Source organism: Carcharodon carcharias, chromosome 26, assembly GCF_017639515.1.
Source record: "Carcharodon carcharias isolate sCarCar2 chromosome 26, sCarCar2.pri, whole genome shotgun sequence".
NCBI classification, from domain to species: domain Eukaryota; kingdom Metazoa; phylum Chordata; class Chondrichthyes; order Lamniformes; family Lamnidae; genus Carcharodon; species Carcharodon carcharias.
Genome location: NC_054492.1, coordinates 24700261 through 24969016, shown reverse-complemented (window position 1 = coordinate 24969016; position 268756 = coordinate 24700261). Strand labels below are relative to the sequence as shown.

Here is a 268756-nt window from a genome sequence, read left to right as displayed (position 1 = left end):
AAACTCTGGTGAAAGAATTGGCATGTGTCAGGCAACAAACAAACCAAGATAAAGAGTAGCAGTCTTGAATCCTTCTGAATCCTCAGGCAGTGATGATGGGAGAGAGTGCCATGGCAAGGGTGCACAGTGAAGGATCTTGACTACTATAAGATCAAAAATCCGCAGGTAGGAAATAAAACTGCCTCCCAACTTATAGTAAAATAACAACGTAGCATTAACAGCACAGAAACAGGCCATTCAGCCCAACTGGTCTATGCTGGTGTATATACTCCACACAAGCCTCATCCCATCATTATCCCACCTTATCAACATTCTCACCACTCTCTAGGTAAAAATGTTTCTCCTGAATTCCCTATTGGATTTATTAGTGACTACCATATACTTATGGCCCTTAGTTTCAGATTCACCCACAAGTGGAAACAGCTTCTCCGTGACTACCCTATCAAACCACTTCACAATTTTAACAATCTCTACCAGGTCATACAAGGTCAGTGAATTTAAAAGGGTGATTGGATATGACTTTCGCATGACGATTCCTAAAAGTTTCCACCCCCACCATATGTGGAGTGGTTCACTGCCTGAACATTGCACTTTTACATGAAGTGTTCCATCAATGCAGAGAATACACCAAAATACTGAGTGTGTTTAAAGCAGCAGCAAATTACAGGCTTACCTGTGAATAATATCAGGTGCTGTCAGCGAGTGAGGAATGATCCAAGTGGCATAAATCACCTGAGGTCCAATCTCCTGCTTTGAGAGGATTTGTAGTAAAGCTTGCCGAGCACCGCATTAGGTTGAATCACGACCCCCTGGAGTTTTGTTTGATTGTTTTATGGGGTTGCTGAGAAATTTTGCAGCGTTCTATTTCCTGAAATTGGCCCACAACTCCTTCACTCTGATCTCATGCCTCCTGCAATTGTCAGTTGGTGGGAAGGAATGTAGGAGGACAAGTGTTGGTGGGAAATTATTTTCATATGTCCCTCTGTTGCTGAGAGGATGGATTTGTGACCTGTTCACAGGGGGCTTCCAGTTCCTCCGGTATAGGAATATGGGAGGAGGTCTTGTGGAGCAGTGGGTAGCGTCCCTGCCTCTGAGACAGAAGCTCCGGTTCAAGTCCCACTCCAGGACTTGACGGCCAAAGAAGGTGCATTTATAACACAGCCAAACAGGTTGAGTCTCAACTTATAAATCCTTCCAACATATGCCACTGGCAGGTGGTGAGAGTAGGAGAGACTCTTAGACATGTGATGGAAGGAACATTGGAGCCACTACCATTACTAACCATAGCTGCACACTACAATAAGCATGTAAAAGGGTACATTGCCACAGCAACTTGAGCTCCTAGGGGAGGGGGCCAGTTGGCTGGATGATTGATGTGGATCAGATTGGTGCCAGCAGCATGGGGTTCAAACCCTGTTCTGGTTGGGTTGGGTTGGGTTGGATTTGGGAGCTGTGTCCTTACCCTACCCATGATGGGAGTCATGGCCCTGTGCATCAGGGGAAAAGTCAAGAGGAAGGAATAAGGGAGCAAGAGGAGGCCATTCAGCCCTTCTTCCTGTCCTGTCATTCAACTAAATCATGGCTGATTTGCAACTCCACCCCATTTACCACAATTTGCTCTGTATCCTTTACTCAACAAACATCTATCTCTGTCTCAGTTTTACGCTTATGATAATATTTCATACTTTGGTATCATCTAATCTTCTCTTTGACTCAGAGCAGGACTCAATGACACTCAGCCAAGTTTTAATTTTGCCAACAGTTTTATAACTTTTGACAGAAGTGAAATACTGCGGAAGCTGGAAATCAGAAATAAAAATAGAAAACGGTGGAATTACTCAACACGTCAGGCAGCAAGATTGTAAAAAAAAGATAATCGACCTGAAACGTTAACTCTGTTGCTCTTTCACAGATGCTGCCAGACCTGATGAGTGATTCCAGAGTCTTTGTTTTTATGATAACTTTTGACTCCTTTCAAAAAGACCTGACATTAATTTTCTTTTCTTTTGCCAACTTCTAATAATAGGAACCAGATCTTATTCTCTTTAGTGGTTGGAAGGGTCTGTAGTGGCACAAAATTCACCCAGACCTGGAAGACCCAGGTTTCGATTCTTTGTCTGTGTGGCGTTCACTGATCTCAGCCCCCAGATCATACTGGCACCAGCGACGTGATTAACAGTGTTCCCACTAAGCTGTTTGCTTGCGTGTGGCTGCATAAACAACTTGGAATAATGCCTGTGCAGTACCTTCAAGTTAAATACCATGCAAGCAGCACCTCACAAAAATATTTAAAGGGTTCACATCGCACAATAAAATTTTAAAGAGAACACTGAATCGGAACTCCTGAACGAAGGGAAAACTATTGCAATCAGGGGTGCTATACTATCCATTGAAAGTGCGAGGTGTGTCTGTGTGTGTGTGTGTGTGCATGAATATTGATTAAAGACCAGATAAGGCTCAATTATGATGCTTATTGTAGTAGAATAGCCCCCTGGTATTCTTCTGAAAAAAAGACAAGGCTGAGGGGTGACCTGAAAAATTATGAAAGGGTTCGACAGGGTAGACATAGAGGAGGGGGCAGAAATATAGGAGAGTCACTGATAAATCCAATCAGGAATTCCCGAAGATCTCCTTTACCCAGGTGCCGGTTAGAATGTGGAACTTGTTGTCACAGGGAGTGGTTGAGGGAAATGGTATAGATATATTCAAAAGGAAGCTAGATAAACAAGCATGGGAGAAAGGAATAGAAGGATATGTCCACGAAATGAGATGAGGAAGGGTGGGAGAAGGCCCGTGTGGGTCTCCCACTGTTTTCAGATGTTTCTGTGCTGAAAAATGTATTTAATAAAGTGAAATGTTTGCTGTCTAGGCTCAGATGTATAGACAGAAGTTTAAAATAAAGTTTGAAATATATAACATTCTGGGAGGGTTTGACAGGGTAGGTACTAATTTGTCCTGACTGGACCATCTAGAGGTAGGGATCACCGACTTAGAATAAGGGGCTGGCCATTTGGGGCTGAGATAAGGAGGAATTTCTTCACTCAAAGGGTTGGGAATTCTTTACCCCAGAGAGCTGTGGATGGTCAGTCGTCGAATATATTCAAGACTGAGATGGACAGGTTTTTGGACACTAAGGGGATCAAGGGACAAGACAGGAAAGTGGAGATGAGGTAAAAGATCAACTCCCATCTTATTGAAGGGCGGAGCAGGCTTGAGGGATTGAACAATCTACTCCTGCTCCTATTTCTTATACTGTTATACCAAAGGGTGATGAGTGCCTGACGAGTCACATCCACAAAGAACTCATTTGCTGTGAAGTTTAGAGGGGAGCAATTTGTTGCTATCAGTTTGTCCCAGTTCCAAAGATGAAAGGACAATGATGGAACCTTGTGTTGTGCTGTGGTGTGTGGAGATGTGGGATGTCCATTATAGAGAGGCTTTGCTGTAAAGACCTTCAATTTGACATCAGCGTACAGGAAATTCTCTTTTGCAGGAACCACTGGAGTAATGTTTGTACCAGAGATAGGAAGTTAGATTTTTTTAAAAGACTCTGTGTGATTGTCTTTTGATAGGGTAGATAGAGAGAATGTTTGCTTTTGTGAGGAAGACCAGAACTAGAGGCCAGTGATATAGGATAGACACCAAGAATGCAGAAGAAACCTCTTCACCCAAGGAATGGTGAGAATGTGGGAGTGGTGAGAATGTGGAACTCGCTGCTACAGGGAGTGATTGAGGTGAATAGCAGGGATATGTGTAAGGGGAAGCTAGATAAGCTCATAACGGAGAAGGGAATAGAGGATTACAATGATAGTTTAGATGAGAAAAGAAGGGAGGCAGCTCGAGTGGAGCATGAACACCAACATGGACTGGTTGGGCCGAAAGACCTGTTTCTGTATCTTATATCCTATGTAATCCTATGGAATCTAACCAGCAGAATTCCACACTATCTATGGAATCTGACCAGCAGAATTCCACACTATCTATGGAATCTAACCAGCAGAATTCCACACTATCTATCATCAGTGAGCTTCATCTCCTTCTCTGCTCTGACTGTTGTTCATGTTTGAGTCCACAGGAGTTGTTAACCCTCTGATCCCTTACCCACGTGCATGTGCCAGCCTCAGTTTAATGTCTCTTTCAAAAGATGTCATCTCCCCCTGACAGCGCAGCACTCTCTCAGTACTGCACTGGACTGTCAAACATACATAAAGAAAAAGATGAGAAAGATTGGCACATTTATGTAGCGCCTTTCACCACCTCAGGGTGTCCCAAACATTACAGCCAATGAAATACTTTCGAAGTGAAGTCACTGTTGTAATGTAGGAAATGCAGCAGCCAATTAGCAGACAAACATCAATAGAGTTTAGGGGCTGATTAAGGAATATATTGGCAGGACACCAGGGAGAACTCCTCTGCTCTTTTTGAATAGTGCTATGGATGGACTCATTCAGCATACTAGTATAAAAGAAATTACCAGCCTGAGGATTTTGTTCTTCAGTCTTTGGAGTGGACCTTGAACACACAATCTTATAACTCTGAAGTGCCAGCCTACTCAGCCAAAGCTAACATTGGTATCTGCCTTGACACTGATATGTTCCACTGTATTGACTGCATGCATGAATGAATGCTGTGCAATGTGGGTGGATGGTAGAACCATGCTATACCCTGCTGCCCAACTGGAATGGCTGCTGTTTTCGGAAAGACTGCACCAGCATCTGTTCAGGGAAATAAAGAGCAGAGATCTTTTACTTTGACCATTTGTCCAGACATGTATGAAATGAGAGCAGCAGGCTGCGGGTCAAGGGTCAGCCTGCTCCACGGACATTTCTGTGTTGTTGAACTTGGGCAATGAACCTCCCAAAACTGCTCCAGTCTCACCAGTGCATTATGGGGCTAATTCTAGAACTGTCCTGGAATCTCACAGTGAAAGCAGTGTTAAAAAAAATACATTAGACCCAGAGCTAAACTCTGCCAACTTGCACTGAGTCCCTTTCACTAATCTCCCCTGTGCTCAGTGACCTACACTGGCCCCCAGTGGAGCGACACCTTGATTTTAAAACACTGATCCACCTGTCCAAATTTCTGCTTGGCCTTGCCCCTCCCTATCTCCATTACATCCTCCAGCTCTTCAGTCCTCCAAGATCTCCGTGCTCCAGCTTCTTACTCATCCTTGATTTTAATGACCACCAATGGCAGCTGTGCCTTCAGGTGCTCAGGCCCTAAGTTCTGGAATTCCCTCCCGAAACCTCTCTGCCTCTCTACCTTACTTTCCTCCTTTAAGACGCTCCTTAAAACAAACCCATTTAACCACGTTTTTTTGTCATCTGCCCTACTATCTCCTTATGTAGCTCGGTGTCAAATTTTGCTTACAATGCTCCTGTGAAGCACCTTGGGACATTTTATTACATAAAGGTGCTATGTAAATACAAGTTGTCCTTGTGTTTTTTGGTTCTCAATGCTGGCAGTGACAGGGGCACTAGGCGGTGGCTTGGGGCTGTGAGTGAAGGTGCACTGCTCCTTCACCCTATAGGAGACCCCAGGTGGATATACAAGATCCCATGGCACAATTTGAAGAAGAGCAGGCGAATTCTCCCTGGACATCCTAACCAATATTTAACCCTCAGCGAACCTCACTAAAAAAAACAGATCACCTGATTGCTGTGTTTTAAATTCATTTATGGGATGTGAACATCGCTGGCTAGGCCAGCATTTATTGCCAATCCCTAACTGCTCCTTGAGAAAGTGGTGGTGAGCTGCCTTCTTGAACCTTCTGCAGCCCATGTGCTGTAGGTACACCCACAGTGCTGTTAGGGAGGGAGTTCCAGGATTTTGACCCAGCAACAGTGAAGGAACGGCGATATATTTCCAAGTCAGGATGGTGAGTGACTTGGAGGGGAACTTTCAGCTGGTGGTGTTCCCATGTTTCTTCTGCCCTTGTCCTTCTAGATGGTAGTGGTCATGGGTTTGGAAGGTGCTGTTTGTGGAAGCTTGCTGTGTGCCAATTGGCTGCACCATTTCCTACATTACAAACGGCCACTACATTTGAAAAAAATCTTCCCTACAGTCTGTGAAGCTCTTTGGGCTGTGAAAGGAGCAAAATAAATGCCTTTACATTCTTTCTATGTCCTTAAATCCTGCGATGCAGATGAGAGCTTGGAAATTATGATGTAAATCTGAAAACACAGTAGCGTTTCCAGGGATTGTAGGGAACATCACAGCTAGCTGGCTCTCACTCTCACTGGACTCAATTCCTTTAAACTAGTTATCCCAAACAGATGTGCTGACAGGGTATCTCCTTGTGCCAATTCGTTCCTTCTGCTGTGGCTCATGCTGCTGAAAAACTGACCAACACACAAGGCTCTATCCAGGACCACTCAGACCCAAATAATTTATGGTAAAACTTACTTTCTGAACTCCGAGAGGAGTGTTGTGGACTGGCGCTCAGCAATGGTAGCACTAGCCTAAAAAAAATTGATTCTATGAGTACATGGTTACTGAGTAAACTGAGTGTAAAAATATATTTGTTTCTTTGTGGCTCTCTACTGCCCCCACCTGTTAGGTCCTACTATCCGCCAGCAGTGGTTTATCAGAGAATCATACATCATGGAAGAAGGCCATTCAGCCCATTGTGACTTTGCCAATTCTTTGAAGGAGCTATGAAATTGGTCCTGCTTTTCCCCTATAGTCCTGCATTTTTTTTCTTTTTAAATGTATATCTAATGCCCTTTGGAAAGTTGAGGATTCTACAATCTGATTGGTTGAAGAGCCTACCATTTGCCCTGTTTGCACATGCCACAGATCCCCTACACAGGGCACTGTGCTGGATCAGACGCCCAATGACAGGAAGTTGCCATTCATAAGCCCACAGAAATTTGGCAGGTCGCTGTAACAGTAGTGAGCAATGTGCACCCAACCCCCCCTCCCCGCCCCCACCCTTCACCGCTGATCGCAAAATCCCAGACAAGCTTCCCACTTGTGTGCAGTAAAAGCCAGGGGCCATCATGTAGCATTTACCGCACAGAAACAGGCCATTTGGCCCAACTGGTCTATGTCTGTGTTTATGCTCCACAAGAGCCACCTCCAGAGTTACTTCATGTTTCTTCCTCGCACCCTATCGACATATCCTTTTACTCCTTTCACTCTCGTGTATATACCCAGCTGCCTTTTCAATGCTTCTGTGTTTTTTGCTTCAACCATTCCTTGTGGTTGCAAGTTCCACATTCTCACCACTCTCTAAATAAAGAGCAGGGTTTCCAGGGATTGCAAGGAAACGTCACAGTTGGCTGGCTCTCACTCCTGCCAGAGTCAGTGCCTTGGCACCAGTCATCCTGAACAGATGTGCTGACGGGGATCCCCTGTGCTCCTCACCGCTTCATGTTTTCTGCTGCAGTTTATGCTGCTCAAAAACTGACCAGTGGGAGAAGAGATAGAAAGCAATAACCATTGTGTAGCACAGTGCATTAATGTACCAACAGAATAAACAGGCAATCAATTTTACTGAGAATATCCGAACCCTAATGGTGTTTTGTGTGTAATCTGATCTGTTTGAATTGATCTGAAAGAGAACAATGAATAAGAGAAAACAAAAACAGAATTACCTGGAAAAACTCAGCAGGTCTGGCAGCATCGGCGGAGAAAAGAGTTGACGTTTCGTGTCCTCATGACCCTTCGACAGAACTTAATAAATAAGTGAATAAGAGAAGGTGACTAAACTGCTGGGGACTGTGGATTGTACATTTTGATAGGTAAACAAGCTGCATTCATCATCAGTGTGTTCATCTTTCATGGGCGGGTCAGACACACAAATCAAGCTCCAGAAAACCACAAAAAGAAGCTCAATTTCCCCAGCTGTAAACAATCATTTACAAAGTGAGAAAGTTAGTTGTGATTTAACTAAATCGAAGATTGACAGAGAGGAATTGACTAAAATGTTCCATAGTTCCATAATCAACTGGTAACAGAAACGTCAGCTGAAAGTTTCAGCCCTCACTTGGTGAGTAGTGTTTCTTGTTTTCTGAGTCAGAAGGTTGTGGGTTCAAATCCCAGACTTGAGGCTTCGGTACTAAATCCAAGCTAGCATTCCAGTGCGGTTTTGAAGGGAGTGCTGCACAGTCAAAGGTGCAGTCTTTCAGATGATATATTAAAATGAAGTCCAATATGCTATCACAGGTAAATGTAAAAGATCCCATTGCACTATCCCAAAGAAGAACATGGGAGTTATCCCATGTGTCTTTGTGTTCCTAACCATCGCCCCACTCCCACCCACTGCTCCGAAAGCAAAATCTGAGAGACCTCATTCATTGTGCTGTTATCAGATCTCCTTTGTTTCATCTGAGGGTTTAATTTTTAACAGTGTATGAGTTTCTCCAGTTCCCAGCTTTGAAACCTTCTGATAATTATCGATTTAGGTATGTGACCCATCTCTTGTGTGTGCAGGGTTGGGACAAATGTAATTTAGTACTGGATTCCCCCATTTATCATCATCCTAACAGTAGATCTTGTGGATAACCAATAATCACAACTCTGGCGAGATCTACTGGATCTCTACAATTTCGACGAGAATCAGGAAACCCATTGCAGTTAGAATCAATTATCATCCTGAGATCAATATAGTTTGTTTTCTTATTATTTCCTTTAATGTTTTTCTTTCAGTGATATTCTGCTATCAGTAAATATCTGGACTGAGATGGTAAGCAGATGCTGAAACCTGCCTTTTGTTCTTTGTGAATGGAGGACGGTGATGTTTAGGCCGACAGATAGTTTACTGAGCACACATGGGATTGTGTCATTCATAACGGCCATGAATTTCTTTAGCTGCCAGGAGCTTGTCCCATTCCTTCATGACTAACTGCAGTTTGTTCCATTTATTAATAATCGTTTTTCTAATCCATCTGTTTATTTTATCTTATATGAAACCCCCAACCCCCACATTGTGAAATTCAGCTGCATATAGTTTCTCAAGAGTTGAGACACTTTTCAGTGGGCCTGGAGGAGAGTGAGAATACCAAGTGGCTCCATTCTGATACACAATGGCCGTCTCCACAAATCAAGCCATGAAGCAACTTATGAAGAGAGTCAGAGAAGTACTTGAAAAGGAAAAGTTTACTGGTCCATGGGGAGAGAGTAGGTGGTGAGACTAATTGGATAGTTCTATGACCCCCCTCTGTGCTGCAAGATTCTCAAAAAATAATGTACAAAGACTGAAATGAAGTTGTAATTGGCTCAGAAAGCGCCCTCATTCTTTTCTTCTCTTTTGTGTTCACACTGTAACTCGTAACCTACTTCAACAAGTCTTTCTTTTTAAAGAAAGGATTACATCAACCTTTTATTCTCTCTCCGTGTGAACGTTTTGAATCATTTGATCAATCCTTGAGGAAACTGATACACCAGGTCTCATTAGTAAATGGGTGATAATTTAGATTTAAGTTAGCTGAACGTTCTTCTTAATGGTCTCAAAAAATCTGTTAGGAAAAGGGGGCTCTTCTTCCTGTGCAAATAACATAAGAAAACTACTTTAGAAAATTATGAAAATGTTGTGAAAAGTATCAAATAATGGGGATGAAATGCTAGGTTTATAATTGGACCTTCTTTTAAAAAAATAAAAGGCATTACATCATTAGAGTATAGAGCATAGTGACTTGGTTACTGGATTAGTAATCCCAAGGTCAAAATTAATTTAGTGACTTTGGTTCAAATCCCACTACAACAACTATGGAATTTAAGTTCAGTTAATTAACTAAATCTGGAATAAAAAGCTAGTAACATTGACCATAGAACTACCAGGTTTTTATAAAACCCTATCTGCTTCACTAAATTCCTCTAAGGGAGGAAATCTGCAGTCTTTACGTTGTCTGGCCTTAATGTAACTCAAACCACTGACTCTTAAGTGCCCTCTGAAATGGCCTAGCAAACCACTTGGTTTTATAAAACTGTTACAAAGAGGTCTAATAAGATTAAAATTGGACGGATCACCTGGCATCAAGCTAGGCACTGACAAAGATGCACCCAGTCCAGTTGACCCTGCAAAATCCTTCTCACCCTAACCTCTGCGAAAGCACAGGCAAATGAGGCTAATTAAAAAGCTCGGTACAAGGAACAAACTGCTACAATCAGGACATTATTTGGTGAAACTAAACCTGGTGTAATCATGCGAGGGGTGAGACAAGGCTGTCTACTTTCACCTTTGCTCTTCAACATCTATGCAGAAGTCATAAAATAAAAGATGAAGTACTGAAAGGTGTCAAAGTTGAAGGTTAAAAGGTGAAGATAGTGAGAATTGCAAAGGACCAGACCCTAGTGGCAAAGCACAACAGAAGATTGACAAATACTAATGCATAGAATAAATGAAGTGGCAAAGGCTTATGGAATGAAAATTAATGCAAAAAAATTACAAATTATGAAGATTAGAAGAAATAATGATGGGAAAGCAGAGATCAAGATAAGTAGTCAACAGCTGGGACAGGTATCACAGTTTAAGTACCTGGGAAACAGCTTGTCAGAAGACGGTTACTTCCATAAAGAAATCAGAGCTAGAATAGCAACGGCAAAGAATGTGTTCTCCAAACAAAAGAAAATGTTCAGCATAGGAACGAGTAGAGATTTTAAGAAAATAACTTGTCACAACAGTGATTGGAGTGCCTTGTTGTACGGAGCTGAAACATGGATCTTGAGAAAAGTGGACATCCAAAGGCTAGAAAGCTGTGAAATGTGGTTCTGGAGAAGGGTGGAGTGGGTCAGTTGCAGAGAACACAGGAGCAATGAAGAAGTTCTCAGGATGGTGGAGAAGGGACCGATCGTTAGTGAATATCATCGAGAAAAGATAACAAGGTTGGACTAGCCATGTTCTAAGGCATAAAAACTTGCTACAGGAGACGATTGAAGGAAGATTAGAGGGATGTAGACCAAGAGGGAGAAAGAGAATGATGATGTTAGATGCTTGAAATTGAAAATGGGAGGCTGCCATGAGCAAATGAAGAGGAACGCACAAGACCGTGAGGTGTGGAGAAATGGGCACAGGACCGACACTTAGGCAGATCACCACTACTTTTACAGAGCTGTCACATGTAACATTGGCCCAGATGGCCTCCTTCTGTGCTATGTTAATCTATGATTCTAAAGAAACTCTAACTCAAGTTCAAAATAAGAACAGTTTTGGTGCCTGTTTTACTCTCTGTCTCAATTCACAACCCTCCCCAGACTGGATAAGTGACCTGTTCATAAATATTCTTTGCTCATGTAGTTTCTGAGGGAGTCTTGCAAGTAGGTAAATAATATTGGAATACAAATTTTCTAAACGCCCTCCACTATGTCCCTTCCAAAACACATTCAGGACCAATAACTGGGGTGGGGGTCACAAAGACTTGCATTTAAATAGCGCTTTTCATAACCTCAGGACATCCCAAAGCACTTGACAGCCAATGAAGTATTTTTGCAGTATGATCACTGTTGTATGTAATGCAGGAAAAACAACAGCCAATTTGCACATAGCAAGATCCCAGGAACTCCAATAGGACCAAGTAATCTGTTTTGTGTCTGAGTGATAAATATTAGCCAGGTCTCCAGGGGAAAACCTCTCCTCTTCTTTGAATAATGCAATAGGAATTTTTACATTTACCTGAAAGAGCAGATGGGACCTCAGTTTAATCTCCAATTCTGACATCTTGAACATCGCCAATTTTAATTGTTTCAACATTGGCAGCCATGTCCTCAACTGCCTAGGCCCTAAGATCATAAGCTTTGGAATTTCCTCCCTAAACTTCTCTGCCTCTTCACCTCGCTCTTCTCCTTTAATAAGCTCCTTAAAGCATACCTCTTTCACTAAATGTTTGATCATAAGTCCTGATATCTCCTGCGAATCAGTGTCAATTTTTTATTGATAACGCTCTTGTCGTGTGCCTTGGAAGTTTTTATATGTTAAAGATGCTATATAAATGCAAGTTGTTGTTGTTTCATTTGAAATATGGCACCTCTGACAGTACAGTACTGAAAGTGCCAGCCTATATTTTATGCTGAATTGTCTGGAATACTTCACGAACCCACAATGTTCAGACAGAGTTGACAATGCTATCACTGAGTCAAAAACCCAAAATCTATAGCCTATTACTTTTTGATGCAGGCTGCTGTTGTAAGGTATTGAATACCATTCATTAGCTCTTAATGAAGTCTTCATAGTCTTAAGTAGGTTATCTGTCTGTATTTATTAACTACGATAATTATGTACATATATACAGTAAACGGTTCAAGCTAAGAGCTGTCTCCACACTTGCTTGTGCATAGGACTCTGTCCGACACTAGACTGACTCCTCAGTGTGGGTCATGTGTTCTCTTACTCCAGTGTATGGGAGGTACTGTTGTCAGTCCCATGTTAACCCTGTATGTGCCAGATCTTTATACTACAGCTGCCTTGTGCTGTAGTGCAACTGGCTGTCAGAAATACATTGTGCACAATGTTGCATCTTATATCACTAGCAGTTGCTGTGAGAAATCACCATCCTCCAATGAAGCAGCTTCTAGTGAATCTCTGCTCTTAACAGCAGATACTAATGTATTTTGTGTGTTTTCTTTATTAGAGTTAATTGCTTGTGTTTATCCTTGAGAAACGTTCAATTGGTCATTTGTCCGCTGCAGAGACTTTGACTATCTAACCACCTCTGTCACTGAAACTCATCGATCCTATTCTACCAAAGCCAATGAGTTAACCAACTCACTAAAATGTGTCACTAAACAGAGGAGATTATAGCCTAAGGGCACAGTTTCTCACAGAGGAGATATCTGATCACTCAGGATACTGGACAATTTCATTAGGCAAATGATTGACAGGAGGGACATGTGTAATATTGCTTGAGCAGATCAGTGTAAATGATAGAGTTGGTTGCACTCATGTATAATGTAGGTAGGTCCACATTATCAATCACCTTATAAACTTCACTGCTGTCAGCTTTCCCAATGAGCTTGTGATTGAAGACACTGCCAGTGCCTGGTGCAATACTCAGCCATGTGGACCGGAAAGGTCTTGGTTTCAACTCTGGTCAGTGCCATGTTAACTGATCCCATCCCAGGGACTGATCTCAATCTCCATGGGCTTGGGAAGACAAAAGCCAGTCAACTCTTGATCGCTGGCTTCATCTATTGTAAAGCGTGTGCAACAACAGCAACGTGTATTTATACAGCGCCTTTAATGTCTCAAAACATCCCACCGCACTTCACAGGAGAGTTATCAAACAAAATTTGAGACCAAGCCACAAAAGATGATATTAAGACAGGATTGAGTTGTGATGACCTCCTGGTTGGATAGCTGTAGAGACTCACTGTCCAGGCTCACAGGCAAAGATTGGACTGTTTAAGATGTCAATGGAAGGCGGTCAGGCCCTGTGAGGCTGTGCCCAAACATGACTGCAATCTCTGCGTTCCTCCAATTCTGGCATCTTGCACATCCCCAATTTCTATTGCTGTACCACTGACGGCCGTACCTTCACTTGCCTGGGCCCTAAGCTCTGAAATTCTTTTTCTAAACCTCTCCACCCTTGGGGGTATTTTACAATGTTAAAGACGCTTTAAAAATGCAAGCTGTTGCTAAGCAAAACAGGAGAAAAAAATACCCAAAAAATGGAGACTCTGACTTAACTGCGGCAAAGGGAGGAATATTTTAAGCAATGATCTCCAAACTGCACATCAAAGGATGATGGATCATTGCATGGGTACAGCTCAGGACACTAACTGTAGCATGTCATCCACAAACAGAATGCTCTGTGATCTGGGTGTACGTGCATGAAGCCTTTATAAATAAAAGCTCCAAACATTTCCAAACATGCTTTGCTTTAGTAATTTCCAAAACAGCTGTTTCGGCCACAATGACCACTGACAAATTTCCCAGCTGTGGCACAGTAAGTCTTCAAGGATATTTTTCCACCTCCGCCCCCCCCCCCCCCCCCCCCCCCCCCCCTCACTTTCCCTCCTAGAGTCTGTTGTGAACAATGATGGTCCAACGCACAACAGATGCGGAGATACCCACTCAGTGAACCAGCTGGAAAAATAGCTGGAGCATAAGTAATGAGAATGGATAGTTACATGAAAAACAATTGTTTATTGACAGGACCCAATTATATAAGAACATGGAGATTCTTGCTGTCTCAGAGTGTGAACAGTTACTTCTGCTTTGAGTTGACTTGACTACGTACAAATCGAATGAGTACTCAGAGTACAAGGCTGGAATCAGATAGAAGCTTTTTTTGTTTTTTATAGAAGAAGAATAGAACAAATGATTCTAATTAGTCTAGATTGCAAACCTGCCTTTGTACCTCTCTTCCCTCTCTCTGCCCAATGTCTATCTTATTCACACGCTACCTCTCTTAAAACATAACTCTCCATTCTCTCCATCTCTCTCTCATACACTCTTCATCTCTCTCACATATAAATGATCACTATCTCACTCACCTACACTCAGTCTGTCTCTCTCACATACACACTCTACAACACAAGTGTAACGGAGCTAAGACCTCACACTATATTTTTATGACAAATATATCTATCCTTCTGGCTAATTTATAACATTTGAAAAATAGGTAAAGACTTTAAAATGACTGAGGCAATGTCTGGCTGTGACTTTCAACCAAAAGGAACTTTCTGGCAATATCAGAGAAGCTGACACCTCATTATTGCTGAAGAGACGCGAACGATGCTGTGAGCAGCAGAAACCAAATTCAAATGGAATATACAAAGGCCATCTACATTTTCTAAGCCAGGTCTGGCCAATGGAGACTAATAGTCTGCTAGGACAAAGGACCCTGCAATCCCCTTTCAAATTCTTAATGGTTGAAATATTAACAATCTCAAGAATCCAGACAAAGGAGTATCCATAAATATAAAAGCAAAATACTGCGGACGTTGGAAATCTGAAACAAAAACTCAGCAGGTCTGGCAGCATCTGTGGAGAGAGAAACAGAGTTAATGTTAACCTGTCTTCAGGGAATATACATCAAAGAATTATGCAACCTTTGTCAAAGCCAAAGTGGAGGGGTGGGAGTCATATCATCCACCTGGCTGGGAGAACAGTTCTGCTCTTCTTAGACCCTGTCTTGCTGTACTGCCAATCAGTCTGCCACCTTCCATCAAGGAAGCAGCAGCTCAGAACAAGGGCTTGGTCCAAGTGAAAGCCTGGTCCCCATCTACACTATTTCTACTGGGACTTCTGAACTTCAATACCATCGCTTACAAGACTAATTAATCTCTATGTGCCTATCCCATTGTGGAAATCTTCTCTATTGAAAGAGTGTATTATCCAGCATCAGTCTTCAACCTGCCAACCTCTGCGAAAGAATACACCATTGGACTTTGATTCTGGGCTCTGGTCTCTTGTGAAACAATAATTCTTTATCCTGTGGTCTTTGCCCTGTAAATATTTCTGTCACTATCTCCCTTCTTTTATTGCCTGAGTGAAAAAGGCTATATTGCACTCCTCCCCTCATGTTTAAGTGTACTGAATAAATTATCCCTCTGAGTTTACCCTATCTCAAGTTTGCAGTGGGGCTATTAGTAAAAATTGGATTACAACAAAATTGAGGGGTTGGAGAAATATGCCGCCAGTTATAAAGAGGGAAATCAAAATCTAAACACCTTTCTGTTTACGGATGGTGATAGGAGAAATCGGGGTTGTTTAAATTAAACCCGCTCCTGTCCATAACACAAGAAATACTTTGATGTGGAAAGACTGTTGTTATTTAGGCAAGTGCAGGGTCCATCTTGCGCACAGCAAAATCCGACAAGCAACGATCAAATGATTGATCAGTTCATTTATTTTTACTAGCGTTGAGAAAGTAAACAATATTAGCAGGACATCAGGATAACTTGATAAAAAAAATAAGGTGAGATGAGGAGAATTTTTTTACTATATTACTCACTGTACGAAAGGCTGGGAAGCAGATTCGATAGTAACTTTCAAGAAGGAATTGGATAAATACTTGAAAAGAAGAAAGTTATAGGACCATGGTGAAAGAAATGGGGGAACGGGACTAATTGGATAGCTCTTTCAAAGAAATGAAACCAGCATGGTGGGCCTAACAGCTTCCTTTTGTGCTGTGTCATTATATGGTGAACTCCCAGCTCTTCTTCAAATAGAGCCATGGGATCTTTAGCCTCCACCCAGACAACCAGAACAAGTAGACAGGTTTTGATTTGACAGCCTGGCTGCATGACAACTCCTGAAAATGCTCCTGCACTCCTTCAGTGTTGTGCTGGGCTGAAGTGACAGTCATGATTGTGTACTCAAGTCCTGGAGTGGGTCTCAAGTCAATGACTTTCTAATTCATCTGAGCCAAACTGACTTGAAATTCTGAGATAAAAACGCTGTTTTTTCATCCTCAAGGCAGGTAGCAGGAGTTGGGGAAATTCCCAGCCTGCCTTGGGAGAAAATGCCAGGAAAGATGGGATTTTCTTTCTGGGGTGGGGGTAGGTAGGGGGTGGGGGTGGGGGACAGGTGTGGACTGCAGTCAGGCCAGCCCACCCAGGAAAAGTTCAGAGGCAGCTACAGGCTATCAGGTGTGGGGGTGGCCTGTTTAAAAGTGGTCACTTCAGTGCTGTGAGACTTTGTCCCAGATATAATGAAAAATGTAAGGCTCTCTAGCCCTCCCCCCTCACACCTCCTTGCACCCCCCCCGTACACTTACCATGCCCGATCCATGCCACCTCATGCCTCCCTACCCACACCCATGGCCCTTCATGCCCCCTATGCTAAGCAATGGCACTTCCATGCCCATTCACCCACTATACACTGTATGGAACCAATGAACCTCATAGTGACAATAGGATGTGAAAAAGAACTTTTTAAAAAATGTCATTCATTGATAATTTTTCAATTTCTTAAAAAAACTCCTTTTTACTATAGGTCAATAAAAATATCTATCATCCAGCCCATTTGAAGTATCAATAGTAGAAACGCAAGCACTTGAAATCTCTTTATATTGTGTTAGTAAACATTGTGCAATTGACAGAAGAGATCAGGGAGTCAGAGCTGTCAAACTAGCAATGTTTCTCCTGGGGCTCACCTGTTTTAACAGCCTAATGCATTTCTGGGCTCTCAGACAAGAATCCATAATGAGGCTTGGCTAAGAGCAAATGCAAGTCAACATTCCAGTTGTCTGCCTAATTACTTTCTGTACCTGCATGTTAACTTATTGTGATTCATGTACAAGGGCACCCAAATCCCTTTGTACCACAGCATTCTGCAGTCTTTCTCTATTTACAGAATATTCTGCTTCCTCAGACTTCCTCAGATTTAAATTCAACATCAGCAATGTGACAGGCCTTATGTAGGGGGAGGTACATTAATGATTAGGTTTGCAACATGCTTTCTTATATTGAGAAATTGTTCCGTATTTAGGGACATCTATTTGGCGTTGTTTCAGAGTAGCTTTTAACCAGTCTTTATGCCTCTTTAGCTGCTCACCATGAAAGCCATTAAAAGTGAACTGGATATTCATCTGTGTCTTGAAGTTCTTGCTATCAATAAATAACTCTTAGTAGTTTGCATCTTCAGCTCTAAACACAAGCATTAATTAGAAGAGCAGTTTAAAAGGACGCTGTCACCCTTTATGTTATTCCTTAGTTTTGAGAGGAAGGCACTATATTTGTGTGATTCGATGAAGCATTTTAATGCAACTTACGGTATTATGAAGAAAAGTTTGTCAAACACCTTTTCCTCCGCTTGCTTTGAAGGCGGTGGACCCAGATAGGATCTGACCTTCGTTACATAAAATCCCACCAGGTCTGCACTTCCTCGGACTGGCAATCTGTGTCAATTTCTTACCTGATTTTTTTGTCCCCCCCTGCACCCCCTTAACCTGTTACACCTGGCCTTCTGACTCAGGGAGGGCAAGATCCAGGCAGCGCCTAGTGTCGAAGTGCAGATGAGTTGAAAGGAAGGAGGTCACGCCCCCCTCGTTACAGCAGTGGCTGCTGTAAACTAGGTAAGTTTAAAGGTCCTTGGCAGGCCAGGGAGAAGATAAGGATTTGGGTGGTGGAGGGGATTGGAGTTTGGGTGGGGGAAGGGTGCAGGAATCAATGGTCAGGGTGATCGGAGATTGGGGGGGATGGGAGGTTGGGGCTAGTTGGGTCTTGGGTCGGATTGGGGTGGGCCTGGGGGCAGTTGGGGGGGGGGGAATGGTGCCGAGCCTCTGGGGGTGGGGGAGGGGTGTTTGGGCCTTGGATGGTGGAGGTCAGGATCAGGGGTTCAGGCCTCGGGTCAGGTCTTGGGGGGGGCGTTGGAGGGGAGGATGTCAGGCCTCATGGGGGACGGGGGCTAGGTTGGGTTGGGCCTGGGGGGTTTAGAGGAGAGGGTGTTGGGCCTCTGGGGAGAGGTGGTTTTGGGCCTCGAGTCAGGTCAGGTTGGGGGCCTTGGGGGGGCGGGTGTGAGATTTGGGCCTGACTGGGGTAGGGAGTGGGAAAGAGTCCCTGTGGGGGTGGGGTATTCCTCTTGGGGGGGGGGGGGGTAGTCAGGGAGTGGGGGAAACCCCTGGGGGGGGGGGGGGTATGAGTGAGTCCCATGGGTGGGTAGTTGGGGAATGGGGGAGACCACTGGGGGTTGAGGGAGCTCCATGAGGGAGGGGTGGTGAGGGGAGTCCCCTGAGGGGGTGGAGGGGAGGTGGGGGAGTCCCGTGGGGGGGTCGGTCTGCGTCCGTACAATAGTTACCCAGAAGTTAGAAGTGGTTTTAATCCTTTTAACTTTTTCTAGGTGACTGTTGGTGTAACTCAGTTGGAACCATCTGGAATTTACATTTAAATCACATTTTGGATGGTTCCCAGTGCAGGGTAATTGCCCCGGGGAAGGTTGCACTTCTGGGCAATTGCCATGCAAACCTTACCTGGGAACCTCCGAAGGGGATTCCCCAGCATTTCTTTGGGGTAGCCCCCGAAAGCTGTCCTGGGGGAGCTCTGAAGTTACGGCCATCTTAGATTAAAACAAGAATTGAAGCTTCCGGTTTCCTGAACTGTTAACACTTTGTGCTTCCACTCACCGTGTAGTAAACTAATTTGGTGGGCAGGAAATTATTGGAATACAACTGCAGCTCTAGCTGCAGTCAGTTGTCTTAGTTTCCAACGTCCATCATTACACTGGATAAACAGGCGTCCTCTCAAGCAAAACTTCAGTCTGGCTGATGCCATTTTGAAATGTCTATTGAAGTCCTTGTGCTTCTCATTGAATAACTGAGTGGAGCAGGAGGTAGAGAAATTGAAGTTAATAAGAAAACAGACAAAGGTTAGAGGAGAGGTTACCAAAAGCCGACTTATAACAAACGTTAAAGTCTCCCCCTGCTGTCACAGCAACCTCAGCAAGTCTCAGGATACTTAATTTGATTAACGAGCTGAGAATAAGCATGGCTGACTGAAAATAATCCACAGGTACAAGACAAACATCCTGAGTGTTTATGCTGTATAAGTATCAGGTTTAAAGTTGCACCATCAGATCCCAATAATTTCCTCGCTATTTCAAAATCAGGCAGTGTCAAAATAACTTCAGAATAGAGCCATCAGTAATTCATCAATATAGTGATCAACAACTCCAGTTCAGGGCGGGGGCGGGGGTGGGGGTGCATGTGTGTAGAAATCTGGTAAGACAAGCTCACATTTTAACTCACACCAAGTCCTGTTCACCCATCACCCCTTTGCTCACTGGCCTACACTGGTTCCCTGTTAAGCAACATCTCAATTTTAAAATTCTCATCCTTGTTTTCAAATCACTTCATGGCCTTGCCTCCTCCCTATCTCAGTAATCTCCTCCACTCCCACAACCCTCTGAGATCTTTGCTTTCCTCCAATCCTGCCTCTTGAGCATCCCCGATTCTAATTGTTCCACGATTGGTGGCTGTGCATTCAGCTGTCTGAGCGCTAAACTCTAGCATTTCCTCCCAACTCTCTCTGTCACTCTACCCCTCTCTCTCCTCCTTTAAGATGACCAAGCCTTTGGTCATCTGTATCTCCTTATGTGGCTCAGTGTCACATTTAATGCTCCTGTGAAGTCCCTTGGATGTTTTATTGTGGTAAGTCACTATACAAATACAAGTTGTGGTTGTTGTTAAAGAAAAACAGAATGTAGCAGTGTACAAAAAATTGTATCTTCCTACTTAATCTTTTATGACAATGCACACAGGAGGTCAAGACCTAATGTAGTCTTCGGATGAAGTTGGGTTAGAGAATGGGGAGTAATTAGACCAGGATCCTTAGACGTTAATTCAGTTCCTGTTTTAAAGTCATAAATGTTGTCTTTATTTTATATATTTCATTTTAAATTAATACTTATAGTTGGATATAATATTGTAATGCAAAGAATGTAAAACTTAACAGTGTAGCTGCCCTAAGCTTTTTTCTTTATTGGAGGCAACAAGATTAGCTTCAGATTGTTATAAGAGTTGACACAGATACGATAGGCCAAATGGCCTCACTCTTGTGTTGTAAGCTACTATGATTCTGTCATAACTTCCTGATTACAAATTGGAACTGGATGATTTCTGAGAAAGATTACCTGCCATTGGAACATAAGAAGCTGGGTAGGTTATTCAGCCCCGTGAACCTGTTCCACCATTCACCAGACCATAGCTCACCTATAGCCTAACTCCACTCACCTGCTTTGGCTCCATTTCCTTTTATACCTTTAGCAAACAAAAATCTACCAATACAAAAACAAAAATAAAAATACCTGGAAAAACTCAGCAGGTCTGACAGCATCTGTGGAGAGGAACACAGTTAACGTTTCGAGTCCGTATGACTCTTGAAGAGTCGTTGAAGAGTCATATGGACTCGAAACGTTAACTGTGTTCCTCTCTGCAGATGCTGTCAGACCTGCTGGGTTTTTCCAGGTATTTTTATTTTTGTTTTGGATTTCCAGCATCCACAGTTTTATGCTTTTATAAAAATCTACCAATCTCAGGTTTTGAAACTCGAACTAGCTGGTGCTGATTGTTTTTTTTTTGGGGGGTGGGGGAGTGAGTTCCTCATTCCTAACACCTTTTGTGTGAAGAATTTCCTAACTTGTCTCCTGATTTTAAGGTTATGACCCCTTTCCCTAGGCTCCCCACGAGTGGAAATGTTTCTCCCTCTCTGCTTTACTAATTCCTGTCAAAATCCTGTAATGCTTAATTAAATCACCCCTTTACCTTCTATATTCCTGGAACACAAGCTTAGTTTTTGTAATTTACCCCTTGTCTGGAAATAGTGCCACAGAGAGAAGGAAGGATTGATTCAAATAAATAAAACTGGTTGGGTTGATGTAATTAAGGAAGTTCAAATTGAGTCCATTGCACTTCTCTGGATCTCAATAAAGAATTACATAACTACAAGACAAAACTGCAAGTCTCCAGGAGACAATATTCATCATGAGTTGTGAAAGTTCAATGGCCTTGACATCCATTACAGTCAAAGAGAGGTCACCACACACATAAACAATTTATTAATCAAGTGGCAGTTCAGTAAATCACCCACCAGCACCTGAGTCAACAGATGTCTGTTTAACTAATTCACTGTCTACCTATCTTGTACTTAGTTACCACAAGAAAGATAGAGTGCCCTTAAATGGAAGTCAGCTTGTGACTGATAAACACATTCTTAGGTAAATCCTCAATCTCGCATGCAGTTTGATGGGCAGTGGTTTATTACTGAGGGGCAGAGTGTTTGCTTTTTATTTTTTGAAGAACACATTTTCAAAATTAATGAATCAGAGAACTAGATGGTACAGAATGTTCAGAAAAACAACTATCATTGAAGAAGATTGTGTGCACATTAAATGTCTTAACTTTCCATTCTTTCCATAGTGCCCCAAGCTTAACAGAAGCGACTGTGCTTCAGGATTGGCATTCAAGACAAGGGAGGGGGTTTCAAAGACAGGAACCACAAACCGTGGTAAAATTGATAGAGAAAGATCTTTTATTGGAGGATAATGAAACACAGATAAAAAGGGTAAAATAAATCAGATGAAAATCAAAAGAAAAATGGCCTAAAACGAGGACATCGTCATTGAAAGTCAGTAAACTTGAGCTGTATCATTGATAGGACCGAAAATTCATACCATGGTCTTCAGTATATGACACAAGTACCAGCCTGATTTTCTTCAATGATTACACGGGTTAGAAACAAAAATTCTAATTCTTGGGCTGAATCTTTTGAGAGTGAATCACCATTGGATTGTGATTCCACTCCTATTTTTTTGCACTAAGGTGGAGGTCCACATTTCTGGCCTGAACTTCCAAACCAGGCATCTTTAGAAATGCGAAGCGTACCTGTTCTCAGAGTCCTCTGCAGGATCACTGGGGAAGTCAAAATATGACACTCGCTGCCATATTTTGGCAAGTCTTCATTCATGAATGCAAAGGAGTTTTTGGGACATTTAAATAGCTTTTCAGTGTGTTAGTGAATAAGTGTGGTAAGAGGTAAGCAGGTAGGATGGATAGGGTGCCAGCTGGGTAGGGGGGCGGGGGGGGGGGTAGGGTGTCCGCTGGGTAGGGTAAGGGGGAATCAGAGGGTCGAGGGGAGATTCAGAGTGTTGGGGGAGGGGAACAGTGATTCAGGGGTGTTGGAGGGATGGAGTCAGGGGAGGGGTCAGTTGTACAGTTATCCAGGAGTTAGACATGGTTTTTTCCTGTCCAATATTTCTTAGGTAACTATCCAGGTAGCTGAGTGAGAACCCTGCAAAGTCTCTGACTCTTTGGAGGGTTCTACATGCAAGGAATTGCTATCGGAAGTTGAAACTTCCCAGGCAATTTCCACAGACTCAGTGTGTTGGGATTCTCAGCATATTCTCTGGGGTACACCTGGTCTCTGACCTTCCAGAGAGTGGGAGATCTGGGCCAATGTTTTCAAATCTCTCCCTGGCCTTTCCCCTCCCCATCTCTGTAACCTCCTCCAATCCCACAACCCTCCAAGATCTCTGCACTCCTCCAATTCTGGCCTTTTGTACATCCCCAATTTTCATTTACTTGCAATTGATGGCCAAGCCTTCAGCTGCCCAGGCCCTAAGCTCTAGAATTTTTCTATTAAACCACTCTGCCTCTCACTCCTCTTTTAAGTCACTTTATCATTAAAATCTACCTCTTTGACCAGATCTTTCATCACCTGTCCTAATATCTGTTTATGTTTGATCATGCTCCTGTGTAGCACCTAAGGATGTTGTACAATGTTGAGGGTGCTATTTAAGTGCTAGTTTTTGCCTCTATTACCCTATCTGGAATTGCACCCCATATGTTGATCATTCTTTGTATGAAGAAAAACACATCCCAGGCATTGATGCTTCAGTGAAAGAAATCAGTCTGATTGCTGCAATAGAAAGGAGCTACAATTGGCGTCAAAAAGAATCATATACAATAGGGAGCCAAGAATGGAAGAATTAGTGATGGAAAGATAAATAGACTGATCTTACTGATTGGCAGAGCAGGCTCAAGGAAAAATATGGCCTACTCCTGCTCCTATGTTCTTGAAGCCAGTGTTACTCCCTGCCCTGTGGGCACTGCAGTCATTCTCAAGTTGTATGAAGCTGCATCTATTGTAATCACATCCTCTTGGGATATTTGAGCAATTAAAATGGATTAATAAACTTACGATGTTGAACTGTGGGATTCTGTGACCAATCCTGCAAACATCTATGCTAATTGTTTCGCAGTTTTCCTCGCAAGTACTGAAATTTTGCAAAAGCTTTTCTAACACCAGTGGAAATATTGGCTTTTGAGTGGAGCTGAGTTCAACAGCTGTGTCTGCATTACTTCAGTGGACAGCACTTGCACTGGAGTCACAGGGTTGCAGATTCGCACCCAACTACACAGACTTGAGCACAAAATCTACAAAGACACTGCAGTGCATTACTGAGAGAATGCTGCATTGGTGGAGATCCGTCATTCAGGTGAGATGTTAAACTGATGCCCCCTTTTCCCTCTCAGGTGGAGGCAAAAGATTTCACAGCACTGTTTCGCAAAGAGGAGAGTTATCTTGGTGCCCTGGTCAATATTTATCCCTCAACCAGCTTCACAAAAAGTTACTGCGCCGGCACCTCTGGTGCAGTGGCAATTGAGTCGGATTCCATTCCATTCATAGTTACTTATCTGGAAGTCCAGCCGTCCCTATCTTGCCCAACCATCCGACTCAGACCGGACGAGATCTTTGTAGCGTAGCAGGTTTCTACAGTCTTCTGTCGAGGGCTGCAGTGTTGAGGGGAAGGAGGACATGCCCCCTTTTTTATGGCACTAGCTGCCGTAAATAAGGTAAGTTTAAAGGTCGTCACTTTGACAAGCGAGGGAGAAAGTAAGTGCAGAAGGTAAGTATAGGATTTGAGGGGGCGAGTATGGAATAAGGCCTGGGTTGGGGTGGGGTTGGGTTGGGCCCTGGGGGGGTCAGACCTGGGGCCGAGTTTGGAGTGGGGGTGTGTCGGGTTGGGTCTTTGTGGAGGGGGGGGTGGTGGTTGGGCCGGGCCAAGCCTAGGGGTGCTAATGGTAGTTAGTAGTGGGATTTGGGACTTTTTAAAAAAAAGTTACTAGTCTCCACCAAGAACATTCAAAAATATATGGTGCATTTATACATTTACTCAGAAATTGTGAGCAATCCCAGTGAAATATGTCTTTTACTACTTCACCAAAATGACTCTGTCCTTTTAATGAAATCTATATTCCATTTCAGGGGAAAAGAAAGTTACCTGGGAAATCCTATGAACAAGGAGTTACTATCAATAAGACTGATTCAATGAAGGATCACATCCAATCTCCAGTCTGAGTTTTTTGAAACTTGCTCCTGATGGTGCCCTTATTAAGATTCAGCTGTAATCTGATGATATTGAGTGCCTGGGTGCATTGAGCAGAATTAACTGATGCGTGTGTGCGCATGACTGTCACTCTACAGCAGCCCCCGTTCCCCACACCCCCTCACTTATGCAAATCTCCAGCTGGACAGCCACAGGCAGTGTGGGACACTAGTAATAAGCATCTCTCAGGGGAGAGTGACCTCATTAGTGGCCTAGGAAGACGGAGCTGGATAAATAACCCTGAAGGAAGGGTGAAAGTGGTGCCGAAACATTGTCCAGCTGTCTACAGGATAAATATAGTGTTATCCTACTTTGCATGCTGAACTTAGTAGACTAGGATATATTCCATACAAAATTGCAGTAAAATACGTCTTGGGACATGTGATATTAATAATAGCCACCTTACTTTATATTATTTAAAATAAAGCATTGCGCCGTTGGAAAGGTGAGGCTCAGTATCAGAGTCTAGGGACCAGAGATGTAATTTACAACTTACACTTGTATGGCATCTTTAACAAAGTATTCCATGGCACCTCACAGGAACATTGTCAAACAAAGATTAGTGCCAACCAAAAGGACAGATGACCTTAAAGCGAATGACTCAAAGCTTGGTTAAAGAGCTAGATTTTAAGGAGCATTTTAAGGAGGAAAGGTGGAGTGATTTAGGGAGGGAATTCCAGAGCGTAGGACCTGGACAGCTGAAGGCACGACCACCAATGGTGGGGCGAAGGAAATTGAAAATGCTCAAGAGGCCAGAACCAGAGGAGTGCTGAGATCTCAGAGGGCTGCAGTTTAGAGGAGGACAGAGCTACCAGTGTTCGGTTTATCTGTACAAATTACTGACCCACAATGTATATTCTCTAAGCAAAATCTAAGCAAATGCTTGGCAGTTAACCATTTCCTGGTGCATTCTCCATGGAAACACCTCTACCAATCAGAGTCCACTTGCCAACCAGTCAGCACCCTCTTCTCATGCAGTATAAATTGTTGTTCTCTTTGAGATTTGATATTCTTGTATCTGTCCTGACAAGTGCAAGATGAAAAGCTTCAACATGTTTTTCAGCAATACTATTCTATTGTATTATACTCAAGAGATTTAGAAACATTTTTAAAAATTACAATATGCTTTGAATCAAAATTTTTAATATATTTTTAAAAATCACATATACGACAGATGAAAAGTCACTGGTTAGAAATGCTATTTCTCTTTCCACAGACGTTGCCTAACCTGCTGAGTGTTATCAGCATCTGGTGTATTTTGCACTTATTTTAATGTATACAACAGTGTTCACAGTTCTGACACAACCCTGCACTCGCTCTGCAGAGGCTCAAGGGTTTCATTACATGTCTGAAGAATATTACAAAAGACAGAAGAATTAAGCAAGGGATTTTATCAGTCAGATCTGCTCAATAACATCTGTAGCTCCAGGGGGTATTTATGTAAAATCACAGCCCTTGCAATAAGGGTAGAAGTGTTCATGATTTGCTGAAAGATATCACACTGTGCCAGGTCAAAATACTCGCCCCCGAAGACAAATAGAAAGACTCTGACCCTGGGAAATTTGCACAATGACTCTAATATCATCGTAAAACTCTTTCTCAGTATAAAGCACCTTTAATATCAAACCAATGGTACCAATCTGGCAACAAACTACTGAATTGTGCACTAGATGCAAATAATCTGCTAACTAATAAAAGCCAGATCAAGGATTTTCAAGACCAAGTAGTGGGATGGGAAGAAGCTCTGTCATAATTATTAGAGTTCCTCAAGGTGCCATTAATGCAGCAGATTGGCCTAATGGGGGGAGCCTTTTGAGTGAGTCAAATCATCCAGGTGTAGTAGCACCTTGTGATTCACTTGGTAGATGTTTGTCTTAGAGACTGGGAGGTTCCATGTGCCCTGGTTTGTACTGTTTTGGATAGCCTCACAAAAGGTATCCACAGGACCCTATTGGAGCTGGCATCAGTGTCCCTGGATAGGGAGGGAGGGGATAGGACCTACTTCCGTTCTTGCTCGATCGCCACCCAGTGACTACTGCTGGAAAACCCCTTTGTGTGAACGTTGGCCGAAGTCAGAATCTGGCTCAGCCGTGACTCCATGTTGAGCAGCCTGCTAACACTCACTGCTTAGGCTTACCACGTGGATGACAAGTAGTGTACAGTAGCAAGTATCTGAGGAACCAATCCCTAGCAGGAGAACAGCTGGAGGGGAAATCATTGAACATTGGGGAAGGGAATCTGGACAATTGAAATTTTAATTTTATTTAGATGGATGCTGTGTTGCTGCACTCAGCAGCGCCAGGGTTCTATAACACTATCTAAGTTAGTCCGAGAAGGAGAAAGGAATAGAAGGATATGCTGATAGAGTGGGAGGAGGCTCTTGTGGAACATAAACAAATGCATAGACCTATTTGGCTAAATGGCCTTTTCTTTACTATAAATACAATGTAAGTGGGCTCCAGGACTCAAAATGATTCTGGCCTCCAATTAGCATCACTTGGCATTAATCTTTATACTTTGCTCACAGTTATTTTATATTAATGTTGCTGCTGATATAAATGAACCAGTTTGTAGACTGTGAAATTAAACATTCCTTTTAATTGTTTGAAATTTTCCCCAGCACTTCAGGGTACCCATCGAGTTCAGAAGCTGCTTTCTCCAGGAATGACTAGGTTTGGAATGAGGGAGACTGGATTATAAAGCAGTTAGAATTCACCCACTACTTCCGCTCCCACCCCACCCACCCACCCACCCACCCCTGGAAAAAACACCCTGGTCAGTTTCCAAATTAAGCAACCCAAAAATATGTTTGAAAATAAAGCCCTTTCTCCAATTCCCTTCCATAATTCACATGTAACAACGGAGAATATAAATCCTCAGAGTCTTTCGATAACCATGTCAGCACATGTAGCATGGCAGGCTCCTCTCGGGTTGCTGCTTATGGTTTGAGTGTTAGTGCAGACTGGCAGGTTTAAAAAGATTAACCAAAAGGTAATAGAGCTCTTGTCAAGGGACCTCTGTAACTAAGTGGAGTCAGTGACAGATCTCTTTATGTTATAATTATTTTGGGAAGCAACAGATGGAGAAATAATGAACATGGAAAGTTCGATTAAAGATCATGACAATGAAATAGCTTTTCACAGGCAAATCAAATCAACAAACACTGATTTTGCCCTTCATTTCTTCTCTGACTTTAGAAGTCTCCGTCAACACACAGATGGCCAGCTACTTGCCCTGGACTTAGGCTTTCCCTTCAAGCAGTGTATAAAGACAGAGGTAAAATTTGAATTGAATCCTTTCATATAACTCTGCATTGCCTTATCAGTAATGCCTGACACCTGGACAAATGCTTTCCCATTTTGGTTAGAGATAAAATGGGATGCATGGCAACCAAAGGTTTCTTTTCCAAATGTTGAGATCACACAATCAGGATCAACTGTTGCAATCCTTTAGTGTTGCCTCATAATATTTTGTTCTTTCAAATGTTATTTAATGATTGAATAGTAGTGAAATATTAAACGCTCCTTATCAATTTGCACTGTAATGCCCGCTTCCACTTATTTTACCTGCTTCATGTTTCAGGTATCTCTGAGAAGCCTCATGCTCCGAGTGATGTTCCCAACGTGAAACTGAACAATCAGAAATTACTCAATTCATATGGATGTAGAAAAGCAAGTTTTTTTTAAAATGATTGACAAAACATTAAAGTTTGTAGCATATGTAGAGAGAAAGAGGCCTATTGGAGGCCATCTTTATATTGCCAGACCTTGCAAACAGCAGGATGTGAGCAAGAGTCTTTTCCTGTGTGGCCAGCAAGTGTTCAGTCATCGGGCTCTATAACACACTGTTCCACAATCTCCCGTAAATTTGGATTCTCCATTGCTGCTGCTACTCGCTCCTTGTCATTGATCTGCTTGTTAACTAAAAAAGGGAAAAGGCAGCCTTATTAATGTATAATGCAACATTGCACAAGAATGGTTTGTAGCAAATTTATTTGCTAAAGGGTAGCAGGGGCTGGGGGTGGGGGGGTAGTGGGGAGTGGGGGTGGGGAAGATATCCCGGAGTTACACCTGATCTCCAGTAGGGCATTGGATTGGTTGGGGAATTCAACGTTAAACTGTGTTGACAGCTTCTGCTTGTAAAGCCATATGAAATAAAATTTATTTGATTGGGGAAATGTTTTGGCCCATCAGATGAAGAGATGCCAATGCTGGGGAATTGACTCCACACTCAGTCTCACTAAACCATCCCAGACATTGTTTGCACAGCATCAACAACATTTAAGCACTGCCAGATCAGCTAGAGCACAGAGTGCGCCTAAAGTTTCCCTTTAATCTGCAACAACATGCCTCGAAGGCCTAGAGCTGTCCTGCCTCCCTGCCACACTTGTGAGATTCTTGTTTCCCACACCAGCCATTGTTGTAGCCTAAAACGAAAAGTAAGTTTAGTTCTAGGCAAAAAATAAACTAAACACATGGGATTGGAATACAAAAGGGAAGAACTGATGCTGCACTTGTACACAACCTGGATCAGACCTCATCTGAAGTACTCTATTCAGTTTTGGGCACTGGAGGATATACTGGTCTTGGGGCAGCACTGTTTCACATAAATTATACAAGGTTTAAGAGGGTTAAATTGTGAGGGCGAATTGCATAAACATAGCTTGTGTTCCCTTGAGTATTGGAAACTGAGCGATGATCTGATCGAGGTGTTTAAAATGTTAGATGGATTTGATAGCATAGATAGAGAGAAACTATTTCCTCCTAGTGGGGAAATTAAGAGCAAGGGAACATAGGCCAGCATCTTCCAGTCGGCAAGACATGCCCGACGTCACCCTGCATCATTTAGATTGTCAGTTCAGCGGGTGCGCATCCGACTCAGATGTGCGCCCGCCAACCTGTCAACGGCCTATTAAGGCCATTAAAAAACCAATTGGACTCATTAATGGACCTGCCCGTCCAACCTTAAGGTTGGTGGGCAGGCCAGGAGCCCAGGCGGGCTTGTGAACAAACATGAAACCTCATCCACAGGCGGGATGAGGTTCTATGAGTGATTTAAAAAAATACAGAATATTTTACAATAAAAGTTATGGACATGTCCCAGCTCATGTGACAGCGTCACATGAGGCGATATGGCAGGGAAACGTTTATCTAATCTTTATTGAAAGTTTCAAATTGGTGCCGATCTCCCTGAGGCAGCACTTTGCCTCAGCGGGATCTGTGTGCTCTTTCGTGTTCATGCTCGAAAGAGTGCACTCCTGACTGAGGGAATACCACCCCCCCCACCGCCATCTGCACAGGGAGCACATAGTGCTTCCTAGCGCACGTCACGCTGGGCAGGCCTTAATCGGCCTGCCCATGTAAAATGGCGGCTCACCCCCAATTGGGGGTGCCGAATGGAAGCACGCCCACTCGCACCCACTCCCACACTCTCCCCGACGGCGGGAAAATGTTGCCCGTGATCTTAAAATTAGAGGCAAGTCATTTAGGAGGGCTATCACAAAGTACTTTCTCACTTTAAGGACAGTAGAAAGCTGAAACACTCCTCCCCCAAAATCAGTGAATGCTGGGGGCAATTAAAGATAAGAGTGAGAGCATCCAGGGCTACGGAGCCAAGGAAAATAAATGGAGTTGAGGTACAAATTATTCAATTGGGTCTAACTGAATGGCCGAGCAGGTTTGAGGAGCCACATGGCCATGTCCTGTTCCTAAAATGCAAAGCCTCATTATTGGCCCAATTCATTTAAAAATATTTGAGGATAGAGGAACTGTGCCATAATTGGCGGATACTCAACAAGACCGCACTTTCTGCAGATTTTTTCTAATGATTCGTTTTGCGGGATGTGGGCATCACTGGCTGGGCCAGCATTTATTGCCTATTTCTAATTGCCCTTGAGAAGGTGGTGGTGAGCTGCCTTCTTGAACCGCTGCAGTCCCTGCGGTGTAGGTATACCCACAGTGCTGTTAGGGAGAGTGTTCCGGGGTTTTAAACCAGCAACAGTGAAGGACGCAAGATTCGGAGCTGAATTTCTATATTGCAAACATTTCAGTCTACTTGGTTTCGTTTCTCAATTAATTTATCAAGCATTTAAATGTGTAAGTCTTTGGGAAATACACGGATAAAAAGGGGAATTGAAATATGAGTGAGGAAGGCATTGTGTAGCAAGAAAAATGTTGACTATTATATTGGCATTTATAGACAGAATTTAATTAAAACATACTTACTATCTTCTTCAGTAGAATGTGATCCTTCAGAGATGTAGATTTCCAACTGTAAAGTCACAAATGTTAAATTTAAATTATTAATCAATTTCTTGAGATGGTGACAATTTATTTTTCTAAAGAGACAATATCTATAGGGGTAAGTGTTTGAGAAACTAAAAACATGTGGCCTAACTCTGCCAATGATGGAAGCTATCACCAGAGACCATCACATTGCAGCCATTGGCTAGAATCTATGGTAACTTGGCCAGTATCAATTATGAAGGATCCAACTGCCAAAGATTTCCCTACAAAAAGATCTATCTGCAAAAAAAAAAATAAACCGGATAGCTTATTTGTCAGTTTCTTTGATGGCAATGAACTGATTTTGTGCCATATTAGAGTGTCGGGAAAAAAAATGCACACCATAAATTGGCTGCTGAGCAACAAGGGCTACACTTTGAGAGTGTTCCATTGCCTTTGGGATGTCCCAAAGTCATGAAGGGTGGCATATAAATGCAGACCATTTTATTTTTGACCAGAGAAGGCTAAGGTTAGATTTAATACATATTCTTAAAATGATGAATAGTTTTGATAGGGTGAATAGGTTGCCCTCTGAGTGGCAATTCAGTAATGAGGCATCATCAATCTAGTAATTGGCACTAAAAGAGAGTGAGATATTGTTGGCTGAACTAAAGCAGGAGAAAGACTGCATGAAGATTGAGCCACCGTCACAGGTTCTCAGCTGGAATGATTTGGTTATTTTGTCCAAATATTTAGGGACTTGCCTCAGATTATGGCTGTGTAACTTAAAACAAATTCAGGAGGGCCAAGCATCATCCACTCCAGTTCTTTACATCGAAGGTAAACCTTCCTACTTCCTTTTAAATTGAAAGAGCGAGCTTACAATTCTGAGAAGATTAGTGGCAGGTCAAAAGATTGGACAGAATTTAAAAACCAGCAAAGAATGACTGAAAAATGAATAGGGAGGGAACTAAAGTATGAAAGAAAGCTAGCAAGAAATATAAAAAAAGCTAGTAAGAGTTTCTACAAATATATAAAAAGGAAAAGAGTAATTAAAGTGAGCATTGGTCCTCTAGAAAGTGAGTCTGGGGTAATAATAATGGGAAATAAGGAAATGCTGAACAGATATTTTGTGTCCTTCTTCACTGTAGAGGACACAAATAACATCCCAGAAATACTTGTAAATCAAGAGATGAAAGGGAGGGAGGAACTTAAAATGATTACAATCACCAGGGGAATGTAATGAGAAAACTATTACAACTAAAGGTTGACAAGTCATTAGGAACTGATGGATTTCATCCTAAGGTCCTAAAATAAGTGGATAACAGATCCATTGGTTTTAATCTTCCATATTTCCTCGATTCTGGAAAGGTCCCATCATATTGGAAAATAGCAAATGTAACTCAGCTACTCAAGAAAGGAAGGAGATAGAAGGCAGGTAACTACAGGACAGTTAGCCTAACATCAGTCATACAGAAAATGCTAGAATCTATTATTAAAGGAGGTTATAGCATGGCACTTAAAAAATCTTAATGTAATTAGGCAGAGTCAACATGGTTTTGTGAAAGGGAAATCACGTTTGACTAATTTACTAGAGTTATTTGAGGGGAGGCAGTGGTGAAGTGATATTGTCATTGGACTAGTAATCCAGGGTTATGCCCTGGGGACCTGGGCTTGAATCCTACCACAGCAGGTGGTGAAATTTGAATTCAATAAAAATCATAAAAAGCCACCACTAATTCGCTAACTCCAGCATGATGCCACCACCAAACACATCTTCCCTTCACCCCCCCTATCAGCATTCCGTAGGGATCGTTCCCTCTGGGACACCCTGATCCACTCCTCCATCACCCCCTACTCCTCAACCCCCTCCTATGGCACCACCCCATGCCCATGCAAAAGATGCAACACCTGCCCCTTCACCTCCTCTCTCCTCACCGTCCAAGAGCCCAAACACTCCTTTCAAGTGAAGCAGCATTTCCCCCAACTTAAGTCTATTGCATTTGTTGCTCCCAATGTGGTCTCCTCTACATTGGAGAGACCAAACATAAACTGGGCGACCGCTTTGCAGAACACCTGCGGTCTGTCCGCAACAATGACCCAAACCTCCCTGTCGCTTGCCGTTTTAACACTCCACCCTGCTCTCTTGCCCACATGTCTGTCCTTGGCTTGCTGCATTGTTCCAGTGAAGCCCAACGCAAACTGGAGAAACAACACCTCATCTTCCGACCAGGCACTTTACAGCCTTCCGGACTGAATATTGAATTCAACAACTTTAGGTCTTGACCTCCCTCCTCCATCCCCACCCCCTTTCTGTTTCCTCCTTCCTTTTGTTTTTTCCAATAAATTATATAGATTTTTCTTTTCCAACCTATTTCCATTATTTTAAAATATGTTAAAATCTTTTATGCTCCCCCCACCCCCACTAGAGCTATACCTTGAGTGCCCTACCATCCATTCTTAATTAGCACATTCGTTTAGATAATATCACCAACTTTAACACCTTGTGTTCTTTTGTTCTGTTGTTTGTGACATCTTTTGATGATCTGCTTCTATTACTGCTTGTTTGTCCCTACAACCACACCAACCCCCTCCACTTCTGTCGCTCTCTCCCCCCACCCAAAACTCCCCCCCCCCCCCCCCCCCCCCCACCAACACACCTTAAACCAGCTTATATTTCACCCTTTCTTGGACTCACTCAAGTTCTGTTGAAGGGTCATGAGGACTCAAAACGTCAACTCTTTTCTTCTCTACCGATGCTGCCAGACCTGCTGAGTTTTTCCAGGTAATTTTGTTTTTGCTTTGGATTTCCAGCATCCGCAGTTTTTTTTTTTTTTTTGTTTTTACCACTAATTCCCTTTCCCTTTAGGGTAGGGGATCTACCATCCTTACCATGCCTGTCCTACAAGTGACTCCAGATGTGACTCAAATGCCCTCTAAAATGCCCTAGCATGCCACTCAGTCTAAAAGGAATGGGACCAGACCGTCTACCCAGCATCGACCTAGGCACCAGAAACGACAATGGCAAACTCAGCCCTGGCGACCCAGCAAAGTGGATCTAGTGCCAAAATTGGGACAGTTGTCTCACAGACTACCATTTACCATCTAGAAGGACAAGGGGAGCAGGAGCAGACATATGGGAACACCACTCGCCATCCTGACTGGGAAATATATTGCCATCCCTTCAGTATCACTGGGTCAAAATCCTGGAACTCCCTCCCTAACAACACTTTGGGTGTAGCTACACCACATGGATTGCTGCAGTTCAAGAAGGCAGCTCACCACTACCTTTTCAAGGGCAATTAGGGATGGGCCTAGCCAGTGATACCCATAACACATAAAAAAGTAACAAATAATTTGGATAAAGGGGAACCTGTAGATGTGGTGGACTTGGATTTCCAAAAGGCATTTGAGAAAATGCCACATCAAAGGATACAATGCAAAGTAAGAGATCATGGTGTAGGGTGTAACATATTAGACAGAGGATTGGTTGGCTAACAGGAAGTAGTGAGTAGGGATAAATGGATCGCTTTCGTGTGCGCAAGCTTGTAATCAGTGGAGTACCACAAGGGTCAGTGCTGGAGCCTCAACTATTTGCAATCTATATAAGTGACTTGGATGAAAGGACCAAATGTAAGGTTGTTAAATTTTTGGATAAAACAAAGATAGATAGGAAAGTAAATAGTGAGGATAAAGAGGTTACAAAGGGGTTTAGCTAGGTTAAGTGAGTGGGCAAAAAATTGGCAGTTGGAGTATACTGTGGGAAAATATGAACTCGTTTCCTTACTTGAGAAAGGAAAATTAAGCATTAGAAGCAGTTCAGAGAAGGTTCACTCGACTGATTCCTGGGATGAGGGGGTTGTCTTATGAGGAAAAGTTGGACTGACTGGGCCTGTATCCATTGGCGTTTAGAAGATTGAGAGGTGATCTTATTGAAACATATAAGATCCCGAGGGGAATTAACAAGGTGGAAATTGAGAGATGCTTCCCCTTGTGGGAGAAACTAGAACTCAAGCAGAACTAGGGGACACAGTTAAAAATAAGGGGTCTCCCGTTTAAGATGGAGACAAGGAGATTTTTTTTTCTTTTAGAGGGTTGTTGGTCCATGGAATTCTCTTCCCCAGTGAGCTGTGGAAGCAGGGTTATTGAATATTTTTAAGGCTGAGTTAGATAGATTCTTTATAGACAAGGGAGTCAAGGGTTATTGGCAGGGGAGGAGGCGGTGACAGTTTGTAGAGTTGAGGCCACAATGAGATCAGCTACGATCTTATCAAGTGGAAGAGCAGGTTTGAGGGGCTGAATGGCCTATTCCTGCTCCTAATTTACATGTATGTACGGTCAGGTAGATCAGGAAACTTGTACAGTGCACAATAGACAACCGAAAGTTTTATTTTAGCTTGAACACTGAAAAGACAATTGCAACAAGGAGGTCTTGTGGTGCAGTGGAAGCATCCCTACCTCTGGGCCAGAAGCTCTGGGTTCAGGTTGCACTTCAGGACTTGGTGGCCATTGAAGGTGTGTTCATTATGTGGCCAAACAGGTTGATTATCAGCCTGTAAATCCATCCAATACGCCTGATGGCAGGCTATAAGAGCAGGACAGTTTCCTGGTCAGCCATACTGCAGAAGGCAATGACAAACCACTGCAGTACTTCGTCAAGCATAATCATGGAACAATCCAATAGAAGTCCATTTTTGCCAATGCCCTCTCAGGCCTGGTACTTGAAGGAAGAGGATAAAGAATTGCAAAAAGCATTTACTGATAAATTTACAATCAAGCTAATGACTTGTCTCTTGAGAACTAGACTGCCATAAACAAAATGTTATAAGTCAAGTTAAGATGTTGATGCAAAGGCTCATATGGAATACTTAGTTATTGAAATACAAGAGCTTGCAATGATGAAGTGAAAGTTATTAGGGATCAGTTCAAAAACATGTTGACAAAATGGAAACTTAGCGGCAGTGAAAGAGCTTCATCCAGTTTCACTCACAAAGAGATGTAACTCCAGGTTAGAATGGGGTAAATTCAAGTTGGTGAGTTTGAAAATACAGCATTGCCAATTGGCTCAATCATTTACCTTCGAAAAGAGCCTTGGCGGGAGGATTGAGGCAAGATACAGATCAGCCATGAACTCACTGAATGGTGGAACTGAATGACCTCTTCTTGTCCCTATGTATATCTAATGGAGCATAGCCAAGCTCAGATGAGAATACACTCAAACGTTGCGTTAAACTCATCAAGATCTAGAACTCAATCTCTTCCAGAATTTCAACACTTAGCTCGGACCTTTTCTTTTTTTTACAAACTCAGGTTTTCAACATTTGGCATCACCTTCTCTTCTCAATTACTCTACTTGTGTTTGATATATGAACATTGGTCTATAACTTGGATTTTATTGTTGATCCCTAACTGCCCTTGAGATGGTGCTGAGCTGCCTTTTTGAGTCGCTGCAGTCGATCAGGTGTAGGTACACGCACAGCACTGTTAGGGAGGGAGTGCCAGGTTTTGACCTAGTGACAGTGAAGGAATGGTGATGCAGTTCCAAGTCAGGATGGTGCATATTGGAGGGGAACTTGCAGGTGGTGGTTCCCATGTTCTTTTGCCCATGTCCATCTAAGGGTGGAAGGTTCCTCAATGACAAGATGCTGTAGCAATGTTCTTCATCACATATGTACTGTTGAAGCCAGGCCCAGTGTTTTTTTTTGGAAAGCTATAGAGGAATACATTAAGCAACACCCTATCATCAAAATAAAATGTCAAGATCCAGCTCAATAGAAAGTGGAGGGATGAAGCAACACAACACTTTTTCTTACTTTATGTTTGAACGGTAAGCATCTTTGCAACTTGACTCGTAGACAGAGACCTACAAGCATGTAGAAAAAAAAATGGAAAACTTATGCATAAAATATGTTATCGCCAATACCTTTCATAGCCATTTACTTTCCTATTCCCTACCAATTCTCTCCCATTCTATTTTGAAGACTCCTTGCTGAGGTACAGCTTCAAGGGCACTAATTAATCTCTGCCCTTTGTTGGCAGGCTCTTTGGGGACATCAGACAAAGCCTGATCTTATCCTCACCTGAAGATCAGACATGCCCTTTCAGAGTGATAATGATCAACAGTGGAAACCCTGCTTGATTTTCCCTCTCCCTTGTCTGAAGCCTGCTGTGCTGCCCAACTCAACACAGACCAAGAATTGAACCATAACCACCATTTGGCTCAGCTAACCCTTGGTAGGTCCACTGAGCCACCAGGGAGATGCCAGTATTGCCTTTGGTAATTTTTCAACATACAATCCCTTTCATGAGAGTTCCCTCATCCAGAGGTTGAAGTACATGGTCCAGGCTGGCATTCCCCGTGCAGTACTGAAGGTGTGCTGAATAGTCAGAGGTGTTGTCTTTCAGATGTAACATTAAATTGAGGCCCCAGGTGTCCTCTCAGGTGGATGTAAAAGATCCCACAATATTTATCTGTAAACAAACATCACTTAAACAACTTATCTGGCCATTTATTCCATTGACAAATCATTAGCTTGATTGTAAATTTATCAATAAATGCTAATATTCCTGTATGCAAAACTGGCTGCCACGTTTCCTGAATTACGATAACAATTGTACTTGTAAACTACTCCATTATCTGTAAAGCCCCTTACAGCATCCTGTGGTTGTGAAAAGCGCTAAATAAATACAAGTTCTTTCCACATTACTATGAACAGGAAGTAGGGATCACTGCATTGAGCCCTGCCCTTGAAGCATAAACAGGACCTTTAAGGAAACAAATTCATTTTAGAATAATACCCATCAAGCTGAAGGGTATCAGTGCTGAGAAATGTGAATGTTTCTCTAATTTTCTGCACCAGTGTTACTATCAAGCACTTAAAGCTGCAGACAAAGGGAGTTAGGGCTTTAAAAAATACTGTAGCCCGAATTCTCCATCCTATGCTCCCAGCTGAGAGTATAGTTCCTCCTACTGTGTCCCATTAATACACCCTAATCCTTATCCACAGAAGAGCACCTGTGAATATAAGGCTATAACTAGTCATTTCCCAGTTTGGTGAGACTGATGTTTTAGGATCAGTTATGCCATTGGCTTGAGCCTAAAACAGAATAAGCAAAGACTCCCCAAACCCATTTTACGTTGGACACATACATCCTAGCAGTGCAGAGACTTTCAGCCTTTAAATCTGCATTGAACCCAAGCTAAGCCCCAGAGATCAAAGTGCAGCTTTTTAAACCACTGTCAAACAATCTTCTTTCACCCTCATTGCTTTTTAAAAAAGATTTCACTAAATAAGAGTAGACTAGGATAACACTCTCCCATGTCCAATTTTTTCCCATGCCTTGTGCAACAAGTAATTAGTTTTGTCAATAGATTATTTAGAGAAGAACAAAGCTCCAATGGTCAACTGTGAGAAAATGCTTTCAACTTCTGACAAGAAACTTGATTCAATGCCCTTTGACCTTTGACCCTTTAACCCTCAAATATAATTACTTTTAAATGTTTAGCATAGGTCACAACCTGCTGCAAGGACGAAACAGGAAGCACAATGCCCAGGAACTAGACTCCCATTTTGTTTATTGAAGACTGACAGCTCTGAGCACCAAGTCATTGGGAGGTTAATTCTATTTGAAGGTCAGAAACCTGTAAAAATAATACAACAGCTGTGGGAGACTCTCATCTCCCTCTTAAAACTCAGCAACAATGGCGTGGTGCTAATACTGCAAAGCACTTAAATAGCGTCCGTCTTGTTCTTATTTCAGGGCTGAGGAGAACACCGTTATCAAACCAAGCTTTGCAGGAATTTCAGTACAGGTCAGCACGTAACCTTGGTGACAGCAGGAAGTTTGCAAGGGAATGGGGGTGGAGAGGAAGATTAAATGGCAGCCCTGACATTATGACTCAAAACTTTGTTATTGTGAGCAGATATTCACATTGGTCTCTGATTACAGTAGTCATCAGACTGCCCACCTGCTCAGAAAGAACCAAGCAGCCATCACTGGGACACTTCACTTGTTGTGGGCTGGGCGTGGTGCATTAGAGGGGCTGTAGAGAGTTTGTTGTATCTGGAAGAGTGACAGACTGATAACATCGCACACCAAGACAGATAAATGACAAATGCAAACTTGTCATCAGGAAATGTATGAAGGCATATGTGCGAAAATGGTGTTGAGCTCTGATAAGCATGGAGTGGCAGAATAAAGGGAACTTTTACTATGTGACCCCTCCCGATCAGAGCCTTAAACTGCATTATTCAAGGAGTAGAGAGGCACAGCAGATAGATTTGTTTATAAAACTACAGTGTCTGATGAGTACGATGTCTTGTTCCAGATAAGTTTTTGAGTGGGAGATTCTGTATTCCTTCTCCCCTTTCCTCATCCCTTCAATATAATTCAGAAAAGATAAATGGTAGAGGCTGGACAAGGTTCAGGTTGCTCTAAGAATAGGCAATAGGAAAAACCCAAAAGCAACTGATTGCAACACCTCTCCCTCCCATAGTCACAGTAAGGGGTTGTAGTGGAAGAATTAATCCAGGCTGGTCTTTTGGTTCAAGCTGGTTTATTTTTCAAGACAACTTCTCAGTGCTACTAGCTTCCACACAAAGTGTTCCAGCTGTATCTTTTAATTCTATTTAGATGGAATAATCAATGCCCATCACCTGTTTAACTAGCAATTGTCTTTAACAAGGTGATTATTTATACATTGACAACCCTAGGTCAAGAATTAATTATAATGCCCATTGCCTTATTACACTTCTGGTACCCAAATGCATCTGCCATAATTAAGCGATAGCTCTGTAGCCTTTGAGACAGAAGGCCGTGGGTTCAAGTCTCACTCCAGAGGTTTGAACACAAAATCCAGGCAGACACTCCTAGTGCTGCACTGTTGGAGGTGCTGTGTTTTGGATGAGATGCTAAACAGAGGCCCCAGCTGCTGCCTCAGGTGAATGTGAGAGGCCGCATGGCACTATTTTGAAGAGAAGGGTTGTTCTCCAGCGTTCTGGACCCAATATTTATCCCGCAACCAACATCTTAATTATCTTACCATTATCACATTGTTATTTGTGGGAGTTTGCTGTGTGCTGTGTTTCCTGCATTACAATGGTGATTGGGCTTCAAAAGTACTTTATTTCCTGTAAGTACGTTTCGACATCCTAAGGGCATGCAAGGTGTTATATGAATGCAAGTTTGTTCTTTCTTCACTCACCAATCAGTGTGGCTAGAGAGCAGTGAGGTACTGTTGGAGTGAAATGAATAATGATGAGATACTCATCGTCATCTAGCGATTTCACCTCGATACATTCTTCAGCTACCACCTCCAACTCTTCCAGAGAGTTGGGTTTCTCTGGGTCACGAATTGTACGAATAATATCTGACATAGAACAAAGACATCAAAAAAGTTAATAGTTTCAAAGCATTATTATCTTGATTCCCCATTACAAAACACCCATTTAAATCTCAACAGAATCCTGATTCAGATCTTTCCAAACTCCACTACTCAGCTCCCCATCGCACACCAAATTCCTGTTTCACCCTATCTTGTGGTCTCGGAGTAAGATCACATAACATCTTTAACATAGCACTTTGCAAGGAAGAACCAAATAAATTGCAAGCTCGTAGTTAACAGGAGGGACAGTCAAGAGCACAGTCAAAAAGACTGGTTTTGAGGGGTTTTTGAAGACGAAGAGAAATAGCAAGAGGGAGAGATTTAGAGAGGGAATTCAAGATAGTATAGCAAAATTGGCTGAAGGTGCTTCCACCAGTGGTGAAGCAAAGGGAGGGAGGGAGGCACAAGAGGTGGCAGCCAGAGGGCAAAAGCATTCAGGGAAAAACATAAGAGCGTGAAGAAGTTGGGTGCAGTGAGGCAATTGAGGAATTCAAAATGAGGCCAAGGTCTTAAGAGTTTCACTGTGTTGTTGGTAGAAGTTGTTGATGCAGAGTGATGCACTTTGGTGATACAGGAGATAACATTTTAGATAGGTTGGAGGTAGGATGGCTAGGGAAGTAGAGTCTGCAGATAACTTAATACAACAGATTTTAGGCTGATACTTGGAAGCAGGCTGGCACAATCATTCTTTTTTACAAACACAGTTTAAGCTTGAAAAGAAATGCTTGGTAATGTGGTGATGGAAGCTCACCACCAATGATGCAATATACATGTCTTAGTTTTAAAAGGTAGTGAGTAGTTTTGCAAGCCTTGGCTTCCCTTTTTCTCTCCCAATTCTTTTTTAAAAATAACTTTCAAAACATCTCTTTTTTTTAATCTCCTTAGGCCAAACATCATGCCCAATCTGACAGGACAAAGAGATAAGCAACTAACGCTCTCAGCCATGTTGCTCTGTAAGAAAAACCACCGTGCACAAAAGCACCTATTGGAACATGGCAGTTATGGTTGTGAATTTACAATGCAAAGGTTAAGAGTTCAAATCCCATCATAGGAAATCATAAACTTCAATTCAATAGTTGTGGTGATTTATAAAATAAAAATGGCTAAGGTTCACTAATATTTCTCAGGGAAGGGAAAGCTTCATCTCCCCCGGGTATGTCCGACTGACAACACCTGCCCCACACTATGCAGTTGACTCTTGACTCCAGTCTGAAATGGTCCGGTAACTCACTTTGTTGTATAAACAATAGCAACTGGGTTAGGATAAGATCTGATCTTTGAAAATCAACATCTTGCTATAGCACAACAGTACCACGAAGGCAATGCTATTTAAATTTAATAGATATGTTCATCATCTACAAACCATAAGTCAGGAGTGTGATGGAATACTCTCCCCTTGCCTGGATGAGTGTAGCTCCCACAATATTCGAGAAGCTTGACACCATCCAGGACAAAGCAGCCCACTTGATTGGCACCATATCCACAAACATTCACTCCCTCCACCACCAATGCACAGTAACAGCAGCGTGCATTATCTACAAGATGCAGTGCAGAAACTCACCAAGGCTTCTTAGACAGCACCTACCAAACCCACGACCACTACCATCTAGAAGGACAAGGGTAGCAGATAGTTGGGAACACCTCCATCTGGAAGTTCCCCTCCAAGTCACTCACCATTCGGACTTGGAAATATATCGCCGTTCCTTCACTGTCGCTGGGTCAAAATGCTGGAACTCCCTTCCTAACAGCACTGTGGGTGTACCTACATCACATGGACTGCAGCGCTTCAAGAAGGCAGCTCACCACCACCTTCTCAAGCACAACTAGGGATGGGCAATAAATGCTGCTCTAGCCAGTGAAGTCCACATCCCGTGAATGAATTTTTAAAAAGTCAGACATGCTAACCATCTTTAATAGCTGTCATGTAGAGTGTGTACATAATGGATTCAAAACCAATGAATGACCAGCAGAATTCTTGTTTCCCAAACTGATTAGCTTAATTTAGAAGCTGAAACATTCATTTTGGGGCTGAAGTACACTTAATGTATGTACACTTAATTATGAGGGGAATAGATAGAGTGGACAGGATAAAATGGTTTCCCTTGATGGAGAATTCTCGAACCAGGGGACAAAGATTCAAGATAAGTGGCAGAAGATGTAGGGGGGACACGAGGAAAAACTTTTTAATGCAGAGGGTAGTGGGTGAATTTGCTGCCCACTTTGGTGGTAGAGGCAGAAACGTTAAACTCTTTTAAAAAATACCTGGATCTGCACCTAAAGTGCTGTAAGCTGCAGGGCTATGGGCCGGGTGCAGGAAGATGGGATTAGAATGGGCACCTGGGTGTCCTTGGGCTGGCATGGATAAGATGGGTCGAATGGCCTTCTGTGCTGTAAATTTTCTATACTTCTATGGTTCTAATGACTGTAAATTTTTACTCCATCTCCTGCTCTCCCCCTGCTTCCCCCTAAACCCCAACCAAATGCATGCTCCACTGATTCTAAAGCTTCACAAAGTTGGGCAGCATTTTTGGAAGCTTCAATGGCAGTTTACTCCCTCTCCCCACCTTCGCAAAGCTTCAGGGCCTTACAGAAAAAAGAAACACATCCTGTGAAATGTACAGCCCAACACAGTCAAGGAGACACAATGATTTATTTTCTGTATTAAGTGCCTAATGTGGACGATCTCTGCAGTGAGAGTATGAGATCATCTGTCTCCTGTACCACCATTGTTCATTAATCATCTACACAAGATTGAAAGGACAAATAAATCAATAAATCATACAGCACCAATTGACACTGCAGTACTGCAAACTGTTGTGTACTTCAGGTGTGAAGTAACTGGAGGTCCATTAAGGTAATTAGCATGAGACCATCTCCAGGAGACAGTCACACAGCCCTTCATACCTTCAACCTGTGTAAGCAACATTTAAAAGGTTGGGGAGACCTGGAAACGTTGAAACTCTATTTTTATATTTTTCAATGTTAGTAAAGTTGACAGGACACTCAGTTTTCTGATATTAAAATATAGCTAGCAATCAGTAGCAGGGAGTGGAACTACATACAGTCATCCTTACATGTCTGATTACATTCCCTACTTTCCCTACCTACAGGACAGTGCAGAGCCAACAGGGTGACTCAAGTCTGCCAAAGTCAAAATCAGTACAACAACAATTTTACAAGTGATACTGAGTTTAGGGCAACTTCTCAGACTGAATCCAAGACCAATGGGTTAATTTGTAACTTTTAGAGATGGCAGCAAGTTATCAGTAACCTGCCCGATTTGTAACTACCCTCTGAATGGCCTAACAAGCCAATCAGTTGCAGGGATGGGCAATAAATGTTGGTCTTAATGCCAGCCCCACATCTAATAAATGAGTAATTTTTAAGAAATCACATCATTATGGGGAACTATCACTACACAGATATTACCTGGTATGTGAATAAAGACAGTTTGAATGGAAAGTACATGTATATATGATGTTTAAAACCATCCTCTTGGGACAACGTTTGCATTAGGATGACAGATATAAACACTAAGTGTAGCTACTGTAGTGGTATGCAAAGGTTATAACAGTTTTATGAGGTGCGCTGAAGTTCCCTTCATTACTTTGACCTCCTTACTGAACTACCACAATCTCTAAGGCTCTATTGAGTTTATGCAACCTTACCATAGACTTCTAAAACTTTCTCATCCATTTTTTTGATTTTCTCCGCATCTTCTTTATTGGATAGCCGCGAGAGAAAGAGGAACTTTGCTAGGGCGTAAGACACAAGCCCGGAGACTATTTCCATCCTTCAGCCATTACGCTGCAACAGCTCCAAAACTAACACAAGCTAAACTTCCGGGTCTGCCGGGCCACCTATATCGAGCACAGAGAGAGAGAGTTACAATTAATTTACACTCTTAAGGGCTCCTTTTAATGTCTAAAAATAACGCAGAGTATATAGTTCATTACTAATTGTTAAAGCAAGAGTTCAAACAGTAACAAACAACTAATCACAGATAAACGTTAATAAATGTGTAAATGTAACCATTTTATTTTTGAATAATTATCAGTATGTCCAATGTATTAAATATTTAATCTCTGCACGTACTCCCTATCACCTTCTTTGCCATTGTAAACTTCTGGAACTACATTTATCATGAAAACTGCCTGGGTAAAATTGTCACCCTGTAACTTCACCTACACTCTGGAGCTGCAAAGCCACCATTGGCAGGAGGGGGTGGGTTCACATAGGTAGTTTCCACCACAAATGCGGAGAAGGGGATTTAAGATGATAGTATAAAAATAAGATCATCAAGCCTTGAGCAAGACTATACATTCGAAGAATACCCAACCAGAGTAGTGGTTTTGTGAAATAAACTCCCAACAAATGTAGATTGAAATGTAGGCTCTGAAGAAGGGTCATACAGACTGGAAACGTTAACCCTGTTTCTCTCTCCACAGAAGCTGCCAGTCCTGCTGAGTTTTTGTAACATTTTCTATTTTTGTTTCAGATTTCCAGCATCCACAGCATTTTGCTTTTATATTATATAAAATATTTAGCTTTTTTTTAAAGGGTATTAATTCTCTCAACAGAGAATTGAGAGAATTAATACCCTTTAAAAAAAAGCTAAATCAGTACATTTTTTTGGTTGGGGATTGGGTATAAACTAAAATTATTAAGTGCTTCACAGAATGAAACAATGCACTGCCCACGACAGGGCAGAGAGTTGTTGCCAAGAACATCTGTCTGTGTGTTGAATTGTAAAGAGAAGTGGATGGATATCCGACGTCAATATTTAGGAATCAAAACAAAATAGGTTTGCATTTATGGAGTGCATTTCACAGTCTCAGGACAACCTGCAGCACTTCACAGCCAATGGAATACTTTTTGAAGAGTAGTCACTGTTGTAATGAAGGAAACGCAGCAGTCAATTTGTGCACAGCAAGATCCCACAAACATTAACGCAATCTATGGCCAAATAATCTGTTTTGGTGACGTTGATCATTTTTTTCCCTGATTATGCTTCTGTGGAGCACCTTGGGAAATTTTACTACATTACAGGTCCTTTACAAATGCAGTTGGTAGATAAATATTGGTTATTGAGATTAACTAGATAGGCACTCTGGACGGAGAGAGCTGGGCTTCAGTAATGTGAGAAACGAGGGTTGTTCTTTTTTGAGCAAAGAAGGTTAAGTGGAAGTTAGAGATGCCCAAAAGCACGTTCTGATAAGTACAGAGGCACTATTTCTAGTGGCATCAGGGTTGATAACTAGAAGACACAGATATGGGAATCGGGTAAAGAACCAGAACTAGCAATGTGAGGAAAGAAATACACTGTAAGTTGCTTTTCTGGAATGCACTGACTGCAAGGATGGTGGAAGCAGATTTAATAGTAACTTTAAAAAGGAATTTGGATAAATACTTTTTTTTATTCATCCATGGGATGCGGGCTTCACTGGCTGGACCTGCATTTATTGCCCATCCCTAGTTGCCCTTGAGAAGGTGGTGGTGAGCTGCCTTTTTGAACCGCTGCAGTCCATGTGGTGTAGGGGAGTCAGGAGGTGAGTTACTCATCACAGGATTCCTAGCCTCTGACCCGCTCTTGTAGCCCAGTAATTATATGGCTAATCCTGTTCAGTTTCTGGTCAATGGTAACCCCCAGGATGTTGATAATGGGGATTCATTGCTGGTAATTGAATGTCAAGGGGCGATGGTTCGATTCTCTCTTATTGGAGATGGTCGTTGCCTGGCACTTGTGTGGCATGAATGTTTTGCCACTTTTCAGCCCAAGCCTGGATATTGTCCAGGTCTTGCTGCAATTGGCCATGGATTGTTTCAGCATCTGAGGAGTTGAGAATGGTACTGAACAATGTGCAATCATCAGCCAACATCCCCACTTCTGACCTTATGTTGGAAGGTCATTGATGAAGCAGCTGAAGATGGTTGGGCCGAGGACACTACCCTGAGGAACTCCTGCAGTGATGCCCTGGAGCTGAGATGAAGGGAAATTAAATTACAAAGCTATGAAAGAAAAAGAAGTCTTGCATTTATACAGCGCTTATAATTACTGGGCTACAAGAGCGGGTCAGAGGCTAGGAATCCTGTGATGAGTAACTCACCTCCTGACTCCCCTACACCACATGGACTGCAGCGGTTCAAAAAGGCAGCTCACCACCACCTTCTCAAGGGCAACTAGGGATGGGCAATAAATGCAGGTCCAGCCAGTGAAGCCCACATCCCATGGATGAATAAAAAAAAGTATTTATCCAAATTCCTTTTTAAAGTTACTATTAAATCTGCTTCCACCATCCTTGCAGTCAGTGCATTCCAGAAAAGCAACTTACAGTGTATTTCTTTCCTGGCGATTGTGAAAAGCAGTTTACAGCCAATGGAATACTTTTGAAATTGAGTCATTGTTGTAGTGCAGGAAATGTGACAGCCAATTTGCACAGAGCAAGCTCCCACAAACAGCAAGGAGATAGTGACCAAATAATCTGTTTTTATGATGTTAATTGAGGGACAAAAATTGGCCAGAACACCAGGGATAAATTGCCTTGCTTTTCCTCCATATGGTACCATGGGCTCTGTTACATCCATTCAAATGGGACCTCGGTTGAACGTCTTGTCCGAAAGTGCAGCACACACCAGTAGTCAAAATGTCTAAGTTTTGGTGCTCAAGCTCTGGAGTGGGTCTGGAACCTTGAGACTCGGGAAAGTGCAGCGAAGAGGGACTAATTGGATGACTTACTCGAAGAGCCAGCACAGGTAGGATGGGCCGAATAGTCTCCTTCAGTAAGATCCTGGATGACACCAGACCGGGATCGATTGCTTTTGTCTGACTCGGATTCATCCGCTTGTTTGCCACTCAAGGGAACATGTTGAAGGAAGCCCCGCCCCTTCACAATGATTGGCCGAGCGGTGAATAACCGCCACCTGATCAGTAAACTGATAGGCTGAGGCCGCTGGCAGTTGTGTTGGCCCCACCTCCAAATTTGGTTGCGGCCACTTTCCTTTCAGCTTCCGCCTGGTCCCGTGTAAACAACGAGGGGCCTGACAATGACTATGGAGACGGGGCCGAAGGTTCTGGAAGTCTTGCTGGACGCCGCGCCGGAATGGAGACAGGCGAAGAGCCTGCGGCGGGCCAAGGCTGTGCGCTGTTGCCAGGCGCTGTGCGGCCTGGGTTCGGCCGGGGAGGGCCTGAGCTTCACTGCCCGGTGTCAGGACTCAGGCCGCTGCTGCCGGAGGAGCGTGGCCGCCCGGGCCGGCAAGTTCACCGAGTGAGTTTGGGCTGAAGCGGTTGTCGGGCGGCCCTGAGGGCTGGAGCTCACCACGTGGTTAAATTCCAACCACATGCCCCTCTGTTCCTGCTTGGCATTCTGGGATATGTTGTCCGGAACTTGGGGGTGGGGAAGCATAGCGCCTTTCAGGAGTACAGGATGTCCCAAAGCACTTTGCAGCCAAGGAAGCACTTTTACAGTACTCTTATAAGACTATTAGACATAGGAGCAGAAATTAGGCCATTCGGCCCATTGAGTTTGCTCTGCCGTTCAATCATGGCTGACAAGTTTCTCAACGCCATTCTCCTGCCTTCTCCCCGTAACCTTTGATCCCCTTACCAATCAAGAACCGATCTATCTCGGTCTTAAATACACTCAATGACCTGGCCTCCACAGACTTCTGTGGCAATGAATTCCATAGATTCACCATTCTCTGGCTAAAGAAGTTTCTCCTCATCTGTGTTCTAAAAGGTCTTCCCTTTACTCTGAGGCTGTGCCCTCAGGTCCTAGTCTCTCCTACTAATGGAAACATCTTCCCCATGTCCACTCTATCCAGGCCTTTCAGTATTCTGTAAGTTTCAATCAGATCCCCCCCTCATCCTTCTAAATTCCCATCGAGTATAGACCCAGAGTCCTCAAACATTCCTCATATATTAAGCCTTTCATTCCTGGGATTATTCTCGTGAACCTCCTCTGGACCCTCTCCTACTGTTATAGGAAGCAGAGCACTCAATTTGTGCACAGCAAGCTCCCACAAACAGCAATCTAATAATGACTAGATAATCACTAAGTCTTCCTAGGCAGCACCTTCCAAACTCATGACCTCTACCATCTAGAAGAACAAGGGCAGCAGATGTATGGGAACACCACCACCTAGAAGTTCCCCTCCAAGTCACTCACCATCCTGACTTGGAAATATATCGCTGCTCCTTCACTGTCACTGGGCCAAAATCCTGGAACTCCCTCCCTAAAGGCACCCTACACCACGTGAACTGCAGCGGCTCAAGATGGCAGCTCACCACCACCTTCTCATGGGCAATAAATGCTGGCCCAGCCAGCGAACCCCACAATGTGTAAAAGAATAAAAAAAATCTGTTGAGGTCAAAAAAAAATGCTGGAAATACTAAGATCAGGCAGCATCTGTGAAAGGAAAGTTAATATTTAAGGATGAATGTTGCCTGAGTTAGAGTATTTCCAGCATGTTTTTGTTTTTCCAGCATCTGCAATATTTTGATTTTGTACTCTCTCGTGAGCTTGATTAAAGAGTCAGTATTGTCCACGATATCAGGGATAGCTCTCCAATTCTTTGTTATAGTGCAATGGAATCTTTCACATCCACTGAGAGGCCTTGGTTTAAGGTCTCCTGGAAAAAACAGCATCCCCAACAGTGCAGCACTCCCTCATTACTGCAGAGAGTCATAGTGTCAGCAGTGATTTTTGTGAGCTGTGAGCAGGCCATTCAGTGCCCCCAGTCCCCCCAATCTGTTTAATTACAGCATGAACTGATCTGTATCTACTTCATCAGCCCACCTTTGTTCTGTATCCTTATTTTTCTCCCCACACAGTGTTAAGATCTGGCACACACTGCCTGAAAGAGTGGTGAAAACAGATTCAATAAGAACCTGAGATATGTGTTTCAGGGCTACTTGCAAATTTGGTGGAGGAAAAACTGCAGCATGGGACTAGATTGATAGAGCTGGCACAGGTTGAATGGCTTTCTTTATGTTATGCATCTCTAGGATTCAAATTTCTATCCATGGAGTGTCCTTGTTGATCAAGGGTTGCTAATCATGGCTTATGCCATAATATTCCTATGGTACAAGGTAAGGATGCAGGCCCCAAGAACTACCTCAGCTGATATGGGAATTGAACACACCGTATTGGCATTATTCTGCACCACATTGTAACTATCTAGCCAACTGAACTAACTAGCAGCACCCATTTAGCTCCCTCCTCCAGTCGCAGCTGTTATGTCCAAGCTGTGTAAGAGTGTGGGACAACAACCTGACTGAGAACATCAAACTGTGAGTGTACAAAGCCTACGTTCTCAGTGCATTCCTCTAGAGAGTTGAAACCTGGGCAATATGAGCTAGGCAGGCAAAAAGGCTGAACAGTTTCCACCTTTGCTGTCTTGACATCTGTGCTGGTTCAGCCACGTTCATCCATGGATGATGTCCATATACCCAAAGACCTTCTCTATGTTTGGAAGGACATTGGAAGAGGCAAGTAGAAATGAAAAGCTCGGCTGGCTGAGAAGAGTGCCCAGAGAAAACAGACTAGCAAATCCTACACCTTTTCAGCCCACTCTCTCCCTCTGCAGCAAATGTGGCAGAGACTGCCATGCCTGAATGGGCTCCTGAGCCACACCAGCCAGCACTTAACACAGAGTTGTCTACCAAGGCGCAAACAATTATCTTAATGAGACAGAAGGCTGCCACCAATGCATGGTACAAACCTGTGCAGCTCACCTAGACAAAATGCTAACTGACCCACATAATGAACTTGGCGAGGGTGCAGAGGAAATTTATCCAGATGTTACAAGGGATGAGGGACTTCAGTTGTGTAGTGAGACTGGAGAAGCTAGGATTATTCTCCTTGGAGCAGAGAACGTTCAAGGGAGATTTGATAGAGGTGCTTAAAGTCACAAGGGCTTTTGATGCAGTAGATCTGGAAAAGTGGTATCCACTGGCAGGATGGTCAATAACCAGAGGACATGGATTTAAGATAATTGGCAAAAGAACCAGTGGGGTAATTGGAATTTTTTTAAATGCAGGGCTTTGATTTGTAAAGCCCTGTATGAAGTAATTTGGATATATATTTGAAAAAAACATTTGCAGGCCCAGAGAAAACAGCAGGATGAGCACCTTCTCTCAATAGCTTTTTCAAAGAGCTGGCACAGACATGATGGGCCAGATTACTATTACATGCTTGCTGGAGGTGGGTGGGAGAGGACAGAATATATATTCAACTTGTTACAGCAAAGCATGATGGAATGACAACTGTGCTGAGCTATGTCCCTACAATACATTTCAGAAATGTTTTTTTCCAAGCACTGTTCTAGGTGGTGAACATGCCAGCAGCGAATTGGCCTGGCTTTGATCTTTTGTGAAGAGAAGTCTATAATTATCAAGGGGTTATCCTGCAGACCTTCCTCAGGAAAGAAATGACGCAGATTGTCAAAGTGAACATAATGGTATTACAAACCAAGGAAATTTTCTTCTTAACTTATGAAGCACAAATAGTATTCTTTAGTTCTTGGGACGTGGGTGTCCTTGGCAAGGCTAGCATTTATTGTTCACCCACTGCTGTCCTTAAGATCTTTCTTGAACCCCTCAGCCCTTGTGATGAAGGTATCCTCATAGTGTTTTGGGCAGGGAATTCCAAGTCGGGGTGGTGAGAGACTCGGAGGGATATTTGTAGATGGTGGTGTTCTCATGTACTGCCCTTCTCTTTCAAGGTGATGGAGGTCGAGGGTTTGGTATGTGCTGCCAAAGAAGCCTTGGAGAGACTCTGCAATGAATCCTATAGATAGTAAAGCATGCAGCCATGATGCACTATATTGGAGGGAATCATGTTCATCCTGATATTAATACATCTCATTCTTGAAGATCTTGGTGCTAAAAAGAACAAATCAAATAAGATCTGGATTTATAGAATCCGATCATGCAGAGATTTAACTGTCCTTCCTATTACTTGCTCTTTCCACACTCGAGCACTTAAGAAGGGTCATACAAACTCGAAATGTTAACTCTGTTTCTCTCTCCACATATGCTGTCACACCTGCTGAGTTTTTCCAGCATTTTCTGTTTTTTATTATTATTGTGGCTATTCACCCAGCGGGTCTGTGCAAGTGTTTATGCTCCATGTGACTGTTGTCCTACCCTATTTCATGCCGCCTATATCAAGTGACAAGTATAAATGGCTGCCTGCAGGAGCCACAGCCAATGTAAGTGTTGGTAATTTGATAAGTTTCTTCATCCAGCAAACTAAATATATTTTCTGTCCTTGTCCTATTTTTGGCCAGGTTTGTTTGGGAAGCGACTGAGACTTTGCAGGCTTCACCCACTAGGGAGCGGCTTCTTGCTCTCAATAGCTGCAATGACCTGGGGATCTACGAGCTCCGTATCCAGGATGGCATCTGTGACGTCACCAATACTCACAGTTGTAGTAAAGAAGCACTGAAGAAGCTGGCTGAAAGCAAGAACCTGAGTGAGTATTGATACTATGATTGTTTCAGAAATCCATGCTTGTTGAAATGGTGAAAACTGGCATGTTTCGGCATAACATCATTATGTAACACCAAACAAGGCTGTTAAAGGAATAATGTTTTCACTGGTAAAAGGTTCAGTAACTGGAGGACATAGATTTAAAATAACCGAGAGGAGGGAGAAAAAAAAAACACAAGGAACAACAGTTTCACGTCATGAGTGGTTGTTGTTGTTTTCTGGAATACACCATTTGAAAGGGTGGTGGAAGCAGATTCAATAGTAATTTTTATAAGGGAATTGGATAAATACTTGAAGGTGAAAAATTTACAGGGCTATAAAGAAAGAGGAGGATGGTGGGACTAATTGAATAGCTCTTTCAAAGAGTTGGCACAAGCGTAATGAAGCAAATGGCAGCCTCCTGGGCTGTTTCATTCTATGGTTCTATTTTGCCAATTAATTTAATGTTTTTATGCTATTTGTCTCATGACAATATACAGATTACAGTGTTGCACAGGTAATCGTTTAAGCATTTTATTAATTTGACAGGGCCACATATCATTGGAAGAAGATAGAAAAGGGATTTGTTCATTAAGATGTTATTCTCTAATGTTTTATTTTCATCAGTTATTCATTTAACTGAGCTTGACTATATTGAAAAACAATCATGAGAGAATGTATGTCTTTCCTTACATAACTGTTCCCACAGATATGTAAATATGCCAGTAGCAAAAGCAATATTTAAAAAAAAATTCTGGGTGCTGGCTTAATTGTCCATTTATATTCAATTTTGTTTTAATTATTTGGTCACAATGACCATGCCATAATGCGCAAATGTAGAGTTAGCACTGAAATTTGTATGAAAATTCTTGTTAATTCTTCTGCATTTGGGTAGTTCGAAGTAAATTGTTTTTTGTTTCCAGATCTGCCGTCGCCTTTTACCATGAAGATCCTGTCATTTAAAAGCAGCAAATCCTGCGTACTGTTAGATAATTGCATGTTGCTCCATCTGACTTGGTTGGAGGGCACCTCAGAGGCAGCTGATTTAAGTGGCTTTAAGCTTTGCCTGCCACCTGGTGCTCCAGAGAGAATAACAGATGGCCAGATTCGCCAAGAAATACTTTTCTTATTGGACAGTACAGGCTGGATATGTATCTTTTTTTTAAAAGAAGTCTTGAATTATTGTAGAAGTTAACACAAGCCACTGTGTGGATAATAATTATTGTTAAAATACTACGCTTTGGTTTAGCCTTGATTATATGAGACATAAGGACTTTGTCATGGCAGAGCAGGAATAATCTTGCAGCAGTACAATAATCACTGGCCAGGAACGAATTGGTTGTCATGCCATATTGTGTAACACACTGATTGTAGCTCTTACAACAATGGTAAGCAAAGTTGGGTGATACTTGTGAGAACATACCTTTCTTCTTTAAAGGTTCCACTGTTATAAAGAACTATGATTAGCATTCTTTTTTATAAAAGTCCCAACCAACCCGCTGTAACATTTTTAATTTCTCATTAGCGCACACAATCTTTGTGTTACCGATCCTGACAGTACTCAGGAACATGAGTTAACATGCACGCAGCTAAAACAAGGTGATTAATGAACATTCTCATCTTTACATTGATAATTCAGATTCATTACACGATAAGTCTCAGCAATGCCTACTTTTCTCCCCTCAGCAGTGAATACGCTTTCAAAAAATCTATATTTTTAAATTAAAGCTGTAAAAGGTTTTAGGTCCTGATGGCAGTGTTATAAGATTGGTACAGGTTTTCTGACAACAGTCCCCCACCACTTGATATCTGTAATGCTCCATTTATTTTTACACAAACTAATCTTCAAAAACACATGCCTTGACTGCTCCAAAAAATCAATAACTATTTTCCAAAGTTAATTTCTGGCTCTCTTTTATTTTTCTTAACTGCCAAAGGGTAGCTCTAGAACATATTTTTGAAGTTATTCACCTTTGTCCAACGGAGCATTTCTTCATCCCCTTCCAACCCTGCCACTCAGCTTTTTTACTCATCAAAACACTTATTTGAAGTTTGTTAATTGGAGGAAATGGACTTGCAAATACATTTTAAAATGCACCTGTTATGATCTCTGTAGAGACGATAACTTGTAAAAAGATATTTGAATTTTCAATGACTGACTGGAACGATCATGCAAGATTTCAAGTTTTAAGACTTCTACTATAACAAACTTCTACTATAACTAAAAGCAACAATGTCTAAACACCATACAATAGGCAACTTATACTCTAAACTACAGAAAGGTTTTCCCCATTTAACTTTTAAAATAATCGAAAATCCCCTGCTCCCAGTTATACTCTGTCCTTTAACTGGACACTTTATTCTCCTAGAACCAGTCCAAAGCTATTCTCTGCTCCTGCCTGTCTGCCTTCTTTTACCTTTCCCAGCCAGGTAACTAACTGACTTCCATGGCGAGAGTTATCCTGGAGATTCCTTCCTCTAGCCAAAGCTAGATGAATCTTTCAGCCTCATTTAACTCCTCACAAACTGAGAGCAAGCTCCCACCTGCATTCTGAGTGATGAATAAAAGTCAGCATTTTTTCTGCTTCAGGTGCAGGACTGCTGCCTCTATCTCTTTGTGTTCCGTCTCAGATTCTGGCAGACTGACCTGTCCGGTAGGTTCAGGGATACCTTGAGAAACCTGCAACCACATACCACATGGCTTTCTATTGACTTCTTCCAAAAGCCCATTCCTATGGCAATGTGAATCACATGGGTCTGTACCTGGATAGAAATGTTAGTTAGCTATTCTCTGGACCCCAACCCCGCTCCCAAATTCAATTCCATTTTAGAATTAAATTGACAGTTTAAAGCATGATCATTTATAAAACCTGACATTGCTAACACCTCCCTATGAGACTAAGACCTGGATTTTTCCCCTCGCGTTGGGAAAGCAGAGTCAGGGGAAAGCCTAGACTCTGCAAACCTGACTTGGGAGTAAGTGCCATGGGTGTTCCAATTTTCATTCTAGGGGTGGTGGTAATGGCAGTTGGGCTCACCACCCCCAGAAACAATGCAGAGGCAGCCATGGGCTGCCAGGTGCAGAGGCGAGCTATCTGAAAGGCTGGCCTGGGTACTTTGGGATACATAAGGGAGAGAATAAAACAAAAATATAGCCCTCTAGCCTCCTCGTCCCCCTCATTCCTCCCCCCACATACTCCTCATACCCCATCTATACCAACTCATGCCTTTCTACATGTCCCCATGACCCTTTATAGCCTCTGTGAACTTAGTGCCAACTTGTGCCAACCCATAACCCCATCCACCAACCTTTGCCCTTACACCTTCAATGCCAGCTCATCCTCTATCCACCACAATCAGACCTCAGGAACCATGCTGAGATGAAATACAAAAAAGTTATTTTGATGACTTGACTATTTTAAAAAAAATACTCATTGATTAAAACCCAATCAATACATTTAAATTCCTTCTCGGCAGTGGCAAAGTGAAATTGTCACTGGACTAGTATTCCAGAGACCCAGGGTAATGCTTTGGGGACCGGGTTTGAATCCTACCATGGCAGATGGTGAAATTTGAATTCAATTGAAACCTGGATGATGACCATGGAAACCATTGCCGATTGTTGTAAAAACCCATCTGGTTCACTAATGTCCTTTAGGGAAGGAAATCTGCTGCCCTTATCTGGTCTGGTCTACATGTGACTCCAGACCCACCAGCAATGTGGTTGGCTCTTAAATGCCCCTGAACAAGGGCAATTAGGGATGGGCAATTAATGCTAGTCTTGCTAGCGATGCCCACATATCATGAATAAAAAATAAAAGCAGGTACCACAAGGATTTGTATTCATAACCCCACATCAAAGACTTTAAAAACACTTGGAGCTGTCAATCAAACTGAACTAGCAGGCACCCCACTGTGATAATGATAGGTTATGAAATCAGTCATGCAGAACAAATCCTATAATGATAGCCCTTAGGCTTACCTCAACAGACAGAGTAAAATAGCAAGCACTGATTTTTTTTTTAGTCTCTCCCAAAGTGGGTACCCTATCTTTCCTGAAAACTCTGGTAAGTTTAGACCTTCTCCTGTAAAGTCTCCTTTAAAGTCCACGAGTTGTATTTCAGAAACCTGGGTGATAAAAATTGCACCTGACTGAAGGCAGCTGCACTTTTACATGTGCCCAAGTTCAGGGGCAGGTTTTCCAGAATCAGGGCTCCGGTGCCATTTTGTCTAAGCTGGAGACTCTCTCCATCCCTGGGAAAATTCAGGCCTAACATTCTACCCACAGTCAGTTGTCTGCAGTTGTGAACATCTTGCACCTTCTAGGGCAACAACCTAGGTCCCCCTTTAACCTTTGCAACCAAGGCACCCAGGCCAGTTGTCAGGCAGAATTCAGAGCAGGTCACGTGACTCCCTTCATTCTTCCATTTTGTCTTAAATTAAAGAGACAGCCCCAAAGATAACAATCTTATAAGCTTTGTATTTGTAACACCTGTCTGATTCAGCAAGCCGTTGGTTCGGGTTGAAATGCAAAGCATCGCAAATAATAGATTTGTAGCAAAGTAGTGAGAGAAACTATAAAGGGGTAAATATAATGTTATTTGGTTTTACTTTTATTCTTTTTGCCAATCAGAAACCATAATAATTTGATCAGCCAAAAGAAAAAATGATCAGGCTTTTTATCATCATATTTGTGTGTGGGTGTGGGACAGGGAGGCACTTAAAGTATTGGGTTTTTTGCAGCTGGAAAAAGTAAACTTGTATTTTGCTCACATTATTCAAAACCTATCCAGAAAAATAACTATGAATATTACAAAATAGAGCATTGTACCAAAACCGTAATGTTGCTAATGCAGCAAATTGAGCAAAGTAGGACTTATGTTTTTAATTTGTTCTGTGGATGTGGGTCATGTGGGTGAAGGTTACTTTTATTGTTCTGACAGCCTTGTGGCTAATAGGCCAACAGAGGCAGTTGATGTGGTGTATATGGACTTCCAAAAGGCTTTCGATACAGTGCCACACAACAGACTTGAGAGGAAAGTTTTGGTCATGGAATAAAAAGGGCAGTAGCAATGTGGATACAAAATTGGCTGAGGGATAGGAAAGAGAGAGTCATGGTTAATAGGTATTTTTCAGGTTGGAAGAAGATTTGTAGTGGAGTTCCCCAGGGGTTAATATTGGGACCCTTTTCCTGATATATATAAATGATCTAGATCTTGATGTGCAAAGGACAATTTCAAAGTTCGTGAATAACACAAAACTTGGATGAATTGTAAACTGTAAGGAGGACAGATTAGAATTTCAAAAGGACATTGACACATTGGTGGAATGGGCGGATGAAGTTCATGTGGAGAAGTGAGAGGTGATACACTTTGGTACAAAGAACATGAAGAGAAAGCATAAAATGAAGGATACTATTCTGAAGGGTGTGCAGGAAAATAGAGACTTGGTGTATATGTACATAAGTCATTAAGTGGCAGGACAGGTAGTGAGCTGTTTCTAAAGAATACAGTATTCTAGGCTTCGTTAATAGGGGAATGGAGTAAAGGAGCAGGGAGGTTATGATGAACTTATGTAAGACACTGGTTAGACCTCCGCTGGAATATTGGGCACAGTTCTGGGTGCCACACTATAGGAAGGATGTGAACGCATTGGAGAGAACGCAGAAGAGGTTTACGGGAACGGTTCCAGGGATGAGACATTTCAGTTATGAGGAAAGATTGGAGAAGTTGGGACTGTTTTCCTTGGAGAGAAGAAGGCTGAGAGGAGACTTGATAGAAGTTTACAAAATCATGAGCAGTGTGAACAGAGTAGATGGGGAGAAAATGTTCCCACTCGTAAATGGATCGAGAACCAGAGGGCACGGTTTTAAAGTTTTTTGCAAAAGAAGCAAGTGCGAGGTGAGAAAAACTTTACCCACAGCGAGTAGTTAGGGTTTCAGATGCACTGCCTGGAAGTGTGGTGGAGGCAGGTTCAATTGAGGTATTCAAGAGGACATTGAATGGTTATTTAAATAGAAATAATGTGCAGGGTTACAGGGAAAAGGCAGAAGATTGGCACTAAAATAAAATACTCAGACTCATGATTGTCTGAATGGCCTCCTTCTACACTGTAACGATTCTGTGATGTCAAATCCCATGGTGTGGAAGTGGAGTCATGTTAGCTAAACTGCTTAAGGGTAGCAGTTTCTCTTAGTGAATAGTGACTTTCGTGGTAAACTTTCTAGTTCCAGCCTCAAACTACCAGCTTCATTGCATTCAGCTTCGCGACTTACAATGGTGAGATTTGAATTTGCCTGCGGATTACCCAGTGCCATAACCAATGTTTCCTCTTCTGTCCCTTTGCTGTGCAAGAACCATTTGTTGCACTGCACAATCTCCTTAAGGTTGCTGTGTATACGTGCATCTTAAAGGACCACTGCTTGTGTGTGCCCTGCTGGTCCTCAGGGCAGCACATTCGTGACTGCTGCATGACTGCGCACTCAAACAGCTTAGAGGGAGTGTTGACCACTGCCACTACTGGATCTTATGTCAAAAAATCTTTGTATTAGCATTCCTTAATGTAATGCTTTTTAAGATGTCTATGATACTATGGATGGTAAGCAGCTTGGTAGTGTTAATCTTGCCCTTTGCCATGCTGAAGAAACTGAAGAGGCAAATGATGTATGTAACCGGTCCTACCTGAACAAACTCTGGTTATCATATGACTTGGATGTTGCTGTGGCTGTGAATTGCTTTAACTGCGCTGTTTGTGTCAACTTGAATAATTTTTTCAGGTAAATCTGCTTTTAATGTTTTTACGTAAGAAAGACAGAAAGAAATTAGGTTTTCCATTACTATTGAGCAAATTGCTTAAATAAAATGCAGGACTTGGGGAAATATACACAAGAGAAGGTACTTAATGCCCCTTGCTCCCTGCCGTCCCCCCCCAAATAAATTCTTATTTTAGCAGAATTAACACAAATTTCTTTTGACTTTTGATGAATAGTGCCCCATAGCCATCACTATCTGCTGCTTTCTCCTCTCCTGAAATAACATTTTGGAAGTGTCGACTTTGCTGGAGTCCCTCAGATGACACTTTTGGCAACTGCAGCGGACTTGGAAAAGAATGGTGTCCTGCCCCAATGTTTTCTTTATCTTAATTCACGCCACCTTTCTCAAATCCAAGCTATAATGTTCCCTATTCAAAGTTTTCCACATTATAATGAAGTAAGATATGTCTTGCCCATGTATATATTTATTGAGTACACTAAATCTGCATGCAAACTGTTTCATCTGTTCATTGTGGCTATTTCTGAGAGTGGGACATAGCAGTGGACCATCCCAAATGTTTGGTTCCTTACTTTCCTGGGAGAATACGGCATCTACTTGGAACCTTCCACCCAACCTCTCTGAAATCCAAAACTGGACATGCGATCAGTAGCAGAATAATTTGTGATAATTATAAAACTAGATGTCATGTAACTTGTGGGCAACATCAACGAAGACCTGCTAGTCAGTGTTTAAAAGGACAGTTTTGGCATCTGTTACCTTATGGAGTTCCAGCAGAGTTAGGGGTGATATATACCATGAAGTTCAGCCTGTTTTGCTCTTGCAGAAAGCACCCTGAACACTTGCAGTGTACAAGTAAAGCTTCTGATGATGCACCTTTGAAAGCACCCGCTGGCATCGATGAGGATGACCTTGCCAGTTCCATGTATAGTGATAAAGTGCTCAACCTATCATTCCAAACAGATAGGTAAGGATAGAAGGGAAAATATTGTTCTCAAATATAATAATTTGAATGCATTTGATTTTAACATGTATAAAATAAATATTACATTTTCATCAATGCTTAAATTTAAATAATAATTGGTAAAAATGTGAGAGAAATGTAATGATCTCGAATGTGCTGCATGATGGATGATGGTAGCAGATTCAGTAGTAACGTCCAAAAGGGAATTGGAGAAATACTTGAATAGCAGAAATTTGCAGGGCTATGTGCAAAGAGCTGGAAAGTGGGACTTCAAAGATCTGGGACAGACACAGTGAGCTAAATGGCCTCTTCCTGTGCTTTAATTCTATATTGTATAATTGCTAATATCCTATCCCAATTGTTTAGTTGGTGCACTTTGTATGGTACTTTTTTTTAATAACCCTTGAGTTAGAAACTTTTCTACTCTTGACACCCATCAGGCATTGTTAGGTAAGGTATAGCCTGGGCAAGGTGTAAAATTCTCTCTACTCTGCCTCATCAGTATCCTTGAACAGCAACCTCTGAAATATGTCCTAATTAACACCAATGTAATGTTTTAGTTTCCCACATTTGTCTGGCCTGTGTGAGATTGCCAGGTATTGTTAACATTGTAGGGAGTGCAATACAACCAACTCACACTGACTGGTAATTAGATTGAAGCTGACCAGAAATTGGGTTGTGGCTGGCTTTACTTTTGGCACTGGAACCCGATGAAGGAGGGAGTCAGTTTAGAGAACCCTTCATTGACCAGAGCCCTAGTTCCATAGCATGTGACACAAAGCTTTACATATGTGTGCTTTTTTTCAATTCATGGGAAAAAAACACCTCTCCAAAAAGCCATCTGCATCTATATATTTGTCATAAATTGTGTTAAATAATTCAAACAAAGTCAAGAATTTGCTTGAAAATTCATTCCAAGCTACAGGATGTATGGCCACTTTGTTTGGTGGTTTTTAGCAGTTTCTAATTAATTTAAATTCTGTGAAAGGTAGCACCATAGCGACAGCCAAAAAAACAGGCTCTACTTGAATAGCATCTCTAATTTGAATCACTTTACATTGACACAGTATCACCAATCAGTTAATAACATTGAATGGTTGCTAAGGTTATGGGTATGGAAATACTCATTGCCTCCAAGTTTGGAGGAGTATAATATCCTCCAGATTGCATTTATTGTAATCTCCTCAATCTTACTTTTATCAGATTGCTTTTCAGGGCTAGAATTTCTGGGGATGGACCGAGGGAATGTGGAGGTATGAGATAAAGATTGATAGGGTGAAACTGATTAGAGGCAAATGGACCCGGTATAAAGGGAAACGTTTAAGTTTACAACAACAACTTGCATCTGTTTAGCTCTTTTAATGAAGAAATTGTCTCCAATTGCCTCAATGATGCAAGAAAAAGCAGATGCTGAGTTAAAGGACAAATTATTGGATTATCAAAGCATCTTCAAAGAGATGGGTCTTAAAGGAGGAGTGGGAAGATTTGCATTTAGATTGTGCCTTTCATGACCTTAGGATGGCCAAAAGAGAGAGAATCGTAGTATGAGGCAGTACTGTTTTACTAATTCACAGATTAGTAGTAGTGTTTATTACCTTAAAATGTGCTTTTATAGGATTACTTTATATGCTTGTTAAAGGTCTTGGAAAGCCCGCCTGGGAGTTTTCTACAACCAGACTAAAGTATCGTCGACAGAAGGATTCTTGAAAAGGTCTCCATGGTATCACCATCTGTCCTGTCGGAATTCTAATGATGCATCCTGCCATGTTAATTTTCATAAATCTCCTGTAGTGTGCCATGATGATGCTGCTAAAAGCTTTGGACAGAAAGATGATCTGAACAACAGAGCAAATAAATTGGGAGGGATGGTGCAGCTACAGGGGCTCAAGGAATCCATGAGCCTTGAGACAGTGTCTGTTTCTGAATTCAGTGTTTTATTCACTCTTGTTGCACCTGACTCTGGAGCATTGACTGTCGCTTTCTGGGACTTGGAAACACAAGAGGTGAAATATCATCACATCGATGGCCATTCCTTACCAGTGGAAGGGGATGGGAAGGATGAATTATGCCTGTTTCTCACAGGTACACTTTTGATGATTTTAAAAAAAAATTATTTTAGTAGTGACTTTATCCCTTCTGTCAGAAATGTCTGTAAGGACTTCATGCTATCAATGAATTTGTTGACAAACTAGATTTGCCAACAATGTCCCATTGGCAGCTGAGATTAATTGACATTAAGGCATTTATTTTTAGTCATGTTGGCTGAGGGGGGAGAAATATTGGTTAAAACGCCAAGACAACTCACTGCTCTGAATAGCTTTATGGATGTTCTGGAATGATGTGGACAGGCAACCGAGATCTCAGTTTAACATGTTATTTATTATTCAATTGCCTCGTTTGCTGAGGTTTAAGGTGATTATTCCACCACTTAGTCTGTAGAGACGACACACCTCTAATGTGCAGCATTGTTTGTGTCTTGTCACAACTCACTGGGATAGTGCGCTGTAATATCAGCCCCATTGTTTCCTGCACCGCGACAAATGTGAAAAGTTTGGCCAAACCACCAGATTACCCCAATTCTACCCAACCGTTTAATTTAGGTTAACAGAATAAGAGCACTGGGTTTATAAGCTTAAGAAGTAAATAAATGTTTATTGAACAAATGTCTTTAACTAGTGGCAAAAGAGAGAAATATGAGCTGCTAATTTCTAACTGTATAACTTAAACTCTGCCCCCTTCTTAAATCCCTATACATACATAAGACACACAAAACATGGATTTTTAGGGTGGGATAAAACAGTTCAATAGCACCAATCCACAGTACAGGATTCAATGGGTTGATTTTGATTGATGCCTTCTAAATTCTTTCAGTTCTTGTTGAAGACATGAGTTAGTCTTCCAGCATTTTCAGTATTTAGTTCACTGGTTGAGAACTTGCTTTTCAATGTCTCTAACACTGGTTTTCTGCTTTTTCTTTTTTTAGGGGTTTCCTCAGAGAGAGAGTAGGTTATAGAGAAATAAGGAAGAGATTTTAGATGTTTTCTCTTTGCAGGCCAGGAGCTTTCTTTTGTGGAATTACTGCAATCTTCTGCATACAGAAGAAAGAGGTTTTAGGTCTTGTTCCTTTCAGGCTAGAAGCTATTCAGCTGCACTGCCCTCACACAAAACCTGATCACCTGGTCATGAGCCAATTAAAATGCTGTTGCCAGGCAGCTCTCCTGATCCAGGACAAAAACAGAATTACCTGGAAAAACTCAGCAGGTCTGGCAGCATCGGCGGAGAAGAAAAGAGTTGACATTTCGAGTCCTCATGACCCTTCAACAGAACTAGGTGAATCCAAGGAAGGGGTGAAATATAGGCTGGTTTGTGGTGGGGGGTTGGGTTGGGGGGGCGGGTTTGGGTTGGGGGCGGTGGTTGGGGTGGGGGAGAGAAGTGGAGGGGGGTGGTGAGGTTGTAGGGACAAACAAGCAGTGATAGAAGCAGATCATCAAAAGATGTCACAGACAACAGAACAAAAGAACACATAGGTGTTAAAGTTGGTGATATTATCGAAACGATGTTCAGTGGTGGGGTCATGGTCCAGGGAGAGGTAGGAGGAAGTGTCTGCGAGTTGACGCTCAGCCTCTGCGAGGTAGAGGTCAGTGCACCAGACAACAACAGCACCACGCTTGTCAGCGGGTTTGATGATATTGTCAGGGTTGGACCTGAGAGAATGGAGTGCCGTAAGATCAGAGAGAGAGAGAGATTAGAATGGGTGAGAGGAGCAGAGAAATTGAGACGACTAATGTCATGCCGACAGTTCTCAATGAAAAGATCAAGAGAAGGTAAGAATCCAGAGGGAGAGGTCCAGGTGGAGGGAGAATATTGGAGGTGGGTGAAAGGATCCGTTGAACGGGGAGAGGTCTCCTGCCCAAAGAAGTGAGCCCGGAGACGAAGACAGCGGAAGAAGAGTTCAGCATCATGCCGAGCCCAAAATTCATTGAGGTGAGGGCGTAAGGGTATGAAGCTAAGTCCTTTGCTGAGCACTGAACGTTCAGCATCGGAGAGGGGAAGGTCAGGGGGTATAGTGAATACACAGCTGGGGCTGAGATTGGAAGATGGGGTGGGGACGGAGGGACAGTCAGAGGTGGAGGGTCCCAGATGGGTGTTGGTGTCGATGAGTTGTTGGAGCTTGCGTTCCTTAGCGCTTGAGAGAAAGAGAAAAAGTTTCTTGTTGAGTCGTCGGATGAGACGAAGAATAAAATGAAGCTGGGGGCACACGCAGCTTTGAAAAAGGGTGTGGCGGTGCTGCTGGAGGGAGAGGTCGAGTGTGTTCATATGGCATCAAGCCATTGTTTCCAGGAATGTCACTGACCTCATCTCCTCTGGGGATCTTCCTCCCACAGCTTCCAACCTGATAATCACCCAACCTCGGACGGCCCGCTTCTACCTCCTACCCAAAATCCACAAACAGAACTGTCCCGGTAGACCGATCGTGTCAGCTTGCTCCTGCCCCACAGAACTCATTTCTCGTTATCATGACTCCCTTCTCTCTCCCCTTGTCCAGTCCCTTCCCATCTACATCCATGATTCCTCTGACACCTTACGTAACATCAACAATTTCCAGTTCCCTGGCCCCAACCGCTTCCTCTACACCTCCATCCCCCACCAGGATGGTCTGAGGGCCCTTAGCTTCTTCCTCGAACAGATCCCGAACAATCCCCATCCACCACTACACTCCTCCGTCTGGCTGAACTTGTTCTCACACTGAACAATTTCTCCTTCAACTCCTCTCACTTCCTCCAAATAAAAGGTGTGGCTATGGGTACCCGCATGGGCCCCAGCTATGCTTGTCTCTTTATGGGGTATGTGGAACATTCCTTGTTCCAGTCCTACTCCTGTCCCCTTCCACAACTCTTTCTCCGGTAAATCGATGATTACTTCGGTGCTGCTTCATGCTCTCGTCGGGACTTGGAAAAATTTATTAATTTTGCTTCCAATCTCCACCCTTCCATCATTTTCACATGGTCCATCTCTGACACTTCCCTTCCCTTCCTTGACCTCTCTGTCTCAATCTCTGGTGATAGACTGTCCACCAATATCCATTACAAACCCACTGACTCCCACAGCTACCTCGACTACAGCTCCTCACACCCCGCTTCCTGTAAGGACTCCATCCCATTCTCTCAGTTCCTTCGCCTCCGTCGCATCTTTTCAGATGATGCTACCTTCAAAAACAGTTCCTCTGACATGTCCTCCTTCTTCCTTAACCGAGGTTTTCCACCACGGTCGTTGACAGGACCCTCAACCGTGTCTGGCCCATCTCCCGTGCATCCGCCCTCATGCCTTCTCCTCCCTCCCAGAAACATGATAGGGTCCCCCTTGTCCTCCTTATCACCCCACCAGCCTCCGCATTCAAAGGATCATCCTCTGCCATTTCCGTCAACTCCAGCATGATGCCACCACCAAACACATCTTCCCTTCGTTAGAATGCCGATAGAAGCATTCCGTAGGGATCGTTCCCTCCGGGACACCCTGGTCCACTCCTCCATCACCCCCTGCTCCTCAGCCCCCTCCTATGGCACCATCCCATGCCCACGCAAAAGATGTAACACCTGCCCCTTCACCTCCTCTCTCCTTACTGTCCAAGGGCCCAAACACTCCTTTCAAGTGAAGCAGCATTTCACTTGCATTTCCCCCAACTTAGTCTACTGCATTTGTTGCTCCCAATGCGTTCTCCTCTACATTGGAGAGACCAAACGTAAACTGAGCGACCGCTTTGCAGAACACCTGCGGTCTGTTTGCAAGAATGACCCAAACCTCCCTGTCGCCTGCCATTTTAACACTCCACCCTGCTCTCTTGCCCACATGTCTGTCCTTGGCTTGCTGCATTGTTCCAGTGAAGCCCAACGCAAACTGGAGGAACAACACCTCATCTTCCGACTAGGCACTTTACAGCCTTCCGGACTGAATATTGAATTCAACAACTTTGGGTCTTGAGCTCCCTCCTCCATCCCCACCCCCTTTCTGTTTCTTCCCCCTTCCTTTTGTTTTTTCCAATAAATTATATAGATTTTTCTTTTCCCACCTATTTCCATTATTTTAAAATATTTTTAAATCTTTTATGCTCCCCCCACCCCCACCCCCACTAGAGCTATACCTTGAGTGCCCTACCATCCATTCTTAATTAGCACATTCGTTTAGATAATATCACCAACTTTAACACCTATGCGTTCTTTTGTTCTGTTGTCTGTGACATCTTTTGATGATCTGCTTCTATCACTGCTTGTTTGTCCCTACAACCACACCACCGCCCTCCACTTCTCTCTCCCCACCCAAACCCCCCCCCCCCCCCCCCCCCCACACACACACACACACACACCACAAACCAGCTTATATTTCACCCCTTCCTTGGATTCACCTAGTTCTGTTGAAGGGTCATGAGGACTCGAAACGTCAACTCTTTTCTTCTCCGCCGATGCTGCCAGATCTGCTGAGTTTTTCCAGGTAATTCTGTTTTTGTTTTGGATTTCCAGCATCCTCAGTTTTTTTTGTTTTTATCTCCTGATCCAGGACTCTTTTCTGGCACCATCCTGTCTTTTGTGTCACTTTGTTTTAGGAATGCAACATTGTTTATATATCTCATCCTGTTCCAGTGGACATGCCTTTCAAACTGCAGCCATTATAATGTTAATCCACAGCCCAGTAGAAAATAAAAGTATATGTTCTTTACAGTCCCTCCAAGTGCATAAGGGGTTTGTACTGAAAGATCCTCGACCTCTGCATAAAGGATCACAGTTGACTCTGGAATGGAATAGTAGTAATTTTAACATTTGCTGCAATCCTAATCTTTGGGTGCTTATACAAGGACCAGAATAGTTCATAACAAGAACAGACTTATTGCATTCATTTACAAATAAGTTCATTGTGAAGTACTTAAGGCACTAGATAGAATCCAAATTATGCTGTGTGGATTGAGCTGAAAATGAAGGCTTGCAGGAATTAGTGCGTGTCTATTAATCATATAATGGTACAGCACAGAAAGAAGCTCTTGGGCCCATCATGCCTATGCTGGCTCTCTAAAAGAGCCAACCATTTGTCCTTTTTCCCCCTGGTCATGCAACTTTTTTCTCCTTCGTTTGGAATGTGCACCCAAAGTACCAACTGTACTTATCTTTGGGTGGTGGGGTGGGGGTTGGTGAGGAAGGGGAAGAGCACATCACAAATGTCACTTTGTCTTGGTTATTAAAAGTCAGCCTAGATTTTGTGCTCGAGTCTCTTAGAGTCAGATTTGAATGCACAACCTTCTGATTTAGAGGTGAGAGTGCTACCAGCTGAGCAGTGGCTGGCATCTATTTGAACAGCTGCTATTTTCTATGCCTTGTGAAAAGTTCCTGTTCCTAGAGTTATTCACTTGTACCAGAAACATTCTCTGAACAGAAGGATCTGCTTTCTCCATGTGCTTGGTGCCGACCATATCTTTTTCCTTATCACAGGGCACTGTGAGAAGTCTTTCAGCAGATGAAGAGTGCTGCATAAGTGTTAAATATTGTTGCTGTCGTTAGTCATGATGCTGCCGTTGGCATGCTGACATCATCCATTAGGCCAGTGCTATTTTCTTTCAGCTTTTTTAAGGGAAGAAAGTTCAATAACTAGAAAAGTCGACCAACACGTGGATCTTGATTTCCAGCAGCGTATTTTTATAATTGAATTGAAGATCATTCTTGAAGCTCACATCTTTGGTAGATCTGGTTTAAGTTAATTAAAATAAATAGTAGAATAACTGTGATGCAATGCTTATAGCTTGCATTTACCTAAACACCAAGTCCAGATTGTTTAAAAGACTAATGCAGTGACTCTATAATCCTCTAATAAACAGGAGCTGCATTCCAGGGCTAGTAAACTGTATCATTTCAAAATGATAAATTCTAGTTTTATTTAATGACTTTATTGTTTTGCCGAACATGTTTGTGGGACCATGCTGTAATCGGATGCATATCCCACTCCAACAAAGAAAGAACTAAATTTGAGAGTAATAGCAACTCCTAATAATCCTATCTGAATAACAAAGTGGGATTTGAATGTCAGGTTTATGAAATTCATTGTTTTGTTTTACTTTGTCGCTTGTGTTGGATGCTGACTTATGGGGTTATAATTTCAGGGAAGCTGCAAGCCCAAGTAGCCAATTTTCATGTCAGTGCCTTGACAGTCATGCAGACAGGATACTTGTGTTTTGGCAACAGGTCAGACTTTTGTCCCCGCTTAAGAATACCTATCTATACCTTCAGCAGAATAACGGGGGGAGTGGAGAAACAAACTGTCTGCTGTTTTGTTTCCCCCCCTGTCCCACCAATCCATGACCCTAAGGTCAAGTACACAATACCACAGCCTCACTAATTAAGGCCAGTCAATGCAGAGCAAAGTGAAAGTCAAACCTTGTTGAACTCTGGCTCCATATTGTGTGGTGCACTTGCCAACTGAATTATTTAGCGAGTTTAGTAAGTTTTCAATTTGACTAATGAATTTTAAGGATTAGAACGATGGCTAAAAAAAAAATTCTTTGGAGTCCTTCTCTAATAAATATCCTGCGTATATAAAAAAAATGGCACAGATGTTCACTTGCTTTTTATGTTTCTAAATCATTTTATTCAGATGCTGGCCTTTCCATGGTGGTGTTTACTTTCTCGCAAGAAGATCTATTGAATCGTTTAATGATTTATGGGAAAGCAGGTATTGTCGATTCAGTGTGCCATCTCAATCATTGGAATCGATGTTCAATTCCCATCCATGCATTAGAGGTAAGGGGCTGGGGAGACTGCGCAGATTATTTTTCATTTAAAAACTTGCATTTTTAATACATTTTTCGCTAAACTCTAATGTAGAGATATTTTTAGGCACTGTTTGGAATGCAAATCCAACCAGATCTTGCATTTATGTAGTGCCTTTAGTGTAATTAAAAAAAATCAAGCATTCATGCATTTCACGGGAGCATTATTAAACAAAATTTGACATTGAACCATGTGAGGAGACATTAGGACAGGTGGCACAAAACTTGGCCAAAAAGACAAGTTTAAAGGAGCGTCCTAAAGGAGGAGGGAAAGGTAACGAGGCAGAGATGTTTAGTGAGGAGGAGCTGAAGGCACAGCTACCAGTGATAGAGCGAAGGAAATTGAGGATGCGCAAGGCAAGCAGAGATCTTGTGTGGTTGTAGAGATGGAGGAGGGTCGCAGTAATTAGGAAAGGGCAAGGCGAAGGAGGGATTTGAAAATACAATTATAAAGTCGAAGCATTGCTGAATTGGGAGTCAGTGTACGTCAGCGAGCACAGGGCTGATGCGTGAACAGGACTTGGTACAAGTTAGGATGCAAGCAGCAGAGTTTTGAATGAGCTCAGATTTACACAGGATGTTGTTTGTAGGTCTGCAGCAGTTGGTGCAGGAAGGAAACTTGCATTTCCTCCATTTACTATAGTTGTTCTCACTAGAATTACCTCTCTCCCTCCTTTCGAAACCCTTTCTGATTATGGTTTGTCTCCACCGAGTAAATGAGTAAAGAATTATTGGGAACAGGCTGGGGGTGGGCGGGAAAGAGGTGTGCTAGGAGCCTGACATATTTTGCATGCCCCCCCACTGAAAATGCACCTGGGCGGGTGAGGCAGGGGTGTGTAAAATCCAGCACTAATTTTTCTTTTTGACCTTATGTTGTTGCTGCACAGTGCAATTCCTCTCCTGTGATGTTGCTTGAAGTCTTCTATTGAAAGGATTTATCAAATTCTCACCAGATTATGAAAGAAAGTTGAGCATTTTGTTAACCAGTCACATCTGCAAACACTACTTAATAACTTATTAATTTTGCTGGATTTTCATAAAACCTGTTGAGTGACACGATCTTTTTACACCGCACTGGATTTGCACAAGCTAATTACATACATTCCTCTTGTTCAGTTTTGTCTGTTGATCAAAAGTAGTCATCCTGGGAATTGTCAGCTGTGGCATCTTGATTATTAACTGTCTTTTTTTTGGGTAGAAGCTGACATATCGTCTGGAACAGTAGAATACGTTGTAACTGAGCCAAAAAAGTGAAATAGTGATGAACTTTAAGAAATATTCATCAGACATGTGGTGGCATTAATGTGTTTGATTTGGTAAAGTTCTCCCATATTTAGAGGAACCTATTTAATTTATAGCAGTGGCTTTAGACACTTTGGAAAGCTGTTTTTTTCTGACCTTTTGCTTGCCTTTGCTTTCTTTAGAAAGATTAAAACTGCTGGAATGTGACATGATACCTACCGCCTTATACATGATTTCCTGCAGCCGTGGTTTTTTGTTACTTTCAGCGCTATTGTATTTCTACAGTACTCAGAACATTTCAAACATTTTAACTGAGAAAAGAATCTTCTTTATACTGGTTTTAGCTAGATTCTTAAAGTAAGATAGTGATCTTCTCTAACCTTGCTGGGTTTGATATCACCAGTAGGTCCCCATCAGCCGCTACTAGACCGTAAAGATAGTGTGCCTGGGTGGGACGATCACTTGTATAGGCGGGGAAACAATGAGAAATATATTAAAATTCTCTATCTAAATAGGCCGGAGTGCAAACGTGTGCTATAAACTTGCAGCTCTGCTGAACTTGCAATTTCTTCATTTGGACATACATAGTGAAAATAACATCAATGCTGAACTTCCTGAAGCTCATAACTGTTTCTTGTATTTTTGCTTAATCCTCTGTCTATGAATTGTATGTTTTGAAAAGTCAAAGTTGAGTGTGGGGACATTGTTCTCGTGCCCTGCCAACAATGGCTGCCATAAATTTGTGACTGGGTTGAGGGAACACTGCCCTTTTATTGCCTTCCATTTTATATTCACTGGTGCTTAAAGGTGTCAGTTGACTACTGCCCTTGTCATTGTATTAGAGTGGCGGTGGTGGGGTGGGGTGGGGGGAGGTGCGGGGGAGAAAAAGGGATGAGAGTTTCCCACTCGCTAGGCAATGATTTCTGCTGGAAGATGTGCATGTGTGGCTGACTGGCCAGGTTGGGCTTGGCTGTGCCACACTTTTCTGATCGAATAGCTACCTGATGCTTGGCTGCTGGTTTGCAAGTGAAGAGTGACTTGTCAGCTTCTGGATACTAGAAAGCAGCCAAGATATTCATGGGATTTCTGTCAGAAGCCACTGCTTTCAGAAGCAGAAAGAGTGAGGGATGCACTGATCAACTTTGGAGTCAGGCTTACTGATTTCCCCCCACTCAGGTCCATGATGTAGTTCTGCTACTGCAGAAACATCTGCAGAGCATTGCTGCTGGACTGATGCCATTGTGTTAGTAAAACAGTGAAGGCTATCCTTTTTTTGTTGTATCAGGAAGAATTTGCACACTTCATTAAATCGCATACAACAGGGTTTTTCATTTTTCTATAAAGAAACAGACTCTTGGAATCTGATGATCTGACTATATGCGCAAAGCAGCCCATAATGTGTGAAGGCTATATTTCTTGGGAATGGAAAGAGTAATGAGGTCATATGGATCAAGGATACAACTGCTGTTACTTGGCATTAAATGAGCTATCTATGTATAAGCTCCATTACCTGAATGTATTCTGCTCCTTCCATGACCCCTGTTGAATACTGCAAAGGAAAGCAAATGCTTGCATTCAAGTTCTTAACTGATTAATTGAGTAATTACTAATTGAGTAATTTTAAAACATTTGAATTAATTGGGCCTTTTGTTTTCTTGCAAAATGAGAAAACGGAGGTAACTTTGTAATCATACCTTCATTAGTCTGTTCATTTTAGCCTAATTTATGGAGAATGCAAAGCCTGGCAGGGCTCTCAAAAGATATGACAATTTCTGAAAAAGCCCTAACCCATGTTCTATGATCACTTTAAATAATTGTTTTGTATTATTGTGTAAGTTTACTCCTGTTTGGTTGCTATTTTTAAAAAAACTGGTTTTACTGTATGCTTCTGAAATAGTAATACACAATAATTTGGAAATAAAAATAAAAAACATTCTTCACAGTTATTAAGAATGCATAAAGCCATCACATTTCAATCAATCTCTTCCTAAATTATGCAATTTTATGAAAAAGTCAGTAACAAAAATAAACTTCATTCTTCTATTTGGATACGTACTAATGAGTATGTTAAACATTAGGACAGAAATAGGCTATTCAGACCCTCAAACCTGTTTGTCATTCTTTTAGATCTGTATCTCATATCTATTTACCTGTCTTTGCTCCATATCCTTTGATATCATTATCCTTATTGACCTTAGTCTTGGAAATTTTATTTGGTCCGTAGTATTCACAGACTTTTGGGAGAGAGTATTTCGTATTCCTACTACCCTTTATGTGAAGAAGCACGTGGTGATTTTTATTCCTAAATTACCAGCTCTAAGTGTGTCCTTAGAGAATTAAAATTAAAAAGTGGACGCTGAACCATGGTGAAAGAAATCTTTGTTGAAAAGATGGGTTGTAAAATCTCTTTTCAAAGTGGAAAGACAGGTGGAGGTAGTTCTGAAGTGGGATTTGGGTGACTGAAGATTCTACCACAAATAGTGGGACTTAGAAGGCCCCAGTCTGAACATGTGAGGAGGGTACAAGTAGCCTACAAAGAGATATAGATTAATAAATGAGTGGGCAAAAATTTAGCAGATGGAATATAATGTGGGGAAAATATGAGGTTATCCACTTTGGTAGGAAGAATAACTTTGCACGGTTTTGGTCTCCTTATATAAGGAGGGATATATTTGCATTAGAGACAGTTCAGAGAAGGTTCACAGGTTGATTCCTGGGATGAAAGGGCTGTCTTATCAGGAAAGGTGAGCAGGTTGGGGCTATACTCGTTGGAGTTTAGAAGAGACGATCTCATTGAAACATATACGATTCTGTGGGGCCTTGACAGGGAAATGCCGAGAGCATGTTTTCCCCCTCATGGAACTGTTTCAGAATAAGGGGTCCGCCATTTAAGAATGAGATGAGGAAGAATTTCTTTTGAGGCTCAGTAGTGTTTGGAATTCTCTTCCCCAGAGAGCAGTGGTAGGTGGGTCATTGAATATATTCAATGCTGATTTAGACAGATTTTTGATCGACAAGGGTTATGGGAGGCAGACAGGAAGTTGGAGTTGAGGCCAGGATCAGATCAGCCATGATCTTATGAATGGCAGAGCAGGCTCGAGGGAACAATTTTTTTATTTTCTATGCTCACAAAGTGTGTAGGAGGGGATGTGAGGCTAAAAGAAGTTGGAAAGATGGACAGTCATTCCCAGGTTTCACATCAGCCACAGACCAAGTGTCAGCAATTTTAATATATTATAAAGTGTCTGAAGTATTTAGAAGTCTTGGAAAGCTGTCTGTAGAAACATGTCCTGAGGAAGGCCCTATAGTTGCATTTTCCACCATGACCAGGAAACTGGCTTTAAATTCACTTTTTAATTATCTTGGTAAAAATGTAAAGTGGGTACTTAGATCACAGCTGTGAACATAGTTATATCGTTTTTCATAAAGAAATAGAGTTGGGGAAACTGGTGCTTGAATGATCTCAGGAATCGGGGGAAGTGGTAGGAGGGACATATCCAAATTGTTGCCAAATGTTTATTGGAAGTGCTGTGGCAAACAGTGTAATAAAGAGAATTTTAAAAGTGATTGGTGTGATGGAAATGTATGGCAGGAATTGTCTGTTACACACACATCATTTAATATAGAGAGCAATTGACGGGAGACGAGTTCCTTTGCTTAAGTGCTCGCAAAAAAAAATTCTTTTAGGAAACAGTGCTATAAGTCTTGATTTCAATGTTTATTGGGAAAGAAACATGTAGGATGGCAAATCTGGAGGTTGGAAATTTAAGAGGAACAATAGCAATATCAGTAAAGTGGAACAACCTAATTACTGGGAAGGGAAAAGAGTTGCAAGGTTTGGTGAGGGAGTCATCAATCAGATAACGACAAGCCTCTCAACCCCTGTTTCATAAGGGCCCCATTAGTATGTGCTGGCCTTGATTTAAGGAGTGGCAGTTACTAGACCTGTTGTTAAAAAAATAATAATTTGTTGCACTTTATTATCCCAGGCTGGAATTGAGAACAGACAGCTGGACATGGTCGATTTTTTCCTGAAGAGCAAAGAAAAACTATTTTGTGCCCCAGCAGGATTTTTGGTGCAGGAACGTTCTGAAGCTCTGATAACATCTTCAATGCAGTTAACAAGTAAGCAATCTGGATATTTGGTGCAAAATCCAACCTGCTAAGTTACTGTGGTCAAAAATTATACAGCATGTCACAGTTCTTAATTTTCCATTTGTCACCTAACAAACCTTGCTGTTTTTTTTGTTGGCTGTTACAGAAAATACTTTGTTTTCCAGCAGTCAACTAGGCCGCCACTTTCGGTCCTGAAAAGTGCCCAGTCTACCTCAGATTACCCTGGAAGGGTATGGTGTCTGATGAGCAACAGGTGAAGTTAGCCACTTCATGCTGCCACTAGCACTATCAATACAAGTGGTATTCTCCATTTAGAGGATATTGTTGTCAATCCAAATTATGTTCTGCTTACCACACAAATGAGTAATGTGGTATATGTGTGATGCCAGTTACGAAGGCCATACATCCCAGCGACTGATGGATTGTATCAAACAGCATGTCCCTTTGGCTGTTCATACTCAACCAACCCATGCTTGCTAAACTCAGAATGTAGTGTCCAACATTACGTGTGATTCTGTGATTGGGCAGCAGAATCTTTCCAGGCATTGCGCATTTTTCAATTAAACAAAAGCAGGGGGACAACTGTTCCCTGGTGCATTCCCCATCGCAATGCCTTGACCAATAAGAGTTCACTTGCCAACCAATCAGCACCCTTTTCTCATGCAGTATAAATTGTGTTCCCTTTGAAATTTGGTATTTTTGTGCCTGTTCTGATAAATGCATTATGAAAAGCTTCAACGGCATGTCATTTTTTTTCTCAGCAATACTCTTTATAACACTGGTGGCCTAGTGGCACTGTCACTGGGCTAGTAATTCAGACACCTAGGGTAATGCTCTGGGGACCTGGGTTCAAGTCCCACCATGGCAGATGGTGAAATTTGAATTCTATAAAAAGCTGGAATTAAAAGTCTAATGATGACCATGAGACCATCGTCGATTATTGTAAAAACATATTTGGTTCACTGATGTCATTTAGGGAAGGAAATCTGCCGTCCTTACCTGCCTGGCTTTCATGTGACTCCAAACCTGCAGCAATGTGGTTGACTCTTATACGCCCTCCGAAATGGCCCAGCAAGCTACTCAGCTCTCCAAGGCAATTAGAGATGGGCAATAAATGTTGGCCTAGCCAACGAGGCCCCCAACTCACAAACAAAGAAAAAATAATTGTCAGGTTGATGCACATTCAAAACCTCAATTTATAAATAAAAATATCTGGGAATTGCAAAAAAAAAAGTTTCTTAAGTCGTAAATATCAAAGGTTATGGAATCAAGTTGGGTGATGAAAGTAGGGTGCAGGTCAGCCATGATCGAGTTAAATGGTGCCACAGGCTCAAGGGGCTGGATGGCCTCTTTCTGTTACTGTGCCCCTGATTTGTCCTCTGGAGCTCCCATTTATAAAAACTAATTTGGTTTGTCTGCATTCAGCTATATCACAGCACAATCTTCAGCACTGAGCCTCATAGACTGTACAAAGGTAATAAAATACTTGGTCATTAGGTACAGTGCTTGAAATTTTCTTTTCCTCTCTCTGGTACCTTCTTGTTTTATCACTCAGTTGCGGTATCCGTGGTTGTCAAATAGCCAAACATAAAACACCAAACCCTAGAGACCAGAAGGCCCCAGTTTTTATTCAGGAGGTGTGCTGAGCTAGCTGCTCCCAGGTGGGATACTGTGGTATAGATTCGACCTCTGCGTTCCTCAGTTACAGGGGAGGAAACATCAGCCAGAGTTTCTGCTTCTGATTGCTTTCTGGCAACCTCCGTTGCACTTATGTAAATGTCAAGTGTGAACAGGCTGGATCTCAGCTATGGTTCATCCCGTGGTCAGAAGGCCATGCCACTCTCTGTCTAGGCATGCATGGGAAGAATGCTGACTTAGATATGGCTTGAGGGAGTGGGTGAAATTGTACCCTAGCAAAACCGGATCCTCGACAGCATGAGAGAATAACATCTTGCAATCTTTCATTTCTCAATCCCATTTGTCTTGAAATTGAGTATATCATTTTTCCGATTCAGGGTTATATTCAAACTGTTAAAAGATCTTTGGGCTCAGATTTTGACAAAGTGCATCAGTGGATCTTGAGCTGTTATTGATTCTTCTAATTTCACCATTCCCATGCCCGGCCCAACCCTTCCCTTTCCCATTGCGTTGGAAAATGCTGCTAGTTATGTGTTTTGCAATGGTTCGCAAAACAGAAACACAGAAGATAATGTTTATTTTGTGAATCTCGGTAACAATTAAGATGCAAATTCAATCTTTTTTTTCTTTCTTTTATTTCTGTCTTCATGAAGATGTTGAAGAAATTAAGCCAGCTTTAGATTTGCTGTGTTCAGCCATCAGGGTGAATGATTCCGAAACTCAGAGCAAACAGTTCTCCGAACAGCTTCTCAACCTTACACTGACATTTCTCAACAAACAAATGCAAGAGCTCCTAGTGCAGTCAGGAGGTGAGATGCCTTGATGAAGCTATGAATCATATGAATAAATGTCTGTTTGCAGTCATTTCATGCCTATACTCATTCCGATGGAGAAATAAACAAAAAAGTGATGTGTGCGTTTTATGATGAGATATTTTCTTTTTCCACTAAATGTGTCTCAACATTATTTTTTAACCTCTTTTCTCCCACCTCATGGCATTGTGTTTCCTACTGTCTCACGTAAAAGTGTTGAAGCACTCTGGAGCTAGTGCCACTGCTGCTCCTGAGCTGTTAAAGAGCGTGACTATTGATGAAGGGAACACCTAGAAATTGGAAAAGTCACAAATTTATACCCTTTTTTATATTAACTGTTCTGCTAGATGATTACGTTTACAGAATTGAGCATGTAAAGCAAGCAGAATGATTGACAGCTAGCTCACTCTGAATAGATGTTAGAGCAGTTGAGTATTACCACAAAGCTTTAGGGCCCTTCTTGTCAGTGAAGTTTGAGACTTATTGGAGTTATCCAAGTGTTGTTTAATATTACTGAAGGAGATTTAGAGGTAGCTCATTTTTATATTTTTTCATTGCTTATTGAAATTGTAAATCACAGAAGGGAAGCTTTTGCAAGGTCCTGCTGTTGTTCTGCTTTTTCTTCATATTCTTTTATATTTTTAATATGCCCAATATTCCTTTTGAAATAACAATGGGTAGAATTTTTCACCCCTCAGGCAGGCACAAACCCGACCCGAATGGGAGTGATCTTTTGGTTGGTGGGTGCAAGCAAGAAGTAGCAGCGTGCCCGCCAACAATTAAGGGCAATTAATTAAGTTGCATTTTTCGCTGCCCGCTCAACTGTTTGACTGGCGGGCAGACGAATAGACCAGTGACCTTTGCTTTTTTCACGAAACCTCATCCACAGGCGAGTTACTGAAAAAAACAGCAAAGAAAATTTTTAACATCCTTTTTTACATGTCTTTCTTCATGTGACTGAGGCACATGAGGTCATGTTTATATAATTTGTAAAAAGTTTATTTTTGTATTTAAAGTCCTTCAGCTCCCTGAGGCAGCTCTGTGCCTTCAGGGAGCTTTCAGTGCGCACTGCCCTGCGCATACACACACTTCAGCGCTCGCGCTGCTCCCGCCCTCTCCACCCCGGCAGCATCAAGACTCTTAGCGCGCCTTTCACGCTGACTGGCTGTTATTTAACCAATCAGCGTGAAACCTCGGCCGGTGCCCAATCGTGGGCAACAGTCGGCCTCGTGGCTGTTCCCTGGCCGGCCTGTCTGCCGCACTCGCCCGACGAGGGGAAAATGCTGCCCAATATATTTCTGTTTCAATATTCACTTATGCTAAAGTACTTCAAGTTCTAACAACTTAGCTGTTGAGTGTTATCCCTATCTTTGTTCTTTGGGAGACAATCCTAAATCTATACTTTAACTGATTGCTAGACAATGGAAATAATCTTTATGTACACTCTTATAAAGCCTTTCATAATTTTAAAAATCTGTATTAGATTCCCTCCTTAGCCTTCTATTTTCCAGTGAATAAAGCTCATCTTTTTTGAGCAATTTTTTCAACATTAATCTTCCTTTCTTGAATTATTCTGGTGAATTTTCACTGTATGCTTTCCATGGCTATGACCCTTTCAATAAGGTGTCCGCCAGTACTGCAATCTGCAGCCCACCTAATATATTGGGCCAACTTTTATGATAAACTCAAAACTCCATTTGCCTTTCTTATCTTTGCCAGTCTGCCACAGGAACCCTTAGTCGTGTTTTTGTCACTGCACGCTGGCTATTCCGATGCATATCTGCTCATCCTGCAGGCACTGTAAAATTCTCATACTTATGTTTTAATCTTTCCACTGTCTCTATATGCTTTATCTTTGTAAACCCCTCCAGCTACGTACCTCCACCCATGTCCTCAGCCTCTTGTGCATTTTTCCTTTCTTTATCCTATCACTGGCAGCTATGTTTTTGGTCTCAGGACCACATGCCTTAAATTTCCACCCTAAATCTTCCATCTCCCTCTCTTCCCAAGCTTTTGGCCGCTCTCCCTAATGTCTCCTTGGTTTGATATCCAGTTTTCGTTACTATTCTGTGAAATGCCCTGGGATGCCTTTCTACATTAAAGTTGTTGTATAACTGCAGGTTTTGTCGTTCCTGCTGCTTTTCCACTATCACTTCCACCATTGTTAGAAATCAGGTTTTTTTTAAGGTACGCTTCATTTTGCCATTTAATTTTTTTCCAAACATTTCTCTGTGGTGAACTGCCACTGGTTGACATTTCTATGGCCTCCTGCAGTGTCCTGTATTTTCCTTAATAATTTGCCATGGACCCTCATTCAATATCTTTCCTTTTATGTTTACATCCAAGTCATTTAGCTAAACGGAAAGCAACAGGCTCTACTACTAATTTTTGGGAAACACCACAATCCAGATATTGTCAATTGAAAATCATCCATTTACCTGACTTTGTTTTCTGACCCTTAACTATTGCTTTCACTTAGCCATTGCTCTTTCTATGTGGCTGTGTTTCTTTGAATATCAAACCGTAATCTTCTCAGCAAGTCTCCAATAATCAAACTAATGATAAAAATCAATTTATAATCAACATCAACTGCATTCCCTTTCTCTGCACACTCCATCATTTCTTACAAAGTTCAATTACATGTGTTATCTTCTCTAATTTAATTTCATATAGTTGACTTAGCCTGGCTTGTGGTCTAACAGTGTATATATTTCCGGGCTTATCCCTTTCACCTCACTTGAACAGCACCAATGTTGGTCCTCAATTCCTTCACTACACCTGAGGTGTTAAACCCTTCCTTCACCATTGAGTGACGTCTTTGTTCCGCTCTGCAACAACTCAAGGTGAGCACACCTTGACCCCTCATTGCCCATCCCCTCACCTCGCTGACAGCATTTTCTGTTCCAAGTCCCAATCCCTTGCATTTCTGTCCCCATAGCCCACTGGGTCAAACCTTACAGGTGTTTTATTTAATTTATTTCCTCTATACCGTACTCCTCCAACTTCATGCCTCACCCATATCCTCCGTCCTTTGGTTGGTTGAATTTCCTCATTCCTGCTGACTGGCTGTATGTTTCCATTTCCCTATCCCAAAATACCCCTTTGTCAGCATACCTTCCCCAGTCTCCCATAGATCTTTCCACCCTCCACATGCCCCATATTGATTCCATTAACTCTCTCCCCCCCCCACCCCATTTTAGAAAAGAAATTCAGATTGGTCTCTACTACCTATATACAATGCTACAAGATTGACCAGTATCTTTTACATATAGTTTTCTTCTGTCATCCCCTATATTTATTAAGTGTCTTTTCAAACCTTTTTGTTCTAATGCCTCCATTTATCCCTTGAAGCTTTGAAACTCATATTAATCCTAGTCGGAATGCATTTAATTGCTGCCTTATCAATCTAGTAGTGTATGTAAGTAATTCCCACATCTAGTCTGATGTTAGCTTCCCCTGTCTTTCCCCTGCAAGTTAATCTTGAGCTAGATCCCCTTTCGTCCCACTGAGAGTGGCTAATGTAAACTTAAATTAGTTTTCATAACTATTTCCCAGGCAGAATCCTACCTTCAGCCTACATTTATTATCTGGCACTGAATATTAATTACCTATGTGGTTACTGAAGCATTTGAAGATATTTCACATAATATGTAACGCATGGATGGATCTTTTTAATTTAAAAATATATAGTACTTTTTTGACAAATCTTTCTTTCCTTCTACTGGAATGTGTCTTTTTTAAAATTAAAAGTTTGTTCTGGCTGTGGGTGATGTTGGCAAGGTCACATTTATTGCCCAATCTTAATCTCTAAATGCCTGCAAGAAGGTGTTGGTGGGTCTTCTTGAACCACTGCAGTTCTTGTGGGGAAGCTCCTCTCATCATGGTTTTAAGTAGATTTCAAGGACTTGGACCCAGCAATACCTGGCTCAAGTTAGGATGGAGTGTGATTTAGCTTACTTTTACCTAATAATTTATTAATAAATAATTTTTTTTTTTGCTGCCAAAACAATATTGCATGATTTCAGAGTTGGACAAGTATAAACAAAGATGTGTGGATTATCTCACCGGTTATATTATTAAGCTCCGTAAATTTATGAAGAAATATCCTCGGACTCCTCCAAATGAGACTGTGACCAGAGATTGTCTGGATGAAGAAAATGCTTTACCAGATGGTAATCAGGCTTATGGAAAGTGGAAGAATCTAAATACTAATGTAAGTACTTGGACTAGAAACTAGTTAACTTATGATGTATCATGAAACTAATTGCACCAAGTCTACAGCACAGAAACAGGCCTTTCCACCCATCATCTAACCTTATCAACATAGCCCCCTATTCCGTTCTCCCTCATGTTTATCTATTCTCCTCAAATGCATTATTCCATTTAGCCTCAGTTACTCCTTGTGGTAGTGAGTTCCATATTCTCACCAGCCTCAGGTTAAAGAAGTTTCTCCTAAACTCTCTATTAGGGTTATTATCATTTATCTTATTTTTGACCCTGAGTTTTGTATTTTCCTTCAAGTGAAACATTTTCTCTCTCTCTATCCGATTGAACTTTTCGATAATTTCAAAGGTCATTCTTCAGCCCTTTTTTCCTGGAGAAACAATGAACATTAAATGAAGTATTTTGTGAAAATAAATCCTTCATGAATGACTGCGGTGCAGATTGAATCTGGGCAGTGACTCCAAAGCTTATACTTTCCTCCTGGTGCTAACCTGTTTATTTTAAGTGGATTAACATGTGTATTAAAGAAATATTGATTGGAAAATCTAGCATTTAGTGTTTAATTTTTTTTTTACGGTCAGAATACATTTTTTTTAAAATTTGAAATTCTCTTGGTTTGATCTTTGCAGGAAGTCGTTCGTGATGCAATACTAAATAATCAGATTCCCCGGGCTCAGGGTTATTTCACAGCCCAGCAGAAACCAGCGAAGAATCTGAACAAACTCGTGCAAGCTGGTTTAAACCTAACGTATGACTGCCTTTTAAAAAAGGACTTGCAGGAGGCTAGGCAACTTCTAAAAAACATGGTAAGCAATGAAGTATTGCCCAAAAATGATGATGGGACTGCTTACCCGGTTCTGTTGTATGGTTAACAATTTGAAATAGTATCAGATTGGAGGGTGATATGTTTTCAGAACAATGCTAATGTTTCTTTTTGGTTTTAGGGATTTGATGTGAAGAAACAACTGCACCGTATCTGCTGCTACACAGCTAATCGAGATCTTCGAGATTTCCTGGTAAGAAATTTTAAGTGAGCAATGTCAAAACATCTCATTCCACCAAACAGCCTAAAGAAGTTCCTCTTAGTTTTGATAAGGTGTATTTTCAGGCATTTAAGCGGCAATGTGAATCAGGGCACCAGTGTGTAGCGTTAATCATAGAAAACAGGGTAATTTTTCTTTCCCTCCCTCCCTTTCCTGAAGGATGTTGATTCAATCAGGGATACAATTCTACAAGCTTGGTATCCCTCCAGTGCTTCAAACCATTGACCATTTATCCCCGTTTGAACCTAAACAGTGAGTCAGACAGACAGGCGCGCACATGTAGCACACACATGTGCACACACGCACACACACACACACACACACACACACACACACACTTCCATTTGACTCATTGTTTGGCAAGGAAACAGGACAGGGTCAGACTACTTTTGTCTCGCTCCCCCTGAATAATGTTTGGTGATAATTAGATACACTACAGCATTTTATAATGTATATTAAAATATCTGGAATTCTGTATAATAACTAGTATTTCTTTTCTTTCCTGTTTCGTTGCTTTCCCCCTCAAAACAAAATACATTAAGCATTTCAAGCTGAATATTTCTCATGTAAATCCCTGATCAAAGGGTTTGTTGAAAGTGAAAGCTGTTTCAGTTTGAGAAGGAAAGTTGTAGCAAACCTTACCTGGTTACAGCATTCGCATTTTTTTCATGTAAACTATTTAATGTTGAGACGATTGACCCCATATCCCATAATTAATAAAAGGACAAATAAAATATGTAGTTTGTATGCCCAGTAAAATCGGGCTATCTGGATTAGATTTTTTGGCAGTTCCTCTTGATGCCACACACCTCATTTGCTGACTGGAGCTACAGAGTTTTTAGGAGTTCCACGCAGAATGTTTCTCCTTGTTTTAGTGAAAATAGTAGAGAAATAAGATTAGATCAGCTCCAGTTTAATAACTTAAATGATGTGCTGCTTTTGTGCTACAATTTCCGTTCTCTATAAAAATTCTCTTGCTGCTCTGCATATACCCCAGTTATTTTTTTTAATCATTCATGGGATGTGGGCGCCGCTGGCTAGGCCAGCATTTATTGCCCATCCCTAATTGCCCTTGTTCAGAGGGCAGTTAAGTGTCAACCACATTGCTGCGGGTCTGGAGTCATGTATAGGCCAGACCAGGTAAGGACGGCAGATTTCCTTCCCTAAAGGGCAACCAGATGGGTTTTTACGACCATCGACAATGGTTTCATGGTCATCAGTAGACTTGTAATTCCAGTTTTTTTATTGAACTTTATTGATTTGGGGGGGGTACGGTCGGGTTTTTTTTATTCATCCATGAGGGTGTGGGCGCCGCTGGCAAGGCCAGCATTTATTGTCCATCCCTGATTCCCTCATTCAGAGGGCATTTAAGAGTCAACCACATTACTGTGGGTCTGGAGTCACATGTAGGCTGGGTAAGGACAGCAGATTTCCTTCCCTTAAGGACATTAGTGAACCAGATGGGTTTTTTATGACAATCGGCAGTGGTTTTGTGCTTATCGTCATTTTTATTGAATTCAAATTTCGCCATCTGCTGTGGTAGGATTCAAACTGGGTCCCTGGCCACTACCTCCCCCAGGCTGGTGGAGTGTCCTGTGGTTGGGTGGGGGTGAGTAGTCGGGATGGTGAGAGTCCCCTGGAGGCTCGGGGGTGTGCTGGCGGTGGTCGGTGTGCGTAACACAGTCGGAACCATCGGAGGTTTGTGATTTAAATTGCATTTTCGGATGGTTCCCAGTGCAGGGCAGTTGCCCAGGGGAAGTTTGCACTTCTGGGCAATTGCCGTGCAAACCTTACCTGGGAACTTGCCAGTGGGGAGGGGCTTCCCCAGTGCAACTTTGGGGTACCCCTCCAATACGCTGTCCTGCAGCTTGGAAGCTTTGGCCCATTGTGTTTTTATTAATGTTATACCAGCTTTTTTAAAAAAAAAGAAATAAATTGATTCCCCTTTTTCTTTGATTTTCCTGAACTGCTTGAGCTGTTGACTGTAATAAGAGACAGTCGAAACCTGATAGTTGGTAAGAACCTTGTATTGAAGAAATGTTGAAGATGTTTTATAAAAGTTTCCTCCTCCTCAGATTTAATGGTGCATTAACCTTTTTTCAATTAAAGAAGATTAAGACCTACATTAAATTAGTGGGGATTTTGATACAAGTGCACTAACCCTTTGTGCAGTAGCATGCTAATTTGAAGACTCATTTTTAAAGCTGTAATTCATTGATCTTGTTAACTCTGTTCCCTTGTGTTGTCATGAATGCTTTCTTTGAAAAGTTCATCTTCAAGAATGTGTTATTGAAAACTCAGAACAAAAATGTAATCATAAATCCTCGTAATTTTTCTATCATTTTTGTGAGAATGCGGTTGTTTTTCCCCTTTCCTTGGGCCACACGGTTCCTGGGCTTCCATTGATGTTGCCCAAAACCATCTCCTGTGATGCAAGCAACAATGACCTGTGTATGACTTTTGCTCTAATTACTCTTGCTCCCTTTCCCAGTATAGCACAACTTCTTGGAATGAGCTTGAACGAGGCAGTCTCTCATCAGTGCCTGCTTTATATATTTAAAAAAGCCAAACATTTGTGTGGGTGTTTAATGTAATGTCTTAATGAGGAGCCTGCCTCTTTTAAGTTCATTCCAAGAATTTTCCCAGTTGAATAATAGACCGTATGTTTATTGAAATCTGTTTTATAATGCTCACCAGTTTATAGAATTAATTTCCAGCTGCTTTAGGGAAGACAAGACTAAGTATTTTGGAAGCACTCCAAAGGGATAAGAGGATAAGCCACAGTCTAAACTAATCCATGTGGTTTAATTTAGAAATGTGTAGATAATCAAAAATGGCCACATTTATATAAAAAAATATTGTTTTCACTGTCTTGGTTGAAAATAGAATGATTTCCAGAAAAGACCTTTTCCTCCCTGCCTTCCCCGCTCCCCCATTGGTGTTTTAGATGAATTGGGTAGAGGATGAAAGTAATTGCTTCTTCAGCTTGTATTTTGTATTTCAGGTTTAGCTTCAGAAAGTGTTTCACACCGATGAGCTTGTAATACAAACCTGGGGATGATCCCTGAGCCGACTTCAGACAGGAGTGACATAAGGCTCTCCAGAACAGGATAACTTGAACCACTTCTGTTTGACACAGCAGAGAGTGTAATTGCACTATATCAAACCTGGTTTACAAAGTTCTCAAAGGCTCTGTTGAAAGCACCAGGCACTTTTTAAATGTGTTTGACATGAATTTAAATTATGAGAATGGTGAAGAGTCTTACACAGCCTCTAAACATTTAAGGATAGATTTTTCCAGTTGCTAAGGTGTCCAGACTGGTGAGATTTGTACATACGTGGGCCAGGAAATTGGTCATTCAGCAATCTTGCCTGGCTCTGAGGTTTGTTATTTGCTAAGTTGGATAGAATAGGCTAATCAGGAGTGATGTTTAACCAAGCCCAGGATTAATATCAGGAATAATTCCTTCGTGGGCAGAGTGATCACTAACATGAATATTTTTCTGGATAGAGTACGATATAGGATTGGATAATATAGAGTTGAAAAGACAAAACTTATGGAATTATTCAATAGGCCCTTAACTAATGGGAAGGATGGACCATAGGGTTCAATGGCTGGAATGAGCATAAATGGCCTCCCTCAGTTGTAAATGTTTTGTGTCTTTATTCCTGATGAATTCCTCTCCTTTTTAGGTGGAAAACCTCCAGGACTATTTATCTGTCGAAGAGAAAGAGATGGTGAAATTTGCTCATTTGGTAGAGAATCTGTATGCCGCCTCCCCGCACACCTTGGAATGTCCTTTGCATAGCAGGTAAAGTTCATTAATATAGTGGCTTCTGGTGAATTACGAAGCAATAACTTGCTGAAATGTTCTTGTGTTTTCTTAGGTGCAGCAGCCATTTGACAAATGGCAGAAACCAGAGGCTGATTTACTGTCTTAAGCTCCCTCTTAGATAATGTTATTTATAGTATATGTAAAATCCTATCAGTATTTGGGTGGGCGCAATGAAGCAAAGATGAAAGATTATTAAAGATGATTATGTTTGACACCTTGCCAAAGCTGCTCTGCTAGGATAGGAGGCACATACTGACTCTCTACATTGAATCGCAATGTGCTACTCCACAATACTTGATAACTGAGCAATTTTGTAGTGCAGGATGAAATCCAGGGATTTGCTTATGCCTCTTAAACCCTGTAGTTTGAAATAGGGGAGAACTTTTTTGAATCTATTGCTGTAAAACTTTATAATTGCTTTTTTTTAAAAAAACTCTTGAACTCCATCTCAGTCATGTTTAAGCAAGACCTCATATTTCCTGAAATTAAATGTGTTCTTTATGGTTATTTTTACTGCAAAATGCACACAGTCCTTTATGTTTTATAATGTACTTCTCCATAGTTTTTTCAGAATATGTTTATCTCTCCTCTTGTAAATTATGTCAATGCAGCTCAGTAGCTAACACTGAGGTGGTTATGTTCATGACCCATTTCAGCGATTTGAATCTAGATTGAGGCTCCAGTACAGTACAGAGAATTGCACTGTCAGAAGTGCCATTTTTTGAATGAGTCTTTAAAATTGAGGGCCTGTCTGCCCACTCGGGTGGATGTACAAGGATCACGTGGAATTATTTAGAAGTGCAAGGGAATTCTCCCCAATTCTGGCTGATATTTGTCCCTGAATGAGCACCGTTGAAACAGATTACCTGGCCATTACCGCATTACTGGTGAAGGAAGTTTGTTGTGCACAAATCGGTGGCCATGTTTCCTACATTTCAATGACTGGGCCTCAAAAAGTACTCCATTGGCTGTAAAGTGCTTTGGAAGATTTCAAGGTCACTAAAAGTGTTGTGTAAATGTCTTTTTTAATCTGTTAACAGCAAGAAAAAATCTATTGTATCTGTTAATTCTTAAGAGAACTTTTATTCTTGTTTAAAACTTATAAATCTACTAATTATTCTGATGAAGGGTCATACGGATTCGAAACGTTATCTGTGTTCCTCTCCGCAGTGCTGTCAGACCTGCTGAGGTTTTCTAGGTATTTTTGTTTTTGTTCTACTATTTGTTTGGTTACTCCAGGATTAGCCTTCTGGATAGGAGAAAAGGAATAGGATCAGATAGTATTGAATAGCAAGGTTAATTTGTTCTTTATGTCCTGTTTTTACAGTGTTAAGCACACATTCTTTGTTATATAATTCACTTTTTTTTTGTTGAGTAATTTTTCCAGGATAAATTTAAATGCCATTTCTTCCTCCCTCATTGATTCCTTGTTGAGGTCTCATTCGACAGATGTCAGCTGTCCTTGTGTCTGCCACAAATGGTCATTCACGTAGAAGCCGAATGCTGACTGCCTTGGGCTACTCACAGCACAGCCAACCCAATTGAGTGCTTACCTGACATTGATGCACACCTATTCCCAGTAGGGATTGATAGACAATGATTAGAAATTGAACGTTTGCCATTTATTTCAGCCCCCACCTAACCCAGTGATGCTGAGGTCATGTGTCACATACCTGCTACAGGGGGTTTGAAGTGGTTAATCTGCTAATATTTAAACTGTAGTGGGGATTGGATAAGGCTGGAGAGCTCACTTTGTTGAGCAAGAAGTGCGTGATAATCAGTCTTGCTATCTTTTGAGTGTGTTAATATGAAGACCTTGAAACATGTCCCTTATTACCTTTTATAAACCCTCCAATGGTTACATTTACTTGTGAATTCTCTGGAGTGTGTATTTACACCACAACCTCTTAAGTTTTCTCCACCTTTTTAAGTACGAACTGTCTTGAGGTTTAGAGTTTTAATCATTGCATCTACTGAAAGCCAAATGCTCTTCTCCATCAATCCTCAACCAAGTCACAACTGTGGACAGGGTATGGTGCTGCTGTTTTTTTTTGGAGTGGAGTGGAAATGCAAAGTAAACATTTGTTTGTGAGTTGTCTAAATGGCTTCCCCTGTTCATGTACTTTTCTGTTCAGACAAAAAGCATGTTGCTCTGGACTTCTGATGTGAAATAGAGAAGTGAAAGGGGACGCTTTTTTTCTTTGTTCTTTTATAATTGGAGATAAGTTTATTTCTATGAAAATCTAAGTTGTTCTGAGATACTTTTTCATTTTCTACTTGAAAATTTACTCCAGGAGGAGATTTATATCTTGTACATGGCATGTAGCTAATTAAAAGAATTAGAACAACCATAATGAGCTCATTATGCAGGAGTACTGATGTGAACAACATTTTCCATTATTAAGTATTCATTTAATTTCTGAAATAATAAGTGATAGCTATCATTGAAAGTTAGTTCTTTTATTATTTTTACAAAAAATCCTATTTATGGAACAAAAGTAAAGTTCTAATGCAATGACTGACTAATTTAAGTAGAAAAAGTTTTTCATGATGCTGTGAATCATACTATCCTTCACCAGTGCCACATCCAGGTGATTGTTCTATCAAATCACTTGAGGTTTTTCTGCATGTGGTACACAGGTTTGGCTCAGAGTAGTTTTATCTCAGTTTGCTTCCCCATATTTCTCCCCATTTTCCCCATCTCCCTCTTTCCCCCTTGTTCTTTTGTTTCCTCACCTTACATAACAGTTGTTAATACCTCCACATCAGAGACCAAAGTTCTCTGGCCATAATTTTTCAGCCTCCCTTAGACTCAGGTGGTGCCAAAGGATTGGAGAATTGCAAATGTTTACACCCTTGTTCAAAAAACAGTGTAAAGATAAGGCCAATCAGTTTAACTTTGGTGGTGGGGAAACTTCAAGAAACAATAACTCAAGATGAAATTAATAGTCACATGGACAAATGCAGGTTAATTAAGAAAAGCCAGCATGGAATCCTTAAGGGAGAATCAAAGAGGTAATGGAGAGGATTGATGAGGGCAGTGCTGTTGATGTGGTGTACAAGGACTTCCATTTGATACAATGCCACACAACAGACTTGTGAGAAATGTTACAACTTGGGGAATAAAAGGGGAAGTAGCAACATGGATACGAAATTGGTTGAGTGGCAGGAAACGGCGAGTATTGATGGGGTGTGTGCAGGTGGAAGAGGCGGTGGCATAGGGGTATTGTCACTGGACTGGTAATCCAGAGACCCATGGTAATGCCCTGGGGACGCGGCTTCAAATCCCACCACTGCACATGGTGCAATTTGAATTCAACAAAAGTCTAATTCAATTAAAAATTTAATGATGTCCATGAAACCATTGTCAATTGTTGTAAAAACACATCTGGTTTACGAATGTCCTTCAGGGAAGAAAATCTGCCGCCCTTACCTGGTCAGGTCTACATGTGATTTCAAACCCACAGCAATGTAGTTGACTCTTAAATGCACTCTGTCACTCAGTTATATCAGACCGCTAAAAACAAGTTAATAAGGCATGAAACAGGACAGACCACAAGGCAGTGATCTCAGCACTGGAAACGACAACGGTAAATTCAGCCCTGTTGATCCTGCAAAGTCCTCCTTACTAACATCTAGGGGCTTGTGCCAAAATGGGGAGAGCTGTTTCACTGACTAAGTCAAGCATAAGTCTGACATAGTCATACTCATGGAATCATACCTTACAGGTAATGTCCCAGACACCACCATCTCTGAGTATACTCTGTCCCATCGGCAGGACAGACCCAGCAGAGGTGGCGGCACAGTGTTATACAGTCGGGAGGGAGTTGCCCTGGGAGACATTAACATCGAATCCGGATCCCATGAAATCTCATGACATCAGATCAAACATGAGCTAGGAAACCTGGTCATGATCTACTGTCTCCCCTCAGCTGATAAATCAGCACTCCTCCATGTTGAGCACCACTTGGAGGAAGCACTGAGGGTGGCAAAGGTGCTAAAATGTACTCTGGGTGGGGGACTTCGATGTCCATCACTAAGAGTAGCTCAGTAGCACAACTGCTGACTGAACTGGCTGAATCCTAAAGGACATAGCTGCTAGAATGGATCTGTGGCAAGTGGTGAGAGAACCAACGAGACGGAAAAACATACTTGAACTCAACCTCACCAACCTGCAAATGCATCTGTCCATGACAGTATTAGTAGGAGTGACCACTGCACAGTCCTTGTGGGGATGAAGTCCCATCTCCACATTGAGGATACCTTCCATTGTGTTGTGTGGCACGTACTAAATGGGATAGATTTCAAATAGATCCAGTAACTCGAGACTGGGCAACCTTGAGGAACTGTGGGACATTAGCAGCAGCAGAATTGTACTCGACCACAATCTGTAACCTCATGGTCCGGCATATCCCTCACTCTACCATTACCATCAAGCCGGGGATCAATCCTGGTTCAGTGAAGAATGCAGGAGGGTATGTCAGGAGCAGCACCAGGCAAATCAAAAAATGAGGTGTCAACCTGGTGAAGCTATAACACAGGACTACTGTGCCAAACAACATAAGTGGCAAACAATAGAGCTAAATGTTTCCACTACCAATGGAAGAGATCTAAGCTCTGCCATCCAGTCGTGAATGGGTGGGACAATTAAACAACTCACTGGAGTAGGAGGCTGCACAAATATCCTCATTGATGGGGGAGCCCAGCACATCAGTGGAAAGATAAGGCTGAAGCATTTATAACAATCTTCAGCCAGAAGTGCTGAGTGGAAGATCCATCTCAGCCCACTCCGGAGGTCCCCAGCATTACAGATGTCAGCCTTCAGGCAATTCGATTCACTTCACGTGATATCAAGAAATGGCTGAAGGCACTGGATACTGCAAAGGCCATGGCCCCTGACAATATTCCGACAATAGTACCAAAGACTTGTGCTCCAGAACTTGCTGCTCCCCCCCAGCCAAACTGTTCCAGCACAACTACAACACTGGTATCTACCTGGCAATGTGGAAAATTGCCCAGGTATGTCCTGTCCACAAAAAGCAGGACAAATCCAACCTGGCCACTTATCGCCCCATCAGTCTACTCTTGATCATCAGTAAAGTGATGGAAGGGGTCATCACAGTGCTATCAAGCTGCACTTGCTTAGCGATAACCTGCTCACTGATGCTCAGTTTGAGTTCCACCACGGTCACTCAGCTTCTGACCTCATTACAGCCTCGGTTCAAACATGTTCAAAAGAACTGATCTCCAGGAGTGAGGTGAGAGTGACTGCCCTTGACATCAAGGTTGCATTTGACCGAGTGTGGCATCAAGGAGCCCTGGCAAAACTGGAGTCAATGAGAATCAGGAGGGAAACTCTCCGCTGGTTGGAATCATACCTAGCACAAAGAAAATATGGTTGTTGTTGGAGGTCAATCATCTCAGTTCCAAGTCATCACTGAAGGAATTCCTCAGTGTAGTGCCCTATGCCCAATCATCTTCAGCTGCCTCATCAATGACCTTCCTTCCATCACAAGGTCAGAAGTGGAGATGTTTGCTAATTGCACAATGTTCAGCATCATTTGTGACTCCTCAGATACTGACGCAGTCCACATCCAAATGCAGCAAGACCTGGACAATATCCAGGCTAGGGCTGACAAGTGGCAAGTCACAATCATGCCACATAAGTGCCAGGCAATGATCATTTCCAACAGGAAAGGATCAGACTGTTGTCCCTTGACATCCAATGGCATTGCCATCACTGAATCCCCGACTATCAACATCCTGGTGGTTACCATTGACCAGCAACGGAACTGGACTCGGCATATAAATGCTGTGGCTACAAGAGCAGGTCAGAGACCAGGAGCCCTGCGGCAAGTAACTCACCTCTTGACTTCCCAAAGCCTGTCCACCATCTACAAGGCACAAGTCAGGAGTGTAATGGAGTACACTTGACTTGCCTGGATGAGTGCAGCTCCCACAACACTCAAGAAGCTTCACACCATCCATGACAAAGCAGCCCACTTGATTGGCACCCCATCCACAAACATTCACTCCCTCCACCACCGACATACAGTGGCCAGCAGTGTGTACCATCTGAAGATCCATTGTGGCAATTCACCAAGACTCCTTCGACAGCACCTTTCAAACCCAAGACTGCTACCATCTGGAATGACCAGGGCAGCAGACACATCGGAATATCACCACCTGGAAGTCCCCCTCCAAGCCATTCATCATCCTGACTTGGAAATATATCGCCGTTCCTTCACTGTCGCTGGGTCAAAGTCCTGCAACTCCCTCCCTTTCAGCACTGTAGGTGTACCTACACCATGTGGACTGCAGCAGTTCAAAAAGGCAGCTCACCACCGCCTTCTCAAGGGCAATTAGGGATGGGCAATAAATGCTGGCCTAGCCAGCGAAGCCACATCCCATGAATGAATTATAAAAAAAACAATTGGTTAATGCTTGCTTTTTGAGCTTGTGGAAGCTTTGTAGTGGAGTTCCCTTGGGGTCAGTTTTTGGAGCCCTTGCTTTTCCTGCTATATATTAATGACCTAGACCTTGTTGTACAGGACACAACTTCAAAATTTGAAGATGAAATGAAACTTGAAAGTCTTGTGAACTGAGGAGGATAGTGTAGAATTTCAAAAAGACATAGACAAGTTGATGGAATGGGCGGGCAGATGGCAGATGGAAATTCATTGCGAAGAAATTTGAAGTGATTCCTTTTGGTAAGAAGAACATCGAGAAACAGCATAAAAATAAAGGGTACAACTCTAAAGGGAGTTCAGGAGCAGAGGGACCTGGGCGTAAGTGTGCATAAGTCATTGAAGGTGGCTGGAAAGGTTGAGAGAGCATAAAAAAGCTTACAGTATCCTAGGCTTTATTAATAGAGGCATTGAGTACAAGAGCAAGGAGGTAATGTTGAACTTGTATAAGACACTAGTTCTGCCACAGCTAGAGTATTGCATCCAGTTTTGGGCACCACACTTTAGGAAGGATGGGAAGGCATTGGAGAGAGTGCTGAATAGATTCACGAGAATGGTTCCAAGAATGAGGAACTTCAATTATGAAGATAGATTGGAGAAGTTGGAACTGTTTTTCCTGGAGAAAAGAAGGCTGAGAGGAGATTTGATCGAAGTATTCAAAATCATGAGGGGATCCGGACAGAGTAAATAAAGAGGAACTGTTCTCACTCATGAAAGGATTGAGAATGAGAGGGCACAGACTTAAACTAATAGCAAAAGAAGCAAAAGCGATATGAGAAAAAATTTTGCATGCAACAAGTGGTTAACATCGGGAATGCACTGCCTAAGAGTGTGGTGGAGGCAGGTTCAACAGAGGCAATCAAAAGGGAATTAGACTGTTATCTGAAAAGGAAGAATGTGCAGGGTTATCGGGAGAAAGCAAGAGAATGGCACTAAGTGAATTGCTCATTTGGAAAGCTGGTGCAGACACGATGGGCTGACTGACTTCCTTCTGCACTGCAAAAATTCTATGATTCGGTGATGTGGTGCTGACTTATTTTTATAATAAACTAAAGGCTGCTTTATAATTGCTTGCACTAGAATTTGTGGAACACTGTTCTTGGTGATCTTCCACTTCCCAAGTGGGTGTTTTTTTTTCCCCCTGGTCTCTGAGCTGGAAAATCTCTCAGATTCATATTGTTGCAATTTCTTTCTGAAATATTCTTTATGTGGTTTAGCAAATATTCCTTTGTAGTTGGCTGTGGCTTCTCCTGTGCGACTGGTTACATCCACATCTGTATCATTTGTGTATCCTTTTTATTCATTCACGGATTATGGGTGTCACTGGCTGGGCCACCATTTATCGCAATGCCTAATTATTTGAAAGTTTAATTCCTTTAGTAAATGTGTATGGAGTTCTTTTATTTTAACTAAACAAACTTCAGTTTGTTTTGCCAATAGCTCAGTGAGTATAATCAGTGAGTAGCTGAGCAGTGCAGCCTAGGAAAATGATAGATCTGATCCCCATTCTTTGGTGAATTAGCTAATTTCAACAAAGCCATTGGAGCATTACAGTTGGCCTTACTCCTAGAGAGGAGAATTTGACCGGGTTGCTGATTACTATCCAGCAACCTCTACTGTTATGTCTGCTTGGATGAAGACAAGATTGAGCTTGGCAGCGATGCCTGTTGTGTTCAAATAGCTAACTGGCACATGGTCAAAACTCATAGTAATAATAGCCACTTGAGTGGAGTACTGCACAGGACCAAAGCCTTATTCTAGTTTTTGGGAGAGGTGAGGAAATGAGAAAATTAGAACTCCTCCAGGAGTATTACAACTTTGCTTATTTAAAGAATTCTAGCATTATATAAATGATAATGTGACATTTTGAGCTCTTAGAACTTTGGGGCAGGAAACGAACTGATCAATAAATTGTCCAGGCTTTAAGATGGTTTAGCTTTATGCAAATTGTTTTGGCTTATTGAATTTTCCGCTTTCTTCCAAGATGCTGACCAGCCAAATACTTTAGAAATAATACAGCAATTATCTTTGCAGCAACATATCCATGATCAATAATGAACTGGTATGTCATGAAAAATATTAATTTTGTGGGCTTTTTCAGCTTATTCCAGGTTGAGAATATTGATCCCAGGTTTGCTGCTATCCTGGAGCAAGTCGTGAGCCATGAGGTTGGGATTGCTGAGTACCCAGAAAGAGATCCAAACTCCTGTGTGGTCATATTGGATTGGGCTCAATGGTGGGATAAGGTTGCAAAGGAGCGAGTTAAGTTATCTAGAGAATTGGATATAGGTAAGTTTAGTTTATGTTACATTTAGGGTGAACATAATTGCAATGGATTTGCAACAGCATTTTGGGTGTCTTTGTAGATCAGAAAAGTTCTCTTTGGGAGCAGTTTTATAATAAGAATTTGCTTTTTGTGCGGAGAACTTTGACAGGTTCTGAGTTTGCCCTTCACCATTTTGACCCCAAGTTCCCTTCTCCTGTTTTGTAATGTTTAAAATTTCTCCCTTCATAGAATCCCCCCGTTAAGGAAGAAGAACTTAAATTACTACAATCTTTCCAAAACTCTTTAATTCTCTAACACTGGGTATGAGCCTTCTGTCTCTTTTCTCTACCCTCTCTCCCAGTCTTCAGTGTCACTTTGTGCCTTGTTGGCTAAAACTGTAATTTTTATTAAGGTTGCTTAAGAGATTGTAATGAAATTGTTGTGTTCCAGGAACCATTCTCTCCTGTGTTGCTTTTAAAGTGATCTTCTGTCACTTCCTTAATTTTTGATGCTGTTACACAAATCTCTTCACAGCAATTCAGTCTTGTAGTCCCGAGGTATTATGGACCTACCTCACTTCCAGACATAACTGGGCCAAAATTTGTGACTGGATTGAAAGCTTCCAGAATAGCGGGAGTTCTGCAAATTGGCCACCCTTGACACCCGATACTGTGAATCAGAACACATGTTGCAGTAACTACATGAGAAATGAGATACTAGATAAATTGGCAAGGTAAATATCTTTGTTTTCACAAATACTTGTTTTACCTTTAGCAACAAAAGTCTAAAAGGATATCATTATTCAAACTGTCATGCCAATACTCAAACAAAAAAATCTGGTCACGGAGTGATTGAATGAACTGCAGATCCTTTGATATTAGGGATGCAGAGTGTGGGTCCTTCTTTGTACCATAACTGTGTTTATGCTCTTCCTATTACCCATGTAATGGGTTTCTGACCTCTCACAGGGAGGATAATTAGAAAACGAATCATCAATGATTGCTGTTTGCAATCTGTTCAAAATAGGTCATTTAATTGACCCCATAGTCTGTAGCCTTTTTTTTAAAAAAAAAGTTTTGTTTAATGTTTAACCTAAAAAGAAATACGACTCTGAAATTCAGAGCATTGAGCTGCTGAACAGTGCAGCCATGATTTCCTTTGTAGCTGCATACTAGAAATAGAATAGGATGAGTTGTGGATTAATTATGGCAAACTCTTGGCAATTTTTTTATTTATACATTTGCCTTAACAGAAAAGGAGTATTCATCCCTTCAGAGCTAGCAGACTTCAGACAGCTCCTGGTAAGACTAAGCTGTACAGGGGGAGTGATGCAAGAACCTCACCCAGTTCCAGTGTACCAGTCCATTGATGGGCTTGACTTCCACAGCTGTTTCATCCTGTACTGCCTTGAGCATGAGCTGCGCTATCTTTTGTATGCTTACCTGGATTATTATGGGTAAGTGCAGTTTTGTAAAGATAGGGCTTGGTATGCTAATCTTGAATTTTCATTTTTTTTTTAAGTAGGAACTAAAATCTGGAATGAATAGTACAAACAAAATGATGGACCGATTGTTGAGTTTTTCTATTCTGTGCCTCAAACATTCCAGATCTTGTCAAACATCATGAATTACAGTAGAGTGCAACCACTGCTGTTTAGGAAGACTTGGAGAATCCTAAAGAACTTTTTTAAGAATGAAATAAAATCAGAAAATGATGGAAACACACTTAGCATCTAGGCGGCATCTGCACAGAGAGGAACAGAATTAAAGTGTCGGACCCGTGATCTTTCATCGTCATTTCTGATGACAGATCATTGACCTGAAATGTTGACTCTGTTCTTTCTCCACAGATACATACATATAGGCCAATAGGTGACAATATCAGTTCCTGGGCTGTACTGAGCCTACTGACTGATGCCTTTGCCGTATTTTGGGGACTCTCTGGGTTATAGAAAGGTAAAATTGGCCTTCATTTCCTGATTGCTAGTCAGTAGTTATGAAGAGGTTTATAATGAGTTTTCCATTCAGGTTCACTGTGACTCAATGGGTAGCACACTTGCCTGTTGTCAGATTTTTTGAGAGTCCAAGCCTCACTCAGGACACTTGAGCTCAAAACCTAGGTTGACACTCCAGTGCAGTACTGAGCGAGGTTTACACTCTCAACTGTGTTGTATTTTGGATGAGACGTTAAGCTGAGGCCTTATGCTCTCTAAGGTGGACATAAAGGATCCCACTGCATTGTTGCGATGAAGAGCATAAAAGCCCTGGCTGATATTTATCCCTCAACCAACATCACTAAAGCAGATGATGTAGTAATAATCACGTTGCTGTTTGTGGGACCTTGAAGCATGTAAATTAGCTGCCTTGTTTGCTATATTACAATAGTGACTACGTGATATTGGCTGTAAAGCACTTTGGGAAGTCCTGAGCTCATGAAAGGTATTATATTATTGCAGTTTTTCTTTCTTTCTTACAATCCTTTGGAAAAGTATGCATACTTAGCAACAGGTAATTCAAAAGTAAATCGCTATGTGCAACACCTTGAAGTGAGTTGAAGTGATTTATGAATTATTATGGTGTAATATTAGAGGAAATTAAGAGAGAGCGAGAGAGGAAATATTAGCAGTTTTAGCGGCCTTAAGAGTGGATATATCCACAGGCCCGGATGAGATGTATCCCAGGCTGTTGAGAGAGGCAAGGGAAGGGATATCAGGGCCCTGGCTGCAATTTTCAAATCCTCTTTGGCCACAGGTGAGGTGCCAGAGACTGGAGGACTGCTAACATTGTCCCATTATTAAAAAAAGGGAGGAAGGGATAGACCAGGAAGCTACAAGCCAGTCAGTCCAACCTTGGTGGTGGGGGAGTTACTAGAAAGAATCCTGAGGGACAGAATATATATGCACTTGGATTAACCAGGGATAGTCAGCATGGATTTGTTAAGGGAAGTTCATGTTTGACACATCAAATCCTTTGAGGCAACCAGGAGTATTGATGTGGGTAATGCATTTGATGTTGTCTACACGGACTTTAGCAAGGCTTTTGATAAGGTCGCTCATGGCAGACTGGTCAAGAAAGTAATAGCCTATGGGATCCAAGGCAAAGTGGTACATTGGATCCAAAATTGGCTGAGAGGTAGGAAGCAGAGAGTGATGGTACAGGGATGTTTCTATGACTAGAAGTCTATTTCCATTAGGGTTCCATAGGGCTCGGTGCTGGGGCCCTTGCAGTTTGTAGTGTCCATAAATGATTTGGACTGAAATGTAAGGGGTATGATCAAGAAGTTTGCAGATGACACGAAAATTGGTAGGATGCTAAATAGTGAGGAGGATAGCCGTAAACTGCAGGAGGATATCAATGGACTGGTCAGGTGGGCAGAGTAGTGGCAAATGGAATTCAACAAATGGCGTAGTGGTATTGTCGCTGAACTATTAATTCAGAGGCCCAGGGTAATGCTCTGGAACACTGGATTGATGGCCCAGGGTTCCAATCCTACTACAGCAGATGATGGAATTTGAATTCAGTTAAAGTCTAATGGTGACCATAGAACCATTGTTGATTGTTGTAAAAACCCACCTTGTTCACTAATGTCCTTTAGGGAAGGAAAATAAATGTCCTTACCTGCGTCTGGCCCACATGTGACTCCAGAACCACAGCAATGTGGTTCATTCTTAAATGCCCTCTGAAATGGCCTACCAAGCCACTCAGTTGTACCAAACTGCTACAAAGTCACAAAAAAAATGAAACCAGATGGACCACCCGGCATCGACCGAGGCACCGGAAACGAAAGCGGCAATCTCAACCCTGTCGACCATGCAAAGTCCTCCTTACTAACATAGTCATCCTCAGGGAATCATACCTTACACATAATGTCCCAGACACCATCATCACCATGTCTGCCCCAACAGGTCAGGCCCAGCAGAGGTGGCGACAGTGGTATACAGTTGGGTGAGAGTCACCTTGGGAGTCCTCAACACAGACTCCAGATCCCATGAAATCTGATAGCATCAGGTCAAAGATGGACAAGGAAACCTCCTGCTGATTACCATGTACTGCCCTCAGCTGATGAATCTGTGCTCCTCCATGTTGAACACCACTTGTAGGAGGCACTGAGGGTGGCAAGGGCGCAGAACGTACTCTGGTGGGGGACTTCAATGGCCATCACCATGAGTGGCTCGATAGCACCACTACTGACTGAGATGGTCAAATCGGAAATTACATAGCTGCTAGGCTGGGTCTGCGGCAGGTGATGAGGGAACCAACAAAAGGGAAAAACATACTTGACCTCATCCTCACCATCCTGCCTGCTGCAGATGCATCTGTCCATGACAGTGTCAGTAGCAGTGACCACGGCACAGTCATTGTGGCGACGAAGTCCTGCCTTCACATTGAAGATTCCCTCCATCGTGTGGTGTGGCATTACCACCATGCTAAATGGGATAGATTTCGAACAGACCTAGCAGCTCAAGGCTGGGCATCCATGAGACCCTGTGGGCTATCAGCAGCAGCAGAATTGTACTCATGGCCTGGCATATCTCCCACTCTACCATTACCATTAAGCCAGGGGACCAATCTTGGTTCAATGAAGAGTGCAGGAGGGCATGCCAGGAGCAGCACCAGGCATACCTAAAAATGAGGTGTCAACGTGGTGAGCCTATAACACAGGACTACTTATGCACCAAACAGCATAAGCAGCAAGTGATAGACCAAGCTAAGCGGTCCCATAACTAACAGATCAAACCTAAGCTCTGAAGTCCTGCCACATCCAGTCGTGAATGGTGGTGTACAAATTAAACAACTCATTGGAGGAGGAGGCTCCACAAACATCCCCATTGTCAATGATGGAGGAGCCCAGTACATCAGTGTAAAACATAAGGCTGAAGCATTGGCAGCAATCTTTAGCCAGAAGTGCCGAGTGGATGATCGACCTCGGCCTCTTCCGGAGGTCCCCAGCATCACAGATACCAGTCTTCAGCCAATTCAATTCACTCCATGTGATATCAAGAAACGGCTGAAGGCACTGAATACTGCAAAGGCTATAGGCCCTGACAATATTCCAGCAATAGTACTGAAGACTTGTGCCCCAGAACTTGCCACACCCCTAGCCAAGCTGTTCCAGTACAGCTACAACACTGGCATCTACCTGGCTATGTGGAAAATTGCCCAGGTATGTCCTGTACACAAAAAGCAGGACAGATCCAACCTGGTCAATTACTGCCTCATCAGCCTACTCTCGATCATCATTAAAGTAATGGAAATGGTCATCACAGTGCTATCAAGTGGCACTTGCTTAGCAATAACCTGCTCACTGATGCGCGGTTTGGGTTCCACCAGGGCCATTCCGCTCCTGACCTCATTACGTCCTTGGTTCAAACATAGACAAAAGAGCTGTGAGGTGAGAGTGACTGTCCTTGACATCAAGGCAGCATTTGACTGAGTGTGGCATCGAGGAGTCCTAGCAAAATTGGAGTCAATGGGAATCAGGGGAAAATCTCTCCACTGGTTGGAGTCATACCTAGCGCAAAAGAAGATGGTTGTGGTTGTTGGAGTCAATCATCTCAGCTCCAGGACATCTCTGCAGGAGTTCCTCAGGCCTCGGCCCAACCATCTTCAGCTGCTTCATCAATGGCCTTCCTTCTGTCATAAGGTCAGAAGTGGGGATGTTCATTGATGATTGCACAATGTTCAGCTCCACTTGCGACTCTTCAGATACTAAAGCAGTCCATATCCAAATGCAGCAAGACCTGGACGATGTCCAGGCTTTTGCTCCACATGGCAGTGACCCTCTGTAATAAGAGAGAATCTAATCATCGCCCCTTGATGTTCAATGGGATTACCATCACTGAATCCCCCACTATCAACATCCTGGGAGTTACCATTGACCAGAAACTGAACTGGATTAGCCATCTAGATACTGTCTACAGCAGACTCGATGGGCCGAAGGGCCTCTTCTGCACTGTGTGATTCTGTGATTAATAGCATGTCAGAGACTCGGAATCATGTGACGAGTAACTCACCTTCTGACTCCCCAAAGCCTACCCACAATCTACACGGCACAAGTCAGGAGTGTGATGGAATGCTCCCCAATTGCCTGGATGAGTGCAGCTCCCACAACACTCAAGAAGCTTGACACCGTCCAGGACAAAGCAGCCCGCTTGATTGGCACCCCATCCACAAGCACAGTCGCAGTGTGCACCATCTACAAGATGCACTGCAGGAATTCCCCAAGACTTCTTGGACCAGCTTCCAAACCCATGACCACTACCACCTAGAAGGACAAGGGCAGCAGATAGATGAGAACACCACCTGGAAGTTCCCCTCCAAGCCACTCACCATCCTGACTTGAAAATATATCGCCGTTCCTTCACTGTCACAACTCCCTCCCTAACAGCACTATGGGTGTACGTACACCACATGGACTGCAGCGGTTCAAGAAGGCAGCTCACGCCACCACCTCAAGGGCAACTAGGGATGGACAATAAATGCTGGCCCAGCCAGCGAAGCCCACGTCCTGTGAATGTATATACAAAAAAAAACACCTGGAAAAGTGTGAGCTAATGTGCTTGGGAGGGCTAACAAGGCAAGGGATTACACTTTGAATGGTAGGACCCTGGAAATTACTGAAGATCAGAGAGGCCTTGGTGTGCATATTCACAGATCCCTGAAGGTAGCAGATCAGGTAGATAAGGTGGTTAAGAAGGCATATGGGATATTTCCCTTTTATTATCCAAGGTGTAGAATGCAAGAGCAGGGAGGTTATGCTGTAACTGTGTAAAACACTGCTTAGGCAACAGCTGGAGTATTTCGTGCAGTTCTGGTCACCACATTATAGGAAGGATGTGATTGCCCTGGAGAGGGTGCAGAGGAGACTTACCAGGATGCTGCCTGGGCTGGAGGATCTGAGCTATGAGCAATGATTGAATAGGCTAGGGTTGTTTTCCTTGGAGCAGCGAAGGTTGAGAGGGGACTTGATAGAGGTGTATAAGTTTCGAGGCACATGGATATTGTGAATAGCAAGGTACTTCCATTAGTAGAGGGGTCAATAACCAGGGGGCATAGATTTAAGGTAAGTGGTAGAAGGCTAAGAGGGGAGTTGAGAATTTTTTTCAGCCAGAGGATGGTGGGAGTCTGCAATTCACTGCCTGAAAGGGTGGTTGAGTCAGAAACCCTCAAGATTTAAGAAGCATTTAAATATTCACTTGCGTTGCTATAGCCTCCAGGGCTATGGGCCAAGTGCTGGAAAATGGGATTAGTGTAGTCAGATCTTTAAAAACAAAAAAACTGCAGATGCTGGAAATCCAAAACAAAAACAGAATTACCTGGAAAAACTCAGCAGGTCTGGCAGCATCGGCGGAGAAGAAAAGAGTTGACGTTTCGAGTCCTCATGACCCTTCGACAGAACTTGCGTTCGAGTCCAAGAAAGAGTTGAAATATAAGCTGGTTTAAGGTGTGTGTGTGGGGGGCGGAGAGATAGAGAGACAAAGAGGTGGAGGGGGGTGGTGTGGTTGTAGGGACAAACAAGCAGTGATAGAAGCAGATCATCAAAAGATGTCAACGACAATAGTACAATAGAACACATAGGTGTTAAAATTAAAGTTGGTGATATTATCTAAACGAATGTGCTAATTAAGAATGGATGGTAGGGCACTCAAGGTATAGCTCTAGTGGGGTTTTTTTTTTATATAATGGAAATAGGTGGGAAAAGGAAAATCTTTATAATTTATTGGAAAAAAAAGGGAAGGGGGAAACAGAAAGGGGGTGGGGATGGGGGAGGGAGCTTACGACCTAAAGTTGTTGAATTCAATATTCAGTCCGGAAGGCTGTAAGATGAGGTGTTGTTCCTCCAGTTTGCGTTGGGCTTCACTGGAACAATGCAGCAAGCCAAGGACAGACATGTGGGCAAGAGAGCAGGGTGGAGTGTTGAAATGGCAAGCGACAGGGAGGTTTGGGTCATTCTTGCGGACAGACCGCAGGTGTTCTGCAAAGCGGTCGCCCAGTTTACGTTTGGTCTCTCCAATGTAGAGGAGACCACATTGGGAGCAACGAATGCAGTAGACTAAGTTGGGGGAAATGCAAGTGAAATGCTGCTTCACTTGAAAGGAGTGTTTGGGTCCTTGGACGGTGAGGAGAGAGGAAGTGAAGGGGCAGGTGTTGCATCTTTTGCGTGGGCATGGGGTGGTGCCATAGGAGGGGGTTGAGGAGTAGGGGGTGATGGAGGAGTGGACCAGGGTGTCCCGGAGGGAGCGATCCCTACGGAATGCCGATAAGGGGGGTAAAGGGAAGATGTGTTTGGTGGTGGCATCATGCTGGAGTTGGCGGAAATGGCGGAGGATGATCCTTTGAATGCGGAGGCTGGTGGGGTGATAAGTGAGGACAAGGGGGACCCTATCATGTTTCTGGGAGGGAGGAGAAGGCGTGAGGGCAGATGCGCGGGAGATGGGCCGGACACGGTTGAGGGCCCTGTCAACGACCGTGGGTGGAAAACCTCGGTTAAGGAAGAAGGAGGACATGTCAGAGGAACTGTTTTTGAATGTAGCATCATCGGAACAGATGCGACGGAGGCGAAGGAACTGAGAGAATGGGATGGAGTCCTTACAGGAAGCGGGGTGTGAGGAGCTGTAGTCGAGATAGCTGTGGGAGTCGATGGGTTTGTAATGGATATTGGTGGACAGTCTATCACCAGAGATTGAGACAGAGAGGTCAAGGAAGGGAAGGGAAGTGTCAGAGATGGACCATGTGAAAATGATGGAGGGGTGGAGATTGGAAGCAAAATTAATAAATTTTTCCAAGTCCTGACGAGAGCATGAAGCGGCACCGAAGTAATCATCGATGTACCGGAGAAAGAGTTGTGGAAGGGGGCCGGAGCAGGACTGCAACAAGGAGTGTTCCACATACCCCATAAAGAGACAGGCATAGCTGGGGCCCATGCGGGTACCCATAGCCACACCTTTTATTTGGAGGAAGTGAGAGGAGTTGAAGGAGAAATTGTTCAGTGTGAGAACAAGTTCAGCCAGATGGAGGAGAGTAGTGGTGGATGGGGATTATTCGGGCCTCTGTTCGAGGAAGAAGCTAAGGGCCCTCAGACCATCCTGGTGGGGGATGGAGGTGTAGAGGGATTGGACGTCCATGGTGAAGAGGAAGCGGTTGGGGCTAGGGAACTGGAAATTGTTGATGTGACGTAAGGTGTCAGAGGAATCACGGATGTAGGTGGGAAGGGACTGGACAAGGGGAGAGAGAAGGGAGTCAAGATAACGAGAAATGAGTTCTGTGGGGCAGGAACAAGCTGAGACGATCGGTCTACCGGGGCAGTTCTGTTTGTGGATTTTGGGTAGGAGATAGAAGCGAGCTGTCCGAGGTTGGGAGACTATCAGGTTGGAAGCTGTGGGAGGGAGATCCCCAGAGGAGATGAGGTCAGTGACAGTCCTGGAAACAATGGCTTGATGTTCAGTGGTGGGGTCATGGTCCAGGGAGAGGTAGGAGGAAGTGTCTTCGAGTTGACGCTCAGCCTCCGCGAGGTAGAGGTCAGTGCGCCAGACAACAACAGCACCACCCTTGTCAGCGGGTTTGATGACAATGTCAGGGTTGGACCTGAGAGAATGGAGTGCAGTAAGTTCAGAGAGAGACAGGTTAGAATGGGTGAGAGGAGCAGAGAAATTGAGACGACTAATGTCGCGCCGACAGTTGTCAATGAAAAGATCAAGAGAAGGTAAGAATCCAGAGGGAGGGGTCCAGGTGGAGGGAGAATATTGGAGATGGGTAAATGGATCCGTTGAACTGGGGGAGGACTCCTGCCCAAAGAAGTGAGCCCGGAGACGAAGACGGCGGAAGAAGAGTTCAGCATCATGCCGAGCCCGAAATTCATTGAGATGAGGGCGTAAGGGTATGAAACTAAGTCCTTTGCTGAGCACTGAATGTTCAGCATCGGAGAGGGGAAGGTCAGGGGGTATAGTGAATACACGGCTGGGGTTGGGATTGGAAGAAAGGGTGGGGACGGAGGAACAGGCAGGGGTGGAGGGTCCTAGATGGGCCTCCCTGTCGCTTGCCATTTCAACACTCCACCCTGCTCTCTTGCCCACATGTCTGTCCTTGGCTTGCTGCATTGTTCCAGTGAAGCCCAACGCAAACTGGAGGAACAACACCTCATCTTCCGACTAGGGACTTTACAGCCTTCCGGACTGAATATTGAATTCAACAACTTTAGGTCATAAGCTCCCTCCCCCATCCCCACCCCCTTTCTGTTTCCCCCTTCCCTTTTTTTTCCAATAAATTATAAAGATTTTCCTTTTCCCACCTATTTCCATTGTATAAAAAAAACCCCACTAGAGCAATACCTTGAGTGCCCTACCATCCATTCTTAATTAGCACATTCGTTTAGATAATATCACCAACTTTAATTTTAACACCTATGTGTTCTATTGTACTATTGTCGTTGACATCTTTTGATGATCTGCTTCTATCACTGCTTGTTTGTCCCTACAACCACACCCCCCCCCCCCCCTCCACCTCTTTGTCTCTCTATCTCTCCGCCCCCCACACACACACCTTAAACCAGCTTATATTTCAACTCTTTCTTGGACTCGAACGCAAGTTCTGTCGAAGGGTCATGAGGACTCGAAACGTCAACTCTTTTCTTCTCCGCCGATGCTGCCAGACCTGCTGAGTTTTTCCAGGTAATTCTGTTTTTGTTTTATTCAGATCTTTGTTGACCGGCTCAGACACAATGGGCCAAATGGCCTCCTTCTGTGCTGTAAACACCTATGGGTCTATAATAATGAATGAACTTATAATGAACTTATAATTGTGTCTGGATGTTAGGTGAGGATAGGGTCAAGCTCTGTATGGTTGAAAAGCCAGCTGCTTGCTGGCTGTATCTGGGCTCACTGATGAAGAGTGAACACTTGAGTGAGATAAAAAAGGGCAGTTGAATCACACACCAAAGCTAAGTACCTTCGGAAAAGGAAAGGAATAAAGTTGTTAAGTCAGAAACTTGATATCGTTTAATTATGCAGTTCAGTTGATAATTGAACTAAATAATTGATCCAAGTGAACGGTTTCCAGGTAGATGAAGCATTTGCAGTGAATAATCTTTTATAATATGCTCTGAATAATGAATATTCCATTCTCTGCCAACTGGAAAACATCTTTTAAAAAAAGCTTTTTCTAATCTGATATGAATTATCTTGATGCTTATTTATGCATTTCTGGGCTTCAAAGCCACCTGGATTTATGTTCTACTTCGACTTCGCTTTCGTGTAAGCATTGGCTATCAATTATGTGAAGAATGTTTTATGCAGGCGGAAGTGTGATTTACAGAAGTGAAGAATAGTGACTATCGATGCAAACAATATATTTTTGCATTTTATAAGTTTGCCTTTACATGCAGCTCATGCTTGGGACATGCCCACCTTTTCTAGAATATAATCAAAATCATCCTCTTTCCATTTATCTCATTCTCCTATGTCTGTGATCGATTTTCTATCCTGGTGTATGCATGTAGTGCTTGCTCTTAACCCTATGGTAGCTCCAGTACAAATTCTTAGAACTCCTTAGGATTGCAGCAACCTCCAGGGTCAGTTCTGTAGGATATCCATCCTGGTGCAGCTCCTCCCAGTTACTGGATGAGGCCAAAGCCCCAGCACATCGCGCAAGCTATCAGTAAGGATGAAATTGTAGAAGAAAAGATGAGGTTCAATATCGAATTTGGGAAATGCCAAGATCAGGGTTTAAACTGCAGATTTTGGGGGAAGACGGCCTTGCACAGTCAGCTGCAATACGTAAATAAACCTCCCAGGATTCACTAAGATATTAGTGATTGTGAAGAACTGATGGACATCAGGCAGAACAGCTCTTTTATCCCCATGGTGGCAATCAGCATTTAACCCCAAATGTTTGAAAAGCTGCTGAAGTTGACTGCTTCCCCTCAAGCCAGGCAAGCCCAATTCTTTGTAAACCTGATAGAAGCCCTAATATTTGCTGAGTGATCCAGTCCACGAGCACCTGCGCGTTCAGAACAAGGGCTGGTTTGTTTTTTGTTCTTCAGTGCCGATTCGCAGCTGCCAGGCGATCCCTAACCCCTCTCGGTTTCTTTAGGAATCTAATAAATTGCTCCAATTTAGGCTTCTTTTTGCAAGTGCAGCATTACTGTAAACAAGTTAACTGTCCCATTTCCCTGTGTTACAACAGTGATGAAAAGTCAAAATATTTCACTGGCTGCACAGTTTTATTAAAGCTGGAGGATGTGAAAGCTGCATTATAAATTTACTTAGTTCTGTTGAAGAGCCATACGGACTCGAAACGTTAACTGTGTTCCTCTCCGCCGATGCTGCCAGACCTGCTGAGTTTTTCCAGGTATTTTCAGTTTTATTTTTGTTTTGGATTTCCAGCATCCGCAGTTTTTTTTTGCTTTTATTTTATAAATGCAATATTTTCTTTTAATTCAGATTCCAGGAGACCTGTATCCATGAGCTGGCTGCCAGCATTTACAATGCAAAATCCAGCTCCTTATCCCTAAATTAAGATCCACAGATAATTGGGAGCCAAATTTCCCATTTGTAAATGCTGACGGCTTGTAAAGTGCTAATCCACCTGGATCTAAATTAAAACAGCACCAGTTTAAAGGCAGCTCCTGAAGGCAACTTCCTCATAATGTAGACTTTTAGATAGAGCTCAAAGTGTAATAACGATTCTCTTGCTTTACCTATTCTCTTAAATTACTCATTTGAGTTGAACATTTCTTAAATCCCCAAGCCAGCTTAGAATTTGATTTAAAACAAATCCTTGTAAATAGAAGCTACAAGAGCTATATGTTACAACTGATGGGTGTTTCAGTGGGGATTTTCACTAGGTAGATTGGTGGGACTTAAAACAACATCATGAACAGGATTGGGGCAGGCTTTACTCATGAGTTCATAACAAAACTATTCTCCTGTGGTTATTGCATCTGCTTCTCTTTCTCCCCTCCCCCACCCCTTCTGAGAATGAGGGGCAGAGAACAATTTGAAATATGGTGCCACACAGATGTGGGCTCCCAGCCTGCATCATGGGCTTTCTTACGAGGAGTTAGACTGAAAGATAAGGATGAGTAATTAATGGAGAATGGTAACTGGGTCAAGCTTGCTTTTTTTAAAAAGCACATTTTATTTTCAACTTAAGTTGATTGACTCATGTGTTCATCAGTGGTTTTGGTGATATTTTCCTTCACATTACCATAATTCCCTTCTGTGTTACACAACTGACCTAAAATTCAGGATGCAATTGAAATTTACTGACTTTCACAAAGCATTTATTTTCTGACCAGCGTCATTATGTTTTTGGTAGCTTTGGATAATTGCCTCTTATCAGCACCACTTTGTATGCAGTTTGGAAAAGTGACCTATTATGGATTTCACTTATTTTAAACAAAAAAACGAGCAAATCAAGCTGTGATTTTAAAATAAGTCTGTGGTGGTTAATTAAAGCATATGTTTGCTGTATTGAGTTCCTCTGTGTAGGCAAAATGGTGTCCTTATAAAACATTATTGGGTGGCATCAGTGTAAAAGGAACTCCTCAGCACTTATTGCAAACCAGTTTGCTTTGGTGGAGCTCCTTGCAATGAAACATAATTAAATACCAAAAATAATTCTGTACAAATACAGAACCCAGACAATCTGAAAGAAGCAGCTTTATAGAGCTTTGGTAAATCTTAGTATTATCTAATTAATTCACCAGCTGAGGGTTTAGTCTGCCATTCCTGATTTCCTTTCCCCTAACCCAACTCTGCCCATGAGCCACCATAGCGGCTACAGTGGTGCTGAATCAGGAATCCTGAAGTCAGGAATTCAAATCCCACCTTAGCACATTGTGAAATTAATTTAATAAATCTGGTAAATGGATCAATCTGCTAGATTGTTGTAAAAACCCAGCTGGATCACTAACATCCTTCAAGGAAGGCTAAGTGCTGGCACATCCTCAGCAGGGATTTACAAAATTGTTGGACAGGAAAAGACCATCAAGGCTGCCCCCACCGCATGTCAATCCAGCCCCACCCTGTGTGGTTGACTTTTTAATGCCTTCTTAGTTGGCCTAGCAAGACTTTCAACTGTCAGGGCAGCTAAGAATGGGTTAAAATGTGGCATTGTCCACATCACAAGAATAAAGTGTGTGTCATTCCTGGTGAAGAGTAAAGGCAGATTGCCGACACCTTACTAATGATACTATTAGCCTGGTCGGTAGCTGAGCAAGAGTAGCCTCGGGCTCTCCACTTTGACCCTGTTAAATGTCTTGGTGGAATTAGAGTCTCCTCGTGAAGATTCATGCCCCTATGGTACAGCCTGTTAGTGCGTACCTCAAAGTGATAGTACTAATATTTTAGACTCCGGTTCTATTTCACTTCATAACCATTATATATAATAATAATGTTGAAAAGCTGGCTGGTTTAGAAGATTTCTCTTTTAATGATCTGAATCTGTAATATATTTTTGTGACAGCTTGGCAAACATCCAGCCATGAGCACAGAGGCTTATTTTTAGCATTTTAATTAATTCCTAAAGCCTTCAAACAGAATACCTTGGCTGCATTAGAGGTAGATGAGAGATACGTTTTCTCACTGGAAGCTTCTTTTTCACTAAATCAATAGTCAGTGAGAAAATGTTCCTTTCACATAACTCAAAGTAAGATTGCCCAGTCTTCTACACGTGATGTCAGAAATCGAGGCCGGATTTTCACAGCAGAATTGGGAACCTGCTGCCTGGATAATTTCTGGATGCTGACCCCATACTGCAACTGCGTTACTTACGTGATGCTATTTTGAAATGTAAACGCTCTAATTAGGCGTGAGGTGAGCAGCTAAGGCAGCCATAATGGGGCCTGCTGCTACCTTGCCGAAGAGCTCACGCAGCACCTCCGAGGTCTAGCAACATAAGTGCTCGTGAAAGTGGCTGCACAGTGAAACATGAGGTAATGTGCGTGATCTTGTGCAAGATCGCCCATGTCTCATTACTTCCCACGGTTTTGAAAAAACGATTCTACTTCTCCCTGCTTGGAACTGGACAGCTGTTCAGGTTTAAAATTAAAAAGTTAAATTCTTGCCCTTCCCTGCCCATTAACAAGCTCCTCAAGGAGCTTAATGAGCCGTCAATTGGAGTTGAACGGGTTCCGTTTTTCACACCCTCCCATTGAAAATCAGAGTACATCTCGAGGATGTTTGGGCTCCAGAGATACCCTCTGAGAATGCAGTTTATAAATCCTGCCCCTACCTGTTCCCAACCCTGCCTGATATTGTTTCTTTCTCTGCCAGATTTTCAGACATAAAGTTTCGAGTCCATATGACTCTTCAGAGCTGAAGAGAGGTAGAAATGTGATGGCTTTTATACTGCACCTGCTCCACCCCCTCTCTTCAACAGTATAAAGCCCATCACTTTTCTACCTCTCTCCAGCCCTGGAGAAGAGCCATACAGATTTGAAATGTTAACCCTGTTTCTCTCTCCACAGATGCTGCCAGACCTGCTGAGTTTTTCCAGCCTTTTCTGTTTTTATTTCTGAGTTCCAGCATCTGCAGTATTTTGCTTTTATTGAAAATCTGGCCTCTGGTTTTCAAAAACAGAATTTGTTAAATTTAATTGGCACCACGATGGAGATCTTTCAGTTTGGTGACCATAGCAGGGACGTGATGTTTTGGTGATCATTACCTGAAAAGTACTGAGAATTATTTTCATGGCTAGTACGTTTTTAATTTTATCATATTTGAAGGACACAGACATTGTATTTTCAATTATTAATTGAATTAAATAAGTGTTTGGATAAAAAATTTACAGGGATGTGGGGATGCTCCCTGTGATCTGAGACTGCAGTAATGACGATGGTGCTGTGTATGCCAATCATGTTGTCCCCTTCAAGATGCCATGTGGTGCAGCCAGGCAAAGTAGTTTAAAGGTACTGCACACAAGATTTAGAGGGGATCTTGGCTATGGATAAAGACTGGCGGGGGGGTGAGACTAATAATGATAGCTGACCAAAGAACCACAATGGGCTGCTTCTGTGCTGTCCCATTCTTTGATTCTAGTCTCCCTTGGCAAAACAAAATTTTAAAAAGTGAAATTCCCACTCCCACCCACTCCATTGGAAATAATTCTGGGATATTACGCTAGAAATACACAGTGGGCTTATCAGCATCTGGAAGGAGAAAATTTTAGATGTAAACTCTCTCTAAGAATGTGACACGGCATTAATTCCAACTAAGTGTCTCTAACGTGTGAACCTCCCTTTCCTCTTTCAGAAATTGATCTATCTGCTTTGTGTTTCAACTTCTTTTTGGCTTTTTTTAATTTAAAACATTTGCAGCTTTAACTTTTCACCTTTTAACTAAGTTTGCTTGAATCAGTAGTCAAACTTTTTAAAGAATATTTCTGGTGAGGCACCCCTCCAACCCCACAGTACTTGCCATGGTGCTGGTGAACGATATTAGAGATATTTATTGTAACATACCTCCCCCATGTGGCTGGCTTGTGTAATGCATATAAAATTGCACCATGTTGGTTAGATAAAAGATGCACCAACTTACACTTTCCTCCTCTTCTTTCCTGCCCCTTGCCCCCCCCCCGCCCCCATCCCAAAGCTGTTTTGAAATGTAAACTAGACTTGTGTGACTGAGAAGTTGTTCTTTATTCCTCTTTACATCTTTTGTTGCCTTACATATCCATGTGGAGACTTTGATCTAATTTATCATTGGCTGCTGACAGATGATTATTGCAGTGCCAGCTTTTAGACAGATTTAGAGACCACGAACCTAATAAAATGATCAATGTCTTCACTGTTGACTTCACTTCAATTAAACCAACAAATAACTAGAATATTGTACTCCATTCTGGGTACTGCACTTTAGGAAGGATGGGGAGACAGTGGTGTAGCGGTTATGTCAACGGACTAGTAATCCCGAGGCCCAGACAAATGCTGTTCGGACACTGGTTCAAATCCCACCATGGCAGCTGGTGGAATTTAAATTCAATTAATAAAATCTGCAATATAAAGCTAATCTCAGTAATGGTGGTCATGAAACTATCATTGATTGTTGTAAAAATTTACCTGGTTCACTAATGTCCTTTAGGAAAGGAAACCTGCCGTCCTTACCTGGCTTGGTCTACATGTGTCTCCAGTGGTTGACTCCTAACTCCCCTCTGAAATGGCCTAGCAAGCCACTCAGTTCAAGGGCAATTAGGGATGGGCAACAAATGCTGGCCTTGCCTGCAACATTACATTCCATGAAAGAATAAATTTAAAAAATATCAAGACCTTGGAGAGGGTGCAGGGGAGGGTTACCAGAGTGAAACCAGGGGCGAGGGATTTCAGTTGCGTAGAGAACTTGGGGTGGTTGTTCTTGGAGTCAAGAAGGAGAATGTTAACGGGAGATTTAATGGGGTGTTCAAAATTGTGAAGCAGTTTGATAGGGAGAAACTGTTCCCATGGACAGGAGGGAGAAGGGACAAATTTAAGATAATTTGACAAAATATTGGGGAGGAAATGGGGAGACTTTTTTTTCCATACAGAGTTATGATCTACAAGGCACCAAAAAGGTGGTGGAAACAGATTCAACAGTAACTTTTAAAAGAGAATTGAATATGAGAAAAGACTGGCAGCCTACATAAAGGGGAAGCCCAAAGTCTTCTATAGGCATATAAATAGTAAAAGGGTGGTAAGAGGAGTAGAGCCGATTAGGGACCTAAAGGGAATTTACAAATGGATGAAGGGACCATGGCTGAGGTAATAAATGAATACTTTGCATCCGTCTTTACCAAGGGGGTAGATGCTCCCCAGGCCATGGTGACAGATGAGGAAACTCTGTCGCTAGAAGGATTCAAATTGAAAAGGGGGAAGAGTTGAATGGGCTTTCGGTACTTAAAGTTGACAAGTCACCTGGGACTGGATGAGATACAACCAAGGCTATTGAAGGAAGTGAGAGTAAAATTGCAGGGGCACTGGCCATAATCTTTCAGTCTTCTCTAGACTCAGGGAACTGGAGGACTGGAGAATTGCAAACATTTACGCCCTTGTTCAAAAAAGGTTGTAAGGATCAGCCCAGCAATTACAGACCAGTCAGTTTAACTTCAGTGGTGGGCATAATCCTAGAAACAATTATTTGGAATAGAATTAGTAGTCACATGGAAAAATATGAGTTGATAAGGAAGAGCCAGCATGGATTTCTAAAGGGGAAATTGTGATTAATTTGCTGGAGTTTTTTGAAGAGGTGGCAGAAAAGGCCAATGAGGGTAATGCTGTTGATGTGGTGTACATGGACTTTGAAAAGGCATTTAACTCAGTGCCACACAACCAACTTGAGAAAAGTTATTGCTCATGGAATAAAAGGGACAGTAGCACCGTGGATACAAAATTGGCTGAAAAATAGGAAGCAGAGAGTAATGGTCAATGGATATTTTTCAGGCTGGAGGAAGGTTTGTATTGGAGTTCCCCAGGGGTCAGTATTGGGATCATTGCTTTTCCTGACCTAGAAATTAATGATCCAGATCTTGGTGTGCAGGGGATAGTTTCAAAGTTTGCAGATATTATCAAGCTTGGGAGTGTTGTGAACAGCAAGGAGGATGGTGTGGAACTTCAAGAGGATATATGCAAGTTGGTGGAGTGGGCAGATAGGTGGCAGATGAAGTTCAATGCGGAGAAGTGAGAGGTGATGCATTTTGGTAGGAAGATCATGGCTGGACAAAATAAAATAAGGGGTGAAATTTTGAAGTGGGTGCAGGAGCAAAAGGACTTGGGTGTATATGTGCATAGATCATTGAAGATATCAGGACAGGTGGAGAGAGCAGTAATAAAGCATATAGTATCCTGGGCTTTATTAATAGGGGTATAGAGTACACGAGCAGGGAGGTAATGCTGAATTTACATAAGACCCGCGTTAGACCTCAGCTGGAATATTGTGTACAGTTCTGGGCAACATATTATAGGAAGGATGTGAACACATTGGAGAGAGTGCAGAAGAGGTTTACAATAATGGTCTCAGGGATGAGAAACTTCAGCTATGAGGATAGATTGGAGGAGTTAGGACTGTTCTCCTTGGAGAGAAGAAGGCTAAGAGGAGATTTGATAGAGAAGCTCAAAATCATGAGGGGACTGGACAGAGTAGATGGGGAGAAGCTGTTCCCACTCATAAATGGATCAAGAACGAGAGGGTACAGATTTAAAGTGATTTGCCAAAGAAGCAAATGTGATGTGAGAAAAAAACAACTTTACACAACGAATGGTTCGGGGCTGGAATGCACGACCTGGAAGTGTGGTGGAGGCAAGTTCAATCGAGGCATTCAAGAGGGCATTAGATGATTATTTGAACAGAAACAATGTGCAGGGGTACAGGGAAAAGGCGGGGTAGTGGCACTAGGTCGTAATGCTCATTTGGAGAGCCAGTGCAGACATAATGGACCAAATGGTGGCCTCCTGTGCCATTAAGATTCTATGATTCTGTGATGTACTTAAAAATGAGAAATTTGCAGGGCGATGGGGGAAAGAATAGGGGAGTGGGACTAATTGATAGCTTTTTCAAAAAGTCGGTTCAGACATGATGGCTGCCTGGCCACCTCCTGTGCTGTACGATTTTATAAAAGTAAATCCATTGTCACTGGCCAAAGCCTGTAGTTTTTAAATACCTGAAAGTCAGGGTTGGTCTGTTGCTGTTTTTGCCTTTATCATTGCAAAGATTTCAAGTGCTAATTTTTGAGACCTTGCAACAGCAGCAGGTTCATTTCAGAAACGGTCCCCAGCACCTACAGTAAAATATTGTAGCTCTTATTGATGCCGCAAGCTTTGAAAACTTGGCTTATGATCCTGGATCATCGGATTCACAGAGAATCTCTCTTTTGTTGGCTTTCCTCGATGGAAGATTGAAAATTCAATCTTCTTTGTTTCAGACATGCAGTTTGCAGAACAGTACAATGATCAATGCTAAAATATGAAATAGATGATGGAGGACATGTGGAAACCCTTATACAGGCTTTTGAGGCAATTGTAAAATGACAATCGGAACTTGTGTCAATGCTTCTGTGTGTTGAAGGGCAGGGTAAATGTTTAGAACAAAATTCCTGTGAAATGGATGCGCTCATAGCTTAGGATCACCGAATCAGAGAATCCTGCAGGCACAGAAGGAGGCCATTCAACCCATCAGGCAGAATCTTCTGCTTTCGCTGGTGACGACCTTGGAGGGAGGAAGGGCACAAAATTAGGTGCCATGGTGGCTTGCTGGAACCCCACTGCATTACTGCCTCTGCCAGAATTAAGATCTGGACGGGAAGGCCCATTGCCTGATTGAGGGACTGAACATCTGGAAGGGGATGCTGCTAATTGCCACCCCCTGCACTTGTTAACCCTGCCCAACCCCACACCCCACACCCCTCTCCCTGCAAACACCTCACCCCCCCACCCTTCCCTCACATTACTGGTTCACTCCACAATCCTGGGACTCTGATAGGTGTTTTTCTAGCAGTAACCATGGCCTCCCCTGTGGGGCTGCTGAGCACAAGAGTTGCCAACCTCTGATTGGCCGGCAGCTCTCGGTAAGCAAGACTTCCGCCCCCAGGGTCTTGATTCCAGGGGAAGGACCACAAGTGGCCTTGCCACTGTCTGATTGCTTGTGGTTCAACAGGTCTTCCTGAAACAAGGAGCTACAACAAGATTCCACCTGTCGTGCCTATAATGGCTCTTTCAAAGAGCTTTCCAATGAATCCCACTCCTTAGCCTTTTCCACATAGCCCTGCAAATATAGTCCTCTTCACGTGTATGTCCTCTTCAAGTATATGTCCAACTGCCCTTTGGAAATTACTAATAACTATCCTTTCAGGTAGTGTTCTAGACCTTAGGAACCCTCAATGGAGATCTGCTTTCCCCTTGTGCTTTTTTTTTGTGAATAATTTTAAATCTGAGAGCTCTGTTTACATGTTTGGTTATTAGGTAGGGATTTTGTGATTTACTTTTAAAGCTAGTTACAACTGAATGCTTGTGTCTGTGATGCAATGCTAGTACCACATGGGCCAATAAATAGAGACAAATGAATGCAGAAACTTCCTCTCTGAACAGTGGGAAAACCGAGAGATAACCTTATCCTAGTGAAGTTACTTTGGTGAGTGAATCACAACATTCCCACATGTTGACCAGAAAAATAGATTTGAATGCATTATGCAAATATATAGCAAATAGCCATTAAAATAAAGCGCTATTAAGAAAAGTAATTAAATAGTATTTATTCAGACTCCAAGAAAGAAATCCTTATTACATACTATAAATCTGGGGAAGAAATCAAATGGATATTTTAGGAATATATTGCATCTTATCCAGTTTTTTTAATGAAAAATGATCATTAAAAATTGTGACTTAATGTTGAGTTGTGTGATATTGGTAATATATAGTTTATTACAGAAAAGCATGGAAGTCCTCAACAGGCAGAAGCTGACTTTGAATTGATGACTGAGTGCATATCAGGGAGCTAATTAAGCATTTGTGCAGATAATCTGTTCCTAGCCAAAATCCTCATTGACCATATTGTTTTAAGTATGGGTATTTGTGTTCAGCTCTCTCGCATTCTCAGCATAACAACCCCGCTCCTCCCCCCACCCCCCCGCCCCCGTCCCATCCCATCCCATCCCATCTCCCCTGCCAATTAAAAATTACAACAACAGGAAAAGGTTAACTGTACTGCCAGAAAGGAAAATGCAAGCTGTACTGAGGTAAAATTTCAATCGATATGAAAGTTGCGCCCCTACATTCAAAGAGGCTTAAAATTAGGATTCGCCCCACTTCGTTTTGTACTAGGTGAGTGTATAATATGCTGGATGTTTCAAATAGTAAATTGATTTGTTTATCCAATTGTAAAGAAAATTGTCATACTTGTGAAATGTTAGCAATTGTTGGACTTTCAGATATATCCCTTGTATTTCATGTTCCTGAAGATTTTGTTTTTCGCTTGTTTAAAAGGTTAAAACCCTCCAATTGCCCTTTTCTGGATGATGGAAGTCTCCACGTGGCCCACCCCTGGTTTGAATTTTTAATGAGAATAAGAGAGGTTGCTGACAATCTAGGAGGTATTCTTTATACTCTTAACAGTTTAACCAATTTAATGCTTGTTAATTATATAATGTCTATTTAATTTGGCAGTAATGTAGCTGCTTTTGAAGGCACCAATATCCCACTTAGAGAAGTAATTCCACTTGGCAGTGCTCCAGCATTTGGTATTTCCCATTGATTAAGCCTGAATACTGATGTTAATTGTTGAGCATCTGTTCATTGTTACAGATGGAATGGAATTCTGGTGAACTATATCATCATCAGCCTTGCAGTGCTTGTTTTATAACTAACCTTTTGTATTGTGTTCAATCTCATTTCCTAACCCAGCTGGCTTGATATTACATGTCGTATGATATTTTGTACTTCAGCTATCCTTGAGGGCATGGTTCATATTTCAGTCTCAACTACATTGATATTCATTCTGTCCTTCTAGATACATCTGTGACATTCCAAGCAAGCCTGGCCAATGCTCAAATGCTGATTCCCAGTAATCAAGCTAGTGTCAGTAGCATGTTGCTGGAGGGGCACACTCTGATGGCATTAGCTACCATTATGTTTGCTCCTGGAGGAATTGATCAGGTGAGTTGAAATGAGCCATAGCTTTTTAAATCCAGGGTCCTGTGTGTATTAGTTTCTAGTAATTGAGGTTGGAATGGAAGTTCCTGAATTTTGCGCAGCTTTAGGTCTTTTCAGATCTTTTATTATTGAAATTACAATTTAATTAGGAACATCTGCTTTCCTGGGTCCCATGTTGTAGAAACCATGGTAATGTGATATATTGAGTCACAATTCATATAAGGTCTGAAATTGTATTTAGATACTTTTAATACTGTACCTTGTACCACTTATCACTATCTTTCAATCAAACAATATAGGAAACAGCTAGAATCTTAGAATATATGACACAGAACGAAGCCATTTAGCTCTGCTCTCTGAAAGCTATCCACTTGTTCCCATCTTAAATTTATGCTCTCGAGTTACCCATTCACTGACTTGCCACAAATGATCGTTTGCTGAAACATTAACTCTGTTTCTCCTTCCACAGATGCTGCCTGACCTGCTAAGTATTTCCAGCATCTGGAGTACTTGCTTTTATATAAAGACAAGTCTTTCTTTATTGTTTATTTAGGTGATGCAGGAAAGAAAAGAGGTTGGTGATTCTCTCTGGAAAGTAGATCCGCAGCTGTTGAAAATGGCACTGGCACCTTATCCCAAGTTACGGGCTGCTCTTTTTCCACAGCTCACCCCTCACGGCATTCCACCACTGGACATCTCTCTCTACCATCTTTTACAGGTATTTATGGTGTATCTTTTATTGATGGATTGTGTCTCCCCAGATTTCTAAGAACTATTTGAAGCATACTTGTTTTATGTATGTTTTTGTTGAGGGAGAGGGCTCAGTTGTGTAACCATGATCAAGGTTATGTCTTTTGTCTTGACCTATTTCTCTCATTCTTGGCACCCCTCCCCTCCTCTCCCCTTCTTCTTTAGGCGTGCTTGTTTCTTGAGTATGCTATTATATCCACACAATGAATGAGCTTGTACCAGGTGGTATACTCCTCGGGGATGACATAACACAGACAGACTGACTTGATTCATCGTTGTGTTTACCATAACCTGAAATTAAAAGACCATGAAATGTAATCTATGAATTGCAGCTAACAGGAGCTGTGGTGTTGATCTGTGTGCACCTGGTTTGATTGAATGAGTTCGCTACTATTTTTGGAACAAATTTGCATTACTTAATTAGTGGATTCTGTTGAAATTAAAATGAAAGAACATTGTAATCCATGGTATTTGGTTTAATGAGCAGTTATATATGTAGATAGTCTTGGCTGTAATTCATCATTCATTTCCTTATTTAAATCAAAGACAATTGATCTCATTTGGTAATTCTAAATAATTGTATAGCCTCCAACGAAATTGCTTTGCAAATTTACTAAATCTAATTTGTTAATATTTGTCTTTTTTCAAACTCAATTAGAAACTGGGACACCACAGGCCTGATTTTAACCCATTCAAAACCCATTCACTTACACAGTTAAAATCGGGTCCTTGTCTCAAGTATTTAATATGGCATCAGCATTGAGAGAGAAAGCAGCAGTAATAAAATAGTATGCTTCAATGGAAGACATTTTCCTGGCTTGCCTACTTCCTAAGCAGGAGCTGTATAGCTGGGCAGCATTTGGGCACTGCATTTGGCTTCAGTGTCCCTCAGGTAGAGGGAAAACTGAGTTTTTGCCCTTAATTTCTGTCCATTGACACTTTCTTGAAAGTACACAGATGGAGGGTAGCTGATAGATGGGAACATCATCATCTCCCAAGTTCCCATCCAAGCCACAGATCACCCTGACTTGGAAAAAATCACGCTCCCTTCAGTGTCCGTTGGGTCAAAATTCTGGAACTTACTGTCTATTAGTGTATGAGAGAGCCTTCACTACACAGGCTGCTAGCGGTTCAAGGAGGAAGCTCACCACCACCTTCTTGAGAGCAATTAGGTTTGGACAATCAATTCTGGCCTTACTAGTGATGCTCACACCCATGAATGAATAAATTTTTTTTGAAAGAGTCTAGTGAAGGCAAAATTGATATCTGCTGTGTTGCTGCCCTCTCCCTTCCAGTCCTACCCCCCACAATAATCTGCCCTAATCATTATTCAGATTTGCACATGAAGGGGCATTTCGGTGACAAAGCAAGGCTTTTAGTTCTTGTGGAACCATGGCATCTTTTTAAAACAATAATGGCAACTAATGTTACTGGATTTCTCTTCTTAAAAAAATTATCTGGTGTTTGCTACATTTGATATGTACAAATGCATTGCACTGTCCTGTATAATATTAAGTAATGGTGTTGGGGATTGGGCACCTGACTAATGTGTGCCCCTCCAATCAATACTACCAAAAACAAATTGTTGTTATTTATTATTTATCCCATTTGATTTTTATATGACCTTTGACGAAATTGGTTGTCATATTTCTCTATATGACAACAGTGACTACGCTTCAAAAGCATTGACTGTGAAGTGGTTTGAGATGTCCTGAGGTCGTGTATATAAATGCAAATTTGTTCCTTCTATTATCCTGAAGTGCATTTTGCCCTTTTTCAAATCTGCTGTACTACCAGATGAAAACTAGAAAATATTTTAAAAACGAAGTCATTTTCCAAGATTTTCTTTTTCAGAAATAAATTGTAATGTCACTGTGCCATCCAGTGCATCTCAGCCAGATAATATTTTTAAAGAAAACATTTGCATGTGTGAAGGTTTGAAACTGTTGAGTTTAAATTGTTTGGCTTGAGGTCAACTGGATGATTAACATTGCTGCTTTTATCATATTCCACACTCTGTGCAGGGCAGGATAATTTTCCATGGCTCTTGATGTTATAGTCTCGGTTGCAATGTATTAAGAACATCAGTCTGAGGCGGGGATACAACTGTATAGACTTCAGATTATAGTAAACTATTTAACAGTGTGCAGTAAAGGAACATTATGCACGCATGCATTTTGGCAAACGGAAATGTCTTTTGATGATCCTATCATCGAATAAATGGGATGTTGAAATAGAAAAAAAGGCATGTAAAGTATAAAAATTAAGGGAAAAAATATAAATATGTGGCTGTAATTAGATTTGGGGAATGAAGTTTACTAGGCTTTATATCAGAGCTAACTCTGCTGCTGTAATAGTGTTGCCTGAGCTGACAGTTTAATTGTAAAATAAATGCTGACCCAAGGAAACCAGTTTTATTTTTGAAATGTGATTATCTGTTGGGACAGTCATAATGTGCTGTATGGAGCAAAGAAAGATCGCTTGTATTTAATGAAAGCAAAATACTGTGGATGCTGGAGATCTGAAATAAAACAGTGATGGAAAAACTCAGATTTGGCAGCATCTGTGGAGAGAGAAAAAAAAGTTAACATTTTGAGTCGAATATGACACCTCTTCAGTACAAAAACTATTTGTCCCATAGAAGCAGTTCCTTCCAACAGGCCTTAATGTTTGACAGTTATTCTCCTCCGTCAGAAGGTATAGTAAGTTCAGGCCTGTATTCTAAACCTTGAATGAGAAGATGTGTAGGACCATACTCTGGGGGTGTCTCTGGCAAAAAAAAAATCAGTAGTATAGCTAACTTGTCCAGGGAAACCTGAGGAAGCAAGCATCAAAAGAAATAAGATGCAATCTATTAACAGAAGGAATTCAATTGTATAGGATTCAGTCATGGATAGAGGTTTGTGATGTATGAATTGTTTTGCTTTGTGAAAAGTGCTTTAATTTTTTTTCCATTTTTGACACTGTGCCTTCAGGAAATTAATCCTTGTTGTGCAGAGTGCTGTCCATTTTCATTCTCTTTCCCTTCACTCACCGCTCAACTGAACCTTTCTGAACCACTGCCGTTATAATTGATTTATTTAAGGTGTGAAATAGTGTTGATTGTAGCTTTTTTAACTTTAAACATTTGAGCAAATACAAGTTTAATTAATGGAGAATGTTCATTTAGTTTGAAGACCCCTCTGACTGCTAATTAATAATGAATCCAGCATGTGAGACATTGAGACTTTTACACTATACAGTATTTTTGATTTTTAGTTGAATAATAATGAACTTCTGAATAGTTTAACTTTATACAATATATGTATGTGTTAAGATAAGTAAAGCTTATCCTTGTGTGAGTAAATTAGTGGTCAACATTCACATTGAATATCTACACCCATTTCCTCAGCGTGCACAGATGTGTTTTTTCCACAGACTTTGCTCATGGTTTTGTCTTTTCTCTTTTTGCAGTCATTACATCCCTTTGATCCATCACACCTCTTTGGCTGGCAGTCTGCCAACTTGCTTTCCACTTCTGGTAAGTTCCTTTCAAACTAAATTAATGTAACCGGAGTAATGGATGCAGGTAGGTAGGAGGGAAGTGTGGGAGCTTAGCAAAGCTTTCAAGGGCTATTAGGGTGCCTTTATATTAATTTCTCACACTCATTCTGAACTGCTGAGCTCATTAATTTCCACTCATCAATTTCTCCGGTACAACTAATGTTCTTTGATGTACTCAGATATGAGTCTTTTCTGTCTGACTTTTAAATCAGGAGCTGCGCCATCATTATAGATTTAACTTAAACAGAAAGTGCAAAAGTTTATTACAGTGTAAATAATAACGACAAAGCGCAAGGGCTCCCAGGCAAAGGCAACATTCAGTTGAGCCACCTAGAACCAGAAGGTCAATTCCTAAGTTATGCAGAATTAACTAATGTCACCCTCATTTGTGACCCTGAAATTGGGCTTGACTACCTGTACTGGGGAAAGCAAAATTTCTCACTAGTGGCAACATGTGGGAAGTATGCATGGGTGTCAACATTAATCAAGGACAGGATCAAGCCTGGCAATGATGTCTTACAATTGATTAACTTGGTAATACTAACTGCCAAGGAAGACTGGCCATTAGGGTCAGGTTGCAGAGGGTGCCCAGTTTCCATGCAACTGTATCCAAGGACAAATCAATTGCTACAGGAAAGGGAAGGGGAGATAATTGTTTTATTAAAAAAAGCATTTGAAATGGATTTGTAAAACATTTACAGAATTACCTGGAAAAACTCAGCAGGTCTGGCAGCATCGGCGGAGAAGAAAAGAGTTGACGTTTCGAGTCCTTATGACCCTTCAACAGAACTGAGTGAATCTAAGGAGAGGGATGAAATATAAGCTGGTTTAAGGTGGGGGTGGGGGGAGAGAAGTGGGGGGGGGGGTGGTGTGGTTGTAGGGACAAGCAAGCAGTGATAGGAGTAGATCATCAAAAGATGTCACAGACAAAAGAACACAGAGGCGTTGAAGGTGGTGATATCTAAACGAATGTGCTAATTAAGAATGGATGGTAGGGCACTCGAGGTACAGCTCTAGTGGGGATGGGGTGGAAAGGCTAGCAGGGCATAAAAGATTTAAAAATAATGGAAATAGGTGGAAAAAAAAAAATCTATATAAACTATTGCAAAAAACCAAAAGGAAGGGGGAAGAAACAAAGGGGGTGGGGTTGGAGGAGGGAGTTCAAGATCTAAAGTTGTTGAATTCAATATTCAGTCCGGAAGGCTGTAAAGTGCCTAGTCGGAAGATGAGGTGCTGTTCCTCCAGTTTGCATTAGGCTTCAATGGAACAATGCAGGAAGCCAAGGACAGACATATGGGCAAGAGAGCAGGGTGGAGTGTTAAAATGGCAAGCGACAGGGAGGTTTGGGTCATTCTTGCGGACAGACCGCAAGTGCTCTGCAAAGCAGTCACCCAGTTTACGTTTGGTCTCTCCAATGTAGAGGAGACCACATTGGGAGCAACGAATGCAGTAGACTAAGTTGGGGGAAATGCAAGTGAAATGCTGCTTCATTTGAAAGGAGTGTTTGGGCCCTTGGACGGTGAGGAGCGAGGAAGTGAAGGGGCAGGTGTTGCATCTTTTGCGTGGGCTTGGGGAGGTGCCATAGGTGGGGGTTGAGGAGTAGGGGGTGATGGAGGAGTGGATCAGGGTGTCCCGGAGGGAACGGTCCCTATGGAATGCTGCCGGGGGTGGTGAAGGGAAGATGTGTTTGGTGGTGGCATCATGCTGGAGTTGGCGGAAATGGCGGAGGATGATCCTTTGAATGCGGAGGCTGGTGGGATGATAAGTGAGGACAAGGGGGACCCTATCATGTTTCTAGGAGGGAGGAGAAGGCGTGAGGGCGGATGCGCGGGAGATGGGCCGGACACGGTTGAGGGCCCTGTCAACGACCGTGGGTAGAAAACCTCGGTTAAGGAAGAAGGAGGACATGTCAGAGGAACTGTTTTTGAATGTAGCATCATCAGAACAGATGCAACAGAGGCGAAGGAACTGAGAGAATGGGATGGAATCCTTACAGGAAGCGGGGTGTGAGGAGCTGTAGTCGAGGTAGCTGTGGGAGTCGGTAGGTTTGTAATGGATATTGGTGGACAGTCTATCACCAGAGATTGAGACAGAGAGGTCAAGGAAGGGAAGGGAAGTGTCAGAGATGGACCATGTGAAAATGATGGGTGGAGATTGGAAGCAAAATTAATAAATTTTTCCAAGTCCCGACGAGAGCATGAAGCAGCACCGAAGTAATCATCGAAGTGCCAGAGAAAGAGTTGTGGAAGGGGGCCGGAGTAGGACTGGAACAAGGAATGTTCCACACACCCCATAAAGAGACAGGCATAGCTGGGGCCCATGCGGGTACCCATAGCCACACCTTTTATTTGGAGGAAGTGAGAGGAGTTGAAGGAGAAATTGTTCAGTGTGAAAACAAGTTTCGCCAGATGGAGGAGAGTAGTGGTGGATGGGGATTGTTCGGGCCTTTGTTCGAGGAAGAAGCTAAGGGCCCTCAGACCATCCTGGTGGGGGATGGAGGTATAGAGGGATTGGATGTCCATGGTGAAGAGGAAGCGGTTGGGGCCAGGGAACTGGAAATTGTTGATGTGACGTAAGGTGTCAGAGGAATCACGGAAGTAGGTGGGAAAGGACTGGACAAGGGGAGAAGGGAGTCAAGATAATGAGAAATGAGTTCCGTGGGGCAGGAGCAAGCTGACACGATCGGTCTACCGGGACAGTTCTGTTTGTGGATTTTGGGTTCGAGGCGGAAGCGGGCTGTCCAAGGTTGGGCGACTATCAGGTTGGAAGCTGTGGGAGGAAGATCTCCAGAGGAGATGAGGTCAGTGACATTCCTGGAAACAATGGCTTGATGTTCAGTGGTGGGGTCATGGTCCATGGAGAGGTAGGAGGAAGTGTCTGCGAGTTGACGCTCAGCCTCCGCGAGGTAGAGGTCAGTGCGCCAGACAACAACAGCACCACCCTTGTCAGCGGGTTTGATGACAATGTTGGGGTTGGACCTGAGAGAACAGAGTGCAGTAAGTTCAGAGAGAGAGAGATTAGAATGGGTGAGAGGAGCAGAGAAATTGAGATGACTAATGTCGTGCCAACAGTTGTCAATGAAAAGATCAAGAGAAGGTAAGAATCCAGAGGGAGGGGTCCAGGTGGAGGGAGAATATTGGAGGTGGGTAAAAGGATCCGTTGAACGGGAAGAGGACTCCTGCCCAAAGAAGTGAGCACGGAGACGAAGACGGCGGAAGAAGAGTTCAGCATCGTGCCGAGTCCGAAATTCATTGAGATGAGGGTGTAAGGGTATGAAACTAAGTCCTTTGCTGAGCACTGAATGTTCAGTGTCAGAGAGGGGAAGGTCAGGGGGTATAGTGAATACACGGCTGGGGTTGGGATTGGAAGATGGGGTGGGGACGGAGGGACAGGCAGGGGTGGAGGGTCCTAGATGGGTGTTGGTGTCTGAGTTGTTGGAGCTTGCATTCCTTAGCACTTGAGAGAAAGAGAAAAGGTTTCTTGTTGAATCATCGGATGAGACGAAGAATAAAATGAAACTGGGGGCACGCGCAGCTTTGAAAAAGGGTGTGGCGGTGCTGCTGGAGGGAGAGGTCGAGTGTGTTCATATGGCGGCACACAGCACTGAGTGTGGATCTCAGAATGTGACGGGAACAGCAGTCCGAGAAACGTTTTATGTCCCGGAAATACCTGTAATCCTGGGTGGGTTCGAAACAAGAGGGATGGAATTTCAGTTGAAATCCACGTGGGGTAAGTCGGAAATGGAGACAGTCACTGAGAAAGGAGATATGGCTGTGAAAGCGGGTTTTAGTAAACACTTTGTAAACAAGGTGTTTGACAAGGTCTCTACTAAAACCCGCTTTCACAGCCATATCTCCTTTCTCAGTGACGACTTAGTTTCATACCCTTACGCCCTCATCTCAATGAATTTTTGGCTCGGCACGATGCTGAACTCTTCTTCCGCCGTCTTCGTCTCCGTGCTCACTTCTTTGGGCAGGAGTCCTCTTCCCATTCAATGGATCCTTTTACCCACCTCCAATATTCTCCCTCCACCTGGACCCCTCCCTCTGGATTCTTACCTTCTCTTGATCTTTTCATTGACAACTGTCGGCGCGACATTAATAGTCTCAATTTCGCTGCTCCTCTCACCCATTCTAATCTGTCTCTCTCTGAATTTACTGCACTCCGTTCTCTCAGGTCCAACCCCAACATTGTCATCAAACCTGCTGACAAGGGTGGTGCTGTTGTTGTCTGGCGCACTGACCTCTACCTCGCGGAGGCTGAGCGTCAACTCGCAGACACTTCCTCCTACCTCTCCATGGACCATGACCCCACCACTGAACATCAAGCCATTGTTTCCAGGACTGTCACTGACCTCATCTCCTCTGGAGATCTTCCTCCCACAGCTTCCAACCTGATAGTCGCCCAACCTCGGACAGCCCGCTTCCACCTCCTACCCAAAATCCACAAACAGAACTGTCCCGGTAGACCGATCGTGTCAGCTTGCTCCTGCCCCACGGAACTCATTTCTCATTATCTTGACTCCCTTCTCTCTCCTCTTGTCCAGTCCCTTCCCACCTACATCCGTGATTCCTCTGACACCTTACGTCACATCAACAATTTCCAGTTCCCTGGCCCCAACCGCTTCCTCTTCACCATGGACGTCCAATCCCTCTATATCTCCATCCCCCACCAGGATGGTCTGAGGGCCCTTAGCTTCTTCCTCGAACAAAGGCCCGAACAATCCCCATCCACCACTACTCTCCTCCATCTGGCGAAACTTGTTTTCACACTGAACAATTTCTCCTTCAACTCCTCTCACTTCCTCCAAATAAAAGGTGTGGCTATGGGTACCCACATGGGCCCCAGCTATGCCTGTCTCTTTATGGGGTGTGTGGAACATTCCTTGTTCCAGTCCTACTCCGGCCCCCTTCCACAACTCTTTCTCCGGTACATCGATGATTACTTTGGTGCTGCTTCTCGTCGAGACTTGGAAAAATTTATTAATTTTGCTTCCAATCTCCACCCCTCCATCATTTTCACATGGTCCATCTCTGACACTTCCCTTCCCTTCCTTGACCTCTCTGTCTCAATCTCTGGTGATAGACTGTCCACCAATATCCATTACAAACCTACCGACTCCCACAGCTACCTCGACTACAGCTCCTCACACCCCGCTTCCTGTAAGGACTCCATCCCCTTCGCTTAGTTCCTTCGCCTCTGTTGCATCTGTTCTGATGATGCTACCTTCAAAAAACAGTTCCTCTGACATGTCCTCCTTCTTCCTTAACCGATGTTTTCCACCCACGGTCATTGACAGGGCCCTCAACCGTGTCCGGCCCATCTCCCACACATCCGCCCTCACGCCTTCTCCTCCCTCCCAGAAACATGACAGGGTCCCCCTTGTCCTCACTTATCACCCCACCAGCCTTCGCATTCAAAGGATCATCCTCCGCCATTTCCGCCAACTCCAGCATGATCCCACCACCAAACACATCTTCCCTTCACCCCCCCCGGCGGCATTCCGTAGGGACCATTCCCTCTGGGACACCCTGGTCCACTCCTCCATCACCCCCTACTCTTCAACCCCCTCCTATAGCACCTCCCCATGCCCACGCAAAAGATGTAACACCTGCCCCTTCACTTCCTCTCTCCTCACCGTCCAAGAGCCCAAACACTCCTTTCAAGTGAAGCAGCATTTCACTTGCATTTCCCCCAACTTAGTCTACTGCATTCGTTGCTCCCAATGCGGTCTCCTCTACATTGGAGAGACCAAACATAAACTGGGCGACCGCTTTGCAGAAAACTTGCGGTCTGTCCGCAAGAATGACCCAAATCTCCCTGTCGCTTGCCATTTTAACACTCCACCCTGCTCTCTTGCCCATATGTCTGTCCTTGGCTTGCTGCATTGTTCCAGTGAAGCCCAACGCAAACTGGAGGAACAGCACCTCATCTTCCGATGAGGCACTTTACAGCCTTCCGGACTGAATATTGAATTCAACGACTTTAGATCTTGAACTCCCTCCTCCAACCCCACCCCCTTTCTGTTTCTTCCCCCTTCCTTTTGTTTTTTGCAATAATTTATATAGATTTTTCTTTTCCCACCTATTTCCATTATTTTTAAATCTTTTATGCCCTGCTAGCCTTTCCACCCCACCCCCACTAGTGCTGAATAGAATGCTCTACCATCCATTCTTAATTAGCACATTCGTTTAGATAATATCACCACCTTCAACGCCTCTGTGTTCTTTTGTCTGTGACATCTTTTGATGATCTGCTCCTATCACTGCTTGCTTGTCCCTACAACCACAACCCCCCCCCCACCTTAAACCAGCTTATATTTCACCCCTCTCCTTAGATTCACTCAGTTCTGTTGAAGGGTCATGAGGACTCGAAACGTCAACTCTTTTCTTCTCCGCCTATGCTGCCAGACCTGCTGAGTTTTTCCAGGTAATTCTGTTTTTGTTTTGGATTTCCAGCATTCGCAGTTTTTTGTTTTTATCTCTTTGTAAAACATTTCTTCTGTTCTATTATTTAAAAAAAACAAACCATTGCAAACAGTGTTTTTGTTCAGCATAAATTCACATTTTTATTTAATTACTGTAATCTGACAAGCTGGTATTGCAGAACCATAATCATAATTTATCAGTGACCCCATCCCCCTTGTCTCGGTTGGTAAATGTAGTTTGTTTGATAATGTTACGTAGACCACAATGTACCCAAGTTAGTCACTAGTATATACTGGGTTAGCTGAATTCGGCCAGTGGGTGGTGTGGGTGGATGGTGGAGAAATCAACCAAGGTCCTGTTCTTGAACACCATTTGTTAATGCCTTTAGGACACATATATTTGGAAATCTGCTCATTCTACTGACCCCTTGAACAGCCTGAAATCTAAGTTCACACCTGACGTATAGCCAATTGGATTAGATTGCAGGGGGCCACTGATGCTGTATGAACGCACCTAATGTGAATCACTGTATTCAGGAAAGGAAGGCTAAGGTGAATACATTGAGGAGATAAACAAATAACAGTTGAAACCAAGTATATTTTCCACATTACATTTCACAACTTTGCAATAACTCGAGTTACTTCAGTAATTTCTCTTTACCAATTTTCCCCATTTGTATTGGGGGCCAAAATTGCAGAGTATTTTGATCTAAGTTTACAGGCAAAGTAGCGTCATGAATTTACTTTAAAATGGGTAGTGATAGTGAGATCTGACTTTGATGCTTTATGGGTGCCTCAGCTGATTTGATATAGACAAAATTGGCAAAAGCTCTGAGACAACAGGTTAAATTTATGTGACACCTTTAACGTAATGCAGTGTCCCACAGCGCTTCACAGGAGCGTTATAAAACAATGAACAGTATGACACCGAATCATGTAGGTAAATATAGGTCAAAGGGAGAGGTTTTAAGGAGTGTCTTAAAGGAAGAAAACAAATTAGGGAGGCGGAGAGGCGTAGGGAAAGCATCCCAAGTCTTGGGCCCTAGCAACTGAAGGCACAGCCACCAATGGTGGAGCAATTAAAATTTGGGGGTGCAGAAGATGCCAGAATTAGAGAGGGCAGATATCTCGGAGGGTCATTGGGCTGTAAGAGATTCATGGTAGGGAGGGTCGAAGCCATAGAGGGATTTGAAAACAGATGAAAATTAAAGAGAATCATGGGTCATTTAAAGAAGTGGTTGTGGAGCATTGTGGAACGTAAAAGTGAAAAGAAGCATGGCAAAAAGACAATTTAACTACTTTTTCAAGGTTAATGTTAAGAAAGTTGGATGCAGTGAGAATACTTGCCCTGGTTTATTCTCTGGGATCATGTGCAGTTGTGGAAAACCTGCCTGTGCATTTAGAAAGCTACTCAAAACCACTAGTTTCAGGCTCCAGCAGACCCTGCCCCCTCGTTTAGCAAAACTTTCATAAATCTTAGCACAGTTGTCTAATGAAGAACAGATTTGAACCCTAGCTCCTGCTTTCCACTTTTGCTTTAGCACTGAGCAGAATACAAATTAGCCCTGGGTAGATTAATTTTTATTCCTCCTTTTTGGGGGGAAAAAAAAGGGAAAATGAATGCTGCCATAGGTTAATGAGAAAAATATATCTGAAGCATAATATAAATTTGTTGCTTTTGACTTGGATTTTTAAAAAAATTTAAAATAGAACAAATAATACAGAAAAATCTTGCTGTTGCTTTATCAGTTCAAAGAGCTCAGAATCTCTCAAGCTTTGGAATTAACCAGGGATGACCTGTGAAAATTAGGCAACATAAAAAATAGGAGAGGGAGTAGGTCATTCAGCCCCTCGAGCCTGCTCTTCCATTCAATAACATTATGAATAATCTTCGACACCAACTCCACTTCCTGTACTATCGCTATAACCCTTAATTTCTCAGTGCCTGAAAATCATACTCAATATCCATAACCCTCTGGGGTAGAGAGTTTCAAAAATTCCCAACCCTCTGAATAAAGAAATTTCTCCTCATCTCAGCCATAAACAGCCAGCCCCTTTTTCCTGAGACTTTGATCATCTTGTTGTAGACACTCCAGGCAGGAGAAACAGGCAGCCAGCATCTATCCTACCAAGCCCTCAAAGAATTTGATAGGTTTCAATAAGATTACCTCTCCTTCTTTGAAGTGCCAAAGAATATTGGCCCATTCTACTCACTGTCTTCTCAAAGAACAGTGCGCTCATCCCTTTGTTGCATCCCCTCTAATGCAACATTGTATTCTTGACCCTGTGAAAGAAATGCTGGCAACTTCTTGCAAATGTTTCTTTATTAAAGCATTTTATAAAGTTTTTTTTGTTCAATGCTCCAATCCTAGCTGAGCTGTGTAGCCAAACATTTTTGGGTCTTTGAGCAGTTTCTGCAGTGAATTCCACGAGCCCATGGAGAAAAGGATATTTGGGGGTGGTGAAAGCTACTCTTTCCTTTTTCCACCAGTACTATTGTGTTCTGTGCGCTGTCAGATAGAAGATATTGGAAAAATGCAGGTCTTTCCAACAAAACTCTTTGCATTCTGCCCACAGACTTATCGAATGACTTACCTCATTTTTCTTGCCCTGACTTGGTGAATAAATACGCCATAGCTGAACGATTAGATTTTTCCTACTACTTACGACATGGGCGGCCATCATATGCGTTTGCAACTTTTCTGGTACAGCAGCTGGCAAAGAGCAATTCACCCAAACAGTTGTGAGTATGGTGAGAGAGAGACTTAACAAAATAGTACATAATGCTGCTACATTTTTTTAGCTGAAAATAAAAAGCAAACTTTGGAGTAGCTTTGGGGCATCCTGAGGTCATGAAAGGCACTAGAGAAATGTGAAGTCTATTTCTCCTCTTCTAAATGCACTGTCTGAAAGGGTGGTGGAAGAAGACTGGTTAATAACTTTCAAAAGGTAATTGGATAAATACGCTAAAGGAAAAATCCTGCTGGACTATGGGGGTGGGGGGAAAGCTGGGGAGGGAGTGCGTTGAATTGGATAGCTCTTTCAAAAGTACTGACATGATGTACTGAATAGCTTTCTGTCCTGTTTACCCTCACAGTCTCTTCCTAGAACAAATTATCCAATTGTTATGTTGCTGTTTGTGGGAGCTTGCTGTGCGCAAATTGGCTGTTGCCTTTCCTACATTACATGTCCAAATTACTTGATATATTGTAAAGCCCTTTGGGATTTCATGAAGTCATGAAAGGAACTATCCAATATGACAACATAATTAAAAAAAAAACAAAGTTATCAACAATAGCATTGATGTGTACATCAGCCCATCTTTAGTTTGTGTTTCTTTCTCTGCCTTGCATAACAACTGCCTCTCTTTAACTATTTGAAACTCTCCAGAACCTCATTCCAGCTACTGTTTACCAAAGGGCACTATTTCTCTTTAGGACTACTTCTCTTGGTGTATTTCAAAATATATTTTTATATAACTGAGAAAACGATTTCTAATTTTTAAAAAAAATTCTTGCTCCCTCAGTAATGTGTGCATGCAACATAATTTTCCTGCAAGTTTGATATTTTTAATGTGAAAATTCTAAAATTAGTTATTTTTCGATCCATTAATGGGACTCTATTTTGCAGCATATTCAGAAATTATTTAATATAATGATGAGAACTTAAAGTTTCTACTGTTGAAAAGAGTTTGTAGAATTGGGTTTTTTTTATTTCAAGCTTCGTTGTAGATCTATTTAATATTCCACAAGCATACCATTTCTGTGATTATAAATCTCATTTGTTCCTCTCTTTCCTGCTTTTAGGATACATCAAGCAAGCATTGAGGCATACGCCCTAGGATTAGCTCATTTCACTGTACCCCCTGTTGCTGCAGCATGTGTTGCCTTTCTTGAATTACTTGGTGTTGCCAGCTTTAAACTCAGAATTGATCTTAAAGTTGCAGATGCCATTTTGAAACATTGGTGCACAAATGCAGAAGAGACTCAACACAGTTTGCTACAAGACACCTTGGGTAATTATGCTGTTTTCTTTGTAATGCATAATCTTTCTTATTGAATCATGTGTTATCAGTAAAGGCAAGTATTGTGTTCCATGTTATTTTGTGGTCACAATTGAAGAAGGTGTATAGTAAGAATGTTGTCCATTCCTATTCTTTGTTTGGCCTACATCAGTGAAATTTTAAGAGTTAGTAATATAAGTTGTTATGACCACAGCTGGTGTTAATTGCTGCACAAACCAAATCCCAGAGGGAAACTCGGCTTACGGGCCATACCCATTTTTTTTGTATTCTGAAAATGATAAGAGGATGTATTGATCTCAGCAGCAATAACACTTTTGGGATTTTAAAATTTAAAAGTAAAAGTTTATTACCAAGAAGAAAAGAATACTTAAGCACAAAGGATTACAGTTACACAGTTAAAAATTAGTCTTACAATGCATTCTCCCAAAAAAACTCCCTACTTGGTCAGACCCACAAGTAATCACCTTCCAGGCCACACTCCCTTACAGATAGTTAACTATAAAAATCCTGTAATATTACCCAAGGCAAACTGCTGTAGCATACCACATGACTTCTGACTCTCTTCCACTCTGCTGTGGAAATCCAAGACTTCAGAACAAGACTGCTTGTTGCAGCCCAAGACTTCTCTGGCTTAACTGGATGGCTGATTCAAACTGGATCTTCTCCCAGCCTAGAGCTGTTTCCAGGAGATTTTCCTCACACAGCTAACAGCTACCCACTCCAGCTCAACCCACAAGCTCTGCATACTAACTCTAAAATACTATTTTTCCCCTTTCATCTCGGGTTCCATTGTTCTCCTACCTCTTTGAAACTTAAAGGATTTTATATTTGGAAGGATTTATGTTTCTATTTTGCCTTTGCTTTTGGGTCAATAAAATGTAATATTCCCTCTTCTGTTTACTTAAGAAACATATTTGCATCTTGCAGGAATTCCATAACACCTCTGATTTCCCTTTGATGTTCAAACAAACTCTCAACTTATCTAACAATGTAAATGTTAGATCCAACCTATTCACTTGTACCTCAAACCTAATGCCTCTATCCTTTCATGTTTTAAACCCTTCCCCCAGAACATCTGTCTTCTGGTAACCTTTGCCCAGCTTAATTACATAATGTACAGACACATAGCCTTCTTTAAGAATAATACAATATTCCCCCAAAAATATTAAAAGACATAATCACTTTGAGAAATGGAGGTTAAGGTTTGGGTCTTGGAGCAGAGTAACTGTTTACCTTGCATTGAACTTAGGCTTACCTATTGATGATATGTCCTTGAGGTAATTGTCTTTCAACTGGAAGTGATGCCTCATGTTCTTTCATGGACCATTGGGACTAAGATTTATGTTTTATGTGGTTGTGAAGCTGACATGCCAAAGTTTAAATTACACCTATTTGAGATGCTGCAGAACCTCCCAGCCGAATGGTGTATGATCTGGACTCAGTTTGTGAACTGTCTTTTTGGATTTAAGGTTTGAGTAGAAAATAAAGAAAATCATAGATAGCAGTTACTTACTATTTGCTCATATTTGTTAAATGCAACCTTTCTGTCTTTAATCAGTAGAACACATCTTGATTTCAGTTTACATTTATGACACGCAGACCAGGACATGATGCAATGGGTAACTTGTTGCTTTGTGCTACATAGTTCATCATATGGGAAGTATTAAATCAATACTGTACTGTCAAATGTCACTTGGGGGCCTGGCACTTCTACATGGGGAAGGAGGGCAGTGTTGGAGGGTAATCATATCCTGCTATTCCCGTGCCATGTGACTTTTGAACAACCTGCAGCACTCCCCTTAAGGGTAGGCTGCTCTTCACCTAACAGAAATGGGAAGAGAATCCTATATTTGGTGGCATACTCTGAGTTGCTTTTTTTCATTTGTTCATGGGATGTGGGCATAGCTGGTCTTGCCAGCATTTATTGTCCATCCCTAGCCCTTGAGAAGGTGACAGTGAACAACCACCTTGAACAGCTGCAGGCCTCCTGATGTAGGTACACCCACAATGATGTTAGGGAGGAAGTCCGACCATTTTGACCCAGTGATACTGATGGGATGTTGATATATTTCCGTGTCAGGATGGTGTGACCTGGACAGGAACTTGCAGATGGCGTTGCCATGCACCTGATGCCCTTATTTTTCAAGTGTTGGAGGTTGTGAGTTTGCAGGGTGCTGTTGAAGGGATCTTGGCAAATACAACAAGTAGGGCTGTCACCTGAAACAGAACTCTGATGGTGGGTGGACTGAGAGCAGAAATGGGGTATTAAGTTAAACTCTACAATATTGGGAGAGGCCGTGAAAACTGACCCCATTAAGTCAAGAACTGTAACAGTAATATGTTGGCAGTGGTTAGAATAGGAACAATGGAAAGTCTCCTAACACTTTACTAGTTGACTGGCATTACTTTCGAGCTTTTACTTTTACACTAATTTATTTTTTAGCTGTCTAACCTAGGATACCACATTTGTCCTTTAGAATTACACGGCAAGTACAGAATAAACCTTTGAAACTCTTTCTCGCCTGCCAATTATGTTTGTTTCTAAAAGTCACTGTTAGTCATTGAAACAATTTTCATGTTCATTTGTTCGTGTAATATCACAGATAAAATGTGATGTCTGCTCATTGTATCTTCCTCAGCTGAAAAACTTCAGAACTTTATTGAATTTAATGGATCCTCAGCAGAGGAGTTGCTAACCCATTTAGAAAATGCCACTTGGGAGAACTTACAAAGCAGAGGTATAAACAGGTAACAGAAAGTACAGTATTTACTAGGACTTTTTTTTCTTTTGCTTTAAAATGGTGTAGCTTCACTAGATTAGTAATAATGTTGAACTTATTTAACCACAGGACATCTTTTGAAGCTGGTCAGGAGTGGTCACTGGTGGCCCAATTCTGTGGGCTTCATGGCATCACCCTCAGCATAGCCTACCTCCAGGAATGTGCCCGAGAGGATGAGTGGCTGCAGTTTGTGATCTTTGCTCAGATTCACAACTACCAACCTGATGAGGTAACAAGCTCATGGAGATTAAGCACTATTTGAATTTTGTTCTTCCCCACTCCCCCCCCATCTCAAGCCACTCTACACCATAACGTCAACAATTACTGACAAGTCTAACAAGTACCCTGGACCAGATGGCCTGCATCCTAGGGTCTTAAAAGAAATGCAGAGGTGGTGGATGCATTGGTTATAATCTTCCAAAATTCCTTAGATTCTGGAAGGGTCCCAGTGGATTGGAAGATAGCTAATGTTAGTACCTTTATTCAAGAAAGGAGGGAGACAGAAAGCAGGGATCTATGAACATACAAATTAGGGACAGGAGTTGGCCACTTGGCCCCTTGAGCCTGCTCTGCCATTCAATAAGATCATGGCTGATATGATTGTAACCTCAACCCCACATTCCTGCCAACCCTGATAAGCTTTCACACTACCCCGCCCCCTCCCCACCTAGTTAACCAAGAGTCTATATAGTTCTGCCTTAAAAATATTCAAAGACTCTGTTTCCACCGCCTTTTGAGGAAGACAGTTCCAAAGACTCACGACCCTCTGAGTCTGAAGCATAACCTCCCTACTTTTGTAATGAATTCCCCTCACAATAAATGATAACATTCTATTAGCTTTCCTAATGACCTGCTGTATCTGAATACTAGCCTTTTGTGATTAATGCACTAGGACACCCAGATCCCTCTGAATCTCAGAGCTCTGCAATCTCTCACCACTTAGATAATAAACATTTTTTATTCTTCCTGCCAAAATGAACAATTTCAAATTTTCCCAAAACTACAGGCCAGTTAGCCTCACAACTGTCCTAAGGTAATTGCTAGAATCTATTTTTAAGGAAGTTTTGGTAGGATACTTAGAAGATCATAATTTGATCAGGCAGAAGAAGCAGCGGTTTGTGAAAGAGAAATCGTGTTTAACTAATTTATTAGCGTTTTTTGAGGAAGTAACAAGCGTGGTAGATAAAGGGGAACCTGCAGATGTGGTGTACTTGGATTTCCAGAAGGCATTTAACAAGATGCCACATTAAAGGTTACTGCACAAGATAAGATAGTGGTGTGGGGGTAACACATTAGCATGGATGAAGGCTTGGTCAGCTAACAGGAAACAGAGAGTTTAGATAATGGTGCTTTTTTTGGGTTGGCAAGCTGTAACAAGTGGAGTGCCACAGGCATCTGTGCTGATGCCTCAACTATTTACAATCTATGTTAACGATTTGGATGAAGGGACCAAATGTATGGGAGCTAGATTTGCCAATGACACCAAGATAGGTAGAAAAGTAAGTTGTCAAGCAGAATTGAGAGTCTGCAAAGGGATATGGACTGGTTAAGTGAGTGGGCAAAAATTTGGCAGATGGAGCATAATGTGGGAAAACGTGAACTTGTCCACTTTGGCATGAAGAATAGAAAAGCAGTATGCTATTTAAATAGAGAGAGATTGCAGAACCCAGTGGTGCAGAGGGATCTGGGTGTCTTGGCCCATGAATCACAAAATGTTAACATGCAGGTACAGCAAGTGATTAGGAAGACAAAAGAAATGCTGGCATTTATTGCAAGGGGAATGGAATATAAAAGTAGGGAAATTTTACAATGCTTGACAGTTAACCGTCAGTCACCATCAATTGGCAGATTCTCTACAGCTGTACAGGACCTTGGTGAGACCACAACTGGACAGTAGTCGTTTGGTAGTACAAAACTTGAGTATTGCTTAAAAAAGACTTTTGTCAAAGCTTTTTGTCTTGCACTCATCAAGACAATTGCGAGAATATTATTGTCAGGGGAAGCAACAATTTCATACTGTATGAGAAGAGAATGCTGATTGGTTGGCAAGTGGACTCTGATTGTAGAGGTGTTGCCTTACAGAATCTGCCAATTGATGGTGACTGACAGTTAACTGCCAAGCATTTTTTGACATTTAAACCAGGCAGCTTAAACCAAGACATTGCCCTGAGGAATAGACCAGCAAATGGCTATCACTTATTTTGTTTAGCTGAAATAGGTGCAATGTGTGTACATGTTTATTCTGTCTGCAAAGAACAAGGCCCTGTGTATTAATATATGTAGCTTCCAGAAAAATTCAGAAATTTAGAAAAATTCTAAAGGGAGGACCCACCATCCATGGTTAACTAAAGAAGTTAAGGAAAGCAACAAACTTAAGGAAAAAGCATATAACTGCGCACAGATGACTTGACAGGTCAGATGATTGGTCAGAATATAAAGAATAGCAGAGAATGACTAAAAGATTAATCAGGAGTAAGAAATTAGAGTATGAGAGGAAGAATCATAAGAAATAGGACAGGAGTAGACCACTCAACTCCTTGAGCCTGCTCTGCCATTCAATAAGATCATGGCTGATCATCTTGTGTTTCGATTTCCACATTCCCATCTAACCCCAATGACATTTGATTCCCTTGCCTAATAAGATAAGAACATAAGAAATAGGAACAGGAGTAGATCATTCGGCCCCTTGAAGCTAGCTAGAAATGTAAAAATGGATAACAAATTCTACAGGCATTGAAAAAGGAAATGAGTAAGTAAAGTGAGTGTTGGTAATCTATGGGGAAGTTAATAGTAGATAATAAGGAAAAGGCAGATGAAATGAACAAATATTTTGCTTCTGTCTTCACTATAGAGGATACAAAAATCATTCCAGTAATAGCTGTAAATCAGGAGGTGGAAGGGGGTGAAATTACAGAGTGAAAGCAGAAGGTTGGCATAAATTAGTCTTTTCTACTTGGCAGAACGTGACTAATGGTGTGCCACAGGGACCAGTGCTGGGGCCTCAACTTTTTACAATTTATATAAATGACTTGGATGAAGGGACCGAAGGAATGGTGGCTAAATTTGCTGATGATAGGTAGAAAAGTAAATTGTGAAGAGGATATAATGAGGCTGCAAATGACATAGTTCGTTTAAGTGAATGGGCAAAGACCTGGCAAAAGGGGTATAATGTGGGCAAATGTGAAATAATTCATTTTGGCAGGAAGAATAAAAAGCTTATTATTTAAATGGTGAGAGATTGCAGAGCTCTGAGATTTGGAGGGATCTGTGTGTCCTCGTGCATGAATCATAAAAGGTTAGTATGCAGGTACAGCAGCTAATTAGGAAAGATAATAGAATGTTATTTTTTCTGAGGGGAATTGATTATAAGAGTAGGGAGGTTATGCTTCAGTTATACAGGGCACTGGTGAGAATACATCTGGAGTACTGTGTACAGCACTGATCTCCTTATTTAAAGAAAGATGCAAATGCATTAGAAGGAGTTCAGAGAAGGTTTACTTGACTGGTTGTCTTGTGAGGAAAGGCTGGACAAGTTAGGCTTGTATCCATTGGGATTTATAAGAGTAAGAGGCGACTTAATTGAAACCTTTAAGATCCTGAGGGGTCTTGACAGGATGTACATGGAGTGGATGTTTCCTCTTGTGGGAGAATCTAGAACTCGGGGGTCACTGTTTTAAAAATAAGTCGCTCTCTTTCGAATTCTCTTCCTCAAAAGGCAACGGAAACAGAGTCTTTGTAAGGCAGAGCTAGCTAATTTTTCACCCTATCAGGAGTAAGCAGGAATGTGAGGTTGAGGTTACATTTAGATCAGCCATGATCTTATTGAATGGTGGAGCAGGCTTGAGGAGCATTGTGTGCAGTTTTGGTCTCCTTATTTAAGGAAGGATGTAAATGTGTTGGATGTAGTTCAGAGGAGGTTTACTAGGTTGATACTGGAAATGTGTAGGTTGTCTTATGAGGTAATGTTAGATAGACTGGGCTTGTTTCCACTGGAGTTTAGAAGAGTGAGGGGTGACTTGATTGAAGTATGTAAGATCCTGAACGGTATTGAGAAGGTGCAGGTGGCAAGGATGTTTCCCCTTGTGGGTGAGTCCAGAACTAGAGGGCACTGTTTTAAAATTAGGGGTCGCCCTTTTAGAACAGAGATGAGGAGAATATTTTTTGAGGGTTGTACGACTTTGGAACTCTGCTCCAGAAGGTAGGGTCATTGAAAATTTTTAAGGCAGAGGTGAATTCTTATTAGGCAAGGGAATCAAAGGTCATCAGGGGTAGATAGGAATGTGGAATTTGAAACACAAACAGATCAGCCATGGTCTTAACGAATGACGGAGCAGGCTTGAGGGGATGAATGGCCTACTTCTCCTATTTTGTATGTTAGTAGACGCAAATGTGCCCCACTGCGAGCTCAACTGACAACCTTAAATTGGTTGTCAACATAACTTTTAGCACACTGAGGATTATTTGATACAATCCGCCAGTAGCAACACGAGTGGTATTCATCACTAACAGGATGCTGCCCTCCAAAAGGATGTTCTTCATATCACACAAATGAGTAATGTGGTATATGAATTTCAGTGCCATTGTGATGCTAAGTGTGTAGGCCATACGTCCCAAACACTGGCGGATCGTATCAAACAGCATGTCCCAGCCTCTGTTCGCACTGGGCAGGGTACAGACTGTACTCAACCAGCCCGTGCTTACAAAACTCAAAACAGTGTCCAGCATTAGATGTGATTCTGCGATTGCACAACATTTGCTAAATAATTCTGAGTGTGTTTAAAAATTAGGCTGACAACTAGTTTGAAATTGTCAGGCTCGTAGTGTGACACATTTGTGTGTACTGGAAACTACATATATTACTACACAGTGCCCTGTTCTCTGCGGACAGAAGGAACATGGACACACGTTACCTCTGTTTCAGCTAAACAAAATAAGTAATAGCCATTTGCTGGTTCACTCCTCAGGGCAATGCCTTGACTAATCAGAGTCAAGTTGCCTGGTTTAAATTTCAAACAATGCTTGGCAATTAATTGTCAGTCACCATCAATTGGTGCATTCTCCATGGCAACACCTCTACCAATCAGAGTCCACTTGCCAACCAATCTCCTCATACAGTATGAAGTTGTTGCTTCCCCTGATATTGGTATTCTTGCGATTGTCCTGATGAGTGCAAGACAAAAATCCTTTGACAAAATGCCTTTTTTCAGCAATAACCTGGAATACTGCATACAGTTTTGGTCTCCTTATTTGAAAAGAGATATAATTGGGTCAGAAGCAGTTCAGAGAAGGCTCACAACTCATCCCTTGGGACAAGGGGCTTATTTTGTGAAGAAATGTTGAACCGTGTTAATTCTAATAATTGTATGTTGAGGAAGAATAAGTCTGAAGTTAGCCTGTACCTTAAAACAGGTTCATTTCCAAGACAGCAAAGCAAAGTCACAGACTCCCAGTTCTTTCCAGACACTGAGTGAACTGGTTTATATACTTCTGCAATGATTCCCTAATCCTTCTCCACTTGGGGATTTAAGTAATTAAGTACTCAGGTACTTAATTACCAACTTAAAGCATGTATTCTATTGCAGCACAATTTCAACATTAACAAACAGGTTGGACCTATACCCATTGGAGTTTATAAGAATGATGGGTGATCTAATTGAAACCAAGAAGATCCTGAGGGGATTTGATAGGGTAGATACCAGGAGGATGGTTCCACTTGTGGGAGAGAGATTAGAACTAGGTGGAAGAGACTAAAAGCAGGGAATACAGTTTAAGAATAAGTAAGAGGTTTGTTTAAGATGGAGATGAAATTTTTTTTCTTTCAAATGGTTGTTAGTATGTGGAATTCTCTTCTCCAGAAAGCAGTGGAGGCTGGGTCATTAAATTTATTCAAGGCAGAGTTAGTTTTTTGATAGACAAGGGAGTCGAGGGTCATGGGGGTGCAGACAGCAAAGGGGAGTTGAGATAACAACCAGATCAGCCATGATCTTATTGAATGGCAGAGCAGGCTTTAAGGGCTAAATGGCCTACTCCTGCTCCTAAGTTCTATGTTCCTAATTGGAAAGCACGCTTCCATGTCTCTGCTAAAGACAGTTTAGAGTCAGATACTGGAATATCAAAGCAAGTTTATTTGAATGTCTTTTCCATTTTTTAACTTCTTCCCCTTTCTTCATGCTGGAAAAATTGACCAGTAGTCTATTAACTCTTTTTGAAGGGCCAGACTCCACTAATGGCACCTGGAGAAATAGGACTGTCACCGGGGCCTAGAATCCTTTTATCCCTACCCCGGTCCAGATAACCTCCAAAATGAAAAACTTCCCAAATAGGTCTGTGCTAGAAGGATAAGCAGTGTTTGGAAATATAAATCTGCTCTAGGAGGTCATGCAGTTGAAGCTGATTAAAGTTCATCACTATCTCGGTTGATATTTGGAGGTTTATTAGCAAGGAATTAGGTGGCAATGAGATTTTCCAGAACCATGAAGTAAATACCTTGAAGGAATTGTAAAGAAATAGCTAAACTAACACATGCCAGCTGAAATGATAATTTTTGAACTATCCACTCAGCTCCCATGCACCACCTGCCTCTGGCATCTGCACACATGCTCCCTGTCGATATTATCAACACCAAGCTTGTTCATTTTAAAAATAAATCCATCACAAGGTTGCCAACCTTCCAGAATTATCCCAGAGCCCCTAGGAATTAAAAAATTAATCTGTGGGACACTGTTGAGGACAACTCAGGAAATGAGAGTAGCAGCATAGCGAGTTATTTTATTGTATTCCTAAACAAGAGGCTTGGACTAATAGTCCAGAGATGTCAGCTTAAATCCTACCGCACAAACTAGGGAATTTAAATTAATTCAGTTAAAATAAAAAGTTAGAATCAGTAATGGTGACTGTGAAATTTACACATTTGATGGCAACATAAGCAATTACTTTTGCACTTACTATCCAAACTTGAGTGTGAAGGCTAGATACCTGGATGTCATCTGGTGTCCAATTGTACTCAAATAAAAGTTGACACTTTTTAATAGGATTTTTTTTTCAAATGCCCAAACAGCTGGTTAGAAATAGTAGTGGACCATGAATTGTCAGTACAGTTACATTTTAATGTGATGATGGGGATTAACTTCCTAAAGTTCATTTTGATTTTTAAAAATTTTACAATTTTGCCCTGGACTTGCTCAGTATACACACAATGCTGCATAACCCTATTACACAGGAATAATCAGTCCTCCTCCACCTGCACATCAGAAAAAAAGCTTTTAATCTCACTTTTGCAAGAAAAAAGGGGTTTGTTTGTTCCATTATCCATTAGCCCAGACTATTCTTTACAAAAAGCAGTAAATTGCTTTTAAGTAACTTGAATTGTTAGTGAGCACTCAAGCTGTCTCTGCTTTGTTGTGTTTGTAATAGCAACCTTGTCTTTATGTTGCTGTCTGGTACTTTTCAATAGGTGAAGGCGCTACTGAAAGACTTCAGTCCAACTCTTCAGGATCACCTGACACTAGCTTTTCAGAATTTGCAGTTTGCCTCACAAGAAAACCCAGTGAGCTGTGCTGTGACCAAGAAGGAACCCAACGAGAAGGGCGAGTCTCCAGTGGATCTTTTTCAATTTCTCTATTGGTGCCAGGAGAAGCCAAAGCCTTGGCGTTATCTTTTGAGTGAGGCAGTGCGACACAGTGCACCAGTGTTGAGTATCCTGGCTGCATGTTTTCAGGTGGGGACCCTCTGTAGGCTGCAAAAAACATAAATTGGGGTCCTAATTATAAAAGAGTCACTAATAAGTCCAATAAGGAAGTCGGCAGCAAGTTGTTTACCCGAAGAGTGGTGAGAATGTGGAACTTGTTACTATGGACAGTAGTTGAGATGAATAGCACAGATGCATTTGAGGTGAAGCTGGATAACAGATGAGGAAGAAAAGAATAGAAGGAGATGCTGCCAAGGTGAGATGGAGTACATTGGGAAGGGGATGATATGGGGTATAGACCAGTTAGGCTGAATACCCTGTTTCTAATTGGTAAATGTGACATTACATTTGATAATAGAAAACTATTTGAATGTAAGCCCAGGTGATGTATAGCTTTAGTGCAGGTGTAGACTTCTTAGTAAAGTGTGAAAGGTAGATCTGGGTTTGACTACTCAAATATAAAAGCAAAATACTGTGGATGCTGGAAATCTGAAACAAAAAAAAAATAGCAGGAAAAACTCAGCAGGTCTGACAGCATCTGCAGAGAGGAACACAGTTGACATTTCAAGTCCATATGATCTTCATCAGAACTATAGAAATAGAGAAATGAGGTGAAATATAAGCTGGTAGAGGGGGTTGGGACAGGTAGAGCTAGATAGAGGGCCGGTGATAGGTGGAGGCAAGGAAGAGATTGACTACTCAAAACCTGTTTCTAATTGCTAAGAGATCTAGTTGCACACGTTGATTAGGCTTGACTGAACATTGCTGAAACCCCTTAACTAGAATCATTTAAAAAATGAAGAAGAGGCCATTAATTCCATTGTGTTGGAGCTAGTCCTGGAGCTAGTCCTGGAGCTAGTCCTGCAATTGGAGCACAGTAGTAAGTTGAATAATCTAGTTTCAATACCTTTTTAGAAGAATGATAATTGCACTCTTTCCAATGTTGGCTTTGTTTTGTCAAGTTTTTGTTTTGTTTATGCTTACTGATTGTAAAGCGCTTTTTCATCCAAATGCCCTGGCTTTTCTTTTTTTAAATTCATTCACAGGATGTGGGTATTGCTGGCAAAGCCAGCATTTATTCCCCATCCCTAATTGCTCTTGAGAAGGTATTGGTGAGCCATCTTCTTGAACTGCTGCTGTTCTTGCGCTGTAGTCTGGCATAGTGTGGTTAGAATCACAGAATCTCGCAGTGCAGAAGAGGCTCTTCGGCCCATCGAGTCTGCACCAACACGTGAGAAACACCTGACCTACCTACCTAATCCCATTTTGGAGCACTTGGCCCACAGCCTTGAATGTTATGATGTGCCAAGTGCTCATCCAGGTACTTTTTAAAGGATGTGAGGCAACCCGCCTCCACCACCCTCCCAGGCAGCACATTCCAGACTGTCGCCACCCTCTGGGTAAAAATGTTTTTCGTCATATCCCCCCCTAAACCTCCTGCCCCTCACCTTGAACTTATGTCCCCTCGTGACTGACCCTTCAACTAAGGGGAACAGCTGCTCTCTATCCATCCTGTCCATGTCCCTCATAATCTTGTACACCTCGATCAGGTCGCCCTTCAGTCTTCTCTTCTCCAACGAAAACAAAACAAGTCTATCCAACCTCTCTTCACAACTTAAAATGTTTCATCCCAGGCAACATCCTGGTGAATCTCCTCTGCACCCCCTCCAGTGCAATCACATCCTTCCTATAATGTGGCGACCAGAACTGCACACAGTACTCCAGCTGTGGCCTCACCAAAGTTCTATACAACTCCAACATCACCTCCCTACTTTTGTAACCTATCCCTCGATTGATAAAGGCAAATGTCCCATATGCCTTTTTCACCACCCCACTAACATGCCCCTCCACCTTCAGTGATCTATGGACACAAACACCAAGGTCCCTTTGTTCCTCAGAACTTCCTAGTGTCATGCCATTCGTTGAATACTTTCTTATCAAGTTACTCCTCCCAAAGTGTATCACCTCACACTTTTCAGAGTTAAATTCCATCTACCACTTATCTGCCCATTTGACCATCCCATCTATATCTTCCTCTAGCCCAAGACACTCATCCTCATTGTTAACCTCCCGGCCAATCTGTGTCATCCGCAAACTTACTAATCCTACCCCCCACATAGTCAACTATGTGGTTTATATAAATGACGAATAATAGGGGACCCAGCACAGATCCCTGTGCCACGCTGTGGACACTGGCTTCCAGTCGCTAAAGCATCCTTCTGTCATCACCCTCTCTCCTACAACTAAGCCAATTTTGAATGCACCTTATCAAATCACCCTGTATCCCAAGTGCATTTGCCTTCTTTATAAGTCTCCCATGTGGGACCTTGTCAAAGGCTTTGCTGAAATCCATATAAACTACATCAACTGCACTACCTTCATCTACACACCTGGTGGTCACCTCAAAAAATTCAATCAAATTTGTTAGGCGTGACCTACCTCTGACAAAGCCATGCTGACTATCCCTGATCAAACCTTGCCTCCCCAAGTGGAGATAGATTCTCTCCTTCAGAATTTTCTCCAATGGTTTCCCTAGCACTGACATGAGACTCACTGCCCTATAGTTCCCTTCTTAAATAGCAGACCCACATTAGCTGTTCTCCAATCCTCTGGCATCCCCCCCTCCTCCCCCCCCCCACCCCCATGACCAGAGAGGAATTAAAAATTTGGGTCAGAGTCCCTGCAATCTCCTCCCTTGCCTCCCTCAGCAGTCTGGGACACAAGTCATCCGGACCTGGAGATTTGTCCACCTTTAAGCCTGCCAACACCTCCAATAACTTGTCACTCCCTATATCAATTTGCTTAAGAACCTCGCAGCCTCTCTCCCCGAGTTCGATACCTTTAACCTCATTCTCTTGGGTGAAGATGGATGTGAAGTATTAGTTCAACACTCTACCGATGTTCTCTGGCTCCACCCATAGATTGCCCCTTTGGTCCCTAATGGGCCCTTCTTGTTCTCTGGTTATCATCTTCCCTTTGATATACTTATAGAATATCTTGGGATTTTCCCTACTTTTACCAGCCAGAGCTTTCTCTTATCCCCTCTTTGCTCTCCTAATGGCTTTCTTAAGCTCCACCCTGCACTTTCTGTACTCCACTAATGCCTCCGCTAATTTGCTTCCCTTGTACCTGCTAAAAGCCTCTCTTTTCCTTCTGATCGTATGCTGAATATCTCTGGTCATCCATGGTTCTCTGGTTAGGAGGGAAGTTCCAAGATTTTGACTCTGACTGTGAAGAAATTGCGATATAGTTCCAAATCAGGGTGGTGTGTGGCTTGGAGGGGAAGTTGCAGATGATGGTGTTCCCATGCATCTGCTGCCTTTGTCCTTCTAGGTGGTGGAGGTTGTGGGATTGGAAGATGCTGTCAAAGAAGCCTTGATGAGTTGCTGCAGTGCATCTTGTAAATGGTATGCACTGTTGACACTGCATCAGTGGTGGAGGAAGTGAATGTTAGGTGATGGAAGGGGTGTTAATCAAGCAGCTGCTTTGTCCTGGATGCTGTCAAGCTTCTTGACTGTTGTTGGAGCTGCACTCATCTAGGCAAGTGGAGATTATTCCATCATACTCCTGACTTGTGCCTTGTAGGTGGCGGACAGGGTTTGGGGAGACAGGCGGTGAGTTACTCAGCAAAACTCCCACCCTCTAACCTTTTTAAAATGAAATATTTGAGCAAGTAAATCAAATACCGATTTACAACATCACCAACAAACCACATCTTGCTCATTTGACCTGAATTGGAGGAATGGACTAAAATGATGTAATCATCACTTGCTGGTTTGTATCAATCTTCCCTTCAATCATTGTGATATTCCGCATCATGAGCCTCAGATTTACATCCAGGTCTTTCAATTTTTAAAACAAAGAGCAGATGTTGTATTACTCACCAAGTTCATTTTTTTTAAAAAAATTATTCCATTTTACTCTGAGCCCTTGTATGAAATCACATTCCAGGAATTGTACGTGATTGCAATTTTATTATTCTGATAATCAAACATTTTAGTGCTTCAATAAAATAAAAGCAAAATACTGCGGATGCTGGAAATCTGAAACAAAAACAAAAATTGCTGGAAAAACTCAGGTCTGACAGCATCTGTGGAGAGAAAGACTGAGTTAATGTTTCGAATCCGTACGAGTGTTCTGACACTGTCTTTCTGTCCACAGATGCTGTCAGACCTGCTGAGTTTTTCCAGCAATTGTTGTTTTTATATTTAGTGCTTCAACCCTGCAGAGGAAGAAATTGGCAATGTTGTAGAACATCATTTAGCTTGTGCATGCTTTTGTGTGTGTGTAATGCAAAAACAACTCTATAAGCAGCCAGTGAGATTTCAGATAAACAAAAGCTTGACAAAGCAAAGCCCACTTTGAGATGAGTGCAAGTATAATTCTTCTATAAAGATATTGAAGGCAGGTTACTGAATTTACTATGTTGTTCTAATTGCAGGACTAGCACCAGCATAAAGGAATTAATGGCCTCTTTCTGTGCTTTTTTAAATGATTTTAGTTAAGGAGTTTTGGAAATGTATCTTTCATTTATGAATTGAAGGCAACAATGGATTAGCAGGGACAGTGTAATGCAATTTGAGGTTTCTTCTGTTTAAACATGGCAAATCAAGGTGGAATTAATGTAGACGTCGGGGGTCTTGCCCGCCAGCTGGAGAGCTGGTAAGAGCCCCGTGTCGCCTCTTTTTGGGAAGGTTAGCCTCATTAAATGCCTATTAGGCACTTAACTGGCCAGTGGCAGGCCTTTCCTGAGATCAAGAACCCTGGGGAAGCTGGAATCCTGCAGTGAGTAACTCTCCACCTGACTCCCAAAGCATCTACGAGCCCCAAATCAGGAATGTGGAATGCTCCCCACTTGCCTGGATGAGTACAGCTCCTACAACACTCGAAGCTTGTCACGACTCAGGACAAAGCAGCCCGTTTGATTGACACCCCATCCACAAACATTCCCTTCCTCCACCACTGATGCACAGTGGCAGCAGTGTGTACCATCTACAAGATGCACTGCCGCAACTCAGCAGGGATCTTTTGACAGCACCTTTCAAGCCCTAACCTCCAATGCCTCAAAGGACAAGAGCTTCAGACACCTGGGAGTACCATCTGCAAGCTCCCCTTCAAGGTGCACGCCATCCTGACTTGGAACTGTGTTGTCATTCCTTCACAGTTGCTGGGTCAGAATCCTGGAACTCCCTACACCACATGGACTGCAGCGGTTCAAGAAGGCAGCTCATCACCATTTTCTCAAGGGCAGTTAGGATTGAGTAATAAATGCTGGCCCAACTAGCAACACCCACATCCTGTGAAAGAATGAAAATAACTGAGCATTAAGCTCTCGAGAGCTAAATTTAACTTAATAGCGATATCATAATATAAATGACCTGAAATTTCTCCTTGGTGACCAGGATATCATTTAAGGTAGAATAAATTTTAATATGAACTCATTGCTTCTTAACTGTAGATTTATTCTCATGATGCTGAAGGAACTTAACTGCATATGGTATGCAGTTAATTCAGTGACCTTGCTCTCAAGTCAAATCTATGCATGAAACCACTTAGAATGGTAACAATTTCTCTGCACTGATTTTAACTAGAACATTCATCATACAGTGAAGCCCTTGTGTCTATAAATCATAATTATATAAAGCCAGGTTTTCACTGGGACAGGCACAATCAATCAATCAATTAATGAATAAAATGCAGATGTGGTTTTATTATTATTGACTTTGTTGGCTAATCTTTGAAACTAAAGTTATTGCATGTAAAGAATATATTGAATATTCTCAAAATCAAAAAAATGCTCCCGAACTTTAAATATCTCCCTCTGTCAGCATATTATCTTTTGAGACCTGTATTTTTTTTAAAAGATGAAAGGCTGAGATGCAGACCATCACCAAAGTAAAACTATAAGAGGCGAGTTAGAAAGTAGAAACTAGATGATGTCAAGCATGGATCTAAAAAGGTTGAAGGTAGTAGGAGGAAAGACTATTGGAGGCTTGTGATTACTCTGCTGTTCCTGTGGGTAATTGCTCACCTTTTCATTCACAGGAAACCGATGTTCTTCAGTGTCTTTGTGTTTGGGTTATTATGTCATCGGATGATGTGATCATCTCTGAAGCTACAAAGCACATTAATGATTCAATAGAGTATCATGAATGGAATCTTCATGATTTGTCGCTAATGTGGAAAGTGTTACTGGAAAGAAAAAAAAGTAAACAACTTGTCCGAGGATTTCAGCTTTTCCAGAGGGTAGTGTATTTATTTAATGCTCCTTTTTGAATTTTTAGCCAGTGAATAGAACAAGTTGGTACAGATAAAGAAGCTGTTACAGCGAACAAAGCCAGATGTCCCGAGTTAATCCTTGGGGTCTCACCAAAGCTGGCTAATTTCAGTGAAGGCAGCAATTCGGTTGCTACAGACTCTACCGTCCCAGATATAGGGATGGCGAAAATCAGCCAGAGTTCCCAAAACTGATGATTATTTAGTGATCCTAGCAGGAAAATTTGCCTACTGATGAGAGTGGGATTTCGGATTTAGCTATACTGCTCTGTATTCCAATAGTCTAGTGTGCTATGTCCACTACAACTGGTTACATATGGAAATATGTCTGAGCATTTTACAGATCAGAAATTGAAATCATGATGCCATAAGTTTTCTGCTGGGCAACTTAGGTTGAAATTACCCCCAAGTCTTGTGTCTGATTGACTCTCTTGCTAAGGCACTCATGCTTGGGTCCAAACCCCACACCGTGAACCCAGGCCCAAATTTTCACTCCTGAGTTGGGTGTGCAGTGATGAGAGAATTCCCAGCTCTCCGAACTCATCCTTCAAAAATGGTGGCTTGCAGTTCCAATTTTCATTCCAAAGGGCGGGATGGATTAGAAGTTGGGCCACCGCCCCCGGAACAAGTGCTGGGTGCAGAGGTGGGCTTCGTGGAAGGCCTGCCTCTATACTTTGTTGTAATTATTTTTTTGAATTCAACAACAAAAACTTCTAACCCTCTGGCCATCACCCTTAAACCCCCTCATCCCCACCCCCCCATGCAGCATCCATGCCCCTCTACCCAACCCCTTGGTCCTTTTATATCCCCTTTGCCAACTTAGTGCCAACCCATTCCCCCACCCACCACCCTTTTCCCTTAACCCCTCCATTCCAGCTCATGTAGTATCTACCATGGGCAAACCTCAGGAGCTAAGCTGACGGAGCCATGCTGACAATACTTTACTTTGCATCCATTGATGACACCACTATTTTAAACAAAAAAGCCCATACTCATTGATTTTTTTTAAAAAACCATTCAATGCATAGAAATTCTTTCAATTAATCTCCTATGAAAGCAAACATTTCTATAGCCACTTAGAGCTGTCAATCAAACTGCTCACTTAATAAGATCCCACTGTGATAATGTTATTTTGCATAATCAATCGTTGCAGCACAAATCCTATAATGATGACCCTCAGGCTTATGTCAACAGACAGAATGAAATATTGAGCACTTTTTTTTTGAACTCCAAACTTTTTTAAAAAATTTAAGTCTGGCAGAGTTAAACCCATTAACAGCTGACTGTTCCAGTGCGTTTTGACAATTCTTTGACTTGTTTGACAGCTTTGACACTTCCAGTAAGCTTATGCACAATCATGTTTACTGTTAACAATCCCAAAAAGTGCCTAACCTCTCCCAGAGATTTTTCCGGGACCATATCCACCTTATCTCTGAGTCCATCAAGTTCAGACCAGCTCTTAGCTGGCCTAATCTACACATTCTAGGTTTCACATGCCTGGCCTACTGAAATCCCACTTCGGTGGAGGCAGATGATGACTTAATTGGCCAGTTGCCTCCATGAACCATGCAGATACAAATCCCAGTCCGACTCCAATCCCAACCCTGCGAAAATGAGAAATACTGTGTTCAGGCTGGGACTTAGGATTTTCGGCCATCTCCACTTTTCCACCATGACGGAGAGCCTGTCCATCGTGGCAAACATCTGGGCAAGATGCTAGTTAAGGCTAGCATTTGAAGTTCAATACTGCATTGTTGAAGGTGGTTTTCTCACTAAAAAAACAATTCCATCTGCCTATTGGAGAGAATGTTAATGGTCCAAGGACAGTATTTGAAGAAGAACAGAGTTCCTTGGGCAACATTCCATCCTTAGTAAATACCACCAAAAAATAAAGGATTAACTGGTCATTTTTCTTGGTGCTAACTGTGTGATTTTTGCAGACTCCCTCCTGCAGAACAGTCAATTCAGAACACTTAACAGTGCTAATATTGAAAGAGTGTATATCTTTGTGCCAAAGTAAGGTTCCATTGTTGTAACTGAACTGAAGAACCACGGCAGTTAATCTTTGGTGATAATAAGTGACCTGCTCTTCCTGTACATCACTTTATCTTGAGTATTTTCTTTTTTGTAAGGACTGCCCCTGGCTCCACATGCTGGAGGTGTACGAAATGTGCACAGAACACAAAAATTATCAAGAATCAAAGTTGAAACTTCAGGAGTTCCAGAAATGCCTACTGTCTGTGAGTCTATGTAATTTGTCACATTTCTGATCTAGTTGATCTGCATTGTGTTGAGAACAGTGCAGAGTGCAAGCTGCAATAAATCAGAGATTGTGCAACAGTGCTTTCTTGAATCTAGACTGTTGGAGTTGAAGAATCAAAAGTTTTAAGGGTATATAATCAGACTGGGCAGAAGAATCATGGAACGGTTAGAGCACAGAAGGAGCTCATTCCATCTGTCATATCTGTGTCAGCTCTCTGGAAGAGCAACTCACCTGATCCCACTCCCCCCACCTTTTCTTCGTAGCTCTGAATATTTTCAACACTTCAGATAATTATCCAATTCTTTTAGAAGGCGTCAATTGAATCCGCCTCCCTTTTCTCATGTCGCTGTTGCTTCTTGTTCCAGTCACCTTAAATTGGTGTTCTCTAGTTCTTGACCCTGCTGCCAACAGGAACAGTTTCTCCCTATTAACTCAAATATCCTCTTAAGCTTCTCTTCTTCGAGGAGAAAAGCCCCAGCTTCTCCAAACTATCCACGTGGCTAAAGTTCCACATTTTGGAACCATTCCTGTGAATCTTTTCTGCACCCTCCAAATGCCTTCACATTCTTCCTGAAGTGTAGTGTCCAGAATCGGACACAGTGGTCCACTTGAGGTCGAACCAAAGTTTTACACAGGTTCAACATAATAGAATCATGATAAGAATGTTCCCAGATATATTTATCCCTATTGTTATAACTAAACTCCTGCCTATGCAAAAGGGCAAATGTGGGTAGTAGGACTGCAGCCATCACCTGATCTCCTCCTAATATTTTTACTGCCTCCTGTAATGATCCTTTCAGCTTCTAAAGAACAACTTATACTCTTCAATTTAGAAACACTTGGACACATTTGGGAATTCTGTAAGCTATAGAATGCATAACCTTTTTAAGAAAGTCTTTTAAGGTGTCTGAATTCTCTTGGCTGTTTTGCTAGAGTTCTACCATTAATTAGGTGGAATGGCTCAAAAAGGCCAGACCTAACCTTAATTGAGAATTCTCATTCACCTTGTAGAGAGTGAAGCCTCTTCCCATTCCATACAAGGTTACTGGCACACAAGGGCAGGTTCTCTATGCTGAGTCCATAACTGACCTGACATAATGCTAACAAGCTGAGGCATATAAACTTCTTGGAAATATGAAGTGGAAATTTGACCAGCATTGATCAGGGGTTGTTTATTATGGTGCTGGTGCGCTTCTCACTGACTTTAGCAGCCTCTAGGTTGGAGGGTACCTGTGAATAATAACCTGAGTAACTTTTGGGATCATAGCTCGTGCAATTGAGGGCAGAGCCTCACAAAGGTAATCAGTTATGTATTTTTTAAATTTATTTGTTCATGGAATGTGGGTTTTACTGGCTAGGCTCAGCATTTATTGCCAATCCCTATTTGCCTTAAGGTGGTGGTGAGCCATCTTCATGAAGTGGTATAGTCCATGTAGTGTAGGTACACTCAGTGCTGTTAGAGAGAGCGTTCCAGGATTTTGATACAGTGAAAGTGAAGGAACATGGTATAGTTCCAAGTCAGGATGGTCTGTAGCTTGGAGGGGAACTTGCTGGTGGTGATGTTCCCATACCCTGTTCCCTTGCCCTTATAGGTGGTAGCTGTCACGGTTTTGAAAGGTGCTCTTAATAGACCCCTGGTGAGTTGCTGCAGTAAGTCCTGTAGATGGCACACACGACTGCCACTGCGCATCGGTGGTAGAGGGAGTGAATGTAGAAGGTGATAGATGAGGTGCCGATCAAGTGGGCTGCTTTGTCCTGGATGGTGTTGAGCTTCTTGAGTGTTGGAGCTGCAATCATCCAGGCAAGTGTAGAGTATTCCATCATACTCCTGCTTTATGCCTTGTAGATAGTGGACAGGCTTTGGAGAGTGGGGGATGAGTTACTCGCTGCAGAATTCCGAGCCTCTGACCTGTTCTTGTAATTTGTATATGGCTAGTCCAGTTTCTGGTCAGTGGTAACCCCCAGTATGTTGATAGTGAGGGATTAAATGATGGTAATGCCATTGAATGTCATGGGCAGATGTTTGGATTCTCTTTTGATGGAGGTAATCATTGCCCGGCACTTGTGTGGTGCGAATGTTACTTGCCGCTTATTAGCTCAAGCCTGAATGTTGTACAAGTCTTGCTGCATTTGAACATGGACTGCTTCAGTGTCTGAGGGTTGCAAATGGTGCTGAACATTGTGCAATCATTAGTGAACATCCCTAATTCTTACCATAAGATGGAGGCAACTGAAGATGATTGGGCCTAGGACACTACTCTGAAGAACTCCTGCAGTGATGTCCTGGTGCTGAGATGATTAGCCTCTATTAGCTACAACCATCTTCTTTTGTGTTAGGTATGACTCAACCAGTGGAGAGTTTTCTCCCTGATTCCCATTGACTTCAGTTTTTCTCAGGCTCCTTGATACCACACTTGGTCAAATGTGGCCTTGATGTCAAGGGCATTCACCTCACCTCTGGAGTTCAGCTCTTTTTACCAAGGCTGTAATGAGGTCAGGAGCTGAGTGGCTCTGGCGGGACCCAAACTGAGTGTTAGTGAGCAGGTTATTACTAAATGCTGCTTGATAGCACTGTTGATGTCTTCCATCACTTTGCTGATGATTAGAGAGTAGATTGATGGGGTAGTAATTGGCCGGGTTGGATTTATCCTGCTTTTTGTGGACAGGTCATACCTGGGCAAATTTCCACATTGCTGGGTGTGTGCTCGGTGGTGTTATATATCAATAGATATAAGTCCAGCCATGATTATTTTTTTTTTAGATAAACAAAATATTGCACACAGGGCATTTGTATAAGCAAATATTTCAGGATAAGGCCATTTATCATTGACTGTCTATTTAAGTTGACCTGCGTTTCTTCTGGTACCTTGATTATTTTCTCAATGTTCAAAACAGAAAGCTTCTTCACCTCCACTTTTCTCCCTGATTTCAAAATCTTAGATAATGTCCAAAAGTAAAGCAAATTTTAGCATTGCATTTTTGTTGGAATCTTGAGTTCAAGTCAGCTTTGCAATTGCTCAACTTAATACTGCAGTTTCAATTTCCAGTCATGAGTCAATCAGTGAGCTAAAGGAATATTAACTCTAACTCAAAGTAGGAATCTGATATTGCAGCATTTCAGGTGCGAAATCCCTAAATGCAAAGTCAGGGCCAGATGCATGTTATCTTACACTTCTGAGAATTTGATACTTACAGATTAGGACCCCTCCATAATTGAGGTGTGAACATTGTTGAATCTACAACCCTCCTTATGTACATTATTTAAAACTGGAATTATGTTTGATTGTTCTATTAACTTGAAACCAATACCCAGTTTTCCTAGGGATTGCAATTACTGTAATAATGGAATTGGTCCAGCAATTTATAACTCTTCCAATAACTTGTACTAAACTCCGTGATAGTGTAATTGTCAATGAATGAGCCTAAATCTCTCTCTCTCTTTTGTCACCCTTGGACTTGCTGTCGCCTAAAATTGAAAGGAAAGTTCTTGTAATTTGGAATATGAGGTAGAGGAATTTTTGGGGTAAATGCACTTTGCCCTATTTCAGTCGTAATTCTGACCTGTAGCTAAACACAGTTATAGTTACTGGCAGCAACTGGAGCTTAGTAAGACAATCATGATATTGAAAAAAACGCATGGGAATTTTTGAGCACAAGGTTGTATTCTGCCATTGAGTTTTATTTTGTATTAATACGTCAGTGTGGTGTCATTTAACGTATTAATTGTAACAGATAAATATAGCTGCCAAATACCACCAAGTTCTTACATTTTACTCTATGTATAAAAACATGACAAGGAAGCAATTGTTCATTATAAACACTTCACTCTAAATGGTATATATGCCTTAGAGCCTCCTGGGCGATTCATAAGAAAATGAGCTTTCCTATTTCGTCACTCTAGAGCCCACTTCTGGGACTGATCTGGCAATAAAACAGACTGGTTTGAACTGACTGATATGGTACAGCAATAAGTCAAGCTGAGAAATGTCTTGAAAATAGCAGTCCCTTCAGGGGGAGAGGCATCAACTTTTTAAATTATGTTTTCTGGCAAAAATTCTAGTAATGTGGACACATTGGCGGCATTTGTCATTTTCTTTCCTTAGAACATTTAACATTGAGTAATTACGTTGTGTGGTATTGTCTGACAGAAAACGTTTGTTACAAAAGCTGTGAAGGAATCCAGGGTAATGGTTGTTGCCATTATGCATTTTTTTGGAAGGCAAACCAATTGACACAGTGAGCTGGAACACTGTGCTTAATGTCTCTGTCGGGGGTTGCAATGCAGCCTAAGCAGACAAACTGATTCCTGAATTTCAACGTCATAGGTGGCTTCTTGCCTATTTCCTAGCAAACACAATGACAAATTTCCATGGCGTGCAATACAGTGGTTGACAATTGGCTTAAAATAGATTCTTCTTGCTTTCACACAGCTGTGAAGTTTGTGAAGAATTTATTGACAATGTTTTTGCCATAAAAAGGCCCTTAGTCTTGCAAGAAAAAGATAGTTATGTGGTTAAATTGGGCATTCTATAGCTCATGAAAGCTTATTTGCCAGACTAGAATTCTTTGGCAAGATTTAAATAGAACAAATTTCCACGTGAGATGTCATTTGCCTATATTGGCAAATAGGTTTTTATCGTTCATGGGATGTGGGTGTTGCTGATTAGACCAGCATTTATTGCCCATCTCTAATTGCCGTTGAACTGAGTGGCTTGCTCGGCCATTTCAGAGGGTAGTTAAGAGCCTGGAGTCACATGGAGGCCAGACCAGGAAAGGTGGCAGATTCCTTCCGTAAAGGGCATTAGTGAACCAGATGGCTTTTTACAAAAATTGACAGTGGTTTCATGGTCATCACCAGACTTTTAATTCCAGATTTTAAAAAAAAAATTGAATTCAAATTTCACTGTCTGCTATGGTGGGATTTGAACCCAGGTATTTGGATTACCAGATCAGTGACTAAAGAAAAACGCCACTGCGTCCCTCAATGATGCAGAGGACTCGACATGATCGTCAACAATACACAGTCCTGCAAGTTGAATGTTTGATCAGAATACTCTTAAGGGATTATAAAATTGAGTGATGAAATAAGATGGAGTTCCCCTTAAGATCAGCACGGCATTTTTTTAAAATAGGGGGCGCTAGGAAAAGAATTTGAAGCACTTTTAAAACCTGACCAGACGCTTAGCTTGGCTGAAATCCAGATCCTGCTTGTGCTGACCATAACATCCCCAAACTGAATGCCATCTGTGGTGACGTGGCGCTTGCTTCTGTCTGCTTCCCAGGACAAACTTTTATAAATGGTGCATGTGATGGAACAGTGTAAAGAGAGCTCCTCCAGCCAGTTTTAATCCAGTGAAGTCCCATTACAAGAGCAATATGTTTGTCAGCACTGCATTCAGAGCTTCAGGTTATTTCATGGGTAGTTGCTGTTTAAAATGCAACGAGTACTTGTAGTATGCTGTCCTGCAGCCTAGTGAAATGTCTTCCCGTGAGCTGCTCTCAATGCAAATTTCCAATAATGCACTGAAACTTTCCAAGATCTACCTCACTAATGATACTAGGAGCAAGTTAAAGATACCACCAACTCGTAATGACCCAGCCACCTCCCCCCACCTTCCATCTTCAAAGCAGAGGAAATAAGAACGTAAGAAATAGAAGCAGTTGTAAACCATATAATCCATGGAGTCTGCCCTGTCATTTCATAAGATCATGGTTGATCTTCTATCTCGACTACACTTTGCTGCCTGCTCCCTGTATCCATAGATCAAAAATCTAGCTATCCCTGCCTTTGAATACACTTAAGGTTGGAGCATTCACAATCCTCTGGAGTAGAGAATTCCAAAGATTCACAGCCCTCTGAGTGAAGGAATTTCTCTTCCCTACTCAGCCGGATGGGTGCAACTGCAACAGCCCCTTAAGATGTTTGATAATATCCAGGCTGCATTAGTCCACTTGATTTGCACCCTTGCCACAAGGTGCTCTCTGCCTGCCTCTTCCATCACTGGCACACTGGCTACAGTACTTCCTATTTGCAGGATGTCTGGCAGGAACTTGACAGGGTTACTTTGAGAGCATATCACTGTAATGTGACTTCTGCCAGCAGGGAAGGACAGTCATGGAAGCATCACCAACTGCAAATTTTCTTCCATGTTTTGCATCACCCTGACTTGCATGTATTTTGTACTTCCTTGATTGTCACTAGTCAATATTCTTGAACTCCCTACCTGTCACAATCATGGGAACACCATGGTTATGACCAGGATGGGAGGAATATGCAGTTTCTCTAGCCCCACTACTCCACAGGTCGCACCAGAAGTGTAAATGTTTCATTCATTCACCAAAATTGTCAATTATTCAGTTTTTTGCTATTGTCAGAACCAGAATATAAGAGACTTTAACCAGGCTTTTTTCAATAAATTCAGAATGATTGATTTATTATGAAACAAAACTTCTTTTTAAAAGCAAGTTGCTAAATCTGGTTAACATACAATTTGGAATCCAAAAGTTTAACTATATACCCTTTAAATCCTAATATATACATACATACATACACACACACACACACACACCCTCTCCCCAAAACAAATAGGCCTCTGTAGAGGTTGGCATTTAAGGAAAAAACACCTTTTGGCCAAAAGGGAAAACTTTGTAAAAAATGATAAAGTCTGAAGGGCTTTGGACACTCAATCTGATGGTCCTGCGTGCGAAGACAGATCACTGGTCACAGTAGTTGTCTGGAAGTTCATTCCAAAGGAGCTTTGGTATGGAGAAGAACAGAGGGATCAATAGCCTTGGGATCTCTCTCTCATCTCAGCTTCTCAGGTTTCCAAATACAGATAAGTTATACTGGGATGAGGACTTATAGATGGATACTAATAACTATACTGAATTTCAGACAAGGCAGGAAGAGAGCAAGTTGGGTGACCTTCTCCTTTTCAGTTTATTCCCAAATCTGAGTCCAAAAATCAAGTTCAAAACAGAAACTCCTCTCAGTCAGATAGTTTCCAGAAAATCACCAGGACCTCACAGCCTCTGAAAACCATAGGGCTTTTTTTCCCCTCCAGTAATTAAAATTCAAATAAACAAATAGCTCTTATCTCCTCAGGTGCCTTGCTGGTCATTTAGCTGAAGTCATGTCTTGGAAAAGGCAGTTTGCTCACAGTCCAAAGTGAACTTACAAGCTTTCAAAAAAAACCCAGGTCAGTTCCCAAGTGTCCAAATAATTCAATGTCCTTCCAATTAAAAAAAAAACTTAGTTCTTAACGATATGTATTCATAACACCATCAGCAGAGGAACTTAGTGCTACCAACTGAGCCACAGTTGACACAACATTTCTCTCTCATTTGAGTTGCACCCCAGGACTAATGCAAAAATCAAGGTTGGCCCTTCAGTGCTGTATTGAGGGAGTGCTCCACTGTTGGATGTCCTGTCTTTCAAATGAGACGTTAAAGCGCGGGACTGCATGCCCCTCAGATGGACATAAAAGATTACTTGGCACGAGGGGCCAACCTGATGAAGCTAAAACGCAAGACTACTTGTGTGCCAAGCAGTGGAAGCAGCATATGATAGACAGAGTGAAGCGGATCAGATCTAAAATCTGCAGTCCTGCCACATCCAATTGTGAGTGGTGATGGACAATTAAAAAACTAATTGGAAGAGGTGGCTCCACAAATTTACAAATATCCCCATCTTCAATAATGGGAGACCTCAGCACATCAGTGACAAGTCAAAAGGCAAGGCTAAAGCATTTGCAAACATCTTCATCCAGAATTAGTGAATGAATGATCCATTTAAGCCTCCTCCTGAGATCCCCAGCATCTCTAATGTCTCAGTCTTCAGCCAATTCGATTCGCTCCACGTAATATCAAGAAATGACTGAAGGCACTGGATACTGCAAAGAATAGGGCCTGACAACATTCTGGCAATAGCACAGAAGACTTGCTGTAGAACCAGCTGCACCCTAGCCAAGCTGTTCAAGCACAGCAACAACACCAGCTTCCATCCCGTAACGTGGAAAATTACCCGGATATGACCTGCCCACAAAAATCAGGGCAAATCCAATCCGGCCAGTTACCCACCATCGGTCTACTCTTGATCATCAGCAGTGATAGAAGGTGTTGTCGACAGCAGTATCAAGTGGCGCTTATAACCTGCTCACTGACGCTTAGTTACGCAAGAGCTGAACTAAAAGGTGAGGAAACATCAAGGCAGCATTTGACCCAGCGTGGTATCAAGGAGCCCCGAAAAGCTGAAATCAATGGGAATCGGGGGTGGGGGGGGAAACTCCCGATTGGTTGGAGTCATTCCTAGCACAAAGGATGATGGTTCTGTTTGTTGAAGGTCAGTAATTTCAGTCCCAGAATATTGCTGCAGGAGTTTCTCAGGGTAGTTTCCTAGGCTAGCCATCTTCAACTGCTTCATCAATGACCTTCCCTCCGTCATAAGGTCAGAAGGAGGGATGTTCACTGATGATTGCAGTACTGTTCATGACTTCTCAGATACTCGAGCAACAAGACCTGGACAACATTCAAGAGTCTTGACACCATCCAGTATAAAGCAGCCTGCTTGATTGGCACTCCATCCACCACCAACGCATAATGGCAGCTGTGTGGATCTTGATGCACTGCAGCAATTCACCAAGGCTCCTTTGAGACCACCCTCCAAACCCACTACCTCAACCACGTGGAAGGGCAAGGATAGCAGGTGCATGGGAACACCACCATCTGGAAATTCCCCTCCACGCTACATACCATCCTGACTTGGAACTTTATTGCCATTCCTTCACTGTCACTGGATCAAAATTGTGGAACTCCCTACCAAGCAGCACTGTGGGAGAATGCAGGGGCTCAAGATGGTAGCTCACCACTACCTTCTCAAGGGCAATTAGGGATGGGCAACAAATGCTGGCCTTGCCAGCGATGTCCACATCCCATGAAAGAATTAAATGACAATTATTTCAAAGACGAGCAGAGGAGTGTCCTCACCAATATTTATCCCTCATTCAGCAGCACAAAAAGCTGATTCTGCAGTTGTTTACCTCATTGCTGTTTGTGGGAGCTTTGTGCATGCAAATTGGCTGCCATGTTTCCTACATTACAACATTGACTACAATTCAAAAGTATTTCATTGGCTGTAAAATATGGGTCACTGGTGGCCGTGAAAGACACCATGGGCAGAGTTTTCCCGTTGTTGTGCAGGGGCAGGCTCTGCACGTAAAATGACACACGATGACGTCAGGCGAGCTTCCCGATGTCACCACGCGCCATTGCGATATTTCAATGATGTGCAACGCACGCCCGCCATTAATTAACGAGCCACTTAAGGCCCTTGAGTGTTCAGTCGACACTGATTTTTCGGTGCCCGTGCAATCTTCGGGTCGGCACAATGGGCAGGCAGGTGGGACATATTTGTATTAACCTCGTCCACGGGTGGGTTAAGAGGGCTCACTGGGGCCATGAACGTGCACAGTCAAGTGTTTATTATTGAAAGTTTTTGAAACTTGCTTGTGATCAGCAGTACTTCAAAACGCATCCCAGCTGCTTTTTCTGGACTCTGAACCCTCAGGTCAGCACTCTGAAGTGAGGAATCTTTTCCGGGCCTGCAGGTTTCAGGAAGCCTTCCCTTAACCTGGGAATGGGAGCGGAACTGTCCACTGGAGGCAGCTCCTCTGAGGGGGAAGGGAGGGCCAGAAGGGGGAGGAGGCCAGGAGTACACATTCAGCCTCCAGGGGAGCCACCTTTGGGGGGACAGGCACAAGGGATGCAGGGCCAAGAGGTAATCCAAGGCAGAAGGGGCTGCAGAAGGCGCCACTATCCTGCTGCCGGGGTTTACAGGCGGCGAAGCAGCTACCTCAATGTGTCTGAGGTGCAGTGTTGAAGGAGGTTCTGCCTCTCAAGGGAGACAATCAACTATATCTGTCAGATGATATGGCCTGAGATCTTCACTAACTGTGTGGGTGGACACCCCGTGCCAGCGGCTCTGAAGCTCACAGCTGCCTTCAACTTCTATGCCTCTGGCTCCTTCCAGCGATTGGTGGGTGATCTTTGCGGTGTCTCCCAATCAGCATTGACCTTCATCCATTTCTGCTGGGACCAGGCAAGCCAGACACAGTGAGCCAGAGGCTTCGCGGCCATTGCTGGCTTCCCCCGTGTCCAGGGTGCAATAGACTGTACGCATGTGGCCATCAAGGCGCCAGCAGGTGAGCCCGGTGCCTTTGTCAACAGGAAGGGCTTCCACTCCATGAACGTGCAGATAGTGTGTGATCACAGGATGCTGATTCTACAAGTCTGTGCAAGGTACCCAGGCAGCTCCCACGACACCTACATCCTCACTCACTCCCAGGTGCCGGGGCTCTTCAGTGCTCCAGCCCGGCTGAATGGATGGCTGCTGGGTGACAAGGGCTATCTCCTCAGAAGGTGGCTCATGATGCCTCTCCGCCGTCCAAGAACAGAGGCTGAGCAGCGCTACAATAGGAACAATGCCCCCACAAGGGCTGTGGTGGAGAGAACCATTGGTCTTCTCAAGATACGCTTCCGATGTCTGGACCACTCGGGGCGCACTCTGGTACCCCCCCAGATCGTGCCTTGGTGATGGTGGTTGCCTGCTGCACTCTCCACAATCTTGCGCTGGAAAGGGGGAATGCTGTGGACGATGAAGATGTCGACGCAGTGGCTGTGGCTGCACACAATGAGTCCAGCAGTAAGTCTGAGGATGAGCACACACAGAAATGCTGAGGGGGTAGATGCTGACCTGAGTGCACTCCAGGGAGGCAGGGACACCCAGGAGGCTTTAATCCAATGAACCTTCAGCTAGCGCGCCACAGATGTCCACCAGGACAAACCCAGGCTGTCGGCTTGATACTCGACACCTCAGTACAAAATCTGGCAGGTTAGCAACAGTATCTAAGGGCCTTGTCAACAAAGCACTCATTACAGTTTTGAAAACTATCCACATGCAAAAGAAAAGAGGCACCCTCAGCCATGGTGACATATCTGAATTTAATGTGTCAAGCAAAGCAACATTTTACAGAAAAATAAACAATAGTGTTACAAATCAAATAAAATCATAAGGGTCTCATCTCGGGCCAACACAAAACCCCAATGAAAAACCCGTGGTGTGCCTAAGGTACCTTATGCTTTCGTTTCTGGGTGCTACGTCTTGGTGCTGCGCCACCGCTTGCAGTGGCACCTGAGGCAGTCTGCTGTCCTGTTGGCCTTGATGACCTTGGCGGTCGTCCTCTTGCTCGTGGAGCCTGTGCTGGCCCCACCTGGGAGGGAGCTGCCACTTCCACAGCTGGCATCTCCCCAGTCGTCGCAGCCTCATCGGATGATAAGTCACTGGGAGAAGGGCGGAGGAACTGCCACCGTCATCCGGAGTACCTTGAGAGGAGCAAGCAGAGACGGGAGGCAGCTGCTGTGCCGACGTGAGGTTGTTTCGGACCTCCCTGCTCACTGGATGGATGGGTACCAAGTTGGGAAACTTGGTGCCCACACCATCTCCCACACTGGCAGTGATCAGCTGAGGTCAATGCCAATGTGAGGGCTTGCTGGTCAGAGCGCATCCCCAGGAAGCCCTGATGGGTCTCCTGAAGTATCCTCTCCACAAGAGTCGCCACTTCCTCCATGGAGGACGCATGGCGCTTGGACATGTGGCTCATTGCTTTGGCAATCGTCCGCGTAGGCTCCTCCATCAAGGAGACCAAGCCAAGCATTGCCTCATGTATCTCCCCCAGATGCTCCCGCACACCCGGCCGCATTTCCTGCACCTGCTGCATCGCGGACAACTCCAGAGGCACATCATGCACCAACTGAGCATGTGCCTGGTCCCCTGCAGTCCTCCAACTGCTGATACCATGGGCACTCTCTGTTTCTGCCAACTCCTCCGACTGTCATGTGCCCTCACTGCTGTGCCCCAGGACACTAGCCATTGTTTGAATTCCCACCGAGGTGCAAGTATCTGCGCTGGTGCCTGCCTCGCAGAAATGGCGTGATGCTGGTGAGACTTCAGGCCACTCAGGTGTGAGAGGGGGCCTCTGCTGCTCCTCCTCCCAGCCCTGCTCTGATGGTGCTGAAAGGAAGAACAAGGACAGTGGATCACTTAGCATGGAGACAATGACAAAGTTCGTCCCTGTCCCCTGGGTCATTATGCGCACATCCTTCCACAACCAATGGTCAAGCCATGTTGCAAAATTAAATCATTTAACATTCAGCAGTGCTATGGCTGTTGGGAGGACAATGCTGACCTCACTGGGCATAAATACCTGGCCGTGGCACCCCAGCCTCGCTGACACCAGTGGGCCTGGGTGCATGGTGCCTCTCCAGATCCAGGGCCTCCTGCTCGAAGTGGCTAAGAATGGCGATCTGCGCCTGGCCACCGCCAACCCTCGCACACTCTGCCACGTTATGAGCATTCTTCTTCTGAAAATGAGAGACGAGCATTGATTAGTGCAAATTGTACCTGGACTCTCTTCGTGCACGGTCCACCCCAACCAGAGTGGGATATATCAGGGCTCCACTGCCTCCCTCACCTCGCTGCTGCCGAGCACTCACTCACAGATGATAGGTCTGCTTCCCCCCCGCACTCTCTCCCTCTCCCTCCTTCCCTCCCCCCCCCTCCCTTGGCCACATGCTGCCTACATCACATTAGGCACCACACAGTATATCCTTCCATAGCAAGGAGGCGCAAGCACGTGGAGCACAGAGGGCAGCAAATGGTTCGTTGCCACGTCATCTTGAAGCTCCCGTCCCAGCATGTCATCGCCCTGACTAGGACACGTCTTGCACCTGGGTGCAGCTCCTCCAGGTTACCCCCAAACCAGTCATGTGGGACTCAGTGTAATACATGCTGCGGGGGCAAAACGCACCTCCTCATCACCCTCACTCAGACTTTAGGGGTGGAGGTGCAGCAGTGGGATAAGCCGACTTGCTGGGTTAAATGCCCAATGCCAACATGGCACTCACCCTACCAGAGCGCAGCAAGTCGTTGAAGCGCTTGCAGCACTGGATTCAGGTGTGCAGCACCAAGTCGTAGGAGCTCATCAGCTCCACCACCTCCGCCCAGGCACATTTCATCATGTGGGGGGATCTTCCCCTCCCATCCTGGGGAACCAGCACCTCCCGCAGTGCTGCCACCTCCTTGAAGGCAACAAGGCAGCCATCCGAAAAATGAGGGGCACGCTGGCCCCCTGCCCTACCCTCTGGACTGGCCTGCTCACCAGAAGCCCTCTGCTGTGGCTTTGCACTTGCCATTGTGAGCAGCCTCGAAAAGGCTGCCAGGCCTTCATTTAAACAGGCTGCCGGGTTGCCATTGGACCCGGTGGTCTGTGCATGTCCACCCACTCCCGCTATCCTCGGGAGTCGAGAAATACGCTGGGCCGGGCCTTAATTGGCCCACCCATGTAAAATGGCGAGCGGTGGTTGGGTCTGCGCCCGCCTGAGCCTGCTCCCTGCCACCTGGAAAGTTCAGGCCTATGTAAATGTATGTCTTGGATACATACTTTATTTACTGATGCAACATTTTATTGAATAGTAACAGGGATGAAGGTATGATTATTTAAAATCAACTTCTTATAACCTATTGGATTGAAATTTAAAATAATCTAGGCACACTGAGCAAGGGAGGAAGTAGCAAATTCGATACTTTTATAAAAACAGAAAATGCAAAACTACTCAGCAAGTCAGGCAGCATCTGTGGAGAGAGAAAGGGAGTTATGATTTCAAGTCAATGACCCTTCATTAGAACTGTTTTGATGAAATGTCATTGACTTGAAATGTTAAACTTTTGCTTGAACAAGCAAAAACCAGGATATGAGGTGTCAACTTTAGTCATGATCTGAGTTCTGGCATCAAATTCTTGAAACCGATACAGTAGACCTTACTTGAGAGGCTTCCGTTACATCTGTGTTTCAGTTCTTCTGGCTATATAATGGTGTGTCCACTAGTACTAAGCAATGTGAAGAATAATGAGGTTGCACTGATTTCATTATCCATCTTCTGTTTGCACAATCAGCACCTCCCTCAGGGTAGTATTTTCACTTTGTATCAAAAAAAAGTTTGTGATATTGTATATCTACTCAGCATGTGAACAGGCAAGCGATTGACTTCTCTCACAAATGTGTGGCTCATCAAGTTATATTCAAAATTATTTATTTACATGTATTAAAAGCCCTTACTTGCTTGGCTGCAAGGATCAAAGTGGAAATGAGCTACACATGATACCTATCTCCTATTGTAGCTTAATAGCTCTTCTCAAAATTTGACCCATGTGTTACTGTCGTGGCCCTGTTCCAATTTTGAACTTGTCTGAGGTAACGTGCCACACGTTGGTCTATTTAGTCTGCATTAGATTTTTTTAAAAGTTCCCTTGGCAATTACATCATTTAATTTCTCCAACTCTTTCCAGCCTTTGTTGAAAGGATTGTCAGGAGGAGGTGTTTTCTGTAAGAATGTGTGTTTTTTTGTTTATAGTTTGTTTTTAAATAGTCAAGTTAAATTGCAAGGGTTTGATCAGTGAGAATGCCATATAGTTTTAATAAAAGATCAGTAAAGGTCATTGTAACATTTGTACACATTTGCAGAGAAATTATTATTGGTTTTCCTAGATTTAACAGCCTGATTTTACATGTAATATTAGCACAAAAATGGTTTACTTCATAATAATAGAGTAGCTGATTTCTATTATATTTGTACTACCAATGAGTTAGGTGGGAAAAGTACTGAGTTTAGAAAACAGTGTAATTTATCCAAGGGCCAGTCGTTACAATGGACTGCATTTCGCATCCCTGAATAGCAATAAAATTATTTGCATTCATAATCTTAATGGTGCTGAATGCTGAACATCCCTAGATTCTAACCCTGCTTTTACGTTCATTGTTTTCACTCAAAACATAGGTTGTTGAACCCAAGATTGAGAATCACTGATTTGAGACTTTTGACCATTTGAGCCATTTTGTGATAGTTGAAGGAGACTGAAGTCAAATGAAGGATGCAGAAAATTGAAATTTCTGCAGTTATTAAAATGAAGCAAAAGCAAGATGGAAAAGTTCAGTTTTTAAGTGGGAGAACACGTTCAAAAGTTACAAATAGCCATTGCAGTTCCCTAGTCAGAAAATTTAGGAATAAAAGTTGTGTAGAAATTATGGTATGTGACAAAATTAATTTGTTTGAGTGTCTTCCATCTACTGTTTTAACGATAAGGTTAACCTGTTCAGTTCATGAGTGTTAACATCTGTTAAAGGAGCCAAGGAATACATTGAGTATTAAGAATATGTGATATTCAAGTTTATTAATCCTTAGGTTTAAATAACAAGCACCAAAGGATTGAAATGGTCAAGTTAAATTTCAAGAGGAAGAATGAGTCAAGATCTAATATCCAAACTAGATGCAGCATAGTGGTTTTCCCTTAATTACCATTTCAGATACTGTGCTCATTAGTAACTGACCTATTTAATTGCAGATTTTTTCCCCTTCATATGTATGTTTTGATAATTCCCTGTGTAAGGGACACACAGTCAGAGACTTCAGGGATGCCTGTAGCTTGCAGTTTAAAAGTTTTTAAAAAAAAACAGCAGTCTGAAAGCAGATGTCCTTATTGCAGCACAACAGATAAAAGTGCTGCGGCAGGATTTCTGCAATGAAGAACAGAACTTGTTAGTTGTAAGCACAAGAACAGGTAAACATTGTGGCAGTCCTTCATATATGGTATCAAATTCAAAAAATTTTAACATGGAAACCAGAGTTTGAGTGCATTTAAAACTGGTACACTGACACACTTGAGCTGTAGTGTAAAGACCCTTAATGTGGGCACAGTGCTGCAAGATAATGCTGTTACATTCCCTTGTTTTGCAGAAGACGTTTCTACATTTGGTTAAAAGTAAAATACTGCAGATGCTGGAAATCTAAAAGAAAAAACAAAATGCTGGAAAAACTCAGCAGGGCTGACAGCATCTCTAGTATGCTGGAAAACTCAGCAGGGCTGACAGCATCTCTACTATGCTGGAAAAACTCAGCAGGGCTGACAGCATCTGTGGAGAGAAGAACAGAGTTGATGTCTGAAGAAGGGTCATACAGACTTGAAACGTCAATTCTGTTTTTCTCTCCACAGATGCTGTCAGCCCTGCTGAGTTTTTCCAGCATTTTCTGTTTTTCTTTATACATTTAGTGTTTGTTTAGTCCCGGTTTCACTAGTATTTACATTGCTATAACCCACCCAGCAGTACAAATCATAGGTTTCATATCTTCATATCATGGAGGTTGAAACCTTGCACTCCAAACTAAAAGTAAAAGTGCCTGTAGTCTCATCTGCACTGGCTTAATTATCGTGATGGAGCTGTTTAAGAAAACATGAAATGACAAGAGATGAGACCCAAGCTCAATCAAGTAGCCTCCTTCCACAGACTATCAGCAGGGATGAATGGTTTGCATGGAATTCATTTGTATTATAGGACCCCTGAAGCACTACAAATTTTTGGACAGAGTGAAGTCAAGTGTATTTCATAACTTTTCTATTATCAGATTTCTGGATTCCCATGACTTTACTGAGATTCAAGGTCACCTCGGGGTAAAAATTGCACTCTATTCATAATGAAAGGCCTATGGTTAATTCTACCCCATCCCATCCCATTTCATTTCCTGAGGGAAAGGTCTACATACAAAAACCTTGATATCCATAAATAATGAAGCCAAAACATTCATCCATTCTTATTTTCCAACTGTTCAACTCTTGAGCTGCTGTCCTGCAGTTTAACATTCTTCTTTTGATCTCTGCCCATTAATAGACCTGCGCTTAATGTGGAAATTGGTGTGTTCCAAAAATTCCACCTTTAAGAAGTCATTGCAAAATTGAAATTATTCTGCGAGTCTTAAAAATCCTTGATCTGTGTAACCATACAATGCTCATGAAATCTTTTATCTTTCTTGCCATAGTTAAAGGCTGCAGATTCAGCAGACGCTGAAATCCCAATACAGTGGATGGAATCGCAAGCTGGTGTGCTTCTGAAGTTAATGATGCGACAGTGTCCAACACAGTATGAACTTGGGAAGCTGCTGCAAATACTGGCTGAGGTGGACTGTGCCCTCATAATAAATGGTGAAGATTTTGATAAAGTTAATAATTTTTGGCACTTTTCACAACCTTTGGACAGCCTAAGTACTTTATAAGTAATGAAGTACCTTTGTGGTCACTGTTACAGCGTGGAAACACAGGAATCAATTTGCACACAGCCAGGTCTGAAAACAGTAATGAAGTGATGACCAGATAACCTGTTTTAATGATGTTGGCTGAGTGTTAAATATGGGGGTGGGGTGTGGTGATGAAGGATTGCAGCAAGAAATGGGACATAGTTTAGGTGGGAACATTGTGGCCGTTATGCAGAGGCTCCCCGTTTGTCGAGGAGGTTCTTTTATAGCCTGCTTGTACATGCTACATTGTCTGCTGACAGTAGGATTCCCCCATTGAATAGCCGACCATGCTGCATAATCCATGTCTCCCACATACGTGCCAGCTCTTTAAATTTTAATTTGAATCGTGTGGGAGCTGGCTCCCAACGCAAAAGCATAAGCAACGCCTACTTTCATTTTTGCTGTTGGGAACAGTGCACAATTGATTAAATACAGCTCTGTGCTTGAAATCTAATTGTGCACACACCAGACAGTTTTGGAGTGGTTTTGACAGGTTGAAAGTAAGTCATGGCCATGGACAGGGTAAACTTTGGGGAACAACAAGCGAGAATTAATCCCGATTTTATAAAATCTCCAACTTTACTTTCACATGAGACTCCAGCCCACGCGAATTGAATGCACCCAAAAACAAACTACCAGAGGATTCACACTACGCATTGTGAATAGCAACACAAAGTCCTTAAATGTTTCTCATCCATGTTTTTACCAACATTAGGATGTTGCGGAGTTTCTAAACCGCCTAAGTTTCATTCTCTCCACTTGTGATGCCATTCAAATTTCTTCAAGAGATAGAACCTTTCTAATATGTCATCTTCTGTTTTGTTTTATTCCTACTAAAGGCCAGGATCCCTTTTTTTTATTGCTTTGGGATCTTCAACTTGCTGCTGACAGCCACTTTGAGATCCTTACTCTTAACCCTTGTACCTTGTTGTTAGTAAAGGCCTGAGTGGGTAATTTGTAGATGACTTCACTATTGCTGGTGAATAGAATCTGGTGTTAGTTGAAAAATGCAGGCTCATGAAATCTGCCGAGTACTCCTAGATCAATTTATTTCCAAGGGGGATGGGTGACATGTGGTTTGCATTAATTGTAAAAGCTTTCGTTCTTGAGTAGAGAAATTAATTTCACACAGGATAAACCAGAAATCCAACCATATGGAAACAATTTTCTATTTGCGATGAATTATACAGGAAAGTAATAGCTTACGGTAACAATTGACAATTATGATATAATTAAATAGATCTTGGGAAATGCATAATATCAAAATGCTTATTTTCAAAGGAACATAATCTGTGAACTAAGTTTACATTGAGTGATAAACATGCCATCTGCACTAGTCTTTCACAGGGTTGGTTTGGGGGTGAAAGATGTTTTCATTTGGAACTTTCTGAAGATCACAAGTGTGTTACTCTTTCATTAATTAACTTGAGGTTGAAAACAAAACTCTACAGAATTGTTTTTCTATGATCACAGCCACAAATGATGCAGTTAGAATATGTAACTCCATGTTTTACATAAATGGCCCTACATGTTCAAATCAGATGATCATTATAAGGGGCTAATTAGATTCTGGTTGTTGGACACCCATTATTGATTGTGGGGTATCACCGTTGGGAAATCCTGATAAATTGCACATGTTTCTGCTTATTATGGGGAAATGGATCATCTTGTTGAGTTGCTACTTGTCACTGGCCTACATATTCATTTGCACCCATTTTTGGGCACAATCTGAGCATCAACAGCAACCACCATGCCCAACTGTGGAGTGTGGTGAGTTGTGGTGGTAGCTGCCTACAGTTTTAATGTGGAGCTAGGAAGTGCATATCTGGCTGGTAGGATTTAAAAACTTACCATGGGATTCTTTTGCAGCTGCACTTTTTGAAGGTCTAGCTAGGCTATTTCAGAAACAAACAAAACCTGTCTGAAGTTGGGTGGTGGAAGTTACAATGGCTTTTTGATCATGTGGTGATAGCCCAGTCCTACAGCTGGAAAGGACCTTTCTTTGCATGTTTAACTTGAGCAGCAGGAGGTCTTTTGATGCAGTGGAGCTGGAAGCTCCAGGTTAAGAGTCCCACTCCAGGACTTGAAGGCCAAGAAAGGTGCCTTCATATCGTAGCCAAACAGGTTGGTTATCAACTTGCAAATCCTTCCGATATGCCACTGGCGTGTGGAAAGAGTGGGAGAGTCTCCTGGTCAGCCAGAACCACATGGTAGCTGCAGCGCAATAACCTTAATAATAGAATCAAAGCCAAAACCAAGATACAGAGCTTTCCTATGTTGAGAGTTTATTTTGTTCAGTGTCTCCGTTCTCCTGCCACTCAACCCAGTGTCCCAGCTAGCCCCTATTTATATGCCCTTTAGAAAAAAAAACAATAATCCGTAAAATAAATGAACAGTTAAGAGGGGTGACAGCCCCTGACGGGACATATCCCCTATTTATGCTCTCTTGAAACAAAATCAATAACTTGAACAAAAGATCAATAAATCAAAGGGGGTGACAGCCCCTTGTGGGGCACTAACTAAAACAAAACGTCAAAGGAAACTTACAGAATCAAATTAAAATATCATTTGGCGAGGGGTTGGTTGTTAGCCCCTATTTATATGTGCTCAAAAGGCAATTAATACCCATCACCTGTTTATCTTAACCATAACAATGTAATTGACAAGACATTAAGGAGCCTCCCTATGTTAAAAGACTCCATGTGCAGGTTCTTACTGCTAGCTTTGTGGCAAGCACCTCCTTGATTTGAGGGACTAGCAGAGAGAGGAACCTGAGCAGCTGCTCGGTCAAACATGATAGAAGCTATGTTGCCTCCATATATTGGGCACAATCGCACCCCGAAATTGGTGTATGCTATACCTGATTTATGCCTGAAATATGGGCAAAATGCCGATTTCTACCTGACTAATTGTGGTTGTACAAGAGTGTCAGATTAACCCCTTCGCAACTAGTTGGAATGAAAGAGCACTGAAACAATCTTCGCCAATGATTTTATCTCTGCTGTTTTGCTCCTTTGCTGTCTTGGGCCTTGCCTCAAGAAAGGGACCTGTATTGTTGCTATACAACAGTGCTGAGCAAAAAATAGAGATTTCTTTTTCTTCTCATCCATTGTCTTTTTTCTTCTTTCCTTTACCTTCTATAGGACAAAGCTCCCACTGCTGTTGTGAGCTCATTTGCTTCAGTTTAGTACAGAGAGTTCCCAGGAACGCTGCTTTGGACCTCCATCCAGCTTTACATCCCACTTGTGTCACATTTTCAATCCCAGCATCTGCTAAACAGCTCCTCATTAATATCACCTTACAGTGCCACAACACGTTTTATTATTAGATGGCTGAAAATAAAGTCAATTGTAATTATTTTGTATCTGTCCAAAGCTTGTGTAGAAATTACTGTTGCTGAACATACGAATTAGGAGCAGAACTAGGCCATTCTACCCTCGAATCAGCTCCACCATTCAGTAAGATCATGTCTGATCTGAATGTAACCTCAAACCCACATTCCTGCCTACCCTCAATAACCTTTCTCGTTGAGTGATTTTGAAATTATTTGCTGTAGTGAAAAACAAGAGACGTCCTCCACAGTTCCTTTTAAAGATAAGTCCTAGATAATTAGCTTTCTTGGAACCAATTAGTCCATGATCCTGAGAACTAGTTGCCTGCTCACTAGGTAACGGTAAGTGGCGAAGAGTTTTCAACCTGAATGGCTAGCAAATATTGTGTCAACCCAGGACTTGGTAAACCTCGTGAATTTTCAAATTAAGAGATTAGTTCCATATTACTTTCTTACTTTCCAGGATAGCCAAAGCATTGTTACACAAGAGTATATATTCTAATGTAATTTTTAAGTTTTTCTTGTTTAGATTATATTCCAGTGCATAACTGAAAGTTTGTCACTTATACCTAGGACTAGATTTCCGAAAACTGAGCAGGCTCAGCCAGCTTCTGCAAGACACCTCAATCTCCATTGATCACTCCCTGCTCATTAATGACAGCACAGATACCTTGCAGAATGTGTGTGGGAAAATTCTGGACCAACTGCAGAAGAAGGGGCTTTTTGTTTTAGCTAGACAGGTGGCTGACCTAGCCCAGCTTCCGCTAGACCATTTGGTGGCCCATGAGGTAATATTTTTTATTTTACAAATATTTGATTGTAGGTCGAAACTATAGATTATGCAAAATTTGGCCTCTGCATATTTTTTGGCAGAGGGAGGACTGAGAATTGAAGGAACAGAAGCCTTTTTCAGATCCAGCTCCAAATCGAAAATCCCTACATTAACTCAACCGAACTTTTTATGTGAGAGAAGAGATGCAATCTATTATTTGTAACATCAAATTGAGTGTGCCAAAATGTTAGCATGAAAAGGAGGCACAATGGAATTGTTGGCTCTGGATTCTTTGCTTCGGTGAATTTACCATTGTCTAATAATTGCTCAGAGAAAAATGGAAAATGAAAACCAGGTGTTTCCCCGTAGGATAGCAAGACAATAACGACCTGATTGTTCTCGTGTGTCTCTCAGTGCAGGTTCAGATCGGCAGAAGACTGTGCATGGATCATCTATCTACTCTCGACTGTGGTTGATCCTTGGCTCAGAACGATTTAGGAATATGGGGTGGAAAAACTGAAAAGGGGGATTTATACTCTAACACAACAGTAATTTATTACATAAACATTATTACAATGTATTACATATGTCTCCAGTATTTAATCTATTTTTCTCTCACAGGTAACTCAGGAATTACAAAATTTGAAGCAACATGGTCAATGGCAAAGAAAAGAGACGAGGATGAATTTTTGGAAGAAATGCCATGATGGTTTCAAAAATAACTTGATCTCCAATTTAGTTGCTTCTGAATTCTTTCTGTCCCAGGCCAACGAAAAGCCATCCATTAAACCACAACTGGCTTCATCTTTCAAAGAACAGTTCCTGAACATTCAGGAAAGATGTCTGCTTTTGACCATGGCTGGCCACTGGTTGTCGCAAAACAATCCTCCAATCCTGGATCAGTTGGAAGAGGTAGAGAAGAGGATTTGGTTGTGCCGCATCAGACAGCAGGCTTTGCTGATGTCCACAGCTTTGAGATTTGCTTGGCAGATTTCTGTCTGTGGCGAAATGTCCTTTGATAGTGCTACCAAAGAGTTCATGTTCTCAAAATTGCCTGCTCTGAACTCACCACAATACCTCAAGCTTGAAGGATTTCCAAATAAGGACACAGCTTCCAACTGTAGACTAGACACCACAGAAAAAGAGGCTCTTAATATTTTGATTGCCGAGCTGTTAGATGGAGGCTGCATTCACGAAGCCAGCAGAGTCTCTAGGTATTTCGAATTTTACAACCAAGATATATCTCTAGTTCTCCACTGCAGAGCCTTGGCTTCAGGAGAAGTGCAGACTACAGATTTTCACCCCTCGATGCAGATCATCTTGACTACAGGAGCATCTTTTAACGAAGAGATAGGACTCCATCGAAAAAGGATTCCAAGTTGTAAGTTGGTTTATTTGTACTTGTCCCAAAATAGAATCTGTAGAAACTTACAGCACAGAAGGAGGTCATTGGTCCATCATGCTTGTGCTGGCTTTTCAGAGCACTCGTCCTTTGTCCCACACCCTTGCCTTTTTATCCATAACCCTGTAAGTTCCTCACTCTCAAGAACCTATCTTTTTAAAATGATCTTTGGGATGAGCTTCTACCACCTTTTCCAATGGAGCATTCCAGATCCTGTCAAAAGAAACAGCAGAGGCATCCCACTGGCGCAACAGGTTAAACTGTCCAGGTCTGTGCCACAAAGTGATGTGATTTTGGTCTGTTTACCCTGTATGACATTCAGTTTGGGTGTGCAGTGAGGTAAACAACAACTTATAATTTGCATAGCACTTTTAACCTAATTAAAAGTCCCAAGGCACTCCACAGAAGTGTTATGAAAGAGAGTACGTCACTGAGCTGCAAAAAAGAAGATATTACATCAGATGACCTAAAGCTTGGTCAAAGAGGTAGGCTTTAAGTAGTGTGTTAAAGGAGGGAATGAGACAGTGAGGTAGGAGGGAATTCCAGAGCTTGGGGTCTAGGCAACTGACTCCACCAATGATGGAGTGATTAAAATTGATGCACGAGAGGCCAGAATTGGAAGAATGCAGATAGCTCGGAGAGTTGTGGAGCTGGAGGGGATAACAGAGAGGGGTGAGGCCATGGAGGGATTTTATTTTCATCTTTCATGTGGTGAGAGCATTGCTGCCTAGGCCAGCATTTATTGCCCATCCCTAATTGCCCTTGAGAAGGTGGTGGTGAGCTGCTTTCTTGAACTGCTGCAGTCCATGTGGTGTAGGTACACCCACAGTGCTGTTAAGGAGGGAGTTCTAGGATTTTGAATCGGCGACAATGAAGGAACGGCGATATATTTCCAAGTCAGGATGGTGATGACTTGGAGAGGAAACTGCTCTTGGGAACACCACCACTTGGTAGTTCCCATCCAAGTCACTCACCATCCTGACTTGGAAATATATTGCAGTTTCGTCACTGTTGCTGGGTCAAAATCCTGGAACTCCCTCCCTAATAGCACTGTGGGTGTACAGACACCGCATGGACTGCAGCAGTTCAAGAAGGCAGCTCACCAGCACCTTCTCAGGGGAAATTAGGGATGGGCAATAAATGCTGGCCCAGCCAGCGACACCCACATCCCATGAATGTTTTTTTAAAATTTGAAAACGAGGATGAGAATTTTAAAATCAAGATGTTACTTGACAGGGAGCCAATGTAGTTTAATGAGTATGGATGATGTGGAATGGGGCTGAGTGTGAGTTAAGACATGATTGGAAGAGTTTTGGATGAGTGTGTTAGTTTAGCCAAGTCCCAAGTTAACAAAGGCATAAACGAGGGAATAAAAGGCATGGAAAAGAAAATGAGAGTCACCTCATTTACGGCTCAGTCAAACCACAACAGCTTGCTGTGTGAAGAAATGTTCCTTCATTTTGCCTCTGCTTCTTTGTTGATCATTCTAAACCTGTGCACTCTGGGGCAGAATTTTGCCCTTGGCGGGCAGGCTCGGCGGGGGTGCTCAGGAAGCTGACCGCCACCCGTGATTTGCACCAGACCGCGATTTCACACTGGCGGGCCAATTAAGGCCTGCCCAGCGTGAAATGCAAACAGCAGCGCTCAGTGCTGCCTGTGCGGGCGGGGGCGTGTGTGTGTGAGTGCGAGCGGGTCGAGCGCAAACTGCTCGCATGCGCTCGAGTGAGCGCTTCTTCATCTCCCTGAGGCATAGAGCTGCCTCGGAGATGAAGCATTGTTTAAAAAAAGAAAATTAAGAAAATAAAAATGTAAAATATGTCCCCTCGTGACTCTGTCACGTGAACAGGGGCATGTTATTAATTCAATTATAAAACTTCTATTTCATTTTTATTTAGCTTTTGGAAACTACAACTGCGCCTGTGGCTGAGGTTTCCAAAAAAATACAATGGATGCTTGGCCTTTTCACCTGCCTGGCAACTGTTAGGTTGGACAGGCAGCAAAACATTTAGGTTAACTAATTATTTAATGGCCTTAACAGGCCTTTTAAATGTCGGCAGACATGCTGCTGACTCCGGCGTGTGCCTGCCAACCGAATGATTGTGCGTCTGCACGTTGACATCGGCACACTCGGCCGACATCAGCGCGTGTCATTTCACGCTCAACCGGGTCGGGTGCAAGCCCACCCACCAAGCTAAAATTTCTGCCCCTGGTTACTGATCCTTCTGCCACAGGGAACAGTTTCTCCTTATCTACTTTATCAAAACCCTTGATTTTAAACACCTTTATCCAATCACCTTTAACCTTCTGTGTTCTAAAGAGAACAGCCCCAGCTTTTCCAGCCTCTCCACATAGCTGAACACCCTGATTTTGATGCTGTTTTAGTAGAAGGAGCATCTGGTGTGCTTTACCTGATTTGAGGTTGGAAGAGTTCCATATATGTAAACTTTTAAAAATAACAATTCTTACCCCATCTTTACATTTCACTTGCACATTGGTTTATTTCATGTAACTTTCATTAACCAGAAGCTTGAGTCTTTGACTTCAGAAAATCACAGAATCTCACAGTGCAGAAGAGGCCCTTCGGCCCATCGAGTCTGCACCGACATGTGAGAAACACCTGACCTACCTACCTAATCTCATTTACCAGCACTTGGCCCATAGCTTTGAATGTTATGACTTGCCAAGTGCTCATCCAGGTACTTTTTAAAGGATGTGAGGCAACCAGCTTCCACCACCCTCCCAGGCAGCACATTCCAGACCGTCACCACCCTCTGGGTAAAAATGTTTTTCTTCATATCCCCCCGAAACCTCCTGCCCCTCACCTTGAACTTATGTCCCCTCATGACTGACCTTTCAGCTAAGAGGAACAGCTGCTCCCTATCCACCCTGTCCATGCCCCTCATAATCTTGTACACCTCGATCAGGTCACCCCTCAGTCTTCTCTTTTCCAATGAAAACAACCCCCACGTCTATCCAGCCTCTCTTCATAAATTAAATGTTTCATCCCAGGCAACATCCTGGTGAATCTCCTCTGCACCCCCTCCAGTGCAATTACATTCTTCCTATAATGTGGCGACCAGAACTGCACACAGAACTCCAGCTGTGGCCTCACCAAAGTCCTATAGAACTCCAACATGATCTCCCTACTTTTGTAACCTATGCCTCGATTGATAAAGGCAAGTGTCCCATATGCCTTTTTCACCACCCCACTAACATGCTTCTCAGCCTTCAGAGATCTATGGACACACACCAAGGTCCCTTTGTTCCTCAGAACTTCCTAGTGTCATGCCATTCATTGAATACTTCCTTGTCAAATTACTCCTTCCAAAGTGTATCACCTCACACTTTTCAGGGTTAAATTCCATCTGCCACTTATCTGCCCATTTGACCATCCTGTCTGTATCTTCCTGTAGCCCAAGACACTCAACCTCACTGTTAACCACCCAGCCAATCTTTGTGTCATCTGCAAATTTACTAATCCTACCCCCCACGTAGTCATCTATGTCATTTATATAAATGACGAATAATAGGGTACCCAGCGCAGATCCCTGTGGTACGCCACTGGACATTGGCATCCAGTCACTGAACCATCCTTCTATCATCACCCTCTGTCTCCTACGACTAAGCCAATTTTGAATCCACCTTATCAAATTATCCTGTATCCATGTGCATTTGTCATCTTAATTAAATTTGTTTTTTTTGTTTTCTGCGGATGCATATGAACAGTGTGTTCATTATCACTCTAAGAGACCTCTTAAATGTAAGGTTTATGTAGATTGTAAAGATAATAAAGGAAATCTTAACTTTGATTAAGAGAGGTGATAAATCCTTACCCATGTTTATTTTGTATACAAAAGGGACATTAATCATCAACAACCTACCCAATGGTGCCATGCCCATTACTGTCCATCACTGTGAGAGGTAACTCTGTTTTAAGGTAAATTCCCCTGTAGTTACCGGCTAGCTATTAACGATTATCACTGAGCACATGATTTCATAGATAGCCAAAAGCATTGTTGAGAACCATAGCCCTGAAGAGTTTTGATTATATTCTGGGAAAATACTGCTTTCCAGGGCCTCTCCTAAAGTTCGAAAGCAATGTTTCATTATGACAGGCCAGTAATGTAGAGAACAATGGACTTGTTTTGGTTGAAAAGTGGTGTTGGTTTTCAGCCCATTCTGCTAGAGAAGAAAGTTTTGCTGTCTTGGTATATGGCTGTTGTGGAAAATGTCATAAAGGCAAAGGGGTTGAAAGACACGCTTCCAAGGTTCTGGTTGAGGCATATTAAAGGAATGATTTTGGGAGCTTTCTTTCCAACAGTTTTTCTCTGCAGAAGATTATGGTTCATTTAATCTGATGGAGCAGTTTGTGTGTGCATTCTGTATTGCTTTCTGTACCTTTTTTGTTTTTAGTCTGTCAAATTTGCGTCTCTGATACTAAACAACCTGATGCTAGACCAAGTGAGAATGCAAGTGTTTGACTTCACAAGGATCAGTCCGAATACACATCATGTTCTCATGCTTTTTGTACGCTGGCTAAGCAATCACTTTTTTTCCTCCCTCAGTGAGCAGTACAGCCTCATCATTTGCCCACTATCCAGAAGAAGACATTGTTAAAGACCAGATTGTTAAGGATCTGAAAATCCTCACAAATGAGTGCCACCATGGAAAGAGTTATTGTCGTCAAGTCTTTAGTTTGTATGAACTCTCAAAGGTACTTTCATTAAACTCTCAAAACAGTTCATGGTAGTACCTGGTTAATAATTATTAATATTGTTCTTTACCAAATGCAACTAAAAACAAATCATGGCTTGTATCTTCATTGGAATAAATCTGCAGCAAAAAAATTGACTGCCACAATGCTGAGAAAAATACGTCTCAGTTTTCTATTAGGTTGTGTACATGAGATGCCTAGAAATGAGGAAAGTGATTTTGGGGTTGAATTACATTCCATAACACATCTCTCACATTTTAAACCCTTGCTGCTATCTGCTGCCCATGTCTAGGCGGTAACAAATCACTTGCTCTGCCTATAAATAAGCTACAAGGTGATAATTTAGTTTCTGGGTTAATGTGAATTATGAACTTCACTCTGGCTGCAATTCTAGAGACTTGTTTAATTTTGAGTTTTTCTTTAGTGTGTACAGTTGTTTCAGTCTGAGATTTTTTCATTCATTTCTTCAGGGAAGTATTTTGCAATAATATGGATATTTGCAATAAATGGAAATCTGGCTACATTGTCTAATATAAACATGGCTTTATTTATGTAGTCTAGTGCTATTTTGATATGTATTCTTTTTGTAAGGCGCTTTCAATTTTGTGTTAAATTTTAAAATACTAATATTTGTACTGGACTATATTGTGCTCAGGGGTTAGGTGGCAAATTAGTATCATGGCTGCTATTGTCTGACTGTCTTTATGCAATCATTCTCGTTTGGGCCCATTGAGAGGAGATATTGAGCACTGGGGAAGAAAGACTCATAGAAAATGTGAACATCCGATGAGAGTAGAGCAAAAGACAAGTGGGAGAGGGACAAACCAGGAAAAAAGTTACTAATCATCACACAACTGGAGAGGCTTGGATCATGAATATTCGTGTTTTGTTGGGGGAAGGGTAAAAATTCCAGAGGTGACATGTAGCTTGACAAGTCTCATGTGTGATATAAGATAGATAATCATAGATTCCTGCAGCAAAGAAAGGAGACCATTAGATCCATTGTATCTATGCTGGAGAACTTTGTCATTGTAGTTTGCATTTTTGCTTGGTAAGCCCCTTTATTAAGGGAACATTACCAAGTATGCTTCAGGGTATCAGAGCACTAATACACAGTGGCAGAGTATATTTTTCCTCTTGCATATTGCTCATATATTTTACTTTGTTATGCAAAAGGAGCTTGGCTGTTCTTTCAATGATATATCAACCCAAGATCCTGATACTGTTCTGCGAGAAGTGTTATCATCTCAACGGTCTGATCGATATAAAAAAGCCCAGGCGTTTATCACTACCCAAGGACTGAAGCCAGAAGCGGTGGCAGCACTTATAGCTGATGAAGTGGTTCAGGCTTCACTGTCCTCAGCAGAAGCCAAAGGTGAGCATTATATCTCGGATTTGAGAATCCTACAGGAGTTCTGCTCTACTTGAAGACCACTAAATGATACTTGAAGGTTTTTTTTTTACAGTTTTATTGAACTCTTTCTTGCTAAAAACATTGTCTACTATGGGGGAAATTTCAATCCCCCAGCACGCCCTCTTTACCACCCCTGCCCTTCCCTCTTCTGATCCTTCTCTCCACCCAAATGATGGGCTGGGGCTAAATTGGTAAGAAAAAAAATGTAGCTCCAACCCGTCAAAAACTGTGACTGCTTCCAGTTCAACTGTGCTTGTGGGTGTTCTCTTCAACCTGGCTGGCTGCAGGGTGGGGAGCATGTGTGAAAAAGAAACATTTAAATTTGAATGCTTGTCCTGCTTTCTACCCTTAATTAGCACATTCCTTAGATTATATCACCACCTTCAACACCTCTTTGTCCTTTTCTGTATGACAACTTTTGGCAATCTCCACCTATCACTGGCCCTTTATCTAGCTCTACCTGTCTCCTCCTCCACACCCCCCTCCCCGCCGGGTCTGGTCACTGAATTCAGCAGGACCACCAGCTTTCCGGTATTTCCAATCAGCAGGCCTAAACCCCACGAGCTGCAGCGGGACACCTGGCTGGCATTCCGACGCTTGGCTGACAGATTTAAATGAGGCTCAAGTGAGTGGCCAACCCCCACATTCCACCAGTTGGTCACCCAAAGATCAAAACACTCGTGGAGTATAAACCAGCACAGGTGTGTTGGAAAAAACAGCCTGTTCCTAAAATAGCTCCTTAGCCAGCAGAGTTGTTGAACTTATTAATCTAATTGCTCAGTTGACACAAAGAAATATACCCACCTGGATATATTCTACTTTCAAGCTTCCTCTAGTCCCATCATCGTCCCAGCATGTCGGATCCACAAAGCAGCTCACGTTCTGCTCCTTGGTTTGTTTAATTCTCAATAGAATACACAATGACATTTTCCAAAGAAAATTAATTTTGATCATCTGTTCGATTCTGGTCTTCAAAGCTGAGGTTTTATCAGAAATGCTCGGAGTGTAATTACATCAATGCAAAGGTCATTTGGGATTCAGAAACCTTTTTAAATAAATCAATGTACGAGACTTCTACAACATTTTTTTTTAAGTTACAAAAGTTTGATGAACGTAAGTCTGCAAGTAGTGTTTTCTTTTCAAAAAATCTGACTCATAACTTCAAAACAGTTGATTTAAGTGCATACTTTTTTAATGTTGAAGGAACTCCAGAGGTAACATGAGCTTTGCTAAGAATACTGTAATAGATATTTATACATTAAGGCATGAGGTCCCTGAAATAGTGAGACACGCCTGTTCCCAAGCAGTCGCATCTGCTTATTATTAGTGTTCTAAAACACCAAGCTATTTCCTATTTATATATCATTAATCATAGAATAACACTCCAGATAAAAGAAAAATTGCAAATGCTAGAAATCTGAAATCAAAACAGAGTGTGCAGAGCTGACAGCATCTGAGAGAGAGGCCAGTGTAACATTTCTGATGGAGGCCCATCTTCGATCTGAATGTCTTTTCCTTGAAGTGTTAACCTTATTATGCTGGTGGCTCTGTTGCGTATACCATTGTTTATCTGTTGGGTGCTACAATTAGCTTCAGCGTTCCTGCATAGTGGGGGAAGTATTTGGCCAGTGTTCCTGGTTTTGACCTGGAGAACCCTGCTGGAAAATTATGCTGGTGTGGAAATATGGTGAGGTCAGAATCTGGCTCAGTTGCGTGGCTTTTCAGAAGTCATCTAGCCTCCCGATGATCAAACAGTCACTGAGTAGGGCCACACATGAAAAATGCACTTGAATAAGGTCATGGAAGCCTGTAAGCGCTCCTACAACTGTGTCCCAGCAAGAGTCACTCTCTTCGTGAGAGGATGCGAGAAAATTAAGGAAACTAAAATTAAACTGATGGAGAATTGGAGGCCCCAGACATTAAATTGTCTCATGAGTGTTGGGCAATGGACATGAGTTTTCAGGAATGAAACATTTTTTTGCGGACATGACTCTTGCTGCCTGTCTGATCCAATTTCAAATGCAGCGTTTATAAATTTCACCCTTGTGGTGGAGGACCTCCCTTTTGCAACCATGTTCTTTAAGAATTGCTGCACAGACACATCTGACCTAGCGGGGTCTCTTGTACACTTTACACATGTCACATTACAATACACATATTACAGTATCATATTACAGTACATGAGGATTATTTTTGTTTTAAACCAATAAAAATGCACTGGGGTGAGAATATGGTACGGTCAGAATCGGCTCAGTTGTGTGGTCTTCCACCCTTAGGGATATACTTGCATGAAGAAAATTTTTTGATTTAGTTCTTTGTCATTTCAGAGTCATTTAAGGCACATAAGGAGGCCATTTGGCCCATCAAGTTTATGCATGCCCTCAGTGGAGCAATCCAGCCAGTCCGTCTGCAGACCTGCAAGTTTATTTCCTTACAAGTGTCCATCCAATGTCCTTTTTAAATCATTGATCATTTCTGCTTCTACTATCCTCATTGGCAGCAAGGTCCGGGTCATTAGCACTCGCTGTGTTTAAAAAAAGTCTTTATTTCTTGGGATTTTTATATAAACAGCATGCAGACCTACTCTGACTGCAGATATTCCAAACACAATGCCTCTGGTGAAAGGAGCCAAATATTCTACTGAATGAGTCTGACCAAAATTATATACTGAGCTTGACTATCACTTGGAGAACATTGGAAGCTTGTGGCATTTACCATATGTCACTTCTCCTGATAGCTTTGGTTAAAATGTACTGTACTGAGCCATAAGGACCTGTTCCATTTCTGGTCTGAGTTGAATTTGCTGATCTCGGACAAGGTAGGGCCACTAAAATGGACCCAGTGTCTGCAGACTATGGATGGGAAGAAACCCCCAGAGATCCTGCTGACGCAAAAAATGAATTTATGGATGTTTGAGAGTGGGATCCAAATTGGCTGTGCTTCCCTCCCCAAAATCGAACAGCTTGCTGGCACTTGCTGTCTAGGCCCACGTGTGGAAATCAGCCACTTGAATAAGCTGTCATTGCTGGTGAAAATGTGATCCACCACCTTCAGGAGAGGAGGAAAGAGAACTGGAAAGATTTAACTATTGAATTCATCAAAATGAATTTTCATTAAACGAGCGGTATATTCTCTAGTAAACACCTTGATGAGCAAAATCATTTAGAACTTCATTAGGAAGAATTTATAATATAAACAGGAAGTCCGAAAGTGTTTCACAGCCATTGAGTTTTAAAATACAGTCACTGTCATTAAGCAGGGCTACACAGCAAATGTACCTGAAACTAATGTCCATTTAACTTCTTGTTGCTGTTGACACTGGTAGAACTCTCTGTGCCTTTCTGATTAGTGCCATGGGATCTTTAACATTCAACCAAATAGGCAGACAAAGCTTTGATTCATGTTTCGTTGAAGAGAGGGCACATTCGACAATGCAGCACTCCCTCGGTATTGCATTTGTGTGTCAATCTGCTACTTGCTCGAGTCCTGAAGTGTGGCTTGGACCCATTAGCTTTTTTCTGAAACAAATGCTGCTGACTGAGTCAAGCTGACACAAGCTAGAAGGATATAAATGCTATTGTTCACATCCTGTCTAGTTAGAACTGCAGGTGCCATTTGATCATAGGCTCTTCCCTTACGTTCATAAACATTAACTAAATGTTTAGTAAATTGTATCACTGCTTCATTACAAACAGCAGTATTCTTTACACAAAGCAGTTCACTCAGAATGTTCATATCCACCTGAGTATTTTGATTCCAAAAGGAGCTTAATATTGTACAAAGTGTATACACTGGAAATACAGTTTTGGTGGTGACTTACAGCATTTGGGAGCTGCATTGAGACTGTCTAATCTCGTTTAACCTTTGGTCTTTTCAGTCAACAAAGGGAGAAAGCTTTCAGCCAGAATCTGGCGTGGGTTCGGGCCTAAGCAATTAAGGCACAGTGATGTAACCTGCCCTGTTTCAGAAAAGGGACTTTATGTTGTTTAAAAGTGTTTGAGGAAAAGTAACCCCTTAGCTGAAATAAGTTGGATAGAGTGTATTTGTCAGAAAGATGCAGTTCACGTTAGTAATGGTTGCTATTCTACTCATTGCCTTGGACACAGGAGTGAGGCAGATCTATAACCCCATCGATGGGAAAGAGGCCTTCCTGCAGCTCATTAAACTGTGCCAAGACCCAATCCTCGTTGGCACCAAGCTGTTGGATAAAATTTCATCCATACCAAATGGGGAGCTGGAGTGCAGTGAGTAACTGGAAATTTTACACGATGGCTCCTGTCATACGCATTAAACGGTTTTGTGTACATTAACCTTTGGTATTTAAAAAGAAATGCCAGCCTTTTCTGTAATTCTCACTTTTATTTTCCAAAGATAATCAACTCTCAGCTTTCCAGATTGCACAAAAACATAGGTTTCAGAAATCACTTTCAGAATGTGTCTTTCTGTCCAAGAGAACTGTGTGCTGAACTGAATTAAGGCACAAGCTCTAAATTAGCTTCTGTTTTAGTTGCCCACACCCTTTAAGTTGGGGATGGGCCTTTGTTTTACTGGCAGCATTCCTGCCTCCTGAGTTGGAATTTCGAGCCCTGGTCCAGATGGCCCCAGCAAGTGGAGATGAGAATACAGTTTATAATTACTGAGTTGGTATCCATCAGGGGACTCACATTAGGACAGAGTGACCACTGGTGCGAGGTGGTATTCCTGCCAGAGTCGGAAGGTTTTGTCTCAGGCCTCACTTTCGGCAGCCCCGGCAAATGAAAGCTAGAGTGATTCTCTACATGTTGTAGAATGACCATTGTGCCTGTGCCAGCTCTTTGAAAGAACTAGTCAATTAATCCCTCTTCCTTACCCTTTCCTGCCAGCCCTGCTCATATTTTATCTCCATTTATTTACCTAATTCCAATTTGAAACTTGTTATTGAATACTGTGTAACACCCAGAGGGTTGGAGCTTGTATTTGATGGGTGCAGTTGCTTCTCTTTCTTCCATTATATATAATAGTTTGGGCTCTTTAGCCTTGATTGCAGCCACCCAGGAGAATGTATTCAACCCCAGCTCAATGGCATCGCTCTTGCCTCTGAATCAGGAGGTTATGGATTCGAGCCCCAGTCTAGGGATTTTGGACATTTAATCCAGATTGACACTCCCAGTGCTGCACTGAGGGTTCCATTTTTTGGATCTGATACCAAATTGAGGTCCCTCCTGCCCATCCCAGATGGATTTAAAAGATCCCTTGGCATTATTTGAAGAGCAGAGCCGTTCTCTTGGTGCCTAACCAAGATCTATCTACTCAACCAGCATCTAAAAATGGATGATTTGGTTGTTTATTGCGGTTTTTGGGAGCTTGCTATGTGCCAATTGGCTGCTGCGATCAGTGGCTGCACTTTCAAAGTACATAATTAGCTGTAAAGTGTTTTGGGAAGTAATGAAAAGCAGTGTTAAAATTGAAGTTCTTTCTAATAATGTAAATAACTGATGTTTGTCTGCCTTCTCTTTTCATGGATCCTAAAGCTGTAGAACTGCTCATTTTGGCACATGACTGCTTTAGCCTAACCTGTCACATGGAGGGGATCAGTAGAGTGTTGCAAGCTGCACGCCATCTCAGTCACAAACACCTGGCACCCAAAGAAGAGTACAGCCTCATGGTACGGACCCAGTAAAATACTGCTGTATATCAACAGGCAAATTTCTGTTTTATTTCAAGTCGTTTTTTTTCTTTCTAAAAGAAAGATTTGTCACACTTAAGTAGGGACTTGCAGACTTTCAGCACAGGGGTAAAATGACGAGTTAATAGACTACATAAGGAGGCCATTCAGCCCATTGTATCAGTGCCGGCTCTTTGAAAGAGTTATTCAATTATTCTCATTCTTTTGCTCTTTCCCCAACGCTCGGTAATTTTTGCCTTCCTTATATATGATTAGGAATTCTTGACTGTGAACTGAAGTTGCTTTCCTGCTGCTGGGAGAAGAACTGACTACTGGAATATGAGGATTTAATAATAGTGGAACAATCCAAAATTGTGTAATTCTATCAAAACACTGATCAAACAAACTAATGCACTTCCAGATTCTTGCACCCTATACACGTTCCCTATTCCAGAGCAGCCTGGGTTCTCTGTGCACCAAGTTTTTTTTAAATCTTTGAAAAGTATGGAAACTTTATATTTTGCTTTGTGGTTGAGGATGTATTTCATTAACTGACCAGGGTAATTTCTTCACTTGGACTTCATACATTCAGTTAATGGTGCTTGGATTCCTCTCTAGGTACAATGTCATCTCTGTTCTTGCTTCCTGCATCCTTTTGATCCAAAATCTAAAATCACTACAGTCCATTGCTGAGACAACAGGAAGCACTGTTGCTTTCCCTTGGAAAGCAGTGCCCTGCATATGATCAGCTTTCTTTACTTCCTTAAATCTGCGTTTGTGCCTATTTTCACTGAAACAGATGTCGCCTTGGCTCAGTTGGTAACTCTCTGGCCTCTGAAGGTTGTGGGTAGAACCCCACGCCAGAACTTAAGCACAGATTCTAGACTGACAGCCTAGTGCAGCACTGAGGGAGGTGCTGATGTTAAAACTGAATCTCAAATTATGAAGAAGGCTTTCTCTAATGCTTTTAATTTGTGCTCATACAAGGAATTTAGTTCCCATAATTAGTTAGAGCCTCTTATAAATTGGAACCTAGTCCTTGTGTGCTAATATTTACCCCTTAGATGTGGTGGATTGTGCCTAACATCAAGCGGGATGCCTCCTTGGGTTACTTTGAAAGGTTGTAAATAGCACACTGCTCTGATTTATTTCCAAGTAAGATAACACAGAAGTGGTAATATTTTAAAAATGCTAAAGATTGAATTGATTCACAGAGATTAAAGTTCCCATATAAATCACATTTGGCAACCTGTAATACTTGTGTGTGAATTAAGAGAAAATCCTGCCCATCACATGGAGCCTGGCTACACAAATGAACTAAGCAATGGGGTCAGTGTCTTTATGGAAGAGGATGCCTTTTATATCACAGATGTTAACCATCTTCTACCAAGCATATCCCAATATGTCAACCATTCTAGATAATTAATTAGGCTCATTATCAAAACTGTGGATTTGCACACACTAGCATTTCAAGGATTGACTGTTCAGTCACCAATTAATCTCTGAATTAGTTTGAGTGTCGGCAATGACACTAATGAGGCTGACCAACTCTTATTGAAACTGTAAAATGGATCTGATAATCGCCCATTTCCCTGACATTTTTTTTAAATGTTGCAGCATGCCAATTTAGAAAATCACATTGTCCTTGTCTACCTAAATTTATATTTTTAAACCTATTCCTTGGTGTGAGACTAAACTTCGAACATTGGCTTGTTCAAGTCAATGTTAAAGATCCCTTTGGCCTTTTAAAAGAACAGTGCCTAATCTAACACTCCTTCATCAATCAGTAGTATCAAAAATGCTTAACTAGTTAAACTGATGAGGCTCTGTTGGCTACCAAACGTGACTACATAATAGACCCAGCAACCCAATTCACTGTGTAATTCATTTCACAATGTTTCAGTATGGTTAGGTGCTACATGAATTCTCATATATAAAATATTCAGTTGAGGAGAGAGTATTGTCTTTCTGATGAACATGTATGTCGTCATGCTGGGTCTGTGGCTTCCCAAGCCCTATTGAATTGCGTGTGTCAATTAAGAGAAAGTATCAAAGACACACACAAAGAGAATAAACTAGAGTGTGAATATCATCTTCTCTTTCCAGGTTCGGCTGGTCACTGGAATTGGCCGATATAATGACATGACGTACATATTTGACCTGCTGCATGAAAGTCATAGATTTGAAATGCTGCTGAGGAAAAACGTTGAATCGGTAGGTGAGGATTGTCTGGGGGCATAGACTGGGAAAGTAGTTAAACCTGCTTCATGTATGATTCCCCCACCCCCCACAATGCTACACAGAGATGAATGGAAACAATGAAATTATTACAGCAATTCATTGAGAATCTTCCTTTTCCACTTTTCTAAGTTACATTCTATTTTCACTGGCATCCTCATTGTTTACTACAAGGTTGAAAGGTTCTGGGTTTGAACACCATACCAACATGAGACCATATTTACTAGGTTGATAACTGAGGGATCTCAGGCTAGTCATCCTCCAGATGAGACATGAAGCTAAAATTCTGTTGGCCTGTTCAGTTGCAATAAGAAGTTAATAGGATTGGTATTCAGGAATAAAATCAAACCTCCTCCGAAAACATTTGTTCAGCGGCTGTTTGCAACTTTAACATGGACACATTTATTGCCCATCCTTTGTTGCCCTGAGGGCATATGAATCACATCATAGTGCAAGAATGAAGTTTTTTTTAAATTTGTTGTTGGGGTGTGGCAAGGCCAGCATTTATTGTCCATGCTGAATTGCCCATGAGGAGGAGGTGGTGGTGAGCAACTATCTTGAACCACTGCAGTGTCCATGTGGTGTAGGTACACCCACAGTGCCGTTAGGGAGGGAGCTCCAGGATTTTGACCCAGAGTGAAGGAATGGTGATATATTTCCAAGTCAGAATGCTGTGCAACTTGGAGGAGAACTTGCAGGTGGTGGTGTTCCCATGTGTCTGCTGCCCTTGTCCTTCTAGGCGGTAGAGGTTGCGGGTTTGAAAGTTGCTGTCGAAGAAGCCTTAGTGAGTTGCTGCAGTGCATCTTGTAGATGGTACACACTGCTGCTACTGTGCGTCAGTGGTGGAGGAAGTGAATATTTAAGGTGGTGAATGGTGTGCTGATACAGTCACAAGTAAGCCAGACTGGGAAAGGATAGCCTATTCCCCTGATTAACGTTAGTAAACTAATTAGATTTTTACAGCAGCCTATTTTATCTGGTGTTCCCACAAATGTCCAGATTTGCTGAATTCAGTTTCCCAATTTGCTGTGGAGGAATTTCCCCTCAACCTCTGGATTCCAAGTCTAGTGCCATAACCATTAGGCAACTGGATCCCTATCGTGTAGATCAGGATCTCCTTGTGTAGGGATTCGCTATTATTAACACTAATTTTGCTACTTGGGCACACCATGTGTGATCACCAGCAATCTATCTTCATGTTTTAATCTTGCTAATGTTCCAAATAATTTACTGAGTAATTTTTGGGAGATTCTTTTGCTGGAATACAGAATGGAGACCTGAAGACGGCTTTGCTAGACTACATCAAGCGCTGTCTCCCTGGGGATAGTGAGAAGCACAACATGGTGGCTTTTTGCTTCAGCATGTGTCGCGAGATTGGGGAAAACCACGAGGGTGCAGCCCGTGTACAGCTTAAAATTATAGAGTCACAACCCTGGGGTGAGTGTCCGATGTGGGAACTGCTTAGCTTTGTTTTCAGTTTCTAAATTACAACAATCCATAAAGCATCAAAGAGTCGAGTTTCTGGTTTGGGTGCGATGGGGGAGTCGCATCCATGAATGAGCTCAAAATTGTTCTGATCAGATTATAATTTAGGTTTCCATTAAAGCTCATCTGCATCATCACAACGTTAAATCGTCCATGAACCAGCGCAACTGGGCAGCATTGTTGAATGTAATTATTTCCTTTTTCTATTCCACGTAAGAAGTATTCATGTAGTTAAAAGGGGTAACCTGGGGTGATTTTAATGCAGCCTGCAAGTTGGTTTCTCAGCAAAAATAAACTTTTTTTGTTTTAATAAGGGTGTCAAGCCTTCCCAGTAAGTAACCAGATTTAAAATCACTGAAAATGAAAAAAGAATCTGAACTGTTTAACAGTTTGATTGGTGTAGACTAGTAAGTTTCTTAGTAAATGTAATTCTATTTTTTTTTTTTTTTTTTGAAGAAAAAAAATGTTTCAAAACCAGGTCTTCGAGTACCTGTGTGCCTAAGAAAATGGCCCCTATTTGAGCCTCCCGAAACCAGACCTGGGAGTGTGGCCAGTTTTGTAGGTGGGGCCTGATCCAGCAAATTGAATCTTAAACCTACTTAAAATTCCTGGAAAGCATGAACCAAAGTGGTTTTGTGGGTAACTCTCATTTAAATTTCCACCATCTTTTGGGCTGATTTTACCTCAGAAACTCCACCCTCATATGTTCAGGCTCTTGTGCTGTTCATCTCCACGAGTCTCTGTTTGGGGATTTAGCTTTTCAGTCAACCAAATTGATTGGTTGCCAGTGGCTTGTTAGAATTGAGAGGAAGAAAATTAATTGTCTAAAACTGAACAATTGCGCAAAGAAATCTGAATCTTGCTTCCAGAAGTCTTTTTAAGTGTGTTATCAGTGAAGCAATTGAAGGGCATATTGAGGTTTATTTTCAGTAGTAATTTTATTTACTTAGAGAATCTTAGCTCTCTTGTTGCAGATAAACTTTCAGAACCCATCCAGTTACGTATAATGCACTTATGTATTTTTTGCATGATTTTGAGATTCGCCAAGGTGTGCTACCTGTATTCTGTTACAGTTCACTTTCTATATTTCAGAGGTGACTCCTGAATTGAAGAAATCGCTACTGAAGGTCTTGACTTTTCTCAAAGATGCTGCTGAGAGCTACTCAAAGGTAGTTGTCTTGATATTTAGAGTTCAAATTGTAAACATGTTATACATTCAATACAACCTATGATTACAAAAATTATGATGAATACTTGCACGTATGTAGTGCCCTGTCATACTGGTTTACACTATGAAAAGTTCTTGATGTGCAGAAACTCTGTAGGCAAACCCTATAACAGTTTACCAAGCACCAACGAGATGAATAACCAATTTGTGGTATTTAGTGAGGGAGGAATGTTGGCCAGGACAGCAGGCGAGCAACCTTTTTCAAATATTGCAAGGGGTTCCATAATGTCCCATCTGAGCAGGTAGGATTTAATGTTTCATTCAAGCATGGGAAACTACATTGATATTAAATTGCGTGGTAAACCACATCACAGTGATTTCCATACCTGAGGATTTAAGGAGACATAAAAGAGATTGTGTCTGCTATTTGCCATATTGTCATAGTATCTGTCATTTTCTGGCTGTTCAGTACTGGAAATGATGGTGAACACTGTTGTTTAAGTTTGGAGATTGGATTCGTTTGGGCAGACTTTTCCCAGGTCAGTTTAAAGTTCCTGTTGGTACTTGAGGAGAATCATTATGCATTTCATTTTTGAAAAACACCAAGGGCTCCTGCGTGTACAAAGTGCCGTACATCTTCCAGCAAGAGCTTCAACTCCAGCCATCCTCTTATGCTTGGATTTTATAGAAATCCTCAACCTGGTCAGTTTTTTTTTTTCAATGCAATGGGATTTTGTTGCACATGTTTCACGTTTTGTAACAACAACAACTTGAATTTCATCTCAAGGCTTCACAGGAGTGTCATGACTCATTGGGGATAGTGCGCTGTAATATCAGCCCCATTGTTCCCTGAGCCCGATAAATGTGAAAAGTTTGACCAAACCACCAGATTGCCCCATTCTACCTAACTGTTTAATCTAGGTTAACAGAATACGAGCATCAGGTTTGTAAACTTAATAAGTAAATAACTGTTCATTGAACAAACTGTCATTAACTAGTGGCAAAAGAAATATGACCTGCTAATTTCTAACTCTATAACCTAAACTCTACCCCTTCTTAAATCCCGAGTCTCACATACAAGACACACAAAAAAACACATGGATTGTAAGGGTGGGATCAAACCGCTCAATAGCACCAATTCTGGAGTACAGGGTTCAATGGGTTGATTTTGATCGATGTCTTCTACATTCCTTTCAGTTCTTGTTGATGACATGAGGTGGTCTTCCAGCACTTTCAGTATTTAGTTCACTTGTTGAGCACTTGCCTTTCAATGTCTCTAACAGTGATTATCCCCTATGCCTTTTGACAGGGTTTTTCAGAGAGAGCAGGTTATAGAGATATGAGGAGAAAAAGCCAGCTATCTATTATTGTGGAATTATTGGAATCTTCTCCACACAGGAGAAAGAGATTTTAGGTTTTGTTCCTTTCAGGCTGCGAGCTATTCTGCTGCACTGCCCTCACACAAAACCTGGTCAGGAGCCAATTAAAATGTTGTTGCCAGGCAGCTTCCTTGGCCCAGGACTCCTTTCTGGCACCATCCTGTCTTGCATAGTGCATCCTGTTCTAGGACTGCAACATTGTACATATCTCTAATCCTGTTCAAGTGGACATGTCTTTCAAACTGCAGCCATTGTAATTTTAATCCACAGTCCAACAGAAAATTAAAAATTATGTTCTTTACAACAGTCCAACAGAAATAAAAAGATATGTTCCTTGATAACACAGCAGTGTTATCAAACAGAACCTAACTCTGAACCATGTACAGAGATATTAGAAATAGTTTTAAGGAATATTCTTAAAGGAGGTTAGAGAGATCGTGAGATTTAAGGAGGGAATTGCAGAGGTTGGGGACCAGGCAGCTTGGCTGCCAGTGGCACGGTGATGAAAATGGGGCTTTGAATTTTATCAGTGCTTTGGGGGTGGGCTGGGAGATGAGAAGGCTGGCAAAATGATGTGAGAAGGCAAGGGTGACATGCCCTTTTTCCAGCAGTGGGAAAGGTATAGACAGCCCACCTGCCCAGAACACAGTCGAGCCACTTTAGTGGCCAGTAAAGGTCTCTTCCCGCTTCTGCTGGCATATTACCAGTGTTTAGGGGCCCCTGCTGCATAAGGTGACTGCCAGGTTAAACCCTGGTTGGTCCCTGGCAAGGTGGAGGGGTACTCCTTTTTGAGCTATCTTTGTCCATGCTGGGGACCCCCCTAGCAGCAATGGCTGCCTCCTTGGCAAGAGCGCCACCTGCCCTCAGGCAGTCAGGACAAAAAGCAGGGTTAGTGGAACTTGTCATGTAATATGCCACTTACAGCATCCCCATGTGTATGTAGATCTATTTTAAAAGAAATAACCCAAATGTTTTAAATGGCCAGAAAATTTAGGTTGAAGTTGGACCATCGTGAGGGGATGCAGTATGTTTCATGATAGCAGTAACTATTCTTCACCCCATTCTAGTTGATGAATGTCCCCTACAGTGCATCAACCCACAGTAGAGAGAAGTACAGATGTGAAAACAGTGACTATACCACCCTTCAAAAGTACTTCATAGGCTTTGGAATATCTGGGGTCATGAAAGATGCTATATAAATGCAAGCTGTTTTTATATGGATACACAAATCCACAAAGAAATGCAGAGATCCATCCTTCGGAAAGAAAAGTATTAATTCTTTATTGTGCTTGGTAGATTCAAATTTGCTAATTCAGGCTCTATCCCCAAACAGCCCCACCCTATTTCTGCAGACATTGTCATGGTGCAAGCCTGTAGCTGTCATAGGAAATTTATATGATCCGAGATTTAATTTAGAGATTTCCAAAGCAAGTGATTCGTGTAATTGTAATGCTCGATAATCCACAAACATGTCTCTGTCTGAACTCTCTGAAGACACAAGCGACATTAAGTCTGACATTTGGAACGATTGTGTAATATGAATTTCCAGTCTTGCATGGTATACTCCTTGGATCATTTATCACTCAGAAACAGACTGTTATATTATCTTTCTGATAAGTGTCTCAGCCTAGTGAATTAAAAACAAGCCTCTGACTCTTCACTCTTTTACAACCAGCAACTCTCCACAAGCCTGTAATACTGTCAAGAAATATAAAGAAAAACTTGCAATCATATGGCGCTGCTCACAACCTCAGGACATCCCAAAGTGCTATACCTCCAGCCCAGTACTTGAGTGCTGTTGTAATGTATGTGTTGGTTGAAGGATAACTATTGGCCAGGACACGGGGGAGAACACCTCTTCGAAATAGCATTGTGTGGGATCTTTTACACCGCCAGAGAGAGTAGGTGGGATGTTGGTTTAATATCTCATTTGAAATACATAGAACCTCAAATACGATTGCAATTGGGTTCAAAGATTGTCCGCTTTGAATGCTTTCGTTTTGTTCTGACTGCAGCAGACTAGGCATGACTCCCATAGCTAACTTTCCAACAGGCAGTTTGCCTTGATCACAGTTCCTTTTGTTAATAAGTGAAATTGTTTCTTAGGAGGGCTCTTTTGTTTATCAAATAACCTGGGAAGCACCAAAAAATGACTCCATTTGTTGCTAACGCCGTGCATGCTCAGTTCTCGTGTTTTATTCTGTTACATCATTGCAAGCAACAGAGCAGGCAGCAACCAGGAGCAGGAGATGCTTATCAAACAGTTAGTGGAGTAGCAGGGCAGTATTTTACAACTTCTTCCTTAACTAGTATTCCTCATCTCTCCGCCCCCCCCCCCGACCCCCGAATCTACTGGAGACTGAACTTGCCCACAGTTACATAAAATGTTTTAATAGCCCATTAGTGGCCTTCTCGAAACATTTAAAATCTAATAGTGGAAAGGGAGATGTGTGTACAGATGTAAGTGCACAATTCAGAGTTCTCTCCATGATTCTGAAAACTGGATTGGCAGCAGGGCAATAAAATCAGGTTGTGCCAGGTCAGAATCAACTCTGCAATTAAGGTCACAGACTATTAGATGTCACGTAAACACAGGCAATGACTGGGGAGGGATATGCGAATATCCCCCGGCCTGAATTTTGCAGCCCCTCACGCAGGGTCTTCTGGTGCTGCCGATGTGAACACAGATTTCAAGGGAGCCCGCCGCGGGGGTGAGCTGGAAAATTCTGGTCGCTGTGCCTGGGGCAGCATCTTTAAGAGAATAATTCCCGGTTGCTGCTTCTCAGAGGGTTCCGTTGTTCACCTGCGCAATGTCATTGGCTTACCGTGGTCATGTAAATAAAAACTATACACCCTTCAAATAATGAAATCTTAAAAGGTTAAATAAACACAGCACAGCACAGCGACATCATTGGTTTTCTGCGCATGCATGGACCAGTGTGCATGTGCAGAGTGGTATCAGTGGACATCTTGCATTGGCAGGAGGCACAATGGAGAAAAATACTAGCCGGTTTAATGGAGTCTTGCTTTGCCTCTATGGTGAAAGTGCAGAAAGATAACAGAGTAGTTAGGAAGCATGAAACAGTTTCAGCAACTTCCATTTTCATGATATTGTAAGAATAGCAAAAAGGTTCAGCATAGAGAGTATGTGGAGCATACTCCACATTAAAAAGCAGAACCTCAAAGGTGATAATCTATTATTATCTAAACTATATGCAAATTGGCATGGGGTAAATAAGATTAGAGAGATGAATGCGTGGCTTCAAAGACTGGTGTGGGAGAAGTGGGTTCTGGCTCGTGGGACACTGGCACCAATACTGGGGAAAGTGAGAGCTGTACTGTTAGGACAGCCTTCATCTGAACCGTGCTGGGACCAGTGTTCCAGCGAATCATATAACTAGGGAAGTAGAGAGGGCTTTAAACTAAATAATGGGGGAAGGGATCATGTAGGGGAAGATTGAGTAAATTAAAAGGAAATGACAAGGCAATAGATCAAGGTAGCAATAAAGGCAATCATAGAATCTTTACAGTGCAGGAGGCCATTCAGCCCATCAAGTTTCCACTGGCTTGCTGAAAGAGCATTCTGCCTAGTCCCAGTCACCTGCCTTATCCCCATGACCTTGCACATTCTCTCTTTTCAGATAGCAATGTAATTCCCTTTTGAATACCTCGATCGAACCTGCCTCCACCACCCTTCCAGGAAGTTCGTTCCAGAATCCAACTGCCCTCTGGGTGAAAATTTTTTTCCTCTCATCACTTTTACTCCTTTTGCCAATTATTTTAATCTGTCCCCTCAAGTTCTTGATGCTCCCTTGAGTGGGAACAGTTTCTCACTATTTACCCCATCCATACCCCACAGGATCTTGAATGCCTCCATCAAGTCTTCTCTTGGCTGCCTTTTCTCCAAGGAAACGGTCCCAACATCTCCAATCTATCCTCATAGCTACAGCTCTTTATCCCTCATTCTTGTGAATCTCCTCTGACTCTCCAATGCCTTCATATCCTTCAAGTATGGTGCCCAGAACTGGATGCAGTGCTGCAGATGAGGCCTAACTATTTTATACAAATTCAACGTGACCTTCTTACTCTTGCATTCAATGCCCCTATTAATAAAATCTAAGATACTATATGCTTTATTAACTGCGCTTTCAACATGCCCTGCCATCTTCAATGACCTATCTACATATATACTAAGGTCCCTCTGTTCCTGCACTCCTTTAGAGTTTCTCCCTTTATTTTATACTGTGTCTCCATATCCTTCCTGCCAAAATGAATCACCTCACACTTCTCTGCATTGAACTTCATCTGCCACATGTCTGCTCAGTCCACCAACATGTCTGTCCTTTTGAAGTTCATGACTATTCACATCACTGTTGATAACATTTCCAATCTTCATACCATCTGCAAATTTTGAAATCATGCCCTGCACACCACAGTCTAGGTCATCAGGAAGAGCAAGGGTCCTAACACTGACACTTGGGGAACTCCACCACAAACCTACCTCCAATCTGAAAAACAAGCATTTACCACTACTGTCTGTTTCGTGTCACTCGGCCAATTGCTTATTCAAGTGCCTACTTTCCCTTTTATTCCATGAGCTAGAATTTTGCTCACTAGTCTGTTGTGTGGCACTGTATCAAATGCCTTTTGAAAATCCATATACACCACATCAACAGTGTTTTCCTTATCAACCTTCCCTGTTATCTCTTTAAAAAAAAAACTCCTAGCAAGTTAGTTAAAGATGATTTTCCCTTAATGAATCCATGCTGGCTTTCCTTAATTATCCTGCCATATTCTAAGTGACTATTGATTTTTGTTCCGAACTATAGTTTCCAGAAGTTTCCCTACCACTGAAGTCAAACTGACTGGTCTGTAGTTGCTGGCTTTATCCTTTGCACCCCTTTTTGAACAAGAGTGTAACACTCCCAATTCGCCAGTCTTCTGGCACCACCCCTGTGTCTAAGGAAGACTGGAAGATTATCACTAGTGCCTCTGCAATTTCCACTCTCACTTCCCTCAGTACCCTTGGATGCATCTCATCTGGTCCTGGTCCTTATCTATTTTAAGTAAAGATAACCTTTCTAACACCACCTGTCTCAATTGTAAATTCTTCAAGTGTACCAGTTACCTCCTGTCTCACCTTGGCCTGGGTAGCATCTTCTTCCTTTGTAAAGACAGATGCAAAGTACTCGTTTAATACCCCTGCTATTTCTCCTGCCTCCATTTGCAAGTTCCCTTTTTTTTATCTCTGATCAGCCCTACTCTTTCCTTTATTATCTTTTTATTATTTATATGCTTATAGGAGACCTTGGGATTTCCTTTTCTGTTTGCTGCCAGTCTCTCTTTTCATGCTCTCTCCTTGCTTTTCTTATCAGTATTTTTCACTTCCCCTCTAGTCCTTCTGTCTTCAGCCAGATTCTCCATTGTATTTTCTACCTGACATCTGTCATACGTGCTCTACTTCCTTTTCAGCTTCACCTCTAGCTCTCTCGTCATCCAGGGCGCTCTGGACTTTCCCCTTTAAGGGAATATACTTTGACATTGCCTGTAATACTGTTTCTTTGAAGGTGGCCCATTGTTCAGCCACTGTCTGTTCTGCAACTCACTCGACTCAGATGCATTCTCATTCCATCGAAGTTGGCTTTCGCCCAATTAATTATCCCTGCTCTGGATTGCTCCTTGTCCTTTTCCATGGCCAACCTAAACCTTATGATACAATGGTCACTGTCTCCTAAATGCTCTCCCACTGATATTTGATCCACTTGGGCCAACTCATTCCCCAGAACCAGGTCCAACTGTGCCTGCCCTCTTGTTTCGACTGGAAACATGCTGCAACAGAAAATGATCTTAATGCATTCCAGGAACTCTCGCCCCTCTAGACCCTTTGCATTATTCCTATCCCAGTGTATATTTGCATAATTGACGCCCCCACAATAATTAATCTATAATTAATTCTTGCACCTCTGTAATTTCTTTGCAAATTTGTTTCTCTGCATTTCTTCCACTAGTTGGTGGCCTGTATACTACACCAATGAATGTTATTGCATCTTTTTCATTCCTTACCTTTAGCCAGAGAAATTCTTTCCTTGACCCGTCTGGAATATCTTCTCTCTCCGGTCCATCTTTAATCAATACTGCCACTCCCCTTCTTTCCTGTCTCTCCTAACCACCTTATATCCAGGAATATTTAACGCCCAGCCCTGCCCTTCTTTGAGCCAGGTCTCTGTTATAGCAATAATATCAGAATTCCATTTGTCAACCTGTGCCTGCAGTTCACCAGTCTTATTAACCACACTCCGTACATTCACATACATGCACATTAGCCCAGATTTAGGCTTTTTTACTTTTCCTCTCACCCACCCCCCCACCCCCTTATTCTGACCACATCTAATGACTTACTATTGCCCACTCCTAATTCTATCAAACTCTCCAAGTATTCTACTTACCTTGATACTAGTCTCTGATATATCCTCCTTATCAATTAATACTTCTCTACTTCCCACTGCCAGTTTTTCTCCTCTCTACTTTGAATTTCCCCTCAGGTTCCCACCTCCATTCCAATCTAGTTTAAACCCTCTCCAACAGCACTAGCAAACTCCTCGTGAGGACATTAGTCCCAGTCCTGTTAAGGGGAAACCTATTCTTCTTGCATAGGCCCCACCTGCCCCAGAACTGGTCCCAATGCCTCAGAAATCTAAAGCCCTCCTTCCCTCCTCCATTTCTCCAGCCATGTGTTAAACTGCTCAATATTCCTATTCTTATGGTCGCTAGCACTTGGCACTGAGTAATCCTGAGATTACTGCTCTTGAGGTCCTGCTTTTTAATTCCCTTCCTAACTCCCTAAAATCTACTTTCAGGACTTCATCCCTTTTCCCACTTATGCCATTGGTGTCAATGTGGACCATGACCTCTGGCTGCTCACTGTCCCCCCCCAAAAGAATGTCCTGCAGCCACCCTGTGACATCCTTGACCCTGGCACCAGGGAGGCAACAAACCATCCTGCAGTCACATCTACGGCTGCAGAAACACCTGTCTGCTCCCCTAACTATGGAATCCCCTACCACTAAAGCTCTTCCTCCTCCCCTCCTGTGCAGTTGAGTCAACCGTGGTGCCATAAACTTGGCTTTTGCTACAGTCCTCTGAAGAACCAACTTCTTCACCAGTATCCAAAATGGAAAAGCAGTTAGAGAGTGAGAGCACCTCAGGAGAATCCTGCACTACCTGCATGTTTCTCTGGGGAGGCGATGGCATAGTGGTATTGTCACTGCAGTGAAACCCAGAGTAATCCTCTGGGAATCCGGGATCAAATCCCACCATGGCGGAGGGCGGAATTTGAATTTAGTAAAAATCTGAAATTAAATGTCCAGTGATGACCATGAAACCATTGTCAATTGTTGTAAAAACCCATCTGGTTCACTAATGTCCTTTAGGGAAGGAAATCTGCCATCCTTACCTGGTCTGGCCTACGTGCGACTCCAGACCCACAGCTATGAGTGTTGAAAGAGGTGTCTGTGGAGATAGTGGATGCATTGGTGGTCATCTTTCAAAATTCTAGATTCTGGAATGGTTCCTGCAGATTGGAAGGTGGAAAATGTAATCCCACTATTTAAGAAAGGAGGGAGAGAGAAAACGGAGAACTTCAGACCTGTTAGCCTAACATTAGTTGTCGGGAAAATTCTAGAATCTATAATAAAGGATGTGATAACAGGACATTTAAATAATGGTAGGATTGGACAGAGTCAGTATGGATTTATGAAAGAGAAATCATGTTTAACAAACCTTTTGGAGTTTTTTGAGGATGTAACTAACAGAATAGATAAGGGGGAACTGGTGGATGTGATATATTTAGATTTTCAGAAAGCTTTTAATAAGATTCCACACAAGGTTAGGAAACAAGATTAGGACACATGGAATTGGGGTCAATACACTGGCATGGATTGAGAACTGGTTAATGGACAGGAAACAAAAGCAGAAATAAATAGGTCATTCTTGGGTCAGCTGGCTGACTAGTGGGGTACTGCAAGGATTAGTGTTTGGATCCCAGCTATTCACAATCTATATCAATGATTTGGATGTGAGGATTAAACGTAGTATTTCCACGTTTGCAGATGACACAAAATTAGGTGCAAGTGTGAGTCGTGAAGAGGATGCAAAGATGCTTTGAGGGGATTTGGAGAGGCTACACGAACGGCCAAAAATTTTGCAAAAGGAATACAGTGTGGAGAAATGCTGAATTATCCACTTTGATGGGAAAAATAGAAATGCAAAGTATTTCTTAAATGGTGAAAGGTTGGGAAGTGTTGAACTTCAAAGGGACTTGGGTGTCCTTGTTCATGAATCACTATGAACTAAGATGCAGGTACAGCAAGCAATAAGAAGGCAAGTGGTATGTTGGCCTTTATTGCAAGAAGATTTGAGTATAGGAGTAAAGATGTCTTACTGCAATTAAATAGAACCTTGGTGAAACTGCACCTGGAGTATTGTGTGCAGTTTTGGTCTCCTTACCTAAGGAAAGATTACTTGCCATTGAGGGAGTGCAACAAAGATTCACAAGATAATCCCTGGGATGGAGGGATTGTCCTATGATGAAAGATTAAATAGACTGGACCTTTCATTCTCTGGAGTTTAGAAGAATGAGAGGTGACCTCATTCATACAGAATTCTTACAGGACTCAACAGAGTAGATACAGGAAGTTTCACTTGGCTGGAGGTCTAGAACCAGAGGACAGTCTCAGAATAAGGGGAAGGCCATTTAGGACTGAGATAAGTAAGGCTTCCTTTGCTAAGAGGGTGGTTATTCTTTGGAATTCTCTGCCCCAGAGGGCTATGGAGGCTCAATAGATTTCTACATATTAAAAACATCAAGGGATACAGTGATAGTGCAGGAAAACAAGTGTTGAAGTAGATCAGCCATGATCTCATGAATAGTGGAGCGGGCTTGAAGGGCTGAATGGCTGCCTGCTCCTAATTCTTATGTTCCTTTCTCTTGGGGAAATAATTATTCTAAAAATGTCTTTGATGACAACCATCAAATTTACTTCTGTACTTTTATTCTTCTATTAATAAGCTGTGGGGATCTCCGTGTGGAGATCTCATTTCATTGAAGGCACATGCATATAATTTCTAAGCATAGATGGTTGGAACCCCTTGTCTGTTTCTCTAGTTATAGGAGATCTCTATAGAAATTCTTCCCATAGTTTTACATGATCTGCATTGAAGCTCGCTGTCTCCTGTGGCTACTTTAATTTTCTTGCTGGCTAGAACAGATTGTCTGTGTGCATGAAAACACATCTCGTATATTAATGTCATTTCAGAAGCAGATGGCTCATTAGGAGACAAACTAATCAGTATTGGACGCAAAGTTCATCCAGAAGATAGAAGCAATTCAAATGGATCATTGGTTTCGATCTTCCAGATTTGCATTTATTTTGTGCACTATTGCACTAGCCTTAAAAGGGTGACCAGTTGTGGAAGCTGGCTTAACAGAATCAACTTCTACAACCACTCAGCTCTGCTTTGTCCTGAGGTGGCACGTGTCCTGAAACTGGTGCCATATGTTTCCTTGGTCCCTCTGACATGACTTTTCAGGCTTGTCATTAGGATTTAGTGGGTTTTTCTTCACTAAACCCATCTCTCCAGCTCTAGGTTCCTCCTCAAAAAAAGCCTCTGAGCTATTCAGATGTCTCTTTGGCTCAGTGCCTTTCTTTTGCCAAATTAAGTTTGGGGAAGATGAGAATTTTTTTGGGTGCAACCTGTTTTTTATGATCTGGAATGTGCAGTATGTAAGGGTGATGGAAACCAATTTAAATTTAGTTTCAAAAGGAATTTGTGGGATCTGGCAAGTGGCAGGCAGATGCTGTTAATACTAAGTGAAAATGAGTGGTGGAATTGTTTTGCTGTTCTGCCCCAGTACCCTGAAGCCAGGTTACTTTGTCCATAAAGCCACCTTCCAATTTATTGGAAAAATGGGCCTACCTACTGAAATGATCATTCGCACTGGGCATGTGGAAAGTGCTCAAATCAAAAACGTGATAGCTGCTGCCCATTTCTGTTAAAAAGACACTAAAGGTCCTGTAGCTTGGCTTAGCACAAGTCCAGATAGTTGAGCATGATGGTTTCTAATGAGAGAATTTCCCAAATAAAGTAACTCCTGAGTTTGATGAGATTTTAAATACTTGTTAACCTTCCTCTTTCCAGGACTCATGTATCCGACGTGCCTCTCAGTGTGTGAAACTAGCCAAACTGGTGACTCTCCAGCTCCACTTTCTAAACAACAATCAGGATGTGCAGTTAGTTAATCTGCAGAGAAATGACCTGATGCCTTGTATCCTCTCTTTGCCAAGGTTCTATCAGGTACCTTGAGGAAATAGTTGTTGTGTTTAAAAATACCTGCTGTTATTACAATCGATCTGTCTCACTTCAGTTACAAATCTCAGTATGGCTGCACTCAATGGTTATCCGTTAATGGATCTGAATAGTTGCTTTTTTAACTCTTCCAAGTTATCACCCAGATGATCTCTGATTTGATCCTCAGATGTTTAAGTTCTGATCCCCAGGTTCCAGCTGGTATTCTGAACTTGGCTGTCCTAGAATCTGAGTGAGCAATGGGTTAATGCACTTTTGTAATGTCACCTTCAAACCCTTTGCAGACTAACAAATGGCAGTCCCATTTTTCTGTAAATCCACAACATAAAACTGCAGCAAATTGTATCTTGCTCAAAGCCACAAACATGACTGATGTGGGGAAGTTGAAATGCACAGATGTGAAGGGACATTCTAAAGTGCCTACTGGGTTCATCCCCACTGACTCATGGAATATTGGATGCATTAAGTAAAAAAAAAAACTCTTGTTCAGTGCTGCCATTCCCTCCTTCCCCTAAGTACAAAATTTACAAACTTACAGAAATATTGGGCCAGATGTGGTGAGGTTCCAGATGAATATGTTCTGTGGTTCTGGCAGAGATGTTTAACGTCCCCTGATTTCCTGTCACCTAGCCACAAAACTAACAGAAGCACAGCTAATGTCCTGTAGCCATAGAGTGGCATTGGCAGCAGACAACATTGAGTCTCTAAAGGAAAATAATCATAAAGGGAGGAAATAAAAACACACAATGCCTGCTGCATTATTGGAACAGATGTGATTGAGAAACTGGGAGAATGAAATGGAACCTGTACAGGAGGCAGGGTGTGAGCAAGTGTAGTTGAGGAATGCCTCTATTCAACCCGAGCTTCCAACTGCTTGCCATTTTAATTCACCACTTTGATCTCGGCCTGCTGCAGTGTTCCAGTGAAGCTCAACCCTAGCTTAAGGAACAGCACCTCACTTTCCGATAAGGCACTTTACAGCCTTCAGGCCTTGACATTAAGTTCAATCTTCCAGACCATGTACTCTGTTCCCCGTTGTCGTTCTGCCTCTTAGAAACAAAACATTTGTCCAGAGTCTATGCTACAACCATTACAAAACCTTTCTTCTGTTTCATGAAATCTTTGACATTTAAACAGTATAAAACCCATCACGTTTCTACCCTCCTTCAGTTCTGAAGTGTCATATTTGACTGTGTTAACTGTTTCTTTCCACAGATTTGGAGTAACACTAAAGGCACTGATTCCAGTTTTATTCATATATATTGAGAATAAACCATACCCGATTACTATTATGGGAATCCACAATAGCTTTTATTTCCTAGTAAAATTGTGACTTCACCACTCGTAATTCACAAATCTGCAGCTAGACCCTAGTTAATCCCCATGAACCAAAATGTGTAGTGTGGTATAGAGCTGAAGATTAGCCATGAACGTATTAACTGGTAGAGCATGGTCTACTTATGGATCCCCAGTGACTGTTTTTCCTTGTTTCCTGACTGATGGGTGGGATCTCTATTATTCGATAAGACAGATCAGCCACTTTTCACAACAGGCTAAAATCATTAAACCAGTTTATTCACAAATATACATTTGAAATATTAGCAGTATAAGGCAAGATACCGGAAGTGATCCAGTATGCAAGTCTGAAGTCATTTCTTAGTGGGTCAGATTTATTACTGATGAATGTTTTCCATTCAACTCATGACAGTGAAATTGATTGTCAATCTCTCTCCTTTTCCTCCTTTGCAGGCTGCCATAGTTGCAGAGGCATATGACTTTGTACCTGATTGGGCAGAAATGTTGTATGAACATGTTATTGTTCATGGTGAGTTTGCCTACCTGGAGGAGTTTAAGCAACAGCATCACCTACAGCACAGTCTGTTTGAAGAGGTTTCAAAAAAGTGAGTACAGGCTTACAGCTCCTGCTCAGGCTTCACCCTACAGAATATTCATGGCCTGGGGATTACTTAGTGACACTTAATGCTGAGGTTTAAAAATGAGGCAAAAATAAAATCAATAGGTGAATCTCCTACAGCTGATTTTATGCAGCTTCAGAGAATATCGTGACAAGCACGATGGAAGTTCTCAGAATTTGGCTGGGTGGTCGTGAGACTAAACCAGGGTGCCCAACTCCTGGCAAAAAATTTAAGGGACACTTTGGCAGGGAGAGAGGTTGCATGAGTGGATTTTAAAGAAAAAGCTTCAGAACAGGGGTGTCTCAATCTTATACACGTAACTGCATTAGACAAAGCTAAAACATAAAGGCCTTGGGAAATAAGTTAAGGGGGGGGATAGAATCAATAAATCCAAATTGCACAAATGGACATCATTGTGATGCATACTCTTTTTTTTTAAAAATATTTCCAGGTTTAAACAACACAAGGGAGATGCTGCTGCAAGTCAGAACCTGAAGAGGTTACTGCAGTACTGCGAGGACATCTACCTGTTTTACAAACTGGCTTATGAGCATAATTTCACTGATATAGCAAACAAGCTCCTTAAAGAACCTCAAACAAGCTGCTACCTGAATGACATGATTGCTAGTTAGCTGTTGGTACTCAGTTTTCAGCAGTGACAAACATTTTTAAATGCAATCTGAACAAATGTTATATATATTGTAATTGTGTAAATAGCTTCACACTAGTAAAACAATTATGGCACAGACTAAAAACTAACCCTGTGTACTCCTGAATCCGAGTCTGCTACCAACCAGTGTATAGAAGATACTTCCTGTAGAAAGTTGGGCAGATCTTTGTGTAGGACACGGGTTTTACATCACACCAATACTGGCAGTACTGGAGCAAAAATCTATGGGACAGGATTGGACTTTGCAAATCACACTGTACCATAACATTTCAGAACTGAAATGTCACCAATTTATACATGTGGAATTCTCATCAGCGAAGTGCATGGTTTTAGATTGGCTTGTATCCATTCATTCAGAAGCAGAACTTCCTGCTGGTGAGAGAACTTTGCACTGAATGGAATATGGGTATCTAGGTGTTTTAAAGCACCACTTCTGGTTAGATGGATCAGTTAATTATACTGTGCTGGCACTATCCACAAAACAATAATTGTGTCCAACACTTATTTGCATTCTGCATCAAATCATGCTTTGTGTTTTTAAAAAAAGCATTATGGATAATAAATGTGTAACTATTCATGAAGCAGTTTGTATAATTGGTCTGTAATTTCCTATGCTTAGCACATCACAGCTGGCCAGGGTCTGGATAATAAAGGCACAAGGGGTGAGATGATAGAGACTGAACATCAAGTTGAAGAATGCTTGCACTCGGGACTTTAAAGTTTCAGCACGAAGCTTGTAAAATTCCGAGATGGAACTCCACCATCCTACTGGAGTTGAATCTTTGTACAATTTAATATCCTTTATGCCAGTTGCAACCCTCCTGCTACACTTCACAGGATCTGTTGGGGAATTAAACGGTCATCAAATTACTTGTGTACAAACTTCAGACAGGACCATTGTTTGTGTTTGACCTAGTCAGAATTTGGGAAAAAGCACATGGGTAGGTCTGCACCCTTACACAACCAAGTTAGTTTATATATATATATTGAGGAAAGACAATGCAGAAAATAATTACATTATATTCATTTATTGTCTTAAAACATAGCAAGTGTCCAATTATGTTTACATTAGCCTTCCCAATGGCAACAGATGAGATGCAAAAATAAGTTACTCATCTGTTGTGAGAAACTATTTTGTATAATAAATATGAATTTACTTGGAGAGGGAAAGATATATATTTAATACAAGTACCACTCCCATTATCTGTTTGTGCTCGCAAGACTGCAGAGTGCCACTGTCTAATTAACACAATGCAACAGGATGGCAAAAATAATGCATATTCCAAGGAATTAATTGGGTTGCAACCACACCTCATGATCAATGTAGAATCTGTGTAAAGTGCAGCATTTACTGTACTGATGCCAATTTATATGTTCTTCTAAATCATTTATAAAGGACTGTCCTGTAGTAAAAAGCACAAGCCTTTTAAGTATGTTCAGGAGACTTTTTTTATCCTCCTGAACCAACCAAAAAACAGTGGGATAAGTAAATAAAAAGGCCACAAAATTCCCTTCTTTCACTCTAGCAGATTTTTCTTGAATAGATTCTGCACTTTTGTTCCATTAGTACAAGTTGCTGCCTTCAGGAGAAAGAATGTAATTCTTCACTCCCTTCCAGTGAAATTCTGTTCATAAGCAGCAATAGCCATCACTCCCCTCTGAGCCAAGGCAGCAAGGGAGGTGAGTGTCAGCCAACTCAACTAGATTCTACCCACACCAACCATGCATGTGCAGGCACATTGCTATGGATACTGAAGCCAGTTGTGGTATCCTCTATGATCAGTTAGATCATTTACCCCTAAAACGACATCTTATACAGAGCCTTTGTCACCAAAGCACCTTACAGCCAATGAATTATTTTTGACATGTGGTAACTGTTGTAATATGGAAATGCAATAGCCAAACGGTGTGAAGTGATGTAGCTCAGGGTTGAGTACTGACCAGAACTCCCCTGTTTGAATGAGATTTTTTTTTAAACATCCACCTGCAGGGCAGATGGGGCCACGGTTCTGCATCTCATCAGAACAATTACATGATGCCCCCAGTAACTGAGCTCAAACTGCAATTCACCAAAAAACAGTGAAATGAATGTCTTCTTACATTAAACAACAACTCTGCTGGGTTCAAACCATGGCACTTTCAATGTACTATGTTTAAAATGTTCAACTGTGCTTGGAGATTGTTTTGAAAGCAAGAGAATAAGTGGAAAGGGCACTCAGCCTCCGTCACAGGAAAGTCACAGGGCTGTTGCCCCAATTCTGGGACTAAGTAAATATTGAGGGCATGTTCTCTTAAGGCAGACTGACCCAGCAACCAAAAGCACAAAATCAGGATCTCTAATTAGTCCATTTTAGTTTCCAAAGGAAAAAGCAGGCAAAATTCAAGAAACTTTAAAAATAGTCATCTTACTTTGCGATTCTACAGTATCACAATAAACGTGATATTACATCAGCTCAGGTCACAATAATGATGCTGAGGCATGGATACTGCAAGACTCCATATTTTTTCAAATATATATCGCTCTCTTCCCAAACCCAACCACCCCCCACCCACCCTCCCTCCCAAATCCATGCAGGTACTTTGTCCACATAGTGCTACGCAAGTATTGTCACTGACACGTAACAATGCGCAATTATGGTACCAGCAACAAAACTTGTTGGTGTTATCATCGGCATCTGGAGTCCTAGCTGTTTCCATAACAACGCAAGGTTCTGTGCAGCTCGAGAAGAAACCAACAGCAGGAGGTTGTCTACAAAAACATGCTGGAAGAAGCCTGGGTCACTGGACGTGATCACATGAAGTCGTCATAATCCTGCGTGTAACCGTAGTCATCAAGATCATCCTTCAGATTCGCCTTAAATCCACCTGCAAGCACTGGGGCCTTTTTCTTCTTTTTTCCTTTACTTTGCTATAAAATGTCAAAGAAATTAGAAGTCATAGTTTCTTCATGAGCAGAACTTTTACAACTTATGTTAAACATAGTAAACTCCCCCAAGGGACTTAAACAGGAGGGTTATCAGACAAAAATTGAGACTGTGCCAAAGTAATTGATACCCAAAAGCTTGGTCAAAGTGGTAAGTTTTAAAGAGCAACATAAAGGAGGAGAGGTTGAGGGAGTGAGTTCCAGAGCTCAGGAACTAGTGGCTGAAAGCAGGGCTGGCAATGGTGAGCGATTAAAATCAGTGGTGCATGAGGCAGATATGTAGGAATAGAGTTTCCAGAGGGCTGGAGGAGGTGACTTAGACAGGGAGGAGTGAGGCCATTAAGTGATTTCAGCATGAGGATGAGAATTTTAAATGAGATGTTGCTGGACCAGGAGCCAATGTAGATCAGTGAGCATAGCTAGGTGAAGAGGACTTGGTGTTAAAGATCCAACAGAATAATTTGGATTAACATTTTATCATTTTCTAATGACAATTTCATCTGAAGAGTGCATGCAACATGGCTGTAGGAATTGGTCTGGAAAAATTATAAACTCAAAGGCACAATCTGTAGATCCCTAGCCAGCTAATTATTTGAGCATTGCAAATCAATTTTGCTCAAGGTCATGGTTGGTTTACAGGCTATTTTCAACTGAGAAGCATAGCAGTAGTACACAGAAAGAACAGATGTGTGCATCGAGTTCAAGCCAAAACCAAATAAATTGATCATGCCCCTTAAAGCTAATGGGACAGAGCAAAGCACTGTGGCCTCCCATATCCTAATTTGCACCAAGTCCTGTTCACCCAAACTACCTTCTGAGCTAAAGGACAGAATAACAAGAGCCCTACATGGGTTACAGAATCAGGTCCTTGTGGGGTAACCTGGTCTCAGCACAGAATATTTTCCAGCAATTTAATTACACCTTTCTTCATTTCCCATTCCCAGAGTCACCCTGGAGCTATATTCAGAAAGATTTAAAACATCCTTGCTTGTATACAGCAACTTTCAGATCCAAAGTAATTTACAGCCTTAACTTTTGAAGTGTAATCGCTATTGTATTTTAGGAAATAGAGCAGAAAATTTGCACAAAGCAAGCTCCCACAAACAGCAATGTGATAATGATTGGACAATTTGTCCAGTGATACTGGCTGAGGGATAAACATTGGCCAGGACACCAGCTCTTGGAAAGGGGTGGACATGGTGCTGGTTTAAATTGAATCCGAAAGATGGCACTTTTGACAGCGCAGCACTCCTCCAGTATTGCATTGGGAGTCAGCCTGGATTCTGTGTCCAAGTCCCTGCAATGGGACTAGAAACCACAATCACCTTAAGGTGGTGAGAGAGCTACCCACCGTGCCACAGATAATGTGGTTTTAATTATGCCTAAACAATGTATTGTACAAACTTAACATGATCACTTTGTCCCTGTTTTTAAAAACACAAAAATATTCAATTTTGCTCAGCTTTGTTGTGGGGGAGGGAGAGGGGAAGAGACCCCCCCAAGCATCTTACCTTCTCTTGTTTCAGCTTTTCGCTACACAGCGACGTCAAAGAGTTGTTCAGCTTTTTCAAATCATCAACTTCCACTGAAAGAGAGTCACAGAGCTGAATTCCTGCAGCTACCCCAGGCTAACATAAATGGCTGCAAAACCACAGTGATGAACAACAGCATTTCAACATCACATTCAAAAATAGGATGTGGGCAATGGAACCCATCAGGCAGAACCCAATGGAGCCTGGACTGCACCCCAAACCGCAATGAGAAGTGGATTTGCATTTTCACATGCTTCCTGATAGCAGGGGGATTGAGATTGGGCTTTGACTTTGAATCTAGTCCTAGAAAGGAAAAAATGCTCCAGTTTAAGCCTGAGAGTTCTGCATGGAGTTGGAGTAGCCTCAAGCTGATAATCCAATTCAACACCAACAACCTTGACCCTCAATCTCAGTTACAAAGGAAGATGGTTGTGTTTGTTGGAGGTCAATCTCAGTTCCAGGACATCACTGCAGGAGTTCCTTAGGGTAGTGTCTTAGGCCCAACCATCTTCAGCTACTTCATCAACGACCTTCCTTCCAGCAGAAGGTCAGAAGCCGGGATGTTCGCTAAAGATTGCACCTTGTTCAGCACCATTCTCCACTCAGATACTGAAGCAGCCTGTGCTCAATAAGACCTGAACAACATTCAGGCATGGGCTGATAAATGGCAAGTAACATTCGTGCCATGCAAGTGCCAGACAATGACCATCTCCAACAAGAAGGAATCACATTCAATGACATTACCATCACTGAATCCCCCATTATCAACATTCTGGGAATTACCACTGACCAGAAACTATTTATATAGCTGGTCTGGTTTAATGTGGCTACAAAGAGCAGGTCAGAGGCTAGGAATTCTGCAACAAGTAACTCACCTCCTGACTCCCCAAAGACTGTCCTCCATCTACAAGGCACAAGTTCCACAAGATGGAATACTCTCCACTTGACTGGATGAGTGCAGCTCCAACAACACATCCATTAGAAAGCAACCCATTTGATTGGCACCCTATTCACCACCTTCAACATCATCTTCCCCCACCAATGATGCATAGTGGCAGCAATGTGGACCATCTACAAGATGCATGGCAACAACTCACTAAGACTACTTCAACAGCCTAAGGGCCAAGGGCAGCAGACACATGGGAACACCATCACCTGCAAATGTCCTTCCAAGCCACACACCATCCTGACTTGGAAAAATATCACCGTTCCTTCATTGTCGCTGGTTCAAAATCCTGGAATTCCCTCCCTAACAGCACTGTGGGTACCTACACCACACAGACTGCATCAGTTCAAGGTGACAGCTCACCACCACTGTCTCAAGGGCAATTAGGAACAGGCAATAAAAATGCTGGCCTAGCCAGCGACAGTCACATCCAGTTGAGTTTTGAGCCCAACGGCACCCTGGATACGGCTCCATATTTTGATACCTCAACTGCTCGTCAACAAATTTTGAATAATTTAATGACAAAATCACAACAATTTTAAATACACCAGCTCACTCATGGTACCTGATCACTACAGGGTGCTGGGACTATTTTGGCTTCAGATAACCTTGCAAACCAATCCCTGAACATGTCAGAAAAGCAGCAAAAAGCCTACCAGCACAGTGATGGTAAGTTGGTGATGATTTAGATGGTTGAAGTACCACTAGGCATCTAGAAAGGAGAATCTGTGGAATGATTTGATAGAGGGTCTTCAAGATTATGAAAGGATTTGATAAATGTATATGGAAAGTCCAAAACCAGGGCCATAAATATAAGATAGTTACTAATAAATCCAATAGGGAATTCAGAGGAAACTTCTTTACCCAGAAAGTGGTTAGAACATGGAACACAGGGAGCTGGTTCAGGTGAATAGCAGAGATGCAGTTAAGCGGATAACCTCTATTCCTTTCTCCTTTGGTTATGTTTATAGAATGAGGCGAAGAGGGGTAGGAAGAGACTTTTATTCTTTCATTGGATGTGGGCATCACTATCAAGGCCAGTGTGGAGCATAAATACTGGCATCGACCATTTGGGCTGAATGGTCCACGTGCTGTAAATATTGTAAGCTTCAGCTCTTCCAATTCACAGCTTTTTGGAGGCTGGAAGCACTGAGGAAACAGAATCTCCATCTCTCTGAGATTATCAGCAACTCACTTAGGAGGGTCTTGGAAGTACAGTGACTGGTTTCTGCTCAAGTCAAGACATACAAGCCAAACAAAACAAATTTCACGTTCATAAAGGATCAACTTACATGAAATGCTAATATCTCGGAGTAAGGTCTCTAAGAAGTCCACATAATATACAGACTTTTCATACTGTGTAATCTTTTCCTTCAAGAGCTTTCCAAATTCTGTAAAGTCTTCTTTAGTGGATGGACACATGGAGTCAATTCCAAGCTGCATTACATTGTTCATGCCTGGAAGGTAACATTCAATAAAATTCAGTTACTTCAGACAAGCATCAGAATTCTAGCACTTCTCCCACACTCGCCTGAGTCTTTCATTTGTCTCACATAGGCTGCTCACAATTCGCCACATCATTCCCAACCCCATCCTCAAATTCAGAAACAGTAAAAGGTTAGGGTGCTCTCATGATCTGCATTGTAGAGAGGTAAAGACAGTGCAGAGTAAAACCCCTGTGTGTGATCAACATTGCAGCAGGGCACTGGGCTTCTGACAGCAGCTTATTTAAACATTCGTGGCTTGAGCATCCAGTACTGTGACGTGTGTGTGAGAGACAAGAACATAGACAGAATCAGTGTTTGTCACCTCACCAGGACATCTTAAAGCATTTTCCAACCAATTACTTATTAAGTTTAGTCACTTGTTATCAGCACAGCAATCAATAGGCAATATCGCCCTCAAACAGCAATTAAATAATGATCAGTTCACAGAATCAGAGTGCAGAGGCCCTTCGGCCCATCGAGTCCGCACCGACAAGTGAGAAACACTTGACCTACCCACCTAATCCCATTTACCAGCACTTGGCCCATAGCCTTGAATGTTATGACTTGTCAAGTGCTCATCCAGGTACTTTTTTAAAGGGTATGAGACAACCCGCCTCCACCACCCTCCCAGGCAGTGCATTCCAGACTGTCACCGTACAAAGGTTTTCCTCACATCCCCCCAAAACCTCCTGCTCCTCACCTTGAACTTATGTCCTCTTACGACTGACCCTTCAACTAAGGGGAGCAGCTGCTCCCTATCCACCAGGTCCATGCCCCTCAATCTTGTACACTCGATCAGGTCTCCCTTCAGTCTTCTCTGCTCCAACGACAACAACCCAAGTCTATCCAACCTCTCTTCATAACTTAAATGTTTCATCCCAGGCAACATCCTGGTGAATCTCCTCTGCACCCCCTCCAGTGCAATCACATCCTTCCTATAATGTGGCGACCAGAACTGCACACAATACTCCAGCTGTGGCCTCACCAAGGTTCTATAGAACTCCAACATGACCTCCCTACTTTTGTAATCTATGCCTCGATTGATAAAGGCAAGTGTCCCATATGCCTTTTTCACCACCCCACTAACACGCCCCTCTGCTGATCTGATTTTTTTTAGTTTTGGTTGAAGGATAAATGCTAGCCAGGTTATCTTCTGCTCTTCTTCGAATTAGACAAAATAAAAATTTAGCGCTCTTCTCACAATGGGGAAGATTTATGCCACACACTCTGAACAGAGAGAGGGGAAACATTCCACCAACTTCCTTGGAAAACGAAGATTCTAGTTTTGCAGCTCAGACGAGAAGCTGCCCAAATTAACTTGTTACACAACACTGATATTTTGTTTTGCTAAAATTCTTTTAAGTCATAAATCACCAATAAGAGCAGCAAGTTACAATCACAAATCTTAAGAAATATGAGGAGCAAACCATTCAGCCCCTCAAGCCTGCTCACCATTCGATAAGATCATGCCTGATTTTCAACTTCAGCTCCCCATAGCACCCAAAAATCCATGATCGCTGTCTTGCATACACTCAAACTGAGCAGAGAATTCAATGGTTTCACAAGAGTGAAGAATTCTATGACCCCTGATTGTAGATACTTGAGCCAGGAGAAACCGATATCCCCAACAAAAAAAGGTTTTCCCAGAATTATGGCATGAATATGAAAATCTCACCACTATACTGATGCACATTACTTCCACCAATAACTGACCAGAGGCAAGCTATTATCTTCTCTCTCAAACACATTCCAATTGCTCACCACTGATGACTGCTTTCACATTTCATTTCCTCTCCTCCAACCATTTAACATCGTTTGTTCCTACATCTGGATTCAAAGCACTGTGAAATACCTCCCTGGAGATATGCAGTTTGCGCTAAGAAGCAATCAATTCATTTGCATTTACACCAGGGAAGAGTTCATACCACATTTCATTAATTGACCAGTATAAATGCAGTAAAATAACTCAATTCAACCAGCAAAAGTTTAATGTTAACTTAGTTAACTTTTCTGGGGTAGAGGAATGAGAGTGGAGCTTGTCCTAAATTATTTTTGGACCCATCATGACCGTTCCCCATAAACACACGTTCATCTCGCTAGGGTCAGAGCATTCAACTGGGTTCACATATAGGCATGACTATCACCAGGAAAGTGTTTCTTTTTATTTTACAAAATGCTCACAAATCTGACATTCCTTCCCATGTGATCTACAGCAATTACCTTCAACTCAAACCCTTTCATTTTTTTTGCTACATTAAACGAGATTTTTTTTAAAAATGGCTTCATCACTGATATTGATGTAAAAATCCCAATCAATTGCAAATTGTACTTTAGTTAAAAAGTAAAATTTCCTCATAATTAGCCAGTGCTGCATCTAAGATGAGAATACTTTAAAGGGAAATGAGATCCATACTCTCCAAAAAAAAGTTCTATGAGGATGTTTAACTGCTTGCGATTGCTGTGAGATCCTTATGTACTTGCTCTTCACCACTCATCTCACCATTTGTACAATCTAATTTGTTTCCCACGTCATTTCTTCTAGGTCACTTCCCAAACTTTCTTCTTCCTCCTCTCTCTTATTGATGCATCTAAGGGGAAAATAGATAAACACGAGGGAGAAAGGAGTGTAAGGTAGTGCTTATAGGACAAGTAGTAGTAGGGTAGCAGGAGGCTCATGTGGAACATAAATAGGAACAGGAGTAGACCATTCAGCCCCTCAAGCCTGCTCTGCCATTCAATATCATGACTGATCTGTTTGCATTTAGAGTTCCACATTCACATCTAACCCTGATAACCTTTGATTCCCTTGCCTAACCTCTGCCTTTAAAATATTCAATGATCCCACCTCCACTACCTTCTGAGGCAGAGAATTCCAAAGTCGCACAACCCTCAGAAAAAATTCTCATCTCTACCCTAAAAGGGCGACCCCTAACTTTAACACAGTGACCCCTAGTTCTGGACTCAGCCACGAGAGGAAACATCCTTTCGACATCCATCTTGTTAAGGCCATTCAGGATCTTATATACTTCAATCAAATCACCCCTCACTCTTCTAAACTCCAGTGAAACAAGCCCAGTCTATCCAACCTTTCCTCATATGACAACCCACTTACTCCAGGATTCAATCTAATAAACCTCCTTTGAACCGCCTCCAATGCATTTACATCTTTCCTTAAATAAGGAGACCAAAACTACATACAGTATTCGAGGTGTGGTCTCATCAATGCCCTGTATACAGAAGCATAACATCTGTACTTTAATACTCAATCCCTCTCGTAATGAAGGATACCATTCCATTAGCCTTCTTAATTACTTGCTGGACCTGCATACGAACTAAACACTGGCATAAACCAGTGAGGCTGAATGGTGCTTTCTATGCTAAAAATTCTATTCAAGTTTCACATCACCCAACATGATTTGTACCCCTCAAAAATCACCAGCCCCAGAACTTCACTTAATATTTAAAAAAACAGAAATTTGGAACACTCTTCTTCCCCCTCTATTTCAAACTACTTTAAAAGCAACCAGCAGCAAAGGGCAGCTAAGGACACCAAAAACCAGTGACATTCACCATCCAGCCTTGGAAAGAGCATGACAGAGACCAGCCCAGCATTTCACAAAAACAGCTACGCACTATATATTGTTTAAATTCAATGATGAGGCAGAAAGAACCTTTCTCCATCCTTTTCCTTTGGAAAAAGTTAATACTTTATTTCGAATAAGTGGAATGGCTACAAGTCCATCAATTTAAGACTGTTCAGTTTTATCCCTATTGCTCCTTTAACATTCCAGGATTCAAACTGACCACTGAGTTTCTCTCCCAGGGAAGTCTGTCACCAGGGCATTTCCCACCCAGAGACTGCTTGTGGACGAGCTGCATGCTCACAGGGAGACAGCTGAAGCACATTCACATTGACACAAAATACGGTAACAAAACTACTTCATGGAGGAGCTGCATGCGATAGACATTTCAAGAACGAAATTGAAATGATCCTTGCTTGCAATAATTCCAGGTGGGCACTTTTCAATGCTGGTCATGTTAAATCAGGAGGGGCTGGTCACCTGACCTGGGAACTCCTGTGAGATGCAGTGAGGTGCTACGCAAATTCTTTGCTTCACATCAGCTGTTGTGCGGGTGCAAAGCCAAGTTTAGCAAGTTCCCTAGTCGCCTATTGGCTGCCAATATTAATCCCTCTGACTGCCCAGGTGGTCTACACCTTGGGACCTTGAAATTTGAATCAGATTACTATCTGGAGCAATGCCAATATCTCTAGTGCTAACCTGCCATAAATTAAACATTGCAAAAATTAAAAGCTCAATACACGTCACTGTTTGCACAGCAATAACCCAACAGAACCTAGTTCACTCCCCTATTGAAATAACTAATTCTCAAAGCACTGCAATGCAAAAACACTTGTCAAAATAATATTCTGGTTTATGAATCTGAAGGGGTTGGCTGAATTACAAAGCAGGGAATTTATTTAAAGGAGTCATCTGCTTTCATTATTCCTTTCAGTGTTTTACAGATGCTCCTTGTTATTGCAATCAGGAGGCTACATCAGGGATCATGAAGGGCCCATGAAACACATTTCTCCATGAAAGCAAAATACGGCACATGCTGGAGATCTGAAATAAAAACTGAAAAAAAAGTTCCAAAGAGTCATATTGAACCCAAAATATTAAGTTTCTCACTCCATAGATGTTGCCAGACTAGCTGAAGTTTTTCCAACACTTTTTATAATTCCTACAGAAATGTTTATTAAAGGTCATAGGCCATAATATTCCTATTTCTGCTCTGACTTGCGCTCAATCCCAAATTTCTAAACCATTGCAAGTTTAATTGTCAGGAGATTGATGCTTCTGATCTTGAAACAAGATGATTAAATAAGCTCTCATTTATTTCTAAAGGAGTAGTTCAAAGTGAGGGACAGGAGGTTTAGTGGGGATGTGAGGAAAAACTTTTTTATCCAGAAGGTGGTGATGGTCTGGAATGCGCTGCCTGGGAGGGTGGTGGAGGCGGGTTGCCTGGCATCCTTTAAAAAGTACCTGGATGAGTACTTGGCACGTCTTAACATTCAAGGCTATGGACCAAGTGCTGGTAAACAGGATTAGGTAGGTAGTTCCGGTGTTTCTCACGTGTCAGCGCAGACTTGATGGGCCAAAGGGCCTCTTCTGCACTGTGAGATTCTGTGAGTAATATAGGCTGATGAGTTGAGCTATCTTTGCAATGTTATTTAAGAGCACAAAGTTAACCTTTAACCCAATAATTTCTGCACCTCCTGGGAACTCCAGAAGCTCACACTCAGGGTTCAGCACCCTACCCAATTGACCATTAGTAAGCTGTGAGCTATCACAATGACCATTTACGTAAAAGCAAATGGCATCATAGCTCATGGCCTTCCCAGGAATGGTGGGACAGGGATAAACAATAAAAAGAGTTACTCAGTAAGTGAGTAGTCTGCTCTTGTCAGATCACATTCTGGGAGGATTCGAGTGAGTCACTTCCGACCCCAACGCTACAACCCCACTGCATCAATCCTCACGACAATTGGTCAATAATAGCTACAATAGCCACAATCCTGTGCTCCAGAAGCCACTCAACCTATCGTGTGATCTTACTATGCACCTGCGGCTGCTGTTTAGGAACACGTGAACAGGAGTAGGTCATTCAGTTCCACGAATCTGTTCTGCCATTTGATCAGATCTATATCTCAACTCTATTTACTCACATTTATTACATACCATTTGACCACCTACTTTACAAAAAAAAAAATTAGATTTAAACTTTTAATTAGCTCTCAGCATCCACAGGATTTATACATGAACATTTTTCCTCAGGTTGATGTACATAGTATGAACACAACCAGGATGCCAAGGACTCTGTACAACTGCAGTAAGACTAGGGTCCAACACTGGGGTGGTAGGTCCCCTCTCCTTGAAGGGTATCCATGAACCAACTGGGGTTTTACAACAAAAAGCAGCTTTTGGTCACCTTATCCTAGCAATAGCACAAATTACTAGAATTTGATTGAGTACAATTTCACAACATGCTGCAATTTAACACAACCACTGGATTACTAGTTCATTATTAAAACCACTATATTCTAACCACTATGTTACTATAACCCACTCTGTCCAGTGAGTCCAAAAGAATAGAGTGTAATTTTCTCTCTGGCTGTTCACAGAGGTGCCTGGCGGAGTAATGCTCAATTGCAGACAACTCCAGGACACTGCAGGAGGGTCAAAAAACCTATTCCCTAATCCCTCATCCCCTCCCCAACCAAGCAGTACTGAAACTAAATGTTGCACTCCTCCCCTCTTCACCTCAGCATGCAGCAGTGGACATTTTTGAACCTTCCTGGTTGATGTGGCTCAGCTATTCGCTGGGCTAACGCAATTGGTCAAAGGCAAGGAGGACTGCTTTTTCATTTAAATAAATGTTTTATATTTGAAAGGAACTCTCAGAAGATTAATCTACAGGGTTATGGGGGAAATAACTTAATTGGGAGATTAAATTGAACAGCTCTTTCAACGAAGCACAAAGGGTTCAATTACCTTCTACTGAATTGTGTTGAGCATTAATATTTTTACATTTGGATCCTTAATGTTAACTCACTGGGAAATTTCATCCATTTCACAGCCATATGATTCTGAAACCCAGTTAATGATTCTGGGCACGGTTAACGTTTAAGCAAATGCTGCACTGCATGGCAACGCCAAGCAGCACTGCACGTTTTCTTTTAAAAAGGAAAAAGAGGAGCATTCAAACCATCAACTATATTGCAGCTAGAAAACTCTGCATCAGAAAAATTTAAGTTAGTAGTTGGACTGTTTATTAAACTTGATCAATTGTATGCAAAGGAAAAAACAAATTCAATTTTTCTGTATCCTGAACTAGCTTAAAATTCTTCCATGCAACTAATTGCAAACCAGATAGACACATAAGGACACAAAACAAAAGGCATTTTAATTTCAAGATACAGACACATAAGGACACAAAACAAAAGGCATTTTAATTTCAAGCATCAAGCAGTGTCAATGGTGTTTTAGCCCCATCTACAGCAAAGCAGCAGAACTGCACCACTTTTTATTGCAATTATATTCCCAATTTCTAGATTAACATACACCACAGGAGGCCATTCAGTCCATCATGCCCATGTTGACTCTTTGAAAGAACTGTCCAATTAGTCCCATTCACCTGCTCTGTTCCCATAGCCTCACAACTAGCTCCTTTTATGGTTCAACATTGTCTCTGACAGAAATCATCATTAAAGCCTCCTACTGGGGAGAGCAGAGTCCATGGCTTCTTCCACATTGACTATTATGCCTGCTCTCAGCCGGGATAGGCAACACAATCAGTTGCTCTTCCCAACCGCACTGGAGATCAAGGGCTTTATTATCGAATCATTCCTACCAATCAGCAGATAGAATTTGATACACAAACCAGCTTCTTGTTCAGGTTTCAGAGCTTGCAAAACACTGAACAACTTACAAATAACCTTGATTCCCTCTTTTCCCACTGACCTTTCCCTTCTCCTTTTGCAGATTGCTGGGATTTGCTTCCAAAATGCAGTGCTCAAAAAATGAACCCACATCAGCAAGTGTGGGGAAACTATTGAACTACATGGGTCATCACAGTCTAGTCAGGTATTGGATTCAACTGATATCCAGACAAACACATCTTAGCAGGGGTCACTCTCTTCCTTTGTAGCTCAGATGTTGCAGTGTTCAGCATCATTCACGACTTATCAGATACTTAAGCAGTCCATGACCATACACAGCAAGACCCAGACACTTTGCAGGCTTGGGCTGATAAATGTAAGTAACATTCGCACCACGCAAGTGCCAGGCAATGACCATCTCCCCTTAACATTCAATGGCACCACCATCACTGAATTCCCCGCTATCAACATTCTGGGGTTACTATTGGCCAGAAGCTGAACTGGACTAGCCATTTAAATAAGAGCAGGTCAGAGACTGGGAATTCTGCAGAGATTAACTCACCTCCTGACTCCCCAAAAACTGTCCATCATCTACAAGACACAAGTCCACTTGCTTGGATGAGTGCAGCTCCAACAACACTCAAGAGTCTCGACACCATCCAGGGCAAAGCAGCCTGCTTGATTGGCACCCTATCCGCCATCTTAAACATTCAGTTCTCCCACCACTGATGCACAGTGGCGGCAGTGTGTACCATCAACAAGATGCACTGCAGCAACTCACCAAGGCTCCTCTGACAGCAGCTTCCAAACCTGTGACCTCTACCACCTCAAAGGGTAAGGGCAGCAGATGCATGAACCACCACCACCTGTAAGTTCTCCTCCAAGCCACACACCATCCTGACTTGGAACTATATCGCCATTCCTTCACTGTTGCTGGGTCCAAATCCTGTAATTCCCTAACAGCATTGTGGATGTACATACACCCAATTGGACTGCAACAGTTCAAGAAGGCAGCTCATAACCACCTTTTCAAGGGCAATTAAGGATGGCAATTAAATGCTGGCCTGGCCAACGATATCTACATCCTGTAAACAAATAAGGGAAAAAAGGTACGAACAACTATTTAAGCATCCTTCCATGGCTAATATTGACACAGGCCCAGGATGAAAGCTGGGATCTTCGTGGTCATTGTGGCTCAGTGATACGTAAATATTTTGTTACGTAGTAAGAAAGTCAAGATGATTTCCATCCAGGTCACTGCAGCAACTCTTTAGCTGAAAGTCGGTTCAAAACGTAGGCTGACAGTCGTCAGATAACAGAATTCCAAATAGAGCAAGAATCATCACTATCAACACTCTAGGTCACCAACAAGCCATTCAAATAATACTGCATCAGCATCTTATAATATTTATAATTCTTTTAAACTCGACAACTATATTGGAGCTTCCATCAATGTGGAATTGTACAAAAACTATTGACATAATTGAAGTTTGTGAGACTTAAGTTAATGAACATTTATTCTCAACTTACCAAATGTGTCCTTCGCTACTTCCAGATCCGCCTGTTCTTGTAGCTTCGCTAGTCGGAGTTTTTCTGCTAGTTGTTCCTCTGGCGAGAGCTCCACTGATTCTGCTTTATCTGACTGAAAACAACATACATGTAGAATAGGCAAACAGAATAAAAAAATGACTGATTCCCAGTAACACCATCAAAATGTTGATTCGTCATTTTTATTTCCCTAAAATTCAGTGTCTGCATACCCTTGTTCCCCTCTCACACACACTAAAGTCTTTAAAATTGATTAACTGTCAGGATGTGGGCATCACTGGCAAGACTGGCATTTATTGTTCATTCCTTGGTGCCCTGAGATGGTGATGATGGTGAGCCATCTTCTTGAACCACTGGTTCAAAGCCAAAAGAGGGACTTGCTCTTCTCATCGCAGGAGAAAATTATGTTAACATGTGTGACTCCAGTCCCTCACCAATAAGTTCAGACCAGGTAAGGATGGAAGATTTCCTTCCCTAAAGAACATCAGTTAACCAGTTGGGTTTTTATGATAATCTGACAGGTTCATGGTAACCATTCATGTTAACAGCTTATATTTACAGATTTTCTTTTTAAGAAACGGTTTTAAAATCTCAAACTGTAGTAGTAGGATTTGCACTCACATTCTCTTAATTACTGGTCCAGGAGCATAACCACTAAGCTACATGCTGAACAAATGAAAGATCAGGGAGATAGCCTCTGTCCACTGCATCAATGAGGTGTGCAGTTCCCTCCCTGGTAGTGGAAACAGGCCTGAGAGCTACCCTCCCCATGAGACTGGGAATTCATAATAACAAACCCCAGCACATGCCACCCTTGCAACAGTACAGCTTCCCAGTCTACCTCAAGGTTGTCTAAGATCTGACCAATCAGAAAGCAAAACAATTCAAACTAAAATAAAAGACTGAATTCAGAAACAAGTAACAGGAACTTACAGATATGCCTATCTACCCACTTGTTAAAGACCTCACCCACTTCCTATCAGCTTGCTTCATTACAAATTCCCATGTTCATTAGAGAGAAATTAGCGTGACAAAGTTTGCAAAGACAGCTTCTATTAAAAATGTGGAAATAGATTTTAAAATGTAAAGATAAGGACATCATTTAAAGCTTTAAAACGGAGGACTGAATTACAACGGTGCACCTTGGTTCATATATCTATGCCTTCCTCTTCCACAAGAGATGGGTTACTGTATATAACCCATGTAAATAGAATGGAAGTACACATGCAAACATGAAAAAAGTGAAACAATCAATTCTCTACAAACACCTCATTTTATTTCTGAATCAGAATTATAAAGTACAGATTCACTTTTAGGGGTTAAAAGTTCAGTGGTACTGTGCAACTCCAAACAGCTGGCCTATATGTGCTGATGCCTAATGCATTGCATTTTAGGATGTATATCCTTTAACAGTTTTAATTTTCCCAGTAGACTGCTATGTTTTCAGCACTGTAAATGCTCAGAGGCCTGGGACCTGTGGACTGTTACACCCTGAAGGATATAGAGCAACTTACATTCTTTAACACCTCTTGTTTTCTCTTCTTCAGTTGCTTTTCTCTTTCCTCCTTCTCTTTAATCCGGTCACTTAATTTCTTCTTATCTGAAGGCTTGGCTTCCACTGTAAGAATTACAGAAAAGTCAAAACCATAACTGGCGATATGGTAGCTATCACAGTGGTAAGCAAACACATTAAAATGATCTTTTCACTGTTTTGCCCTCATTTGCAATATCCAACAGAATATCTGTGTGGGATTTATGCTCAACAATACCCAAAAGGTTACAGCAGCCAGCATGTCAACACTGAATCAGTGACAGGACAAGTGCTGAACACAGGTCATAAATCCCTCCATCTCCACAAACCAGTGCAAATTTTGTAAGGTTACTATACATCAACCTGAAAGCAGGTCATTTGTTCTGTGTTCTAGCAGAGAACAAATGTACTTTTGAAATGTGTGAGGAGCAACCATTAGCAGAACTAGAGATTTTCTTATGTTATAAAAATCTAGCCCCAAACTAATCCTCTCCTGAAGGAGCTATCCAACAAAAAGAATGTTCCACCAAGTCTTACCATCCTCGGGTACCTCACACAAGTGACTATTCTACATGACCAGGGAGCCTCAGCGGGCTATTTAATTACAGTAAAAAGTCGAACAATTCAACGGAAACCTGGCTGACATGGAAAAGCACAGGATTTGAGGGTTCAGGTTTACAAAACATTAAAATCAGCACAAGCATCTGAAGAGGGTAAGGCCATAAGCAGCTGTAATACTGGATTTCATGGCAATATGTAGAGGATTTAATGGTGAATCTATCTAACACTTGCTCAGGGCACCAATGAGAACTCACATGCTGTGCTTCAAATTGTGCTGTGGGATCTTATAACATGAACTGAGGGGGAAAATGGGTTTAATGTCTCATTTAAGACCATGCCTTCGATACTGCAGTTCGTCCTCAGTACTGTACAGGGTGTGTCAACCTCAATTTTGCACTAAACTGCTCTAGGACCCTTTGACTCAGAGACAGTAGCACTACCAACTCAGCTTCAAAAAAGACCAAGGCCCTTTTAGATCACATCACCTTCTACCATCCTGGTAGTTGGATGATTTGATAACGGAATTGTTCACGAATCGTAGTGACTCTATCAATGAGTCCAAAACAGACCAGGACAAAAGGGGAGGAAAACCCCAGTGGTTGAGAGCTTAGGAATGATAAGTGCAAAGTAATTTGTCCCTCCCAAGCTTCTTCCCCTCATTACATATGTCATGACTCAAATGATTTACACTAGATCCCAAAATATTATTTCATTTGAATGAATCATTACTAACTCCTTCCACACTGTCTCCTTAGGGAGCTGATTCTACAGACTGCGCAATGAAGGGAATGCTCTTCCCCAAGTATAGTCTATATTCCCTGTTTCTGCTGTTCTGGACAAGGTTGAAAGTGTTAGTCATGGTCCGCACAATCTTGTCTCTTTAGAGTCCCAAAAGCAGCCATTACATCACCTCTTAATTTAAGTATAAAGAAATCCACAGGCTTACCTGGCTTCACTGGTGGCTTCTTTTCCTCTTCATCATCATCCCAGTTGTCCTATGGAAACAAAAAAAAAAAACTAGTATTTAAATTCATATTCTCCATTCCTTAAAATGAAGACACCACTACAAAGTTCTAAAAGCTCTTGATTTATTTTAGTTTTTGTGCCCCACTTTTTGCAGCTTCATAGAGAGCAAATCCCTGCAGGATTTGGTCCTGTGTATTGTAAACTACAAATGGGAGCAATTAAATCATTTAAATCCTTGTGTACCTTGTTTATGGAGTACAATACAGTGTGCTATTAAGCCACAGATGAGAAGATTGCAGCTCAATCCCGAGTCTGTATTGAGCTGATCTCTCAGCAGCCGCTGGGGTACAATTGGCCTCCGCATTCCTGGGATAGGGAGGCAATAGATTGTTGCGGACTTCTGTTAATGGCTTCAGTGGCCTCTGTTGGTAAAAGGCATGTGTAAATAGCAATGGTGGTAGGATCAGACCACTGTAGTGCCCTCTTAACACTTGGTGCCTCAGTTACACAAGGATTTCCACTGTGGCAAGATACCAAATGGTTTTCCCCAATGAAACTGTCCCATGGGAAGACAGTGCATCGTAAGGATAGGTGGAAGTTGGTGGGAAATCGAAATCAAATGCAAAAAGAACAAAAGTAACTGATTAACAGAGAAGACTGAGGGATGATCTGATAAAAGGTCTTTAAGATTATGAAAAGGTTTGTGACATTAGATATAGAGAAAATGTTCCAACTGCAGGCAAACAGAACCACAGACAGTAATAAAGGTGAACTTGGGTGAAAGGAACAGGACGACAGGTTGGTTGGGTTAAAAGGATAGGAGGTGGTTAGTGTGAGCATAAATAGTGGCACAGCCCAATTGGGCTAACTGACCCATTTCTGTGTTATAACTAGTATGTAACACATTGGAATGTTCAAAATATTTGGCTCCTAAGCAATGTGTGGAAGAAAAAGTCACAGGGAGGGGGTACTGGCAAATTAAGAATGATGTTGCCCCTCCAACAGTACCTACCTTTATCAAGTAAGTTCTGCCCTTGTTAAATCCCATTACAGTTACCTCCTTATCCCTGCTGGTGTCACTGTATAAACAGCCATCATAAGGGAAGCCAGTTTCACACTTTCATCTCCATACACATCCTCTAAAGGAGCTGCTAAACTTTCATCCGAACAATTCTGCAGAAACTAGGAATTTGACTATACAATTTTCTACCCTTCAAATCAGAGGCAGGTTTGATGGTGCAGGAATACCAATATAAGAGAGAGAGCCAATCATTGTGCCTGAATGCAGACACAATCAACCTACACTTAAAAGTCATATATGCGGGTTCTTTATTACTTAATTACAGTTAAATAGCAAAATATACAGCCATTTGGAAGGAGTTAATTGGGGACTATAAGTTCTTCTCCAGTGCAGGAATTGGGAGATGTAAAACAATCTGGTGAAAGGGTGTAATTTCAGCGTTACATTTATATAGGAAACACTTACAATCAGGAAAAGAGTCAAACAAAATATGAAAACAGGAAGTAAGCCTTTGCTTACTGATGTGAAGTAAGATTTTTAAATGTATTACATAGATTGATGTCTTGTTTTTAAGTTTGTTACAGCAAGGCATCCAATCTTTTGCCTTTATGCACCATTTAAGTTCACAAGATGGAATCTCAAAGCATAATGCACAACTTTAAACCCTCTTAAGTTGCACATCATTTTACTCTATGGCAACAAATGAATTAACAAATGAAAGAGTTCTGATACAAAATAAGTTTTAATAAGAAATATCAATGTTTAAAAGCATAGGGAACTGGGAGCATTGTATTACACCAGGTACCTGACGAGCTTGGCTTTTTTTATTCATTCACAGAACGTGGGCTTCGCTAGCTGGGCCAATATTTATTACCCATCTCTAGTTGCCCTTGGGAAAGTGATGGTAAGCTCCCTTCTTGAACCATTGCAGTCCATATGATGTAGATACACCAACAGTGCTGTTAGGAATGGAGTTCCAGCATTTTGACCCAGTGACAGTGAAGGAACAGCGATATATTTCCAAATAGAGATGGTGAGTGACTTGGAGGGGAACATCCAGATGTTCCCATCTATCTGCTGCCCTTGTCCTTCTAGATGGTAGTGGTCATGGGTTTGGAAGGTGCGATCTAAGAAGCCTTGGTGAATTCCTGCAGTGCATCTTGTAGATGATACCCACTGCTGATACTGTGCATCGGTGGTGCAGTAAGTGAATGTTTGTGGATGTGGTACCAATCAAGTGAGTTGCTTTGTCCTGGATGGTGTCAAGCTTTGAGTGTTATGGGAGCTGCACTCATCCAGGCAAGTGGAGAGTATTCCATCACACTCCCAACCTGTGCCTTGTAGATGTTGGACATGCTTTGGGGAGTCAGGACGTGAGTTATTCGTTGCATGATTCCTAGCCTCTGACCTGCTCTTGCAGCCACAGTATTTACATGGCTAGTCTAGTGCAGTTTCTAGTCAATGGTAACCCCCATTCCCCCCCAGGATGTTGATAGTGGGGGATTCAGTGATGGTAAGGCCATCAAACATCAAAGGGTGATGATTAGATTCTCTCTCTTTGGAGATGGTCATTGCCTGGCACTTGTGTGGTGTGAATGTTACTTGCCACTTTTCAGCCCAAGCCTGGATATTGTCCAAGTCTTGCTGCATTTGGACATGGACTACTTCAGTATGAGTCGTCATGAATGGTACTGAACATTGTGCAGTCATCAGCGAACATCCCCACTTCTGATGGAAGGTCACTGATCAAGCAGCTGAAGATGCCTGGGCCTAGGACACTACGCTGAGCAACTCCTTCAGTGATATCCTGGAGCTGAGATGACTGACCTCCAACAACCACAACCATCTTCCTTTGTGCTAGGTATGACTCCAACCAGAGGAGAGATCCCCCCCCTCCCCCAAATCCCACTGACTCCAGTTTTGCTAGGGCTTCTTGGTGCTACACTCAGTCAAATGCTGCCTTGATGTCAAGGGCAGTCACTCTCACCTTACCTTGGTAGTTCAGCTCTTTTGTCCATGTTTGAACCAAGGCTGTAATGAGGTCAGGAGCTGAGTTGCCCTGGCGGAACCCAATTTGTGAGACAGTAAACATAGATTCAACCGGTCAAATGCCTATGTGTGCTGCAGAAGCCTATAATCTCAGGTTGCCAGTATAAACAGGTCTCAAGTGTTCCAATTTGGGATTTCTCCATCAATGAGGCAATACTACTAAATCCTGCCATATCCAAACTTCAGGTGCACAAAATGCAACAAGGCTTTTTCACTGACAATTTGGCAATGGGTTTTGAGAGGAAACACAATGCTCAAAGAGTGCAAGCTGAAATCACTAGTTCTACAAAGCATTGTAGATGGACTTATGAAATACTGGGCAGCTCAAATGTAATCACACTTTTTAATCAAATACAGGCATTAGAGCTGAGTTGTGGATTTCAGAGTCACAATAAAAACTAATTCAAGTATCAAAATACCCCTAGATACATCACTAATGCCCCGTGTTAGGAAACATTCTATCTACAAATCTTTTAAATGACCTGTACTTTGCCCCTCTGGGGCTGGCCTGAAGGAATGCAAACCTGTGCAGGACATTTACTCACCTGGAGTGGGGAGGCAAATGCTGCTAAGGGCTAGGATTCTTCATACTTGGCTCCACATACCTTGAAAATTTATGTTCAAGGTCATAGCCAAATAAACAACAGGCTCACCAACCCTCGCTGTTAAGTAATTAAACATTTTTGAATGCTGAAAACATTTATTAGAGACCTGTGATAACCCTTAGTTCTTCCTAATCTGATGTACATCCTGTGTGGTCGGTTAAGTGATGTGACTGTAGAGATTCGCAATCAGGCAAACAGAAGTCCACCTGCAGATTTCTCAGCAGTTTCATTTGGAGATTCAAGGTCAAGGGCAGATTTCAGTGCATGGCACATTCAGCTGGCCAAAGAAAAAGTTAAAGTTCAACCAATGATCACTAATAAGTTAATTCAGAAAGTTTTAAAAGTAAAGCCACACTATTGAGAACAAAATTCTATAAACTTTCCAGCAAGTGATTAGCCACTATCTACATTTGAAGCCTAATCAAGACAATATTTTGGGAGCCATTTATTTAATACCCCTCCACAAATATATTGTCTCATAGAAACACAATGGTTTATGGCATAGGTCATCATTTGGCCCAACATGTCCAAGTCGACCAAGAAAGAGCTATCCTGTCAAATTCCGCCTTCCAGCTCCTGATTCCATAGCCCTGTAGGTTACAACACCTTGTGCATATCCAAGTGTTTTTTGAAGGCTGTGTTTGCTGCCAACACCTTGCAGGTGCAGTTGTAGGGTTTAACTCCCCAACAGCATTGCAAGCAGAGCAGGCAGTGACCAGGAGCAGAGGTGCTAATCAAACAGTTATTAAAGAGAGTGATGAAAAAAACCTCACATCCTCTGAGTCGGCAGGGAGAAAGGGAGCCAGGGATCGGGATGAGAAGCTTCTGCTCCACCCGGTGAAGGCCGCAATTCCAGATTACAACCTCCATATCCTGCGTCTGCAGCCCCGGGGCTTCTTCTGGTTGGACCTTATTCAGATCCTGAATTGTTCATCCATTTTCTGAAACCTGCGGCAGGTGGGATCCCCAGAAACTCTTGGGGTGGGGGGTGTGGGGTCCACACCTGAACTGCCCACCCACCCACCCGTCATGAGGTTCAAACTGGGTTAGCAGCTTCAGGATCTGAAGTCGACCCAACCTGCACTGTCTCTCCTGAAAAGGACATCTCTGGCTTTCTTTGCATGCGCAGATGGTTGTTGAAAGCCCATTGTGTTGGCAGGGGACAGACAGTTTTTAAAACGTGATGAGGGTTTCTGCCTCTACAACCCTTTCAGGCAGTTTCAGACCAACACCACCCTCTGGTTGAGAAAAATTACTCAATTTCCCTCCAATCTTCCACCAATTACAGGTACTTTAAATTTATGACCCCTGGTTATTGATGTCTCGAATGGAAATGGGTTCTTCCTACCTAAGCCTGCCAGGCCCTTCAATTTTATACAACTCAATTAAAACTGCCCTCAGCCCCCTCTGTCCCAAAGGAAAGAACCCCAGCCCATCCGATATTCCTTCATAACTAAAATTCTCCATTTCTGGCAACCTTCTCAAATCTCTGCATTGTCTTCATGTGATCTCATTCTTCCTGTATTGTGGTCACCAGACTCAGAACGCAGTAGTCTGTGGTCTAACTAGTGTTTCATACAGTTCCAGCATAACATCCCTGCTTTTATACTCTAGGCCTCGACCAATAAAGCACAATATCCCTAATGACTTCTTGATCACATCTCCCTGTCCTGCTACCTTCAGGGATCTGTAGAACATACATTCCAAAGTTTCTCTGTTGCTCTACGCTTTTCAGAATCTTACTATTTGCCTATTCTCTTGCTTGTGATGACATAGTGGTATTGTCACTGAACTAGTAATCGCTGGGGACCGGGGTTCAAATCCCACCACAGCAGATGGTGGGGTTTAAATTCAATGTAAATCGGGAATTAAAGGTCTAATGATGACCACGAAAGAATTGTAGATTGTTGTCCTTTAGGGAAGGAAATCTGCCGTCCTTACCAGGTCTGGCCTACATGTGACTCGAACCACAATGTGGACAACTCAAAAGCCCTCTGAAATGGCCCAACAAGCCACTCAGTTGTATCAAACTGCAAAATCTCAAAAAGGGTGAAACTGGACGGACCCCAGCTGTCTCTCAGACTAATCAAGCAACAACGCGTCATCCTCACAGAATCATTACTTACAGATATTGCCCCAAACACCACCATGACCATCTATCCTGCCGATGGGGCAGGACATACACAGCAGAGGTGGCGGCACAGTGGGATATAGTCAGGAGTGAGTTGCCATGTGAGTCCTCAACATCGACTCCGGACCCCATGAAGTCTCATGGCATCAGGTCAAACATGGGCATGGAAACCTCCTGCTGATTACCACGTACCGCCCTCCTTCAGCTAATGAATCAGTGCTCCTCCATGCTGAACACCTCTTTGAAGCAACACTGAGGGTGGAAAGGGTGAAAAATGTGCTCTGGTTGGAGCCTTCCATGTCCATCACCAAGAGTGACTCAATAGCACTACTACTGACCGAGCTAGTTGAGTCCTAAAGGTCATAGCTGTTAGATTAGGCCCGCAGCAGGTGATGAGGGAACCAACGAGAGGAAAAAACATACTTGACCTCATCCTCACCAACCTGCCTACCGCAGATGCATCTGTCCATGACAGTATCAACAGGACTGACCACTGCACAGTCCTTCTGGAGATGAAGTCCTGCCATCACATTTTGGATACCCTCCATTGTGTTGTGTGGCACTACCACCGTGCTAAATGGGATAGATTTCAAACACATCTATCAACTCAAGACTAGGCATCCATGAGGTACTGTGGGCCATCAGCAGCAGCAGAATTGTACTTGAACACAATGTGTAACCTCATGGCCTGGCATATCCCCCACTCTACCATTACCATCAAGCCAGGGGATCAACCCTGGTTTAATGAAGAGTGCAGGAAGGCATGCCAGGAGCAGCACCAGGCATATCTAAAAATGAAGTGTCAATCTGGTGAAGCTACAACACAGGATGACTTGCATGCCAAACAGCATAAGCAGCAAGCAAAAAGAGAGCTAAGCAATTCCACAACCAACGGATCAGATCTAAGCTCTGTAGACCGATCACATCCAGTCATGAATAGTGGTGGACAATTCAATTCACTGGGGGAGGAGGCTCCATTAATATTCCCATCCTCTCTGATGGAGGAGCCCAGCACATCAGTGCAAAAGATAAGGCTGAAGCATTTGCTACAATCTTCAGTCAGAAGTGCTGAGTGGATGATCCATCTTGGCCTCCTCCAGAGGGACCCTGCATCACAGATGCCAGTCTTCAGCCAATTCGATTCACTCCACGTGATATAATGAAATGGCTGAAGGCACTGGACAGTGCAAAGGCTTTGGGCCTTGACAATATTCCGGCAGTAGTACTGAAGATTTGTGCTCCAGAACTTGCTATGCTGTTGCAGTACAGCTACAACAGTGGCACCTACCCGGTTATGTGAAAAATTGCCCAGGTATGTCCTGTCCACAAAAAGGGCAAATCCAACCCAGCCAATTACCATCCCATCAGTCTACTTTCTATCATTAGTAAAGTAATGGAAGGGGTCATTAACAGTGCTATCATGCAGCACTTGCTTAGCAATAACCTGCTCACTGATGCTCCATTTGGGTTCTACCAGGGCCACTCAGCTCCTGACCTTATGGCAGCCTTGGTTCAAACATGGACAAAATAGTTGAACTCCCGAGGTGAGACTGACTGCCCTTGATATCAAGGCCTATTCGGCTGAGTGTGGCATCAAGGAGCCCTAGCAAAATTGGAATCAATGGGAATCAGGGGGAAACTCTCCACTGGTTGGAGTCATACCTAGCACAAAGAAAGATGGTTGTGGTTGTTGGAGGTCCGCAATCTCAGCTCCAGGACATCACTGCAGGAGTTCCTCAGGGTAGTGTCCTCGGCCCAACCATCTTCAGCTGCTTCATCAATGACCTTCCTTCCATCATGAGGTCAGAAGTGGGGATGTTCACTGATGGTTACACAATGTTCAGTACCAGTTGCGACTCCTCATACTGTCTAAGTCCAAATGCAGCAAGGACAATATCCAGCCTTGGGTTGACAAGTGGTAAGTAATATTCACACCACACAAGTGCCAGGCAAAGACCATCTCCAACAACAGGGAACCTAACCATTGCCCCATGACATTCAATGGCATTAACATCACTGAATACCCCACTATCAACATCCTGGGGGTTACCATTGACCAGAAACTTAACTGGACAAGCCATATAAATACTGTTGCTATAAGAGCAGGTCAGAGGCTAGGAATCGTGCAATAAGTAACTCACCTCCTGACTCTACAAGGCAAAGGTCAGAAGTGTGATGGAATACTCCTCACTTGCCTGGATGAGTGCAGCTCCCACAACACAAGAAGCTCGGCACAATCCAGGACAAAGCAGCCCACTTGATTGGTACTACCTCCACATTCAAACCTTGCACCACCGATGCAGTGTCAGCAGTGTGTACCATCTACAAGGTGCATTGCAGGAATTCACCAATGCTCCTTAGATAGTGCCTTCCAAACCCACGGCCACTACTATCTAGAAGGACAAGGGCAGCAGATAGATGGGAACACCACCACCTGGAAGTTCCCCTCCAAGTCACACACCATCTTGACTTGGAAACATATTGCCGTTCCTTCACTGTCATCATAAGACATAGGAGCAGAAATTAGGCCATTTGGCCCATCGAGTCTGCCCCGCCATTCAATCATGGCTGATAAGTTTCTCAACCCCATTCTCCCACTTTTTCCCCGTAACCTTCGAACCCCACACCAATCAAGAACCTATCTAACTCGGTCTTAAATAAACTCAATGACCTGGCCTCCACAGCCTTCTGTGGCAATGAATTCCATAGATCCTGGAACTTCTTCCCTAACAGCCCTATACTGCATGGACTGCAGTGGTTCAAGAAGGCAGCTCACCACCACCTTCTCAAGAGCAACTAAGGATGGGCAATAAATGCTGGCCCAGCCAGCAAAGCCCAGATCCTGTGAATGAATAAAAAAAATGCATTACCTCACATTTCTCCAGATTGAATTCCATTTACCACTGTGTTATCACTGTGCCTAAATCACACTGGATAACATTAACCCCCATTTCATTTATAGAGGTAGACATACAGGTAAAGCACCAGTGTTACACCCCTATCAATTTGTCTCAACAGTGCACTGGATACCTACATGTTTGCAGAGGGAATCTGAAGTCATATTTTAGATTTTGTAACAAACTTGAATCGCTTAGCTCAACCACCTTATCACACTACATCAGTGCTGTTACTGTGCTGATTCTAAAGCAATGGCTTTCAATCACTTTTCATGGGCAACATTTACAAATACTGCTCCCATCTTAACTTCCAAATGAACACATTAGCTATCCACAAAAAAGATGTTATTAGTAGATAAAAATTTTACAATGCAGAAACAGGCCATTTAGCCCAACTGGTCTATGCTGGCGTTTAAAGCTCTCGACAAGCCCCCCCAAGCCAAGCACATCCTTCTATTCCTTCCTTGCTCGTGTTCTTATTTAGCTGCCCCTTTAAATACATCAATGTCTCAACTACTCCGTGTGACACCGAGTTCCACATTCTCAGCAAGGATTATTCAATAATTTATTGGCAGACAACAAATTGCATATCAGCATCTCAACCAGTGGAACAAAATTCAGAAATCTGAATACTCCAGGGATCCTGATTCTTTACTGTTGTAGACATATTCCTGCGATATTCTTCAAACAAAATCACCCACATCACTATCACCAGTGACAGAATTCAGTCACAAGCCAGATCTGGAAGGATTAAATTTAACCGTTTTACTGTATGTTCTCCACAGTTCAAATGGAAATGGCACCAGATTTTGGTTCTCACAAAAAGTGATCGACCCAAAAAGTTAACCCACATTCCTCTGTCCATAGATGCTGCCTGACCTGCTGAGTGCCTCGAGCATAATCTGTTTTGAGATGTTCAGAATCTGCAGTATTTGCTTTTAGTTTTGAGATTATCAAGTTTCATAGAATGACTACCATGTTTACAAAAACCCAAGAATGATTTCATGCTACCTCTAGCTATGGGGGTCCATGTGCAGAAGACTGAAAACTAGATGATACACACCATAAAAGAATATTCAGCAGTGAGCTCAAGGTTCAATTTCAAGCTGATGACACATCTAGTGAGTAATTTATAATAGTCAGCAAACAAAGTCCTGATTTTGCTGACAAGTGAAAAACTTTTCAACCTTGTTCTTGCATTTCAAATTACCAGAACAGCTTTACTGAATGAGTGTCAATATATTGTCCAATACATTCAGGGTTATCACTCCAACGATAGTAAAATTAGTTAGAGTTTTGGATACCATTGAATTGTAGGAAATATTGTATCAACATAGTTTTAGTTGAGTGTGACGTGTTTCCCAACCATACCACCAGTTCAACCCAACAAAACAAGCGCACACATCAAAGAGCGCACTTAGAGCAGGAGCATCGAACATCCAGCCTGTGGAATAGTTGCAGTCTGCGTGCTGGATGTCTCAGACACTGCTCCTTACAGTCTGTGAGTCCTGCGCTGTTAAATATTGTCACTGTTTTGCTCATTCCAATGATGTCAGCACCATCTCTCCGACTGGCACAGAGAACTGGTCCCTACGTGAGAACTAGGGACCAGAATAGGGAGGGACTTGGGAAGGGGAGCCAGTGAGATCATACTTGGAACAGGGATTGAAGAAAACTAAGCGATGGCTGTTGATAAACTAGGTCTTGGACACAGGGAGATGGAGACTGGGTGTCAGGGCAATAGGGGTTTGGGTGGGGGCAGCTGGCGAGAGGACTATGGAATTAAGTAGATTGGTCACGGGACCAAGCATTTACTGCAGAGCTGTCAGCAGAGGAACAGGAGTAGGCCACTCAGCCCATTTAACTTGCTCCACTATTCAATGAGATCATGGCTGACCTGTGACCTAATGCCATATAACTTCCTTTGTCTCATATCCCTCAGTATCTTTGGTCCTGGGGATTTGTCATTCTTTAATGCCGCTATTTTCTTTATTACTGTTATGTTACTTATGTTAAGTTTGTTGCTTTCCTGATGCAATTTTTTTCTTTGGGATGCCTGGCATATTCTTCTCTTTCTCTTCGCTGATAGAAAATAATTATCCAAAATGTTGTCGCTGCATTTTAATTTACATTATCAATGCCAGAAGTTTAAGGAGCCTACAACGCTGCCCACACCCCTCTTTCCAAATGTAAGTTGTGTTGTTGATACTGATATCTCCTGCATGTTCCTTTTCATACTCTTTGTAGCTCTTACAATATGCTGTCATTCTTTGCATTTCTCCTGTTGTCAGGATCTGAGTTAATTTTTCCATTTTAGTATGCTTTCTCTCCTTTCAGTTTTATGTAGTGCATTCAATTTTTTAAGTTGTCCAGGGTTGCTGTTTGATATGGGCGTATTGGATAAGTGTAGTGGTAACATCTTTGGCAGTCACCCCTGAATTTCTGGTACTGCCACTGATCTGCACACAACTCTCAAATGGCTCTAAGTAACTGCTGGGGCACACCCATGGCAGGTGGTAGGGTGGGACCATGGCACTTGAGGGGTTTCTGATCAGCCATAATTGATGTAGAGCAGGGCCCCTCAAGTCATAAACATTTTTCTCCCCTCCATGAAACGGAAGTAAAATCTCAAAAGCTCTTTGACAAATAGAGCTCTTTCCCCTTAGGCGTATAAATTGGTTCAAAATCATTAAATTCTTTTCAGAACACCTAATACTTGTTATTTTACCAATCAACAGGTTTGGCCGATTTACTGTGACTAGTCTGACTTACTTCACCTAAATCTAGATTTTTAATAGCTGTTTCACATTTCTCCCTTTCAATCACTATATTGCACTTAATCCTGTTATGATCTCTATTAGATATATATTTGAACACCAACAGACGTAACTAAACCTGGTTCATGACTAAATCTGGCCTGCCCCTTTGTTGGTTCTAGTATGTGCATGCTCAGGAGTGTTCTGCAACCAGAGCTTCTCCAGCTTACTGATATGAGTTAGCTTGCGTATCCCAAAGCAAATCTAGCACATCACAGCTGCTGCCATGGGACTATAACCTTAAATCTTTTTTCTATTTCTTGAATGCCCATAAAGTTTCCATTACCTTCCTACTCCATCCTTAATTAGTAAGGCTACTACCCCCACCACTACTGCTTTCCCCCATCTCTCCTGTAGGCCTGGTATATTTAGTTCCCAGTCCCAATCGCCTCAGTAATGGCTACCATGCTTACAGACCAAGTTGCATTTGTTCCTTATACTCTGTATGCAGAATGCTTATTTAGGCTATACTTAACCTAATCTGCCCTATAGCTCTAATACTTTACTCTCATATTTCTTTGTCCTGGTTTAACTAATTTACATCTTTTAGCTTTCCCTTTGCATGTAGCACCAAGGCACAAATTCTGATATTACTGTATTCATCCCGTCCAATATTAATTATGTATAATCACTTTTCCACCCCTACCCTCGGCCACTTACTGGTTTCAAGTTGCCATAACCACCCTAATTATCCTTTCCCCTGGGAATGTGGTCCCAGCTGGAGAGCGTCCAATGGTACAGTTCGTTCCATTCCCAGTAATGGTGTCTGTGTCCCAGGGAATGGAACTTCTCTTTCCTACACCATCCTTAAGCCATGCGTTTACCTCCTGAATCTCCTTATCTCAATTCGGAAATGGGTCAGGTCAGAATCTGGAGACTATAAGCCTTGAGGTCAGGTTCTTTAAATTAGCTTCTAGTATTCTGCAAACAGAACCTTTTGCCCGCGATTTCCTATGCTGTTGACCCCAACAATATCCTTTCAAACCAGTTTGAGATGTTCCACTCTGGCACCAGTGAGGATGTGCACATGCGATGCAATGGATACAAGGCTATGGGCCCAGTACTGGAAAATGGCATTAGAACAGTTAGGTATAAAAACAAAAAAACTGCAGATGCTGGAAATCCAAAACAAAAACAGAATTACCTGGAAAAATTCAGCAGGTCTGGCAGCATCGGCGGAGAAGAAGAGTTGACGTTTCGAGTCCTCATGACCCTTCGACAGAACTAGTTAGGTACTTGTTTTACTGACGCTGACTCAATGGGCCAAAGGGACTTTTCCCGAGCTGTAGACCTCTATGACTATGTAACATACCATGTGCTACTTTTGATCTTACTTACAAAAAAGAATGCTAATTATTGAATCCCTTATGTTACACTTTCCCTCCTCTGTGTAACACCTCGCCCCCCGAACACTTCTCTCTACAGGGCCTCTCGCTCCAAGGTGCCGTGGTCATTATTCTGACTGACCTTCAGACAGTCTTTATCCTTCCCCTTTTAGGTGATAAGTACATTGTTTCTGTTGGATAGGATCAGATTCCGCAGAATGTTACGCTCTCTCTCACTTGGATTCCCCTTACTCTGTACACTTTCGATCACACCAACCCCATTCTGATCCTGCAATGATAAGACACAGTGGTCATGACAACTTTAAACCAGTAAGTAGGGGAGGACAGGGGTTTCCAGGTGGAAAAGTGACTATAAATAATTATAAAAAATGTAAGATGGGGAGAGTGCAGTAATAATTAGAATTATATAGTGCCTTGGCACTATATGTAAAAGGAAAGCTAAAAGATGTAAAGTAGTTAAAACAGGAAAAATAAATAAGAATGAACATCAACCTAGTGCCTTCTCTCTACAAAGGTGTGACTAAGGTCTGGAGCAAACTCCAGAAACTCTTCACATTCCAGCTCAATGACTGAGCTGGAAAGATTCACGATGGAAAGCATCTACTGCAAGTGTGTACGCTTGGGAGTCGCATTGTTCCTCATACTGCAGTCCAGACACGACCCATGCTGTCACATTTTAGTCTCTTTTTGCTATATTTTAATCTGGTCTGAATTAAAAAACACAATCCTGCACTATGCACTAAAACACTGGACAAAGTTTTATATACTTACTGTCTCAGTACTGGAGGCAAAAAGCAGCACCAAATTCCCCCTCTCACCACATTCCGAACTTTATACTGGTTTCAATGCTCATCATTTACAACAAATCCAATCTGCCACATATCATACAAGGTTGTTTCTGCTGGTGGAACATGTGGAGAACAAAGAGAACGAAACTTGAAGATTCTCCCTGCATGCCCCTTTCATACAAACTCCAATACATGTAGGAATGAGACACAGCCAGCTGTATTATTCTGGAGTTGCAAAGAGCACTCCTGCTCCTCCGTGCACCACAGAAGGGCAAGTCACTGAATCACAGAATTCTTATAGTGCAGGAGGCAGCCATTTGGCCTGTCTTGTCTGCACCGGCTTTCCATATGAACAATTAATCTAGTAACTCTGCAAATTCTTCCTTTTCAGGTATCAGTCTACCTGCCTTTTGAATGCCTTGATCGAACCTGCCTTGAACACGTTCTCAGGTAGTCTACACCTTAACCATTTGCTGTGTGAAACATTTTTCCTCACAGCTAAACTGAAAAATTAGTTGCAGTTTTCAATGTGCAGACACCACCTAGTTTACGTGCATTTAACAGAATTCTTTAGTATATTTAAAATCGATCCAATGCAGTTACCAGGTACATCTGAAAGCCAGTATGCCTTGATACCAATGCAATATGATCTGTCGCCGTGCAATTTAGGAGCAGGGCCACATGCATTGGTACATAATATACCTGTTATCCTCAATAAACAGGCAAAATCCACAGTGGTCCTTTCCCAATATATCCAAATAACTTTAGCTGTATGTGGCCCACCCCCAGAATACCTTACCACTCTAAATTGAGTTTGACACCCCAACTTAAGAGCAATGCAACACCAGGTTGAAATGTAGTATTATATCAATCTGAAGCACAGCAGCATTTTTTTTATCAATAGCTTTTTGGAATTAATACACTAAGTAAACCAAGTGCAACACTAACATTGATAGACCTATCTAAACCAAACCAAATATTCAAATGTCAAATAAAGCTTGCACATTATTTAAAGGAATTCAAGAAATTCATTTAATTACATTACTCCTTTTCATTACAATGGTTCTCAGTTATAATTCCCTTGAACAAAGAAGTCTGCGGCCTTTACTTAGATGAACTAAGTTACCACACAATCTTTACCATATAAACAGTGAGTAAAGTGAATAATTAAGGTCTGCATATGCCTCTCTGTTGCTCCATCAATTGCTTTATCAGAGGGTGGTGTCAATGCAGATGGAAGGACAGAAACACCCAAAAACACCAGACCACAAACATTCAACAAAGCACAAGAATTGTTGTGACTAAAATTTACATCACGGGAGTAGTGTTGTGCAGCAAACTAACCCAACAAATTAGTCTCCCCTAAAGGACCAATAAATAACTGATATTTATAGAGCAACCTCAGTCATAATTCAGAAAAACTAACACCAAGCCAGGGAAGAAAACATTAAAACAAGTGACCAAAAGTTTTGTCAAAGATGTATGTTTTAAGCAGCATTTCTAAAGAGGAGAAAGGGATAGCAAGGCTGGGTAGTTTAGAGAAAGAATCCCAGAGATATGAGCACAGGAACAACTGAAAACACAACGGTGGAGTGATGGGTTTGGATGACGAACAGAAGGCCAGAAGTAAAGGAACACAGGATTTAGAGAACTTGTGGAAGGTTACAGAGATAGGGAATGGGTGAAACCATGGAGGAATTTGAACAGGAGGATCAGAATTTTATAACAGGAGGCATGGTGAAGAGAACCAACATTGGTCAGTGAGCACAGGGGTAAGAGTTAGTGACCAAGGAAAAACACACATGCGATAAATTGTATGGTGAAGTAATTGCACAGCCATTCTCCTAAACAACAGGAGCCATGTGGGAAGCAATGGTGTCACCGCAAGCTCACCCTCTCCAAACCCCTTGATATACACTCACCACCAGAGCTAACAACATGCTCCGGGGAGGGTGGAAGCCTTGGCCTGCGCTGGTGGTGGTGTCTGGCCATGGGGGAACGGGGATGGAGGAGTGGGGAGAGAAGAGTGGTGTGCGGCCTGGGGTGGGTGGGGGGGGGGGGGAGGGTGGTGTCCGGCCCGGGGGTGGGGTGGGGTGGTGGTGGTGGTGTCTGGCCCGGGGTAGGGTGGGGGGGGGAGAAGGGTGGTGTCCGGCCCGGGGTAGGGTGGTGTCCGGCCCGGGGTAGGGTGGGGGGGGGGGGAGGGTGGTGTCCGGCCCGGGGTAGGGTGGGGGGGGGGGGGAGGGTGGTGTCCGGCCCGGGGTAGGGTGGGGGGGGGGGGGGGGGGGGGGGGGAGGGTGGTGTCCGTCCCGGGGTGGGGGGAGGGAGGGTGGTGTCCGGCCCGGGGTGGGGGGTGTCCGGCCTGGGGTGGGGGGAGGGTGGTGTCCGACCCGGGTGGGGGGAGGGTGGTGTACGGAAAGGGGTGGGGTGGGGGTGAGTGATTTGAGGCCCGGGGTGGGGTTGGGTGGTGTCCGACCCGGAGTGGGGTGGGTGGTGTACGGAACGGTGTGGGGTGAGGGTGGGTGGTGTCCGACCCGGGCCTGTTTCTTTACCTTCACATCCTCCTCCTCGTCCTCGCCTTCCCATCTGTCCACGATCACCGGCTTACTCCCCGCCGCCACCGCCTGGGTCTGGAAATCGTCGTCTGCAAAGAGAGCCGCAGTCAGCCGTTAGCGGGGAAGGAGGGGCTGGAGCTAGAGAGAAAAAATAAAACCACACGAAACCTCCCGGCGCCGTTAAAGCCGCGACACAAAAACCATGCTCACCCCAGCCGTCCGACTCCGCCATCGCCGCCACCTGCCCGCTCAGTCACGCCGCGGAATTGTGGGATACTGGAAGACTAGGAATTATGGGATTTTGGAGGTCTGATCTGGGAGGACCCCGGGGTTTGCCCACCTCCTACGCTGCGCTAGCGTCTCGGTAGTAGCAACTTCAGCCGAATGTAACCCATTCTTTCACTATGTTTCTTTCTTTTACATTTAAATATATACATTTCGTAAATTACACTGAGCGATATATAAAATTATTCATATTGAAAACTTACCTATGTAAACAACCTGCATTTAAATAGTCCTTTAACATAGTAAACTTCCTGGAGCATGGCTGTCAAACAAAATTTGGCACAAAAGGAAATATTACAACTTTTGACCAAAAGTCAAAAAGGCAGGTTTTAAGGAACTTCTTAAAGGAGTAGCGAGGTTTAGGGATAGAATTCCAGAGCTGCCTGTTAACATCGAGGATGCTCAAGAGCCCAAATAGTGGAGAGATCTCGGGTGTTGTATACTTGCTAAAATATAATTACACTTTTCATTAATCGTTAACTGTTTTTGTGGACAGTGTGATCCATTATTGAATATAATTTTCTTACATTCATCCAGGGCAAAACAGTCCACTCGATCAGTGGAGCTATCCCTCCACCCGTAGTGTAAACTATCGCTCATTTACTATCTACAGAATACATCGCAGCAATTCAACCGAGCTTGCTTCAAACAAAATTTAGTCCCATGACTTCTAGTTCCAAAAATAGCAGCACCATCAGTGACCTTCCCTTCATCATTAGGTCAGAAATGGGGGATGCTGATTGCGCCACGTTCAGTATTATTTACAACTCCTCAGATACTGAAGTAGTCAGTGCCTGCATGCAGCAGGACCTGGACAACATTTAGGCTTAGGCTGATAAGTGCTAAGTAACATTTGTGCCACACAAGTGCCAGGCAATGACCATCTCCAACAAAGACAATCTAACCATCTCCCATGACTTTCAATGGCAATACCATGGGTACCATACCAGGTGAATCTCCCACCTTTTGACTGACTGCAACAAGATGTATTTTTGAGGAATGTTTAACTCCTTGAGTGCTGTGACTTTAAAAAAAAGACAAAATAGGCTTTCTTGTAAGCTTAAATCAAAAAAGTGTTATTTTCATAATACCTGGAATGTAATCGCAACACCCACTCCTCATTCACACAAGACAAAAGATGATTACAACAAAAAGAGGTAGCATCCACAACTATCTTTAGAAGATACAAGAGAGCACTTTTACTTCAGTCCTTCAAGATGATTGTAGGAAATGTGGCAGGCCTGAGAATTCTCCTTTTGGCTCCTTGAAGAAAAATGAAGGTCAGAGGTTTCTGGTGATAAATTCACAATGGTTCACTCTAAGCAACAGCAAGTTTCTGGCTTTTCCAAACAACATTGGTTGAGCCCATGTAATGATAAACATAATCTTGCAGGTAAAAAGAATTAGCCCCACTTCTCTGCCAGTGGTGGACTATCCCGGCACAGTCCTGCGTTTTGCTGGGTGAAATGGTTTCCCTCTGACCTCCGTATCCCAGACTGACTTTTCTGGGCTAGTCTTATGGATTAATAAGGTATTGTTGAAAAAAAAAGACACGTGCTATCGAAGCTTTTCATCTTGCACTCATCAGGACAGATGCAAAAATACCAAATTTCAAAGGGAGTCACAATTATACTGTGTGAGGAGAGGGTGCTGATTGGTTGGCAAGTGGACTCTGTTGGTAGAGGGAAGTAAACTCTGATTGGTGCCATGGTGAATATACTAGGGAACTGCCAAACTTTTGTTTAAATTCAAGACAGGCAAGTCAACTTTGGTCAAGGCTGTGCCATGGGGAACGAACCAGGGAATGGCTGACAAACTTCTGTTTAGTCGAAAAAGGCGCAATGCATGGACATGTTCTTTGTTTCAAAGGACAGGGCTCTGTGTATGAATATATGTAGCTTCTAGTACACGTTAAGTGAGCCATACAGTGAGCCTGACAATCTTAATTTGCAATTATTAGCACAATTGGGATTGTTAGTAAATGTTGTCTAATTGCAGAATCACATCTAATGTAGGATACTTCTGAGTTTTGCAAGCACGGGCTGGTTTAAAGAAGTAGGTTCTAAGTAGCATCTTAAAGGAAGGCAGAAAAGTGGAGAGGTTTAGGGAAGTAATTCCAGAGCTCAGGGCCAAGGCAGCTAAAGACATCTAGATCACCATGATAGAGTGATGTAGTGTAGGTGTTCTTGGCTTTCTTGAGCAGTAAATTAGTGAATAGGCTAGTGGCCATATTCAACAGCAACAAAAACTTGAATTTATGTAGCCCCTTTAACATAAAATGTCACAAGGTGATTTACAAGAATAATTATCAAACAATTTTGACAAATAACAAGGTATTAGGAAAGTGACCAAAAGTTTGGTCAAAGAAGTAGGTTCTAAGCAGCATCTTAAAGGAAGGCAGAAAAGTGGAGAGGTTTAGGGAAGTAATTCCAGAGCTCAGGGCCAAGGAAGCTGAAGGCATGGTCACCAATGGTGCAGCAATGACAATCGGGGATGTGCAAGAGACCAGAACTGGAGAACTTGGTTGGAGAATTTAAAGCACTCAATTGTTTCAGATGGACAACTTAATCCAAAACAGTAAACAATTCTTTATTAAACCACACACAATTTCAGTAAAACAAAGCACAAATGTACAGGACCAGCAGACAAAAACGGGAATGTTTGCATGACATGATCAATGTATCTCATCAATATAGAAAGTTTGTAGTCAATTCAACACAATTAAAAACTTACTTACCCAATGTTAGGCAAACACATACAACTAAAGACCAACACAAGGATAAAATGTATTTTAATAGTTACAGACAAGCTCTTGAATGCAAAAGATCACAAACAGCACACAGCAATACTCCAATAAAGCTCCCAGAAATAACTCCTCCAGATGATCTTCCTACAAACAGAGAACATTTCATTAATAACCAGACACAATTGATCGATACCACAATTTTAATTTTTTTAATATAAATTTTTCATCACTCTGTAAGAAAATAAAATGGACACTGAGCTAAAGGAAAAACATGGGATAGATAACTAAAAGCTCAAAGAGGTAGGTTTCAAGCAGAGGTCTTAAAGGAAGAAAGTGAGGAAAATAGGTGGGAGAAGGTTTAGGGAAGGAATTCAAGGAATAGTTGGATGTTGAAATGTTGTATTTGTACATTAGGGAAGAGTGAGATTGCGGTTAAGGCAAGTCCCTGGGGAAGTGCAGTCACACAGGAGTGCTTGATTCCAACAGTGGGGAATAAATGGAAATATTTTTTGCTTCCCAGTACTAGCAATTTTTAGCTTCAAGGATGAAAAATTCATTCCAAGAAATGCCAGTGAACATTTTCTTCTTTTGAAATGTAGTCACCTAAAATCACAGGCTGCGGGGGTGTGGGAGGGGCGAGGTGGGTGAGTTGGGGGAGAATATAATTTGTGACGTGTTCTGGGCATGTGGAAAATTTACATTGTCACTAATTAACCAATATCACTCAAAAAACCATTACTACATTGGAATCTGTGGAAGCCTGCTGTGTGCAAATTGGCTGCAAATGGTTTTACATTACAACAGCAATTAAACTTCAAAACAAAAGCACTTCATTGGCTGTAAAGCATTGTCAGATATCCTGAGGGCATGAAAGTCACTATATAAATGCAAGTTCTTCTTTAGTATTCTCCCATGACTTTGCTTATCAAGAGTTAAAGGATGTATTGTATTTTTAATTAGGAATCCATTAAGGCATGCAAGATACAAAAAGTACAATGCTGGCAGCCTCTTTAGATGTTGTCCACGGCAAACTGGAATTCAACTTACTGTCTTCCACTCTAACCCATTCTTTATCAGGAGCTGCAAATTGCAGGACTCCTCATCTTCCTCAGTCCCTTCCTCAACACACAGAATAGCATCCCCTCATCACACTTCTCTAATTATCTTGGTGTCTCTTCTACTCTTATTAATTTCATGTTCTGTGACATGAGCCTCAGCCCTTTATTTGGGTCTTTTATTAAAAATTCAGAGCAGTACAAATTATAAAGACTAATCTTGGTTTTATTCCCAGCCAGAGGAGGAAACTCTGCTTGGATCTTTTTCCTGGAGGATTCATCACCTTCAACCCCTCACACAGTCAAAGAACACCTTCTCCCTCCCAGTCTCCAACACTTTTATAACCAAGAAACAAAAAGGTAATAATCTCCAGATTATTACCTGAGCCATGAGTTAATTGGCACAGGGTCAGTAAGATTAAAGAGGTAAGTGCGTGGCTCAAAGATTGATGTGGGAGAAATGGGTTTGCATTCATGGGATATTGGCATCAGTACTGGGGGGAAAAGGGAGCTATTCCATTCGGACAGGCTCCACTTGAATCGTGCTGGGACCAGTGTCCTGGTGAATCACATAACTAGGGCTGTAGATAGGGCTTTAAACTAAATAGTCGGGGCGGGGGCGGGGGGGAGAATTCAGCTGCATGGAAATATAAAAGGTCAAAGTTTAGGGAGAGGGTAAGAGTGCAGGTTAGTGATGAGGCTGATTGTTACCAAAAAGTGAAAGGGAGGGACAGAGTGTGTGAACGCCATATTGTACCAAAGAATCATATAAGAGTAGGGAAAATTGACATTAGGGTAAACTTAAAGGCTTTGTATCTGAATGCATGTAGCATTCGGAATAAAACTAATGAGTTAACAGCGCAAATAGAGATAAATAGATATGATTTGGTGGTGATTACTGAGACATGGTTACTGGGAGAACAGGTTTGGGAGTTGAATATCCAAGGGTACTCAGTGTTTTGGAAGGATAGGCAGGAAGGAAAAAGAGGTGGTATAGCTTTGTTAGTAAAGGAAGATATCAGTGCTATAGTGAGGAATGATATAAGCACTGGAGAGCAAGACATAGAGTCAGTCTGGGTAAAAATAAGAAATAGCAAGGAAAAGAAGTCCCTGGTGGGAGTAATCTATAGGTCCCCAAACAGTAGTTCAGCAGTAGGGCACAGTATAAACCAGGAAATACTGGGAGCATGTAAGAAAGGCACGGCAATAATCATGGGTGACTTTAATATGCATATAGACTGGACTAATTAAATTGGCAAGGGTAGCCTCGAGGGAGAGTTCACAGACTGTATTAGAGATTGTTCCTTGGAGCAATATGTTGTGGAACCAACCAGGGAGCAGGCTATTCTGGATTTGGTTTTGTGTAATGAAATGGGATTAATTAATTATCTCATAAAGGATTCTTTAGAGAAGAGTGATCATAGCATGCTAGAATTTCAAGTTCAGTTTGAGAGCAAGAAACTTGAGTCCCACACTAGTGTTCTGGAGTTAAATAAAGGTAACTACATAGGCATGAGGGCAGCAAGTAGCAAGTAGCATAGATGCCTTTAAGGAAAGTTATGTAAGTACATGATGGAGAAAGGAATAGAAGTATATGCTATTAGGGTGATGAAGTAGAGAGAGAGGCTTGTGTGGAGCATGAACACCAGCATAAACAAGTTGAGCCGAATGTCCTAATTCCGTGCTGTATGTTTTACATAACATGCTGGCAATGGACCAGTGTTCTACCTCTTATGTCAATTGCTGTTTTATGCCAAGATGTGAGGACCATATCCAGAGCTTTCTTCTGAATGTCACCAAGTTCTTTCAGTTGAGCAGGAGTCACAGCCACCGCCTGCTGATAATTAAACATGCCAATCTGGGTGGGACTGAACACAACCTGCCAATGAAAGGAAAGAAGAAATTAGTAAAACAAAAAAAAGTAACAAATGATTCCAGCAAATTTGGTGATAAATTGACTGCAAGCAACTTCTTTTTAATGACATCTCATAAAATCGACCTTGGAGTTAAGGATAGAATCATAACTGATGATCCAGGTTTGAACACAGCCCAATGCTTAGTTGTTTGATCTCAACTAATGCTGTAGTAAGAGGAAACTGGCTCATGGCTTCAGTTCCCTGATCATTATCCCTGCTGGAAATTTGCGTTCTTGGCTTAATGTTCCTGACCATTGGACAGCCTGCTAATTCATCATCAAGGTTCATAGGTGAAAATCACCATGATACCACAGGTGATAGGTATCTGTAGAACGTGCAATGCTCTGGTCAGACCGCACCTTGAGCACTGTTCAATTCAGATCAATGAGACACAATGGAAACATTCAAATTGTTGGAGCAAGTGCAAAGAAGAATCACAGGGCTGATCCTTAATGTAAAAGGGCTTACTTATGAGGAAAGGTTGCAGGGACTTGGGTTTTTTAACCTGGAAAAGGAGTCAACTGATTAGCAATCTATAGAGGAATGAAAAACAGTAATGGGAAATGGAAAAACTAAATCAGGAATATGACTTTAAATGAAACTGTGAGAGCAGGACAAGGGGTCACAGATCCAAGTTAATCAAAAGTAAATTTAGGATTATTCGGAAAAAGGTAGCAATGGTTGTAATGGATTTCTACAGGGAAAACTCCTGGAATTACTTAAGGAACAATTAGATTTTGCAGTAGGGGATTGTAGGGTCTTCTCAATAAACGAAATGAATGGGCCAAACGCCCTTAATCATCTGTAATTATTTTGTGGGCTTTTTAAAAAAAAATTCTTCATTGCTCATCCCTGATTGCTCTTGTTCAGAGGCATTTTAAGAGTCAATCACATTGCTGTGGGTCTGTAGTCACATCACCAGGTAAGGACAGCAGGTTTAAGGGAAGGAAAATGAACCAGATGGGTTTTTACAACAATCGGCAATGGTTTCAAGATCATCATTAGACTTTTAATTCCAGATTTTTACTGAATTCAAATTTCACCATCTGCCATGGTGGAATTCGAACCAGAGTCCCCAGAGCACTACCCTGGGTCTCTGGAATATTAGTCCAGTGACAATACTACTATTCCACTGCCTCTCTGGCAGTGAAATGTCTTCCCAGCAACCAGTCAAGATCACGAGGAGAGAAGAAGAGAAAGAAGGGCAAGAGAAGAAAAAGAGATTCTGTATTTTAATTTCAGCACGGAAGAGACAGAGTGTCAAGCGGTAAATCCAGACAGGAGGAAGTACCTGTGATAATTCCCACTGCTGGTTCAAGAGGAATGTTAGGCACTTACTGAAAATTTCTTTGGTGGGATAGTAGCAACAGCAACAGTGGTGAGTCCTTCAATCTGTTCTTTAACCAGAGCTGATAGTACCATATCTGGCAGTCCAGCTATTGAAGTGGGGAAGAGGCAGTGAGAATAAAATACTAAATGTAATACAGTAAGTGTATTCATTCAAGCAGCAACTAATTATACCCTAACTGCAGATCTTCCTGTTTGTTTTTTCATGACCCCCTCTACAACTATCCTTTCCCTGGCTCTGGACTTGTTTATTAACTGTTGAATCTCAAATTTCTTCCCATTCTGACAAAAAGTCATCAATCTGAAATGTTAGCTCTGTTTCTCTCTCCACGGATGTTGCCTGACCTGCTGAGCATTTCTAGCACTTTCTGTTATTATTACAGATTCTAGCATCTGCAGTATCATGCTTTTGAAATTATACAAGTTGCCTGTTCCTGTGCAACAATCACACTGAAGACCCATCATGTGCTGTAACTTTTCAGTTGTTCCCATCCCTTCTGTGCAACCCCAAGGTCCCACTTCATTGCTGATTATCCCAAGTTTTTGTTAGGTCCACCAGGCAGCACATCTTCAACAAAGAGTAGTTGAAAACTAGAACTCTCTCCACCAAAAGGCTATAGATACTGAGGGTCAACATAAAGACTTGGGACTTATAGATTTTTATTAGGTACATTAACTTAGGTGCAGATCAGCAAGAACTAACTGAATGATGGAACAGGCTCGAAGGGGTGAGTTTTTAAAGGCCTTTAAAGCTATAGTTCAGTTCAAGCAATAATGAGTTTGCAGTCCTGTGAAAGGAAAGAAAGAACTTGCATTTATATAGCATTTTCAGGTTGTTGGTAAGTCCCAAAGCACTTTACAGCCAGTAAAATACTTTTCCGAAATGTAGTCATTGTTTTAACATAGGAAACACAGCAGCCAAATTGCACACTGCAGGATCCCATAAATAGCAATGTGATAAATCACCAGATAATCTGTTCTTTCAGACATGGCAAGTTCCTACCATTGCTAATGAGTGCAGAAATCTGTCTCAATATCCAATGATGGCTAAATTTATGATATACTTAAAATAACTGTAAAGATAGTGTTTGCTTACCTGCAATACAACCAATTTCAGTGAATTCTTCAGATCTCCACTGGCTGACCTCTCCAAATGTCTGTGAGTGAGTGACAAGTTTGGCCAAGGCTGCTAGCTGCTGCTCCTCACAGGATAGGGTCAGTCTTCCGATCCACAGAACTGCCATACTGAGATATACCAGCACAACGTGTCAGGGCACCAGTGTATGAAATTTAGGAATTTTTTTTTTAATTAAAAGGAAACAGAAAAGAACAGTAAAATTTTAAATGGTTTGACTAAACAGGGGGGACAAAAGAATTTGACATAAACACAGTAACATGTTTATTACTAATATCCAACAGATGTTACATAGAAGTACATAAAATGTACAGCACAGAAACAGGCCATTTGGCCCAACTGGTTTATGCTGGTGTTTACGCAGCACATGATCCTCCTCCCACCCCATTTCATCGTGCCCTGTGGAGTTAGGTCAAAGATAAACCATGATCTGAGCGGAACAGGCTCGAGGAACTTAATGGCTGGTCTATTCCTGTTCCTCTCGGAAATCAAACCATGATCCCAGCCCAATTTCCTTTTTGTTTGGAACTGGCAACATGTGAAACCAGAGGGAATGCTGGAATTCTGACTCACCTGTACCAGGGTCTCATAAGGTAACTTTAATGGTGCTTACCTGAATTGCATTTGGTCTATCGCAGACATGTCTGCTTGTTTGATACCACAGATGAGATGCCCCAGAGCCAGCAGGCTGACAGAATCCAGCTCATCTATCCTCCACCTGTTCACCCGTAGGAAGGATGTAAACAGTACAGTGAGCTGGAACAGAGATGAAACTATCCTTTAATTCAAAGCCAGGAAAAATACTTGTGTTAGAAGTGCAGAAATTTATTCAATTTCTGCTGTGGCAAAACAAAGGTCTGAGAGTCATTTTTCTATACATACACATTCTGTGGCCCTAACCCCCTCTCATAGCATCATACACTGTAGAATGAGGCCATTCAGCCCATTATATCTATGCCAGCTCTTCAGAAGAGCTATCTCAATTAGACCCCACTCCCATGCTCTTTTACCAAAACCATGCAAATTTTTCAATTGCAAGTATTTATCCAGTTGCCTTTTGCAAGTTCCTCTTGAATCACTTCCACCACCTTTTTGGGCCATGTGCATTCCATGTCATGAGGAACGTCTTAAAAGAGAGAGTGAGTGGTGGAGAGGTTAGGGAGAGTGTTCCGGAGTAAAAGGACTAGACAGAAGGCATGGTCTACCAATGGCAGTCTTTCAACTTAATCCTATTTTCGGCTGATGGATATTGGACAGCAATCAGGACCAGGATCCCTAGATCATCATCTCTCCGCTCAGTGGGTTAAATGGGTTAAATGCCAACTGTAGCATCCACATTGCCAGAAATCAGCTTACTCAGGACAGACCATGGATAAATCTGAGGCCTCTGTTGGTCAGTTCAGTGAAGCACCCACTGACATAGTCAGCTGAGCTACTAGGGAAACCATAAAAGTTTAAATACAGGAACATTGCATTCTACCGCCTGAGTGCAATAGTCAGCAAGGGTGCAGCTGGCACAATAGCCACATTGTTTAAAGATACATATTAGTAGGATCAAGCCTGACATACCACCAGTTTGGACACATACCAACAGATTAGTGTTTCTTGTGCACAAATAGTGTCTCAGTACACAGACTCATTTTGCCATTGTCAGGATGTCAGCCATGATTCAACTGGTATCACACCTTTTGAGCCAGAAGGTTGTGGGTTCAAGCCCCACTCCAGAAACTTGAGTACTAAAATCTTGAGAATTGCTGTGAAAAGAGACTTCTTGTCAAAGCTTTTTATCTTGCACGCATCAGGACAATTTATACTGTATGAGAAGAGTTGTTGCTGTTTATGGGAGCTTGCTGTGCACAAATTGGCTGCTAGGTTTCCACGTTCCAACAGCGATGACTTTACTGTAATGTGATGAGGGATATCTTGGGTACATGAAAAGTGCTACGGAAATGAAAGTCTTTATTTCTCAGTTTCATTGATCAACTGGCGTAAGATACCTTTCTACTGTTCCACTCTGCAATTTTACCCAGAGCTGCCACTGTTCCCAGGTCTGACAGATCCAGCCTCGTCAAATCCTTTTCTGTGAACTGGGTCGCTATTCGTCCAAGCTGCTCAATCACTTTGGGTGGCATCGCCGACACGGGTCTATAAATCTGACAGAGCAGAATAATTCTGCAATAAAAGCTGCAGACTACTATAAATTGACAAGCATGATCCAAAACTGAGAGGATATACCTAGCAGAAAGACTTAACAGACTGTGGCTCTTTTCTTTAGAAAAAAGAAGGTTGAGGGGGGTGACCTATTAGAGGTTTTTAAGATTATCAAAGGGTTTGATTGGGTAGACACGGAAAAGATATTTCCACCTCAGACCAAAACTAGGGGCCATAAATATAAGATAGTCACTACCCAGTAATCTGATACAAAATTCAGAAGAACTGGTGAGAATGTGGAACTTGCTACCACATGGGGTAGTTGAGTCAAATAGAATAGATGCATTTAAGGGGAAGCTAAGTAAGTACATGAGGGGGAAAGGAATAAAGGCTCTTGTCCACACAAAATCACATCAGCGCCAGCAAAGCACTTAACTTCCCTGATGGTCCATGCTTACATGAATTGAATGGTGTGGTGCTATAATGCACGGAGTAAAATGTTATCAGATTCAGTACCAGGTTGAGCACCAGTACTTGGTGTTGTCAGATGAAGCAGCCCTTTGAAAATTACAATCAGCTTCACTGCCTCCAGGAAGGACTAATGTCAGCAATGTTCCCACTCCTGGCTGCTCTCTATTGGAGCTTGTAGATTTTGAGTTGGTCATACATGTGATATCTCTTGGTGGAAGAGCCCACCGACACTCACAGTCTTGGGTCACATGTGAAGAATAGCTACCTGAACAACTGCACTGAAGGATGTCCAGCTCCAATGGGCTCCAAAATGAGTTAGTGTATTCATAAGCAGAACAAATCACAATAAAAATGTGAGGTCTATAGAAGCAAAGCAGAGAAACAGGCCATTCGACACAAAAGATCTGTGCCAGTGCTTATGCTCCACATAAGCCTCCTCCTAAGCTGCTTCATCTAACCCCATCAGCATAACCTTCTCTCTCCCTCAGTTACATATCCAGCTTCCCTTAAATGCACTGAGTCCCAAATTCTGATCTGTACAGCTATGTACCTCACTGGGTGATATTTGTACCTGCTTAACTCTTTCCAGTAGTTGAAACAGTTCGAATGGCTGGAAGTGGGGGTCTTGACCAAACATCTCTAAACAGCTGATGAAGTCGTCATTAGACATGTCAGTTAACAAATCAGTGGTCCATGCGGATGGAAGGATGGTCCGGATTACACCACAGCTTAGGACAGGACCTGGCATAAAACAAGCAGTATTAGTAGCCAATGTTTGCCTTGGTTTCATCTTATATTCTCTGTGTCTCCCTGTCCCTTATGCACTGACAGCAAAGGAAATGGTCACCTGCTAACAAGCTCAATCCCCTGTTGCTCCCTCCCCTTTATTCTGCAGCCCAAGTTGAGTGCAAAGAGGCACTGGCAGAACCCAGACAGCAAACCAGCCACCCAGCTGCAAGACATGTACGGCCTGAACAGACAAAACTAGAAACATAGTACGTTTCCTTTAGGATAAGTCCTGAAGCAAATTGCTACCCTAGCGCAGGATCAGGGAGATAAATCGTGCGCTTCTCCTGTTTCTGGGCCTCTTATCCCCAGCTATTCCCCTTAACCCTCCCTCACATATCCTTCCGGTGCCCAGAATTGGGAGCCATAATCACAGTGGGGTCGAAATGTTTTATATGGGTTTAGCAAAACTTCTTGGCTTTTGCACTCTGTGCTTCTACTTACAAAGCCCATTGAAAGCTTAGGTTTCAGTATGGTGCGCTTTACAGCCACCCACACTCTCTCTTGCACTGTCCCTCCTGTGCGTGCTTCCCCCTCCTGTGCTTCCTCCTTCTCGCACGCCCGCTCACTCCATCCCCCTCCTGTGCCCACTCCTTCCCTACCCCTTGCACGCCCACTCACTCACTCCCCCTTGTGCCCACTCACTCCCTCCCCCACATGCGCCCACTCACTCCCTCCCCTGCGCGTGCCCACTCACTCCCTCCCCCGCACGCGCCCACTCACTCCCTCCCCCGCACGCGCCCACTCACTCCCATGTGCCCACTCACTCCCTAACGCCCACTCACTCCCTCACTCTCGCACGCCCACTCACTCCCTCACTCTCGCGTGCCCACTCACTCCCGAATGCCCACTCACTCCCTCCCCCGCGTGCGCCCACTCACTCCCTCCCCCGCACGCGCCCACTCACTCACACGTGCCCACTCACTCCCTAACGCCCACTCACTCCCTCACTCTCGCACGCCCACTCACTCCCTCACTCTCGCACGCCCACTCACTCCCTCACTCTCGCACGCCCACTCACTCCCTCACTCTCGCGTGCCCACTCACTCCCTCACTCTCGCGTGCCCACTCATTCCCTCACTCTCACGCGTCCACTCACTCCCTCACTCTCGTACGCCCACTCACTCCCTCACGCCCACACACTCCCTCCCCACATGCGCCCACTCACTCCCTCCCCTGCGCACGCCCACTCACTCCCTCCCCCACACGCGCCCACTCACTCCCTCCCCACATGTGCCCACTCATTCCATCCCCTGCGCACGCCCACTCACTCCCTACCCCGTGCGCGCCCACTCACTCCCACGTGCCCACTCACTCCCTCACTCTCACGCATCCACTCACTCCCTCACTCTCGTGCGCCCACTCACTCCCTCACTCTCGCGCGCCCACTCACTCCCTCACTCTCGCGTGCCCACTCACTCCCTCACTCTCGCGAGCCCACTCACTCCCTCACGCCCACTCACTCCCTCACGCCCACTCAATCCCTCACTCTCACGTGCCCACTCAATCCCTCACTCTCGCGTGCCCACTCACTCCCTCACGCCCACTCACTCCCTCACTCTCACACGTCCACTCACTCCCTCACTCTCGCGTGCCCACTCACTCCCTCACTCTCACGTGCCCACTCACTCCCTCACTCTCGCGTGCCCACTCACTCCCTCACTCTCGCGTGCCCACTCACTCCCTCACTCTCGCGTGCCCACTCACTCCCTCACTCTCGCGTGCCCACTCACTCCCTCACGCCCACTCACTCCCTCACTCTCGCACGCCCACTCACTCCCTCACTCTCACACGCCCACTCACCCCCTCACTCTCGCGCGCCCATTCACTCCTTCACTCTCTTGCGCCCACTCACTCCTGCACACCCACTCACTCCCGCACTCCCACTCACTCCTGCACTCCCACTCACCCCCTCACTCTCGTGCGCCCACTCACCTCCTCACTCTCGTGCACCCACTCATGCCCTCACTCTCTTGTGCCCACTCACACACTCCCACTCACTCCTGCACTCCCACTCACCCCCTCACTCTTGTGCGCCCACTCACTCCTGCGCGCCCACTCACTCCTACGCGCCCACTCACTCCCTCACTCTCTTGCGCCCACTCACTCCCTCACTCTCTTGCGCCCAATCACTCCTGCGCGCCCACTCACTCCCGCACTCCCACTCACTCCTGCACTCCCACTCACTCCCGCACTCTCTTGCACCCACTCACTCCTGCGCGCCCACTCACTCCCACACTCCCACTCACTCTCGCACTCCCACTCACTCCTGCACTCCCACTCACTCCTGCACTCCCACTCATTCCCTCACTCTCTTGCGCCCACTCATTCCTGCACTCCCACTCACTCCCTCACTCTCTTGCGCCCACTCACTCCTGCGCGCCCACTCATTCCCGCACTCCGACTCACCCCCTCACTCTTGTGCACCCACTCACCCCTCACTCTCGCGTGCCCACTCACCTCCTTACTCTCCTTCACCCACTCACCCCCTTACTCTCGCGCGCCCACTCACCCCCTCACTCTCGCGCGCCCACTCATCCCTCACTCTCGCGCGCCCACTCACTCACTCCTCCTCGTGCGCCCACTCACTCATGCTCTCTCGCACTGACTTACTCGTTATTTGCAGCTTTAGTGAAAAGCTCAGACTTCTCTTCCTAACTCTGCATCCTCATCCTTCATACTATCCTGATGATACAATGCCCCTTTTCTATTTGAGAGTGTTCAAATGCTGCCCCTCTCTCTTTCTCCCCCCACCCTCTCTGTCACTCATTCACGCACGCCCTCTCTTGTCTTTCCTTGGCTCATTTCCTTGCAGCCCATTCTTCTACTGGACAAGTCTGCTGCTCATGTCAGAGCCATTGGCTGCTTTGCCCTGTAAGTGGAAACACCCATACATCATCTTCTGCTTTGGTGGGTAACAGTGACTTGATTGGGGTTCCACCAGTCATATGCTGATGGACTGGGGTTCCCAACCCTCCCAGAATGACCCAGGGTTTCCTGGAATCAGGAGGCTCCTCCCTGTGCACTCTCTCCAATAGCTCAGAAGATCAGCAATGTACGTTTCTTGCCAAACTGCATCCAAAATCCACTGTCCAGTGACACCACCTAACCATCGCCACAGGGCGTTGGAACCATGTGGAGTACAGTCAGGGTTGATGGGGGGGGGTGGGGGGGGGTGGTGCGAGGCGATGGGGTGGGTGTTAAGGGAATCAGGGACATGAAGGGCCCCAGGGTGGAGGTGCACTGCGACTGGTGCATCTTTCATGTAGATCTCCCAGGAGGCAGCCAATTGGGATGCCGTGTCCAGGAGTTCCATCAAATCAGGAACAATGGCAGTGTTTCAGAGTTGGATGTGGAGATGGCTGTCAGCCACCTGTGCAGAGGGGCTGGTGCTGCTGGTGAAGCAAAAGCTGCAATTTAAGTCCGGGCCGCCTGAGGGCATGCAGCACTCACTCATTACCCCCGGGACATGAGGGGTCACTTGAGAGGGGAGGTGCTGTCTGAGCCTGCCCCCCAACCCGAAGGTACAGGCCACTGTGATTTGCCCCATCTGCACCCCCTCTCCCAGGCCCTGCCCTAATGTCCTGCCTAAGTGCAATGTTACAGGTGGGATAGAACATTTTAAAGAAGGAGAGAAAAGTGAAGAAGCTGAGAGATTTAGTGAGGGGATTCAAAGCTTAGGAGTAAGGCAGCTGAAAGCACAGCTGCCAAATATACAGTGACCTGTTCTCACCATCTTTGGTCTGCAGCTGCCTGGCATTGAGAAGTCCAATAGAGGTTTGTAATAATATTTGCTGTTTTCTAAAGAGGTCATCAAGGTCAGAGCTCTCCATTTTTTGCTGGCAGGTAGAACCAAACTCACTTTCTTCCCACTGTTTTTGGCTGTGAAACAACATCTCAATCCTCTCCAAGATCAAAACATCCTGAAATCACAAGAGTGGTGAAAGGGTTTGCATTTCTTACTACTTCTGATAGTTGAATCTTCTTGCTACTGTGATGGGGAAGCTTTAACCAGTCAACAAGTACCCTGGTTAAAGACCTAATTGCTTCCTCCTTCCCCAAATTATACTCTCTCCCTCCTCTCCTGAATCTTGCCCAATTACGCTGGCACTTCCTCCCCCATTCTCCATTCCCCCAAACACCATGAATACTCCTGCAATCCCTTTCCCAGTTCAGCTGTACCTTTGCAACCCCTTCCCCAAAGCTTTTTACATGTACAATCCCCCACAGCCCCAAAATTATCCTTCCATCTAATCTATACGGTGCTCCCTCCCCGGACTGTTACAAGCATCTTCTACAACATACCTCCTATATATTTGCAATATTGTGTCAATCACCTTCCTCTGTATCCTGGGCTTTACTTAGCGATAAAGCTAACTAGTATTTACAGCACAGAACTTATGACCTTCCTGGTCTACAGACTGCAAGGCTCGGCCATTAATCGGATAAGCAGTGCCAAATATTCTTAGGAACATAGGTACAGGAGGCAGCCTTTCCCTTGACAATGTTCTGTCATTCAATTAGATTATGGTTGATCTTTATCTTAACTCAATTTACCAGCCTTTGCTCCATATCCCTGAATATCCTTCCCTAACAAAATTTATCTACCTCAATTTTAAATTTTTCAATCGGCCCCCAGCCTCCACGGCTTTTTTTTGGGTGGGGTGAGTTCCAGATTCTCACTATTCTATGTGTGAAGAAATGCTTCCTGACATCATCCCTGAACAGCCTACGTCTAGTTTTAAGGTTTTGCCCCCTTGTTCCGAACTCCCCACACTGGAGGGAATAGTTTCTCTCTACCTACCCGAGCAAATGCTTTAACCATCTTGGATACCTCAACTATATCATCCCCTAATATTCAATAATCAAGGGAATGCAAGCTACATTTATGCAACCTGTCCTAATAATTTAATCCTTTAACCCCAGTATCATTTTGATAAATCTGTGCTACAACAACTCCAAGGTTGATATATCTTTCCTGAGGTCTGGTGCCTGGACCAGTATGCAGTTAGTGTAAATGTGCTCCAACTGTCGCTTTATACAAGATCTTAATGATTATTAGGGACTCCTACCTTAGGAAGCTTCTGTATATCATCAACTGAAAGAAAGAAAACCAGGCGGTCTATCTTGTCCAAGATCAGTGAGGTCCAATTTGTGGTAACACTTAAAAAATGAAAATAAATGTTTAAATCACATTAACTGCAGTGCTACATATAATTGCTTATCAATTTTGGGCAATTTTATTCCAGTTATAAACATCAAACCTCTCAATTTTTATGAAGCTGGTTTCAGAAAACCATTTTCCTAAATTGAAGTTTGAATATGGCTGGTAGAAATCTCACTGTGTAATTACTCGTAATGCCACAGCTCATCTACTCCTGAAACCTCAGCCATGCTTTTGTTACCTGCAGGCTTGACTATTCTAACAATCCTGACTGGCCTCCCACATTCTACCTTCCAAAAACCTGAAGCCGTCCAAAACTTTGTTTTCCGTGTCCTAACTTGCACCGCGTCCTGATCACCCACCACCCCTGTTCTTGTTGACCTACACTGGCTACTTGTTAAGTAATGCCTCAAATCTAAAATTCTCGTTGTTGTTTTCAAATCCCTCCGTGGCATCATCCTTCCCTATCGCTGTAGTCTCCTCCCCACAAACTCCCAAGAGATCTGTGCTTCACTAATTCTGGTTTCCTGAGCATCCTCGATTTTAATTCTTCCACCACTGATGGCTGTGTCTTCAGCTGCGTAGGCCTCGAGCTCTGGAATTCCCTCCACTTCTCTATGTGGCTTTTGTCATTTCAGATGCTCCTTAAAACCTACCTCTGACCAAGCTTTGGTTTGTGTGACCTCATATGCTCGGTGTCATATCTTGATTTATAATGCCCCTGTGAAGCACCTTGAGATGTTTTATTACTTTAAAGGCACTATATAGACAAATTGTTGTTGTTGTAATGAAACTGAATGAAGTAAATTACTTTGCTAATTTGATGACAGCATTAACCCATTCATTACCAATATCACATAAAAAAAGACTTCAACTCAAACGCACCATTGGATCGTCTAGAAAATTTCTACTACTTTTAGTGGTCGAATATCTGTAAGACTAATACACTTGAGTAGCACAGAATATCATCATACTATGGGTACAGTTTTTATAGTGCTATAATTTACATAGAATATATTGAAATATTAAGTCTTCCTGTTAACTTCCATTAGAAGTTCCTAAGTCCATATTTACAATAGAAACAGCCTAAGTAAGTGTCACACCACTGGTAGTGGTGTGGCCAGTAATGGTGCTGTGCTTCTTAGTTTTGTGACCCCTTTTCTGAAGCTTCTAAGATCCAACCACTTCCCTAACAGTAGTATGTTTTGCTATTTAACTCCTGTGTTAAATAACTTTAAATTGAAGTATTATATAAACATTAGGACATAATGTATGACTTTAAAATGACTGACTTATGTTTCCATGCACTAGTTTAATTATTATCCACCCCAAGGCTCCTCCGCCATTAAATTAGTTCATGGCTGATGTGTACCTCAATTCTGTTTTTCTGCCTTAGCTGCATATCCCTCAATACTCTTGCCCGACAAATATCTATCAATTGCTGCCTTGAAAGATCCAATTGACCCCAGCATGTCTTTTAGGGAAGAGAGTTTTAGATTTCCACTTTCCACTATTTTATGTGAAAAGTGCTTACTCATATCATTCCTGATACATTTAGTAAGACTAATCCTACGTCAGTGAGGCAGGAAACTCCCAAACCTGTGGCGCTACCTACCCAAACATGGTGTCTTTAGTTAACATGTTCCCCAGCAGAAATTTCTTTTGACTGTCAAAGCAGTAATCTTTAATCTTCAACAGATTTGTCTTCATCGCTGCTCGGGAAATCGCCATGAATATTTCATCAGAAACAAAAGCTAGTGCAGGTCCCAATAAATCAAACTCCGTTTTGGAAAACCGTCTGTTGTATAAATCCTGAATATTAAAAGAAAGGTATACATTTGGAAATCATCAGCATCAGATCAGCCTGATAGAAAATTTACACTGCAATTTTTTATTATGTAATTTATTATCAGTAGGTTAATTCACCTCAAGATACTTTGAGACAGTCAGAAGTATTTGAGGAGTTTTTTGGGTTTCATCTGTTTAAAATTCAAATGTACGTTTGGTAAATGACTGGTCTTGCCAAACCTCTCCACCCCAAGAGATGATTCCTTCACCTTCACTGTGATACTACTTCAAGTCTCTTGATTAGATCCATATTAAGACTTCCCTTAGGAATTCTGAACTTTGCCTAGAGATGATGTACAAAAATAGACTCTGCAGAGAGTTTAGTCTCACAGATTCAGCTAGGAAGGAAGGGAAAGTGGTCATGTTTATAGTTATCATCCAGTCTTTGAGTGGGTTGTCGAAAAATATAACCCAATTACAAATAGTTAAGTTCCTAAAACAGATTGGTTTTTGCCTGTTATTTCTGTGATCTGTGATGTGTAGCTATTGGTTATTGAAATGTCAGGCTTGGATCAGTGGATAGCACTCTTGCCTTTAAGTCAGAGTTTGTGGCTTCAAGTCTCATTTCAGAGCTTTGGGCACAAAATCCAGGCTGATACTTCAAAGCTGTGCAGCTGTTGCACTGTTGGAGGTGCTATGTTTAGGACGAGACATTAAATTGAGGCCTGTCCGCTCTCTTAGGTGGATGTAATGGCACTATTTTGAAAGGCAGGGATATTCTTCCCTGCGTCCTGGGCAATATTTATCCTTCACCCAATATCATTGAAACAAATCTGATCATTATCACACTGCTGTTTGTGGGAGCTTACTGTGCACACATTCACAGCAACGTTTCCTACATTACAACAGTGACAACACTTCAAAAGTACTTAATAAGTTCTAAATAATTTTGGGAAGTCCTGAATTTGCAGAGGGGACTATTTTCATCTGCAACAAAGAGAATATTACAGGGTAGATTTTCTTGATTTGGTTCTAAATGGAAGCAATGATATCACTGGATTTCCTGCCCAGGGGGCAGGTGTGGCACTCCCCTATTGAGGCTAAGCCTAGTAGCAATGAAAGGGTCATAAAGTTCTCACTTCCATAATACCCACCTAGTCGACCAAGCTTTTGGTCACCTGACCAAATATCTCGTTTTACAGCTCGGTCTCAAATTCTGTCTACGCTTCTGTGAGGCTTTACCATGTTAAAGGTGCTTTATAAATGCAAGTTGTTGTATCCAAATTTTGTTCAATGTAAGTTTGAAATGGACAAATAGGGAAACCAATTAATCGTTTTCCTGTTACAGCGAGATGTCTCACCAATGGTGACAGAACTCATATCTTACCAGTACTTGCACAATCCAGTCCGCTATCAGGCTCTGCTTCGAACTTGGGATCTTTAAGAAAGGAATTGGATTTTCTACCAGGATTTGTAGCAATTTCTGTGTCATGTTGATGGAAAATCTTCTAATTTTCAATAGCCTACAAAAATAAATGTTAATTTAAAAGATTAAACAGGCTGGAGCTCCTTTCTCGAGAAGGCTGAGGGGTGGCCTGATAGAGGTCTTCAATATTACAAACAGGTTTGATAGGGTAGAGAAGATGTTTCTACTTGTGGGAAAGACCAGAACTTGAGGGCTGCTCACTTAAGACAGTCACTAACAAATCCAATTGGGAATTCAAGAGAAATTTCTTTACTAGAGCGGTGAGAATGTGGAATTTATTACCACAGGGAGCAGTTGAGATGAATAGCATAGATGCATTTAAGGGGAAGCTGGATAAACACATGAAAGAGAAATAAATAGATGGATATGTTGATGGGATGAGATGAAGTAGAATGTGAGGATGCTTATATGGAGCCTAAATACTGGCTTGGACCTGTTGGGCTGGATGGCCTGTTTCTGTACTGTAAATACTTCGTAATAACCATTTTTGAAACAGGTGTCAAACTTTATTTCCACCCATCTCCAATTGACTGCGAGTGGTTACTTACGGAAGGTCGAAGAGCAGTCGAGGTCGCATGCTCTGTATAGTCTCCATGGAAAGGACAAACCTGTTCATTGTTTCCAAAATGCAATTTCTCTGTTGAAATAAGGGCATGGTGTTGCTTTAAATGTTTAGACATTACTTTTAATATTAGCAAATTTTAAAATAAGTGAAAATGTTTCCATGTTTGATTAAAGAGAGAGTCTTGCTCTGGTTTAATGCATGGAATCAGAACAGCGCAGGAGGAGGGCCGCTTGGTCCATGATGCCTGTGCTGGCTCTTTGAAAGAGCTATCCAATCAATCCCAATTCCCCTGCTTATTCATCATAGCACTGCAAATTTTTAAATGTACATCCAGATCTGTTTGGAAGGTTAGTACTGAATCTGCTTACACTCCCCCTTTCAGGCAGTGCATTCTGGATTATAACTCTTATTTCTTCTCCCACCTGGCTTTTTTGTCCATTATCTTAAACTGTCTCCTTTTGTTACCAACCCCTCCCACCAGTTAAAACAGTTTCTCTCTATCTGCTCTATCAAAATCCCTTTTAATTTTGAACGCCTCTACTAAATCTCCCCTTAACCTCGCTAAGGAGAACAATCCCAGCTTCTCCAGTCTCTCTATAAAGCTAGTCCCTCACTCCTATTCCATCCAAGTAAATCTACTCTCAAAGGCCCTGACATCTTTTCTAAAATGTGGTGCCTAGAATTGGACACAATACTGCAGCCGAGGTCTAACCAGCATAACTTCCTTGCTTTTGTAATCTATGTCTCTATTCGTAAAGCCAAGGTTCCATTATGCTTTTTATCAATGTGCCCTGGCACCTTCAATGTGTATGTGCATCTACAGGTCTTTCTGTTCCTGCATTCCCTTTAAACCTGTACCAGTTAGTTTATGCTGCCATTCTTCATTTTTGGCAAAATAATCAGAGGCAACATGAAGTTTTCTGTACACAGTGTGTTGTTGTGATCTGGACTGCCCTGTCTGAAAGGGCGGTGGAAACAGATTCAATAATAACTTTCAAAAGGGAACTGGAACAATATTTGTTGGTGGGGAGGGGGAGAAATTACAAAGCAATGGGTAAAGAGCAGGGGGGTGGACTAATTGGAAAGCTCTTTCAAAGAGCTGGCACAGGCCAATTGGCCAAATGGCCTCATTCTGAGCAGAATCACTCTACGAACCCCTTTAGCATAAAAATCATTGCACTTCACAGGAATTCACTGTCTGAAGTGCTTTGAGAAGTTTCTGAAACATGATGAAGTGCACTGTAAGTGTGGCCAATGTGCTAACTTAATATTTGTACCAAGTCAGGACAGCTTGTGGAGCAAGGTTACTGTTAGCTGGGATTTGCCAGAGCAGTGAGGTAGAAAGAACAATTTTTTTTATTCATTCATGGGATGTGGGTGTCGCTGGCTAGGTCAGCATTTATTGCCCATCCCTAATTGCCCTTGTTCAGAGGGCACCTTTAAGAGTCAACCACATTCTGTGGGTCTGGAGTCACATGTAGGCCAGGCCAGGTAAGTACAGCAGATTTCCTTCCCCAAAGGACACTAGTGAACCAGATGGGTTTTTACAATAATTGACAATGGTTTCATGGTCGTCATTAGACTTCTAATTCCAGATATTTGTTGAATTCAAATTCCACCATTTGCCATGGTGGGATTCAAACCCAGGTCCCCAGAGCAATTGGGTTCAAATCAATTCCCTCATCCCTGATTGAAAATCAAATCATTTCATCATTTCTTTAACAAACTCAGTTTTTCAGCTTGAGTTGGTAAGCAGGATGGTTTTTCTATTTGCTGATTGGAATTCCATCCTTTTCCCACCTTCCCAGTGCCACATGTGGAACTCTGACGTCCCAGGGCTCCCACAGATGCCGCTGCCCATCCATCAACATTCAGTCAGTTTCCTGGTGGGGCTTTTTTTCTCTTCCCTCCCCTTCCTCTGAGGTGCTTTTTATCCCAGATTTATTTAATTAACTGAATTTTAAATTCCCCAGCGGCTTAGGTGGGATTTGAATTCATGTCCATGGATCGAGACTGCAGGGCTCTGGATTACTAATCCAGTAACATATCGCAGTGTTTCCGTAGCGCAATTGCCCTGAGCCCATGGTCAAGCAGGCACAGATTGCAGCCCTAACGCAGGTGCCGCTGGCATCGAGCTCATTACACTGTGGATGATTGCTGCGCCTCCAGGCATTGTTAAAAGCCATTCAAAGATTCACCCTCATATGACTACTGCCATTAAATTTTGTTTAAGAAATATTAAATTACATAGAATTTACAGGTCATTCTACCCAACTGGTCCGTGCCAGTATTTGTGCTCTACATGATCCATCTCCCAACCCTCTTCATCTCACCCTGTCAGCAAATCCTTCTATTTCTTTCCCCTTCATGTGTATCTAGCTTTCCCTTAAATACATCTATACAACTTGCCTGAACCGCTCCATGTGGCAGTGAGTTTCATATTCCCATCAATCTGCCACCAACTAAACTTCACCACAAATATGCCTTTTCTTCAAACTTGGAGTTAATGCCAACACTGGATTAATTACTGAACCAGTGAGAGTGTGATGGAGTTAGCTGAGTGTGGCAACAAAAAGGAGGACTGGTGAGGTGTAACAACAGGGATACTACCACTGGTAGTTATGTCAATCAGGGAGCTCATTCAGTGAAAGGCATGTGACACAAGCAGAGGGCACCTGAACTTACCAGGGGCAGTGGCACTTCAACCGGTAGATCCTGGAAAAATTGTAGGAGTTTCAGGAATGTAGTGGGTGTCACTAGATGTTTCAGAGTAAGGCAATCTACACCACGTGCCACAAATCCAAGAGAACTGAAGAACACACAAGATGTTAAAATAATCAACGTCATCAATTTCTGCCAGTGATTAAAACGTTTATGTATAAAATCAGCATTGTGAACTGCGGGGTGCATTCAATTAACACGAAGTACTTAAATCCAGACATTTACTGCATATGGAACCCCTATCTATGTAGTACATGCAATTAGTTGAAGAGGTTCCTCATTAGCTTCATGTGTAAATAATGCTCCTGGCTAGGTAGGTGCCAGGTTCAAGGTCTGTACCAGGGCATCAGTAGGAGCTCTGCAGCTGCCTTCAGTCTCCACAGCCTATGAAGGGGAAGAAACTGCTAAAATCCCCACTTCTGACTTGCAGGCACTAAAGACTTTCGAAGGTTTTGGCTATTAGGATCAGAGTTGGCTATGATATATTCAGTGGAACAGCCCAGTGACTGTGACCATCGCTAAGCTCAGACATGGTCCAATGACACAGTATCAGGTCTTCAGCAGGCTCTGTGGCTCAACGCATTGTACACTTCATTGTTGGAAAACAAACCCAGAACTTACCTGAAAAGATCTTCAGTCATATTGCAGTCATTCATTTCTAAAACTTTCCCAAAGAGCATCTGTGCCTGTAACATGGGAAGAAATCTCTTGAATCCTCAAATAACATGGCAATAACTTCTCTCAGTTTCCATGTACACCCTTCTAAACACAAACTAAGCTTTTTTAAAAATATATAAACCTCAGTTTTTATCACCTCCTGAAGCATAATTCTTGTTGATTATAGTTTAGAAGGCACCTGCCAACATCTTGGACCTCCCCCAAATGGTCAATCTTCAGGAGCGAGTCCAAATAGTGAGGGTCAGCAAGCCATTCCATAGTAGGTGGCATCACCAATCGAGTCTGGTTCACATCCAGAATGCACACGCACACACCTGCAGCATGGACTTCCAGACATCAGGAAGCAGGAACCCTGCCCAGTTTCTCCTTCTTAACTCAGATCCTTCCTGCCTCAACCAGCTAGGCTACCAGACAGAGTTGTTTATTTATACTTCATAACAGGGCTTTAGAGAGGGTTATTCAAAAGATGATTGTCAAATTGATGATATTACCTGCTGCACAGACCATTTCATCTGGGTTGTGTCATTAGCGTTGGACAACAGTATGTTCACCTTTGACCTCAAAGATATTAGGGGAATGTCTTTTATTAGAGAATCTAAACCTTTGATCCATTTCATATTGTCAGAACCCTAACAAAAAGCAACATGACAAATTAAAATGCATTACTTTAAAAATAAAGACACATTTTGTCTGCCTTGCACCATTCTAAGATATACACCTCTGGACTTAATGCAGCATTAACATACTCAATAAAACAGTTTTGGCAGTGTAGTGGTGGAAAACATATGACTGCAGTCTAACTTAGCGTTAGGTCACCATGATGCATCAGGTGTGGAATCACCTGGCTAAGTCTCACTATGCCTGGGTTTAGCTGATCTCAATTGGGGCAGTGGTAGAGCGGCTTCAGCAGGCCTCAGCCTTACTAGACTCGTAGGTGGAAAAGTCTAGGGTTAGTGTACCTGATTACTATCCAATGACCGGCATGTATGAATGTCATATGAGGATAATAACGGCTTTGGGTGTGATGCTCCCCAAGGTCAAACAGCTGGCCAGCCATCACTGCCTCCATTCGCAGATGTAGAAGTGATAATTAGAAGAGTTGAGCTAGGAGGAGTTAGTCAGGACCTGTGGAACCATGAGGTGAAGACGAAAGACTTCCATTTTCACATAGCCTTTTATAATCTGTTCCAAAGCGCTTTGCAGTTAATGGAATACTCCTGAATTGTAGTTACTGTTGTAATGTATTAAACATAGCAGCCAATTTATGCACAGCGAGCTTCTACAAACAGCAATGTGGTAATACCAGATAATTTTTTTTTAACTGCTGCTAATTGAAGGATAAACATTGGCAAGGATACCAGGGATAACTTGCCAGTGCTTCCTCAAAACAGTGCCATGGGATCTTTTACATCCACCTGGGAGGGCAAATGGGGCTTCAGTTTAATGTCTCATTCAAAAGATGGCACTTCCAACGGTGCAGTACTCTCTTAGGTGCTACACTAGGGCATTAGCCTAGATCTTTGTGCTCAAGTCTCTGGAGTGGCACTTGAGGTGATGACCTTCTGATGCAGATGTGAGAGTGCTACACACTGAGCCACAATTCCTTTGTCCCATTGGGGAACTACACTTGAAGGGAGGATGAGTCAAAGCTTCTGGTTGTACAGTACTCTCTGACCTTCACTCCCTTTAAGTGTGACCAGTTCCTGCAAGTGTAAAACTGAGGAAACTCTTCTATCCAGGGAGTTAGCACCTTCAGCTTAGGAAGGGTGAAAATTGGAGTCAAGGAGGGGGAACAGAATAACATTCTGAATTAAACAATTATTTGAGGGCAAGCATCAGTAAAACAGCATCCAAATTGGAAATAATTAAGAAAGTGACTGATCAGCCTGATTTAGAAGACTGATTTCTGTGGTCAGGTTACCAAACAGTGTATTATTACTGAACTCTGACAAATGAATGACTCAGGTTACTGTCTTACTGTACACTCACACTTGTTCTTGGCTCAGGTCCAAGTAAGGTGTCAGAATACCTTAAACAATCATTCATCTCCATCAGGTTCAGATATCATTCCTTAGTGAAACTTCACGCTGCCAAAATCCCCTTACAAACCACAGGCTTATCTATTATTCAGGGTCCATTCAGCCGCCAAGTCCTTTACTCTTCTACACATTTATCAACCAATACTGCCTGATAATGTGATCAAATATTTAAATTACTTTTAAATGTTAATTCCCTAGTGTGATTGTTATATTGTCAAAATCATTGCCTTCTCACAACATGAAGGTTTGAATCGAGAGGGGGGAAGTCTAAATTCTCAGAGACAAAGATTAATACTCAATTGCCCATAGATAAACTGGACACTGCAAAAGCTGAGGCTGTTCGCGTTTCGTTCATGGGATGTGGGCATTGCCTACTGGGCCAGCATTTATTGCCCATCCCTAATTGCCCTTGAGGTGGTGGTGATGGGCCACCTTTTTGAACCACTGCAGGCCATGTGGTGTAGGAATACCCACGGTTCTGTTAGGGAGGGAGTTCCAGGACTCGGACCCAGCGACAGTGAAGGAACGGCGATATAGTTCGAGGTCAGGATCATGTATGGCTTGGGGGGGAGTTTTCAGGAGGTTGTGCTCCCACGCTTCTGCTGTCCTTGTCCTTCTCAGTGGTAGAGGTCACAGGTTTGGAAGCAACCTGTAGCGCATCTTGTAGATGGTATACGCTGCTGCCACTGTGGATCAGAGTGAAGAGAGTGAATGTTGAAGGTAGTGGACGGGGTGCCAATCAAGTAGGCTGCTTTGTCCTGGATGGTGTCGAGCTTCTTGAGTCATTGGAGCTGCACACATCCAGGCAACTGGACAATATTCCATCACACTCCTGACTTGAGAGTGCCTCTCCTTAGAGCATAGCAGAGCAGAAAAAATTAACAGGAGATTTGATAGAGGTGTTCAAAATCAAGAATGGTTTTGATTGAGTAAATAAGGAGAAATTGCTTCCAGTGGCAGAAAACTTGGCAAGCAGAGAGCACAGATTTAAGATCAGTGGCAAAAGAACTAGAGGGGATAATAGGAAAGATTTTGTTAGGCAGCCAGTTGGTGAGATCTGGAATATGTTGCCTGAAAGGGTGGTGGAAGCAGATTCAACAGTAACTTTGGAAAGGAAATTGAATAAATACTTAAAGAGAAAAAAATTACTGGGCCATGGGGAAAGAGGCGAGTGGAATTACTTGAATAGCTCTACCAAAGAACCGGCACAGGTAAAATGGGCCAAATGATCCTATAATTCCAAATCTCATTTTCTTTCATTTACTACCGGATCTAACTGCTCAAGGTCCTATGGGGTTGCTACTTACCTTAAAACAGCATCTTTCCCTTCAGCTTTAGCAACAGCCTCCCCCACCCTCCCTACCCCCCCGACTTTTAAACACATTGGTTTGGTTTAGTGGTGGCACTCTTGCATCTAAATCAGCTCATGGGTTTGAGCTCTATTTCACAATTTGAGCACGTAATCCTAAACTGACACTGCAGTGCAGTGCAGAGGCAGGGCTGTCTATTGAGTAAGACGTTGAACTACAATCCAGCCACCTGTTCAGGTGCATATAAAAAAACACTGATGGTAAGGATTGAAGAAAAGGAGGGGAGCTGTCCTGGCTGCCACTTCTCCCCTGAACTGGCACCATCAAAACAGACAGACTGGTTACTTTTTTTCAATAAGCGGTAATGAGCTATCTTAAAAATTGGAACCCAATATCCCAGGTGACATCAACTATATCAGTCAAATGTGGGCCTGTTGGTTTGGGGTTCCTTGGGATTAGAATGAAGTCTCTTTTGTCATGGAATGATATGTGATAATAGTTGAATACTGAAATTGGAATTGCAACCATATAAATTGAAGGGGAATGCATAGAAAGAAAGGAATAAAGACAAATAACTTGTATTTTTGTAGCATCTTTCACAAACTCAAAGCATTTTACAGGCAATGAAGTGTATTCACTGTTGGAATGTAGGAGACATTGCAGCCAATTTTCACACAGCAAGCTCCCACCAGATGTGATTTTGGTTGAGGAATAAATAATGACCAGGACATACGGAAGAACGCCCCTACTTTTCTACAAACAATACCATGGAATATTTTATAGGACAGATGGAACCTCGGTTTAAGGTCCCAACTGAAAGATTGTTAGGAAATAGAGAAAGTTATATGTGTGTTTGGGTGTGTTAGGGATAAGGTATATCTTTAAGTTTAAGTTCAATTTATATTTTTTCCATTTGTGGGTTAAAAGGTGAAACCTGGGATCTAGTTTTATTTTTGAGTGGAGACAGCAGGTTGAAAGCTCTATTTGTATATCTGCATTTTTAATGACTGTTGAAGAGGAGGGCTGTTTTTTCAAGTGAGGGGGGTGTAATATTTTAGGAAACAAAAGGCTAGAAAAAACTGTGCTGTTGCCTAGCAACCAGAGGCCCCACAGAGATAGAAGGGTAGATTGAGTTCAGTTGAAAGCAGTTGCAGCACAGGAGGGGCAAATAGCAAGTCCCAAACCAAAGCTTAGTTGAAGCCAGGATTCCAGGGAGGCTGGACAGCAGAGGGACAGGTCGCAAGTCTCAAACTAATGTTGAAGCCAGCTGCCAGAAGAAGCTGGACACAGGAGAAGGAACTGCAGAAGCAGGTTTCAGAAATTAAAGAAGAAAGTCCCCAAATCCAGGGGAGTGGAATAGGGAAGGTGGACAGTCTAGTTAAAGGACAAGGACAGGAATCTGGAAAAGGTCCTGTTCTGTCAAAGTGAAAGTAAGGAGCAGAGAGGAAGGCTGCAATAGCTGAAGGTCTGCAGCTCTTTACAATAGTACATGAAGCAGTGGTACTCTGTTAACATCTGAGTCAATGAGAGGGAGGGTGTGAAAGAAAGCTTGAATGCACACGGTGATCCCGGGGAGAGAAGCATTGGAAGAAGAGTTCCAAACCCTGGAAGTGGACTCTTGTGGAAGGTGTCTGAGAGAAATCGCCACTTCAGGAGAAGATTCCAAAGCGAGTTCTTGGAGAGGGGAGATTGGAAATCCTCATGTGAAAGATGGAGTTCAGTGAGACCGGTTGGCTCACAGTGTGACAAGCATCCGGGGGAGTTGATGAGGGCACCATAGCATCTGTTTGGGGTGGCATCTGTCACTTAGTTTCAAAGTGTGGTGTGTCCGACCACAGGTCACCTATTGGTTTACATGGACTGTGTACTTGCTGTGAACATTAGAATATAAGATAGTTTATGTAACTTGT

At 42.5% G+C, this 268756-nt stretch overlaps 4 protein-coding genes across 11 annotated transcripts; 1 reads left to right on the top strand and 3 right to left on the bottom strand.

Moving 5' to 3' along the window:
- Positions 1-28430: 28430 nt before the first annotated feature.
- Positions 28431-47371, bottom strand: ciao2a (cytosolic iron-sulfur assembly component 2A). 3 transcript variants are annotated; one of them, XM_041175105.1, is made up of 6 exons: positions 47112-47371; positions 44044-44235; positions 40196-40360; positions 36804-36853; positions 30991-31036; positions 28431-28687 (listed from the first exon to the last, which is right to left on the bottom strand). In XM_041175105.1, exons 2-6 carry the CDS (start codon positions 44165-44167, stop codon positions 28587-28589), a joined length of 486 nt encoding a protein of 161 aa, XP_041031039.1. In that variant the 5' UTR covers positions 44168-44235; positions 47112-47371; the 3' UTR covers positions 28431-28586. The 3 variants fall into 3 exon arrangements, with proteins under 3 accessions (XP_041031039.1, XP_041031040.1, XP_041031038.1); XM_041175106.1 differs by lacking the exon at positions 36804-36853 and having other exon boundaries at positions 28549-28687; XM_041175104.1 differs by lacking the exons at positions 28431-28687; positions 30991-31036 and adding an exon at positions 35808-36700.
- A 48-nt stretch (positions 47372-47419) lies between these two features.
- spg11 (SPG11 vesicle trafficking associated, spatacsin) lies at positions 47420-204644 on the top strand. 5 transcript variants are annotated; one of them, XM_041175099.1, is made up of 40 exons: positions 47420-47640; positions 51665-51849; positions 52769-52996; positions 58422-58620; positions 59442-59582; positions 61219-61661; positions 68211-68356; positions 73617-73752; positions 76035-76190; positions 80219-80406; positions 81047-81223; positions 81362-81433; positions 85154-85272; positions 93865-94052; positions 94564-94762; positions 95282-95485; positions 115972-116078; positions 116495-116640; positions 117191-117355; positions 120841-120907; positions 129935-130100; positions 131164-131372; positions 134021-134129; positions 134231-134390; positions 141615-141878; positions 147894-148094; positions 150257-150364; positions 167311-167473; positions 171470-171684; positions 172290-173049; positions 177636-177784; positions 178961-179159; positions 183305-183442; positions 184709-184842; positions 186949-187056; positions 188349-188517; positions 189658-189734; positions 201310-201465; positions 203227-203378; positions 203845-204644. In XM_041175099.1, exons 1-40 carry the CDS (start codon positions 47420-47422, stop codon positions 204023-204025), a joined length of 7305 nt encoding a protein of 2434 aa, XP_041031033.1. In that variant the 3' UTR covers positions 204026-204644. The 5 variants fall into 5 exon arrangements, 2 of the variants coding, with proteins under 2 accessions (XP_041031033.1, XP_041031035.1); XM_041175101.1 differs by lacking the exon at positions 183305-183442; XR_005941447.1 differs by lacking the exons at positions 188349-188517; positions 203227-203378; positions 203845-204644 and having other exon boundaries at positions 201310-201375.
- A 1981-nt stretch (positions 204645-206625) lies between these two features.
- On the bottom strand, positions 206626-240107 carry LOC121269943 (eukaryotic translation initiation factor 3 subunit J-like). Of its 2 annotated transcripts, none has more exons than XM_041175102.1 (8): positions 240016-240107; positions 239201-239292; positions 222979-223027; positions 221455-221558; positions 219923-220034; positions 210757-210921; positions 208498-208571; positions 206626-206971 (listed from the first exon to the last, which is right to left on the bottom strand). In XM_041175102.1, the coding sequence occupies exons 1-8, from the start codon at positions 240086-240088 to the stop codon at positions 206855-206857; spliced, it is 786 nt and encodes a 261-aa protein (XP_041031036.1). In that variant the 5' UTR covers positions 240089-240107; the 3' UTR covers positions 206626-206854. The 2 variants fall into 2 exon arrangements, with proteins under 2 accessions (XP_041031036.1, XP_041031037.1); XM_041175103.1 differs by lacking the exon at positions 240016-240107 and adding an exon at positions 239414-239476.
- Positions 240108-242286: 2179 nt separating this feature from the next.
- On the bottom strand, positions 242287-260110 carry strc1 (stereocilin 1). The gene is made up of 10 exons (XM_041174895.1): positions 260082-260110; positions 259435-259570; positions 257875-258071; positions 256168-256258; positions 249685-249840; positions 248301-248443; positions 247649-247797; positions 246544-246641; positions 245018-245168; positions 242287-242378 (listed from the first exon to the last, which is right to left on the bottom strand). Exons 1-10 carry the CDS (start codon positions 260108-260110, stop codon positions 242287-242289), a joined length of 1242 nt encoding a protein of 413 aa, XP_041030829.1.
- Positions 260111-268756: the final 8646 nt, after the last annotated feature.

What these genes read in the sequence shown, in the direction of transcription:
- spg11 (XM_041175099.1), top strand. Translation starts at nt 47,420, where the DNA reads ATGACTATGGAGACGGGGCCGAAGGTTCTGGAAGTCTTGCTGGACGCC. An exon ending in ATTATGCCTGTTTCTCACAG is followed by an intron (nt 61,662 to 68,210) that starts GTACACTTTTGA and finishes CATTTTATTCAG; the next exon opens with ATGCTGGCCTTTCCATGGTG. An exon ending in GAATGTCCTTTGCATAGCAG is followed by an intron (nt 85,273 to 93,864) that starts GTAAAGTTCATT and finishes GGGCTTTTTCAG; the next exon opens with CTTATTCCAGGTTGAGAATA.
- LOC121269943 (XM_041175102.1), bottom strand. Translation starts at nt 240,088, where the DNA reads ATGAGCGATAGTTTACACTACGGGTGGAGGGATAGCTCCACTGATCGA. An exon ending in GAAGCCACCAGTGAAGCCAG is followed by an intron (nt 221,559 to 222,978) that starts GTAAGCCTGTGG and finishes TAATTCTTACAG; the next exon opens with TGGAAGCCAAGCCTTCAGAT. An exon ending in AACAAGAGGTGTTAAAGAAT is followed by an intron (nt 220,035 to 221,454) that starts GTAAGTTGCTCT and finishes TGTTGTTTTCAG; the next exon opens with TCAGATAAAGCAGAATCAGT.
- strc1 (XM_041174895.1), bottom strand. Translation starts at nt 260,110, where the DNA reads ATGCGACCTCGACTGCTCTTCGACCTTCC. An exon ending in ACTGGATTGTGCAAGTACTG is followed by an intron (nt 258,072 to 259,434) that starts GTAAGATATGAG and finishes TTTAATATTCAG; the next exon opens with GATTTATACAACAGACGGTT. An exon ending in AACAGCAATTGACATAAGAG is followed by an intron (nt 242,379 to 245,017) that starts GTAGAACACTGG and finishes CTCTGTTTGTAG; the next exon opens with GAAGATCATCTGGAGGAGTT.
- ciao2a (XM_041175104.1), bottom strand. Translation starts at nt 44,167, where the DNA reads ATGGAAATAGTCTCCGGGCTTGTGTCTTACGCCCTAGCAAAGTTCCTC. An exon ending in GAAAGTTTTAGAAGTCTATG is followed by an intron (nt 40,361 to 44,043) that starts GTAAGGTTGCAT and finishes GTTCTATGTCAG; the next exon opens with ATATTATTCGTACAATTCGT. An exon ending in CTCTCTAGCCACACTGATTG is followed by an intron (nt 36,854 to 40,195) that starts GTGAGTGAAGAA and finishes ACATGCTTGTAG; the next exon opens with GTCTCTGTCTACGAGTCAAG.